Source organism: Ambystoma mexicanum, chromosome 3p, assembly GCF_040938575.1.
Source record: "Ambystoma mexicanum isolate Mex_15411 chromosome 3p, UKY_AmexF1_1, whole genome shotgun sequence".
Taxonomy (NCBI): Eukaryota; Metazoa; Chordata; class Amphibia; order Caudata; family Ambystomatidae; genus Ambystoma; species Ambystoma mexicanum.
This window is the reverse complement of record NC_090925.1, coordinates 706,418,245-706,706,602: the sequence shown is the minus strand read 5'-3', so window position 1 is coordinate 706,706,602 and position 288,358 is coordinate 706,418,245. Positions and strand designations below refer to the sequence as shown.

Below are 288,358 nucleotides of genomic sequence, written 5' to 3'. Positions count from 1 at the left end.
GTATATAGTTCACTATTGGATTCATCTTTTTTTATTATTTTATTTACCCATGGAGCAATGGTTTTCACTTTTGTTTTTCCCTTGGATTTGATTTTTTGAACTGTGATTTTGGACACCTTTCCTTTGGATTATGATTTGTTGTTTTTCATTATTTTACGGACATTCAGCTTTTCGTTTTTAATTCCCATTGTCCTTTGTTTGTTTTTAATTCCATTCATGTTGCTTTTAATACATTTATTTCTTAATACTTCGATGTGTGATATTATCTCATTGGTTTAATGCGTGTCATGATATGGATTTTGACATTCACTTGCACCCATTGTGTGTGTGACGGACATGTGTTCATTTACATACTTGCCATTGGGGTTGTATCATGAAATTGGCATTTCTATGTGGGTGGATGCAATACTTGGGTGGATCTTTGGCATGTGGAGGCTGGCCATAAGGGCCAGGCATCTAAATTGTGATGACGTGTTGGCTGGGGGACATGTGTCGGGGCCTGCTGGCAGGTGCCCTGCACTGCTGGGGGGTGGGAGTGCTGGGGGACATGAGTGGGACATGAGTGGGGGCCTGCTGGCAGGTGCCCCACACTGCTGGGGGTGCAAGGGGACATGAGTGGGGGCCTGCTGGCAGGTGCCCCTCAGTGCTGGGGGTGCAGGGGACATGTGTCGGGGCCTGTTGGCAGGTGCCCCGCACTGCTGGGGGGTGTGGGTGCAATGGGACATTAGTGGGACATGAGTGGGGGCCTGCTGGCAGGTGCCCCACACTGCTGGGGGGTGGGGGTGCAAGGGGACATGAGTGGGGGCCTGCTGGCAGGTGCCCCGCACTGCTGGGGGGTGTGTGTGCAAGGTGACATGAGTGGGGGCCTGCTGGCAGGTGCCCCTCAGTGCTGGGGGGTGGGGGTGCAAGGTGACATGAGTGGGGGCCTGCTGGCAGGTGCCCCTCAGTGCTGGGGGGTGCAAGGGGACATGAGTGGGGGCCTGTTGGCAGGTGCCCCACACTGCTGGGGGGTGAGTGTACAAGGGGACATGAGTGGGGGCCTGCTGGCAGGTGCCCTGCACTGTTGGGGGGTGGAGGTGCAGGGGGACATGAGTGGGACATGAGTGGGGGCCTGCTGGCAGGTGCCCCGCACTGCTGGGGCGTGGGGGTGCAAGGGGACATGAGTGGGGGCCTGCTGGCAGGTGCCCCTCAGTGCTGGGGGTGCAAGGGGACATGATTGGGGGCCTGCTGGCAGGTGACCCTCAGTGCTGGGGGGTGGGGTGCAAGGGGACATGAATGGGGGCCTGCTGGCAGGTGCCCTGCACTGCTGGGGGGTGGGGGTGCAAGGGGACATGGGTGGGACATGAGTGGGGGCCTGCTGGCAGGTGCCCCATACTGCTGGGGGGTGGGGTGCAAGGGGACATGAGTGGGGGCCTGCTGGCAGGTGCCCCGCACTGCTGGGGGGTGGGTGTGCAAGGGGACATGAGTGGGGGCCTGCTGGCAGGTGCCCCTCAGTGCTGGGGGTGCAAGGGGATATGAGTGGGGGCCTGTTGGCAGGTGCCCCACACTGCTGGGGGGTGGGTGTGCAAGGGAACATGAGTGGGGGCCTGCTGGCAAGTGCCCTGCACTGCTGGGGGGTGGGCGTGCAGGGGGACATGAGTGGGACATGAGTGGGGGCCTGCTGGCAGGTGCCCTGCACTTCTGGGGGGTGGTGCTGCAAGGGGACATGAGTGGGGGCCTGCTGCCAGGTGCCCCTGACTGCTGGGGGTGCGGGTGCAAGGGGACATGAGTGGTACATGAGGGGGGGCCTGCTGGCAGGTGCCTTGCACTGCTGGTGGTGGGTGTGCAAGGGGACATGAGTGGGGGCCTGCTGGCAGGTGACCCTCAGTGCTGGGGGGTGGGGGTGCAAGGGGACATGAGTGGGGGCCTGCTGGCAGGTGCCCTGAACTGCTGCGGGGTGGGGGTGCTGGGGGAGATGAGTGTGTGCCTGCTGGCAGGTGCCCTGCACTGCTGTGTGGTGGGGGTGCAAGGGGGTAATGCGTTGGTGATCACTAGTGCAAGGTGACATGCGGCTTGGCTGGGGGCATGCCCATGGTGGATGGGATGCCTGCGGGACATGACCAGGGGTGCAGGGTAGTCCCCTGTGGTGTGGTCTGCCTGCAGGGGCCGTGGAGGGTGTAGACGGAACACCTGGGAGGACCCACACTGCCAATTCACGTGTAGGACTCCCCTGCACCCCCGAAATACATGCACCCCACTCGCACAGGGTCTATCGCGTGTGAAACTGGTCCGCACCCCAGTAATACACGTACCCTTCTGAAATCGCATGTGGAACTTCCCGCGCACCCCAGTAATACACGCACCCTGCTGAAATTGCGTGTGGAACTTCCCGCGCACCCCAGTAATACACGCATCCTGCTGAAATCGCGTGTGGAACTTCCCGCGCACCCCAGTAATACAGGTACCCTGCTGTGATTGCGTGTTACACTTCCACGCACCCCAGAAATACACGTACCCTGCTGTAATCGTGTGGGGAACTTCCCGCGCACCCCAGTAATACATGTAACCTGCTGAAATCGCGTGTGAAACTTCCCCGCACCCCAGAAATACACGTACCCTGCTGGAATCGCGTGTGGGACTTCCCGCGCACCCCAGTAATACAGGTACCCTGCTGTGATCGCGTGTTACACTTCCACGCACCCCAGAAATACACGTACCCTGCTGTAATCGCGTGTGAAACTTCCCCGCACCCCAGAAATACACGTACCCTGCTGGAATCGCGTGTGGGACTTCTTGCCCACCCCTGTAATACACGTACCCTGCTGTAATCGCGTGTTGAACTTCCCCGCACCCCAGAAATACACGTACCCTGCTGAAATCGCATGTGTAACTTCCCGCGCACCCCTGTAATACGCGTGCCCTGCTCAAATCGCGTGTCAAACTTCCCCGCACCCCAGAAATGCACGTACCCTGCTGAAATCGCGTGTGTAACTTCCCGCGCACACCAGTAAGACACCTACCTTGCTGAAATCGTGTGTTAAACTTACCCGCACCCCAGAAATACACGTACCCTGCTGAAATCGCATGTGTAACTTCCCGCGCACCCCAGTAATACACGCATCCTGCTGAAATCGCGTGTGGAACTTCCCGCGCACCCCAGTAATACAGGTACCCTGCTGTGATTGCGTGTTACACTTCCACGCACCCCAAAAATACACGTACCCTGCTGTAATCGCGTGGGGAACTTCCCGCGCACCCCAGTAATACATGTACCCTGCTGAAATCGCGTGTGAAACTTCCCCGCACCCCAGAAATACACGTACCCTGCTGGAATCGCGTGTGGGACTTCCCGCGCACCCCAGTAATACAGGTACCCTGCTGTGATCGCGTGTTACACTTCCACGCACCCCAGAAATACACGTACCCTGCTGTAATCGCGTGTGAAACTTCCCCGCACCCCAGAAATACACGTACCCTGCTGGAATCGCGTGTGGGACTTCCCGCGCACCCCTGTAATACACGTACCCTGCTGTAATCGCATGTTGAACTTCCCCGCACCCCAGAAATACACGTACCCTGCTGAAATCGCATGTGTAACTTCCCGCGCACCCCTGTAATACGCGTGCCCTGCTGAAATCGCGTGTCGAACTTCCCCGCACCCCAGAAATGCACGTACCCTGCTGGAATCGTGTGTGGGACTTCCCGCGCACACCAGTAAGACACCTACCTTGCTGAAATCGTGTGTTAAACTTACCCGCACCCCAGAAATACACGTACCCTGCTGAAATCGCATGTGTAACTTCCCGCGCACCCCAGTAATACAGGTACCCTGCTGAAATCGCGTGTAAAAGTTCCCCGCACCCCAGAAATACACGTACCCTGCTGAAATCGCGTGTGGAACTTCCCGCGCACCCCAGTAATACTGGTACCCTGCTGAAATCGTGTGTAAAAATTCCCTGCACCCCAGAAATACACGTACCCTGCTGGAATCGCGTGTGGAACTTCCCGCGCACCCCTGTAATACACGTACCCTGCTGTAATCGCGTGTTGAACTTCCCCGCACCCCAGAAATACACGTACCCTGCTGAAATCGCGTGTGGAACTTCCCGCGCACCCCAGTAATACACGTTCCCCGCTCGCCGTTTGCTGTTTGGCAGCCCTGTATACTGGTCCAGGGTTAGCGCAGCCCTTTCTGATGAATTGGGAATTTTGATGGCTTTTCCTTGCGCAAGGGCGTTCTTGGGGGCGTAACTGGCACAGCTGCAGGGTCGCTGCGCCACTCTGCGCCACGGCTGGTTTTGGAGGCTGAAATCCATGAATACGCTGTGCGTGGATATCGATTTTAGCGCACTCGGCTGGCGCAGACATTCGCACGCGCACACTGTGCGCCAGCCGCGTGCGCCACTTTTGTGCGAAATTGTATGAATTACCCTAGTTTCTAAATGGCCACCGACACTGTATCCAGTGCGAGTAACCAGGACGGACAAAGTGACATACAGGTATGGAGGTTTTGCTGTGAATTGTTACCAGTTCTACATTCAGAAATACTTTAAGTTGACTTTGATTAATGCCTGAGGCTCACCCCCCTCAGGGTTCATGAGAAATACACATGACGAGTGTGCTTATAACCGGGTGCTCTCGCTCCCCCTGTTCAAAGTGATCATGCTTTCGGTGTATGACATGGTTCACTATGCAAGCCTTCTTCACAGTCGCTAGGCACTTCACATCGGGCACAAGGCTTCCGCTTTCACATTTTCAGGTTATGGCCAGCCCGGGAAGCCTGTGGGGCATGGGTCTGCATATAGTGGAATCTCCACAGGCACTCCACTGACTGCACGCCTTGCAAGGCCAGCCGGCGAATATTCTGCTTACACTTATTATTTATTTATTCGTATTTTTAAAGCGCACGCTCAGCCCGTGGGCATCGTGACGCTGTTACATATAAGCATTTGGCTGGTTACAGAAGGAAGGTTATTCATTTTACAGGCATTTTGATTTACAGTGACATGTTAAGATATATAAGTTTACAAGGCATTTAGATTTACAGTAATATGTTTTAGTTACATACATAAGCGGTGCAGACATCAGGGCGTTTAAGATATGTGCCGTTCATGTCACAAGGGAAGGTGGGAGGTGATTATGTGAAGAGCATGGTTTTGAGGGATTTCCGAATGGAAAGCAGCGAGGGTTCCGCTCTGAGAGAGTTAGGGAGGTTGTTCCAGAGTTTAGGTGCTATGTGTGGGAAGCCAATGCCCCCAGCTTTAGCTCTTCTTATGGTGGGAACTCGGAGTTGGTTGTCATGGGGGGGTCCTTATAGGACGAAGGGAAGATTTCCTCATGATGGTTTCTGCTAGGTAGGAGGGAGCGGTGTGATTGAGGCATTTGTGTGTAAGGGAGAGTACTTTGAAGTCGATTCTTTCTTTAACTGGGAGCCAGTGAGCATTTCTTCTGGCATGCGACACATGGTCGAATTTGGGGATGTGCAGAGCAGCGCGGAGCGCATTGTTTTGCACTGTTTGGAGCTTGTTTAGATTTTTAGTTGAGGTGCCAGCTAAGAGGGCGTTGCAATAGTCTAGCCTGACTCCTATGGTGGCTCTGGCGATGGAGAGGCAGTTGGGAGTGGTAAGATAGGGCTTTCTGGCGAAGATGAGTTTAGTGGTCAATGCGGAGGAGGACATGGCTTTGACTTGTCTCGTCATGGAGAGAGTAGCGTCTAGGTATACTCCTAGGGTCTTCACAGCCGTGGAGACAGGTATGTTGGTGTTGTCGATGGTTATGTGTGCATAGTCTTGGCTGAGCTTGGATAGGATTTCGCTGGGGGCCAGGATGATGATCTCTGTTTTGTCTCCGTTAAGGCAGAGGCCATTGATCGCCATCCATGCTTGGATTGTAGAGTAAATGTTGATGAGGGCTTCTGTGTCTCGGGCATAGTCGCCAGTGAGGGGCAGGAGGACTTGAGTGTCATTGGCATAGTTTGTGTAAGCTATTTTGAGGGAGTCCAGTAAGTCGAAGAGGGGTTTAGTGAAGAGATTGTATAGAGTCGGTGCAGTGCATGACCCTTGTGGGACTCCACAGCTTATGGTGGTCGGGGGAGCATTGGCGTGGTCGGGGTACACCTTCATGGCTCGGCCTTCTAGAAAGGAGGTGATCCAAGAGATTGCTTTGAGGGAGAAGTGGGCTGCGTTGAAAAGGTGAGATGTGAGGAGGCCATGGTCCACTAAGTCAAATGCCGCGGAGAGGTCGAGTAGCAGGAGGAGAGCAGGTTTGCCTGTGTCCATTATTTTAGTGATTTGATTTTTTAAATCTAGTAGGGCAGTTTCAGTCCCATGGCCTTTGCGGAAGCCCAATTGTCTTCTGCCTAGGATAGCATGGGTCTCCATGTATTGCTGAATTTGATTGTGTGCTGCTTTATCAAGGATTTTGAGGAGGAAGGGGACGTTGGTAATGGGGCGATAGTTGCTGGGGGAGGTGGGGTCTAAGGAGGGTTTTTTTAAGAGTGGGCGAACCCAAGCTTCTTTTAGGCAATGAGGTACGGTTCCTGAGGAGAAGGAGGCATTGATGAAGGCTGTGATGATGGGGGTGAGGGCTTGTGAGCACTCTTTGATGATAGTGGCAGGGCATATGCCCCCCTTGCACGTGGAGGGTTTGATGTTTTTGAGTAAGGCAGCGGTTTCTAGTTCTGTGACTTCTCTGAAGGCAAAGAGGGGTATTTCTGAGTGAGGGTCGTGAGGGGGGAGAGAGGGAGGCGTGGCAGAGGTACTGAGTGCTTTACGTTGTGATGCAATTTTGTCTTGAAGCGTTTTGACTTTATTTAGGAGGGCTGTCTGGATGCCTGTGCACCAAGCTTCATCCTTGATGATTTCGTCCGGGCTGGACTCAGGAGTGGTGAGTTCTTTGAAAATAGAGAATATTTCTCTGGTTTTGGAGCTGGATTTGGTTATTCTTTGATTATATGATTTGGATTTGGCTTTGACGATGGCATTTTTGTAGGTCCGTGAGATTTCTTTGAACTCGTTGAGCGAGGACTGGTTGGGCGTAGACTGCCAGTTGGATAGGGCTTTGCGCTTCAGGTTACGCAGGACAGATAGTTCTTCTGAGAACCAAGAGTTGGAGTGCATGGATTTTTTTCCTTTTTTATCTTCCAACGGGGCAATAGCGTCAATGGCTCGGGTGAGGGCGTTGTTGTAAGTGTTAGCGAGGGAGGTGGGATCTTGGATGAAGGGATGCTTGAGTTCAGGGATATCAAGAAGAGGAGCGAGATTGGTCGCTGTGAGTTTTTTGGAGCTTCTGACCTTGGCAGGGGGTGCATAAGTGAGGGTTTTACGGGTGGGTGTGGTGGGGATGGAGAATTGGATGAGATGGTGATCCGTCCAGGGGAGGGGTGAGATGGAGGTGATGGATGATGAACAGTTGATGGACCGGCCTTTGCAGTGAGTAGGTTTGGTGATTTTGTGAATGAACCCTATGTTGGAAAGATCATTGGCCAGGTGTGTGGCTGATTTGTCCTTGGGGTCATCTAAACCAAGTTTAAGGTCACCAAGTAGGATGGTTTTGGTGGAGCTTTTCAAGTTGTTGCTAATGATTTGGAGGAGATGCTTTTGGACGTCCGGAGGAGAGCCTGGTGGTCTGTATGTGACTAAGAAGTTGATAGTGCAATTAGGGGAGAGAGCTAGTTTAGCGTAGAGAAGGTCAGCGGTGTTGTTCCAATGTTGGTTGCACTGCCTAATGGCAAGTGAGTTTCTATAGATGAGGGCGACGCCCCCACCTTTAGAGGTTTTGCGGTCCTGCCTAAGGATAGTGAAATCCTGGGGGAGTGCAAGGTGTATGGATGGGTTGGATGCCTCATGGAGCCAAGTTTCAGATACGGCTAGCATGTCTAGTTTGTGGGTGGTGATGAGGTCATTGATCTCTATGGCATCGGCATGGATGGAGCATGCATTAATGAGTGCGCATTTTAGGATGTGGTTGGTCGGTGGTGAGTCAGGAGCACTGGTGTTCGGTGTGAGCGAGGTAGTGGGGGCATTTGTGAGTGATGGAGGGAGGGGTGCATGTATGGGCGCATGGAGGTGGTGGGTATGTGCGTGGACTAGAGGGTGTGAGCGTAAAGATGATGTGTGGGTGCAATAGCTGAGCTTTTGGTTCCTACTGTGGGTAGATGGTGGGGAGCTGCGGAGCACAAATGAGGGTTTGGTGCAGGTTTTAAGTCTGTAGCGCCTAAGGAGGTGCTCAGGAGGGTTAGTAATGTAGTGGTTGAGAGTGGTGTGTGGAGATGTGGATGGTGAGGAGTGAGGCATGATGGTGGGCGGTGGTGAGAGGTCTGGGTATGCAGGGAGCAGGCTGCAGATGGCCCAGAGAGAGAGAGTAAAGAGCGAGATGGAGGAGAAGGAGAGGAGGGGTGTGGGCGCTGTGAGGTGGGTGGCAGAGGGATGCATTAGAGTACCGGACTGGATGGGGCTATGTGGTACAGTGCTAGTACTAGGGGCTGATGGTGGCGCGTGCAGTGGCAGGGCGGATAAAGGCTGGCATGGCAACACCGTGGCAAGGCGGTTAGGGGCAGGAGAGACAGCACAATGGTGGTAAGGCTGCTAGAGGCTGGCAGGGGCACCCAATGGCATTAGCAACACAGTGGTAAGGCCGCTAGAAGCTGGCAGGGGCACACAATGGCATTAGCAACACAGTGGTAAGGCCGCTAGAGGCTGACAGGGGCATACAATGGCATTAGCAACACAGTGGTAAGGCCGCTAGAGGCTGGCAGGGGCACACAATGGCATTATTAACACAGTGGTAAGGCCGCTAGAGGCTGGCAGGGGCACACAATGGCATTAGCAACACAGTGGTAAGGCCGCTAGAGGCTGGCAGAGGCACCCAATGGCATTAGCAACACAGTGGTGAGGCCGCTAGAAGCTGGCAGGGGCACACAATGGCATTAGCAACACAGTGGTGAGGCCGCTCGAGGCTGGCAGGGGCACACAATGGCATTAGCAACACAGTGGTAAGGCCGCTAGACGCTGGTAGGGGCACACAATGGCATTATTAACACAGTGGTAAGGCCGCTAGAGGCTGGCAGGGGCACCCAATGGCATTAGCAACACAGTGGTAAGGCCGCTAGAGGCTGGCAGGGGCACCCAATGGCATTAGCAACACAGTGGTAAGGCCGCTAGAGGCTGGCAGGGGCACACAATGGCATTATTAACACAGTGGTAAGGCCGCTAGAGGCTGGCAGGGGCCCACAATGGCATTAGCAACACAGTGGTAAGGCCGCTAGAGGCTGGCAGGGGCACACAATGGCATTATTAACACAGTGGTAAGGCCGCTAGAGGCCGGCAGGGGCACATAGTCAGTACACCTTGGTTATGGAGGATTAACCCGGCAAGAATTTGAATTGCTGCTTGTGATAGTTAGTGTGAGTGCAGCCAAACGAAGCGACAGCGAACGTTGCATAAAAATGAGTCAGGGGAACAATCAAACGTACAGATGTGTGCGCCGTAGGTGATTTGGGCAGGGTTCCTGGCCAACGGCCCATACGGCAGCAGACAGGCACAGACAGGCCCTTTTCCTCGGCCCTTAGCGGAGGAGCCGGCTTCCGCTTACCGGTTTCGGTGTGGGCGGGATATAGCGCCAGGCAGCCAATTAGGTGCTGTGGTGCTGAGGAAGAAAGAGAATCTCGTATGCCGACGTCGTATCAGGCGGCCATTCACCACGTTGTACCTAACGGCGATTTTGAATGGCCATAGTGAAAATTAGGGTTGCAAACACTGCAAACGCATGAGCTTTCGGGATGCACAGTTTAAAAATGCGAGGTGGCAGCAATACTCTGCTAATGGCATGCGAACAGCTGCTTTTGATGAGGCTTCGATTCTCACCCGGTCTGCTGGATGAGGATCAGCTGAGGGACAGCCGTTCGGGTGAGGGGGAGAGAAGGCTCCTGCCTTCTCCTCCCATCTTCTGGGTGGAGAGTGATGTGGATTTCCCCAGGGACGTCATTTGGGGGTCGCCAGAGGTCGCAAGAGCGACCGCTGGTGATTGGCCAGCGACCCCTGTCAATCTCTTGCGACCTCTGGCTGTTGACCAATCAGAGGAGGAGGGGGCGTGGCCACAGCGTGCTGCGATGCTTGTGGTCCTGGTCCTCCATTTTGATTTCATTTGCGGTTAACTGCACGTGCTGGCAGCTGCTCCCCGATCAACTCTGCTGCTGCTCCAGTGACCCGTGCCCTGAAGACCAGCTGCCGTGCCGCGACTAAGTCTGGTGAGTAGTGGGTGCCCGGTGTCGCTGTGTGTGTGTGTGTGTGTGTGTGTGGGCGGTGGGGGGGCCGGGCCTCTGGCGTGCAGCACTGCCGCCGTCGGCGACGGCTTGCGGTGCGCGCTGCTGGCTGCCTGAGTGGTTTTGTTTTTAAAGCATCCCTGCCGCGAGGACCCGGCGGCGACGCCGCAGGCGAGGGCAGTGGCACATTTCCGACCACCAGCACGGCAGAGTCGCAGAGACATGCTGATCCCGTAGGTATGACCTGGGCTGTACAGCTTTGTCACTTGGCACTAGTGTTGGTTGTAAGTGTGACCCGTCACCCGAGAGTACCATCTGTGATCTGTAGTTAGTAGGAGGAGGCCAAGGCTGAGGAATTTTGAGGTCAGTCAAGTATGATTTTCACTTTTGGTTTTAGGGCTGTGAAAGCGGCTGGTGATGATGATCAGCAAAGGGGGCCTGAGTGGTGAAAGTGGGATTTGAAGGTTGGAGAAGGGCGGGTTCTGAGAGCCCGCAACAATGGACTGAATCCGTTAAAATTCCGTCAAGTGGGTTCTGGAGGTCAATAATGCAGGGATGGTTGAGTACTGGCATATTAGGGTTTTGAATAGGGGCAGAAGGTTTGGGTGCTTAGTGATGGTGAAAAGGACGTGGGGAGGCAGTGACAATTGAAAGTACTGGGCAGCAAGTGAGATATGGGGAACTGGAGGTCGTTGAAGGGGAAAGCATTCAGTTTACAATGAGAGAGGTGGTAGCTGATGGCTTGGTGTATGAGGGAAGTGGCTGAAGGCTCAAAAGGGGCTGTAGTGGGTTTGATGAGTGGCAGGGTTGCAACGAAACCTACATTTCGTGGGGGGCTAACTGGTGTTGAGTGCTGTCTGGGGTGGGGCCTAAGCAAAGCACAATTTGCCAGTGAGACAAGGGCTGTAGACTTTTGGTTTTGTGGGTGGGGGTGGCAAAAAAGTCCCATTGCAACATATGGGGATTTTCACGTAATTGGCCATTCCTGCAGGGTGGGCGGCGTGCCCCAGAGCACCCGCATACTCAGTGCCCCTGAGTGAGACTACACCCTGCCCTAAGGCCGGCCCTGCCGATAAGGCTTTGCCCTTTAAGAAAATGCAAACACCAGGGGACCAGGCGGTAGTGCAGTGTGCCACCCCTTTCCATCTCCTCCACATGCCTCCTTCCAACTCCTACCCTCTACCTTGCACGCAAACATACATAATGAAAAACCTTCCATGACCTTTCTGCTTAACAAAAAGCAAGTGTGCACATCACCCCTCTCCCCTTGGGTGTGAAAGAACACATAGGGCCTCATTCCGAGTATGGCGGTAAGGGATAGCGGCCACCGCTAACGAGAGCGGTGGTGGTAATCCCTTACCGCCATACTCCGAGTTCCCTTTGCGCCATGGAGGTTTTAACACCTGCTTTTAGCAGGTGCTAAAATCCATGGCGCTAAGGGACCTTGATGTTAATTACGCCACCGTAATTTACGGTGGCGTAATTAACGCCTTCCCCACTCCCATTATGCCCTATGGGGCAAGAATGGGAATGGGGAAGGGTAAATGGGGATTGGGGAATTACCGCCCCGCCAACCTTGGAATGGGGCGGTAATTCCGCCATCCACCAAGGCGCTGCCGGTCCGGGTACGGCGTCAACCAAGGCGTTAATAGCGCCATTGGTTAGCGCCGTACTCGGAATGAGGCCCATAACGTTGTTATATGTTGGCTTGCATCCATGGTAGGGCGCTGATGTGTACATTTGATTTTTGTTAGACAGGGAGCTGAGGGAAACCTTTCCTGAAACTACCAGCTTTAACCTTTTACTGTGCTCGTGCAAAAACATCTAACGCCACTAGTTTACATTGATTCTGCCGTTATATGACGGAGCAGAACACAGAAGCAGGCTGCATTTACGTTTTGTAATATAAACGTGTGTACATGATACCAGCTAGTAATCTGGGTGGTGGGAGAACCCTTTCGTTTTGTGGTAGTGTCATGTGTTCTTCAGTTCCTCTCAAAATATGATCCAGTGGTTCCACACAGCAGTTCCCTTCAACATAGCGCAGCCAATATATTATTTGCGATTAGCACCCTTATAAATCACAATAAATAAATAGCACAGGCACAACGAGATTTGTCGAAGTTGTTTACAAGTTCGTGCGCCCGGAAAGTCCTGCTTCAGGGCGCCGCAAATCTTTATGTTGCTTCTCATGGCCTGTCAGGCATTTCATATCTTTGAGAGGTATGCTTAGAACGGCTGCAAACCTCTTCTGAAACCTGGTGATCCAAAGTACTCATGCAGAATTAAGACAAGAATCCATGATACTCGGGTGTGAACCCTAGTTCAGGCAGATCCGGCATCCAGGGAAATGATTTCCAAACCAGTCCATGTATGGTTTCAAGAAATGGTAGGTGCACGAGACCTATGAAACAAAATAAGTACTTTGTGTCTGGGACACTTGTTCTCTCTAAGAGAGGGGGTAGATAGCAGGACGGTATCAGGGCAGGGCAATTGGTGACCAGAAGGCAAATGCAGGGCACTTTGAGAGAAAGGACAGGTTTGTCAGGCCATCGCTTATTTTTACAGCTAAGTAGCAACAACAGTGAAACATAACATGGTCCCTTTCACAAGCAAGTAATCTGGCGTCTAACGTTTTAGAGGCAAAACTGATTTCATTGATTCCTTGGTTCACAATTGGTTGCACACAACAACAATCTCTCTCACTGCAGATGGAGTGAGATACTGTCTATTTCAAGTAGTACACGGTAATTAAGCATGTCTTGTCAGTGTTCATTTTAAATTAATTCATTAGTTACCTAAGAAAATCCCATGCAGCTGAATATTTAAAAATGTAAAAACGGCTTTGACAAACCTGCAGTAAGCAGAACACTGAGACCTATTTATAAAAATAATCTGTACAAGTTTGTTTGATTCAGCTCTGGAACTAGTAGAAGCTATGAACCCCAAATTGGTACGAAATTATGGTCATTTGGTATATAAATGAGCTGAAACCTTGGCTGGGGAGTTTGCCAAGCTTGGTACTTTGGAGCTCTGATGGGGAAACTGGGTGGCTGCAGAGAGCAGGTCGCTGGGCACTTTGGTGGGAGGGCAGGTTTAAGGGACCTTAGCCAGTGTAGAAGGCCCGTGGAAGGAATTATGTGCTCCATTAGACACATCACAGGGTACTTTAGGGCCAGAAGGCTCATATTTACTTGGGGGGGAAGTGACTTGCAGTAGCTTTTCTGGTTAGCATGCCCATTGATATAGGTAAAAAGTGTTTTTGGTGGTTTGAAGGGAGTGCACTGTCGAGACCTTGTTTACAGGTTGGGCCCATCAAGCTCTGCAGTAATTCTGATTACTGGGAGGGAGGGGAAATGTACTCTTATAAGATCACTATTGTCATCCTTGTATATCTGTGTATCCAGTTGTGTGTTTGGCAAATGAATGCAGGTGACTGTGGATAACACCCTCTCTATGAAACTTCAAAGTGACCATAAAGACGGGAGTTTATCTGACTTTTATCATTCTTGCAAAAATTAAGATGAACCTGTGCTTGATGCCACATCAACATTAAGAGGTTCGGAGCCACTCTCAAGAGAAAAGATGGCATGGAACCTTCCATTTAATTTGAATAGCAGGCGCATGGAATCTTCCATTTAATTTGAATATCAGGCGCATGGAACCTTCCATTTAATTTGAATAGGAGGCGAATGGGTATGTACATTCATAGTGAATGGCCTGCTTCTGTAATTTCTCCATTAATGGCTTCAATGCTTGGCGCCCAACTAGGGCAGCCTGGACCGAATCTTGATAGATGTGTACACTGCTGACCATGAATTCTTCTACATATGATGATCCATTCTTGTATGAAATGTCACAATACACTGATATCGTAACCATTTTTTTCTTAGTGCACTGAGGGATAATGCTTTATGAGGCCACTTCTGTGATCTCATAGTGGGGGCGTGGTCAAATGACCACTTCCTGTGGGGTGTGGTCTAATGACATCACTTCCTGTGGGGGTGTGGCCAAATGACATCACTTTCTGTGATGTCACTCTTGGGGGCGTGGCACTGTGATGTCACTTCCGCTACCCCTGGCATTTTGGTGAAATGACGTCCCTGGATTTCCCAGGCACAGACAGGCCCTTTTCCTCGGCCCTTCGCGAGGAGCCGGCTTCTGCCTACCGGTTTCGGTGTGGGCGGGATATAGCGCGAGGCAGCCAATCAGGTGCTGCGGTGCTGAGGCAGGAGGAGAATCTCGTATGCCGACGTCGTATCAGGCGGCCATTCACCACGTTGTAGCTAATGGCGAATTTGAATGGCATAGTGAAAATTAGGGTTGCAAACACTGCAAACGCATGAGCTTTCGGGATGCACAGTTTAAAAATGCGAGGTGGCAGCAATACTCTGCTAATGGCATGCGAACAGCTGCTTTTGATGAGGCTTCGATTCTCACCCGGTCTGCTGGATGAGGATCAGCTGAGGGACGGCCGTTCGGGTGAGGGGGAGAGAAGGCTCCTGCCTTCTCCTCCCAGCTTCTGGGTGGAGAGTGATGTTGATTTCCCAGGCACAGACAGGCCCTATGCGTCTTCGTACATCCTGCAGCCAGCAAACAAACTAGATGCAGCTGCCTTTCCAGTGAAAATGGAGCATACAAACCATGATACCCCAGCCACGTACATAATAAACATTTATTCAATCTACCTGTGCCAAGTCTAAAGTCTGCTCGACTTCCTGCGCCATTTTCCACAACACGTGTACTACAACTAGCGACTTGCTACCAATAGAGGAAAGGCCATGGCAACGCCATTATCTCTTGTTTATGCATGCTGTCGGGCTATGACTTGCTTTCTTTAACTAATTATTATTCCTTCACCCCCACCGTGACAGGCACTGTCATGATGCCCTAAGCTGGCCCATGGCACCACACATTGGCCTACGTAGCCTCTATCAATTACTTGCAAAAGGAACTAGGGTCATTAATTCAGGCTTGTGTTTTGCTCTAACTACAATTTCAGCCTACCTGGCCGCCACACGCAATTGGGACCAGCACTCTCTTGCTCCTACACATTTTCACATGCCATAGACACTAGTGGGCCCCAATGGCACTCATGACTTACCTGCTTCCTATGTTGTTTTTAATCTGTCCAACCCAGGTCCACAGCCTGCCATGGTACATTAGCGCCCTAACTCCAAACACTTTTCATATCTATTGGCTACAGGCTGTACTCCAGCCTGATTGTGGAATACCCACCATATTTGCACTTTGGGGCCTTCCTCATCCACCTCAGAACAAGCTACAGGAGCTTAACAGATCTCATGTGTAAGCCCTCCACAATATTGTGAACAGAGGACAGCACAGGGGCAAGGTGTTGGTCTTGGAAGTAAGACCACTCAGAGCAACAGAGGTTTGAATCCTGGATCCGTGTTTAGAAACCAACTCAGGTATTAAGTGTGTTATAAAAAAACAATTAAATACATTGTAAAGGAATTACTATCCCCTCCCCCTCAAACTGAATGTAGTGGATGTAGACCCCCTCTACCTCAAATTGAATGTCAATAACCTATTAGGTTGATCAATGTGTTCAAATGTTGCAGAAATTAGAATTATAGTGCTTCGCAGGAAAGCACTTTAAAAGACGATCTATATTTATGAGGTCAGAATGTCTTGAATGATAGAAGGCTTGTTAAGTAGTACATGCTAACTATATTTTACTAAAAAACTAGACTCAAATCGGACCAAGTATCAAAATATGACCAGAAGTAGGGTGATCAACCATTTTGTGATAGATCAGGCATTTTGTAATGAGGACAGCCATTTTGAGTTTGAAACAGGGTCAGGCACCTTAAAATGGATACTGAGGCATATACATAAGTGAATTTCTGTAGAGCCATGCTGAACTGAAAAAAGAATTACCCCATGATAGTTCAGTGAGAGCTCAGTAGCCAAGGACATGGGGCCTCATTATGACCCAGGCATTAAGTGTTTAATGGCGCCGTAAAAGGCTGCGGCGCCGTTAAACATTTAGCGCCTAATTATGAGGTCCCTTTGCGGGACTCGACCGTAACGGCTGGTTTTACCAACTGTTAAAGTAGGGACCCGCAAGGGACCTTGGTGCTAATTACGGTACCGCAATTTGCGCCTTCCCCATTCCCATTGAGCCCTACGGGGCAAAAATGGGAATGGGGACGGGCCATGGCGGCATGGGGAATTACCGCCCCACCAACCTCGGAATGGGGTGGTAATTCCCCATTCCGCCATGGCGGACTATGGCATGGACCATGGTGCTACTAGCACCATGGTTTAGCGCCGGAGTCCTAATGAGGCCCATGGTGTGGGAGCAAGGTAGCAGTCAAGGAAAGATAGTGGATGATGCATTCAGCTGTTTTAATTAGCAGAGAGGATACAGCTGATGCCCATATTAGGGCCACTGGGACGGGAAACCATGATGCTGTTGCCAAACTCTCTCAGGACTAACATCAGTAATGTCCCATTTTAAAAGGCCAGGTACAGCACACACAATAACAGATGTGGGTATGATATGGGAGCTTTTGTGAATTGGCAGCTCAGTCAGCCAACCCTAGAGGAGGAAGGGGCTTGTCTTAGAGTGCTTGAACCAATGAGATTGTTCTGCATCATAGACAGTGAGCAGAGCCAACTGAGAAGTGTATAAAAGGCAGGGTTTTATTCAGAATTTGAGTCCAAGAGATGTTTCTGATTATGTATCCCGTGTATCCTGTGTTTTGCTTGTTAGAAGATATAAAACCGGATGACTTCTTGAAACCAGCCTGAGTGTCCTGCTTTGCTTCACAGTCTTCTTTTCAACAGAGAAATGCCAAGGCCCAGAAAGTGGGGGTGGTGGGGGTGGTGGGATCCTCCTGAACATTTGGCGAGCCAGCCTGGAGGCTTAAGCCCAAAGATCCTGGAGATATAGGTGAGCTATGCTATGAGGCCTGGAAGAAGGGGACAGAGAAAATGAGGCAGGATGACAGATGGCAGGGCAAACTGCAGTGCCAGCACACAGGTAGAAGAGAAGGGGCTTAAGGCCTGATAGCATAGCGGAGGGCCTTGGCACTAGGCCAATGAAGGGGACTATTTTGTTTTTGGCAATTTTCCAAGAAAAATTATTTCAGAGTCCCTTTTTGGATATCTTCCAAAGAAATGTAAAATTGAGTAATTATTCGGGGGTCTTCAAAAAATATATATTTTTAAATTAAGTATTTGAGTATTTGGGAGATGCACTTTATGAAAAACATTTATTTTAATTTTTCAGGAAAAAACTAAAGTCACTTTGTGAAACCACTCTTAGAAGAAAAATGTTTCTGAGTTAATGTTTGCACAGCTGTTTTATTTTTAGGGAGTAATGGGAAGATGGGGTAAACGTAGCTTAAGAAATGAGTAGTGAATACATATTCAGCAATTGACTTGAGAGAGGCCAAGTAATTGAATTAGTGAAATATTGACTGGAGTGTGGCCGAGTAATAAGTGTCACGAGAGAGGCCACGATAATGTAATTTGCCCTGTGCCTATGTTTTAAAAACGTTAGAAGAAATTTGAACCCAGAGTCCCATAGCAAAACACGTAGACAACGGATCTGATTAAAGGCGATTTAAAGGGGTTAGTTTACACTTCATACAAAGTATTTTTAGAGGGCAAGACGAGTCTTAGAGAGAAGATCCTAGAAGATACATGTGACCAGTCGAGTCTGTTTTTTTGTTGTTGTTTGTTGTTGTCTGTTTTGTTTTATGCATTGTGTTTTATGTCACATGTGTGCACTGTATATTTTGTTTATGATTTAAGATTAAGGAAATGTATTTTTTAGTTGATTTAGAAAAAAACGGCATCAATCCAAGAATTAAAAGTGATCAATTATGAAAGAAAATGAGATAAATATATGCTTTGAATCAAAGTAAACAGGTTCACGTTATTTTAATATTGATAAAAATAATACTTAGTAAAATAAATGGAAACACAGTTGAAAAAGGTAGTTCCCTTCAAACTCTTATAGAAACTAAAAACCAGCAAGTATGAAGTTACTTCTTGCATTTGCTGAAACTAGACAAGTCAGTCTACTAAATGAACTCCATATGGCGAAAAACTGTGTCCATTTTGATGGAAACAAGCAGTAGAAAAGATAAGGTTGGAATGGAGTTTTCAAAAAATATATATTTTTTAAGAATGATGAAAGTGCGTAGGCACCTAAAACAGCTCTCTAGTAGAGAAATGCAAGCAGACAGAAGGTAAAAACCCTTATATTAATGAAGTTAACATCTTCAAAGACTTGGAAAATGTTGTACGATATAAAACCACATTGGATTTCTTGTAAAAAATAAGCCCCCAGATAAAGACTGACACGAGATAAAAAATGACTGAGGTTTTCCCTTTTTTATTGCGTCGCTACAGAGCAAGTAGCTGTAATTGTGCCAGACGCTTCTGTGTAGAGCAAAGGTAGGGACTGCGTATCTTGACAGTTAGCTAAAATAAGGCCCACACTGAAGCGATCTACGCCGTTAGATGTGATGATTTATGCTCGCAGCGTACGGTTTTGTGAAAGGAATGTGATTTAAGACTAGTGCAACATATTGTTTAAAAAATTACAGAAGCTGGTTTTTAAATTATAACAAGGTGATTGATTACGTGTTGAAATAAGTATTGAAGTGTTATGGTTATTTGAATGTTTTTTATGGAATTATGTTTCATTAGTGAGGGCAGTGCCTCGGCCATGTTCAAACTAAACCGACAAATTAATTCCTTTTGATAAATGCATTCTGAGAAAATATTGATATTTCATCTAGTGTAATGCGCTGCAAAATGAGACAAGAAAGAGGCATGATTATTCTTTTAAACATTCATTTTTATGTGCGCCATGATTGGGGAAAGTGTATTACAAATGATAGCACAAAGTCTAAAAGCATGCAAGGTTGAAACAGTGTATTGAATACATTTGGAATATAGTATACAGTTGTTAAGCTAAAGAGTGATGTTTTTAGAGTTGTATACTATATTTGCAAAACCTTCAGGACATTTGGAGACACGTGGAAATAAATGTGTCCAAGAGCACAAGTGTAGCTGAAAATCCGAAATATAGGTTTTATATGCAAAATACAGCAAATAATAGGCAAAAATATTAGTGAAGGTCAGCGAATTAAGCACAGATGGGGAAATTAAATCTGTATATTTTAGCATAAAGGGAAGTAGTGAATATTGGAAGAAAGCATGCACAAGCATAACACTAAGGAGTACACAGAATGGGTTTTATTTTTCAGCTAAATTGTCAGCTGACAGACGATAGCTGGTCCCTTTTTGAAAACATAGGAAGGGCAGAGATTTGTGTATTTATATTTAGAAAATATTGAGATTCTTGCAGTATGCATGCAAGAATAAAAGAACAATACTTGCATTTTACTGCGCATATAACCAAAAAGGCTGTTTGAAATAGATAACACAGCAGGTTGGGAAAAGTTTGAGTAAGCAGTGAACTCGCAGGAAGGGAATGTAGCACTGGGCGGCCTTGAGGAAAAAGTTTGCCGAAGTTAAAATTGGCTCATGATAAAGAGAGCCAGAAATACGGCATTTGCGCATAGCGGGTAAAATAATTAAGCAAGCTTTTGTACACAACAGCTTGCGAAGGTCAAAGCTGATTAAAAATAGAAAATATTTAAGAGTAATGGGAAGAGTTACAAATCGCATACAAGTGAGTACACCACTGGCAGGCTTTTGAATCAATAGCTTGCACCAATGCAGATTGAAAATGTGAAAGGCTTGTACTGCCTCAAGCATGAGAGCCTTGCCTATAGATAAGGTCTTTTAAAATAAAGACTAGAAAATTAAACGCACAGGATATGTCAGGCCAGGACAGAGCAACCTTCCGTGGAGAAAAGGAAAAAATTACAATGTGGTCTTGAAGGGTGTTTTTCAGTGAATAAAAAAGGAGATGGTCAGATTTAGATGCATCTGTATCTCGGGCGTCAGAATCACTGGCGCAGTTAGAGCAACATAAAAGACAACCCCATGGTGAGTGCTGGGAAATGCCACCTTATGTGAGCAAAATTGAGGTCATTTCCAGGTAGAAGGAGGTGCAGAGCCATTGCCCTCGCTATGGACAGACAGACAATGAGAAATGAGAACAAGTTTGGGGCTTCACAGTTTTCCTTGCTAGAGAAAGGGTGAGCCATATCACAGTATGTACTCTGACCCCAGATGGGCAAGGGTAATTTAAGGTACAAACTCCTGTATTTTGACTTCTAGCACTGAGAAGTGGATGCATGTACTATAAAAAAAAAAGTGACAAAAAGAGGCACATTAGCTACACAAGACAGTAAAGTTCTTCTAGCTGCTATTTTTTGCCACAACAACTGATGATATTTGGTCAAAGGTAACATATTTGAGTATTACTGCTCATGATGGAGCGCTGTTCAAACTTGTAGGGCGGCAGTCTGGAAAGTGCCTAGAATGCTGTAGCCAGACATGCCAGATGGGAGAGCCATCAAAATGCCAAAGGCTGTCAGAGCTTGTGCCGATGCAGCCCAAGGAATTAGTGGGTCTGGAAGTAAGGCTATGGTCAGAGATGCAGCTGACCATCGCGTATTAATACAGACTACTGCAAGGGAAGAAGTGACAGAAAAATAATGCTAGGAAAGTGAGAAAGCGAAATCAGTGAAAGAAAAAAAATGGTTGAAATACACGATTGAAAGGGCAATGTGAATAGTGTAGATGGATCAGGTTCACGGTAGGCAGCATGCATGCCGCAGGTGAAGAACCAAAGACAGTTTGATCAAGGTTATAATGGGTTTGCTCCGCAAGGAAGAGGTTTTCAGAATAATCAGGGAAGTGTTCAGGGTAACCAAGGTGGGTTTCAAGGCACGCAGGAGAAGAGTCAAAGCATACAGCAGGGGCACATTAGGAGACCTCATGCAAATTGGATATGAGCTATTTTAGAACATTTTGCACAAATATGTAGAAGCCAAGTATTCCTGCAGAATGGAGAATTCTTGAGGGGGGAGACATCATGCTCCCTAGTGTATGGCTCACAAATCATTATAGATAAGGGCTGGGAGTGTAGCAGGTATAGCAGCTTAGGAAATGTGCAACACAGATTTACTGCAGAGGGCAAGTATGTGGGCCCACATGCAGGCTCAGCAATGTGTAAACACAGACTACATAAAGACACACAGGAATAAATGGTGTTATTCTAAAAAGAAGGAATGCATGCATTCACAGTAGGACAGCCACATAGGGTGACCTGATGCATTCAGAATTGTTAGTGGCACTAAGTTTTAAAGGTGCCAAGAATTAATATGGCAAAGAGAGAACACTTTTTGGTCTAGGTGTAGACTTTGGGACTATGGGCCTCATTACGACTCAGGCGGTAAGGGGTTTACGCCGGCGTAAACAGCGCCGACCCTTACCGCCTGAGTACGAGGTCCCTTAGCGCCATGGCGGATTTAACACCTGCTTTTAGCAGGTGTTAAAATCCATGGCGCTAAGGGACCATGGAGTTAATTACGCCACCGTAATTTACGGTGGCGTAATTAACGCCTTCCCCACTCCCATTATGCCCTATGGGGCAAAAATTGGAATGGGGAAGGGTAAATGGGGATTGGGGACTTACCGCCCCGCCAAGGTCGGAATGGGGCGGTAAGTCCGCCAACCACCATGGCGTAAACGTAGTTTACGCCATGGTGGTAAAGTCACGGCCCAGGCGGTAACTTACCGCCTTGGTCGTAATGAGGCCCAGTATGTCCATGGAGCAAAGACATAAAGGTGGTGAATGGATATTAGAAGGTTGAGGAGGATTTCTGAAGACTATAAGTGTAGTTTTTTCTAGTGAGAAATTAGCAGTCTCTGGAGGAGAGTGTGTTATGATGATTTATTTGTATATGTGTAGCAGGCACTTGTCAAACATTTTGAGGAAAGAAGTGGACAGAGCAAGCCTAAAGCATGGTGATGTTGTTTAGGCAATCAAAGAAAAGTGTGTTTTGTTTTGTTCTGGGAAGGGCACCATTTGAATATGGGTATAACCAGAGGGGCATGTACAAGGCAGAAGGCCGATAAGATTGTTCTGGTAGAGATTAAAGTGTTTTTATTGTTGTAGTAAAAGCGCGGTATTATAGATAATTGTGTGACCTAGTCTCAGATGACGGATATTTATGAATAAAGAGGGGGGGACAGATGACCTCCATGAAGACAGCCATAAAGTAAGGAAAAATGGCAAATGATTAAGGAATGAATAATAAGAATGGATCATGAAGGACAGTAATGGTTCTCATAAAAAGATTTAGGTTAAGTAGCGTCACAGATGATGGTATACCTAGATAGGGCTTAATGGCATATCAAGTAGTGCTTTCATTAGGAGCATCACACATTAAAAGGAAGGGAAACTGTTTTTAGTATACATGACAATAATGTAACAGCACCCAGCATAAATAAAAGAAGATTGGAAAAAGTGTCAAGAACGTTAGGTGGACGTTGGGCCTTTTTTGGCATAGGTCCAGAAAAATGAATTAGAAGAAGTTGAAAATAATTAATTTACCTTAAACTGTATAGGAGTAAAAAAGCTCAGTTAAAACAATTGACGGCATTTGGATGAAAAAAGAAAATTAAGTAAATAAATAAATAAATAAATAAATAAAAAATAAATGGATGAATGAAAAAGATGAATGAAGGAATGATAAGATGGATAAATAAATTAAGGGACAGAAAAATCAAACAAAGCATAAAATAAGCAAAAATATAACATTTTACAAAAAATAGTATCAATGAGGGCTACAGGCCAACAATGAAAATATTGTGGAGATCATTAAAAAAAAAGCATTACGAAATAGCAGAGAACCAGTAAAGGGGTATGGTTGACCAAATAAGTAAAAATATAACATTTTCCAAAAAAATAGTATCAATGAGGGCTACAGGCCAACATTGAAAATATTGTGCAGATCATTAAAAAAAGCATTAGGAAATAACAGAGAACCAGTAAAGGGGTATGGTTGACCAAAATTGGGTTAACCAGAAAAGGACAATTTGAGCAGAGCCAATTTAAAAAGAAAATACAAGGGTAAGTAAATTACAATTTTTTGAGTGCCTATAACGATGTTGGTTTATGCTCAGATGGAAATCGTGGATCTTGTGTGAACACAGGAGGAATGTCTGCATGTCCTTAAATAGGGAGAAAAGAGAAAAGAGGTAAGTACTGGTTCACACTTCAAGGGTGTGGACACGCTATTGATCATTATCAAGAGTAAAAAGACCCAGGTGATTAACATAAAAAGAGGTAGATAGAGACACAGTGGGCCTCATTACGACCTTCGCGGAACGGGTTAACGGGCTCCGCTAATGGAGGTGGACCCGTTAAACCCGTTCTGCGAAATTACAAGGTCCCCTCGCGGGACCCGGTAAGGACGCCTGGTAAAACCAGGCGTCGTTACCGGGTCCTGCGAGGGGAAGAGGGAGCTACCAACGTGCCGGTCGTAATCGGCCGTTGTCAGCTTCCTCTCCCATTCCCATTGAGCCCTTTGGGGGCTAAGATGGGAATGGGGAAAGTCCGGGCCCGGGTTCCCAGAGGGAGGAATTACCGGGCCCTCCGAACTCAGAATGGCCCAGTAATTCCCCATTCTGGGAACCTGGTAACGGAGCCGGGTTTGGCAGCAGCCATGGAGCTAATAGGGCTGGTGAAGAGTATTGTTGTTTTGTGCACCAACGAGTTACGGAAGGCCTATGAGTTAAATGGGATGAAAAAAGGTAGAAGTGAATCTAGAAAGTATTTTTTGTTAGCAGCAAGGAAACTAAATTTAGGTTAAGAAGTAACTTGCCAGTACCCAAATGACTTTTTGTCTCTGTTTGATTCTTAACCGAAAACAGGGATCCCTGACAAAAGATGTCCTCGTCTGCTACGGATGCGCCTAGAAGATGGAGAAGACGTCAATGGACCTTTTTTTAATTGTAGCATTGTAACAATGTATTGTTTTAATGTTTTGCGTACCTCTACATTTGTGAATGTCGATCTAGAGGAAAGATGAAAAAGTCCCCTGAAGGGACAGTGATTGTATATATAAAAAGAAAGCCCAGAAGACATAAGGGCAGACAAGGTAAGACAGGCCAATGCATTTATTGCCTAAAAATATTACACAGACTGAATGTTTATTGTAAACAAATCAGGTTACAGCAGGCTGACCATATACTGTAAGATAAATGGCAAAATGTACAAAAAGGGGAGAGAATTAGGAGCTTTTGTAAACACTGAACTTAAATGTCTGATAGCTTTGTCTAGGAGGCAGGGATGACCAGAGGATGTTTTAACATAGTTGTTCTGGGAGGCAAGGACGTTAATAAAATATTGCTTAGGTCTAGCTTGTTTAGAAGGAAGGTGAATTTTAATAAAACACACAAATAAGGGTTTTAAGGGGCTGGGTGGAAAGAAAAATAAATTGATGATAGGGACATACTTATTTATCAAAGGACACTCATTCAGCTTTTTATTACAGGTGAATAAAAGAGGAGGCATATATATTGGGATACCTACGGCACATGACCCTGTGAGAAAGAAAGGATTGGGTGAGGAACCCGACCAAACAATGGCCAACCAGAATTTACACATATTGTGAAGGACTGTTTATGCAAAGGCTCCCCCAGCTTAGTTTCCCCGAGAAAGAATGAACACGTGATGTTCTGATCAAGTGTTTCTTGGTGCTACAAACCTAACTTATTGCTGCCATATAGGACAATGGACTTCTGGCCCAGGCATTGAAGGGCCTGGGGAACTTGCTGCAAAGCAGGTCAATACGAAAAAGATCTGTGAACGTGAAAGATATCAGACTAAGATGAATCGGATGAAAGATGTGACGGTGGAAACTCTATTGATGAAGAAGAAAGAATAAGAATATGTATGGGGTGGACAATAAAATAACAAGGCACCGATGGGGTGGGAGTGAGATAAAAGTGTGCAGTAAAATCACACATGATTAAACGTATGAAAAATGGGCTGGTGGGTTTCCTCAAATGACATACCAAATTTTTGATTCTCATAGTGGCCATAAATTACCTAATGTATAATTAGTATAAAGTTAATTGAGGAATGGAGGTGGGGCTCAGATAAAACTAAATAAAAGTAGTTTTAGGGACACATACATGTTTAGACTAGGAGAGTATAATGTGTTGGTACTGACGTTGTAGAAATGTGTTAGGATACCTCTTAGATTGAAATAAATTGTTTATAGAAAAAGGTGATTAGGTCAGAGATGTGTAGGTACATTGAAAATTAAGGAGAGTAGACATGGGTGTAGTTGTAAGTATTGAGTAGATGACTAAATACTATACAGAAGGGGGGAGTGTAAAGGAATGACCATCTCCTCCCCCTCAAACTGAATGTAGTGGAGGTAGACCTCCTCTACCTCAAACTGAATGTCAATAACCTATTACGTTGATCAATGTGTTCAATTGTTGCAGGAATTAGAATTATAGTGCTTCGCAGGGAAGTGCTTTAAAAGACGATCTATATTTATGAGTGAAATGAAGAGACCTTGGCCGTGAAGCCAGCGGTGCAGGCTGCACACCCTGAAACCACTGTGAAGTGATATAATTCGAAAAAATAAATAAATAACTATATTCTCTGAAGGTTGGTTCCTTTTTTCAAAGTTTTTTTATTATTATTAAATTAGGTTTGATTGGCAACATGTGCCAGTCTTCAAAATAAATAAATTCTTGTGGCAGACAAAATCACATGTATGGCCTATGCATTTCGGGTCGAACCCCTTCCTCAGGGCCTGTGATTAGACCTATTCATATATTCATTGGTCACAACATCAACACATTGCAAATACCAAACATAAATTCCATTGGGCAAAGCAAAATTGTCAAGGTCACCATACCGTTTGGCAACAAAAATGTAAATGCATTAGCGTATTCAAAGCATATCGCAATAACGCATAGTGCAGACATGAAAACACAAATGTGTAGTGAACATAAATGTCATATGTTACCCAAATTCCAATCAAGTGTCGTGTGTATCACGAATCCCGTAGATATGTACAAATAGAAATGAAAGAAAAAAGAAGAGGAAAAGAAACGAGAAAAAGGAAAAAATACCAAAAAAGAACTCTATGAGTCTGTGAGCGATAAGTTAAAACTGAATCACTAACCTGTGAATCGTGTAGTTGTAAAAACTAACGTGGATTCTCTCCGGCGGTCAAAACCGTGGGACTAATGTGCGATCGGCTGAAGTCTCGGTCGCGAGATCAACAGCATGTATTAGACAAAAGGGTACCTTAGTGTGTATACTTAGTGTATACTGCCGCTCACATCATTGTGAGAGTAGACTTACTCGAGTTCTGAATGATGGGACCCTTCCGATGCTGAACGCGATCGCGTGCGTGCACCACAGAGTCCCTGCTATGTTGTTACAGGGTCGCCTAGGCAACCGTTGCTCAGTACGTGACGGCCATATTGCAGGGTGTAGACTCAATGAATAACACAGAACTAATAGGCGGCCATTTTAGCATGGCCCAAAAGTAAATGCAATCTAATACACTGCAAACAAACATATTGTTGATAAATTGTGTATAATGCGGTGGATGCTAATATCATTAATAATTTCGAAAGCTTCTGAATTACCTGAAAAAGTCTCAAATTAACGAGGCAAAATCCCTCTGGATATGTTACTAACACAAAATAAGTGTGAAAACACAAAAACACATGCGTAAAAAATGCCAAGTGTGGATTAGAGAAAAATAATGACAAATACCGCCAAATTAAGTGACTATTCAAAAAAATACTGTGAGGTAAAACAAAATAAATACAACAATCAGAAAATGATAAAGGACAACAATCGTCCTGTAGATCATCATGACGGGGTAAGAGTACATCAAGACTTTACTGTTTCACGTGGACAAACGGTCTGAGAACAGGTTGTAAGGTTCATAAAAAGCAACTTAGATCCAGCTCTTCATTCATCCCTTCTGGAGCAATGGATCCCATTCGTTCTATCCACTGTGCTTCTTTCTGAGCTCTCAGCTTCTTCATATTGCAGGTTTGACCTTTAGTTGGTATAACTTCCAACACTGCAAATTTAAGCTGGGTGACTGTATGTCCGTTGTCGTGAAAATGTCTCGCCACTGATGATGTTCTATTGTTCAGGCTAATGCAAGATTTATGCTCATTCATGCGAACACGTACTTTGCGTGTGGTTTCTCCGACATAGTACTGGGCACAGGGACACTTAATAGCGTAAATGACCTTCTCTAATAAGCATGTAGCATGATATTTCAATTTAATCTGCTCTCCTGTTCTGGGATGGGATATGTAGGCTCCTTTAATTACATTGTTGCAGTTACCACAACTCATGCACGGATATGTGCCTGGATGCTTATCTGGTGTTCCCGGTTTGCCACTTTTTTGTTATGTGTGTCGACTAACAAGTTCCATAAGTTGTTGCTTTTTTGATAGGCAAACACTGGAGGGTTTGTGAATAATTAATTGGTTCTGTTATCATTCTGTAATATACTCCATCTCTTGAGGATACTGTCTTCTATTTGTCGACTCTGTGTAGAGTACTTAGTTACAAAGACCAAATCTGGACTCTCTCGTTTATGTTTTGTGGTTAACAATTGTGTGCGTTCCCGTATGTTGGTCTATATTTATGAGGTCAGAATATCTTGAATGATAGAAGGCTTTTTAAGTAGCACATGCTAAGTATATTTTACTAAAAAACTTGACTCAAATCGGACCAAGTATCAAAATATGACCAGAAGTAGGGTGATCCACCATTTTGTGATAGGTCAGACATTTTGTAATGAGGACAGCCATTTTGAGTTTGAGACAGGGTCAGGCACCTTAAAATGGATACTGAAGCATATACATAAGTGAAATTCTGTAGAACCATACTGAAATGAAAAAAGAATTCTCTCATGATAGTTCCGTGAGAGCTCAGTAGCCAAGGACATGGTGCCTGGGCTTCTTATCTGTAATCTGACAGTGACGAACTGTGGGAGCGAGGTAGCAGTCAAGGAAAGATAGTGGATGATGCATTCAGCTGTTTTAATTAGCAGAAAGGATACAGCTGATGCCCATATAGGGCCGCTGGGACAGGAAACGAGGATGCTGTTGCTAAAACTGTCTCAGGACTAACGTCAGTAATGTCCCATTTTAAAAGGTCAGGTACAGTACACACAATCTTAATCAGTAACAGATGTGGGTATGAGATGGGAGATTTTGTGAATTGGCAGCTCAGTCAGCCAACCCTAGAGGAGGAAGGGGCTTGTCTTGAAGTGCCTAAATCAATGAGATTGCTCTGCATCATAGACAGGGAGCAGAGCCTGTGAAAACAGAATCACAATATCGAGGCTGAGTACCCCAAAAGGAAATACACCGAACACGGGTTGCAAAGGAACATACAAAGTACTTTATTTTATACTGAATCCAGTTACAAAAACAGAGCAAAATCAGATAGCTATCAGCCCTCAGTACAACACAACGAACTCCAGCGTGGTTCAGTGTGTTCAGTGAGAGACGTTGTACATTAGAATGCATTCGCTTTTTATACACTTGGTGGGCACGATGTCCAGCCCCACTTCGGGTTAATAATAATAATAATAATAATAATAATAATTAGGCTTTTATATAGCGCTACAAACCCTCAGGTATCTGAGCGCTGCTTATTATTACCCACAGTGTGTGGTGCTCATTTATCGACCTCGGAAGGATGAAAGGCTGAGTTTGGCCCCGCCGGGATTCGAACCTGCGTTAACAGGCTCTGCACGGGTGTCAAAGCGGGCGCTCTACTCGCTGTGCCACTTGACCGGCATAATATTCCTTTTAATACATCACCGATCTAGGGTTTGTGCCAAGTCTCAAACAACCGCATATAACTGGTTTGCCTTTAATACATGTATCAACAAGCCTATACAATAACTGTGTATTTCTAAGATTTTTCATGCAGGCCTTCTTAAACATTAATACAATATAGTTAAACAGATGTTCTTCGTTCAGTATTTGAATACTTGTCTCAACATATGCTTGTGGATTAGTTTCATTGCACGAGTAATCCTTCTACACATAGGTCAACAAAGGACAAGGTCTCAGTTCACGACCTCAACAAGTGGCCTGCAGGCAAGTTACACATTAGCTATGTACAGAGGTCAAGATGGCCATGTTGTATTCTGGAATGACATCGTCCACCATTTTAACTACAGGGTGACTTTTACACAATGAATCCTAAAATGGCGGTTTGACCTAAAATGGCGGCTTACATGGATTTAAGGTTAGGACCTTGCAACACGGATTTCTTTCACAAGCGACTTTTGAGCAGCTTGGCGTAGGCCAATATTAATATTATTATTACAATAGGAGGCACGATATACTTTCTCTTTCGACAAACCCTCCTTTTGGCCTATGCCAAGTGCTAAAGACTACTTTGGATCTCCTTGCAAATAACTCCATGCATCATCGTCCATGCACCCTGAATCACTATCAGAAATATCTATTGCCATTATTGCCATTAGGTCATTTGCTAAAATATCCTTCAACACATATTCTTTGAAAGTCTTATCTGGGGCATACACTTTGTGTCCTATCGAACCTATCGCTTGTGCGCAACATCCCCCTAGCATCGAACACATACCAGGTAGACACTGAATACAGCAACAAAGAAACAACAGGATTCCCAAAATAATTAGTAAGACCGAAAGTACCTTCCAACCCCAAGATCGCAAGAAGTCCCAGAAAGAAGCGCTTAGATCCCAGTTTCCCTCGGGAACATGCACTTCGGAACTAAGGACGTGCAGATTCTGTATTGCCTTGAAGATATTTGGGGAGGAATCTGGAACGAAAACACAGCAACCGGACCCCACTAATTGGCACACTCCACCACGCTCAGCTAAAATGACATCTAATGCCATTCGGTCTTGAAGTGCTACTAATCTTATCGCCTTTTGTTCTACCGTCATATTATAGAGTATGTCCGTGGTCCGGTTGATGGTTCTCTCCAGTACTCTTGCTAGTTTTCTGATATCTTCTGAATTCGCTATCTGCCCCCAAAATGGCACAACTGATTTAGCTATATTTCCCAAGATTTGTGCTGGGGTGTCACCATTCTCATCCCGCCGTGGACGAGCCTTCGAAACATCTTTTGTACTAGCTATAAACACCCCAGGTAACAGGATCCCTAAATAACAGGTTCCATACCAATCCCTGGGCAACCATGGGAATGTTACATTACCGCAGACAAAGTAGACAGGTTCACCTACATACAAAGGTCTGTTCTCCCCAGTCAAATTTGCAACGTTGGCACAACCTAGAAAATTTCCCATTGACTTGGTACCATTCCTCTGTATGCAAAAAGAAACTGAATCGGGGCTATGGTTAACAGTGTAAGAAGGAGGCATGGCGTCCTTATTGCCTATTGGAGCCATTTTAAAGGAAATCAAAGATTGGTAAGGACGAGACAGTTTATCAGAAGGCCTAATAGAAGCAACATTCGGTTTACTCCTCTTTGCAAAAAGCGAGCATCCCAGGGGAGTCAAAACACGTTTCTCAAAACTATTCAAATTGGTGCCATCAAAGTTCCCTAAGATGCTATCATTCATCGGCCAAAAAACAGTGCTCTAAGAGAAGCATAGCAAGCAGTTGTCAACGGTAAAGGATGAATATACCAACCTAGCCACCTATCCCCGTGTTGTGGTAAATGTGAGCAGACCCAACAGTTAGATTTATTAAAAATGGCATGTGTAGCATTCATGATAAGCAGTAAAGTGTTATTGTGGTACCTTTGTCTGTGCTGGGAGTCCCGAGGGGATAAAGTATGCAAATGTACAAAGGAAGTAGGAACAATGGGTGCACTTTCAGTAGGCAACAAACGTTCTAAAGAGTGAGTTTCCTCGAGGTACCACAATCCTAAGGCAGTGACTATTAAAAAAAAATATATCATTATAAGAATACAGCAATACATTTTCGGGGCCCAGGCATTTTGTCCATTGTCCCGGTTGGTCACCCCCTTATTTACAAGTCCCATATGAGCAGTAGCGGTGGCGGGCATCGTAATCTTCAAACGGACACTCCAAAGTGTGTTGCTGGCGACCTCCCGGTCGAGCGACTTCCTAGTCCTTCCACTACCCTAGCCAACAGAATCCCCTTTCTCAAATTTGGGCAAATGCACAGCCGAACCGTGCCATAAGTCTATCAGATGCACAGCAAAACCGTGCCGTAAGTCTATCAAATGCACAGCAAAACCGTGCCGTAAGTCTATCTTCGTGGTCGTAGATTATATCATACTTTTCCTGGTACTGATTGATCCGGAAACAATATGTCGTCACTTCCTGCTGGAAGCAACGTGTCGGAGGCAAGTGAAGGGGCTGTATTCGAAACAGCAGTTTCCGGGTGCAAAATTTGTGGAGAGTGCGGAGACAAAATGGCAGCTTCCCCAAGCCTCCCGGGCTCAGAGAGATTCTCCGACACACTCTCAGTGCTGCTTACTGCTTTGGGATCATTGGTTGCAGTGTCAGCGAGGGGTTCTGTTTCTTCTGTAATGTGTGGCACAGGGTGAGGAGGTTTCTTGATGTGGGATGCGTGGATCCAGTACTTTCGCCCAGCGACCCGCACCACTGTCTGGGTGACCAACAGGACTTGGAATGGGCCACACCAGCGAGGCACGAAGCAGGAGTTGCGCTTAAACGATTTGATGAGCACCCAACTCCCAGGCCCTATGCCGTGTCCCGGGCCCTCGTATCGCACAGGTAAAGCTTCTCGTACCTGGTGATAAATCAAATACAGGTTTTTAGTCAATTGGCTACAATAATTTGAAAGTAGTACATTTTCAACATTTCTTAACGAGTTACATTTAGGAAGGTTCCAAATATTGGCAGGTCTCCCCATTACCACCTCAAATGGAGAGAGCCCAGTCTAAGGTTTGAGTGGTTGTGCGCATAGATAACAACACGATGGGTAAGGCGTCTGGCCATTTTAGTTTGGTGCATCAGCTTGGATATCCCGTACAGACCCAACACCCTCATCTAGTGTATAAGCATCTACAGATTCCCTTGAAACATACATCTCCGTAAGGAGATCGGTAGTAGTTTGCCTAGCTATCTGATCAGCGAAAGCATTCCCTTTCACTATATAATCTGTAATCTTTCGATGTGCTGCACATTTCATAACTGCTAACTGAGCAGGGAGCACAAGCGCTGAGAGTAGTTGTACTATTAGGGAGACATGTTGAATTTTGGTGCCATGCGAAGTTAGGAACCCTCTCTCTGACCAAAGTCTCCCAAAGTTGTGGACCACCCCAAAGGCATACTGACTATCAGTATATATATTTACTGCAAGCCCTTCGGAAAGTTCACAAGCTCGGGTCAATGCTATAATCTCTGCGGCCTGCGCAGAATTATGCGAGATTCTCTTAGTTTCCACAACCGTGCTCAATGTAGTGATCGCATAAGCAGCTGTGGATGTACCATCCGGAAGTTTGAAGCAGGAGCCGTCACAAAACAGCTCTCCCTGCGGATTATCCAAGGGAGTATCTTTCAAATCAATTCTACCCTTTGTCTCTTGTTCAGTCGTATACAAACAGTCGTGTGGCACTTCATCGCCGCAAGTAGCATCTTGCGGGAAAGGTAGGAGTTCAGCCGGATTAAGGACACAACACCTCTTAATTTGAATGTGAGGAGCAAACAAGATCAATTCATATCTTGTCAACCGTGCAGAAGTGAGGTGTTGCGTTTGAGTTTGGTTCAGTAGAACATCTACAGAGTGAGGCACCATCAGGATTAGATCATGGCCTAGGACCATTCCCTCACTCTGTTTTACAGACGCGGCAGCAGCAGCGACAGCGGGCAAACATCTTGGCAAGCGCATGCTACAGGATCAAGGGCGGAAGAAAAGTAACCGCACAGCCTATTCTTCCCTCCATGTTCCTGCGTTAATACAGCCAAAGCACATCCATCACATTCATGCACAAACAACACAAAGGCCTTTTCATAGTTTGGTGTGCCCAAAACTGGTGCAGAGCATAATGCAGTCTTAAGCAAGTCAAATGACTGCTGGTGTACCTCGTTCCATGGCAATGGCGAAGAAATGCCCTTCTTCGTCAAAGCCAACATCGGTTTGATCACTAGTGAGAAATTTGGGATCCACAACCTACATTAAAAGCCATACCTATCAAGGCTCTAACTTCCTTCTGTGTATTTGGGACAGACATGCCAGAAATGTGTTTTATTCTTTCAGGTGTCAATCTTCTTCCCTCCTTTGACAGGAGATAGCCTAAATAGGCGACCTCCTGACAACAATATTGAAATGTTTTAAGCGAAGCTTTGTGACCATGCTTAGCTAGATGAATAAGCAATAACACAGTGCCCTTCTTACAGGCACTCTCAGAGTCAGCAGCTAGAAGCAAATCATCAACGTACTGAAGCAAAGTACAGGTAGAGGGCAATTCAAGGGTATCAAGTTGTTTTTTCAAAGCCCTACTATAAATGCTAGGACTCTCTGTGTACCCTTGAGGTGCACGAGTAAATGTAAAGGAGCGTCCCCCTAAGGTGAACGCGAACAAATATCTACTATCCTTGTGTATAGGAATACTAAAGAACACATTCTTTAAGTCCACAACACTAAAGTAAGTAGCTGTAGCTGGAATCATGGTTAGGATTGTCGTTACATCAGGCACAATTGGAAATTGTGGTGCCACAACTTTATTAATGGCACGCAAATCAATTATGAAATGGAATGGAATTACATTATCGCCTTTCTTGTACACGGGTAAAATCGGACTGTTACACAAACTTCCTGAAATTTCTTCAATCACCCCGCAATGCACAAAATCGGAAACAATACATTTCAAAGCTTGCTCGCCCTCAACCGAAATCTTATACTGGGGAATGCGTGGAAGCTCAATTCCATGTTTCAAGACTATTTTTACAGTCTCAATCTGTAAAACACTGACATCATTGTCGTCGACAGCCCACAAGCTCTCTGGTACATCAATGAATTCTGGAGGCAAAGGTCTAGTCAAGAATTGGCAAAGCAGAAAATTGCTGTGGTGAAATCGTCAAGCGCACTCCATCAGAAGAGCAATAAATCACTGCATTTAATTCTTTTAACAGATTCAACCCCAGCAAGTTCTCTCCGCAATCCGAAGTCAACAGAAATGGACAATGGTCCGTAAAGGGACCCAAAGAAATAGGTAACAGCATAGAAACCGGACAAACAACTGGTTACCAGAAAACCCTACAGAAACATTGGTTTGCCCTGACAGTGGAATGTTTGGAACCCGCGAATGATCAATGGAACACTTCTGTGCTCCAGTATCTATCAAAAACTGATGTTTCCTATTTCCCACCACCATTTCAACGTAGGGACCTTTCTGATTGACGGGAATAGGTGTAGGTTCCAAACCCTGCTTCAGGCAATCCTAACAAAACAGAATATCATCAAAAGGAAGTTCTTCAGATAAATATGCAGTGGAAGGATGATCAAATATGTTGCTGGTGTCCACACTCGGAGTCTGATTGTCCTGCAAAAAAAGTTGCTGAGGGTCCTGTGTAAACTGACTTCTACCAGGGCCCCCAATGCCCAGGCGACCTCTGGATCGCCTACCCTTATTACCAAATGTATTATTCGACCTTTGTTGAAGGACGGGGCATTGTGCTCGCCAATGACCCTCTCGACGACAATAAGCGCACTGGTTAATGTTCACAGGACCCAAGGGCACATTCCCCTGTGGGACATACTGACCTCTAACCTGAGAACTACCCCCTCTGGGGCCCCTAACAATTTGCTGCAATAGCACTTTAGTTTTTAAGTCGCCTTTCTATTTTTCAATCCTATCTTTTTCATTATTGACACGGTTCTCGTAGTACTGAGCCATGTGCAGTACTTCTGATTGTGATTTCGCCTGCCAAGCGCTCTCAGAAGACATAATTTGTGACTGGATGTCAGGCAGCAACACACGTACAAATTTGTCCACAAATAATCTTTTCCCAGACTCTGTGCCTAAGTCTTGTCCACTGAAATCTGAGAATACCTGTTCGAACCGATTAAAGAACTCGGTAGCACCCTCAGACTTTCCTTGGACACAGGCCGTAAGCTTCTCCCAAATAATTCTCTTTTCGGGAATTATGGTTTTTAATTTAGCAACGATTCTATCAGGCAGAGTTAATATCACCTGAGGTGGTCTTTCGCCAGCTGGCCTTTCCCCATCGAGTCTAGTTATATTCACCCATGTATCTCCCAACCCGGGTATGTCGTTAATAGTTCTAACTTGTTTCCATAAATCTACTGGCAGGAGTACGGGAAACAACAAATCAATGTCACCTAAGGTGAACACTGAGGACTGCAAAACGGATTCTATCTCTTTCTAGAACCCTGTCGGATTTTTCCTAATATCAGGAATAGATTGCCTAATAGTATTCACTTCCTCTCTTGAGAACGGGACGTGAACGAACTGGGATACATAATGTCCGGGAATGTTCACAGCGACTATACCCTGCGCAGCATCGGCCGCAACCTCAACTTTTGAGACAAATGTCGGAGGAACCTCTCTCATAGGCAACTGAGAAGTAGGTGACTCCGAACGCTTACTAAGCAACAGAGCCAATTCGAGCGCTAAAGCAGTCGAAGAAGTGTCAAGTGAAAAAGCTCTCTTATAAATGCTCAATAACTCTGTGGGACAACTAATCTTCCTTTTTACACACTCATCCTGCAGGTACTCTACCATTACCTGTATCACTTTCGTCTGCATTTCTAGCGTATATTGACTATAGGTGTCATATACCTCAACTGGAGTTATCGATATGTCTGAAATCCATCTAATCGCATCTTTCTTACAAATTCGCATTTCCTCCGATATCGGTTTATGACACGGAAGGAACCGTTTCTGTACATACATATTTTCCTCTTCGTCATCCTCATTCTGTAACTTTTCTAACTCCTTTCTATACCCAAACAACCTCTCGACATGCTCATTTACCTTCTCCACAGTGTCTCTAGAAAGCGCTAGAGTATTTAGATCCCTTAACCCTTGCGGAAAATCCGCATTATTTAATCTTCCCCACATTATACATAACTGAATCCCTAAACCTTCAATAAAAACATTTTTCTCAGGAAAATTATCCGTATTACAAAGTGTGGCAAAAACGCTAGCTTGATCATCCTTCTCCATTCAATGCTTAGCCCATGCAATTAACTCACGTTTCTTCTCCGGTGGTACGGTATTGCGAGTGACAACCTTTGTTCCTGTACCTCAATCAATTACAATCGGCTCAGGACCACTTGGAAGAGAGAGAGCAGGCATATTTGATGGAGGTACTATAACTGGTGCGATAAAAAGAGGTGCGGGAACTAGAGGAAGGGGAACATTAGGCAGAGCAAGAACAACGGGAACAAGAACAGGTGGGACAGGAATAACAGGAGGAAGAGGCAACACAGCAGGAAGAGGAACATATGGAGGTGGCGCAGAGGCACCAGGCCTTCGCTCATTTAATATTTTGTCAATAAACTCAACAGAAATATGAAGATCTTTAGAAGGATAGATTTTCTGAATACCGAGTGAAAAAGCCCTATCCATATTTTTAGTCGCCTCAGACTGTTTGTCCTGATCATATAACACGCTTTTTCAGCGTTCGTTTTATGACGGCGTGCATGTTTCTCACTAGTTTTAAGTTGTTGCAACGCTTCTTGTTTCCAATTCTGCAAAACATCAAATGCTGCAGGTCTAGCCTTTTTCTTTAATAGAATTGACTCTAAATACTCAATACGAGGGATTGTCTGTGCCAAATGTCATTAAATACTATACTTCCAATGCCATGCTTACAGTACATAGTACATGCCGGCGACCCCTCCTGTGGTGCGGGACAGCTAAATTCCAAAGATTGTCTATCACTGCGGAATAATGCCCTAAAGCAGGCAGACAATTTCCCAGGCATATCTCAAATTCTTGGTGTTACCTGGTCAATAATTGTGTCTGCAGATACAATGCGCCAAAATTCAAATTGTCAGGGTTAAATTAAGAATCGGGTCACGACTCACCTGACCAAACATAAGGAGGTCCGATCGGATTTCTAAGAATCTTACCTAACTAATCTTACCTCGTGTATGGTGATTTCGGCAAATCTGCCCGCCTCGATAAGTGGACCCTTGTCAAGATGCCATCTCGGACCACACGCTTATCGTCCAAGGATCAGGTCGTGCAGCGCTGCTGAGGTGTCGCGTCTCGTTCAGGGGGCCCCTTATGTCACACCGCCCGATCCCGGTCCGATAGCGTGCGTCAACCTTCAACAATCCGGCATCAATCTTGAGGGTCCCTATTTGGGCGCCAACTGTGAAAACAGAATCAAAATATCGAGGCTGAGTACCCCAAAAGGAAATGAACCGAACACGGGTTACAAAGGAACATACAAAGTACTTTATTTTATACTGAATCCAGTTACAAAAACAGAGCAAAATCAGATAGCTATCGGCCCTCAGTACAACACAAGGAACTCCAGCGTGGTTCAGTGTGTTCAGTGAGAGACTTTGTACATTAGAATGCATTCGCTTTTTATACACTTGGTTGGCGCTTTGTCCAGTCCCACTTCGGGTTAATATTCCTTTTAATACATCACCGATCTAGGGTTCGTGCCAAGTCTCAAACAACCTCATATAACTGGTTTGCCTTTAATACATGTATCAACAAGCCTATGCAATAACTGTATATTTCTAAGATTTTCCATGCAGGCCTTCTTAAACATTAATACAATGTAGTTAAAAAGATGTTCTTCGTTCAGTATTTGAATACATTGTCTCAACATATGCTCGTGGATTAGTTTCATTGCACGAGTAATCCTTCTACACATAGGTCAACAAAGGACAAGGGGCCTCATTCCGAGTACGGCGCTAACCAATGGCGCTATTAACGCCTTGGTTGACGCCGTACCCGGACCGGCAGCGCCTTGGTGGATGGCGGAATTACCGCCCCATTCCAAGGTTGGCGGGGCGGTAATTCCCCATTCACCAAGGCTCTTCCCCATTCCCAAATGAGCCCCCATAGGGCTCAATGGGAATGGGGAAGATGCAAATAATGGTGACCGTTCATTACGGTCACCGTTATTGGCTTGGAGGCCCCTTTGCGCCCTCGACTTTAACAGCTGCTCAAAGCAGGCGTTAAGGGCGAGGGCGCAAAGGGAACCTCGGAGTATGGCGGTAAGGGATTACCGCCACCGGTCTCGTTACCGGTGGCCCCTATCCCTTACCGCCATACTCGGAATGAGGCCCAAGGTCTCAGTTCACGACCTCAACAAGTGGCCTGCAGGTAAGTTACACATTAGCTATGTACAGAGGTCAAGACGGCCATGTTGTATTCTGGAATGACATTGTCCACCATTTTAACTCACAGGGTGACTTTTACACAACGAATCCTAAAATGGCGGTTTGACCTAAAATGGCGGCTTACATGGATTTAAGGTCAGGACCGCAACACGGATTTCTTTCGCAAGCGACTTTCGAGCAGCTTGGCGTAGGCCAATATTAATATTTTTATTACAATAGGAGGCACGATATACTTTCTCTTTCGACAAGCCAACCAAGACATGTATAAAAGGCAGGGTTATATTCAGAATTTGAGCAGAGTCCAAGAGATGTTTCTGATGTTGTATCCCGTGTATCCTGTGTCTTGCCTGTTGGAAGAAATAAAACCTGTTACTTCTTGAAACCAGCCTGAGTGTCCTGCTTTGCTTCAGAGTCTCTTCCTCAACAGAGAAATGCCATGGCCTAGAAAGTGGGGGTGGTGGGATAATTCTGAACAACATAAATAAATAAAATCTCCACTCCAACTTTCCAAGCAGCTATCTAGCATACACTGAGTGCCATTCTCCTCTTCCTCTCTCTATGTTTTTGTTTGTCCCTCCTTGCAACCCTGCAACAAACACATTATTTCCATGTATGCCAGGTTAACCTTGTAACCATCTTGGCGTGGTGCACTTTTGACACACCACACGTACGGGTGACTCATGACTATAAACTATTTAAACTGATTAGCCTTGAAAATGACCTGTAAGGTCGAAACACATGTCGGCAAATCACAATAGAAGAAATTGTTTTGAAACAAGATATGATTCTGTGAGCTTGACTAAAAGAGGATTCTATTGCAACGACACAAGTGAGAATTCTTCCAGTGTTCAGCGCGTACATGGTTAGTCTAAAACCCAATTTTCTAGATGAAGGGGCTACAAGGCATTTCATTGACTGGGAGTCTGCAAAATTGCTCAGGATTCCTTTTGTCTTGAAAGAGTGTCCAGAGCAGGCAAGAGAAGTGGTTGGTATACAGCGCCCTTCATGTCCTATGATGCAAGAGACTAAACCCATGGGAATGGCAAGCCGGAGGGTTCATTGGGAGGAGATCACATCAATTGAATAGATGCACCAGAGTTACAAGCTGTTTTGGAAATGCCTGTGCTCATCGTGCATAACCCACATATAGACTGGAAAAAGAGGACTTAGTTCTGCATTCGGTTGCAAAGGCTTTTATAGGAGGAATGCACCAGAAAAAACCTGAGGACTTAAAAATCAAACTCTTTGAAATTACCTGACACAAGATGTGGATCGGTGCCACACTATACGTGCCATCAGAGGATGTCACGGAATTCCCCCTTTCTCACCTGAGATCGATCATTGCAGGATTTCTTGGAAGGAGTCTTCTTGCGCACGAATCAGATTTTGTACAAGCCCGCGCGAGCCTCCTCCGACTCCAGCGTGCGTTTAGCGTTCCAGGATACTCGGATGCTCAGGAAGTCCAGGAAGCGAGGAAGGGTACACGAAGATGGTACACGAAATCCGGGAAGCAAGGTAGAGAGAATAGGGAGGAAGGGAAAGGGAATTTAGAGGGTCCAGGAACCAGGAACAGGAGAATAGTTCAGCGAACTACAGAGCACACGTCTAGTCACTACCAGCGATAGCGTTGAGATGCGCGGGCCGTGGGGGCATGGTCTATTTGTAGAATGAGCTACGTCCGACGTGGAAGCGGGTGCAATGCGTACCATGTTAGATGGCCATGTTGGGAGTACCAAAGAGTGCAAGCCCCGTTGTGACTGCGCTATAGATACTGAACGTTCAGCAGTGATTCCCTTTGGGAGGATGTCCATTCTATCCGAAACCGGAAAAAAAGGCCCTTAGAGAATACTTGGATACCAACCTTGAAAATGGCACCATAAGACCATCCAAATCTCCAGCTGGAGCTTCGTTGTTTTTTGTTCCCAAGAAAGACATTAAAGAGCTTAGACCTTGTCTTGATTATCGTGGATTTAATCAGTGCACCCTCAAGGACCACTACCCCTTGCCCTTAATCTCTGATATTCTAGAAGCGGTGAGAGGAGCTGTAATCTTCACAAAGTTGGATCTCAGGGGTGCCTACCATCTGATCCGTATCAGGGAAGGAGACAAATGGAAAACAGCCTTTAGAACGCCCTTTGGTCACTTTGAGTACTTGGTCATGCCCTTTGGACTTGCTAATGCCCCCGCAGTCTTCCAACACTTCATGGATAGGGTGTTTTCTGACATGTTGTTCCTCTTCGTCATCGTTTACCTGGACGATATCTTGATTTACTCCAATGATCCTCAAAAGCATGAAGAGCATGTAAAGGCAGTTTTGCAACGGCTACGGGAACACAAACTCCTAGCTAAACCCGAGAAATGCCTTTTTCATGTCACTTCTGTTCATTATCTAGGATTTGCCCTTAGTCCAGAAGAAATAGGAATGGACCATTCAAAGGTGAAAGCCATACTATCTTGGCCTGTTCCCACTTCTGTGAAACAGATTCAATCCTTCCTGGGGCTTGCCAATTTCTACCGGAAATTCATACCATCCTTTTCTGAAATAATTCAACCGATCATTACTCTGTTGAAGAAAGATACTGTGAGGGGGTAGGGCCTGGACTATGCCAGTTGAAAACACATCAGCGTATTCCTGATAGGCCTTAGGAACCTGTATGACATTAGAAACCATGAGTGGGCCTTGCTGGACTGTTGGTGTGCTTTAGGAAGATGTCAAGGAGGAATCCAGGAATAGACAGTGAGACATGCAAAACCCAGAACCAAGGAACAAGGATCCTGCTGCCCAGTTGATGTAAGGATTGTGTTTCTTTAACCAGGGCATACCCAGTACCATGGGGTAATGGGCTGACTTGATGATGTCAAATTTGATCAACTCTTGGTGATGGTTTATCGAGTGTCGGATCTCTTTGGTCTGCAAGGATATAGGTCCTGAAGTGAGAGGTCTTCCGTCAATCGCCTCCACAGGTTGCATGATGCTTCGTGTTTCATATGGAATGTGGTGCTTAAAGACCCAATCTTGATCAATGAATATTCCCATAGACCCACAATCCACCAAGGCCAAAATGGGGTACGTCTCGTTCTTGGATGACAATAGGAAGGCCTGTAGAATCACTAGGTTGTTCTGTCCGGAAGAGTTCAAGTATGGAATAGATGTGGAGAAAACATCTCTCTCCCGAAGCCTTGCTCCATCTAGGATCGGGAGCTGGCGTTTTCCGAACGCCGTGGAGGGGCTAGAGGGCATTCTCTAACTAGGTGTTTATCCGAGGCACAATACATGCACAACCCTGTGTGGATCCTTCTCATCCTTTCTTGCGGGGATATGGGTCCACGGAAGGCCCCTATTTGCATGGGTTCTGGATCGCATACAGAGACTGGAGTAGGGTCAGGTTTCGATGAGGTCTCAAAGGAAACCTTCTGGAAGGGCATCTTGGTCTTTTTCCTCTCTGCCTTCCTTTCCCCGATACGAAAGTCTATCTGCATGGCAAGATCCATAAGGGCCTGGAATGAACTCAGGCGAGCCACTCTGGCTAATTCGTCTTTTATCTCTTTATTTAGTCCCGTTCGGAAAATAATAAAACTTGCTTCTGAAGACCAATCCGCTTCCTTAGCCAATTGTTTGAATCGTGTGACATACGTAAGCATGTCCTGGGATCCTTGCCGGAAATCAAGTAGACGTTCTTTGGCGCTATAGACCTGTTCTGGGCGATCAAACATGGTTTTAACGGCCTGTATGAATCCGTCGTAATCATCCAGGAGGGCATCTCCAGAATTGACTAAAGGTGTAGCCCAAGTCAGTGCATTTCCGGAGAGGTGCGAGATTATAAAGCCCACCTTAGCCCTGGGAGTTGAAAAATAGTAGGGCTCAAAGTGAAAGTGGACTAAACAAGAGTCAAGGAATCCACAAAGGGTTTTTGCAGACCCATCGTATTTGTCTACAATGCCACCCTGTAGCACGCTTTCCTTTGTGACAGAATCGCGGGACAAAACTAGTTGTTTCAATGCAGCGTTTTCTGCCTTTAAATTCTGCACCTCGGTCGTTAATTCTTGCATGCCACGCATGAGATCCTGAACGGCCGTTTCCATGTTACTTTCGACCTCGGTCGTTTGGCATCTCAAACTGTCATGGAATTCCCCCTTTCTCACCTGAGATCGATCCTTGCAGGATTTCTTGGAAGGAGTCTTCTTGTGCACGGATCATGTTTTGTACAAGTCCGCACGAGCCTCCTCCGACTCCAGCATGCGTTCAGCATTCCAGGACACTCAGATGCTCAGGAAGTCCAGGAAGCAAGGAAGGGTACACGAATATGGTACATGAAATTCGGGAAGCAAGGTAGAGAGAATAGGGAGGAAGGGAATGGGAATTTAGAGGGTCCAGGAACCAGGAACAGGAGAATAGTTCAGCGAACTACAGAGCACACGTCTAGTCACTACCAGCGATAGCGTTGAGACGCGCAGGGCTGCGGGAGCGTGGTCTATTTGTAGAATGAGCTACGCCCGACATGGAAGCTGGTGCAAAGGGTACCACGTTAGACAGCCATGTTGGGAGTACCAAAGAGTGCAAGCCCCGTTGTGACAAGGACCAGGAAGTCCAAAAGGGGCACGTTCTGTAGATCATGACAGAGGGGAGTTGCCAGTACACTCCCAAGACTGCAAGGATATTTTTGATGAAGCAGGGGCTTGTGGGCTTCAGATGCATATGTCATTGCACTGTTAGATTGATCTAGAAGTGGCAGCCCCAATTCCCTACAGTTGTGTCTGGCCTTAACAGAAAAGAAGAAGGAACATATTTAGGAATATTTGCTGAAACATCTGGCTAAGGGGTTCATCTGGCATTCTTTGTTCCCAATGGCATCACCACTGTTCTTTGTACCTGGAAGGAATGGATGCTTGAGGACCTACATTGACTACAGAGCACTGAAGAAGATCACCATTAAAAGACAACACCCTTGTCCCCCATAAAAGTTATGCTGGATTAAATACAGGGAGCCACAACCTTTACAAATTGGCCCTTGACAGGGCATATCTCTTGGTTAGGGTAAGATCTGGAGATGAGCAGAAGACATCTTCCAGGACTGTTTGAACACCTATTGATGCCCTTTGGCTTTTGTAATGCTGCTACAGTTTTTCAATCCTCAAAAAATAGTGGGACGTGTTCATTGTGGTGTCTATAGATGATACTCTGATTTTTCTCCTACAGTCTTGGTCAACATCATGTTCGTGTGCATCAGGTCCTACAGAAACTGTGGCGAAATCACCTGTATGCCGAATTAGAGAAGACCCAGTTTTGTTCGGAATTTCCCCGATGTTTCCTCTTGCTATACTGCTTGGAAATGGACGTTATGAAGGTGAAAGTGGGTCAGGACTGGCCCACACCAACCAGCATCAAAGAGGTGCCAGGCTTGTTAGGGTTCTCCAATTTCTATAGGAGATTCATCAAGGAATTGTACAGATAAGTTCCCCAATCAACACGTTGTTCAAGAAAGGGGTAACGTTTGGGTGAACCCAAGAGGACAAGGAGGCCTTTCAAGAGCTCAAGAAGTGGTTCACATCAGGTGCGACGCTTCAGCACTCCAACGCGATCCAAGCATTCTTTGTTGAGGCTCCTGCATTGAGTATGGCCAACGGAGCAGAGTTATCCCAGTGTCATAGAGAGACAGGCAAGTTATCTCTTCTGGCCTCCTTTTAAAAAGAAGCTGTCCAATGCAGAGATGCCTTATACAAATCTCCCCTGCACATTCTTGCCCTGCAGAGGATGCTCTCTATTGTAAACTCATTGCCCTGCAGTGGCTGTGGTCTCAGGAGGATGGCTCAGCGGCAATTTGCTTGCCTTGGAATCAAGACGACACAGAGCCACAAAGGTTCGATTCCCAGGTCCGTGCTTAGAAACCTCTGGGTATTAAGCATGTTATAAATAACCTATAATATCATAATAATAATATTATTATAGACTCATTGCCTTTGTCTCTTGTGCGCTTGTCCTCCAGATGTATGTGGCTGTGTTCTCTTGTATACGCATTGTCTCTTGCACTCTTGTCCGGCACTGCCTAATGATTTCTTGTGCACATATTTTCCATGGTCCCTTGTATGCTCATTGCCCGGCATTGGCTATGATCTTCTCTGCAATCATTGCCCTGGTCTCTTGTGCACTCATTGCCTTGCAGTGGCTGTGGTCTCTTATACACTCATTGCCCTTGTCTCTTGGGCACTTGTCCTCCTGGTGTGGCTGTTGTCTCTTGTACACTGGTTGTCTGTTGCACTCTTGCCCGGCAGTGCCCAATGATTTCTTGTACACATATTTTCCATGGTCCCTTGTACGCTCATTGGCTTGCATTGGCTATGATCTACTCTGCAGTCATTGCCTTGCATTGGCTACGATCTACTCTGTAGTCATTGCCCTGCATTGGCTAGGATCTACTCTGCAGTCATTGCCCTGCATTCGCTAGGATCTACTCTGCAGTCATTGCCCTGCATTGGCTATGATCTCCTCTGCAATCATTGACCTGCATTGGCTATGATCTGCTCTGTAGTCATTGCCCTGCATTGGCTAGGATCTACTCTGCAGTCATTGCCCTGCATTGGCTATGATATACTCTGCAGTCATTGGCCTGCATTGGCTATGATCTCCTCTGCAGTCATTGCCCTGCATTGGCTATGATCTACTCTGCAGTCATTGCCCTGCATTGGCTATGATCTCCTCTGCAGTCATTGCCCTGCATTGGCTAGGATCTACTCTGCAGTCATTGCCCTGCATTGGCTAGGATCTACTCTGAAATAATTGCCTTGCATTGGCTAGGATCTACTCTGCAGTCATTGCCCTGCATTGGCTAGGATCTACTCTGCAGTCATTGCCCTGCATTGGTTATGATCTCCTCTGCAGTCATTGCCCTGCATTGGCTATGAACTACTCTGCAGTCATTGCCCTGCATTGGCTATGATCTACTCTGCAGTCATTGCCCTGCATTGGCTATGATCTCCTCTGCAGTCATTGCCCTGCATTGGCTATGATCTACTCTGCAGCTATTGCCCTGCATTGGCTATGATCTACTCTGCAGTCATTGCCCTGCATTGGCTATGATCTACTCTGCAGCCATTGCCCTGCATTGGCTATGATCTCCTCTGCAGTCATTGCCATGCATTGGCTATGATCTACTCTGCAGCCATTGCCCTCCATTGGCTATGATCTCCTCTGCAGTCATTGCCATGCATTGGCTATGATCTACTCTGCAGCCATTGCCCTGCATTGGCTATGATCTCCTCTGCAGTCATTGCCATGCATTGGCTATGATCTACTCTGCAGCCATTGCCATGCATTGGCTATGATCTCCTCTGCAGTCATTGCCCTGCATTGGCTATGGTCTACTCTGCAGTCATTGCCCTGCATTGGCTATGATCTACTCTGCAGTCATTGTCCTGCTTTCTTGTGCACTCCTTTCCCTGAAGTAACTGTGGTCTCGTTTGTTGCCCTGCAGCTGCGTCTGGTCTCTCGTGTAGTCAGCATCCTGCAGTGGTTGTGGTCTCCTGTACATCAATCACCCTCGTCGCATGTGCACTTGTTTCCTGCAGTGATTGTTGCTGCTTGCACACTCACTGCCCTGCAGTGGCTAGGATCTCTTGAACTCTCATTGCCTTAGTCTCTTATTCACTCATCCCTTAAGTGGCTGTGGTCGCCTGTACACTCGCTGTCCTACAGTGGCCGGCGTTCTCGGATCCTCGGCCTGCAGCAGTGATGCGTTCTCCATTTTGCACTCATTGACCCCAGCCCCCTTTGAAACATAAACAACAGTTGCTTTCCAGGAAAGCTCTTGGAGTAATTAGTGTTGAGGGTTAACCATCTTCAGGGAGCGGGCAGGGGGCAGACAGGAATAGCTACCTAGAGTGGCGAGAGTATGCGGCATGTGACGAGTATCTCAACCTACACTAAAGGCATCGACTGGAAGCCTACATTTATGACATTGTCAACAAAATGGCGTCCATTAGAAAACATGTCTGCGGGCTTGTTCAGAGCAAAGTCTAGGTGCCATAGCTCACAGTGGCGGAGGCAGACTTTGGTGCCAGAGGAGGCGAAGGGCTGCTCCTGGGCCTGGGTTATATGCGATTTCATTACTTTGCTGGCTGCTAAAGGGTGCCTCACGCTTTGAATGGAGATGGGAGGGGGTATTCACTGTCCTAGCCCGCTCCCCAGCTTTGCCACTGCCTCTCTCCTACTCATTGTTATTTGGCGGGTGGCAGCTGCACGGCACTCATTTCTACTTCCCAAGACAGTCCCATGCCTGCCATAAACGCCCGCGTACTGGTTGGATTAAGTTAAGTTAAGCGTTCGGCTCACACATGGTGTCAGCCAGCATCGCTCAAGTACGAATTCCATTCTGAGGGGCAAAAAACAAACTGACATTAAATTGGGTAATATTATCACCTAATACTACAGCGCTTATAAGTGCCACAAAATCCAATGTGAAGCACTATAGAACATGGTGATATTATTATTGTCATATCAACCTCACAGCAAATTGGGGCAGAGGATATGGTAAGAGAGAAATATGCACAAGATCACATGGTGAGGAAATATGCATCAAATAGCATGTACTTAATGACCAAAGACGCATGCACTCTGACACCCTGGTTGCACAAGTAGAAGGTGATACCAATATAAATGTATGAAAATGGATGTGGGGTAAGCATTTTTAAGCTCCTTATGATTACAAGGAAAGTCAGCAAGCTTGTGACACATAATTGCTGTTCCATGTGCTGTCAGCATGAACCCCACGTATAGGACACATGATGACAGGGCCTGTGAACTGACAATGTTAATGGTACTATATAAGGTAACTTATAGATAATACTCACACAGACAAGAAACACTGCCTGGAATGCCAGCGAAGCCCATGAACCCTGCTGATCAAACAGGGACCCTGGAAGGCTACAACAGCACAGGCAGGATGCCTTAATACATACGACTCCTGACAAGGGGCAAGTAAGAAGAGTGCTGGCAGGATAGAAGGGAAAACATGGGCATTCACACGAGAGAAAGACTAAACAGAAGACCACACATAAAAAAACAATAGGGAACCAAGGGAGACGGGGACGGGAAAACCAGGAACAGACTCCCAGAGGGAGTCCAGGAAAAGGAGCAGGAACAAGACAATTACTAGCCCAGAACCTCGTTGCACCCCAACCAAGGAAGAAAAGGTAAGGGTACAGAAATAGGAATTCTCTTAATGAGGGGTGCCTAAAGGATCAGGCTTACACTGCAGAGCAGAGCAAGGTCAATGAACTATGGACCACAGACACATGGGGTTACACAGGAAAAGGCAAGAAGTGGCGGCAAAACAGAGGAATCCCAAAAGGGAATCCAGGAAGCAGAAAATACTCATTAGCACACTGTATTCAAGATCCAGGGATCTTGGGACAAGTAACAAGGAACGAGGACCTAGAAACTAAGAATGAAGAACCAGGAACAAAGGACCAGCTGCAAACAGGAACACTGCAACAATGGCCAGCACTTGACTGAAGCTTTACAAGCTGACTAACTATCCCATGCCTCAGGTGTGATGTTTGCTACCACCTGCCAGTCACAGGTGATCCCAATCCTTTCCCCAGCCGTGTCCTGCTAGGGTGGTGAGGAAGCAGTGGACAAGACGTTCTCCGAAGCATTGGGCCTCATTACGAGTTTGCCTGTACAGTAACAATGGTACCGGGAAGCTTGCCGGTAGCGTTGTTACCATACTGCCAAACGACGAGTTCTGCTCGTGTGTGCCTTTGCAGCCACCAGGTCTGACCTGGTGGTCGTACCGGCACCTGTGAGCAGAACATGACAGTAGCAGCGGTACCATTATTAACGGTATCGGTGCTACCTCCTTCCCCATTCTTATTGAGCTATAGGGCTCAATGGGAATGGGGAAGAATTTTTTCCGGTGCCCACAAAAGTGCAATTACTGGGTCCGGCAAGGTTGTAATGACCCGGTAATTGCCCTTTTCTGGTTGCCGGAAAAAAAGTGAATACCGGCGGCAGCTGTGCCTGTAGTACAGGTACGGCTACCGCCAGCCTCATAATGAGGCCCATTGTCTTTTCACTAAAGAATTGTTCTAGCGGCCAAAAACTCGAAGTGCCCCGGAAAAGGGCGTGAAGTGGAAAATGAGGATGGAGAGGTCCCAAATCACCACAGTAATGTGTTGTGAGGTTTGGAAATAAAATCCAATAGGGAAAAGACGCCAGAGCATGCCTCCAAGTGCCAGGAACAAGAGCGAAGGGAACGAATCCTGACACAAACTTCCATCATGTTCTACCCCACTGATCTCAAAGGACACACATAACCCACACACATCTGACTTCATCCCCGTCACGGATATGCACAGTAGGGGAACTAGGTGAGGTCTCATGGAAGATGGCTTCAGACTGGGAAGACCGGTTCCACAGATTGCTAAAACTGGCAGTAAAGGCGGCACCTGACTTTTACCACCATTTTTACACAGGCACGGCTTTTCATGTCTGCCTGCTGTTCCTTTTCCTCCTGACAAAATGTGGCCGCACTACCTCCGGCACGCCTTCTGATGCTGATGGTAATGCAGTGGATTCCAATGGAATCAGCATGAAATTACCACCTGGTCAAAGCATGCGGATTCCATAAGAACAAATAGTAAATGCCTCTGCAAGTCGCAACAGTGGGCGTATTTACACTTTTCCATAAACGTAGTGAAAATGTAAAGTGTAGAGGCAATTCCGCCCTTGTTTTACTCTTTACTCTTGCACTACGTGAATGAAAAGTAAATAATTGCACGGAGGGGACCTTTTGCACTTAAGTGCACGCAGATGTGGTCCTCCCAGTGAAATGCACTCCTTAATAAAAATATGGACCCCATTGGTAGTACCTTGCAGTGCAGTGGCTCTTGGGTGTAACTAGGACAGGGCACTCAGTGTGTTCAGTGCTCGCCAGAGGCATCTATGAAACCTGCAGATACAGGTTTGAATTCCAGCAGTGCTGATTTAGTTCTATGTCTATCTACTAATAATACACTAAGTACCTTAAATGGGTAGCAACACAAATTACCAATGTGCATAGAAGTGGGTGGAATTCGGCATGAGATGCTATTTTTAACAGTCATTGGCAAAGCAAACAGGCTTTTTGTGTAGGCATGGGCTAGGCATTTGCAAGGCACTGCATTAAAAGTATAACCTGGCCACAAGACAGCAACAGCTGGAAAATGGTGTGAGTAACTGGACATATGATGTCAGCACCTAGTAAATGTATAGCTAATACCTATACACAAGCCAACACTGTTGGCTTTGCCAGTGCTTATTTTCTTTCAGTACTTGAGTGCAAGGAACAAATGTGAGGAGACACATAGTGCTCAAAATTTAAATGGCTGAAGGTACACTTGATCAAGACATTTGTATTACACCATAAGGTCATTTACAGTGGCATTTAATCCATTAAGTCTCAGACAAATGCATAGCAATAACACAGGCAGGCCCTATACAGCACAACATTTGCTGTTACTGCATGATTGAGCTAGCACAAAGACATCCCAGGGTGGTGTCCTTAGGGCAGGGAGTGAGGAGTAGTGTGTGAAAATAGCTTGGCCATGGGTGGGCAGTGGATGGGTAAATAACCAAACAACACTCAAATGCTGTGTGTCCCTTCTCACAAGCCCTCTCCCTCCTATTAATACTCCAAAGCAATAGTTTTGATTTATAGGTGACGCTAGAACACCAGCTAATAACCAAAACGAAAACCGAGATAATACACCAGGACCAGCCCTTCCAGTCTGCTAACTCTCAGCCTACTATTACTCCCACATAGTCTCCAGATTTGCCCTTGCCTACAGATTACTAACACTCGAATTGCAAAATACTTCCAGTCCTGCTGTCACACATTCGCCAAATGTCCTGAGAAAATATGGCTCATGATCACTCCTAGACAGGTTCAGACTGGACATGCAATTGTCTTGGGCACCAACGAAAAAGTGGCTCACAGTTGCAAATGTCAATTCATTCCTTTAGTGACAGACTGTTTGAGTACTACCCAAGGGGGAGTTTTTGATAAAATCCGATGCAAATTGTGCATTTTAAAGATTACGTATTCAGTAACAATGGTCAAAACTACTAGGCACATGGTGAAGTAACTGCTCAAACTGGCCCACACTTACCCAAAAAAGTGCCCCACTTTGACCCCAAATACTAGCCACCACTAGCATTTTGCGTTTTGAGTTCGGACCATTGCCTTGTTGCTGCATTGGCCAGTCCGAGCCTGCTCCTAGAAACACACACACTCCCGAGACTCTCCATCCGGCTTGATATTGTGACGTGTGCACCTGACCCTCCATTTGCACTCTCAATGGATGACCACTAACTCCCGCGACTCGACCCTAGTCTTCTGTCACCTGTTAGTCGTTAGTGCGCTCCATTTTAGGTCCAGGAACCTCTCCTGACATTTTCCTCACTCTCCCCCGGCCATAACTACCTTTCTGAAGCTCCGAGGCCTTTGAGGAAATGGCCCTGTCTCCCATGAGCGCCGTCTATATTTTTGTAAATGTTCCTCGCGCACTGGCAGATGGGAACTTGGAAGATCCCAAGGTATGTGTGTGGGACTGTGGTGGCGGAGAGGGAGGGGGGCGTGGGGCAGGAGAATGGGGGTCGGCCCTATCTTCCTGCTCCCAACCTCTGCATAAGCCACTCAGTGGGCTTCTGGGCAGCTTCCCACACTACTTCCATTCCCCAGACACGGAGCGCAATAAAGATGTATCCGTAACTAATACTTGGCTTCCCCAGGAGGACCCTAATCACACGCAGCCCTGAAGCAGGGCCGAAAGTCCCGTAGTTATGATTCTTGAGGACGTGCCATTACGGGCCCATAGGACGTGACCAGGTCACGAGACATGAACGCTTCCTATTGCAGCAGGGAAATATGGACTGAGCACATGCAAAAGGATGGGAAGACGATATGTTCCTTGCTGTGGTCTTGTGTGTCCGGCGGCCATTTTAGCTGGGGGCTGCTAGGGTACTGGGCATCTCAGTGGGAACACTTAGCTGGTCAAGTGATGGTCCCTGGGTACCTGATATCCCATCCATGGGCACCGGGCATTCCAGCGGGTACATTTCAGTTGGGCCAGTGGGGCTACCTGGGTATTGGACATCTCAGCGCGGACACCATGTTGGTCCAAATGAGGTCTCCTGGGTTCTAGGCACATCCATGGGCACATCTCAGTGGAGCCAGTGGCGCTCCTTGGGCATTTAACTGCCCAGGTCCAAGTGAGGTTCCTTCAATACCGGCATCTTAGTGGGCACTTGTGGTGCAAGAGCGGCTCCTAGGTGTGACTGATGGCTATCTGGCAAGGGTGTGAAAGCTCACATTTGTTTTGATTTCTATTAAAATTATAAAATGATTCTCTTTCAGATAGGTGGGTCTACTAATCCGACCGTCCTGTCATAAAGCTACATGCCAAAAGAATAGTGCAAACATGTTCCCACAATGAAGTAGTCTCCTGACAATTGCAGCACCTGCTCATCGGTGGCACAGGGCATGCTCAAAGGCCACATCTGCATGCCTGACAACTGCTGTGGCCCAGAGACACTGCAGTCAGAGTCTTCAATTTAACTTATGCACCCCAAATCCAATATCTAAATATTGTTGTGTAGTATCTTGGAGTGGCTAATTCATCAGGCAGGACACAGAAACACTCCAGAGCAGGTATGTATCAAAAGGTAAGCTTGCTTAATTGCTACAGTTGCAGGTAGGAAGGTAAGTAAGGAGAGCAGGGAACCTGGTTCTAATCCCTCTGTCTCTCTCTCTGCCCCTCACTGACCATCGTCCCTGGAACCTCAGCGGAACCCTAGGTTCCAGGCCCCTCACCACATTCCAAGCTCCACTTCACTCAGACACACACACAAAGCTCATCCTGCCAAGTGCTAGGCCACTACACATCTTCCTCAAAAGAAGAAAACGAAAAACTCTCCAATTGAACAATAAGGAAAATTAATATACTGTTATATTTTGTGGGAATAAGAGATACGCAGACAATGTTTCAGAGTTTCAGTCAACTTTATTAACTTTAAAAATTTGGAAAATAATATAGCATTTGTGGAAATCCGTAAAAGAACAAAAAAATACTGTAGCTTGGAGTGATCTCCTGACTTGAGGACTATGGTAACTTCTTAAAGTGGAAATCCGAGAACGATCGCATCAGCTCTGTTGTCTCAAGAGAGGTCTTCACTTGGTTTTCACAGTTAAGAAAGCAAGTTGTTATTAGATGCGTATTTTAGGGGAACACTCCATGGATATCATGGGAATTTCTACTCGGGGCTCACAACGGTTCACAGTCTTTAGAACTTGATATGACTTTCCCCTTTAACATTCTTGCAGAACTCGGGAGCAGTCTACGTCTCACTCTTTTCTCACTGATTCGACATTCACTGCAGAATGCTTTTCTCCCAGTTTAGCCCAGGTTTTCACAGTTTCGTCCTTCAGTCACACATATGATTCAGTTGAGCGCCCCGCCTCCCTGGCTTTTCTCGCCTTGCTGCAGAAACTCACGGTTCATGGACCGTGTTACTTGATCAGCTGATGGGTCGTGCCGAGAGAGAGAGAGAGAGAGAGAGAGAGAGAGAGAGAGAGAGAGAGAGAGAGAGAGAGAGAGAGAGAGAGAGAGAGAGAGAGAGAGAGAGAGAGAGAGAGAGAGAGAGAGAGAGAGAGAGAGAGAGAGAGAGAGAGAGAGAGAGAGAGAGAGAGAGAGAGAGAGAGAGAGAGAGAGAGAGAGAGAGAGAGAGAGAGAGAGAGGAGAGAGAGAGAGAGAGAGAGAGAGAGAGAGAGAGAGAGAGAGAGAGAGAGAGAGAGAGAGAGAGAGAGAGAGAGAGAGAGAGAGAGAGAGAGAGAGAAGAGAGAGAGAGAGAGAGAGAGAGAGAGAGAGAGAGAGAGAGAGAGAGAGAGAGAGAGAGAGAGAGAGAGAGAGAGAGAGAGAGAGAGAGAGAGAGAGAGAGAGAGAGAGAGAGAGAGAGAGAGAGAAAAATATGAATCAGCTGTGAAGGGCCCCTCCTCCTTTTCCGTACCTTTTGACAAAGCGTTCGCTTGTCAAACGTTGGATCGGAAGGATCGGCTGGTGCGGTCTGCCCCTTCGGCCTCTTCTATGATCGGCAACAGATGACGGGATTCATACAATACATTCAGCTAAGCAGCCCGGCCCCCCTCCTCCTCTTCGATCTGCGTTTTCACCGCAGTTTAGCTTTCTCAGCCGTACCAAAGTATAACTATATCGGAATCCTTTCCATGGCTCTTTCAACTTATAACTAATTAAACAACGCTCTATAAACAAGCGCAACAGCGCCTTTTAACTTCTGTTTCTTTCTTTATCCCACGGGCTCCTAATACGCCCAGCAGTAACGGACGTCCTCCTCATTCTCTCCGTCCGGCGTTTCCTAGCAACGAAAAACACAGCCAACCTTAGTGAAAGAAAGTACCTTAACCCCTTCCTCACCTGCCATTACCCTTGAGATAGGCTTGAAACTATAGGCTTGCAACTATACCTCATTACACATACCAAGGAACTAAAACTCCTTCTGTCCTGGCCTGCCCCCCAGGACCTCAGGGCTGCCACCACCAAGCACTGACTGCTCTCTATGAGCAAATAGACTTCACTAACACTAGCAACCACCTATACAGAACCTTGTTCCTTCCATAAGGACCTGCCACACCCAAACCCTAGATCTGCCACGTCTAGGCACAACCTCACCCACAGTACAGAGCACCCCAGACTCTGCAGTGCGAGCAACCACTCTATTGTCCAAAAGTCCTCAATGTTTCTTCACAAAGAACTCATCACAAACACATTGAGGTTCACATAGAGGTTAAAAATAACTAACCCCTATGGACAGGACCAATTAGCACCAACACTGATAGCCACTAACACCATCTCTCTCCAAAAGACAAAGTAATGAAACAAATATAACAGTGACTCACAAGACAAAGAGCACATAAAACAGTAACGCAATCACAAAAGGCATGGTGCATAGGGGATGCACAGACTAATAATGTGCGAAGACTGCACGCAAGCACAAAAAGATGAAAAAATAGGTGCTTGCTTAAAATGTTATATTTTGAAATTGCTAAAATAAAATATTCTTTTTTCCTCTAAATCACTTGCTAGTGTTTGATGCTTCAACTGGTCACACCATGACCACAATGTCATCTAAGAAAACTCAACTCAAATACTCAACTAAACTGGCATATCACTCTGTGTGCCCCAAGACTGCTCAGCTAAATCTCAAAATAAGATGCGCCAAAGGAAACTACTTCCCTACCACTCAAGAGGCACAATCTGGCAACATAGACCTTAAAACCAAGATCCACAAACATTGCTCCTGAATCAACATCATACTCAACAACTGCACTGGAGACAGATGTGGGCACCTACTCTATTTACTGCCACACACCATACCTTTGCACTCGTACCTTTCCTCACACATAACGTCAACCACATTGTGGAATTGGATGAAATGAGAAGCCTGGAATTGTTATCATTATTAGAAATCATAAGACTATCTGTAGAGAATCATTATCCATTATTAGACTCACTGTTAGAGAATCATTAGAGACACCATTACCCAATCACCATTACTTTGCTATGGAATCATTCCATTATTGCATTCTGTTTAGTTCTGATTAGTACATTGCTGAAGTAGACACTATCCAATATTAGACTGCCACCTTTGTATCCATTTGCAGATTTGCTTATAGATTGATATGTTTGCATATTTTGCTTGCCATTAGGAGAGAAACATGCTGCCACTTTGCACTTTGCCATTTGAAATAGAATGACACTTGCACTTGCACATATTTGAAGTGCCATGCAGTGTTTTAGAGACACAACATATACTCACCATGATTTGCTGTTTATCTATGTTTGCATTAGATATAGCGCTTAGGCTGAGAGAGAAAATGCATTGCTTGCACCACACACACACTGTCATATTGGAAATGCACGTAAAGCCATTCACAAATTGTTATGCTTTGTAGAGACACATTTAGAGACTGTCATGTATGTATGTATGTATGATGAGTCACTTAGAATGAGTTTTGCATTATGTAGTGCTTGCATTGCGAGAATAGCGTAAACGGTAGAAAGCATTAGGCTGGCATTTGAATCCATTTGCTGATGGAGAAAGACACTGGGCTCAGTGCAGAGAATTGTTATGGTACACTGTTTGTAAACATTGGCAGACATACACAGATAATATGACTCTTGTCCGAGAGGGAAGCTTATCAGCTTGGCTGGTGTGCTTCGCAGAGAGAACCACGATGGTTGGGGCCATGAAGGGAGTGACGATGGAGAGATGGAGAGGTGCCTTTTGTATGATAGGGACGGGGCCTAAAAGTGCTTTTTGTAATGCAGAGAGTGCCTACAGTGAAGGAGAGAATGGGTATCAACAGTGAATAGATGATGTATTTCGCAACATACTCGGAAGGATAAGGTGGAGAGATATGAGGTCACACTGACAGCACACGAAGTGACAGGACATCCCGTGCAAGGAACACGCAAACACAGACAGGCAGGCATTTTGCTATACGCTGAAAGAGACATTCTTAGAATGCAAGTAATTATAGAAATATGGTGCGTCATGGAAAACTATAACCAAGGAGGCTAGAATGGGCTGGAGGGAGACTGAAGAGTTGTGGGACTGCACGAGAGATCGAGAGTTGGCCAGAGAGATCGGGAGAGCCACGGGGAGAGAGTTGGTTGGAGATGGTGCTTGGTGCAGCAGACTGATGGGCCTTGATGAGATCGATGAGGCAGAGAGAGAGCTTGAGAGAGCTTGGCAGTTGGCAGTCTTGAGGCCTGCCACTGACTGAATGACAACAGAATGGGAAGTATGGTTTTGGCATAGGCTAAACTGAGGGGAACAGACACACACACACACAGTTTTGGGTGAAGGGGAAACCAGACAGGGGAATTTTTAGATTGTGTAGTGTGAAGATGGTGTGGATTGGATGCTTGAAGCTTGCATTAGATTGCATTAGAACCACACACTTGCAGCACATGCTTGCATAGTTACTGCATGGTAACTTTGCACCAGAAGTATAACAGGTGCAAATTAGACATAGCATTAGAACTGCTTGCATTGTTATGCATTATGCTTAGCTGTGTGTATATAAATAAATGTATCCCATTGTTATAAATTGAATCGATTCTTTGTGTTTTCTTAGTGTCTTAGTGTTATTTGTTATTGCCCACGGTAGTAAGATAGGTGTATGTTATTAGGCGTAATCTAGGAGTACACAGTGCACATGGGGCCTGATACGAATGCAGCCAAAGGGGGTGTATAGTGATCCACACCCCCAATAGGAGATTGTCAAAAGATTATCTGAAGACCAGAGAGCGTGCTTGCCCAAAAAGGGGGGGGGGCAACACGACGGTTAGGGTTTTTTTTTTGCAGACTGACAAATGGAGGGGACACCCGGATCTTCACTCAATGCAGACTGATAGAGATAGATGTTTTGCAGCTGGTCTGCTGGCACACTTATCGGTTTTGCAAGAGTCGAAGTTTGAACATCTTGTCTGTGCCACTGTGTTTTTTTTTTTTTTCTGTTCGTTCGTCGTAGGAATAGAGATTTTTTTGTTTCATGTTTTGCCTGTCTTTGTTGTTATTGTCTTAGAGCATGCTGTCTGCAATTTCGTTCGTCGTAGGAAGGGGAACGTAATTGTTTGACTTTGGTTGCCGGAATTGGTTGTAACATTGACCCAGAACAGTATTTCATGACTGGCAATGATTGTATGAATAAATGTACATTAATTCACTGAGTGAGAGAAACAGTTTTTTTATTGAAGACGCTCGGGATAATTGAAACTGCAGAATGAGTTAATTTCTTAGTGACCTGAAGGCAATAAGAAATCGGCTTAAAAATACACTTGCTTCCTGGGATGCATCCCAGGGATCAACTATGTTGAAAGTGAAAAGTGACATAGCTATGAGAGAAGGGAGCCCATATATTGTTGACTTGCACTCAGTAATATGTCGTCTCAGAGATGTGATTAGTAACTGGGAAAATGTCCCATTAAAAGCATCAATTTCATCAGCAGAGATGGGCAGGAATATAGTTCATATTGTTCATGTGGAGAAAAAGTTACCTCGGAACAATGGAAGAGATTTGACAGACATGTGCAGTGTGCCTAGAGAATTGGCTAGGGGAATGCATAGAGAGTTTGCCTATGAAGATCTGAGGTATTGTGAAACTGTGTCATTAGAGAGATGCCTGCATGAACAGAGTTATGTGCATGAAGAGAGTTATGTGCAGATATTTGATTTGAACAGAGAGAGAGACCGTTTTTGCAGCAGTGGTAACATCAGCACTTTGCCTACGTTTTCGAGTGAAAAAAAATATTGTCTAAGGACCTAGATATTTTCACAACATTGAGAGGGAAGACAGATAAAAAGAATCGTGCTAAATTTGGATGTTTTGAAAGCTTGCATTCTTGGAACTTTTGCAGTTTTAATGTGTGCATGGAAAGCATGTTTGTTGACATTGGAGAACGCGCGGTACTGGCAGACTGTGTATTTGAAGCACGAGTTAGCAGTGCATATTTGAATGTGAATTATATTGTATATGTGAGAGGTTTTTTGAATGAAACTGATTTGATTTTTCAGCATGTAATTATTCAGCTTTGTGAATTCTTAATGAAGAAAAATGGGGAGAGTGCTGTGACATTTAGAGGACATGGAAGTGACACAGAAGGAGTGAAATTGAATGCAGTTGTGACATTTTTGAATGTGCAGCATTTGAATGTGAAATGTCTGAAGTATGTGAAACTGGCTGTTTTGTTTTGTTTTGAAAAGGATAGGGATGGATGCAGGAGTCATGCATTAAGCATGCATGCATTATGATGCAGGGAGAGACAGGCCTAGTGAGACAATAGAAAGAGGCACTGACACATTGATGAGACACAGGGGGAACTAGCATGGATGCCATTGAAAGACATGGGAAAGTGTAGAGATAGCGATGTGCACTTCAACGCACAATGAGAAATGCTGTTTTATTTTGGTTTTGAAAAACACCTGAAACTGAGTAAGAATGAGTCTTGCACTTTATTTCTTTGCATGACATTTGGAGACACCTTGACCAGACGAGATGGCATCGCCGCATGAAATGACCAGACATGGTTGAGCAGCATGACGCCTGAGAGCAGCATGTCCATGACCAGACCTTGTTGACCGTCTGTTCGAGATCCATGATGGCTGACACCTTGTGACTTTGCAGCACAAGAGAAAGAGACTGGCTTTTCTCACAGTGCAATGTGACTTTGCATCAGGTCTGTTTGTTTGCAGCAATGATGAGACATTGGCATCTGACCTAGACGCTTTGCAGCAGCACTTTTGGGGAATGCCGACCGACCGACTTGAGGCCTTAGAGTGTTGCCTTGTCCAATGGCTGTGCTCTGAGAATGTACCCAGAAAATCTGCTGCTACATAGACTTTGTGGCATGACACCTATTGCCATGAGAAGTGGAGAGAGTGACCGACTGTGCAGAGCGAGAAACTTGCAGCATCCTGTGCCAAGAAGTGAAAGAGCAGTGAGAAATTGTTCAGCAGTGCAGCAGCAGAGGAGAGCAGAAGAAGAAATTCGAATTGCTTTATAATCTGCAGCGAGAAGAGAATCCATTTGGAATGCCTTTTGCACCAGACAAGTTTGTGCCTGAGCAGCAATGAGCAGGAAGACACGCTCTGAAAGCATTTCTTGCCTGATCCACGTTTGAAAGCAGTGAAGCTTTGTTCTCTTGAGTGAAGGAGACTGAGCATGGTGCTTTGAAAGCATTTTGCACTCGTATTTAACGCTGGCTGTCCCTCATTTGAAGAGCATGGGACTGGATGGCATGGCAACAGCATGACAACAGCATGATCTGGCAAGAGAGGAGAGAATTTCAACCTGCTAGAGATGGGCCTATGGAGAAGGGCCACTGTGTCCAGGGTAGAGTAACCACCTGCAATGTCTTGCAAACACTCTGATTGAGTGCACCTGTGGCCTTTGTTCATGAAGTGAAGGGAAAAAGGGAGCATAAGCATCGATTGGCATCAATTGAAAGTTCTGACACATGGGTTTTCCCTGTGCTACCTTTGAAGTGAAGGGCATATGTTGATCACTCCATGGGGACAAATGGGGCACATATGGTACCTGACACTTGCCTGCTCCTTGATGGAGCCCTGTGCGAAAATCATTCTGCCATTTATCAAGCACGCCAACCTGAATTGGCTTGTACACGTTTCTGCTGCCTGAACATTGATTGGCCTGAACACTATTGGCTTGAACACTTTGCTGCTTCACGTTTGTTCACACTTTGCTGCTGTGGAGAACACCTTCGCTACCTGAACTTTGACCTTTTGCTGAACTCTGATATGCTCGTTGTGAACACATGATCGTTTGTTAACACTCGCTTTGTTGACATTGCATGTTTGTTGACATTCCTTGGCTGAAACATTTTGCATCAGAATTTATTTGTACTGAATTTGTACTGTGCACGGTTGTGAGGGCACACATACCTCATGTGACTTGGAAATACCTTGGACTGGAATATAATTGAAATGGAATATATGACCACTACACTGCATGTATACACTGATATGTATGCATTAATCAATGGAATGTTTGGCCTGTTTGGCTACTGACATCTGTACTGACCTTTGACACCTGTGAAAGTGATTGTCATATTTTGGGCTTGACACATTGAGATGGAAACACCTGTATACACAGTACTTGTGCATTGATTCTATGCATTGCATTTTCCATTTCTGCTTGTAGAGACACTTTCACACCTTTGGCTTGTAGACACTTTGACTTTTGACTTTTTGCTCGACTTTTGACTTCATTTGGCTATATTATTCTGATTTCTGACACATTTGCAGCTTTGCATTTGATATTTTAGCTTGCCACTGATAGAGTGAAATGCTTGCATTTTGAAAGAAGGGCTTTTTTCTGCATCATGAATGATATATGTTTTTCCTTCCTTCAGTAACTTTGCTTGGTATTAGCATACCACGAGTGCTATGCTATGTTATATTAGACTTTTGTTATGATTTATCTAATGATAAAATGGAGGATTGTGGAATTGGATGAAATGAGAAGCCTGGAATTGTTATCATTATTAGAAATCATAAGACTATCTGTAGAGAACCATTATCCATTATTAGACTCACTGTTAGAGAATCATTAGAGACACCATTACCCAATCACCATTACTTTGCTATGGAATCATTTCATTATTGCATTCTGTTTAGTTCTGATTAGTACATTGCTGAAGTAGACACTATCCAATATTAGACTGCCACCTTTGTATGCATTTGCAGATTTGCTTATAGATTGATATGTTTGCATATTTTGCTTGCCATTAGGAGAGAAACATGCTGCCACTTTGCACTTTGCCATTTGAAATAGAATGACACTTGCACTTGCACATATTTGAAGTGCCATGTAGTGTTTTAGAGACACAACATATACTCACCATGATTTGCTGTTTATCTATGTTTGCATTAGATATAGCGCTTAGGCTGAGAGAGAAAATGCATTGCTTGCACCACACACACACTGTCATATTGGAAATGCACGTAAAGCCATTCACACATTGTTATGCTTTGTAGAGACACATTTAGAGACTGTCATGTATGTATGTATGTTGAGTCACTTAGAATGAGTTTTGCATTATGTAGTGCTTGCATTGCGAGAATAGTGTGAACGGTAGAAAGCATTATGCTGGCATCTGAATCCATTTGCTGATGGAGAAAGACACTGGGCTCAGTAAAGAGAAATGTTATGGTACACTGTTTGTAAACATTAGCAGACATACACAGATAATATGACTCTTGTCCGAGAGGGAAGCTTATCAGCTTGGCTGGTGTGCTTCATGGAGAGAACCACGAGGGTTGGGGCCATGAAGGGCGTGACGATGGAGAGATGGAGAGGTGCCTTTTGTATGAGAGGGACGGGGCCTAAAAGTGCATTTTGTAATGCAGAGAGTGCCTACAGTGAAGGAGAGAATGGGTATGAACAGTGAATAGATGATGTATTTCGCAACATATTCGGAAGGCCAAGGTGGAGAGATATGAGGTCACGCTGACAGCACACGAAGTGACAGGACATGCCGTGCAAGGAACACGCAAACACAGACAGGCAGGCTTTTTGCTATATGCATAAAGAGACATTCTTAGAATGCAAGTAATTATAGAAATATGGTGCGTCATGGAAGACTATAACCAAGGAGGCTAGAATGGGCTGAAGGGAGACTGAAGAGTTGTGGGACTGCACGAGAGATCGAGAGTTGGCCAGAGAGATCGGGAGAGCCACAGAGAGAGAGTTGGCTGGAGATGGTGCTTGGTGCAGCAGACTGATGGGCCTTGATGAGATCGATGAGGCAGAGAGAGAGCTTGAGAGAGCTTGAGAGAGCTTGGCAGTTGGCAGTCTTGAGGCCTGCCACTGACTGATTGACAACAGAATGGGAAGTATGGTTTTGGCATAGGCTAAACTGAGGGGAACAGACACACACACACACACACAAAGTTTCGGGTGAAGGGGAAACCAGACAGGGGATTGTTTAGAGTGTGTAGTGTGAAGATGGTGTGGATTGGATGCTTGAAGCTTGCATTAGATTGCATTAGAACCACACACTTATAGCACAGGCTTACATAGTTACTGCATGGTAGCGTTGCACCAGAAGTATAAAAGGTGCAAATTAGACATAGCATTAGAACTGCTTGCATTGTTATGCATTGTGCTTAGCTGTGTGTATATTAAAAAATGTATCCCATTGTTATACATTGAATCGATTCTTTGTGTTTTCTTTGTGTCTTAGTGTTATTTGTTATTACCCACGGTAGTAAGATAGGTGTATGTTATTAGGCGTAATCTAGGAGTACACAGTGCACATGGGGCCTGATACGAATGCAGCCAAAGGGGGTGTTATAGTGATCCACACCCCCAATAGGAGATTGTCAAAAGATTGTCTGAAGACCGGAGAGCGTGCTTGCCCAAAAAGGGGGGGCAACACGACGGTTAGGGGTTTGGTTTTTTTCAGACTGACAACATTTGATCAGTCTCCAGAAAATCTGAGCAGACACCTTGCCCTAGTGTCCCTTGTAGTTTTTGACTCATCCACCTAGGATTCAACTGACTAGAACGCCAAAACTCCACATGCATTCCTTAACTCAAATTACAACTCGAGTAAAACATAGGTTTACACCATGGTGCCACACCTGGTCAGCATATGGGCCCAACCTCTAACTTCATGCATGCTACCTCTCAATCATGCTCACACCTCAACAACTACTTCAGGCATGTCACTACACACCATGTACACGCGTTGACATCCAACCGCAACGCAACCACAACAACTTTATGCATGTATCGCTATACCTGCATTACAACATCAAGACATGCACTGAAATACACATCCACTCAGCACATAAACATATGCACTAACACAATAAACATTATAATTTAGGGATGTACTACACTGGCAGAAATGGTGGTGATCAAGCACCATTCTGAAAGTGTGCACCAATTCCAGTTAAAATTTCATTTCTAAACATCCCACCAACTCTCAATAATTTCATAATTTAGGAAAACCTATAATTTAAAAATATTCTGTGCAAAACATTCATTGTCAAAAATAATTCTGTGGACGTTTCTAATTTCATCATTTAAGAAAACATCATTTAAGAAATATTCAGTGCATGATTCATTTAAAAAATATTGTGTACGTTTGGCTCTAAATATCACTCACACTGCATTCCTTTTCAATCCTCTACAGCGCACACACTGCTCTCACATAAAACATATGAATGTAATCTTCTCTAAATTTTAATGATGCCGGTTTAAGAACTGAACATTACTTCATTAAGCTCAAAATTACGTCCTTATAAAAAATCAAAGCGCCTTATAATTCAGTCTTTACTCAACAGTTTCACTGCTCCTGAACTCCTTAATTTCATCATAAAGGAATGTATTATCTGATTTTCCTAAACCTCCTGCAAATCATAAATTGTCATCACTTCATTAACACAAGTTAGCGTCTTGCTGCACCACATCATTAATAACTCTCATATAGTACGTTGCCGTATGAGTACACTCTACTGTCACCTAGACCCCACCAACTGCCTGAAATGCAGTTGTTAACTTCTTGCCCTTTTTTTCATGCCCATTGCCAGTCAGATCCTACATTATTTCACAGTCAGTGTAAAAAAACAAGAGCACAATGACAATGTGTTCACGAACACTGCCAGTGCTGTGCCTGTCAACGCCGCCACATAAGTCAAGTTCCAAGTTAAACAGCAATGAAACGTAAAGCACATCCTTTCTCCCAACATCACTGCTTTACAATACCTCGATGCTGTTCAAATAATCTGCTCCGGTCTGCAGCAAAACTTCCCGCCGATAGCCACTTAATTCCATTTTTCATCTACCTTCCTCCATGCAAGTGTGACCGGCCCAGGGCCGGCCTGGAGGAAAATAAAATACATCTACTTAATGTTCCGCCTACCGGGACAACTCCTGTGTGTGTCTACACTCAAGCAAGTATCAGAGGTGCTTTACTCTGATGCGTACCTTCTCCGAACTCTGGAAGCACAGACAATGGTGCCTGGCTTTCATCAGTGTGTTCCAGCCAAACGGCTGTGCTGGAACGCAAGGCCTCGCTTGGCGCTCACCACCAACGCCCGATGGAGCCTTGCCAACTGTTCCAAATTATAACTCTGGGCCTCAGCTACTGTTTTACCTGTGATGCATGGCTGCACTCACAGGACCGAACCACAATGCCAGTGGATTAACTTTGCTGAAAATGTTGGGGGGACATGAGATCTGAAGAAAAGATGCCCAATCCAAATGAATGGGGACAAAATGGTGTGCCATGAAAGTTGAGGGGGGACGAACACCCATGTCCCCCCCTAAAATTACACCCATGCACAATGCATCTTCCATTCGGAGTGTGACGGCACTCAATAACAGCAACATCACGTACTGGGCTGACACATACTCGACCAATACGCACTTGTTCCTTGGTATGTGTAATGGGCTATCCTCCTTCATACAGCTCTGCCTCCCCCGCCCTCTCCTTGTGCCAGGGCCAGGACACTTCATGCCCTTGGATAGGCGGTGAATTTTTATTTTATTTTTTTAACAGCACTGATTCCTCTGCCATCTTTCCGACTGCCACACAACTCCAATTGTAGTTTCACCAGTTTCTCATGTCAGCGCTCTTCAACTGCTGGTGAATGGCATCAAAATGTCATCTCTCTTCGCTCATCTGTCTTCACCCTCCTTCCCTCTTTCATCTCCCCTCTTCCTCTGGGTTCTTCAAGGACTACTCGTTGCCAAAATGTAGTATCTTGGAGTGGCTAATTCATCAGGCAGGACAGAGGAACCACTCCAGAGCCAGGTATATATCAAAAGGTAAGCTTGCTTTATTGTTACAGTTACAGGTAGAAACGTAAGTAAGGAGAGCAGGTAACATGCTTTAACTCCCTCTGGCTCTCTCTCTGCCTCTCACTAACCGCTGTCCCTGGAACCTCAGTGAACCCTAGGTTCCTGGCCCCTCACCACATTCCAAGCTCCACTTCACTTATCCACACAAAGCACATCCTGCCAAGTGCTAGGCCACTACATGTTGCCTCATCCATCTAGTGGCATGGTAAACTCTAAAAATAAGCAATATCTCGTTATGGTATGATTACTGATAGGTGCACACAAATAGTAAAGCCACATCAATCTGATATCATAAAAGTGTCACCTCTGTGAGCTGAGACCAGCTACACAAGGGGAAAGTGCACTAATGGCAGTCTGGCTGTCTGCATTGCTCCCATTAAGACAATAGCCTGGTTGTTGTCTTCGTTTGATCCCCTGTGAGAAGGGTAACACCTCTCCTTAGGCATAGGAGCTGCCACAAGGAGAACTCCTGGGAGCCCTGCATCAAAGGGGCACTCACATAAAAAAGGCCAGCCTCACGCCAGGGTGCTGCACACCAAAGGGCCCTTGAGGTTGCAGGCATGGCAGAGGGGCAAAGTTAGGGTAGCCAGAGAGAATGAAGTGGGCCTGCAGCAACAGGGATTGGACCCCTTACAGTAGGCTTACATAGCGCTTTGGATCAAAGCGCTATATAAATATTGAATTATTATCCAATTATTATTCTTGCCCAATCGCCTGCGACATCTTACCTTTATATAGAAGGCGTCTCCCACTCCTTCCTTGATTCATTTTGGACTTTCAAGAAGACAAGAACAATTCACTGGCCCTCTATTGGGAGTGCATTCCACCGGTGAGATGAAGATGAAAGGCAACTAAGACAGGAGAGCTGTGTCCCCCAACCATCCCCAGGGAACAGTGACTGATGTTTGGACCAAAGTCTGCTCCTCTGCTAGCTGCACTGCAACCAGGCTCCTCGCTGAAGTTTAAGGATACGCTTTAGGTGCTAGCCAAGCTCCCTGGAGTGGGAGTGCAGAACGCAAGGACTTACCTTGTCCCTGGAGAGCCTAGACTGCCCCTACAAGCAATCCAAAAGTCATGGAACAGCTCAGGCCTCGGATTCCATCATTGGCCTACTTGTGACCTACACCGACCCGAGCATTGCCTACCCGTCTTGAGGTTCTGTGTGCCACATGCCGTTGATGCTTGGACTGCACTGCTTGTTGGAAACAGTTGACCAGCTCACCAACCCAATGCTCAACCAGCATTTCAGGAAGCTCTTAGAAGCCTTGCTCAATGCTGTTGAGCCCCCAAAGAAAAGAATAAGGTACTGTAAAGAGGGCCTGGTCCACTTTTGGGACCACAGAAACTTTAAGCCCCCATTTCTGCCTTTTTCTTGAAAGACGCAATCTTTGAGCAGTCAGATTGCAACAGTTGCTTGCCTGATCACCCCTGTTTAAGTACATTGAGTGGTATTCTATACTAGTCCTGCATTTTCTGCGTTCTCTCGACAGGGGTGAGCTTATGTTAGTGTTTGTTAGTTGTTTGCATTTTTGATTGTTTAACTAAAGTATATATATTTTTATAGAAACTTTATTGGACATTCTTTTATGTTGGTGTCCATTGCTGTTTCGGTTGCAGCTGCTATCACTTCACGACCCCCCCTTAAGAGTATAGTCTGCCCTCGACCCGCATGATCACAAAAGGCGAAGAAGGTATACCCGCCATGTGGAGTCTGTTTTACCTTTATGATTGGCATAACTGCTCGTCTCATAGTAGTGTGAGGCTGAGATGACAGTCTAGTCCCTACTCACCCCTCTACTCCTGCAGACCACTAGTCATTTCCTCACACCAGGAAATTAGGATCCCAGGTGGGTATGCCCTCCTTAAATCATTGAGGTCCAAATCGTCAGTGAAACTCTTTTCATTCATAGAAATGTTGCACATCTACCTTCGATAAAGGATGTACGCATGTGCCTGTTGCACATGACAAGCCAAGTACATTTTTTTATGAATGTTAGCAAGTGGAAGTCATCACTTGCCTCCACTCATCCAATCAGAATGTTCAGCATGCAGTTAATAACTACTATTAGCAACAAGCAGGGGCAGTCAATGGGCCCCCACCCAATTAGGAATCTGCGAATTCGGGCTATACCTCATGCTTTTGACCAAGTCCCAAACCTCCTCAGAAGTGGTAGGCCTCCATCTTCTCTGCCAGGAAACAGGTAAGTAATCCCACACCCCTTCACCACCCTCCCCTCCAATTTCCACCTTCCCTGCCCACTCCCAACTGCCCCACCTAACTGCACCTGCCTCGTCCCTCGCTGGCACCTTGAACTTCCCCACTGTGGCAATGGCCCCATGGAAATAGAGAAGGGACTAGATGTAGGTCTCTCTTTGTCCCTGGTGGCCATTTGTTTTTGTATTTTTATTAAGCAGAGAAAGGACAACTGCATGATTTTTCTACTTTAAAAAACACTTCTAGCACTCCGAAAAGCATGCTGGGGTGCCAATAGAAATATACCCCCCAAAGGATGGGCATTGCTGGTCAGTTAATGGCCCAGGGCCCATGTTAAGGCCTTCACTTCACTCAAACCTATGGCTCTGGCCCAGGACCAAATTACCTGAGCGTTAATGCTCTCCGACGTTGGGGTATATTTCCTAAGTATTGACAGCATTCCAGGCATTCTAATGTCAGATGCAGCAAGAAACAGCAATGCAAGATTTCATTCAACAAGACACTCCAACCTAATGTACCACACCAAAGTGACAGCTAATGAAGGGATCCTTTCACTTTTGTAAAGACACGCCCTTCACTTTTCACTATGCACTTTAGCAGTGCACCTAATGCAAGCTCATGATAAAACTGTCGCAATTAAGACACGTTTACAATTAAAATTCTTACTTTAAAAAGACAACCTAGTTTTTGAAATGTTACAAAGTAAATGTTCAATTAATGTAATGATAGGTTTTGCGTATTGTGCTCCTTAGTAAACTAAAACATTTACTTTACCACCTCAACTCATATATTGTTAATCCCACTATGGGGCTCATTTTCAGACGGGTGCACCGTTAATTGAAAGCGTAAAAGGACTTTTACGCTTTCAGTTAACGTTAATTTGTATGGCGACTTTCGGACGCTCTCTTCTTCTCTCTCGTCCATACAAATCCTCCAGCATGTGCGCCAGCATGAGGGGAGAAACTGTGCGTCAGGATTGCTGTATGTTTTTTGGCGGGAGCAGAGGGGCGTCATGCCTGAATGAGATGCACGCAGACAGCACTGGCCAGTGCCGCCCAACCCCACCCTGAGATCAGCTCCTGTTCTCTTCTGTGCCTCGCTGTGTTTTTCCCAAAGGACCGAAGATCGGGGTTAGACATTAACTGTGGGGAATGTCTCCAGTGAAGCGCCATGGGGCAGCCAGAGGTTGAGAAGTAGAAAGCGTCGGCTCAGACTTTGGCCCTTGCCCCCGAGTATAAAGATGCCCCCAGGCGCCCTCCCTCCTAGTGTGACTGGAAAAGACGAGCACGCAGCCCAGGACTCTCCGAGGTAAGTGTCCGCAGAGAAAGAAACTGGCCCTCCTCATGACACACAACGTCTGGAAAAAGGCGCACGTCCTGATCACACATACAGCAAATGAGGGGTTAATAAAGGAGTCACACTGGTGGATGGAGTTTGTAACAGATGATTGGTCGTACAATAATCCATGGAGGGGCTTCAAGTGGGCAGTGGGGAGGTTGGGAGATGTCACTTTGATCGAGGTTATTGGAATGGTTCCTAAAGGGGGCTGTGTGTTTGCAGGCGCCTTGAAGTCGCTCTGAGGAAGGTATGGGGTCTGAGGAATGGACCTAGATTGATGCAGTGCAACGAAGGGGTGATGGGTTTGATGACGCCCCCTGGGGTGCTCCAAGGAGAGGTCAATGTAGTACCTGGGGAGGAGAGGGGTCGAGTGCGGGTCAAGGAGACTCTTAAAGAGGGTCAGGAGGGGAGAGGGAAGATGAGTTTGACCCTAGTGTATGGAGGGGTGGAGGGAGTGCATGTGGTGTGATTCTGATTGATGGTGGTGCCCTGGGAGGGCACAGGGTTGTTCTGTGGGAACCCAGGTCTGTGGCATGGCTTTGAAAGGTGGAAAGGTGGACTGTGGATTTGGGCTAGGAGAATGCTGTGGCTATCCAGCCCGTGTTCTTTGGAATGCACGCTGTTTCCCGGCATCTTGGATAAGGGGTTCACTTGTGATGGCTGGTGATACACCGTACAGAGCACTGATTCCTGTGGTTGTGCTGGTGGTTCCAGTAGCACCTCGCCATCACGTGCTGAGGGGACGTCTCTCAGCTATGTTGTAATATTTTGCATCTCACAAATTAGCCTACCTCGGGCCTATTAAAATGTCAGTTGTACTAGACTGACCCTTGATCTCCCTAAGAACCTTAGTCCGCAACATCTCTGGGGTTCCCCTCAGTCTTCAGAGGTTCAGGGATCCCCTCCAACATGTGCGTTTCCTTGATCATGGCTTCCTGGTTCTCCTAGACTTCCTTCATTTCCTCGATCTTCTGGGTCTCTTGGAACTGCCGTGTCTTATGAGTCTATAGGGCCCCTGTCACACTTGAGTCTGCTGGGCCATGTTGATTTCCTGCACCACGAGATATTATGTTTTTCCTAGATTGCCTGATTATAATGACACTCCTGATTTTCTTCACCCTCTGGATGACCTGGGCCTCTGGGATCTCCTGTCTCTCCTTGATAAATTGAGAATTTGGGTCACAGCCATAACCTAGATCTCTGTGGACTTTTGGATTTCTGGCACCTGCTAGATTCTTCTGGTTCTTGGCTCTTCTGGGTTTCCTCAAAAGTTGATCTATTCCACATTCAGTTGAAGATTGACTGATCAGGTTTCATAGGTGACGGTTAATGCGGAAAAGCGGCTCAATGATCTGGGAGACCTTGTCATTGATTGGGGAGATGCTTCTGTTGATCGCCTTTGGAAAACCAATTCATTAACCCAATTGATTTTCCAGCTGTGCTATATACCACTTTTTGATTGGCCAAGTTGCTTGATAATGATGATGCAGGTATGAAATTTCTCTTGGAAAGTTGCCAATTTTATTTGAACTGTTTTGTATTCTTTTTTTCCCCCAGAATCAGAGAACTTGCTCACTGCAGGACACAATCCACACTGCTAAACAAGCAGCATCCCAGAGGCCCCCGAACTGCAGACTGGACCTGTTACTTTCGCTCCAGCGTAGGACAAAAGTGTGTATGTACAACCTTTAGCTTTTTCTCAGGGGGTCATTGTGTTTTGCTGAGTGACACAACTTTGGGGTCCTTGCTCCTACAGAAAGGGAGCTAACATGGACCTTCTTTCCTGTGGCAACAAGCACCCAATACTCTGCTAGAAGGCCTTTGGCTGGGAGAAATCCCGGAGCTGCTAAGACCATCACTTGAGATACAGCTCAAGGGAGCGCAGGCGCGAGTAGCTCAATCGAGCACCTTGCTGTTCCAATTCTTTTTGTGTGATTTATGCTTTCATTCTGGCAAGCCCACGCCAAGGACTTTCATTATATCAAAATAGAAAATCTTGCCGAGCCACCGAATTTAAACGGAATCAGAGAAATTAGGATTTGGGGGGATTCACTCACCCCTGACCATGGTGGGGTGACCCATTTCTCCTCCTATCAGGCGGGGACTCCTATCTCAAGAGTGTCTTGCCTTTGCCTACTCAAGGGGCCACTCTGGTGGTTGACACAAACTACAACCCGCAGAGTTCCTTTCTATTGAGCAGGAGCGTGCTGACCTCTATCCTGACTCACAAAGAGCAGGCCTCCATTTCACAAGTTCTTAGACCCATAAAATGGCGTCCAGCTATCTTGCAAGCCTCTAGTAGCTGGTTATGCCAGGCTAGACACTAAATCTGCCCCCATAATAGAAGCCACCTCTAATCAGAGGCGTAAAACAGGGTAGGGCCTAAGCGGGTAAGGCCCACCCAATATCTGTAAATTCCCACTCAACAGCACTGTGTGGGCATTTGCAAATGTTAATGTCGCTGTGACGAATCAACTTCTGGGGGAACCACTGGTCCAGGGATGAATATCGGTTTCTAAACCATCAATCAGCCCCACACCTCTAGTACACCAGAAGGGATCCGAACAAATTGGAAACACAAGCAAATTATAAACCACCTTGTCCAATTTTGGTAACGTGGACGGAATGGCAGGCTTATCTTTGCAAGGTCATAGATCGTTGGTTAGTTGCAACACAGCAAAAATACCACCATTACCCAATGATAAAAGGGACTGTCCAGTCAAGGTTGTATACAAACATCTACTTTATGATTATTCAACAGACATTTCTAGCACACTACAAAAAAACAACCCACCATGTAAAGGGATGCAGAGGACAGACAGTTTCAAGAAGGAAAAGGGATGCACTCTGGATACTGACAGGAGGGTAGTTGGTAAAGTAATTAATCGCAATAGTTCAAGGATAGTTGGTTTCAGCACAAAAGGATTAATGTGTCGTAAAATGTCACTAGGGGCCTTCAGAAAAGGACCAGAGGGACAGAACCACAATGTACCTTGTGCTTGTAGAGGTTCTTGGTGCTCGACAGTGTAGAGTTGGTTTCAGGGCGCTTTGCAACTTCTGCGACAGAGTTGAAGATGGGAAACAGCTGCCGTTATCAGGCGGCAGGCAGTTGGGCAAGGCTGGCCTACACGGCAGCTCAGGGTAAGGAATCATTGTCTCAGTGCTGGTCGGCGGGACTGAAGCATTGGTCGAGGCGTCCCGGACAGGGTGAGCGACTGCAACGTAACAACAGTCAGCGGTGCAGTCGGTTGCAGCTTAAGGGCCTCGACTGGCTCGAAAATGTCCTTTAAGGTGGATGCTGGTTGATGCTTGTCGATACACTCCTAGCTTCTTCACTGGGCTCGTGTCATCTTTTAAGGTGTACGGCCCAAAGCTGAGGAGAGTGTTGCAGGCAACAGCCTTGTCCTTGGTTTGGCTAAGAGACTCTCTGGCACTTCCCATCTAGGAAGCTTGCTTGCAGAGCCTGGCAGGGCACGCTGTGTGCTGGCTGGGTACCGCTTCTGGAGGGTCCGCTGGATTCATGATCTCCTTCTGCTCCCTGGGAGATGTTTAGGGGAGGGATCTTGTGTCCTTCCTCGGAAATCCTGTCTGTCCTTCATTGGTGGTAGCTGTAAGGCAGGCTGTATTTTCAGCCAGGGTCCAAATGAGTTCTTCTACTCCTTACCAAGTCTTCAAATGATCTGCCAAAAGAGGGCTCAACCCTCTTTTGAAACCAAATGGGCCCCAGTGATTGGAGTAGGCTAAGCATACCTTAATGAACCAATCTTGGGTCCCCAGCAACAATCTCCTGTATGCATGAGGTCATAATCAGAGTGCTTTGTAACAGAAAAAGTAAAGGGGTGAAAACATGAAATACTAAACCTGATCCATCTTCCTGTCTGTTGTGGATCAAAGGTTCTCTCTGGTTAATTGGGCTCTAAGTGGTTCCTGATTACAGCGGCAGGTTTCCCTTGAAGCTTTGGAGAGACCAGACTTTTGGTCGCTGCCAAACCACGTACTCGTACCTTCTGAATGGGGTGCCCCTGCGGGGTGACTACTGTAAATACATATTCCCAGACATGAAATGTCACTGCCCTTGATACTGAGAAGCGTGAGCTGGCTTCAGGGTGACACAATGCATATCAAAGGTTGTTGGGGTTTTCCTGTTTTTTCTTAACCTGTGCAGCCAGGCCCCATGTGGGCCTGTTTGAATTATACTCTATTAGTATGTTAATTTTTTAAATTGCTGCCACCATCTGCAGAGGGTAAACAAACGGACAGGGCGGATCCATGGAGCCTTTGATAGTAGATTAGGCTTGCCATGGCAGGAGGAAGGTTTTGCCCTCACCCTTCTGAGATGCATCATGTACTCCACGTGTCAGATAGCAACTAAATATGACAGGGGGGGACGGTGCCTGTAGGCTGTGTTGACCCAGAGTACACAGGTCTATGTGTATGTTGTGAGCATAGGAAAATGTGTGCGGATTAGCCCCACATATTTTCCAGAGGTTGATCTAGCATCATTCAATTGCATTTAAATTTTCAAAAAAGCCCAGTTAGCGCACACCCACCGTGTGGATGGTCGAATTCCTCACAGTCCCTGCGGTGGACCCAAGGACATTAGCTTCAGGCCCCACTTGTTAGACAATCCTGGCTACGCCTCTGCCTCTAATCAGGTCCTGCATGTACAGTTTGGCTTAGCCTGTTCCAAAAAGTCACCATCACACCTTGAGTTAGGTAGGGCCTTTGTCCCTCACACTCATGGCTTTCAGAACTGTGCATTGACAGTCCATCATAGGGGGCCTGTGGGCATCCAAAATGGGGGGACTAGACTTATTTGAAGGACAGTGTCTCAGCTGCTAATATAGCTCAGCAGGTTGAGTGCTTGTTGCTGCATTCTATGTGTGATCTGCAGGTCGCAGGTTCGAATCCCGACAAGGCCAACTCAGCTTTTCATCCTTCTGAGGCCGATAAATGAGTACCAACTTCGGTTGGGATGATAAATGTATGTAAATATGTTCTCTGTAAAGCGCTTTGGCTTAGGGCGCTGCTTTGGCTTAGGGCGCTATATAAATAACTCGTTATTATCATTATCACATTACTCACAAAATGAGCAGTTTGTCCTGGTAACCTGGCAGCAACCCGCTGCCTTACATGTGCATATAGTGTACACAGACTACCCTTGGGTTCAGTGCATTGCCCACATGTGAGGGAGGTAGCCCTGGAGCAAGGGACATTTGAGGGAGCTGTTGGTGCAGCTCCCTCATTCAGGATCTCAGTGACTGGTCAATGAACCAGCTCTAGCATCTGGGGTGAAAGGGGGCTACCAAGGGGAGGGAATTAGACAATAACCCTCCAGGAACTCCAAGGACCCATTATAACTAACCATGTCATTGTAAGGCGTGAATGAGGCAACATCTTGTGTGGGGAGTGGAACAAATAAACGTGACCATATGACAAACTGAGCGAGAATATTAATGTCTGTGGAGTTGTTGAGGTGAACTATGAATGAATAACTGAAACACTGAGTGACAACGAGGTTTCGGCAGAGCTTGAATGTGTATGTACTCTATTACAAGAGACTTGGTCATAAACGAGACTGCATTACATTACAGCCTGAGGGCACTCTGGTCATAAGTGAGGCTGTCTTAATACTTTAAGGCTATGGGACACTGAGAATTTGGGTGAGGCCGTGCTCCACCAAGAGTCTGCCTCATTACAAGTCTGGCAGTCTGGAAATAAGGGTGCTGGTAGCAACGTACTGGCACCCTTTCCGGACCGCCAGACTATGAGAATGCCTGCAGTTGCTAGCGCTCCCAGCAAGTCTGACCTGCGGGGAGCCCCGGCCCCATCAGGCATGGCTTTCACGGAAGCACCGGCACCATTGGCAACAGTGCCAGTGCTTCCATGTCTCCATTCCCGTGGAGTCCTATGGAACTCCACGGGAATGGGGACTTACACTTTCCACCTCCTGACATCCCGGCTGGTCGCTACCTGGAATATCCCAGTGGCACCGGGATATGAGGTGGCAGAGCGGTGTTACGAGGTCAGTGGCAACCTCTGGTAGCACCGGCGGGTTACCGCCGACCTCGTAATGAGGCACATATGGCTTGTAGGTTTGCTGTGACACTATTAGGTTTTTAAGGAGCCAAAATGGGCTCATTTCAAGTCAGGCGGTACAATAAAAAAGTGCTTGTATTCGCGGATACCGGCAGTTTACCAGACCGCCCAACTACGGGTTTGCCGGTGGGGTATCTTGGCTTACCTCCAGCTAAGGCAGGCGACCCTACCGGCAAACAAAGCCCTCATTACCGGCACCAGTAATCACGGCAAATCCTCCTATGGGACTCCATGAATGGGGATTTACACCACTCCGCTGGCACCCGTAATCCTGCAGCAATGCCTTCGGACCAGTTGCTGGAAACGGTAACAGCCTTCTACGGTATCCTGGCATCTGTACCGCCAAGATACCGACAAGGTTGTAATGAGGCCCTTTTTGTCTCTACTGAGTTTAAAGGAATTTTCATGTCAAGTGTCTTGTTCTGAAGCCCAGAATGTGTTCGTTTTCTGCTGGCACTCTTTACTATGCAGAGATCAAGATTTATATTCAGTTTGTTCGTCGTACAGGCAGAATTTGCCGGGTTTAGCAATTAATAGCTAGATTGATGCCTTTATACAATTAATTTTAATGGTTTTATAGAGAGGTCATTGTGGTGTCGTCTGCAGAATCTTTTGGTTTCATGAACAGTGTTTTAATTTTATAGTCATTGCATTGATTTCTACATTGCTTGTGGACATGATTGCTATTTTGTTGGTTTTATGGCCATAGTTTGCAGATTTGTATTGTGTTTATAGGTGGTTGTGTTGACCTTCTTGGCAGCTTGTTAATGCTGGCCTCATTACGAGTTTGAGGCGGTGTGGCCAAAAATGGTGGGAATGCAGTGGTAACAGAGTTACCACTGCATTACTGCTGCATTACCGCACTGCAGCACTGAACTTCAGGTATGGAGATAAGGTCAGCTGGAGGAATTTTCTGTGCCTTACCACCAAGAAATGGGCAAAACGGTGGAATTGCGATTGGCAGAATTACCTCTGGCTGTAATTCCACCAGAATCCCTGTCGATGGACTAACCCCACCTACCACGAATTGTAATCCAGCGGTAATTGCGAGTGCTTCCCTGAGAAGGACTACTGGTTACTTACCTGCTGCATCCCGAACGCTTCTTGTGAGCGAACCCGCATCGGACCGCTCTTCGCTTCCTGGAGGAGGCGGAGCTACGGACGACCACGTGATCTCTCACGTGACCTTACCAACTCCATTTACAGCCGGCAGAATCGGCCGAGCGGTGCGAGTGCTTCCCTGAGAAGGACTACTGGTTACTTACCTGCTGCATCCCGAACGCTTCTTGTGAGCGAACCCGCATCGGACCGCTCTTCGCTTCCTGGAGGAGGCGGAGCTACGGACGACCACGTGATCTCTCACGTGACCTTACCAACTCCATTTACAGCCGGCAGAATCGGCCGAGCGGTGCGAGTGCTTCCGTGAGAAGGACTACTGGTTACTTACCTGCTGCATCCCGAACGCTTCTTGTGAGCGAACCCGCATCGGACCGCTCTTCGCTTCCTGGAGGAGGCGGAGCTACGGACGACCACGTGATCTCTCACGTGACCTTACCAACTCCATTTACAGCCGGCAGAACCACCCTTGCGGCGTAAGCCCTGGTGGCAGAAGGGCAGGTGCTGTTAGGCTGTTCGGCGTGGACGGCTGTCTGCTGAACGAAATATTGTGCTCTCATCTTAATTACCTGCTGCACGAGCTTTGCTCGCATCGCTCACCTTACCTACAGCCTTACCGACACCCCTATCAAATGATCACTCTGACCACTCAGAGCAGCCTCTCGTCCATCATCATCCTAATTTATGTTCTGAAGCCCTGAGCCATGAACATCCAATCGAAGCACCTACACTTTTCCGCCTCTGTTCTAATGATTACATACCGCCTACAACGTCAGCGACAACTTTGGTTGCACACTCACTTGTAGATCAAAATCACCAGGAAAATCTTGGGGGATCTGTACCACTTTTGAGCCGGGATTTGCTAGACACCTCCAATGACGACGCTCCTGAACTTCAAGCGATCACAGTTCCTCTCTCTATCTCTGTCAATCCTCCCCTGACTTTCAAATTATGTAATAATACTGAAGAAGTTCCAGCAGCGCAGAATGCCAGCTCGCTTGCTGCTGCGCCAACGGACCTCCTGTTGAGAGCTACCATGGCAGCTGCTTCTCTGGACATAACACATGATATCACGACCCACCTGGGCCCTTCAGTGCCTGATGATCAGGCTCCCCAACCTAGACCACCAGTCCAATCTTTGTGCCATATTAACCACGTTGCCTCTTCCCTGATGATAAGCGACGACGAACTGTTAAATCTGCCAAATGATGAGGAATTGGAGTGTGCTTTTAACTGTGCACAAATAGTACCATCTCCACAGCTGAAATCAACTTCAAAGGATCCTCAAAAAAATGTATTACCAAACCTACATCTTTTAGGACCTACGTCCTGTCATAAATCCTCTACTCTTCCGTCTGTCCTGGCAGCAATGACCGCGGAACGGCCACCAGAATACAATCATGTAGGCCCTCAAAGCGAAGGAACCATCGAAAAAATTCACGGTCCTTCCATGCGCCTAAGACATGGGTGCACAACATACGGCCCGCGGGCCAGTTGCGGCCCGCCATGCTCTTTTGTCCGGCCCGCGAGACACAAAGACTTTCCTAATGGAGGGCGGCCCATTAGGAAAGTCTTTGTTGTCTTCCGGGCCGGACAAAACACTGGCCGTCATTGGCTCAGCACACATGCACCACGTTGCTCCTACGAGCCACGTAGTGTGTGTGTGCTGACCCAATGGAGGGCCAGCACTACGGCTGGCGTGGTCCATAAGGCTTGATGCCGGAAGGCATTTCAGCCTTGGACCACGCCAGCCGTAGTACGATTCCAGCTTTCCTGCTTACCTGCCTTCCAGCACGTCTCCGGTAAGTGGTCTGTGTGCGTTTGTGTGTCGGGTCTGTTTTACTTTATGTTTGTGTGTGTATGTTGCGATGGGGGGGTGGGGGGGTGTCGGATGTGTATGAATGTTTTGATTTGAATGTATTTTGTGTGTGTGTTGAGATGCGGGGGTGGGTGTCGGATGTGTATGAATGTTGGAATTTGAATGCATTTTATGTGTATGTTGAGATGCGGGGGTGGGGGGGTGTCGGATGTGTATGAATGTTTTGATTTGAATGTATTTTATGTGTATGTTGAGATGCGGGGGTGGGGGGTGTGTCTGATGTGTGTGAATGTTTGTATTTGAATGTATTTTATGTGTATGTTGAGATGCGGGGGTGGGGGGGTGTCGGATGTGTATGAATGTTTTGATTTGAATGTATTTTATGTGTATGTTGAGATGCGGGGGTGGGGGGGGTGTCGGATGTGTATGAATGTTTTGATTTGAATGTATTTTATGTGTATGTTGAGATGCGGGGTTGGGGGGGGTGTCGGATGTGTATGAATGTTTTGATTTGAATGTTTTTTGTGTGCTGAGTTGGGGGGGTGGGGGTTCGGGTCTGTATGGGTGCATGTTTGTGTGTGTGCTGAGTTGGGGTTGGGGGGGTTCGGGTCTGTGTGTGCTGATTTGGGGGGTGGGGGTTCAGGTCTGTATGGGTGCATGTGTGTGTGCTGAGTCGGGGGGTGGGGGGTTCGGGTCTGTATGGGTGCATGTGTGTGTGCTGAGTTGGGGGGTGGGGGTCCGGGTCTGTAAGGGTGCATGTGTGTGTGCTGAGTTGGGGGGTGGGGGGTTCGGGTCTGTACGGGTGCATGTGTGTGTGCTGAGTTGGGGGGTTCGAGTCTGTATGGGTGCATGTGTGTGTGCTGAGTTGGGGCGTGGGGGGTTCGGGTCTGTATGGGTGCATGTGTGTGTGCTGAGTTGGGGGGTGGGGGTTCGGGTCTGTAAGGGTGCATGTGTGTGTGCTGAGTTGGGGTTGGGGGGGTTCGGGTCTGTGTGTGCTGATTTGGGGGGTGGGGGTTCAGGTCTGTATGGGTGCATGTGTGTGTGCTGAGTTGGGGGGTGGGGGGTTCGGGTCTGTATGGGTGCATGTGTGTGTGCTGAGTTGGGGGGTGGGGGTCCGGGTCTGTAAGGGTGCATGTGTGTGTGCTGAGTTGGGGGGTGGGGGGTTCGGGTCTGTACGGGTGCATGTGTGTGTGCTGAGTTGGGGGGTTCGAGTCTGTATGGGTGCATGTGTGTGTGCTGAGTTGGGGGGTGGGGGGTTCGGGTCTGTATGGGTGCATGTGTGTGTGCTGAGTTGGGGGGTGGGGGTTCGGGTCTGTAAGGGTGCATGTGTGTGTGCTGAGTTGGGGGGTGGGGGGTTCGGGTCTGTAAGGGTGCATGTGTGTGTGCTGAGTTGGTGGGTGGGGGGTTCGGGTCTGTATGGGTGCATGCTTGAGAATGTGTGTGCTGCGTTGGGGGCGGGGGGTTCGGGTCTGTATGGGTTCATGCTTGAGAATGTGTGTGCTGCGTTGGGGGCGGGGGTTCGGGTCTGTATGGGTGCATGCTTGAGAGTGTGTTTGGGGTATAGTGTTTGGTTGGGGGTGAGGGGGCCATGGGGCATAGTGTTTGGTTTGGGTGAGGGGGCCATGGGGCATAGTGTTTGGTTGGGGGTGAGGGACAGGGGGCATAGTGTTTGGTTGGGGGTGAGGGACAGGGGGCATAGTGTTTGCTTGGTGGGTGAGGGACAGGGGGCATAGTGTTTGCTTGGTGGGTGAGGGACAGGGGTCATAGTGTTAAGTTGGGGGTGGGTGCCATGGGGCATAGTGTTTGGTTGGGGGTGAGGGGGCCATGGGGCATAGTGTTTGGTTGGGGGTTAGGGGGCCATGGGGCATAGTGTTTGGTTGGGGGTGAGGGACAGGGGGCATAGTGTTTGCTTGGGGGGTGAGGGACAGGGGGCATAGTGTTTGGTTGGGGGTGGGGGCCATGGGGCATAGTGTTTGGTTGGGGTGGGGGTCATGGGGCATAGTGTTTGGTTGGGGGTGAGGGGCCCATGGGGCATAGTGTTTGGTTGGGGGTTATGGGGGTGAGGGGGCCATGGGGCATAGTGTTTGGTTGGGGGTGAGGGACAGGGGGCATAGTGTTTGGTTGGGGGTGGGGGCCATGGGGCATAGTGTTTGGTTGGGGTGGGGGCCATGGGGCATAGTGTTTGGTTGGGGGTGAGGGGCCCATGGGGCATAGTGTTTGGTTGGGGGTTAGGGGGGTGAGGGGGCCATGGGGCATAGTGTTTGGTTGGGGGTGAGGGACAGGGGGCATAGTGTTTGGTTGGGGATGGGAGCCATGGGGCATAGTGTTTGGTTGGGGGTGAGGGGACCATGGGGCATAGTGTTTGGTTGGGGATGGGAGCCATGGGGCATAGTGTTGCACTCCAAGAGTGAACTCAATAATAAAGCTAAAACAGGCACAGTTAGGAGATGTACATCCTTTGCTTTTTTGAGGAAACCTGACTCAACGAAGGCCATACTCCTCTTGGGTAACCCAAACAGCAAACTATAGCAGTCCAAAATAACGGAATGTCCAATCAAGGGTCAATAAAATATATATAATTTAATTAAATAGACGATATACAATAACTAAATCGAAATAAATGATAGCAATGGAAAATGTGTAGTACAAAATGTAAGTTTGAAATGCAATAAAAATCGTTACCCCTCAAAAACATCTTTTTCCATGTGTTTAATACAAATTGGGGGTTGAAAAAGCCTCCTGACATGTCCCGCCTACCGCCCCGCCCACTTTTACTTTTCGGCCCACTATAGCCCTCATGTAAGGTACTTTCGGCCCTCTGTCAAAATCAGTTGTGCACCCCTGGCCTAAGAGGACGCCCAGTAACAGAGTGTGCCAACAATCCCATCCCAAATTACAAACCTGAGCGCTCGGACAATGGCAACCGCAGCAGCTATGCGTGTCAAGCACCAGAGGAATCAGCACCTGCAAGAGCCCTGCGCTGTCACTCCTCAAAATTGCCAGAGATATCAGCTCTAAATAAGAAATCCGATCTGGATTCCAGTTCTTTCGCAAGGGCTAAACGCTTACAAAGAATAGCAGAGCTAAAATCAAATCTTCAAAATGTCCCAAAAGCTCAAGACCACCAATTGGCCCAAGCAAGCTCCCCGTTTTCTTTAAACAAGTCCTCTCATGGTGATTTTCCGCCGTCCAACCTACCACGAACCCTGTCGCCTATCAAGTCCAAGTTTCATTTGGACTGCTCAATCCCATCTTCAAATGAACAAGACCTAATATCTGCTAATTTTTTCCAGGCAAATGTCTCAACCGAAGTTATCACGCAAATTCATAACAATGTTCTCGCGGCATCTGCAGTCGCATTGGCACCCTTTACTAAACTTTACGAAGCTCTACAAACTCAAATATCTGATCAAGGAGCAATAATGCTGACTCTGGTTCAGAAAATAGACAAAATTGATCTCTTCACAGATTTTCTGCAAAAACAAATTGAAAAAAACGCTGACCAGGCAATTAGATGGCAAGAACGTTTAGGCGATTTGGCCGCAAGACACCACTGTCAAAACGATACACTAACAGAAGGTCTGCTAGACGCTGTAAAATGGATGAGGAAAAATGCTAATCCTAATACTCAAAAATATGCGGCGCCATCAATCATAAAAAGTAATTCAGCAGCTCCAACCAGAAACGAGCAAGCGCCAAACGAGACATCTCTTGCAGCATTCAATGTCCGGTCCTCTGCAAACCATGATACTAGCGTTCCAGCTCCTATCCATGTGATCCAATCTGATTCTGAGATCCCCTGCGACTCTTTAAGACACATGGCAACTGCTGCTTCTTTAGAAAAGGATGCTCTCCTCTTGTCGGAGAAATCTGCGGAAGCTCTTGGTCAAACAAGTATGCAACCGACCACTTTTAATATATTTAGTGGCCCAGCCAAAACTTTTGCAATATCTAAAAAGACCAAGAAGGGCCCTAACATTGTCCAAAAGAAACTTTCCGACACCTGCCACAATGCATTGCCACAAAAAAACACTCGTCAGAAAGTTAAAAAATTTATAAGAATCCTAACTACTCCAAAGAAAACTGGTCTGTTTGAAAGAACATTGGAACAATCAAAAGCAAGCTTATTACAAACTCAAAGGTCTCCCCAACCGAAAGGCCAGAATAATGGTATGTCTAAACAATCGGCAAAACGCCGACGCATAGACTCTGACATCCAAAATCTGTCTAGCTCGGCGGAAGTAGGCTCTGCTGACCTATGTAATCCATCCACATACTCAATTGGAAGCGAAACACACAATGCGTCTTCCCTTGAAGCAACCCCAATGAACGTGTTTGATAAACTTGCAGAAAAGTCAATCCCGCTGAACGAAAATCTCCTCAAACGACGCTCTGGCGAAGCTTCAACAAACAAAAACACAACCATTGCAAAGGTCTCACTCTCACCTGTCAACTCAAAACTAAATCCTAAGCTAACTCTGAATCAGAGGAAAACTGAAGTCCATCTTCGCTCTAGAGCACATGGCGATACTATCTCAGAATTTGAAACAACTTCATGGAAACTACGACTGCAGAACATACACGCAGATGAACACGATTTAAATTTAAACAGATCAAATGTTCTAAAATTATTCGCCTCTGTCCCTCAACTTCGGACAATTACGACCGACGACATAAAAATCGTAGAGTATGCAACAGAAAAATCCACAGACCAAGTGCTGCTACATATAACCTCACGTGCTGTGAAAAACATTTTATTACAAGCAGTCGAAGAGCTTCTCGTCTTCGGCTTTGATATCACCTTAGAACCTGATTTGTCAAACCAAAAAAGAATTATGACCAGGAAGATAAATACAAATAATTCCGAAGGCACGATTTGCCGGACGTCCTTACGGAAATCCTTAGTATACCCACAAAAATCACGATACGACTTGGACCACTCAGTCGGAAGAGATGGATGCAGACCCGCAGCGAACAGAAGAACCGACCAACACCATTAACAAGGAGTGACTAGGAAGAACCTTACTTTGATGTCCTGGAACACCCGTGGCTTCATGCATCTGTTCGACAATTTCACAGAACCTTGCGATGATGTCTTCATAATCTGCCTCCAAGAAACATGGCTTCGTGAAGTGCCCACCCGAGATGGATACAGCATCTTCCTAAATCCGGCCAAAAAAAACCTCAAAGGTCGTCCCTATTCAGGTTTACTAACCATGGTGAAAATTTACAACTGGATGACCCCCATTGTTGTAGTCAACCCGAATCCATTTGTGCAGTGCACGATTATCCGAATTGACATGACGAACCTCAAGACACACAGCCACCTACTTGTAATTAATTGTTACTGGAATCCAGCAATGATCCACACCTTCGATTTCATCGATAAGGTAACAACTTTAATGGATGACGCCTTCATCAAGTATACCAACTTAGCAGTGATTGTTTGTGGCGATCTGAACTGCAGTTGGTTTCGATTCAATCCCCAGACAATGGAAAACAAGCAGATCCCGGAGTCTGAGGTCTCTGAACGAGGCCAATCCTGGTCTCGAGCCCTTGCATCACGTAATTGTCAGATGGTAAATGGCAATACTAAAGGCGACCAACCCTGCAAGACAACCTGGAAGCGACTACAATGCAGAAATACCTTAGACTATATCTGGACCTCTAGAAATTTGTTCGAGAGGGTCGTGTCACTAAAGGTCGTTCAGAAGGCCGAAAGTGATCATGACATGCTATGCCTATCACTAGATCACGAAATCCATCCGCAGCCTGAGACGTACGACATACCGCTATCAATAAATGCTGCTGGAAATAGGCTTAAAACCAATGGCCCGCAAATCCTGAAACTAGCATTAAATCTTGCTAACTCAAATGATGTCGAATACGTTCCTTTGCTCGCGGCATTCTTGCCAAAATATGCAAATTCAAGAATACATGGCCATAGCCCAAAACATCTATTCAGCAATGAAATCGCTGCAGCAAAAAAAGAACTGAGGAAAGACTTACGCCTGATAAGAAAATCCCAACATGATCAAAAAAGCATACAAAAAGACATAAAAGATTGACGTCGGGCATACAGAAACTGGCTCAAATCTCACTCGATGAAAATTGAACAAGACCGAGCTGAAACAATGCTCAAGTTAATAATCACCAAAAACACGCGTGAAATATGGGCTATACTAAATAGAGGAATTTCAAAAACAATCCCAAACATCTCAAACGAAATTTCGAGCGCGAATTGGGTCGAATACTTTACAAAGGCATATGAACAGCGGCGCCAAGACCCACAAGCCCCTTCGTTCATTTCCTCTGGAGCTTGGGATATAACTCCGTCCCAAGAAGACTTAGTACTGGCAATTCAAAAACTCAAGAATTCAAGAGCAGCCGGGCCAGACCAAATCTCGAATATCACGTTAAAAAAACACAAGCATCATTGGGCCAAATTTATGGAAAATCTGTTTTTTCAAATTTCAACGTCAAGACAAATACCTGCTTCATGGTCCAAAGCTACAGTGGTACCAATCTATAAGAAGGGTAGTCGAGACGATCCTTCTAACTATCGGCCAATTGCCTTGCTGGACACGATGGGAAAAATATTTGGATCATTTCTCCGACAAAAGCTGACAGCATGGGCGGCCAAGAAAAATCAAACAGACTGCTGACAAACAGGATTTGTCGAACAAGTAGGTGTTGATGCAAACCTAACTCTACTAACTATTCTAAAATTAGAAGCCCTAAAAGCAAAGAATAAAATCTTTTTCGCATTTGTCGATCTTAGACAAGCATTCGATGCAATAAATCGAGACAAACTCTGGTCTAAATTACGTGCGTGGAACTGTCCAATGTCAATTTTGGAGCCCCTTATAGCTCTACATACTAACACCACAATACAAGTGAAAGTGAATTCACAAGGAGAACTGACGGAGCCAATCCCAACGTATAAAGGCGTAAAGCAAGGATGTTCACTTGCTGCTGAATTATTCAAACTATTCATTTCGGATTTACCGAATTGGCTGGATTCTGCGCACTGTTTCCCTCCAAAGATAAATGGAACTCCGATCAAATACCTTGTATATGCCGATGATATCGTGCTAATTGATCAAACGCAAATTGGACTGCAACACCTATTGATCTCCTTAAACGAATATCTAATAGCTAACGACTTACAACTAAATACAGGAAAAACGAAGATCATGTGTATTGGAAAAAGCGCATCAAGAAAAGACCAACATTTTAAATGGGCTATTGGAAAAGAAATTCTAAGCAGCGTAACTGCAATCCGATACCTGGGCATCATGGTTAACAACTCTCTCTGCGAAGCTGCATGGTCATTTGACCTGTTGGAAAAAGCAACGAAATTAGGTCTACAAGGAGCGAAAATCAATAAAGACTTTGGAAAATTTTCAATAACGCCTTTAATTTCATTCTATCTCCAGAAGTTCATCCCCACCATAACTTTTGGTGGAGCGACTGGGTGGAATCTTGACCACTCCCTGTGGCAGAAACTTGAAGGGAGGTTTTGGAGACGAGCATTAGGACTTCCCAAATATATCTCAATGGCGGCTCTGAGATATGAACTGACCCAGAACTCAATTTATATGACTGTACTATGGCAATCCCTATCGCTGCTGAGGAAAATGATGCTAGGATCACAAATCCCAGCATATGAAATTTTCGTAAATGAAAAAGAAAACTCACAGTCGAGCTTACTCCAAACATGGAAGTCCAAAATAAAAACCATCATGGATGCCGCCAATATATCTACCAACGAGTTGATTGATCGTCCACAGCACGCAAAAAAAAAACTTGAGGCCTGGGATTGGATAACATCATACGAACACCGAGCAATGCTTAAATCCACTTTATCAGACTCGACGAGTATGCTGAAACTACACTCCTTACCGAAATATCTCACAACTTGCCCCTCACGCCACCACAGGACCCAATTCCTGAAACTCAGATTGAATGCCCTGAATACTAGAGAATCATTATGGCAACGTCGATCCAAAACCATTTCTTCAAACAAATGCAGATTTTGCAACTTAGGAGAAGTGGAAACACTAAAACACTTAATAACAGCTTGCCCTCAGCTTATCATTCCCAGAGAGCTACACTTGCTCTCTTATAAACCCATCCTATATGATGCGGATGAATGGTGGGATACAATCTTGGCTGGGAGAAATATTAAGCTTACCTGCAATATAATCAACTTCTTAGATGCGATACTGCGCACAGACCAAACTTGAAGAAGCGATCCAAGACTCGATTCATGTGAGAGGATCGATTGATAATACATAAAGATCTAGCTCGGGAGAGAATACTCTAACTAACCGCTTGAGTTTGCGCCATGTAACAAAAGTTTGATATTATTATTGAACTGCAGTCTTACAATAAAATTTTTAAAAAAATTACGCCGCACCAAGTGGTCCATTTGGTGGTATTTCAGCAGATTTACCTCAGAAATACCACCACATTTGCAATGAGGCTTGGTTTTATAGGCAGCGTTTGTTGGTTCTATAGTCAGTGTGCAAAGGTTTTACAGGCAGACTTTGTAGATTTTATAATCAGAGATTGTATGTTTTATACAAAGAGTTTCATGGTTGTATGCTTAGCTCATTTTATGGGCAATATTTGGAGGTTTTATAGGCAGTGTTTGTTGGTTATTCATGCAGACTCTGTTGGTTGTTTGGCAGAGCTTGCTGTTATTATGAGAATGATAGATAGTTATTTTGACACTTGATGTATTCGTTTTTAGAAGTAAAGTGTTGAGTTCTTGGCAACATTTCTGTTGCTTTTATGGGCAATGAGTTGTTGTTTTTTCGATCATTGGTGTAATGTTTAGAGTTTTTTGATTGCTTCACAAAAGAAGTGTGTTGATTTGATAGGCAAGGGAGAGCCTGCGGATTGGGTTTGAGAGCAGAATATGATGGTTTTGTGAGCAGGGTTTGCTGGTGGGTGTCATTCAGAGATTGGACGCATTTTGCTGCAGAGTTTGTGTGCTTGACGTGTGTGTTTCCTGTGCATACTTGGCATGGACAATCCTACAGTTTGTAGAGAGATAGGTAGATGTATTTGCACCTTTGTGACTGAAATAGCAATGCAATACAAGTTAATATATTGAAAACATGCAGTCATAAAATCATTAGAATACAGCTCCAGAACCAGACACATACCAAATCAGGAACTACACCAGTACAAATCAATAACCCAAGAGTAAGTTTTACATAAAAACTCCACTACACTCAATGAAAAGTATAAAAATACAAATAAAACTCCCATGATAAATTGACTCAACCTGTCCTCTAAGTTTGAAAAGGTTTATAGTGACTTTTTCGAATGGCATTTTTTCGAATGCCATTATGTCGAAAAAATGTTGCCGAAAATAAATATTTCGAATGTCTTTTTATTTTAAGCCCAAACCCCCCGTTTTTTTTAAAAACACTTTTTTAAACTTTCAAAACCCCAAAAAACATATTAAAATATATTAAATAAAAAAAGAATACATTCGAAAAATAAAATTTCAGCGAAATGTTTTCGACATAATTGCATTTCGAAGAAATGCATTCGAAAAAATGACCGGATACCGTTTGAAAAGTCTGTACTTTCTAAACTAGGCCGCAGTCGAGGGTCCCTTTGCTACAGGAAACCTTCTGTGCCTGTAGCCCGTGTATTCTCAATACATAGAAAGTGCAGCAGGTCTCCTAGCCCACTGGGGCCACGTTTACATCAATTGTCCTTGCATATAGTCCATCTTTTCATGTTGCATGCCAGATCGATGTTGTGTCATCTAGCAAGTGGACAAAGGCACCCACTCATGGCCTTGATATTGATGTAAGAGTCATCGCTTGATCCCCCTTAGCTCTCTTTCGTACCGTGCCTCATGTATATATTTACTGATGTATATTATTGTGTATCGCACTGGTGTATAGCCCCCAGTTTGACTCGTTGAATTTGTATCGCTTGCATGTATCTTTCATCACTATGTAACTAAGCTTAAAGTAACCTTTGTATGCTGTGGCGCCCAGTTACCTAAGGGTCTGATGCGCATGACAAATGAACAAACAAACAAACAAACAAACAAGATAGGCTTGTTGGAAAGAGTTGGCCATAAATATATCAAGCCGGGCCAAAAAATGACTTTCCTCTTAGACCAACTCCGATTGCTTCTAATTCTTTTGCCGCTTCAGTGGTCGGCATGTTTTCAGGGACTCTTTGTGTGAAAGTCAGAAAGAATGTCCAAAATCTAGTATTTCCTCCGGCTTTAGACTTTGCCGGTCAATTTCTGATTGGCTCAGCCATGTGGCTGGGTGGGCCAGGGACAGCGATTCTGGCCAGGCCATGCCCGCTCGGTTGCTGTTCGAAGGCAACCTTCATTTGGTAGCGACTCTAGCTGGAAGGGCATTTACCAGGCTGGCCCGCAGGTATGAGCATATCACATCTGCACAGGGGATGCCAGTACTTTTAGCCAGCTAGCGAGCTACCACAGCATGTAGGTCCAAGCGACGAGGACTTGATAAACAAGGGAACAAGGTAGACATTTGAGGAAGAGCATTTTAGAAAGTACTACCCCACAGGATCTTTTCAGATTCTGCTCTACAGGAATGCTTTCTGTGATTAACAGAGCATGGAGCAGCAGAGCTTCAACCTTTTCTTATGGCCGAGGAAATCTGAGAAAGGCAAGGTTGTCTAAGCTGCTGTTATTGTATTGTCTGTACAGACATTGGAGGATTCCACACTCTGCCACCAATGCTGCCCCTTGCACCCAGGCCCGCCCTGCCACAAAGGCTTCCTCTGACACCTGTGCTGCCACCGTTTCTGGCAACACTCCCACTGCTGTCAACATTCCCACAGACATGGATGCGCCATCTTCCACTTTCTGTGTTACTGACCCCTCCATCTGCCCCGATCTCTGTCACTCTTCTTCCCGTGCCCACCACGGGTTCCAACTCTGCTACCAGGGGTGTTGCTAGGCCTGGAAAAGATCCGGGGCTATGGTAATGCCAGGACTGTCGGGGCTCGGGGCTAGCTAGCCTTTTGGCTGTAGCCCCTGAACTTCTATATGGGGCTACAACCATGGGCGTAATTTTAGGGGGGGACAGGGGTGTTTGTCCCCCCAACTTTCATGGTACACCATTTTGTCCCCATTCATTTGGCTGGGGCCCCTTTTCTTAGGATGCCATGTCCCCCCCAACATTTTCAGCAAAGTTACTCCACTGGCTACAACCAAAAGGCCCGGGGCTCTGGTTCTCCCCACCACTCCGCCCCAGATTTCCCTAGCAACGTCTTTGTCTGCTACAAATATTTCTTCTGTACAAAATACCTAAATTGACATCTTTCAAATACCCTCCTCGATGGACAGGCATTTGGCTGCATCCCCCATGTGTCCGGCGCCCTGCATCTCACACATTTCGAAGAGGCCTGCATGAATACCTGTTAACTGCTTACTGAAAGTGTATGGTACAAGGACCACAAGACAGCGTTCATATGACATGAAGGGAGCGGCATGTTCCCATGAAGTGGAACTGTCAGTGTTGAGATACTGGACAATGTGTGCATGAGGCAGGATGAACATTCGTGGGGCCTTTAACTATTTAAGATCTGTTTCTCTCTTTTCTAGTTGCGGGGGGATGACGTCCTACGGAGAAAGGCATTTTGGTCCTCCTATATCCAACCTTCATTTGGGAGCAAGAGGTGTTAACAGAGTGATCCACGGGGGGCAACCTGGAATCTCCCCCGGTTACACTGGTAAGAAAGGAGCATTGCGATGCCAGTTCTCTGTGACCACTGCTTCCCCCAACTTGCAATCCCTCACTAGTCCCCACTCAGTTAATAAATAAATCAACTGTATAGTCAAAGGGCCTCATTACAAGGAAGGCGGTGAACCATGGCGCATTTAGCTATTAGCGCCATGGTTCATGCCGGTAAAATACCGGCACCGCCTTGGTGGAAAGGGGAATTACCGCCCCATTCCAAGGTTGGCGGGGCGGTAATTCCCCCTTCCCCCATTGCCCTTCCCCATTCCAATTTTTGCCCCATAGGGCTCTATGGGAATGGGGAAGGCGCTAATTACGGTACCGCAAATTGCTCCCTGGGTCCCTTTGCGGGTTAGTTTTTAACGCCTGCAAAAAGCAGGCGCTAAATTCCCCAACCCGCAAAGGGACCTCGTAGTAAGGCGGTAAGGATTTACCGGTACCGGTAAAATACCGGTACCGGTAAACCCTTACCGCCTACCGTGTAATGAGGCCCAACGTCTCCCAGAAAAGATGCCAAAGCATCTGCAAATGTAGCTTTTCATTGTCGGACATAAAAAGGCTATGAAAATGATGCTCTGATGCAAGCTGCTATGCTGAAAGTGGAGGTTGAAACATGTCAATACTGGTTGATTTTAAAGTGGTCGTGAGATATTAGGCACACGTTTGTATTGCTAAAGATTGTGACATTCCACAAATACCCTATCTTTTCTTTCACTTCAGTGTGTGTTGATTTCATCGTCACGAGTTTTCTAATGTGTGCCATGGGAACACATCTCTCAAATACTGCATTGGTTCCTTAAGAAATTGACTGTATTGGCTGATCTGTTTGAATGTTTTGTTATCATACGAAGCAGGGTGTTTTGATATTTGAAATGCCACCCCTTGCTTCCACCAAACACAAACACACGTGTGGAGAGGAGGAAGGGCAAACTGAATATCTTTTCTTAAGTGGTAATTTCGGCTTTTAGCCCCCCCCACTGGCTACTGGTGAAGATAAACATGTTGCCATCTTGATAACCTGCATGCCACAGATCAATGGAGTCTGATGGTAGTATACGCTTGTGCGCATATACACACACACACGCACACACGCACTCTCTCTTTACGTTACAGCCTTTAGTTTACTTGCGGGCCAAAAGGTGTTCAGTAATCACGGACATGTTACACTTTGGTATGGCAGCAGGGAATACCCACAGAGATGAGTAAATTTCGCACTGTGACTTATTATATGTAAATTCAATGATGGAACCAGGGAAATCCCCCATTGTCATATGTTTCGAAAACATTATCCATTACAAATATATAAACCCCACACCTCCAACCCAAAGTAAACCCTTTTCCTTCTTGGCACTGTATTTATTCTTCCTATTGCTAACATATTGATTTTGTGTCAGGCACGTGTGGTTTATGGAATGGCATTAAAAACTGCTCCAACTGAAACTACTTGGCAGATGGCACATCCAACAGTGCAAGACCAAGACTGCGCAGCACTTGCTTACTGCAGCCTTTCCAAATCAGATTGAAAAGCAAACTTAACGGTATACCGGTATAAACAATGTGACGGTTATTATTGTTCAATTAAGTGGTTCACGGTATCTTTAACGGTATACCGTAATACCGTTACATCCCTACCATGCAGAGGCTGAAAGGCGAAGTCAGGGCCCCATGAAAGAGAGGGGCTTTGACAGAAATGTTCAGAACTTGAAGGAGGAGCTCATTTGGGAGCAGGTGGAGAGGAGATCAAAAGGGGATGGGTCAGGAAGCGGATGACTACAGGAGAGACCCAGAGGTTGTGAAGAGAAAGACCAGGTTGTTGGGGAGAGAGAAACCAAGGTTGTTGGGGAGAGAGCGACCCTGGTTATTGGGTAAGGAAAGAAGCAGGACACTGGGAAAGAAAGGACCCAGGAGGTTGGGAGAGAGAGCCCCAAGTTGTTGGGGAGAGAGACTTAGGATGCTAGGGAGAGAAGGACCCAGAGCCTGGGGAAAGGGAGATCCAGAGGATTGGGGAAGAAAAAGACCATGGTGGAGGTCAGGGAGGGAAAGACCCAAGGTGGTGAGGGGGTAAAGTGGCACTGGTTCTAGGGGGCTTCCGGAAGGTGAAGTAAAAGGAGTTAATCATAAGGTGAAGATGGAATTAAGAAGGAGGTGTTGAGAGAAGTTAAAGAGAAGGGGATGAGGAGAGTCCCAGAGAAGACGTTGTGAGAATTCTAGAAGCAGGTGGCAAGAAGAGCAAAGTAGGAGGGGACGAGAAGTGCCCCTAAGAAGGTGGTCACAGAGGCTGAGGCGGGCGTGGTAAAGGGAACCATGGGAGAGGTAGTGAAGCAATGGGCACCAAAGGTCTCTAAGGAAGAGTTCTTGTGGAAGAGGTGGTGCAAATATGCGATGTGGAGATGTAGAGAACAGCAGAGGGGGAGTTGGAAAGAAAAGGAGGGGAGCAAGAAAGCGAAGGAACCATGTAACTGACGCTTACAGGGTAAGTGAATAGAAGGGGTGGAGGGAAGAGCATAAGGCAGAATGGCGATCAGGCACGACAGGAGTCAAAACAACGTAAGGAAGGATCAACCTTATGAGAGAGACCATGTACAAGACAGATAGGAACAGGGCAGCTTGGATCGGAGAACTATAGTCCTATGACCCTGAGGGGGGGAGACAGTGAGAGACCCAGAAAAGTCACCAGAGAAAGGCTAGTCTTTCTATGGCCCCGGGAGTTGGTTTGAGGCCAGCTCCAATGTGAATCGAATTAAAGAACGACCATCAGGCACCACTGCAGACTTGAGAAACTGGAGAGTAAGAGGTCTCCCCACTGTCTTCTGGCTGCATAAGAACATCGCCAAGACTTTGCTTCGCAGACTGAAGGGAAAAGATAGTGAGAGGCATTTCTTTTGGAATTCTTTATGCTGCCTTTGGGGTGCTGAGAACACACTTCCACATTTGACTTCATTTGGTAAATTCAGGGGGAAGGACCTGATCTGGCCCTAACCAGAACTTAAATAACTTTTACTTTGGATCTTTTGACCCTTGAATATAATTTTTGTGCTCAGCCATCCTGACCCCATTTGAGTTACATTTCTGCACATTTTGGCCCTGAGACAATTGTGTTCGTTTTCCCATATGCACAACAAACAAAATCCACAGCATCGTGTAGAGGCCACTCGGAGGAGGGACCACCTCTTCCTAGGGAAGGCCCATGGATCACCTCCCTTCCCTGGAAGCTTCACTGGCGATCTACTCCTGCTTAAGCCTGTCCATGAGCCCACCAGCCGTCCTGTGAACACCTCCTCTTCCTGGCCACTTCTCAAAGGCCTTCCTTCACCCTGAACAATCTTCTTGTTCCCATCTTGCCACAATCTGAGATAGACTTGCATGAGTCCTGTTATTCCTTTTTGTTTTATCCTGCCTACCCGCCAACATTCTGCTGAATTCCTCTTCTTCCTGAAGATCTCCCCTTTGATATGTCTCTTTTGACCTGGAAGTGATGTAGCCTAGCACCTCTCTACTGCTTATCCTATTGGTCTCATTGCAACCACTTCACACTAGCATGGCGGGTTATCTGGCAGGATCCCCCAAAGGACAATGGCTGCCAGACTCTTGCCACCCATTTAAGGGGTCTGCTCCTGATCCCAAACAGGCATGGCTTGCAATTGAACCTCACCTGTGGATGATTTCAGATCTTGAATCAACCCACTTACATTTCTGAACGACATCTCTGCATTCTCACACACCCACCGCCTCAACGAGACATCTCAACATTTTGCCATCTTCTGGCCCATTACTTTACAGGTTTCTGGCTCATTGCACCCACCCATGGTTGCCAAACCTGTCCAGGAGGGTAAGTGTTTAATGGTCTGGACGGGCTTTGTGACAGCTAAATCAGATTCGTTAATTTCTTAAATAAATCAATGTGTGTCATCTTTGGAAGCCTTGATGAAAGCTCTGGAAGCCATTTTGAACTGCTTCTTCTGGCAGGGTAGTAGGGGTCCATTTGTGATGGCGGTTCCAACTCTTCCAAACCAGATGCCCTCTAATTTAATGGTTGCTCTCTAACCTCCCAGGTATGCACCGGACTCCTGTGACCAGAGCATATCCCCTCCCGCCCATTACAACAGTGGGCCACTCGGATCATGGCTGCCTATGCCCGGGATCGCCAGGCCATCGGGTGGAGCGGGTGGAAAGGATGGACCTCGAAGCCCTGTCCGTGTGGCAGAATTCTAAAGCTGGGCTGGAAGATCTACAGAAGAAGTCTGGTAAGTGAGAAGGCAAACAGAACCGTGTCCTGCTAAAAAAAAACGAATGCACCCCAGCTCTGCCCAGGCAAATCTATTGCAAAACCCTGCAAATGGCACATGTGGTTCGCAACTGGCATCGGGAGGTCTTAGGGGCAAAATATAAAGTTCAAACAGCTCAAACAAGACCCACAACATGCCCCACTAAACACGTCTGGAAAACATGGATGTTGATTTGAAACATGGCTTCATCTCCGAGGACAGAGAAACATGGCCAATCTACGCATAACCGAGCTCAGCTGCAACACACTAGCGGACAAACGATCCAGGCACCCAGAACTAACTGCAACACAAAGGCCTGTCCCAGAACTAATCTCCAACATGTAGACGAGCCCTCGATATACTCAACAGAATGCACATTTACCCCAAGCTGACCTAAAATGGAGGTCCTACCTACCATTTGACCCACCTAGACATTGGGCCTCATTATAATGTTGGTGGATACGGTATGAAAGGTGCCGGTAAGGCACCGGCACCTTTCATACCGTACTGCCGAATTACGAGTTCTGCTCGCGGGTGCCTGACAGTACGCCAGGTCTGACCTGGCGGCTGTGCAGCACCTGCGAGCATAACTCGTAATTGCACCGGCACCGTTAACAACAATGCCGGTGCAACCATGCTCCCCACCCCCATTCTGCCCAATCATCCACAGCACACAGGCCCGCTCCCAATTAACGCACATCATAAAGACCTCCCTACCAACAAACTCCCAGCGATCAAGTCCGTCTTCCAACGGAACCACGCTGCACAGCCTCAGCCAGGGTTCCACCACAACCGTCTAACACTATACATGTGTGGATATAACAATGGATCTACGTGTGGGTGCTGCCTCAGCGGGGCCAATCCTGGAATTTCCACGAGAAGGATCTGAACATGTATCTCACTCTCCTGTTTCTTTACAGCTCCTGGGCCATGTGGGAAGTTTCGATCCATCAGCCTCTCCCTCATGAAGATACCGCTCCTCTTTGGATTCCTGTATCTTTTTGTCTGCTCTCTGGATGTCCTGAGCTCAGCCTTCCAGCTGGCTGGAGGTAAGACTTGCGTATTGGATGGGTTGGTGGGTGTGGGGAAACATCTTCTCGCCTTGCGCCTTCTTCCTTCCTCCCATTGAATTTTAAAGGCAGCTGGAATATTCGCCTGAGGCCATACCCCACAAGTTGTGACCGAAGCATGATGTTTCCCATTGACGAGAAGTAGCTCAGTGCTTTGTTCTATTTTGTCATTGTGCAGAGCACTATGCGTAGCAGTGAGGCCCATTCTTCTGAGCATTCGGTCTAAGGACTGTTGGACCAAGTGTTTTAGAGAGGTCCTCGTTTAGGGAGGCAGGCTTCTCTTCTGGTCATTGGTAAGAGCCTTGCTCACCAGGGCGCTGGAATACTGATAACGAGGGTTGTGATGTGACATGAGTTGTCAGGTAACAACTGAGGAGTCTTGCCACTTGTTTCACAGACATGACAGTGATTTATTACACACTTAAAGCCGACACGTTTCGACCCGACATGGGTCTTTTTCAAGGCGTGTGTATTGTATAGGAAAACGTCATTGCGAATGGAGCTCTTGAGTAAGGGCTCTTATTGAATAACCTGTCAGGCCCGCAGGGCCTCAGCCCGAAGATGATCAGTCAAGGCGATCATTCTTCTGGTCCACTTGTGATGGCGGTTCCAAGCCATCAGGACCAAATGACAATTCAGGACGGTGCAGGGGAGCAGGCCAGTGTCCACAGTTGCAGGTGGGTGCACCTGGGGGCAGTGACAAAATGCACCTGGCGCCAGCATTGTCTTCCTCACATCTGTGGCAAATTCAGTTGAGTATTCAAGATCATTTCCTTTGCGCAGGAGTGAAGGGAATATGAAAACCCAAATATCCACCCAAAACTCACTGCTGATCTTGTGCGCCTTGCTTATGGGTACTGACCTGGTCAGCAAGGGGGCGATGGGGGTCTCAGTTTTTAAATGCCCAGTGTCCTTTCTCAGTGTGCTCTTGTCAACCAGCTGGCAAACAGACTCAGGGAGCAAGGTTGAGATGGGGGTGCACGGCTACCCCTGCTGAGGAGGAATTGTGCACCATGCTGGTGGCTTCACCTTGGAAAGAATTCCAAAGCTCTTCAGAGCTCTACAATTTCCTGTTCTAAGCGGCCCATTTCCAGTGTTTCTACTAAGGTCATGTGTAACGTGTACGGTATGCACGGGGTATAAGGGCTGTAACGGGAGCTCAGCCCCCAAGCAGAGGGGTGCATCCTGCCGAACACACACAATGCTGGCCACCACCCCTATGCGTCATCATTTTCAAAATGTCCAAAGCATTTACGTAAGACGTATGGGATTTGATAGTTGTGGGGCTTCCACCGGGATCCTGGACTATGCTGCACCCTCCCCATCTCTGATCAGTCAGGGCCAGGCCACTACAAACAGGCTCGCTCCATGGGTTGGATGTGATTTCTTTCGAGTATATTTCTCCTACTGGAGATTTTTCTGAATCCATTTCCCAGAAAAAACACTTCTTTAAAAAAAAAAAAAAGAAATTACGCAGCCATCCCCCCTAACACTTCCCCAATCTAATCTAATTTATACCCTTACCCCACAAACCACCTAGTATGCCTTGCACGTACCATTTCCCCTACCATTTTCGGTGAATTCACATAAGGGGAAATGGTATTCGAAGAGATCTACGGTAACGCGCTCCACAAGCAGATATGGACCCGTCTGCATTGCCATACAGCACATCTCAGGAAACAATGCCTGCCTGCAGGTCTAACCTGGATTATTAGGGAGGTGTCGGGCACACATTACTCCCCAATACAGTCACAGCTTTATCCCCAAAATGCATATGGGGAAATGGGTACACAGCATAATCACGACTCTCAGAAGACAGGACTGCCACCTTGTGGGACCCTGGGCATCAGAGCTGAAACGGGTATATTACAGGGAGTCAGGGTGAAGGCAAATAGTTCCATCTTATTTCGCACCATAGTTCGTTTGGTTTTACAGTGAAATTGACATTGCTGTAAGTTTACGTAAGGGTGCATTGCTTCACGTTGCGACCAACAGAAATGAGCACGCTTGAAAAACATAGAATGGTTTCTGAAAGCTGTGATCTGTGTATCCTCTATATAGTTCTCTTTTTTAAAATGTATTTATTAATTTATAAGTATATACAAAAAACAGCATCATAGTACAGAAGGATAATAGGAAAAAACATCCAAATCAAAAGAAGTCATTGAACATATTCCAAATCTTCTCATATAAAGACAACTTACATTTCAATTTGTAGATCAATTTTTCTGTTCTAGACAGACCGTGCATTTCCTGAACCCATTCCTCAAATGACGGAGGGATCCGACCTTTCCATCCTCGCAGGATCATCCTTTTCGCAACAATGGTTGCTCTAAAAAAACACTTCTTAAGGGCCGAGCTGACATCAGCCAGCCCAGAACCATCCCCTAGGATCATTGTCTTAAAGTCCAGGACACACCATTCACCCAAAATTCTAACACCCACATCACAAATGTCAATCCAGAAATTCCCGAACCGCACACAGCTCCATAGCATGTGTTCCAATGATTCAACCTCCTGAACACAACCCCAACAATCAGCATTGTCAGTCATGCCCCTTTTATGCAATGTTTCCGGACACCAATACACACGATTCAGAATCTTAATTTGTCTAGACCTTTCACCCAGATTCAGCGAACACAAGGAGACATTTCCGCACATATTCTGCCAGGCCTCAAGATCAATATCAGACCCAATTCTCTCACTCCACACTTCCCGTAAATGGTCATTACTCAGAAAATACGACACAAAAAGCTTGTATAACCTACTGGCTAAACCACCTCCCTGTCCATTAGAATCCATCAGAAAAATATTCATGTCAAAAGAGTCAGACCAGTCCACCTCACCGACAGACCTCTTGAGTCGTCTATAAGCCGAGTCCGACAAATCCTCAAAACTCCATCTCTCTCTCAGCTCAGCAGCTGTCAGCCACGGAACATCATTCCCCAAATCAGAAACCTGTTTAACATTCATCAGGAACCATTCGGGCCAAAAAACCGTCCTGGAATTATCCCTAATCCTAGGATTCAGCCAGATAGAGGCATTCTTACACTTAAACGCGTCCCTACCTAGCAATGACAAGACTTCAATCCAAGAGTTACGCAAAAAGGACGTGGTTAACAAACTACCTCCCGGAATCTTTGTATTAGTGGCCAACAGGGCTTCCGGGCCCAGCGGCCCATATGCATTTGACTCTGCCACAGCCCATTTGTCTAATTTACCATTCAGAAACGGAACAAAAGAATGAGCAGAAAAGGCTAAATGGTAGGCCTTAAAATTCGGAACCCCTAAACCACCCAAATAAATCGGAAGCTGCAATTTCCACAGACTAAGTCTGGGTGGTTTTCTGTCCCATAATAAATCCTGAACAAGGCGGTCTAGATCTTTCCAATAACTACACTTTATTCTCAAAGGAAGCATGCTAGATACAAAGTTAATCCTGGGAGTCAAATTCATTTTCAGGGCATTGACTTTACCCCACAGTGAAAGATGAAGCAATGACCACCTTTCTAAAACCAATTTGCAATCCCGTACAACCACACTCATGTTTTCATCAACCATACGGGAGACCGGAAACGTCAACCATACCCCCAAGTAGCGCAAGCGCCCATCACACCAAGTGAACCCCAGCCCCTCAACCAGAGACTTATCGCTCTGTTGGACAGAGGCAATACTTCTGATTTCAAGCGGTTAACCTTGTAACCTGAACAATCATGAACATTTGACATAATCCCCATCAGACATGGCAGGGACACATCCAAAGTCTGCAACACCAACAAGAGGTCATCAGCATAAAGCCAAGCCTTTTGCATCACACCCCAACATTCAACAACTTGTAAATTCTGTTCATTCTTGATGTAGATAGCAAGTGGCTCAATCGCTAAAATGAATAACAGAGGAGAAAAAGGACAACCCTGTCTCGTGCCCCGCTTCAAACAAAAAGGTTCCGACACCACTCCATTAGTCTTAACGTCAGCCGTTGGACTGGCATATAAAAGAGCAACCCAGGAAATAAAATCCTCACCCAGATTCATCTTCCTCAGTACCGAGTACAAGTAATCCCAACTGACTCTGTCGAAAGCTTTTTCCGCATCTAGGGACAGGACAGCTGCATCACAGTCCAATCTGTCTGCCATTTCCATAGTTAACAACAATTTCCTGATATTACTGGACATACACCGATTCTTCATGAAACCTGATTGTTCCTCCCCAATCAAAGCCGGCATGAACTGCCCTAGGCGTATAGCAAGAACCTTGGCCAAAGTCTTATTATCTGTATTGATAAGGCTGATTGGAAGATAATTAGCTGGCTGATTGCAATCCTTATCCTTTTTTAAAAAGACAGAAATAGACGCATTGTTAGTACTCTTAGGTAACGACCCACCAGTTTACTCGAAACAAACATATCTCTCATGAGTTCCAAGGCCGAGTTCGGGAGGACCCTGTAAAATTCACATGGGAGGCCATCCGGCCCCAGTGATTTAACCACATTCAGCCCTGAAATTGCGCCTTTAATCTCATCAATTGTTTTCCTCAACCGGTATGCCAGCCATCTGTCACAACGCTCCCTTTCTCAAAATATGCACACCTAGAATAAAACAAACTACGCTCGGATCTCAGCGACAAAAAATCTTCCATTTCTTTTTTGAGTTTTTTCAATGCAGCCAGTTTCACCGAGTCTGTTGGATCGAGCATCAGATCCCGAGAAATTTCACCAATACGCAAATCAAGCTCACGCCTCTTACTCTCTTCTCTCTTCCGTTTACCACTAGACAGCCCTAAACAAACACCACGCATACTGTCTGTGCATTGTGCACCGATAAGCAGGTGCACAGCCACCCTTACCCTGGGACAGAGCAACAATTCAGAGGAGGAATATATTCAGGGACACCAATAGTGCTGCAGAGACAACCACTATGTCATCATATCCAAGTCTTGCACCTGCACGAATCAATGTCTATGCTTAAACGTTCAAAACAGTTTAATGTTATGGTGAGCGCTGGGACAACTGGAATGTGCACTGTGCACTAAACCCATGCACATTATAGCAGACAACCCTTTTTTTATCAGATAACTTTTTCTAAAATATAAGGATTTGGGTTCCTTTTTATGTTCCCAAAATGCTCTTTGATTTCATGCAAAGCCGGCTGTAACCCCTCACTGGTGCTATGTGTCACCTTCTCCTTGGGGCATTTTTACACAAGTGTGCCAGACTGTCAGTCTTCGAATGATAACCTAGCTGCAAGTCAGAAGGGCAAACTGCATATTTTGGTAACTCTGTGAAAAATGAGCAAAATGGTCAACTTTCCTTTACTGGCGATTTTCTTTTTAATGTGAGAATGGAGCTAGAACCTCCCTCTCACACCTTTCCCCGACTTTTACACCTGCCTCCCCTCTTCTTTTCCTTATCCCTGTTTTTACACTTTTATTTTATTTTTCTGATTCTGTTCAATCTGTTACTTACCTTTCCATGCCAATATGGAACGTCATCAGAACAAGATAGAGAAATTTGGATTCAGAGTTTTAATTCTGGCATTCTGGCTGTACACCTGATAGCCTTCCATAAAATAATAATTTATATTGCTGTTCAAGGTTTTGATAATTCTTTGCTCAGTAGGACAAGTATGATGTTCTTATATTGAATGAGCCATATACTAGAAGTGATCATTAGAAACAATGTAACATTTTAAAGAGACAGTTTACAATGTGAGTACATTTAAATAATGTCCCTTTTTAATAGTGTGTGTTTGCAAAATAAAAGCAGTAGCCCTCCTCCCGTTTCCCCCACCAAGATATTTTCTGGTTGCACAACTGCCAGCAACAACTGCGGTGGCTTCAGCAAATTCACACCTGACTCCACATCTCCTCACCCACAAAGACAGTGGTAAAGTAAAAGAAAGAGAAGAGAGAGAGAGACAGAGAGAGAGAGAGGGGGGACCGCGATGGAGAGAGAAGGCAGACTGAACGCCGGGTCAGCAGATGATTAGCCGGGTACAGATGTTACTGCCTTGGAGCTGTGCATTGGATAATTACAGCTGTTGGAGACCTCCATGCTAAGGGGTTGTCTCACTCAGCAAGAAGAGAATGCGGTCCACCTACTAAATAGTTTATAGCATGGGCTCAGTGGGAATCAAACAATAACCGGAATAAAGAGAACGCATGCACACATTTGAAAAAAAAATACTAATTCACAAAGTTAGGAAATGGTGTCCATGTTTCAGAAGAAATTTTGTCTTTTCATTAAATTAAATTACATCAATGACATTTCATAAATTGTAATAACTACATGGCATATCTAAACTGTACGGAAAGTACCGTTCCAGCATATGTAATGTTTTATATATTTCAACATCCATAAAACCATCCACCTTTCACACACCTTTCACTCTGGGTAGTAAGCGTGTTATAAATAACCGATCATAAATCATAATAGGGACATCCTGGTCTCCAACCCAGGCCTCCCTAACACTGACACCTACATCAGTGCTTTTTCCAGACAGACTCTCACCAACATCGTCTTTGTCATTCCCACACCAGACCTATGGACCCCTCATATGGTCTTGGCTCTCTCTCCTATTTCTTCCTCTCCCACTAATGGTGGCACTCGGTGGAAGGCCCTCTTTGCCTGCTACCACTCCTCCAAGACCATCATTAATGTCTATCTGAATGGCACTAACTTGGTCCAGGGCCCTCAGCCCAATCTACTCCTTTTTGATAGGCGTCTCCCGCATCTTATCAACTTCCTTCCTTTTCCTGCTACGTCTTCTAGAACCTCTCAGGGTCCTCTGTCACTCCGTCCTCCGACGCTTCTCTGGCACCTTCGTCCTCCTCTCTGGCTTTTATGCCACATCCTGCTACCACTCCTGCCCACTCTCGGGCCCCTCTACCACTTCCGCTAAGCGTACCTCAAGCCTGTACCCCACCCCGGAAGTCTTTCAAATGTGGCAATCTGCTCCACGTCGTTACTCTCCACTCTCGCTCTGCTGTCAAACACTCCTCTGATATCTGCCACCTCCTCGAAGAACTTGACCTGCATGTGGTCGCTCTCACTGAGACATGGTTCCTGGCCAGCTCTGTCACGAGTTTTGACAATCTCCTCCCTGATGGCTACAAGATTCTCTCTGAACCCAGAACCAACCGATCCGGAGGGGGAGTAGCTGTGATCTCTCCAGAGTAGGCCCTTGCTTCTGTAATTCCTACGCAGGATTGGATGTGTCTTTTGAGTGGTTGTCTGAAGGAATGTGTGTGAATGGTGGATGGTTTTTGAGATGTTGAAATATATGAAACATTACATATGCTGTGATGGTACTTTCTGTACAGTTTAGATGCACTGTGTACTTTTTACAGGTGATAAAATTGCATTTTTATAATTGAATTTAAAACACGGAACACATTTCCTAACTGTGTGAATTAGTTATTGTTTCAAATCTGTGCATGGGTTCTCTTTATTTTGGTTAAAGGAGTTGTTTCAGGGTACCTGATGTCAGTCACAGTCCCATAGTGAAGGGAACTGAGCAATTCAGAAATCCTTGGACTTGCCAATTTTAGCCCCGCAAATTATAGCCTTCACTGCGTCTGCACCCCTCATCCTGGGACAGTATAATAGTCAGAGGCTCGAAGGTTCTCAATGCCACTGCCCTTCTGGTAATTATAGGACCAGCACCAGCCCCACCCCCCCCAGACCTCAGAGGATGTTAGACCTCTAAAAACAGATGTTGAGAGTGTCAGAATCAGACATCCTCTCAGACTAAGGGGGTATCTGAGTAAAACACCCTCAGAATAGGAGGATATCCCAGTCAGACTCCTGCAGACCCGGAGGGTATCTGAGTCAGACTCCCTCAGACTAGTAGATTATCTGAGTCAGACTCCATCAGACAAGGAGGGAATATAAATTCAACTCACTCAGACTAGGAGGTTATCTGGTCAATCGCGCACAATCCGTGACTCCCTCAAACTGCGAAGGTATCTGAGTCACATTCCTTATGACTAGGAGGGTATCTGAGTCATGAACCCTCAGACTAGGAGTGTGCCAGTGTCAATCCTGCTCGTTCTTGGAGGGTATATGCGTCAGACACCATCAGACTAGGAGGATATTCCAGTCAGACTCCTGCAGACCTGGAGGGTATCTGAGTCAGACACCATCAGACTAGGAGTGTACTTGTGCCAGTCCTGCTCGTTCTAGGATGGTATGTGCGTCAGACTCCATCAGGCTGGGACGATGTTAGAGTCCAGGACTCCGAGATGTTGCCCTGATTGGAAATAAGACCTGCGCAGTGTCACCCCGGCCCAGATGCAGAGCAACACATGTGCCCCGTGGTTTGAATGTGGAAGACCTGTGCTGCAGTCAGGCCAAAGTATAAGAGGAGCAAAGCATTTGAGTAAAATGTTGAAGTTGGAAAGATCTTCGCATCCCACCGTGTTTTGATTGCATCGTTTGGTTAAACGTGGATACAAAAGCTCTGACAGTGACCCCATGACTCCTGCCAATGCGCCTCATTCCCAAAATGCTACTTCAGTTTTATTTCTTTTCTTTGCATCCAGTAATTTATAATCCAGGAATTTGAATAGGAAAATCCAGGACTACAAGACCCAGAATGCAAAGTAAAAACCACGGCTGGGCTAGCATCTTTTGAATTCAATGGAACTTTAAGGCATGTCGACGTATATACCCTAAAATATAGTTCTTCCATGGCTCCTTTTGATTCGAAAACTTAGATACGTGCTTATTAGGTTACTCGTGTGTGGGAACATTTTGGGTCAGTGCTTTAAATGGGCAGGTACTTGGCGTTCCAGAGTACCTTCATGTCCCAGCAGGAAGCCAGTCCATTTAATGGAGGAGTACCGGGACTTCTCGGTGCTGTGGGATAGCGAGTACCTGCACTTCTCGGTGCTGTGGGATAGTGAGTATCGGCACTTCCCGGTGCTGTGGGATAGTTGGCACCTCTTGGTGCTGTGGGATAGTCGGCACTTCGCGGTGCTGTGGGATAGCGAGTATCTGCACTTCTCGGTGCTGTGGGATAGCGAGTAGCTGCACTTCTCGGTGCTGTGGAAAAGTGAGTATCGGCACTTCCCGGTGCTGTGGGATAGTCGGCACTTCTCGGTGCTGTGGGATAGCGACTACCTGCACTTCTCGGTGCTGTGGGATAGTGAGTATCGGCACTTCCCGGTGCTATGGGATAGTTGGCACTTCTCAGTGCTGTGGGATAGTCGGCACTTCTCGGTGCTGTGGGATAGCGAGTACCTGCACTTCTCGGTGCTGTGGGATAGCGAGTACCTGCACTTCTCGGTGCTGTGGGATAGTGAGTATCGGCACTTCCCGGTGCTGTGGGATAGTCGGCACTTTGCGGTGCTGTGGGATAGCGAGTACCTGCACTTCTCGGTGCTGTGGGGTAGCGAGTACCTGCACTTCTCGGTGCTGTGGGATAGTGAGTATCGGCACTTCCCGGTGCTGTGGGATAGTCGGCACTTCTCGGTGCTGTGGGATAGCAAGTACCTGCACTTCTCGGTGCTGTGGGATAGCGAGTACCTGCACTTCTCGGTGCTGTGGGATAGCGAGTACCTGCACTTCTCGGTGCTGTGGGATAGTGAGTATCGGCACTTCCCGGTGCTGTGGGATAGTCGGCACTTCGCGGTGCTGTGGGATAGCGAGTACCTGCACTTCTCGGTGCTGTGGGATAGCGAGTACCTGCACTTCTCGGTGCTGTGGGATAGTGAGTATCGGCACTTCCCGGTGTTGTGGGATAGTCGGCACTTCTCGGTGCTGTGGGATAGCGACTAACTGCATTTCTCGGTGCTGTGGGATAGTGAGTATCGGCACTTCCCGGTGCTGTGGGATAGTTGGCACTTCTCAGTGCTGTGGGATAGTCGGCACTTCTCGGTGCTGTGGGATAGCGAGTACCTGCACTTCTCGGCTATTAAAGAGTGTGCACGCGACCAATCTCCAGCATATTTTCAGATACTGAATAAGTTGATGTTCCGCAGTTGTAGTGATGTGGAAATATTTGCAACATTCTTCTGCGCACGCACGCTATAGCACAGCTGCCTTTGCCAAGTTGCAAATAACCATCAATAACGATACAGGCAAGAAGAGGATGTAGGGACAACGTAGGCCGCCCTTGGGGGGAAAAAGAGCCCTTTCTCCCCAGGATAAGACTCCAATTGTTCATGGAGAGGGTATCTTACACAGTGCTTAGTGATGAAAGGGGACACTGAATGCACAGGGAGTAACTGCAAATTAAGTCTATTTGAAAGGCCCCTTTCCTTCTCAGCGGTATCAGATAAGCAGGGCAGTGGTGGCAGAACACCGAGGCTGCCACAGTGGCACCCCTATGATGTCAGAAGGCTCCAGGGAAAGGGGGACAAGCCAGCGTGCACAGGCCAGCCCTCCCTGGCAGGAGCGGGAAAGGGGACATTTCTGAGGCAGGACCTGAGAGGTCAGGCCACCGTCTATGCAGGTTAAATGATTTACAAGTTATATTTAATAGCTTTAGAAGAGATAGGCCCTCCTCTAGCCTTCCCTTCTGCCCCCCCCCTTCAGCCAAGAAGCCTATGGCATGACCTGCATTATTGTGACGTCATGATGCCATGTGATGAAGTCTCCATTGTGACACAACCGTGATATAAAATGCTGGTCGCCATCACGCTGCAGCACTGGAGTCCATGCCGCTGGCCGTGGGGGATTGCTGCAGGAGGGTGACAAGGACCAGTGGAACAAGGGCAAGGGCTTTGGGGTGCAGTGGGAAGATGGTGAGTCAAAAAAACACAAATTAGACCACAATGTAAACTGACATTAACTGGATACTGAGCTGTTAAGCTTCGTCATTCGGAACCCGGAAACCCCCCACCTGCCTCAGAGTTGACAAACCTAAACAGTTGTAGAATGTCCCTTCAGATCTAGCTCTGCACGATTTATCATGATCACATTTTTCATAGTCACTTTCATCCTTCATTTGTTTATTTGTATTCCCTGCCCTTACTCCAGTCCAGGCATTGATTGTGGCCTCATGCAGAAAGGATATAAGCTAGCAGGTTCGGCTGGACTGCCCCTTTTGGGTTGGAACCCAGCTAGATTGGCATATGGTATTTTCCCTTCCGTAATGGATTGTCAGGCTAGAAAACAAAGGTTTGAAGGATTACCTCGAGCAGGGGCCTGCGACCTGCGGCTCTCCAGATTTTTTTAAATACAATTCCCATGATCTCAAACCATTGACTATGCTTCAAGAGGTGATGGGATCTGTAGTCCCAAAAGTCTAGAGAGCAAAAGGTTGCAGACCCATGACCTAGAGCAATGCCAGTGGTTATGATTCATTCAGCGTCCTCCATTCATTGCTCTTCAGTTTTGCCATGCTATGGTCCTGCCATCACCCAACTCAAATACTGTCTCATCCAAACTTCAATCTCTCATCAGCCCTATTCCAGTCCCCCTTTTCCTATCACAGCTATCTACCATCACCCATCATCCAACCTGTACCTCGCAAGCGTTACTTCAAACCCCTTCCCCCTTACGTCCAGTCCCCTCTTTACATACTCTTAACCCAATGCCATTGCCCCCTGACCTTTCACACTTAATACAATCTACTTCACCGTCTCGGTGCCCAATTACAAATTCCCTTACGTTACTGCAACCACTCTTCATTTCCCTACTTTAATCTTTCCTCCACTCTACTTCAGTCCCCTCCCCTCATAACTCAACACTACTTAATTACTGCACACTCCTTCAACCTCCTACTCCAATACCCTTAATCTCTAACAGCCCTTATCCAATCATGTCTCTATGTCTAACCCCTACTCCAACCTCATTCCAATGTAGCTTTCCTCCCCACCCAACTCCCACCTTTGTCCAATCCCATTGCTCCAATATCTCCTCTTTCCCTGTCCCCCAACCCCCAGCTCTCCTCATCCCACTCCCAATGACAACTTTCCCTTTCCATGCCTTAGTCCAATCACTCTCCCTATCATTCGGCCCAACACTCCAATCATCTTTCATGCTCGTCCAACTCCTGCCACCAACGTCACTGTAACCTTTATTCCCTTAACAGCTACTCCCAATCCTTTGCCCAATACTCCCAATTCCCCCTGCCACCTCTGCTCATATACTCCTTCATTCTCTCAATCGGGCCCTAACTCAACCATCCAAAACACCCCACTCTTGTCCTTCAATCCTTCCCTCTTATATTTCCCCTTTCAACCTCTACTCCAATCCTCTTCCCACTACTTTAGACTAGCCTCCACCGTCTACTCAATTCAATCCACCGAGCCACCATGCCAATCTGCCCCAAATCAACCCAACTTCTGCCCCCCATGTTCTCTCGTACTCATTGCAGACCTAGCCCATCCCTCCCTTCAACACCTACTTCTCAAGCTGCCCTCTCTGGTGAGTCGGAAGAAGCCATCAGACACTTGGAGGACATTGTGTACTCTAATAAAAATGAAAGATGAATTCCCATTTCTCCTTGTGGCTAAAGGGAATACCCTACCTATCTATAGAAACTAAAGGTGCTCGTCAGATGTCAGGAAGTTGAAAGTAAATATATCCTCCACCCAAACTAAGCCTAGCTGACCCTACCACTAAATATAACAAAAGTAAATAGGCCAAGACAACATCTCTTCTTCCCTGGGTCTTCTGTGTGCTTTGGATAGTCCTTTTATATACAGGTTTGATTTTGGATTATATACTTCTGAGCATAATCTCCTTGGATAGTCTTTCTTATCAACTCTTGTAGTTCCTCAAGATAACTCTTGGATCTTGTGCTTTCTGTGGTCTTCTCTTCGTAGCACAATTCCTTAGAATAGTTCCTCACACTCCTGTCACCACATATATGCTCTTAACAGTGTATTTGCTTAGCCATTTCCAAAAGATATTTACTTGTATTTCTTCTCAGGCTTTCTTTACCAATGATCCTCTCCCTGAGGCCCACCATTCTTTTATCCTGTTCAATTACAGGCTGTATCTCCTCTTTGTTGTTATATACTTCAGGGTTACACTTTCTCCAGGCTTACTTTGAATATATAGGGTTCTTGTCCTTCCTCCCAGTGGTTCCCTTTGTAGTCTTTTTTGGCTTCCCACCTGTTTTGTTTAATCTCCCTCTTATATCTTGTGCACTTTCTTCGCTAACTGGAGTTTCCAATAATATGTCGTCCTGAGGACTAGGGCGAGTTTCTCTCCTTATATAAACCCTGCGGTCTTTCCCTACCAGGTTATTGTTATTCGTTCTCTTAGATCTGTACAGTTCCAATCATTCAACTTTCTTTTTATTATTTCATCCTTGCGACTGGGACGAATTCCTTCACATTGATAATGATTCCCCGGCAGCTCCCATTGTTCTCAATTACCCCGGTACCTCTCGTTATGCGGGGAACCATTGCAGGGCTCTGCTCCAGCACGGATACTGCTCCACACTCACTTCGCTGTTTTTTAGTTTCCCGTTCTTGGTTCCACCTTGGACGTCTGTCGTCTGCAGATTCTGGTGTTCAGAAGGCACTCAGACTTCACGTCATGGTAGTCTCTGCGCTGTTTTTCGGGTGTCCTGCCCACCACTCTGCATGTGTGGTCACGCCACTACCAGGTAGCTCTTCCTTTTCCCCCTGTCTGTACTGCTTTCTTTTCTGTCCTGCACCCCGGGGCTCGGGTGTCTCACACTCTACTCCTCTGGTTCTTTGAAACTTGCAGGCTCAGCGATCTGCTTTGGCTCCTGCTCCACAAGGCGTGGTGAGGTCAGTGGGCTTCCTCTGCGCATATCACTCTCCTTCTCTCATATGCTGACACACATTGCAGTTAAAGCTCTCTTTAAATAGACATTTTCCTTATTTTCTCCACATCTATTTCTTTTTACATTGCCTTCAGCCAAACATGAGGTAGCCATAGTATTCTTCATAGAAGACATACCCATATATGCGGCTATGGTAGTTACCTAAGCGAGTTTCTCACAGGAACAGGAGTCCTTGTCCTCAAAGTGAGAGCCTCTCGTGATGAGGTGCCACTTGCCTCGTCTCCTAGGGAGGATCTTGCAGAGTGGGCACACCTCTGTATCCTCACATGTGGAGTCTCCCTCTAGGGAAGAAGGGAGGAATCCCTGTTTTTCATCACACCTCCTTGCCTCCCCTTTCAATTCTCCCTATCTCTTCAATCTCTTCCTGCAATCATCTCCACCCTCACATTTGCTCATCCCAGTGCACCACTCCTGTCTGCTCTAGCCCATCTCCATTAATCCTCATGCTCTGTTCTGAAGCCCCACCCACTCACTTTCTACGCAAGTCTCCTAGACCACTTACTCCAAGCTGTCCTCACCTCCCTGTAGTCTGATCCTTACACTGTAAAACGCTTCTCCAATCGCCCTCCTTCCCATTACCCACCTGCTCACATACCTTCTCCAGGTCCTCATCCTGGCTGTTCAACCCTAATGTCCAGTCCTCCTTCCCCCATGTCCATCCCTATTTCAAACCCCAACTTCCTTCACACACCTATTTCAAACCTGAATCTACTCTCCAAGACCCTCCACCCTCTACTCCAGTGTCTCTAATCCGGTACTCCTCATTTCAAAAATCCAATCATGGTTCTCCACTCACACTCTTACTTTAGGTTCCCACTCAACCCTGTAAAATAGTGTCCTATTCTCTTATCACACCTACTCAAATACACCCCACTGTTTACTCCCAAACCACCACTCAAATCCTCTTTAACTCCACTCCAATCATTCCACACCGTTGTCCCCTCTCACCCTCACTCCCAAATATATTCCTCTTTCTGGCACAAATTGCTTAAAACCTTCTCTTCCTACACCCATCTGTCAGAATTTGTGGAACTGAAAGACGCGTCTCTCAGGAATCCGGGAAGATATGACACAACTACAAAAAGAAGATGCCCGCCTTCCCCGTATTCAACTGTTATGGGTGGAAGGACAATCCTCCTCCCAAGCAGGCACAACTTATATTATGCGCCGCCTTCACTTTAGTCAGTAGGATCAGACTCATGAGCTGTAGAGGGTGAGGAAGGAGTAGAGATTAGAGAAGGGGAGTGTTTACTCTCACTTTATTACTGAGAATACAGATGAGTATAATTGTATACCTTGGCTCCTGGGATTGTTTCCAAGAATTTGGGATGCAAAGGGTTCCCTTACATCTCAGGATGGATAACATGAAGAAGGAGGGATAAAAACAAAACACAAGGAGGGTTTCCTTATCAAGAACCAACATGCTGGTTGGGGCGTGGCATATCACCACAGCAAATAGAAAGGGACAGAGAGGCTAATTACCTGGAGTGCAATCAAAATGACCTGGCTGGCTCTCTCTGTATGTGAGGAAGTTTGTGCGATAGGTTCTCCTTATGAGCGCCGAAAACAAGAACAGGAAGAAGTATGTCTGACCTGCTGCAACCAAGCGTGCATGCTGCACATCTTGGAGTGGGCATCTGGTGGCCATGTTGGAGTGAGACATGGCAGCCATCTTTGAATGGGACTCTGCTCCATGCAACCAGTTGGGAGCCCCTGGAGCAGCATCCCACTGCCATCACATATCTGAGGGTCCAGCGGGGTTGCCATATGCAGCCTGGTAGAAGATGGGCATGTCTCCCGTTTGTACGGCCGGGGATTGGATTCCTAACAAGTCCATCACCTGTGTTCTTCTAAACCTCTCCCTCACACAGATTCCTCCTCTGTTACTCAAACCCATGGTTCCATCTCTCATACACATCCCCTGCACATCGATCCCACTACTTCAATGCTCCCGATCACTTGCCATACTCCAATACCACATTCACTTGACCCTGCTACAATCCTCGCACATATTTTTCCTCACTCTATTTCAATATGACCCAATGACCTAACCCCATTCCAGACCCCTCTTCCACTGCTAAATGTCCTACCTCTATACCCCACTCGAAATGCAGTTCTGTCTGTCCCCGTTCCCCCTTCAGATGTCCCCTCTCCCCCTTGCAAATTTCTCCTCCTTCCCAATACTATTCAAAACCCCTCTCCCATTCCTCCTATGCTCTAATCCCCATTACACCTAATCCAATCACCCTACACTATCCTAATACTTCACAGCCTGCCTCCTTTCCGCTCCCCAGTCTATGCCCTATTCCCCTCACAACGTTTCTCCCTTCTGACCCATCCCAATATCCCTCCTGCTCACCCTACTCCTCCTGCCCCACTGAGCAAAATCCAACCCACAGTATGCCAGAGGTGGATGATGCAAGCAGTAAATAATCTGCTATTTGCTTCTGTGGTGTAGAAGTCCAAACATATACAAATATTCCAACTTCCTTCCAAGGGCGATGCAGTATATTGGGACACCTGCCACCGACTTGCGGCCCTCCTGTGCCAGGTCCTGCCTTGGGTTTTAGGTGACCCTCCTCAGTTTCCTGATAAGCCTCTGGAATTTCGGTTATCCCTCAGGGCTCAGATGCATTTAGAAAGCTCAAGGATGCCTATGGCTAAAATGTTTTTATCTATCCACAGGAATTTCTCAAGGCAGCCCTCCAGCCATCTTGTTTTCTGCCTACTTGCCAGAAGTGAAGAGGTCATCTCCAATCAGGCTTGATCCTACCCAAACAGTTCCATCCAGTTTAACAGCTAGGTCATCACATCCCTTCTGCCAAGAAAGCAAACAACTCTGGACATGTTTCAGCCTCATTGAGCATCATATGTGATGTGTAGGTTGGGCCAATAGGCACAGAAGGTTCAGGTACATGTCTGGGTATACCGGTGCCATTTGAGGTGACTTTAGCCAAACTGAAAGTCAGTGGCTGAAAGTATGCTTCAACGTAAGTGCTATCATGGCAGGACGGAGGGTTGTTGGGTTCCTCTTTCTCTTCTTCCTTTGTGAGGAAATGATCTTAGCTGGATGTTTTGGGTGCACCCTTTTCCTTTTCCTCCTACCATTCGGGTTCCTAGGGCAGTATGGTAGATGTGGTCCCAAACATTTATGTCTGGAGTTGGTCATGCGTCAGTAGGGAATGGACGGTTAACAGGTCTTTCCTGGGAATATTGTGCTGTGCCTCACCCCTGGGCCCTCCAAACCCACATTGGAATTTGATGGAACCTTGGATGGGTTTATAAGGGCCTATTCTGCCCTACATTTGGACCATGGCGAGTCTGGTAGGAACCTTAGGGATCCCCCATAAATTGCCTCAAGGTTCACATAGAGTAGTTGGCAGATTCCCCAGACCTCATAGTCTACCTAGTTGGTCTGTTCAATGTGACTTTGTCATGTTGTTCATTTACTTAGGCCTACATACCATCATCCACTGCTGTCTATGCCACTCAAAGCAAACTTACCCCCATATTCCAATTCCCCCTACTCCATGACCCCCTCAACCTACTTTAATATTCTTCCTTCCCTCTGATTCTCCCCTCTGCCTATTCAAATTATCCACTTTCCTGCTACTCACTTTATGCTTATGTCCACACCACTCCTGCATTCCTCACTCACTCATACTCAGATCCGATCTCCACATTATCCTTCCCCCCTCTAATCTCTATTCTTCCCTCTACTCCAATACCACTAGCCATTTCTCCCCTTGCTTCTATCCCACTCCTTTGCAAACTTGTTTTCCCATCCCCAGAGGCAATATCTTACTTTGTCTTGTGCCTTTAACCCTTTGCTCCCTACTCCAAGCTACCCTCCCACCTTCTGGAATCATGTTTCTCCCCACAGTCCACGTTTCCTCTTCCAACACCCTGCTCCACGTGCCCCTACCAAGATAATCCATTTCATCTGCTACATCAAAATCCAATACTCCAATCCTCTGAATCCCTCACAACATTACACGACCCTGTCTCCCCACCATGCTTACATGCTATTCCAAACCCCATTGATCCTACCTCACACCTCATTCATTGAACCTTCTACTCCAGCATCCCTGCTTCCCTTCACCAGAGCAATGTCAGGTTCTCAAGAGGTAAGAGCAATTCCAGTAAATAGTGTTTTCCCTAACAGAACTTGTTTTAGGAAGTAGGTGCCATCCCAATCCAAGATGGAGGGGAAGACCAGAATGAACGAGAGTGAACAGGCAGTTTGGAACTCCGGGTAAGGTTCTAAACTGCCTTTCATCACAAGATCTTCAGGGAATAGGACCAGTGTTTAAGAAGCTCCAGTCAAATGTCTCTAGAAAGGTTCAAATGAAGTGTTAGAATGGAAAGAGGCCTCCCAGCATGTGACAAGATCCTGAAGACATGGTGGGGCCCCTTTTTAACCAAATATATAGTGCCATGACAGACAGTCAAGGTTTTAGCTGTTAGGTTATTGTGATTTATACCACACACTGCTGCCATTTTCATGGACTCCAGGAGCTCTGGTGGATTTGAAAAGGAAGGAGGTCTTGGTGGGAGGCATTAGGGTTTGTTAGTGGGAATGAGTGGGAAAGCACTAGAGAGCTTTGATTTGCTGTTGGTAGCTTCAGTTCGAAAAAGCGGTCACGGTGTGCTGGATTTGTCTGTGTGTAGTTAATAGGGGTTGGGTCATGCATGATGTTATTAGTGTGTGTGGGATGGTTTGTGTGTAAGAGCTTTTGTTTTCTGAAGTGTTTTGGGTGTAGTTGGGTGTTGCACAGTGTTCACAGTTTGTGTTGGTTGTATGTTTCTATTGCAGTAGAGGTATGTGTGTGATTTGTTTGGTGTTTGAGGTTGAGTAAGCAGGATATTGGAAATTATTTATTACGGTTGCTGATGGGTGTTGTTTGTGCCTTTCTCTGTGTTGGTTAAGTTGGTCTTGCACGGATCATATTCTTATATGGTGGTTTGTTTTAATTGCTTTATTTCTTTGTTAGGTATCTATGTTTTGGATCATACGGTTTTGGTTGTTTTGCATGTTTCTCTTGTGTTGGTTGTTTCCTTTCAGCTGTGTTTCCTGTTTACGTCATTGAGTTAAATAGCCATGTTTCAGCAGTTTCCTGAATTTTAGGTGAGCTTCTGTTGTTCGCATTTCCTTCGGGGGTGTATTCCAGTGGTTTGTCAACATGCAGGAGAAAGCTGATTCACCGGACCTCTGCATTGAGTATTGTTTCGGTTTGAGGCAAATGTCATTGCTGGACCTTAGTGTTCGGTTTCATTTGTAGATGGTGATTTCTCCCTGTATGAATTCTGCTCCTTGCCTGTGGATTGTTCTGTGGTTTATGAAGAAGATTCTTTTTTTGACTTGTAGCCATTGCAGGGTTCTCTGTGCTGTTCTGATGTGTTCTCTCTTAGTGAGCCCGAGGAGTAGTGTTGCTGCAGCATTCTGTATTCACTGTACCTTTGGGGAGGTATTCAGGCATTCCAAAATAGATGCTGTTTGCATAGTCTATTATGGACATGACCAGGAACATGAGGGTGAGTGCTCAAAGGATCCGTTTTATTGTGTGTAGGTGGAAGATGCACTTCTGTATTATTGAGTGTGGAAATTGGGAGAGTAAAGGCAGTGCATGCAAAGAACTGAGTACTCTGATTTGTACGCTTATATCCGTTGTCCTTTACTTTAAGTGGTTGAACATGGCTACCAAAAGCAGCTTCTTTGCTGGGATTCAAGCATACCTTTTGTTTTCAGAAGTCACTCCCAGTAAACTGTGAAGGAGGAAGGTGTGCGCCCTGAGCAGGTGAACATTACAACGTTTGGAGTAGACTAGAGTGTGCACTACAGAGAGAAGAGTTCTGGTGTGCATGGCCAGTGTGCTCTGTTTGTATGTTAAACGCACATCCTACGCTAAAACCTCCTCAGGAATTAAACAGTTACCTCTCGTACCACCGTACGCTGCTGATAAGGGTGCCTTATCGTGTGGAAAAGGGGTTTGGAGTGGGGGACGGGACGTGGGAGCATGGGGAAGTGGGGAAGCACACTTACCTCCAAAACCTGGTGATTGAAGATGGCGACATCCATCTCTGAGGAGTTTCGGAACCGGGGCTGTGCTGTGTGGTAAAGCCCCTGCTCTGAGCCTCCTCAATGGCTGGGAAGTGCCACACCTCTCTGGGGTAACATTATGCCATCTACATCTCCTCAGCTCACCTCCAATTCCACTTTCCTCACTGCTCTATCTCTGCCCATTTCACGCCACTACTCTAACTCTTTCCTCCTGAAATCCATCTCTCCCACCATTCTACTCCACACATCCTCACCCACATCTTCAATTCCCTCTGTCATGGAAGAAACAACCACAGACTCATCCAGTAGATTGGTGAATGACCTTTAATGTAAATCAGTAAAGCAGCATACACAGCACAAACAGCAACCCAACGACAAACGAGACTCAAAGCAGCAACCCCCCTTTCCTCCAGTCACTGGTTTCTAAACCCCAGGGTATCCATGCCTTTCAAGTGAGAGGGTGTTTTCAGAACTAGCAAGACGTTTGGAAGAAACAATGTTTCAGGTGCAAGACAGTGTCTCTGCATACAAGTCTTGGGCACAGGCTGCGTTCTCATGCTCAGAAAAACATGATCAGGATCGAAGACAATGAGTGATACATTTATGGTACTGCTGTGCAAGCTATTTCTACAGTTCCCACACATCTCCGGGCAGGTAGACCCGCTTACTGCATGACAACGTCTGTCCGCTTAAGCCACCTTGCCTGGGAAAGCAACAGTCTAAAACATGCTTCAATATGACATCAGAGGCGAGACCTGTGTAAGCTAGCTCTGCTAGGTACTAAGTGGTAAAGCCTTCAAAGTTGGGACATGTGCATTAAAACAAAGGGCTCACACAACAATGGCAGTAAGGCACTTGTTAAACATGGCAGTTAGCATTGACTGAGCATTACTATAATTATGAGCTATGTTAAAAGGCTGTTCGAATTTTTCAAATCCAAGTTTTCCCACATAACTCACAAATACTCTATACTCCCTCTGCCACGCTTCTACCGCAATACCACTTCCCTCCTCCAACACTCTCCTCCTTCCAAAGCATCTTGAATACTTGGGTGCCCCTCCTGAAAATGCCCTCCCACCCCCATTGCAATCCTTCTTTCCGCTCACTGGATCTATGTTGTAATACTGAATCCCAAAGGCTCGAATTACAAAAATGCAAAACCCACTTGCTCTCATTTTATAACTCAAAAATGTGGGATTTTTGTTGTTTGTCCCCTGCTATACATTTAATGTATTCAGGGGACAGACCCACCACCTCTGCAGCCCATAATACCACACAAAACAAGCATTCAGCTTTTCATTTATGATTTATTGGGGTAATGCCCTATTCACTAACCTACTCCTATCCTTTCTCTTGCTTCCATGTAGGACTTTCTCCCCAACTCCATACCACCCTATCCCACTCCGTACTCTTAATTCCCACCATCCCTGGTATAAATTGCCATTGTCTACTCCAAATTCCCCCATCCCAGACTCCATCCATCTTCTCCTCTTAGACCCTACCTAAATCCTTCCTCAGCCATCCTACACTCCTGATTTCAAAGGCATACTCTTTCTGTCAATATGCAAATTTCAAAATGGTTTTGTCACACCAATAAACATTGAAATTGTCTTATAAATAGAGCACATCATTATCCTATAATTCGGTCAGTGTGCTGCACACGTTCCTGGAAAGGCTTCAACTCTGGAGAACCTTTACACCTCACTCAGGAGCCCCTAACCCCATTTGCCAGCAGACCAGCAGCAGGTAGCACTTGTGTGCAGTGTGTGCGTGCAAGCCATGTATTTTTCGTTTCTTTCATCTTTTTCTCAGTGGATGTGCATTCACCTCCATTTGTGTCTCCCCTGCCGTGTTACGTTTCCCTATGTCCCATTCTCCTACCCCTGCCTGCTTTCCATGCCCCCATTGGTTGGAGTGCTGCACATGTGGCCTAGGAGGCTCTCCAAATGCAGGAGTCACAGGGCAGCCTCGGACCGGGCAGCCAGTCGGCTAAGTGTCAGAGGCAAAGTGCCGCTCCCAGCTAAGCAGCTCCTCTCTGTGTTTGCTTGTTTTCACCTGGGAAGCCTGCCTCAGTCAGCCAGCAGAGACTGATAAGGTAAGTGTGGTCTGATCGGGGAGTACAGCCGTTACTGTACTCCAGTAAAACACCACCATTCTTACTACCAAATATCATATACCTATATGCATTTAGTCTAATTGTGTAAGGTAGTCAGTCATATGCAGTAATTTATCCGCATTGTGTGAAGTAGTCACATGTTTTGCATTTAGCCTAATTGTGAAAGTAGCCATACCTTGCATTTAGCTTAATTGTGTAAAGTAGCCATACCTTGTGTTTTGTTCAACTGGGCTAGTAATCCACATTTTGCATTTAAACGAATTGTGAGAGGTAGCCATGTCTTGCATTGAGCCTGAATTTGTAAAGTAGCCATACTTTGCATTTTGTTAATTAGCCACAATTTGCATTTAAACTAATAATGTGAGTTAGCCACAGTTGCAATCAGCCTGTGTTAAGCTTCAGCAGTTGACATTTAACCTAATGATATAAGGAGGCAAGAGTTGCACCAGACCTAATCAGGTAAGGTGCCCACATCTCACAACTGGCCCGCTCAGTAAGTTTGCCTACCTCACATCTGGCCCAATTGTATTGGCTTTCAATGTATCACCTGCCAGGGGCAGGTTAGCCTTAACTTGCATGTGGCCTCGTTGTGTAAATTGCCCATGTTTGCACTTGGCCTGTTTGTGTAGATTGGTTATATCCCACATCTGGTCTAACTGAATAGGCTGGCCATGTGCTCCCTGCAGCACCCTGAGATGGGCATGGTGTGGCATCTGTGTCGTGCTGGGATCTGCTCCCTGGCATGGATTGTTGGGGGTAGTAGGTGTACCACACTTGGATGGATGGTTGAGAACATTAATGCATCACACATGGATGGGTTGTTGGGAGTAGGAAATGTACCATGTTTAGATGGATTTTTGGGCACTTTCATGTGTCACATTTGGATGGATTGCTGGGGGTGGGACGTGTACCACACAGGGCCGGTCTTTGTGTCAGGAAGATCAGGCGGCTGCCTGATGTGTCAGAGCCTCTAGGGGGCGCTGCACCAGTAGTCCACTACTGAGATTCCGCATCTCAGTGAAAAAATAATGTTTCACTGACATGTCATGTTACATACGTTTTATTTTATTAATTGAAACTGCGTGCTGCGGCACCAGTCAGACCCGGGCCGGTCTGACTGAGTGAGTGACAGCGAGCGCATGCAAGCAGACAGCAGCCATTTCTTCATCTGCTTGCGGTGCTCCTGCAAAGCCAGGCCGCACAAGCCACATTGATTTTCATAATGTATTATTGCTATTTGCTAGCAGCAAGCAGTCTCAGCTCAGGACAGCAAATAGCAACATTTATTGCTTACTTCCCTGGGTGGCGCCAGGCAGCCAGGCCCCAGGCGTGGGCGCATGTGCCCTCCTTCAGCGTATCCACTGCATAGTGCACTGACAGGGCAGGAGTTGATTGATTTGGCAGCCTGTGTCCTGCTGTGACCCTCTGTGTGAGTTGGCTTGGCTGCTGTCGGGCTGAGTATTCAGAGTTGATGTCTGCAGAAGCTGCTGAATCCCCAACAGTCCCCCTAAAGTGTAACATACAGAACTAATTGAAAATACAGTTCTGCATGGTTCACCCCCGAGGGAAAGGAGGAAGTGGATAAAATAAGAAAATACCAGGTTTCACCAATGGATACCACCGAACCTGTAGATAGAGCCAAAGAGATACATTCCACTTTAAATTAAGTACTCAAGAGTTACCTGCTGCTCTTCTTCACATCCAAAACATTTAAGTTCTAAAATCATACCTGGTACTCCTCTACTGGTAGGCCAGAGCAGTTAAATTACTTGTTAGGTGGTCTGACCACTTGTTGCTGCTTCCACATCTGTGCTTTCAGTTGCTGCCCTTCGTAGTTCTGCTCGTTGAGCTGAGAGAAGCTCCTAAGAACCTCCTGGTTCTCAGGCAACTTTCTGCCACTGTAAAACTTTGCTGTCAAAACCCTTTTTGTCCTTTGCCAAGATTCCTCAGCACAGGAACCCTATGACATTACCTTGTAGTCTTTGGTTCATAAATTGTTTCTCATTATCTCTTAATCTAAACACTAAACTGTTTACTTTGCCTATTTCTGCATACTCTGTGCCTTATACTTGTTTGCTTGGGTTTTGATTTAAAAAGGAAGTCCTTCTTCTTTATCCGCGCACGCACGCCTTTTCTCCATACGATAGAATTAGTTTCCGTGCACATTAGCTCTCAGACGAAACAACTGTTCAGATTTTACTGCGCACGCGCGCCCTCAGATGGTTCTCCAGTTCGACTGTGCCATGCACGCACAAAGAATCCCAATGCCGAAACGAAAGAACTTGAACGGAAAAGGAAACGAAACAAAAAACCATTACCTGGTAACTGTTGGGGGTCTCTGGGTGCCCCCACTGCGTGCCCGCGAGCCCCTCCACCCACAGACTCCACACGGACACGTCTGTGCGGTTCGGGCTCCCCGGTCGCTCTGACGCGGCCGGGAACGCCCCGTTTATTTAAGGCGCACGCGGCGACGTGCAACGTCACGCTGCCGCGTGCGTATCCCCTCACGGGGCAACGCCACACTCCTCCTTTTTCCGGGAGGAACAATAACAAACAGACACGTCAAAACATAGCACTGCACACAAAGTCACTTGCGAACTTCAAAGCCCATGCCCCCTTTTATTATCAGCCTCCCAGGTCCCCTTCACTCCGGAACACAGTCAATTGGCCCCAGCACGTAGTCTCCGAGGTAGGCAGGTCTCCCTCGCCCAGCCCTCTGGGGGTACCTCCCACCTACCTCAGCCGCCGGACTCCCTGCTGCTCCAGTGCCTCGTTCTGGTGACCCCACGAGTTCCCCCCGGGGGGTATCTTCATCCGGGAGGACAGTCTCATCCGGGTCAGGCGGGAGTTCAGTTCGAGAGTCCCCCAGTTTCTTGAAAAAACTCACATTTCGAGTGACGGCCGACTTCCCGTCCGAGGCCGTTACCATTGATCCCTTCACTGCCACTACGTCCAGCGGCTCGGGTTCATATGGGAGCGAGAGTTTTCCATGGGGATGCCGATTCCTGATCAGCACTTCGTCGCCCGGTTCCAGCCGCTGCGGACGAAGACCCCGCCGTGTGTTTTCTTGACGTGTCCTTGCCTGTCGCTCCGCTTCCACCCGTTGGTCATCTATTACGCCGGGTATCTTTTCCTGTACCTCCGGGAGGAGACCTCGGGGGCACCTTCGAAATAGTGCTTCAGCCGGGGCTACCCCAGTCGAGGCGTGTGGGGTGGTGCGGTACACTCTTAGAAACTGGTATAGCGCCCGCTGGAGAGGCTGGCCCTGTCCCTGGGCTATCCGGAACGTTTTGTTTAATGTCCTCATCAGCCTCTCGGCATCCCCGTTGGCGCGGGGCCACAGCGGGGACACCTTCCGGTGGGCCACTCCGCAGCTCTCGAGAAACTCCGAGAACCTCGCGCTCTGGAATGGGGATCCATTGTCCGAGCACAGGGTCACGGGAAACCCATGGGTGGCAAAGATCTTTTCCACGGCGCCGACCACGTGCTCAAACGCCACCGACTCGACGAATTCCACCTCCGGGTATCGCGAGTATTCATCGACGATGGCTAGGAAGTGAGTACCTACGGCCGTGGATCCGAAGTCCGCATGTACGACCTCCCACGGGCAGGTCCCCCGTGGCATTACTTCAATTTCAGGCTCCCGCTGTACTGGGGAGGCCGCCTGGCACCATACACAGGCCGCTACAAAGTCGTCCACTTTTCTTTCCAACTCGGGGAACCACACCTTCAGCCTCAGTCTCGCCTTCGTTTTGGCGGCCCCTTGGTGTCCCTGGTGTGCCAGGTTGATGACTTCGTGGACCTTGGAGCCCGGCACCACCAGGCGATCGCCCCGCAGCAGCAGGCCCGACTCTGTGAAGGACAGCTCGTCCCTCACCTTCCAGAGTTGCTCGAGGGTCACTTTGGCCTCTTGAGTGCGCCCTGCCACCAACTCCAGCACGGCCTTCCAGGACCCCGACTGCATCGATCTCCTCAGGATGCGGAAGCATTCGTCGTTGGCCGCAGCACTCTCCAGCTCGGGTAGCGGCATTGCATTGGGGGTGGCGCTCTCGACCACCATGCTGACGTGATCATCGGCTTCCTCCGCACACGACTCTTGTGCGGGTCCGCCCCTGCCCACCGGATGCCTGGACAGGTCGTCAGCCGCATTGTTGGCCCCCGGCCGGTAGATCAGGGTGACGCCATATTCCAGGAGGGCCAGCAACCATCGCTCGATCCTGGCTGGTGGTTTGGAAGAGGATCCGGCCATAATCGGAATCAGTGGTTTATGGTCTGTTACCACTGTCACGGGTCTCCCCAGCACGTAGAGCCGAAAATGCCGACAGCCCCACAGAACCGCCAGGGCCTCCCGTTCAATCTGTGAGTACCTCTGTTCGGTCTCGGAGAGGGCCTTGCTCGCGTATGCCACGGGCCTCATTCCCCCATCTTTGCCCACCTGGGTGAGGACTGCCCCGAGGCCAAACGGGCTGGCGTCCACAATGATCTCCGACTCCAGGGAGGGGTCAAAGAAAGCCACTGTGTCATCTGCTGTCAGGGCACCCTTGATGTCCTCGAATGCCGACTGTTCTAACGGGCCCCACTGCCAGATGGTATCCTTTTTCGTCAGGGCCCTCAGAGGTTCCGACCTCGAGGCGAGATTCTTGATGAAACGCCCACAGTACGTCACCATTCCCAGGAAGCTCCGCACCTCTGACGCCGACTCAGGGGGGCGTGCCGTCTTGATGTCTTGGACCTTCTTGGGGTCAGGGGATACCCCGCCCTCCTTGAAGATGAAACCAAAGAACTCAATGGTCGGGCGGAGGAACTCACACTTGTCCTTGTGGAGGGTGAGCCCCAGCGACTGCAGCCTTTCAAGGGTCTTGGCTAGGCGTTTCAGATGGTCAGGTTCAGTCCTAGCAAAGACCAGAATGTCGTCGCTAATGTTCAGGACGCCCTCCAGGTCTGCGAGAGCGCCACGGATTAAGTTCTGAAACACCTCGGCCGCAGACGACACTCCGAAGCTCAGCCGCTTGTATCTATAGAGTCCCCTGTGGGTGGTAAAAGTTGTGATGTAACGGGACTCTGGGTGGAGAACAACCTGGTGATACCCAGCTCGTAAGTCCAACTTCGAGAAGAACCGGGCCCCTTGCACTTCTGCGATGATGTCATCAATCGTCGGGGTCAGGTGTCGTTCTCTCCTGATGGCCTTATTGGGCAGCCGCATGTCCACACAGATTCGGACCGAGTCCGGTTGTTTAGGTTTCCTCGCCACTACGATGGGGGATACCCATGGTGTGGGGCCCTCCACCTTTTCAATTACGTCCAAGTTCACCAGGTTATCGAGTTCCCTGTCCACCTGGTCCCTTTGATGAAATGGGATCCGCCTGTGCTTCAGGGCTACGGGCTGTACCGACTCGTCAATGTGGAGCCTCACGGGGTCACCGTTCATTCTCCCAATCCCTTTGAAGATGTCAGCATACTTGTCCAGCAGGTCATTGATGTCCTCCAAGTATACTGAATAGGCGAAGCTGACTATGCCAAGGGCCTCCGCTGCCGCACAGCTAAGCAGGGTGTTGCTGCTCACCGGAGTCACATAGAAGCGGGCCCTGATTTTCGACCCGTCATGTTCCACCTTGGCGACAAACGCCCCATCAAGTGGCAGGGGCTCACGCCCACCAAATGCGAAGATGCGGGCTCTTGGCGTCGCCAGCCTCGGGGGTGGGTTGAGCGCAGCATAATGTCCTCTCGCCATTACGTTGACAGAGGCCCCGGTGTCGACTAACACCGGGACCGGCGAGCAGTTCACCTCTACGACACATCTCGGCTGTCTTCTGCTCCTCCCCTTGAGGACCTCCATGCTGGAGACGAAGAAGATATTCTCCTCATCCTCCTCCTCCACTTCTTCCGCCAGCGCCTCCTCGGGTTCCGCTTGTTCCACCTGAGCTACATTCGGCGGGCGGTATTGCCGCGGGGCCCATAGACGAGGTTGTCCTCTCGGAATAAGTACAGGCAGGGTCGCCCTGCACACCCTCGAGAAGTGGTCAGGCACCCCACAGCGTCCACAGATCTTTCCTTTTGCCATGCACTCCGATGAGTGGGGGAGGTCATAGCCGCACTTCTGGCACGACTCCACCGGCTTCCCTGCTCTGTCTCTGGGAGGTACACCGGGTTTTCGCACCCCTCTGCCGCCCCGCCAGACAGCGCACACCTCCTCCGGTCTCGCCGCGCGGGATCCGGCCTCCATCTTGTTGGCACGAGCCTCCGCCACCTCATGGCACCTCCCGAGCTCCAGGATTCTGGGCAGAGTGAGTCCGGGCTCTCTTAGGACTTGTCGCCTCAGCTTGCCAGATGAGCATGCCTGGATCAGCATGGTCCTTATCATGTCCTCCGCATCCCCCCACGCACACCCTTGTGACAGGCGGCGCAGGCGGCCATAGAAGGTGTCAAGCGTCTCATCCTCCTTCTGTTTGGCCGACAGCATGACGAACCTTTCGAAGTCCACGTTGGCAAGGGGGATGAAATGCGCGAGGAGGGCGGCTTTGGCTTGATCATAGGAGTTACCCGCTGGAGTTAATGATTCAAAGATCTCCTGCACGGTCGCTCCTGCGGAGTACAGCATCGTGGCCACCCTGCTGTCATCATCCGTGACCTGGGCGGCTCGAAAGTACATGTCTAGCCGTCCGATCCATCTCCTCCATCGGGGCCCCAGGCTGGATGGGGGGCCCGTAGCATCAAACTCCGGAATAGGCTGTAGGGCCGCTTGCACCCTGGCTTGGGCCATGGCCAGGGGTGGTGGTTGAATCGGAGGGGGAACGGCAGCAACCGGGCGCGCCGGCGGTCCAGAAGTCGTAGGACGCGGGGTTGGCTGCGGGGTTTGCTGCTGGATCTGGTCTGTAAGGTCTTCGTCCTGCGAATCTTCCGAGGCCGTCGCACCCCCAAGGGCACCGGGATCACTCATAGGCGCAAGCGCACAGGCACCCTCGTTCTAATCCTGAGGGCCGCAACTTGCCCTTCTCCCCACACTGCCACCACCCACGTGATGATGAAAGGGTTAAAGGAGAGTACCTCGAGGTGCCTTGTGTCCACGTGGGCCGCAGAAGCGGGAGCGTCATCCCCCACGTGATGATGATGAAGGGGTTGAAGAGGGTCCTGAAGAGGATCTGTGGATAAATGTTCCCAAAAATTGAGCTTTGAAAAGGAATGGGCTGAGAAGGCCCAGCCACCTCAGTCCATCTTCCAGCTACAACACGACGTCATCGTCTGAAAAATGGCCAAAATATCAAAATTCTGGCATGGGCCTGCGGGTTGTACTGCCCGCAGTCAGAAAATCCAAAAATTAGGCTTGGATGGCCTTCCTACTCCAAACCGGAGCTTACGGAAGATCCTCCACCTCGTGCGCAAGATGGCCGCCAGCCGCGTGTGGTCCGCGGCCTCAGCGTGATGCGAAACACCCGCGGATGTTTCCCTTTGATGTAGAAAAATTGTCCGGGATCGCGCTCACCGCCGGGCCCGGGCATCCGACACTCGTCGCCACTGTTGGGGGTCTCTGGGTGCCCCCACTGCGTGCCCGCGAGCCCCTCCACCCACAGACTCCACACGGACACGTCTGTGCGGTTCGGGCTCCCCGGTCGCTCTGACGCGGCCGGGAACGCCCCGTTTATTTAAGGCGCACGCGGCGACGTGCAACGTCACGCCGCCGCGTGCGTATCCCCTCACGGGGCAACGCCACAGTAACTTAATTTCAAGACGCTCGCCATAAGCACGAAGGCTAATCACTAGCTTGTTAAATGCTAACGAGTAAAAACAAAAACGCTGCACTCCGCGCCTGACCACTAGTTTAGCAGGCCAAAAATACGGCCTCTAACACTAGCGTCCAAATATACAAAAGAAAGCGACTGAATTCACGAGCAGCGCGGAGGCCTGGGAGTGCGAGCAATGAAAATCAGCTGGTGAAGAACGCGGGCTCGCGCAAGCACGAAGCCAAACAACACTTGCCGCTTGGAGGGAAAAGTCTATTTACAGTTCAACGTTAAACGAGCAAGACGCTCACAAGCAATTCAGTCTTATGTTAGCTTTTTAAAGTGAAATCTACATTAGCACTGCCTCTCCATTACTCAAGAGGATGTTTAAAAGTAATTTTGCCACAAAGTTCATTTTTTTTTTTTTACAAAGTTCAATTCTTTAAAGAGTTATTAAACAAATGCGCAGCCACTTAGCTTCTGGTTCTCTGTGTAACCCCCTGCTGAGTCCACCTGTCTCCTAAAACGCTCCTGTGTCTCCTGAACCTCTGTGTCCTGCTGATTAACTGTCCTCTTAGGCCTTGAAAACTGGAGCTTCCAATAACATGTCCTCTCAGCTGGTCTGTAGAAAATGAAAGGCAGTTTAGAATGCCCATTGTCAGCCCTTCTGTCGCATCCAGACAATCAGGATGCCTGCTGAGAACCTCCATCTTGGCTTGGGAAGTTCTCCGCTGTCTGCATAAGTAAAGTTAAGGCCAAACCATTCACATAAGAAATAAAACAGCACTTCCAAAGCACACATTCCTAAACTAGAGAAACAGAACCTGACAGCTGTGGTGGAAATTGCAGGGGAATCATCGGGATCAAGGGCCCAGGCAGCCAGGCAGGACGTATACTGCAGCAAGTGCCAGCCAGGAGGAGCCCGAGCCCAGAAGCCGCCCTGACCCTTGTGCTGGCTGCCAGCCGCCTGCCACTGCCAAGACTGGCATCGTTCGGTTGGTGTGGGTAAGGTAAGTGGAACTAAGAAGACCAAACGTGAAATCTGGCACGGGAGTGGAGGGGGGTTTCAGAAGAAGGGAGGCAGTGTCTGTTGCTTGGAGCCTGTCTGCCTGCATTCACCTGGGCTATTCTTGCTGAATATGCTTGCATCGAATATCACTGAGAAACACTTAATGCAAGGTGAAACAGCAACAAACATTCACAATCTCCAGGATGACGGCAAATAGAGAGATGAAGAAAAGTTAATGGCTGGGTGTTGTGGGGGTGCTTTTGAATTGTCAGAGTTCATACGGGGAGGCTACTGACATTTGGGATGTCATTATGAAGAACGTATTTGACTGAAATAGACAAACTAAGCTCATAATGAAATGCACCCCCAAATTAATATCTACAACAATTAAGAGGATGGGAACAATTAGCTTGCAAACTTGCACTCTTTGCGACCCACTGGCAACTTTGAGGCCCATATTCACAGAAGTATAATCCAAAGCCTTTGACTCATGGAAAAAGATGTAGTTTCATGTAGCCTAGCGCCAAGATTGCTGAGGGTCTGGAATGAGGCACTGGATGCCGGAAAACTTCCACCCACACTCACTGAGGCAGTTATCACAGTGTTACCAAAACCAGGCAAACCAACAAATGAGGTCACATCCTATTGCCCACTATCATTAATTAAAACTGACACAAAGGTTTTTGCTAAAGTATTAGCTAGTAAACTCCTCCCACATATGGCGTATCTCGTACACCCAGACCAATCAGGCTTTATTCCAGCGAGATCCACAGCTTTGAACTTACAGCATCTCTTCAGCATAATATCTCAAATTGATCAACAGGCTCAGGCAGTGGCTGCTTCTCTTGATCCGGAGAAGGCCTTTGATTCAGTATCTTGGAATTACTTGTTTGGGGTACTCATGAGCTTTGGGTTTGGGGATTACTTTGTTAAATGTGTGAAACTCATATACACAAGCCCGACAGCTAGAATATGCACCAATGGAGCCTTGCATGGGGACCTCGACAGGGCTGCCCGTTGTCTCCATTGCTGTTTGCACTCGCAATAGAACCACTGGCACAATGAATGAGGAAATGGCAAACACATAGAGAGACCTCCACAAATTATTACTCTGTGCAGATTATACTCTACTGTATATACAGAATCCAGGAGTACACTTAGGTCCAGTTATGGAAGAAGTGGCTAGGATTACTAAATATTTAGGTTATAAAATTGATGCCACTAAATCTGAATTGTTTCCACTCATGGATAGCACCAGGGAACCAGGCTATCATGATGGACTTAGGTGGGCCGCAACATGCTTTCAGTATCTGGGAGTGATAGTGTCCCATACACAGAAGACACTGTTCTAGAATAATCATGGGCTGTGTCTTAGTGCTCTAGAAGTCAAATTAGATCTATGGGGCAGATTCTCAATGTCTCTTTATGGACGGCTATCCCTGTTAAAGATGTTTGTGGTACCCAAGCGATTATATTATTTTGGAACAATACCAATCTGGCCGGCTAAAATGTTGTTTACAAAGTTCTGCTCCATGGCAATGCGGTTTGTGTGGGAAGGCGGGACAATTCGTATGAGCTGGGAGGGACTGGCAGAGCCCTATGAGCAGGGAGGCCTGGCTGCCCCTGACTCTGAACTGTGTTATCTGGTAGCCAAAGCACAATACGCAGGACACTGGAACCTACAGAACCCAGGTCCGGCGCATAGAGAACTGGAGCAGCCCCAACACACCTCAAGGTAGTCATACTAGACAACCAATGCACGGACACATGCACATTTGACTGGATTCATACAACGGACCAGGAGCTAGGTGCCGGTAACATGTTCTTTCCCATGGGAATGGGTACCACAGAAAAACTGGCACTGGTAACAACGGTGCTGGTTCTTTCGTGAAAGTCTGTGGACGGGTGCCGGTCCGTCCGGGAAGTCAGACTTGCCGAGTGGGAGGGCACCTGACCACCAGACTTGTACTTTGCCGGTCTGGAAACAACGGTGCTGGTAAGCTTACCTTCCGGACAGGCAACGTTGTAATGAGCCCCTTTGTCAGTTAACAAAGGAAGTTGCTCTGAATGCAAAGCTACAATTTATACAATTTAAAGTTTTAAATCAGTTACAATATACACCTGCCAAAATGGCACATTTCTTTCCAACTGCAGACGGTAAATGCATGAAATGTGGGCGGGAAGGAGCGGATATGATCCATATGTTCAGGAAATGTCCTGAAATAGCATGATTTTGGCAGAAGGTTGCTGAAGTCCTGAAGGATATGATTGGCATACCCCCTACACTCCTTCTCCTCAAGTACCTGTTGGGTGATATCGGAAAGGTGTCCACTGAAAAACGTAAACTGTTTAATGTACGTTGTATAGTGGCAAAGACAAGTATTCTGCTCAAGTGGAAATCAAAAACTGCCCCCTCAAGGGAAGAATGGCTCAGGGAATTAACTTACATAAGTGAAACAGAGGAGGGGTACATAATGACAGTAACTGGGAGATGTAAACCTATGGATATATGGGGACCATTCTTTGAATACTGTTGTGCCTAGACGGGGGCGAGGGGGAGTGTATAATGAAGCAATACTATGGTAAAATATTGTTGTAAAAGTTATCCAATACAGCATAAAGTATCATTGTTTGGGAAATTGGGGCCGCTGTGCCTGGGTACAATCTGTCTACATGTCTGCTTAAACAAAAGAAAACGTACTTTGCAATAACCCTTCAATTTCATCAAAATAATACAGCAGGGATTTCAACAAGAAAGCAGTGATGCCTGTAATTTGAGGGCAAATAAGTGAATTATCTCTGGGGTAGGTAAAAAAAACAGAATACTTGTTAATACTTCAACTAGATAAATGTCTGTGTGGTGCTTAAACAGTGCTATAAACAATCTTTGTAATTGTATTGTAAGGATGTCAATCCTCAGTGGGATAGCAGGAGGCCCTCTGCCATTAGTAGCTCCATGAGTTGCACTCTTTGGCTGTTGAGTCGCTCAAGTGTCCATCGATGATCCCATTGGTTATTAGCTAGAGGGCATGAGGGAAAGCACTGTAGGCAAAGGCGGCTGCTTATCATCCCTGCCATAATGGGTGGGCACCCACAAAGAAGGTGCTGTCAACAGGAGACCACTGTCTAGCAATGCCACCTCCTAACTCACCTCGTATTGGTCAAGGACTATGCAACTTTTGCAATGTGCCTGTGAAGGAACTGGAGGGCAGTCAGAAGAATCAATGGTGCAGTGCCGCAATTCAGACCATTGTTTTTCTGCTTACGTTTTCCCTCTTTTCTCCCCACTTCATTCCTCGTTCTTTCTCCTTTCATCTCTCTTTTCACTGTTATCATCTTTCTTCTGTTGTCACATGGTTTCTCTTTGCAATGTTGTTTTTCCTCCGCTCTCTTCTGTTACCATTTCCCTCTGGCTCTTTAACTCTCTTATGTCTGTCACTATCTGTGGGTTCTACCTGCTGACCCTCCCTCTGTGTTCCATGCAGGGAAGGTGGCAGGTGACATTTTCAAGGACAACGCAATTCTCTCCAACCCTGTGGCCGGCCTGGTTGTGGGCATCCTGGTCACGGTTCTGGTCCAGAGCTCCAGCACCTCCACCTCCATCATTGTCAGCATGGTCTCCTCTGGATGTGAGTATGCCACAGCGGGGGGAGGGAGAAAGAGGGGATGGGTGGGGTGGGGTAGCTGAAGGATGATGGGGCAGGACCTACAGGGATTGGGGTTCAAAGTCAGCATTGATTTATGAACACAATCGCTGGGTCTGTGTGTATGGGGAAGGCACAGAAAAGGGGTATTTAGGGTCAGACTGGAACAAAAAATAAACCAGAGCACCAGAACAAAAGGCACAGGTACTGTGGCGGGTTGGAAGAAGGAGTCGGACACATTAAGGGCATTCTGACTTGCTTTTACTAAATGTATAAGAAGAAGGCCTGCCTTTCCCTGCTGCTAGAGGGGTTTCCCAACCTATCTAAAGGAACTTGGCTGTAGGAACTTGTCTGTAATCCGGAAGTCCCAAAGGAAATAACGTCCTCCATCCAAATCCAATTCTACCTGACCCTACCACTAATGCAACCACTTTAAACTGGGCCAAGAGAATGGCACAACTCCCCTGGTATTCTGTTATCTTCTAATAGTCTCTTTATATCAATGTCTCAATTGCTTGTGCTTCTTTCCTAACATGATCTTCTAGAATAGTCACTGGATATCTCCTTGATTCATTCTTGTAGCTCCTTGTCAGGCTGAGAGGTCCTGTGTCCGCGGAAGCTGCTGAACCCCCGACGATCCCCCTGAAATGTAATTCCCAGAACTAGATTTCAATTCAGCTCTGTAAACTACACCTCAAAGGGAAAGGGGGAAGTGGATAACAAAACAACACCAGGCTGACAGCGTCAAGGCTAACCAAAGCTGAACCTGCAGAGGATATAAGAAAAGCAGATACAATTCCTTTATTTACTTACTTAACCTTAGAAATGGGAAAGACTTTAAATCCTTAACTAATAATTAAGAATCATACCTGGCTCTTCTCTTGAAAAATCTTAGAGAAGCTTGTAAAGAAGCTGAAAATCTCTCTTACTTGAGACTCTTGAAATTCACAGCAACTTCTTACTTTGGGCAAATATGGAAAGTTTAGTTCTTTGTCTCTTTTCCAAAATGCACTAGATGTCCAGTTAAATTGTCTTTATTTTTTCTTTCCTTTTCTTTCAAACTTTTCTTTTGTTTTTTCAAACTATTTACAATTCAATTGATTTTGTGAATTCTTGAAGAAACACGTGTTAAGCTCACACGTGGGTTGTTTTCATGCGGATGAAGTTCACGTTGAAAAATTCCTACGTTGAAGAACACGCGCACGGTAAGCAAAATCCACGCGCAGAAAAACACACGTGCTTGCCTAACCAAGTCAAGTAGAATTCACGCGCAAACGAGAACACGCGCAGAAAAACACACGCGCTAAAAAATTTCCGTATTGAAGAACTTCCGCGACTATTCAACACGCGCCTTATAATCCAAGCGCTATAAGTCACTCGCGATCGAATACACGCGTTTAAAAAGACACGCGCAAGAAACCACACGAGCAATTGAGTTCTAGTGCAGAAGCACACGCGCTTGAAAACACACGCCCTATAAAGTTTTCACGCGACGCACAGATTCTCGTGCTACGGAGCTCCCGCGCTGGCAAACACACGCGCTCTTGAATTCTCACGCGACGAACAGATTCTCGCGCTACGGAGCTCACGCGCTGGCAAACACACGCGCTCTTGAATTCTCACGCGACGAACAGATTCTCGCGCTACGGAGCTCACGCGCTGGCAAACACACGCGCAGTTGAATACACTCGCACGCGCAAAGGTTCAACAATATTTTCAGATTACAAGTAGTACGCGTATTTACAAATAGCGCACAAGCGCACTCAGGGAGTTCAATAGTACTAGTACAAAGATAACTTTTTACGAATTTTCAAGGAAATGTCATTAAGATGAACAGAGCTGCAGTACAAACAAAGTCACTTATCTCCAGAGCGAATTCATAAGGATCTTCAGAGTTTCCTGTCTTCAAAAACGAATTCCTGACAACTGATAGCTTCTCCAGAAACCCCCAAGAAAGTAGCCGCTCAACTCCTAACGCCTGAAGGATAAAATCCAACAGGCACAAGTCTAAAGCAGGAGCAGCCACTAAACACGTCCTCTCAGCTGGGGTTTTGATGATGAAAGGCACAGGGTGACAGTTTAGAATGTTCATTGTTGTTCTGCAATGTCTTCTAACCAATCAGAGCTGTCACTGTGAGACTCCATTTTGCCTTGGGTCAGAACCAGGATTCTGAATCAGCAAGTTAAGGCCAAACCAACTACAAAAGAAAACTTCACACCCACACAAGGCTAATCTTAAAAGGATTAATAAAGAGAAATAATGAGAAGGAAACTTGAATAAGGGAAAATAGCCTGAATAGGGGAAGGAAACCTGACACTCCTCCACAGAATTCCTGGGTCTTGTACTCTCTTCAGTGATGTGTCTGTGACACCTCTCCTTGTGATATTTTCTCAAACTTTGTTCTGCACTTGTAGACCTCTCACAGTCTGTTAATCCAGGCTTTATCAGCATTAATGTAGTTTGATCCATTTGGTATTCCTCCTCTCCTGGGTTCTCTCTCTGTAACTGTCTTGTTAACTTGATAGTCTTAACTCCTCATTATTGCAGGACTTTATGGCATACTTTCTCCACTTTTCACCTTTGAACTCACAGGGTAATTTCCCTTCTTTCACTAGTCTTTGTTCGCAGACTTTGGGCCTCATTATAAGTTTGGTGGTATCCGGCTGATAAATCTGTCGGAATACCACCAAACGGTAACATCGTTCCCACCACTTGGTCTGCCAGAGCTACTGCACCAGCAAACTTGTAATGAGTCCCCTTATCTATTTCCCACACAGGATTATTTGTTGTTCCCTTTATTTGCTTTGCAGAGTTACAGTTAAACACTTTTACATTTAGTACCTCATCGTTATTACTGAGATGAGGTTCTCTCTCCATGTAATGTTGCTCCGGCGGCCTCCCACCTCTCCCTTTCTCCCTGTTACCTCTCTGTATGCAGGGCAATGTTGCAGGGCCTGACATTCGCTCAGGTGTTCCTCTTGTTTTTTTGCCTTCTTGTTCCTCGGTTTCGTCGGTCTCCCATTCTCGGCTTCCTTCCTGGCTGTTGTCGTATACAGGTGCTGGCATTAGGAAGCTGTTGATGCTCCCCCCTCTGAGGGTCTCGCCTTGGTTCATTGGGCATCCTTCCAACCACGACTTGGACATGGTCCCGCCACCACCTTCTACAGCTGCTATCCTGCCTCACAACGGTTTTCCGTTGTTCGATGTGACAGGTCTCTGACGTATCGGACTGGAGTTCTTTGCCTCCTCGTAAGTCGCGGGCTCCGCGGCTCATCCCAGATCCACCTCCCACAGGCATGATCACGTCAGGGGGCTTCCCCTCTGTAGAATACTCTCTTTCTCCATGGTACTCCACTCATCTCAGTTCTTAAATGTACATCGTCTTTACCTTTTCCAGGCTGGTTTGTTTCAGCATTGCCTTCAGCCAAATATGCAGAGTTCAGATCTTTCTTTATAGCAGATAGTGCCATATATGCTAGTATGGTGTGTATATACAGGAAAACACACAGACACTCTTCTATGGAAGGGGAAGTTCAGGAATCACATGGTATTAAAAGGCACCAATGTTTCAGCGCGATATTCGTGGTTCTCAGAATATAATCCATAGACATGTACAGCATTATCACGCCTGCGCGACTAAACTTTGCAAATAACGCAAGACATTCTATGATACATTTGAGTAATTCTGCAGTGCTCGCTACTTCCACGGTTCTAGGACGGTTCAAACTGAGCAGTTCTGCCTACTGTTGCTAATCCTACATGCAAAAGCCACTTGGCCTGGTAAAACGGCACTCTAAAATATGCTTAGTTATGCCAAGTAGGAAGTGCATATGAAGCGAGCACTATAGAAGCGGGCAGCATCTTGCAGTCCACTATGAAGCGTCTCTTCCGTTAGGACATGCACACAATGACCTTGGGAAGGCAGTTATGGAAATATGGCAGCGATTAACAGGTCTGTTATGAATGACTGAGTCTATCTAGCAAAGGGATTACCAAACATATACAACATTTGAAGCATTCAATTTCTGGCACCACAACCCCTTTTCCACTTTAAGCAGTTGTTAGCAAAACATTGTCGCTGTGCCTGTTGGACCTTTGGCGCCCTCATCACAAGTCTGTAAATCCCCTCTGAGCACAGCTTGAGATTGAGTAGGGTGAAAGCGAAGGGAACCAGCAGCGGCATAAGGCATGTAGCAAGTTGGAGATGGTTTGGGCATGCCAACTTCATGTCACGCTTGCTCTCTGGCAGCAGTAAGAGATGCCATGCCTATTCCTATTGCCCTCTTTCCTTGGTTTCTGCCTGTGTCCAGTATATCCCTGGTTTGCCCTCCTTAGGCGTATGCCCCCCTTTTCACACCCAGTGTTCATTTCCCATGTGTTTGGTCTGCTCATTATGCCCTTTTTTTACATGATATTCTCATTGTGTTCTGCCTGGTGTTTCTCATGCTTGTGCTATTCCTGCTCTTCATATTTCTTCTGCTATGCCTGCCCTGCATGCATGTGTGCTCTTAATGTGCCAAATGTCCATGCTTGCTCTCTTTGTAGTGTTTATTACCCAATGGTACTGAGCCTGATCTCAACTAGTAATCTGACAGTGCTCAAAGCCCACTGTCAATGTATCATAACATCCGCTCCCCAGGTCTGCTCTCAATGCTACATATTTATTTGCCTGCTATCCATGCCACTTTTAATGTCATATTGTGCTATAAATACTCTGTACTGTATACCTGCTGTTATTGCATGATAGTGCCCTGGCTACTCTCAATTGCCCCCCGTGCCATACCTGCTCTATATGCCTGCTTTTAATGCCTGTAATGTGGGCTTATTTTACGTGCCTACTCCCAATGGCACATTTCATGCCTGTTTAGAATTTTCCAGCTTGCTATATCTGCATGGGCCTCAATACAAGTATGGCGGTCTGGAAATAAGGCTGCTGGTAGCAACGTCCCGGCATGTTTTTCGGACCGCCATACTACAAGAATGCTGATAGGGGTACGGATCCCCCGGCAGACCTGACCTGCCGGGAGTTCAGGTCCCTACCAGCATGTCTCTCACTGAAGCGCTGGCACCGTTAGCAACAGTACTGGTGCTTCAATGTCCCCATTCTCATGGAGTCCTATAGGACTCCATGAGAATAGGGATTTACTGTTCCGCCGCCACTTGTGATATCCCGATGGCAGCCGAATCAGTATTACAGGGTTGGCAGCAACCCACTGGCAGCACCGGCGGGTTACCGCAGACCTCATTTTGAGGCCCATGGTCCCTTTTCATTATGCTTCTCTTTCAAACTTGCCCTCAGTGTGATATCATGCCAAACCTGCTCTCTGGGGCATCAAGCTGCTCCATGCCATGCTCATCCTTCTCTTTTTATTTTGCTTAGTGCTTGAAGTGCGGTCTGCTATCCCCATTATCATGGGCTCCAACATTGGCACCTCAGTCACCAACACCATTGTGGCACTCATGCAGGCCGGCGACCGGAATGAGTTCAAACGGTGAGTGGGTCACAACTGTGGCAGACACATGTTCTTTAGAAAGGTGCGGAACATGAGAAACACATGGACACAGGATGCACAAAGGTCAGCGACTAGGCAGAGTAGAGGGCAGACACAGGTTGAATGATGAACAGACCAAATCATGGTAGGACGATGGGTAGAACATTTGGAGATCAAACTCAAGGTTGTGTGATGCATGGACAGGAAGACTGATAGGACAGCTTGTAAATAAATACCTCTATGCATTGCCTGACAGTGAGTCTGACATCCAGGCTGTTCTCTTGCACTCACATGGAAGTCAGACTCACTGTCAGTCAATGGATATGAAGATTGGAGCACATACTCATGGCCGGACTAGGGATGGACTGAATGGGGAACCCTTGTGGTTGAATGATCCAAGGATGACTGGAGTGAAGGTTCATGGTCAGAAGATGGAAGGACTTTTGCTAGAACATGGGATGGACAGATATGGATGTAAACCCATGGTTGGATGATGACCGATGAAGGCAAGTCCCTGTACATGCACACTCCAGAGTGAATACACTCCTCTAGGGAAACAGGCCAGGAGATAGCTTGCAAGGATAACAAGGTTTAATTGTACAGAATACAAATGTCAGCAAAAGACTATGCTGCTCGAAAACATTCTGGTTAATCATAATACAAGCAGGAGCTTAAAAACTGGGTGGCGTAATCATATACAGTAAAAACTCACATCTCGGATTGGTGTGACCATATACATGGGCTTGCTCCATAGGGGATGCCAGGCTACAATTGGTTTGTTCTTTCGCCATCGGTCAGCTCCAGGTGGGTCAGCTGGGCTCATCTCGTCATGTGATGAAAGTCAGGGCGCTCACGAGATACATTGTTAAACCTGAACTGGCATACTAAGCCTACTACTACATCACTGTGGCATGCATTTGCGTGGCTTGGGGATCGGTGCCAGGTGGAAGGGAGGATGAAATACAGTCACACTGACGCACACATTCTCGGCTTCATTGATACCACTCCTCTCGCACCCAAGGTCTTCACCCTGATTTTGATCTATATTTTATCCCTCCCTGTAACTCGGGTTACAAAGGATGTATTTTGTGTTGAGAGGTGAAACAGTCGTGCATGCTTAAATCTTTTACGGTCAATTTGGTCTATGCTGGGATTGGGGTTCGCTTGCTTATCATGTAATGCACGGATGTGGGGGTTGGGTCATTGGTGTGGGCTCAGGCTCTGGGCTGGCTGTGTGGGGGTTAGAGGCCTGCTGGCAGCTTAGTTGTGATGAATAGACACTGCGCAGAGCCTGGTGTTGTCTCACGCTCTTGCAAGGCGCATTCCTTCGAAAGATACTAAATGTTTGCAACAGTGAAGTGACATGGGGGAAGTGAACTTCTGTGAGAACTCGGATGTATCCTGTTTTAATGATATTGGGCCTAGTTAGATCTTTTCATGGAGCTTGGCTGGTGCAGTACGGCCATGCAAGCCTGTGCTTTTGTCCTAACTACAAAAAGGCATTTCTTTCTATGTGTCTTCTAATGTTATGCACCTGCTGTTTGTGCTATGTTACCTCTGCACCGAGTTTCATAGTCTGGTTCTCTCCTCCCTTACTCGCTACGCAATTTCATAGGGTACTCTCCTCTCCTGAAAGCACCTAGCGGGGTGGGATGTACTAATTTCCATCCCAACACTGTGTAGATTGGTGAGACAGATAGTTGGGAAAACCCACGGTTAGATGAAGAATGGACAGACTGGAGCACAGATTAATGGCTGCACGGTGGGAAGGGGTAATAAGGTCTTTTCTAATAAGGTTGATTGAATATGGTTGACCTAAAAGCATACTGAGCAAAGGAGAGGAGGTTAAGGGTCAAAACAATCATTAGGGATGAGCAGCAGGTACCAAGGGAGATCCAGAAGAGGATGGGTGGAGGGCAGAAATACAAATAAATCAGAGACCAGAAAACAACCTTCCATTAAAAAAACAATCTAACTCCCAAAAAAGCTTTAAAAAAGTATGTTTACACATGGAACCTGCGAAGATGGAAACTTTGTAGAATAAAGTGATAAAGAGACAATTTAGAGGGCTGGCTCATGACAAAACATTAAGAGGACTCGCTGGAGGACAGACTCAAGGTCAGAATGGCAGATGTCTGAGAGGAAGGTGGGTGGACAGACTTTAGAGCAGACTCTTGAAAGGATAATAGTTGGGAAGACTTAAAGGTGAATGTGTGATTGGGTAATGAGTAGGTGCACTTCCCAGAGGACTTGTTGCTTGATGGATGTTCAGACTAGAGGGCAGATATATCGGCAGATAATAGTTGCAGAAATGTAATGGTGGACTGATAACAGGAACAACAAATAGCCAGACTGGAGGGCAGCAATTTGGAGGGGTGATGGCTGGGAAGATGTGAGGGTAGGTGTATGCTAGGGTAACCACTGGGCGCACTTCACAGATAACTCATTGTTGCTTGATTGATGCTCAAACTAGAGTGCAGATTTATAATAGGATTTAGAATAGGAAAATTAATAGTCAGACTGAAGGGAAGAAATATGGTAGGGTGATGGATGACTAGACTGGAGGGAAGAGGATGGATGAATGAAAGGACTGGAAGGCAGATTTATAGCTGGAACATAGATCACTGGTCAGCCTGGATGACAGACCCATGATAGATGGACAGACTCAAAGGTGGTGGAAGGAAAGACTGGAGGGCAAGCTCTGGGTCAGGCAATTGATTAATAGAATGGGGACTAACTTATGGTTGGGTGATGGCTGGATGAATGTATGGCAGTTTGGAGGACTGGAAAGCGGGCTCTTGGATCAGGCAACAGATACATGGAGAGACAGACAGGAATGGAGTCTCACAGTTGGATGGTGGTTTCCAGGCCGAAGGGAGACTTATTGTAGGCAGCTGATTGGACAGAAATGCACACAGGCTCATGGTCTGACAATTGTTGACCAAACAGGAAGACTGTATTAATTGCCTGAGGAGCGACACACTGAGTGTCCAGAGAAATCGGGAGTACATGACAGAGTGGCGTAGAGACATGAGGAGGTCTGTCCGAGCCAATCCCATGCATGTCGATTTCAGAATTCTTTCAGATTAGGACTGTAATGAATAGATGCATTGATTTCATAATGTGAGTACCAAGGTCCCTATCTAGTCCTAAGTATTTAGGTCTTGGCGAACTGTGGGGCACATAGACAGTACTCCAGGGCACGGCACTGTCACCAATTAGGGGGCCTGAAATATCCCTCCCTAGGGAATCTATGAGATAGAAATGTCAGCGAGCTGAGTGCAAGGGAGACAAGGCCCCAGAATCAGCTCTGTCGCCACTCTGTCGCCACTCTGTTGGGCAGATAATAAGGACCCCAATCTCAAGGCACTTCAGTGCCGCTTATATGAAGGACAGGGTGTCAGGTCTCTCTGAATTACTTCCACAAGAGCTACTCGCTCTAGTTAGTGCTAACTCTACAAATACGTATTTCTCCACTGTGTTCTTCGACGCTTCCAAGAGAAAGGGGAATGGGATAAAATAACAAAGGCCTGATGCTCTTTTCTTGTCTTACGAGCCCTGTCGAGAGAACAAAGGGACAACAGCTGATGAGTTCTCAGTCCTAATTCCCAAACTCCTCCTGACCCCCCTCCCAAGACCACTCCTCAGGCCCACAACCTTTTCAATTGATTAGGTACTTCAATCTACCTCCAATGATTCTGGAATCTAGTATCCCTTCATCTCATGCTCTTTTCCACCATAAGCTGAATCTATTGATGGATCCGCATGTGCATTTAACAGCCGGATAGAACATTTTCAGCATAATTTCCACAACTGCACAATCTCAACAAACATATCTGATAGCTCTTTGAGAGCAATCCAGCTTGACCTCTAGTCAATTTGTAGGAAATCACGATTTCTCAATCAAACGTCATGCCAGTTCTCCCTTGAAGGCTGCACCCAGACTTTGAAGTGTTTACGAACACATCTCCAAATTACACCGCACTATACTTCATCTGAAGTGGACCTAAGAACAGGATCCAGAGCAGAGCTCAATAAAATGGGTCTTTCTCCTAGAGGGTATTTGATGTGAAGCTGGGTAGAACTCCCTAGAGGATTCCAAACTCCCAAAGGCAATAACATCACATACCCTTCATTGCCTCCTTGCCCTTTCCACCATCTTGGAGGGGGGAAGGTCCAGACTCATGTAAAGAAAACTAGTTAAGGAAATACTGTCTGGATGCTGTGTACCTAACTGAAATTGGATTCACAACTTCTCAAATACTCAGTTCCAACAACTTAGTCCTACAATACCTTAATACCCTGTGTGAGTGAAACAACCACCCACCCTGTGCACCTGCACTGCCTGTCTGAGGTGGGACCTGATGCAACCCCCTCTGAACGCCCCTGTCCAGGGCCTGGCTTGAGAGGATATAGTCGATGAAACTTCCCCACTAACTGGTGCGAGGACGTCCCTAGTGTCCTACCTTCCCAATCTATAACCAGATTGTACAAAGTCAGCCAAGGCATTCCCTCAATACTCTTCAATTCAGGGGCGTTCATCAGTTGAAACACTAGAGCCACTCACTAAACTTCCTGGATCCCTAACCCCATTGGGACTTTTCCATGCGCAATTGGACCTGTAGATAACTGCGTGCAATCCATGTCTCTCACCTGCTCAAACTGTTTTATGAGTCACACCGGTATTCCCATGGCTTTGTTGAAACCCCAAGTTCCCAGTGACCCATGAATCCAACATCTATGGCCCCTTGCACCGGAATTTCCCTTCCAAAAATAAGGATACATTTACCGGGATATGGGGGACAGCCAGTTCTAAAGTGTTGGCCACTTGCTGAGACCTTATTGATGAAGATGAAAACTTCCTGGGACGTCAGGGACAGTCTCTTTTTTTTAAACGCCTTCCTTCCTGCCAAATAAATCAAAATGATTATTCCTTCTTCTTTCCTTTTCTTTGTTAGACAGTGGCCCCTTGATTCCTGCCCTAGCTCAGAGGCGTAGCCAGGAGTGTCTAACAAGTGGGTCCTGAAGCTAATGTAGTTGGACCCACAGCAGTGACATGAACATCTGTAAATGCCCACACGGTGCTGCTGAGTGGGCATTTACAGATTTTGGGTGGGCCTTGCCCGCTCAGTCCCTACCCTGTATAGACCTCTGCCCTGGCTTCAGGGGATTTGTTGTTCTCACTGCCTTTTTCCTCCTTGATATGTTCCTCGCCCTCCTAGAGTCTGATCTCAGAGACTCCTCGTCTGCGCTCTACTCTCTGCTTCCTGAGCCTAAACTCTAGATGTATCGCCGGGTTAATCAATTCTTCACAAGAGGTGGGTCTGTCTGTCCCCCTCCTGACTAGCACAATGAATACCAGACAGCATGAATATTTAGTGAGGACTATTAACAACGTACAAAGCATTTCTTCTTAACTCAACACTCTGCTGCCTGTTCCTGCTACTTACACACCTAGATCAATGTCCTCTCAGGCACAAGGCCCCTTGAGCCCAATGTTCAGCTGGAGTTTGACTCCCACCACGCAATTTCTTTTCTTGGCTGAAAACAGTGCTGCGAGCTTAGCGTGGGCATCCCAGTGCCTTGTCCTCCCCCCTCCTCCATGCCCTGGCCCCTCACTCCCCCCCCCCTCCTCCCCTCATGCAACCCGGCATATGTCATACATCAATTGTTGGAAAAAAAACAACTCAGACACGTTGTAAAGTTGGAAGATTAATATGCCTCAGCAGCTTTATTTTGCATAAAGTCTTGGAGTTACCTTACAGGCGATCCGTAATTCACCACCACAGGTATACTACTCTGTGTGCGGCTACCTAGGTATCCCTTGCCCCCCTCTCTCCCTTACCGTCCTCGTCCGGTGGACGCCTCAGGTTGAGCCCGACCCTTGCTAATACCCTCTCTCTACCCCTGACCATTTGTAGATTTCCCATGACCGTGTTTCCATATGCTCCCCCTTTTGTTCTAGGTCTTTGTTGGGAATGCCTTGCCCCCCCCTCCTACCCTGACACTTACCCCGTGTCCTGGGTCTGGGTCTAGATAAAACCGGCAACACGCGGTGCCTCGCTAGTATTCAGGTTCCTATACCGGCACCACCACAAGTGCCCCAACGCTACACATTTCCCACATCCGTTGTTGAGGCCGACACCGCCCTCCGGTGCCGGCCCACACCTTTCTGCCTGCCTATATGGTCATCCCTTTGCGATGCCTATCTATTTCGAGTCCTTTCTATTCTACTCTGTCCCCCCCTTCATCCCCCAATTGCCGCTTGGACTGGAAGCCCAATCCTATCTATGCTACGCTGCCCCCCATGTTTCCCTTCCGTCTTGCCGAGCCCCTAAGAACTTCCCAGTTCCCTCTCCCCCTAGGCCTCTCTGTGAAGTCTGACCCAGTGCCCCCCTGCCAGCGTAATCCCTTTCCGGGTACCCTATCCCTTCTCCTTCCTTCCTTTCCCAAGCTTGCTCCTCCACTCCCCAGGTCCCAGTTTTTTGGGTCCCGCCAAGCACCCCCTCCCTGTCGTTTCTGCCCCTCCATATCCTGGCTCCATTTCCCCCCAGAGGCAGACTTCCCAGCCCTGTTCTTCCGTACCCCGTCTCCTGTCCCCCCAGCTGTTGGTCCTTGCCCCCTCCCTTTCCTTGGGACTGGCTTCAACCCCCCTGTTCCCTCTATTCGCCTTGCTGCCCTGTCTTGCATCCCCCACCTCCCTCCCCCTCTTGCCCCCCTCCTTCCGTGAAGACTTCCCCTTGCTGTTATTTTGTCACCGTTCCCTGACCCCCACGTAGTCTCCTCTTGTTCCCCCCCGACCGTCTTCCCTTGATGGCCTTGTTTGTGAGTTTGTTATTCGTTCCCCCCCCCACAGATTTTGGGCTTGGAATTGGCTCCCAAGTCCCCTACATCCCTCCCCTTTTTCCCAGGGCCTCCCCCGAGCCTATTTCTCTTGGGGCGCCGTAAATCTAATCTGTTGGCTCATCATTCCCCTATGGGTCTGCCAGTGCTTCATAGAGGGATCGCAATGTAACTCCGCTGGGCGACCTGTAAAACAAAAGACAATTCATTACAAACATTTTGTTTTTTGGGAGGGTGGGTGGGAAACAAAACCACGATCCGGTGAGGCAGGAAACCGAGAGAGAATGCGCTATTGTCTAGAAAAGCCTGTGCCTTTATGGGGCCTGCTTCTCCCTCGGTTTCCTGTCCCGCCCCTCACGTTTCGCGCGCTCCCGTCCGCTTCTGGGGGCGGGGCTAACGTGTTCCTCCCCCATCCCCGCCCCCTGAACTGTTGGAGTCGAGGGGGAGGAGGTCGGCTAGGCAACCCCCACTAAGGGGTGGCGCCCGCCATGCCACCTTCACTGGCATGTTTGCCCGCCATAGCTTGGGCATCCCAGTGCCTTGTCTTCCTCCCTCCTCCATGCCCTGGCCCCTCACCCCCCACCTCCCCTCCCCTCATGCAACCCAGCATATGTCATACATCACATGTTGGAAAAAAACAACTCAGACACGTTGTAAAGTTGGAAGATTAAAATGCCTCAGCAGCTTTATTTTGCATAAAGTCTTGTAGTTATCTTACAAGCAATCCGTAATTCACCACCACAGGTATACTACTCTGTGTGCGGCTACCTAGGTATCCCTTGCCCCCCCCCCTCCCTTACCGTCCTCGTCCGGTGGACGCCTCAGTTTGAGCCCGGCCCTTGCTAATACCCTCTCTCTACCCCCGGCCGTTTGTAGATTTCCCATGACCGTGTTTCCATATGCCCCCCCTTTTGTTCTAGGTCTTTGTTGGGAATGCCCTGCCCCCCCCTCCTACCCTGACACTTACCCTGTGTCCTGGGTCTGGGTCTAGATAAAACCGGCAGCCACCCGGTGCCTCGCTAGTGTTCAGGTTCCTATACCGGCACCACCACAAGTGCCCCAACGCTACACATTTCCCACATCCGTTGTTGAGGCCGACACCGCCCTCCGGTGCCGGCCCACACCTTTCTGCCTGCCTATATGGTCATCGCTTTGCGATGCCTGTCTATTTCGAGTCCTTTCTACTCTACTCTGTCCCCCCCTTCGTCCCCCAATTGCTGCTTGTACTGGAAGCCCAATCCTATCTATGCTACGCTGCCCCCATGTTTCTCTTCCGTCTTGCCGAGCCCCTAAGAACTTCCCAGTTCCCTCTCCCCCAAGGCCTCTCTGTGAAGTCTGACCCAGTGCCCCCCTGCCAGCGTAATGCCTTTCCGGGTACCCTATCCTTTCTCCTTCCTTCCTTTCCCAAGCTTGCTCCTCCACTCCCCAGGTCCCCAGTTTTTTGGGTCCCGCCAAGCCCCCCTCCCTGTCGTTTCTGCCCCTCCATATCCTGGCTCCATTTTCCCCCAGAGGCAGACTTCCCAGCCCTGTTCTTCCATACCCCGTCTCCTGTACCCCCAGCTTTTGGTCCTTGCCCCCCTCCCTTTCCTTGGGACTGGCTTCCTCCCCCCTGTTCCCTCTATTCGCCTTGCCGCCCTGTCTTGCATCCCCCACCTCCCTCCCCCTCGTGCCCCCCTCCTTCTGTGAAGACTTCCCCTTGCTATTTTGTCACTGTTCCCTGACCCCCCCGTAGTCTCCTCTTGTTCCCCCCTCGACCGTCTTCCCTTGATGGTCTTGTTTGTGAGTTTGTTATTCGTCCCACCCCCCCCCCCCGCACATTTTGGGCTTGGAATTGGCTCCCAAGTCCCCTACATCCCTCCCCTTTTTCCCAGGGCCTCCCCCGAGCCTATTACTCTTGGGGCGCCCTAAATCTAATCTGTTGGCTGATCATTCCCCCATGGGTCTCCCAATGCTTCGTTACCTGTGACACCTCCAAGACTCTCTGCTGGCTGCCGGCGGCGGAGAGTTCCCCCCAGCCTGCACAGGGCACTCCCCTCTCAGTGTTTTTTTTATTTTTTTTATTTAGCATGCCCCCGCGCCTCCCCTTCTGTTCATTCGTGGGGATGTTTGGGAGATGGGGGCTTTGGGGGAGGGAAGCGGGGTAGGGGGCAGGGGGGGTGTTAAGAGGCGGAATTGACTCCCCTTTACCCCCCCCACGCCCTTTCGATCTGTACCCCATCACGTGCATCCCACGTTTGTTAGTGCCGTCCTCCATTCTAAGGACATTATTGCTGTGCCCACCTCGGACATGAACCTGATGTTCCTATTTAATGCATCTATGATCCCAATGACTAAGCCACCCCTTCCAGCAACCAATTTCCATTTGTTGTTAGTGCCCAAAACCACAAACTTGTAGTTCCCCGGGCCGAGTACTTTTAGACCGCCCAATTTGCATGACATTACGTCAACACACACCCGTCGGGTAGTCCACAGTGTCATAAATGGAAACACTTGCCATTTGCAAGCGCAGCCACTTTTCCTTGGTGCTCGAGATAACTGCAACTCTACTAAACAATAAATCCCATAGTAAGAAGCTTGAAAACCCTCTTCTGCCGCCAACGCGCTAGCCAGCCTGTCACCAGGACAGAAGGCAAGAAGCGAGAAGGCAAGGCAAATTTGCATAACAGGCCCCGAAGCCTTTGTGATGCATGTTAAAGAAAGTATTGTTTTACATTTAAAACCACCAATGTGGTGAATAAACAACCCCAGGTAAGGACATGAATACTGCATTTCATACAAATTATAAATGTATGTAATAACTCATGGTGTCCCCCTTCCCCCACCACGAGCTACGTGCAAAACATTACTGCCCCAGGTGCGCCTGACCTTATTCCCTAACACTAGTGGCACATCAGCAACCTTCCACTTCCCCCCAGACGGATTATAAAACCATATTTGTAAATTGAATTGCCCTGCTTGCCATGAAAACCCGCTCTATAAATTGGCCACAATATGCTCATAGTGTGCATAGCCCTCCACCCGTAAGTTATCTCCCAATTTACCCGCGTGTCTGGCTGCCGCGTTGTCGGCTTATGCGCCCAGAAAACATGTGTCTCGGCGCGTTATAAAGTTATAAATCCCATATTGTATCAAAATTCACACTGGAATTCACCCCACCGCAAAAACCGGGGGCTGGGGTTTGTTAAGGACCTAACCATGATATGCTTGGTACGAGGTGTGCAGGCACTCAATGGGCTAAGGGCAGACACATCATGCTCACTGCATTATGGCCCAGCCCCTTCAAATTTTTTTCAAACAATGTCAACTCATACCCTGCGACGCACTGCAGTGTTAATTCATTGCACACCCTAACCCCCAAAACCGCCCTGTGTGCTCCCCCCTTGAGCCCCGCCACGATGCTCCCCTGCCTCTAATTCCGGTCTGCAGACCGCACCATGGCCCACTCAATAACATCAGGGGAACATTGTTTACTATACCTTAACGCCGCGGCCTCGTCGTACCTTTCACCTTATTGCCTTGGAATAATGATGCCCTATACACTCTTTTCCCATGTTGGTTCCCCTTCCTTACCCCCGTTCCCCTTTACCTTTGTCCCATGAACTAGGCGCCCCTTTCCGACCTCCCCGCCCTCCTCCCCTAACCTGCCACCATCTCCCAACATCGTTCCAGCCCCATTGTCAGGTGCCATGCATTTCTGTACCTACCCCTCCTTACTGTGCATTGCCCCAATCTTGCCCACTCCCCCGTGCAATTCTCCCGGGCCGTGACGCATGGAGCGGGCCAACATTACTGCCCTATCGTTGCCCCCTCCCCACGTGGGCCTACTTTGCCTTGTATTACTCTCTCCTCACCACGCCTACCGACCCGCCCCCATGATCAACACCTTCTCTGCACCATGCCGCGTCCCTAAGCGTGAGCCTACTTCATGCATGATTGCTGGTAATCCCTGACATCCGACACGGGATGGGAGCGCACGATGTTGTAGGTGGGAACAGGCATACAGGTTCGCGGTATATAACTCAATGAATCGTTACGGGCCAGAGCACACAATGAAACAGAGGCAGAGGCGAGGCACGTCTGAAACCTTCTTTATTATTCCACGAACTGCCGCTCTGAGCGCGGTAACCCCGCCTCCCACACCACGTGGGGCGCAGCCCACTTTTCACCATCATTGACAGAGGACTCTTCCTCTGAGCATGTAATGGAAATGGAGGTAGGACATTACATCTTCCCCCTCCTTAAACAAACACTTCGACGGTGTTCAGTTGGACTCTTCGATCCATCTAATGGGTCTGCGAACGACCCTCTTGGATGGGCTACGCACCGGTGGGGCTGATTTTACCAGTGTGCTGTCGCTTTCACTGCCACTGTCATCCGCGTCCCCTTCCTCTTCATGATAGGTAGAGTCTGTGTCCGAGGAATCACTTCCTGATGTTGTTGATGTGTTGACGGTGGTGTCAGTGCTGTTGAAAGTCTTGAAGAAGGATGAATTTCTAGTGATTGTGCCATAGGGGCTGGCGGCGGTTATCATCGACCCTTGGATGTGGGTCACTCTCATGGGGTCTGGCTTGAAGGCAGGCATGTCTTTCGTGACTTGCTTTTGTCGTACTAGTACTTGGTCGCCGATGCAGATGGTGTTAGGTCGGGCACGTCTTCGGGCGTCAGTGTACGTCTTCATCTTGTCCTTGCTTTCATGGTCTTTGCTTCTGGCCTTCTTTGTGTGTGAGGACTCATCCCTCTTTTGCACGTGGTGGGGAAGTCGTGTCTTGATGACACGTCCGAACATTAGCATTGATGGGCATTCACCAGTTGAGCTGTGCGGAGTGTTCCGATATTCTCGTAGTAAGGTGCAGATGGCTTGCATGAACGATCCATTTGTGATGGAGCAGATTTGTAGAGTGCGTTTAAGGTTTCCCATGAAACGTTCTACCATACCATTCGCCTGGGCCATAGTGGAGTGACTTTGTGGTGCTGAAAACCTAGATGTTCTGCGAACATGGCAAAGTCATGGCTCGTGAAAGGAGGTCCATTGTCCGATTTGACTCTGGGTGGTATGCCATAATCGGCGAATGTTTTGTCCAGCGCAGGTATGATGGACTGTGCACTGGTCGAATGAACCAGATGTACTTCTGGGAAACGTGACATTTCATCAATGATCACCAGCACGTATTTGCCATTTGCCAGCGGCCCAAACATATCTACAGCTACTTCATCCCACACTTGCAGTGGCATCTCCGAAGTTTTGAGTGGCTCTGGAAATGTGCGCGGTGCCACCGCCTGACATGCTAGGCATTTCCGTAGTAGCTGTTCTACTCGCTCATCTATTGACGGGAACCATACCTTGGTCCTCAGCTGCCTCTTGGTCGACACTATTCCTCTGTGTCCGGCATGGGCGATGTCTAATACCTGATCTTGAAGGGTTTTTGGGATAACTATTTTGTTTTCTTTTAGTAATAGTCCTTCCGGTGATGTGGATAGCGTATGACGGACTAGTTTAAATGTACGGAAGTGCTGTTCCTCTTCCGTTGACAAGGAAGATGCTCCTTTTGTTTTGACTTGCCATTGGTTCGATTTGAGGCAAGTTTGTACCATCTGGAGTAGTCCATCCTTTTGGGTCTCTTCGAGCAGTTGTGTTGTGGTAATGTATTTAGGTAGCGCGCTGCTGATCAGGTATCTTAGATATTGATTGGCTTTGTGTGATTGGCGTTCATCATGAGCTGGGAGCGGGTAGCGTGATAGGAAGTCGGCTGGGTTGTTGTCTTTGCCTGGTCGATGTATTATCTTGAATGAGTACTCTTGTAGCCTTAAGCCCCATCTGGCGATTCGTGGTGGCATTCTCGCGGTCGGTTTCCCATAGATGGTGGTGAGGGCCTGGTGATCTGTGATTATGGTGAATGGTCGGCCATACAGAAATAGGTGATAGTGCTCACATGCCCACACTACCGCTAAGCTCTCCTTTTCGGGTTGGGAGTAGGCGCATTCTGTCTTGGAGAGGCTGCGGCTGGCATAGGCTACAATTCTTCTTGGGGAGTCAGGTGGTGCACCACGTCTGGATTGTGCCAGGATGGCTCCTAGCCCAACTGGGCTCGCATCTACTGTGAGTTCCGTGTCATAGTCAGGGTCGTAATAGGCCATGCAAGAGGCCGTTGCGATTCTTTTCTTGATTTCTTGAAATGCTTCCTCGCAGGCATTCGACCACTGGAATTCCTGATGTTTCCCGGTTAGAAGTCGAAGAGGCGTGCTTACTGAGGCGAAATCTTGTATATATCGGGTGCAGTAGCTCGCCATTCCCAGAAAGGAGCGTACTGCTGAAGCTGACGTGGGTGTGGGTGTCTCAACAAGTGCTTGCACCTTTTCCGGGTCTGGTTTTAGGCCATCTCTTGAGAAGATGTGTCCAAAGAATTTGAGAGTGGATTTGCTGATTTCGCATTTGTCCGGGTTGAGTGTGAGATGGGCATTCTCCAGCGCCATGCAGACTCTCCTCAGAGTGTCATCATGGCTTTCTTGTGTGATGCCGAAAATCAAGATATCGTCCGAGTAATTTAGACAGTTGGGAATGTGTTTTATCACTTGGTGTATTTCATTTTGAAATATTTCGGCGGCCGAAGATACTCCAAAGCTGAGTCTTTTGTATCTGAACAGACCTACATGGGTTGAAAAGGTGGTAATATACCTCGAGGTAGGGTGTAGCTCTAACTGATGGTATCCCTTATTCAGGTCTAGCTTGGAGAATACTTTGGATCCGTGCAGTAAATGCATCATATCAGTCATTCTTGGAGCCAGATGTCTTTCCCGCTCTATGGCTACATTGGGGGCCCTCATGTCCACGCAAATGCGAATGCTGTCCTTGTTGTCTTTCTTCGGTACGGGTACGATGGGAGATACCCAGGGGGTTGGTCCCGATGCTGGCTCTATGATGTCCTGCTGCAATAATGACTGAATCTCATCCTCCACGTGTCTTTGTATGTTTAGGGGTATGCCTCTGTAGTGCTGTGCTGTCGGGGTTATTTGAGGATTGATATGTAGTTTTACTTGTTTGTCCTTTAATTTACCTAACCCTTTGAACAGGGAGGGAAACATTTGTTTTATCATGTCTTTGGGGCTAGTAGTGTAGGCTGACATTAATTGATACATAATTTGGATGAGTCCCATTTGAATCGCAGATTTGAAACTCAAGATGCTGCCACCTGGTACGTCTCCTTTTATGACGTATATTTTGATCTTCTGACTCTTGTCTTTGTACTGACAGTGTGCCATGAACATTCCTTGACAATTAAGAGGCGTGTTTGAGCCATAAGAGTATATCAGTGTGTCTGATTCCTTCAGTGCCTTCTTGTGGTTGAGTCTTTTGTAGGTCTCATCATTTATGACATTAACTGTTGCCCCTGTGTCAATCAGAAATTCTCTGTTTTGTCCGTTTAATTGTAGTAGCAACGTGGGACTGTATTCTGTGGCTATGCTGTTTCCAATTGCATGCACATATCCCCTTTTCCTGTCCCCACTGGATGAGGATGACTGGGAGTCTCGTCTTCTGTGAGGCGAACTTTCTAAATGTCTGATCTTCTGTCTGGAGTGTCTCCTGCTCGTGTATTCTCTTCTTTCTTCCCGCCTTCTCCCTTCCCGTGGCGTGTCACGGGATGAGCTTTGAGATTGGCGTCTGGATACTGTGGGTGACTGTCTTCTGCGAGCTCTCGGGCTTTCCTTTGCTGGAAATCGGTCTGACCTCCTCGTGTCCCGGTGCGCTTCAGTAGATGTAAAGAAATTTATGTTTCTGCATACAGATTGGAAATGGTTTTCACCTCCGCACTTGTCACAGTTGTGTCCTATGGCTGGACATGGACCAACATGAGGATATTTGAAGCCGCACCTGTAACATTTCTTTTGTTCCGTGGGACGTGGTGCTTCTTTGGAGGTTCTGATGGGGCATATTGATGCCGTGGAGTTAGACTGGGTGATTTTGATGTTATCCAGTGATTCAGTCTGTTGCATGAGAGCGGCGTCCGCTCGAGCGAGTTGTAGTATCTCTTCTAATGTCCTGCTCTTTTGCAATAATTTCTTCCTGAATTCTTGAGATGCACAGCCGGCAATGGTTTGGGATTTTATAGCTTCTTCCGTTGAATATCTATCAAAGTCACAATATTTCGCTCTTTTTCTGAGGCGCATTACAAAACTGTCCATGTTTTCGCTGCTATCCTGTGTGGAGGTGTGGAAAATATGGCGTTCGTAGTCGACATTTCGCAGGGGTGCGAAGTAAGCATTCAAAGCATCAATAATACCTTGGAAGGTGTCTGTTGTGGATTCAGGCATTTCAAAGACGATGTCTCGTACTACTGGTCCTAGAGAGTGGAGTAGGATTCCTCTGAGTCGGCGCTCCTCCCTTACCCCTGATGCATCTATGTAGACATGCAGTTCTTTGAGCCATCTGGCCCATCTGGGGGCAAGGCTACTTGTGTCTGACATGTCAAAAGGCGGCACAGCCAGTAGTTGTAGGGATTCTGAGCCACAGTCCTCTTTGTGGGTGGCTTGCCGGGGCGTGGAACTGGAGGAGGGGCTCAGGATACCACTGTCCGGGTTGTCTGCAGACATGTTTGCTTTCTGTATGTTGGCAGCAGTGCCTTGTCTTTGATGTGAGCGTGCTCAGCGGTTAAAGTTGTGCAGATGAATGATTTGAGACCTTGCCGTGTTGTTTCCAGCACCCGCGTGCTAAGGGAAGGTTGCATGCGTGATTGGCTCTTGATACTGGTGGAGTTGCGTAATAGTACGAAGCGCGATGACTTCGCGCGCGCTGGGCCTGAACGTAGGCCTAAGACAGAATGGCGGTAAAGCGCGATGCGATTCCGCGCGAGCTGGGCTTGACGAAAGTATTGCGGTCGCGACTCAGCATGTGTGTGCTCTTTCAGCCGAGCACCGCGTGTGATACGCGGTGCGCGTGACACGTGGGTCTATGACTTCGTGCTGGTAGGAATGGCCGTTCATAAGTCGGGGCTCTTACTTGACTTTGGTGTAGGGCCGCGTGGTTCGTGAGCGGCTCCGGAGCAGTGAGCGAGGATCCTGGTGTCTCGAGCTGACGGCTGGCAGGACTTTTCTACGTGCTCCGGCACTCGATTATAAACTCCTCGTCGCCATTGTTGTAGGTGGGAACAGGCATACAGGTTCGCGGTATATAACTCAATGAATCGTTACGGGCCAGAGCACACAATGAAACAGAGGCAGAGGCGAGGCACGTCTGAAACCTTCTTTATTATTCCACGAACTGCCGCTCTGAGCGCGGTAACCCCGCCTCCCACACCACGTGGGGCGCAGCCCACTTTTCACCATCATTGACAGAGGACTCTTCCTCTGAGCATGTAATGGAAATGGAGGTAGGACATTACACACGATATAACCACAAGCTCCATAATGCACTTTGCTTATGCGAACGGACGCCGCAGCACCTCCCTCCCATTTTTCTTAGCTACCTGCTCGGCACCGATCCGCAGTGCCCTAAACAGCCCCCTACTAACCGCCCCTCTCTAACCACCCCCATTCCTTTCTCCTAACCTAGAACCACGGACCCGACACACAATGCGCTACTAAACCCCCACCATCTCCCCTATGGCCACATTCGCTCTCCCCCCGCTCATAACCTTAAACCACTCAACCTTGTTACCTTGGGCAGACGGTCTATAAGCAGCGCCCTTGTCCTGGCCCTTAAGTCCAGAATGGACACTTTACCCAGCATCCTAAAACAGCACCTCCTTCCATTGTATTTGCAGTAAAACCGTGCAACACTCATCCGACCCCGCCCTCACTCCTTCCGCGTTCTGGAGCACACCCAAATGACTCCAACCTCGCCTACACCGGTGTTCGTTACTGATGGAGCCGCCCCCAACCAACACTCCAATGCAAGCTGACACCATAGGAAACAGTTCACGAGAACACATGGTGACCTGAGCACAACATGCTTTGACCCGCACTCGCCACAATGCGGCCTGACCTTTTGTGCTCCTTAACTGCCACGTTTCTATCGGAACTCTCTTTTCCTCCAACTCTAGTGATTGCCGTCCCTTTTGCCCCTACGCGCTTGGCCCCTTTGCTGCGCGCATGGCCACTATGCATGTCTAGGCTTCCTTGAAGCAATTCATTCGTCTAGTCAATGACCCGCATGCGGGTATTATAACTTGCCCAATATCTTTCATCCAATCATCCTAGTCTCTCCTAATAAATCCCACCCGTCTCATAACTTTTGCTTCATACCAGAGACCAAAACACCTGTCCTGGCGTGTTATCCCATCGCACCTGACTATGGGGCCTCATTCTAAATTACTCTTATCAGGCCCAGAAATACTTTTGCATAGACGTGATATAATCACTCCAAACAATGCCAGCCGTTATGAAAGTTTTCCTATCAGGGCAGAAAAACTTCTGCATATGCGTGTTATAAATACGCCCCGGACAATGAAACACCCACTGTAGTCCTTCATTATAAAAATCCCTCCAGCCAATGAAATCCTTTTTATATGTGCTCCGTATTAGGAACAGGCCTTGTGCAAGGGTGTGTTTTAAATTTGCATCGGACAATGAAACCCTCCTTATAAAGTCGCACCGGGCAATGGAACACTCGCTATGTATGCTACGTATCGGGAGCAGAAACCTTGTGCCTCGGTGTCTTATAGACAAATCTTATGAGGCATTCGTTATAAACCCGACCCGAACCATAAAACACTTGTGCATATACGTCTTATTAAAATCCCCCCTTGCGGCCTTATACAGATTTGGAACCCGCGGTTTATCGTTCGTCATGAGGCACTCCTGCATGGTCTTTCATAAAGTCCCCTTTTCCCCCGTCTACCAAATTGGATCACGCGGGTCGGATTAACCTTCAATCCCCCCCAAACCCCTTGTTCAAACGTGGCCATGAGCGCGAGCAACCGCGCCCACAATGCCCTGTGACCTCTTGCCCTACTCCTGTAACCCGCGCCTCCTCCCTCGGTGTTTCCCGCGCCTGGCCCCTCGATCCCTCAATGGCCCCACCGTCAGGTTGCCCCATTTCCCTTGTGCGCTCCCCTGCTCCTTCTTTGCCTGGCCAAATATAGTTTGAAGGCAAAACAAATGGCCCTCCCCTGCCTGTGCCCCCCAACTTCACCATCCTGCAGTCCCTGCACCCCCCACCCCTCAACCCGCCCCTGCTCCCAGCCACTCCGCGCCCCCATAACCATCGGGTCAGACTGCCACCTGGCACCGTGATGATCTACTCCCCAGTGGCAGATTTAAGGCAAAGGGCCCGTGGGGAACACCTGGTGTGGGCCCTAGGTGGGCGGGTCATGGAGGCGGAGCTTTGGGTGGGCGGAGTTAAGTTAGAGAGCCACAGAGGTAACGAGGTGCGCCCCTGAGGGTAGCCTGTGTGCTGCAGGGGAGCCGTGCAGCTGCTATACGCAGTGCTGCGGTCCTCTGAGCCGGGCCCTGAGTCTCTGACTTACCAGGCCAGGGATGGTCCCTCTCCTGGGGCTTCCTTTGGGGCAGCCCCCAACTTCAGGGCGCACATCAGTGCAGATGGCACTGTTCGGGGCCGCAGCCTGTGTTCACTGGTGCAGGTCGTGATGGGGGAGTGGCAGAGGCGGATCTAACGTTCTCCTTTCTTTCTCCCTTCCAATCCTGGGCCAGTGTAGGGACGTCACGAGACGTGTCTACGTCACAGTCGTCTCTCAGGTACCACCACTAGCTACACTGGCCCAGGATTGGAAAGGAGAAAGAAAGGAGACTGGACTCTGGAGTGACGTCCAAGACGTCCAACAGAAAGGGCCCTGTGCTGCGTGAAAGGGGCGGGGCCTGGCACAGGGGCCCGGTCGCCATTGGTCTGCCTAGCGACCGTTAGATCCGCCTCTGCTACTCCCCCGACCGATGCTGAAATAACCCCGCGGCTGTGGCATCCCCCATGCACCGTGTAAATGGAGCTTCCTGCAGTGGAAAACCCCACTCCGCCCGCGACCGTCCACAATCCTGACCACAAATCACCCTTGGCCTCGTCCCCTACATGCTTTTTTTTTAAACTTGCATTCGCTAACCTCACCACCTGCATCTACCAGCACAACGTTAGTAGCCCGAGGCCTAAGTCCGTCCCCATGCGCCAACTACATATCCTCTGCATCACATGCACCTATTCCCCATATTCATTACCGCTGCCCGCAAGGCTGTTCCTTAAGGCAGTACCCTCACCGACCCTACTACTCGACCCACCGCTGACTTCTTTAAATACCCGGCGTCCAGCCGCACAACAAACACCCGCGAACCCCCGTACCTTCCTATCTCCGTCCAAGGCCGTACCTTTTCTTCCACTGTTCCGCGACACGAAACCCTCTGGCTGGAACGGGGCCCTCTTTCCGGAACAGAGAAACTGCCCCTGCACACCGGAAACTCTCCTCCAGACTCCTTGGAAACGCCACACCACGATATCCACTCTGCAACAGAATAGGCCACCCACTGGAAACTTTCCTCCTTGCGCTCCTGCAACAAAACAAAACCACAATCCGGTGAGGCAGGAAACCGAGGGAGAATGCGCTATTGTCTAGAAAAGCCTGTGCCTTTATGGGGCCTGCTTCTCCCGCGGTTTCCTGTCCCGCCCCTCACGTTTCGCGCGCTCCCGTCCGCTTACGGGGGTGGGGCTAACGTGTTCCTCCCCCATCCCCGCCCCCTGAACTGTTGGAGTCGTGGGGGAGGAGGTCGGCTGGGCAACCCCCACTAAGGGGCGGCGCCCGCCATGCCACCTTCGCTGGCGCGTTCGCCCGCCATTCACACTGATTTCCTCCTGATTCGCCTTCCCTCTCAGAGGAGGGCTCAAGAGCAGCACGCCCACCAGTGCTTTAAGTGGGGGGGAGAAATTGAGGGCAGGGCTGTAACGAGGGGGTGTGGCCTAAATGATGGGCATGCCTGAAGTGTGCCCTGCATGTCGGTGCAAGGTGTGGAACTCGTTTTTTAAAATGTTAATACTCACCAGCACCAGTCTGCACGCATTAACAATTAACTAACAAAATAGCAAAAAGTCTTATGATACTTTGAAACATCGAAAGCAAACAAGTTAGTCCCCAAAGTAAGAAAATAGGTTTGGAAACTAACTCGTGTGTTTTTCTTTCTCTTTTTTGCTGATGTACTCTCTTCACTCTCAGGCTAGTGGTTGAAGTTTTAAAAAAAGTAGTGGAACCATGGACGTAATTTCACCAACATGCTAGGGTTAGCGGAAGTGACATCACACGATCCTTGAACTCTGATGACATCAGAGGAAGTGATGTCATTTGACCACACCTGAAGTGGCATCACGGGAAGCGATGGAACACGACATTGCACCCCTTGACAAAACAGGAAGTGGCATCACATAGCATTGTTCCTAAGTACACTATGAAAAATATGGTTACGATATCACTGTAATGTGATATACATTCCATACAAGATTGTATCACAATATGTATCATTAATATCAGTGTGTATAGGCCCATATTACTGTGAATGCAAGCAGACGTCCAAGGCCAAATGAAAATGATGTGTTATTATATAGAACTTAGGCTTAAGCGCTTTATATAATGATGTGTTATTTATATAGCGCCTTAATCCAAAGATATATACAAATATACATACAATATCACCCAACCTGTGTTGGTACACATCTATCAACCTCAGAAGGATGAAAGGCTGAGTTGGCTTTGCGGAGATTCGAACCTGCAATCTGCGGGTCACACACATATCGCAGCAGCGAGTGCTCAACCCACTAAGCTATCTTACCAGCTATAGATATCTGACTGGCCATAGTAAAATGAGCAATTACATGTCTGAATGTTCTCAAAGTCAGAACACAATTACACTCTGTAGTGGATACAATTAAACTGGGAACTGAGATTTAACAGCAGGCCATTTCATCTGCAGGTCTGGTGCAAAGTTTGCCACATGTCAAGCCTGCTAGGGATCTACTTTTCAGGCTTCAGAGGTTGGCAAAATACAGACCATTGGCAGGGCTAATAACACTGTATTAAAGAATTTAGATTAGCGCAGAGAATGCAGCGCAATCACACGGCATCCCGTGCTCTGGGCACTCCTTACATGATGCATGCAAACAAACATCCTGACCAACATGCCAGGGAGATAGGAAAGATAGACACATTACAACAAAGCATTCACTGTGGCACAATTAAATGAAGGGCCATTTTATGTGCTAAGTGTGATGCTGGAAATGCATCGGAGGGACAGGGCCTCTGTATCCTTGTCCTTTAATTCCTTTTATCGTGTGTTCTGTCGTGTTTTCCGCGCAGGAGTTCATTTGGGACTCCTGGCGGTGCAGCGCTGTCTCTTTTGGTTTGATGAACAGACCAATGGGATACCCTTATGGCCCCCATGGGTAGGGTGCAACCCCGCACCTCTAGTGTATGCTTTTGGGCACCTGTGTGTGACCCACAGAGCAGGGTACAGGCTGGTGGCAGCTCCGTGCTGAAATGACTGGTGCACTGAGTGTCCTCCATTTTGGGATGCCCAGGCCCTGTCACTGGAATCGGTAGATTCCTGATGGAGACAAAATGGCCCCCATGGCCTCTTGCCTTCCATCGCCTGCTACCTTGATCTCCCCAAACTCCTGGGAAGCCCTGCCTCTGTCCCTTCCCCCTGACTGGCTGTTGGGTGGTAGTTCCATATATGGTAGTGCGGGGAAGTGCTGAACAGACTGGCTGGAGCCTTCCCAATGACCCTATGTTGTGGATATGCCTGTGGGTGGGACCTGGGTGAATGGAGTGTGTGACGAATACGCATTCTATGTTGTGGGTGTCTAGTATCTGGTGGTTGACACAATGACTGAGAAAGCCCTGCCGGAAACTGGTATGAATGCAGTATGAAGTGTTGAATCGCTCGGTACATGTCCCAATACACATACCTTGTTGTGAGTGTCTGGAGAGAAGTGAATGGCCTGGATGCACTGTGTGCCTGATTGTTTGCCTGCCTGCATGAATGCCCATTGTAGTGATTGGATGCCTCAGTGTGACCCAGCGGAATGAATGGGAGATCAACAGTATATCTGGGGACCTCTCACTGCTAGGAATCGTGTTCAGAAGTGTTCAGAGCTGAAGTCCAAACTACGAAGAGTAACTGGAGTGAAACTGATGCTTGACCTTGAAGCCCTGCTGGAAGAGAAGAATTGCTGTTGCTCTCCTTCACCATCTGAAAGCTGCTGTGCTTCAAGAACTGACCCTGAGAGGACCTGGTAAGACGCCCTCTTCCCAAGCTATGAGGGACCATCGTGCACAGCTGATCTTTGCCTAAGCTCCTGGTAGACAGACCTTCGATAGGCTGCCGACCCGATACGGGGATTGCTGCGGAACTCCAAGGAGAAGCGCCCGGACTGTTGTCCACCACTGTCGCCGACCGCCATCGCCGACTGGAGCCCCCGTGCTCCCATTGCCTAAGAACTTAATTGATCCAAGGACGCTCTCATCCACATCGTCGCCGTTGTATCCTGCTGGAGAAGGCCTGACCGTCGACGCGCCAAGGAGCATCCACCGGTGGGTTTCCCGCCACCCAAAGACCACGGAGACGCCGACGACTCGACGCCCTTGCTGGGCCACAGTTCTTCAAACTCTTTGCGGTCCAGAACTATCGACACCGAGGTGCCCCGCACGCCTCTTCCTTGCAGGACGTTTACGCTTCCCCATCAACGAGCACCGCTAGGAATGACACAGCCACTTCACCGTCGTAGCTCGACCTGTTCTTCGTCGGACGTTTGATGACCCTTGACTCCTGCCTGAAAGGGAGGACACTCAAGAAGGGCCGTCGATTTCCCGACACAGAACGCTACAATGCCAAGGTACTTTGGGGTTACAGAACTCTTGGAAAGTCTAGTGGGAACAATATATGGACTGGGCTTGTATCTTTCTTCTACAGGTTGCCCAGGTGGGGGGATCTCCACACAGAACTGTGTCTAGTGATAGGGGCCAGTATTCTGCCAATTGTTCAATCACCTTGCTTTCCTTCCTCTCTCTACTGTTGGTTTCCTCCTTATTCTGATCTGTGTGTCGTTCTGACCGTATGCACTTTAATGAGATCTAATAACGTTAGTGGTACCACTTTAGAAACTGTACATATTTACCATTGCTGATTTTCGGAGTACAAAGTGAGTTATTGTGATATTGTATATACCTTTGAACATTAATTATATAAAGACTGTGTTGTAACCGATACAATGTGTGGACATTCCTTTGAGGGTGCTTGGGGACTACACTGTACTTAAGAACCAGCTCGCATCACGTCCTGAGAAGCTAGGCCTTGATTTCTCGACCATAGCTACCGAATAGAGAATCTTGGCAGGGGTCCTCTGTGCGGAAGTGCAGACATCCCCCACCGGCGTCCTTACACTATGGTCAAACATTCTACACTGTACACAAGCTTTTAGGCACAATGATTGTGTCAAGTGACCGAGGACACTGAGATGGAATGACTTATGATGATCGTAACAGAGACAACGGAAGAGAAAATATATGCTATTACTGCAACTTGCGAAAAGCAAAATACATATGGGCCTCATCACGAGTTGGGCGGCATCCCGGCGGTATTAGCGTTACTGCTAAACCCTCCGGCGCTATTAGCGCCGGATCACGGGTTTGGCGGTAACAGTAATTCCCCATTCCCCAATAGCGCCCGAAAATGGGAATTTTCCTGGGGCATTTATCCCCAGCTTATAGCTGGGGGTAAATGCAGCCAAAACCGTGATTTGGAGGACCCTTAAAGGCAGCGTTAATAGCATTACTGCCGCATTTAAGGATTACCGCCAAACTCGTGATGAGGCTGATAGTCCGAAATGGATGCTTATTCTACTCTAAATTCTTTTTGGACATTTTTGTCTGCATTGTGAATTTGAGCTGTTTATGAACAGTGTAAATCAGTGACTCACCCCTAAAGTGTGTCCGAAATAAACATTTGAGTCTAGCAATTATTGTATAGAATTCCAGAAAGACAAATTATGTGTCACTGCTCAAAGTGTTACACTTGCAGAACCCCCTGTTTTTTTTTTTTTTTTAAGAGACCTGAACAAGAAAGCCAGCCACTCCAGAAACAAAGAGCCACATGGCACTGGCCACAGCCAAGGAGCTTTTATTTGTTAAAAAAAAAAAAAAGATTTTTTTTTAGGGGTAGCAAGGGAGACCACAGGGGTTGCAGTTACAACCCCTGGTGACCCCCAAATGACATCCCTGAGTGGAAGGAGCTGAAAGAATATGGCACACCATTTGTGTGTCATTGTCCACCACAGCATGCTGTTGTATGCAGCTTCCCCTTTCAATGGAGTCCAGTCAAAGGGTCGAATACATTGATTTGAATTACAATAGTTTAGAGTCAAAAGGACCGAAAAAAAGGTTGAATGCTTTTTTTAAAATGTATATATATATTGTTGGCTTCCATAGAGGAAATAAAAGTGTTTTTTACACCAAAAACGGGTGTTTGGGGGGAACGCCCCCTCCCCAAAAAAAAGAAAAAAAAATCGCCCTTTTTTTCCTCAGTCATTTTGATTCGAAACTATTGCATTCAAATCAATTGCAGTCGACCCTTTCACCTACAACCCCTTTCAATCACTCACCACTAGCACTGGGACAACAATGAAAGCCACTTTTTTTCCTTTTCCCTTGGGGATTTGAACTTGAACACAAGCCCTGCTGTGGCAATCCAGTGTCACATTGCACTGTGCTACTTCGTAGGTGGTAATTGTATTTTGTTTCATTCAATATACTGCTTGGTACAAATGTGTCAAGCAGTCTATTGAATGAAACAATAGCAGTCCAGCATTACTGCAACAGCATGGTGCAATATGACAGTGGATTGCAACCAGCAGGGCTTATGATCGAATCCCCAGGATGGGTAAAATAAAAAATAAAAGAGTGGTTTTCCTAACTATGGGGTTGCTATTGGGCTGGTGGCAGCCCTGGCAGCTCAATTAAAGCGTTGAGAGATAGCCCTGGCCCACTTAAAACCCTGGTGACAACTCTATCAAGTGCAGCGTTGTTGATTCTTCGCAAGTAGTGGCAACTTGCATTCCTGTATCCAGCAAATCATTGTTTAGGGAAGCGCTTCATTGGATCAAACATTATGCAGAGCCCGCTGCTGTCATGCTGTTTAGCACCCTCTCTGTTAATTTCTCTGTGTCTTTGCGCCGCAAATGCTCAACGGGTGGTATTATGTTAACCTTTGCGCTGATGCTGCGGCTGTAGCCACTACAGGCTAAAGTTTTTTATTTGTTTAACAAGACATGGGCAACATTGTGCTTTATAACACTTTTGACGAAGTTTTGTTTAAACTGGATACCGTTCCGGCAAACAATTGCTAATTCATTTTGCACCCAAAACCTTTCAGGCGCTATTGGAACGGTGTCACCTTGATCAGCTTGTAGGGCCCGTAAAGCCATTATAATTCCAGTCACCCATTAGTTCCCAGTCGGGCTTCAGGGTGCAAAAAACAGATGTGGAAAGCAAAGTGTGAAAGAGGAGTAAGCAGGGGGCGTGGGGGACAAAAGTATCTTTTTAATGTTACACTGGTTCAGGCGTGGACTGGGAACCAAAAGAGGCCCTGGAAATATTTTTCAAGTGACCCCACATTACACATTTTCAGCAAGCTCAAGCCTTTTCCTATGAGAAAATGTGAAAATAAAAAAGGTTACCACACAAAAGAGGCCCAGGGTGCTGTGGCTTACTGGCAAATCTTCAGAGTTCCCTATAGGCCAGTCCACCCCTGCACTGGTTGCTAATACTGCCCCGAAGGAGAGAGAAAATAGCGTTTAGAGCAATGCTGTTGACTCCACTGAAGGACCCGCGAGATCTTAAATAAATACACAAACATACCACAGCGCTCCACTACCCCCGCTGTACTAATGGTCTTGCGCATCGACTACGCTCATCCGGCATGCTTAGGGATATGGTTTGAATTGCTTGAGGTCTCAATAAGCATTTTGTGGTGCGCTAAAAAATGTGTGGTTAGCTGATTATCGCCACTAATACAGCACCGCCAAATTCAGCATTACCGGTTGCGGTAATATCACATACCGCATTTCACAACGCATTTCACAACGATGAGTATCTGACTTCGTATCATGGAACCCTTGTAAGTAAGCACCTGCAGTAATGGTGAAAGAGTTTGTGAGTATTTCCAAAGGTAATACCGACAAACTGAAATAAGGGCAGAGGGGCTTTGGAAACTTTACACCGGATGCCAATCCCCGAAAGATTCCTATTCAAGGTTCTCATTGTGATGTGCAAATCTATCCTAGGGCTTCATTTCAGAGATATTACCAAATGATGAGCCAATCAGCACCTCGGGGTCCCAAGACCTTCACCAGTTGTCTGTACCTAGAATTCAGTAGAACACCAGGAGAAATGTACTCTCCTTCATTCCTGGCAGCTCCCAAACAAAAAGGGAATTTGCTTCCTTAAGACATGGGATGAACTAGAGGCCACTATCTTTTTCAGAAAACACATACACACTTCCTATTTGTTCACTCTATGTAACCCCTCCCTGCTATTTAAGTACTCCGCACAAAATACTTGTGTATCGGCGCGTTATGAATGCCATACGATATCAAATCATATCAAAACATTTAGACATTGAACGAGCATTCCGCTTTATACGCTCCTAAAACAGCACATTTGTGGTGAGGGCAATATAAGGGGTCCTGGCCCCTCTCCAGGCCCCTGTTTGGTAATAGTGCGACCACACTACCTTGAAATCCGAATAAGTCCTCTACACCTCCACCAAGTCCCTCGTGGTATCCTTAATAAGGCTGAGGTCCGTCTCCTGGACCGATTGATTGATTGTTTATTTGTTTAATACCCAGAGGTTTCTAAGCGTGGACCCGGGGATCAAACCTGTGTTGCTCTGCGTCGTCTTGCTTCTAAGGCTATTGCGTTGCCCCTGAGCTATCATCCCGAGACCAAGTCGTTATCCACTCCATGGATCAGGATTCCATGTTGTGACCCTCTCTTGGCCTCTGGTTTCATTCAACAGTGATATTTCCTGGTCCCATCTCTTGACCATTTTCCCCCAACCGTCTACCCATTGAAACCCACCTGATGTCTACACGACTGCTTTTCCCCATAAACTGCATGAAAGAATCGTCATACATCCACACGCCTTGGCATCTGTAGCCGGTTGTTTCATGTCCAATAAAGGAAAACCAGACCAACAAACTACAACAAAAACATTTAACTATCTTGTACAATGTAAATGGGCCTTGAACCTGTGCACCCTAATGTAGATCCTAAATCCCTCTGAGTGACACCTATTCAGTCCAATAGCTCTTCTTTAAACATGCCCATCTCCACCTTTCCTGTGTCAGCCCCTACCCTGAAAGGATGAGAGCCATTATCCCTGGGTTCCACACACGTCTGTCACAAGCACTTACTTCTCGTTGCCCTCGTCACCTGTGCGCGCTTTACCAAATTCTCCTTCCGGGGAATACAGAGCTCCACTGCACCTATTCCTACCACTGATCAGACATGGAATCCCTCACTTAATACCAGAGACCAGTTTCTAAACGCAAGAACAGGATTTGAACCTGTGATGGTATGTCTTGTCTTGTTTCCAAAATAAACGCGTTGCCCCTGAGCTATCCTCCCAGCCCTGAGAAGGGTTTATGGTCTTTCCAACTAAAACTTTCCAATGAAAGTTTTTTGCATCAAAACCCATCCATCGAAAATATTTGCATCAAATGCATTTTTTTGTATATATTTTGGGGGGTGGGGAGGTGCGGTCCCCCAACAACCCCCTGTTTTTTACCCTTAAAAACCCACCCCAACGAAAATTAACCCTTTACCCTATACATATATGCATTCGATGCGTATATTTTCAATGGATATGTTTCGATGGAAAAGGTTTTGTTGGAAGCCTTTTCGATGGAAACACCAGATACCCCTGAGAAGGCACATGCTACTCAGCACTACCAAAGGCCCCCTTTCTGATCTACTATCAACCAGGCAATCCGCCAACACACAGCGTCCCTTCCCATTGCCATCTCCTATACTACTAATACCCCTTGTTTACTCGCTTTTTTACTTTGAAACAAGGCCCTTTAAACATAATTAAAAAACACAGCTTTAAAAATGGTCACCTCAAACTTTAAATCCCCCACCCCTCTGGGCAAACGGTCCACCAATCTCGTTTACCACTCCATCGTCACCGCCTTGCTCCTGTCTGTTCTTCGACTACACGGCATGGCCCAACCTTCAAGCGTGCTCCTCCTCCTCACGTCCTCACGATTGGGCTTATATCTTCAGAACGCTCTCCCATACGAAACAACTCAGACCAACTTGGAAGCATTAGTTGTCAGTGCCAACATTTTTGCAAACAGTCTATGTATGAACGTTGGGTGTGAACGCCTGCTGGTGTGCCACTGGCTCTAGTTTCGATTGGAGTATTTGTCGAGAATGACTACAGACCCTTGGAAGTTTCATAAAAAACCCAGCCGAAAACTGTTAACTAACAAGAAAAAGTTCTAAGGCTCATGCGCGCCACTCCTAGTTTTAAGAATCTCATTTATTTCTAACTCCTTGGTTATATTCAATTTTCTGTGCTTTTGCGCAGGAATTTGTGTGGCCTTTACTATTGTGTAATTTCGCTCCAAAATACCAAAGAAATCAATGAAACCGCAACTGCAAAAAGTATTCTTCAGTAACATATATGGAACATCAACATATATTTTTGTATTGTGATTGCATCATATGAGTGCACATTATTCAACAAAGTCATCTTTTTAATCAGTATGTTTGTGAAGCAACATAACCAATTTGATCTCATTTCAACAATACAAAAGTAAATCATTTGGGACCTGGAAGAATATCTTTTCAATGTTGTCTCATATCCACAATATTCTTCAATGGATTTCATTTAAGTACTCGTTATCCATCTCACCTGTCCAATAATAATTCTTCAAAACACTAGGCAGCCAACATGCATTGCCTGCGTAATGCTTTTTCAAGGCTGGAGTGAGTATTGTACTGTGGAAATCAAAATAGTCTTTGAATGCATTATTTAAATTGATTGATACAGATGCCCCTAATTTAATGTGCTCCTGATATGAGAGTGATCAAGCATGTGGGAAAATAGAAAATGCTCCGATGGTTACATTTAAGAGAAGATCTAGAGTTAAATACATTGGAACTCATCCAAGAGAAGTAACGGAGGGAAGTAAAGGAGAAAAAGATGGAAAACTCTGATTAGTAATTTTGGTAAGGTGAGACCATAAAACGAGGAAATTACAACCTTACCCTGGATATTAGTCATGGAAGCTTTACCGACACCTGATTGCCATTATTTGAGCCTGATTAGGCTGTTTGAAAGCATTTCCGAATACCGTCTGCATCACCAATCCTGTGAAAAATGAAGTGAACGGCGTCAACGCTAATTTTAGTTGCTAGCCCTAGAATATTGTTGACATTGCTAACCAAAAACTACTCACCAATCTTAGAGTGTGGTTGTGAAATCTCATCTTATGTTTTAATGTTCAGTTAGGTTGTGTTTCTGTTCATATCCAATTTATATCTGCATGTGAGATAACAATATATAGAAACTACATTTCTATAAGGTTTTATGAAAATAGAAGCTTACTTTTGGCCTTGGATGTATGTAATGGATGCTCCAGACGCACAGGAAATTAAATCCCCAACTATACTGTAAGTGACATCTCTGGAATCTTTCCCTTACGATCCAAGGCCAAAAGTAGGCTTTATTTTCACCACATTTCCTGTTTTATTGTCCATCTCTGCCACTGTTCCTCTCTTACATAGGGCCCCCACCCAGAAACCTCTCTTATGCCTGTCTGCAGGTTAGTTTCTTTAAAGCCGGCACCCCATCCACTATTAAACATATGGCCATGGCATTGATATTGATTTTGATATTTTATTTATATCGCGCTTGTACACAAGTGTTTCAGAGCGCGACAAGGCAAGGGAGGGGAACAGGGGAGAACAAAACAATGATCTTACTAGGCCCAGTGACATTGAGAACGCACAAGTGCATGGGAGAGGTGGGAGAGGGGGACGGGAAAAGTGCCTGGGGGGTGGAGTGGAAAGTGCGGATCAAAGGAGAAAAGCAGATAAATAATAATACATAAATAAATAATAAAGGCAACAAACATGGATAGTGCAGCCAGCAAGTGGCAAGCAAGGAGGAATAAGAAGAATAAGTTGGCATGCCCAAGGCCCACAGATCACTTTGGCTCAGGCAGCGCCTCCATGTCAGGTGCCATCCCACAGAATCTTGACCACTGTGAATGAGTCAATGCATCTGGAATATTCTTGCCAAGGCCAGCTATGTGAGCAGCAAAAACAAATACCTGCACAATCTGTAATACTCAAGAGAGACTGGCTGTCTGCCATTTAATGATTGATACTCCTTCCTTGTCATTTATAAGGAAAGTCGCCCTCGTGTTGTCCAACACATGTCCCCCAACTGACAACCACAGCATAGGCCTTGAAGCATTTGCTGTGAGAACTATTCCTGAGGCCATTTCATGGCACAGCGTCTATCTTCTGTGATGAAGTCCTATGTCTTGGGTTAATAGATTGATCTGGGAAGACCATGATGGCCTGGCACTACAACGCCCTACATGATGTAGGGCCTATAGGAGGAGTAAGAAGCGTCCCTAGGTTCCCCATTCATTCTCTAACCTGTGGTTTCCCTCCTATTATTCGGACCCTTCCCTTATAGCCCACGCCTACAAAGTAGGACTAATTCCCTGCCTGCCCAGAACCTTGATGTTTATTCAGTTTTGTAGGGGCTACAGTAACCTACCCCCCACAACTTCATTAGGCCTGAGAGGCTTGTTGTACATTTCAATATTTCCCTGATGCATCAAAGAACCATCTCATACCAACATTACCTCTGGAGAATGCCCAGCAGCGGGGTCCTACTGTTTACAAACAACTATCATAAACATTGCTCCCACATTAGAAGGACTGCAAGTTACTTCCTTTGGATGGTTGATTGACTCACAGGACGTTTGCCCACAGGACCGGTCGGAATGATGCACCGACCCACGGCATGTCGTGGAACACAGTGCTAGCGACTGTGCCAAGTGCAAAGGAGTTTCTTTTTCTGATGAAGCTTGCAATTCCCTATATGGTGACAGGACCTGACACAAGCCCGGGGCCATTAGTCCAGCAGGTTGGGAGGAGAACCTAGAAAGAACACATCATCCTGACCACAGCAATGACAATGAGACAAACCAACTAATCCAACAAAGAAATGCACTGTACACTTGACTGTGAGCTATTTTTTTTTTTACTGCCTTTAGGGGGAGGCCTCGGTATGGAAGGATGGAATGCGGTCCTCAAGAAATCTGGAAATGTTCCTTTTACTTTCCTTTGATATCCCTGCACTCATGCAGGGTTGTCCAACTAGGGGCCTCGAGGGCCGGAATCCTGACAACATTTTCCAGCTAGCCCTCATATATATTTTTAAGGAAATAGTTGCATACATTTAGAATCACTGTATGCAAATGTATCTCATGAATATTAATGAGGGGTATCCTGAAAACCCAGCATGGATCCGGCCCTCGAGGCCTGGAGTTAATCATTGGAATCCCTTGGGCTTGTTTTTGTTGTAACATTAACCCACATCTCTTGTGCGTTGAGTTGACTGTTGACCACTCAGCCATGATACTTCCCAGAACAACCTGAACCCAGTAGAACCTATTGCATCCAATTAGTACGTGTTCCATCATCAGTCATATCGTGACCCCATTGTATTTGGCCAAAAATTATCCCTACACTGCCATGATGTCCCTGACCCTGCATGTGATCCTGATCCTGTGGTGAAGCTTCTATACCACCCCACGCCCCTATGCAAATGTCCTGTTACTGCAGAAAGCCCTGCCCGTGACCACGACATAATACAAAATGCAAGTGCTTGTGACAGGCATGTGTGGAACCCCAGATTATGGCACTCATTCTTTAGGGGTGGGGCCGCAGCCGGAGGGGTGGAGATCTGCATGTCTAAAAGGAAAGCAGTGGGGCTAGGTAAGTGGTGTTCAGGAAGACGTGGGATCTGTGTTAGGTTGCACAGATTGAAGGCCCATTGACATTGTGCAAGATAGTTTAGTTGCACATGAATGAGATATGCCACCATGATTGCCCGCACACAACTCTGTGGCTTGACCACTTTGTCACCTGGCAGCACCGTCAGCAAGATCAATTGAATCCCCCCAAAAAGGCAGGCAAGTATCGATCCCTTCTGTTTTTTTCTGGTGCAAATGGATCCCCAAAGTCCTTGGCTCATACCTTCGAAGTCCTCCACAAGTCTCTTGCATTCCTCTTTCTCCTCTGCCATTCCCATACAGAGAAAGCAGACCAGCACCTGATCCTACTAAACGCCATGAACCAGGCACATGAAATGGAAAATCCGAATGACATTGCCTTGTCAACAAATACCAACCCCATGAAGTGTAGTCCCAGCAGAAAACAAAAATCACATGGGTGTACAAGAATGAGAAGCAAGGCTGACTTGACGTCCCATTCAGCCCTTTCCACTCCCTGGCACATTGCCCGTGGTGATCACCTTGTCTACATCAGAGAAAATTATACTGCTGCCTTTCGGGGAGGTCATTCACTGCCCCCTTCCAACCAGAATAAACGATGGAGCAACTGGGGTGTTTCCTAGGCCTTCTTGAGAAACCACCCAAACCGCCATATCATTAAATCTGCAAATAAGGTCTCCGCTGCGCTCTTAGGCATCACCATATTTGGGAGTTGTTCAGTTGATTCCAAATTGTTCTCTCATTTCTCCACTTGTGGTCCCTTCCTATGGATCTGAAGACCTTGCTTGAAATCCATCTCCAGCAGTCTTGCTTGCTCCCTCCCTGTGTGGCTATGCATCCAGTATTCCCCTATCCCATCCATTCGAACTGACGTAGGGATCCTTCGCTGGAGCGACTTTGGGCCCACTACCCCTGCGATGCCCCAGTGCGCCATCCTTATCTCCTTGTGGGAAGTGGATATATACCTGCACACTTGGAACATCCCTGCTTGAAGTTACGGGTGGGCCCCCATGGGCTTAGTTGTGCCCATTTGCTGGAGCTCTGCTGCCCCTTTACCAGTTTATGTGATGTCACTGCTAAGACTCCCCTCTATCCGCAGGCTCCATGTGCGTTTTCTCCCACCTCAGTCTGTATTCCACTGCGGTCCACGCATCCTTTCTCCACCTGGTTACCTGCCAGACACACACTGCCATTTCTCCGAGCTTCTTCCTTTCTCCTAACCAATCATTCTGTGATCTTGAACTGCCTGTAACATTGTAGTTCCCAAACTGAACACAGGGCCCTTTCAGAGAGAGAGAGAAAGGAACGAAGACAGAGAGAGAGAGAGAAAGGGAGAGGCATATGATACTCCGAATATTGCTAGTTTTCATATCATGTTTTACTTCTCGCCTCCACAGGGCATTTGCTGGAGCGACCGTGCACGACTGCTTCAACTGGCTCTCGGTACTCATTCTGCTGCCGCTGGAGGTGGCCACCGGCTACCTGCATCATGTTACCAGGCTGGTGGTGGCCACGTTTAAGATTGAGAGTGGCAAGGATGCCCCGGACCTTCTGAAGATCCTGACCGAGCCCTTCACCAAGCTAGTGATCCAGGTGAGATAGTAGCCAATTGGGGGCGGAGAGTGCGGGCACCTCTGGGCAGTACCAGAGGGATCTGTTGAAGAGTTTGGGTTACCAACAGGGAGAGAGTCTGAGACACCAAGGAAGAGGCTTTGAGTTAGCAAGGGGTGGCTAGCCTGAGATACCAGTGGGAGAGCGACCATTACAGAGCACCCCATACCATGATGGTTTGACTGAAAAAAATCTAAGACCTGTTCAATGAGATTCTGTTGTGACCTCTGATATTCTGATAGGGCCAAAGCTAAGTAAGACTTTGTAGCTGTTCTCTCAAGACTCCTTCTTTGATGCACCAGCAATGGAGTCCACGTGTATGGTGCTTTAGGGCCTTAAACCACTACTCAAACCTGTAGATTAAGTGCAGTGTACTTGATGGCTACAACTGGGTGTACATTTAGGAACAGACACTTGGCAAGAGTTGCGGGATTGAAAGGAAAGCCCAGGAAGCAATGCAAGCAGCCACACCGAATCGCAGGTTGGCTTTGCCACTTTAAGCATTATATCGGAGATCCCCACATCCAGGTTGTAAGAGCGCAATCTGCTCCCTGGTGATCAACAGAACATGCATTTGTGTACAGAGAATCTGGAGATGAATTCATTGCATAGTAGATATTTATCCTGAACACCCATCAAGCAAAACAGGGCCATCGGATCTCGTGCATAGAATCCCAAAGCCCCACCCTCCAGGGTGAAGCTTCTTTCACGACATTCACTCGAGTGACAGGCGACTCCCTCATCAAACTGGTGCATCTACCCCAGCTCCTCCTTTCCCCACAAGCTGTATAAAGCGCCTCTCCGCCCTCGCAACGATTGACGTATCTCTAGATCAAGGTGGCGTATCAAGCACAATTAAGAAGGTTTTAGTAACTCTCTGCACCTGCTAAAGAAAGCCCCAATTCAGATTTAAATGATCTGTTCAACAAACAAGAGAACCCCAAAAATGAAGCAGAAATTCCAGAAACGGTCATCACTAGTCATTCACAGCAGTGGAGCATCGACATGTCCCTTATGTTTGAGGTTCAGACCCCTCCTTGGGTAATACTCCTTATTAATGGCATGAGACAGGAGCTGATATCCTTCAACAAAGATCACCTTGTGGTCTTAATGCTCCCTCCTCCTCTACTACACCCACCACCATGTACTCCATCGCTGCAGGCATACGGGGGCACCTTTGGAACAGGCCAGCACATTGCTTGCATCATGTGGAAAAGGGGCGCTCTGAAAACAAAAAGCCAGGACAGCCCTTTTCAGACATACCTATTAAGCCCCTTAATAAGTGATGGGAATTCAGGACAAACATAGACACCCTTAGCACTTAATTAAAGGATCCTGTCTTTCCTCATGACTTTTCAATGGTTTTATGCTTCCCCTGATCAACATCGTTTTGCAATGTAATATGTTTCTTCAGAACTACATGGTGGAAACTTTTTCATATTATGGCATGGTATTTTTAATTCCAACAGCTAGCATGGAAACATATGGGTACAGCCAGCATGAAAATGTTTTCATACTGGCATATATTGTGGGGAAGGGCATTATGAAAATGCACTGGGAAATGCTCCTCGGCACTGTTGGTGACTTGCATTTATTGGATTTGGTAATGCATTACCGTGCAAAATGAATGCAAACTGTCTGCTTTTATACCCAATTTTTCACAGAAAGTGTGCTGTATAATGTCTAATTTTAACTCATTATTCCCCAAAAAGAATTTGTGCAGGGAGAACCCTCCCGAACCCCTCTTGGTTGGGTTGGACGCCCTTGCTATGCTCGGCGCTCACGCATATTTGTGTCAAATATTTACGCCACTCCAATAAAAAAAATCACCAGCCTCCACTGCTTGGGAGCAACAGAACACAGTACATTTCACCGAGAGAACAGATGGGTACATTTACAAAACAATCTCAGAGCCATGGTAATATGGGGACAGTGGATCCTAAATCAGACCTAGGGATTCTCTAAAAAGTATGGTCTTAAGTTCTTTTCTGAACTGCAGGAGCATTGGGTCGGTCATGAACGCAACAGTGACTTCAATATGCTGGGGCATAGCGGGCGAAGGACTGTTTCCTGGTCTTCTCCTTGCATGCCAGTTTCATTTGAAGCCCAGCGCATGGTCTTGCTCCTGGAAGTGTATGTTCCACCAGAGGACGTATGTTTGGCAGCAAGGAAGGCAGGCATTTGGGTAATGCCGCTATTTGCCAGCTGTTAAAGAATGCATAATTGTTTATAGTTTAGATTGGGTTGGACCTGAGGGTGGAAAGATAGTGCTTTCTGGGTTTGGCATTGGCCGGCCGGGGTAATACTTGGAGGGAGAGAGTTACATTGAAGGGTAGGCAGTGATTATACCAAGGAAACAACAACAAATGCAATAATAATGAAAAAATACCGAAAAATAAATATATGGGGGGTGAGGGTAAGGGGTTAAAACGTGTGAGGGGTGGTTCAGGGTGGTGTTAAAAGCGTGGGAAAATGGAGGGTTTGGGGGGGCGGGACCCAAATTAAAAATTCAAACATTCTGTATTTTTTGTATTTGTTATTATTTCATTCTTTTTTGGGATATTCACTAAAATCACATGGAAGCCATTGAAGGGGCATAAAAGGCAGGACAAGAGGGAACAGGCTTGAAGAAAGGAAAAGGGGAGGGTGAGATCAAGAGTGAATGTTCTACGAAAGGAAGGAGTTAAATGTATATCTAGTGTATATGGCATTGGTCTGTTAAGAGTAGCAAACCAGATTACGTTTGTTTGTGAGTAACAAGATCGCTACTTTAGCACCATTCTCACTCAGGCAGCGCCGTCATTTGAAGGTAAGTCCCTTTTTCCGCACACTCCAGTGTGAACACACCCCGCTAGAGGAATAGGCCATGAGATAGGGTTGTAAGGACAACAAATCCAAATATCAGTAAAGGACTCTGCTGCTTGCGAATGTTCAGGTTAGTCTAAGAACAAGCAGAAGCTTAAAAAGCAGTGTGGTGTCATCGCATACAGTAAATACTGGTGCCACTGTTTGAACAGTGCGCAGAGTCTGGTGCTGTCTCGCGCTCTTGCAAGGTGCGTTCCTCTGACTGAATGATACTAAGTATTTGCAACAGTGAAGGGACATGGGGGGAGGTGGACTTCCGTGAGAACTGACGGTGCAGATTCATTCTGTCTTTATGATGTTGGACCTGGTGAAATCTTTTCATGGAGCTCGGCTGGTGCACCGCGGTCATGCAAGCCTGTGCTTTCGTCATGAATACAAAAGGGCGTTTTCTTTCTATGTGTCTCCTAAAGCCATGCATATACGGTTCGCGCTACATTGCTTGTCGCACTGAGTTTCATAGTGTGCGTTTCTCCTGCGTTATGCGCTACCCTATCTCATAGGGGATTCACCTCACCTGAAAGCACTTAGGGGGCTGGGATATACTCATTTCCATCCCAACACTTTCTCTCATCCATTCTTGTATATGCGTCAAGCAGGTCCAGGTTCATGGATTGTTCCCTGGTTTCGAAGGCTGAGAAACATGCAAACATTATAAGTGCTGTTACACTGCGTTGCTGCATCCAGTCTGGTTATGCTTTTTGCCTTTGTTAGAGCAAACATTCATGTTTGCTTTAACATTGATGTCCAGTATAAAATGTACCCCCTTCTCCTGCATTCCCTTATCATTTGGGAGTACACGGTAAGGGGGAGCCCCCAAATCAGAGGCCCACACAGTGTACTGATAAGCGGGCCTCATGATTCATTCTCAAATCAAGGGCCCGCTCACCAGCATGATGAGCGGTGCTCACCATGCTGATGACTGGGTCTCAGTTTTCAGAGACCCGCTCACCAGCTCTGTGAGAGCCGCTCGCTGTGCTGGCGAGTGGGCGTTTGATTTAACGAAAAAAGCCAGCAGGCCGTTGACTTAATAAATCAAAGCAGAGACTCGCTCACCAGTGGGTCTCTGCAAGAGGCCTGCTGTGCCGTGCTGCTGAGCGGGCCTTTGAATGAATTAATCAAAGCACAGACCCACTCACCAGCAGGTCTGTGCTTTGCTTCATTACATAAAAGGGACCTGCTCACCAGCACAGTTGAGCGCCACTCACCTTGCTGGTACATGGGCCTCTGATTTGGGGGGGAACCCCCACACCCTACACCCATAAATTAGAGCTTTGGGGGTGCGTGGGGAGGGGGTGCATTTTTTTCACACATTCATACACGTACACTCACACATCCATATGCATACCTTTTTATTCACACCCGCAACCATGCAACATACACTCATTCACCATACATGTAACCACACACATATTTCATGCAAGCATCCCGGTCTAGAATCTGCTCCTCCAGGTCCCACAATGGCTGGCTCTGTTCAACATGACGAGGAACCAGGGAGCGCTTGCTGGTTCCTGCACATGCGTTTAGGAACCGTAGCGTGACCTGGAGGACACCTGACAGTTCTGTATGTCAGGGAGACACAGGGGTGCCCCCTTGCACATTCCGAGCTGCAATACGCTAGCCTGCATCCCCACTGTGCACAGCAAGACTTAGGAGGCAAATGGCCCCAGCCTTGCATGGCCCATTGGACATGTGGGTAGGGGTACGAATAAGAAGCCAGCACAGGAGCGCACTCTCAGCTGCTTGTTGCAGCCGAGGGAATGCTCAGAGATTATTCTGGGGTCGCTTGGTGGCAGCTTGTCCACAATGGGTTGGTCAACAGTCCGTCATCCATTATGGGCAAGCTGCCCCTACCCCCAAGCTGGGTTAGCACTATATATCCCAGTGGGAGACTACTGCATCCATCTCACGTGGTAACCTTGTCAAAATGGCGCAATGAAAACGAATACCATTGGTTGCATGAAAAAAGGTTGTTTTAATGTGACAGGTCAAAGCTCACAAACAACGATAGCCTGGCCTGCTACCATTAACATACTAGTGCTCTATAAATGTGCTGCTGCATTTCTACCCCTTCACCTTCGCTGAAGAACCCACCCTTCATCAAACCCTCCCTCTTCTCCTTTGTTCCCCAATAAATACATTTCAAAGTTTTTCTTCTTCAAAACTGTTCTCTCCTGTGCTTCCTTTTACACCCCCTCTGTTTAACTCGCTTCCCCATAACTGGAAAGGAATAACCAATCCTCTTTCATTATCCAAACCCGCTGTGCAAACCCTATTTGATCAATAAACAACAATCCAAACCTTTACTCAAGAAATGCCTGCACTGATGGAGTGTTCATGCGCCCCCCCCTATCTTACTATATAGTACATGGCCTGATGTATGTTTATCCGATGCCGTCATGCGTAGAGGCTGCCCGAGCACACAGAATGCTCTGCTAGAGGGAGCTGTTGCATTAGGCTATACAGTGCTCCAATTTGCATAGCTTTGCCTGTTGTCACCGCTAGAGGCAGCTGTAGGCTTAGGCTCTATAGTGGTCCTATTATGTTAATGAAAACCTGCACTTTGGCCCATGTACACTAGTCACCTTATAATGCAACCCACCGCTTTATGACAGTCCCACAGCATCTTCCCATTATGTACCTATACACTTATCCACTTTTACCCTCCTCGTCCATCACGTACTGATCTCATCCTTTTCCCTGTCCATACCCTCGAATTACCCTCTCACTGTGTTTTATGCTTCCCTTCTGCTTGTTCCTTTTCCACACAGATACTCACATTCCACACACCTCACCTCTAGGCAATCTGCTCACAATTTACGCCGCTCTCCTGAACTGGTCCTTCCCCGTCCTGCTCAACCCGTCGAATCTCTCAATGGACTTCTGTTGTGAATGACTTTGTAGATTAGTTTTGCTTTTTATTGCTATGACCAACTTCACTCTCCCTACTCTCTCTCTCTTTTCCCCCAAGTGCCATTTCCTTTGCCCCCCACCATTTCCTAGGACCCTTCTTCTGGCCATACCATCTCCACAGTTTCCCATCCAGTACTTTCAACTTGATGGTTGTACCTTTCATTGTGATGGCAACCTACACACACTTGTGAATGTTCCTCCTGTAAACTTACAGGTCTCTCTTGACCACTCATCTCCTCTCATGATGATGCTGACACAGTACCACTGCCAACTACAAACCTATTCATTTTCTTGATGCGTGGGCCACCACCAGTCCATCCACTTCTTCCTGAGCACCACATGGGTACATGCTCAGCACCCCCCTCGGGTACCTAAAGGACTAGGCTGAGATCTTCTTTCCTTGTGTACCGTGGTGCTTGTAACCAAGCCCCTAAACCTCTCCAACCGTAGGCTCCATATGTTCATTCTCTATCCCTTACCATATCCCCACATAAAGCCATCCTGGGCCCAGTCTTCCCCATTCCTCCTTACCCTTTATCCCCTTCCTACTAGTGCCAAAACCCGTTCCTCTGTGCAATGTCTCTTTGACTTTACATCCACTAGCCATGTCTTACTGGCTGCACTGGGCCCCAATCTCCTCTCACTCATACCACTCTCTCATCCCTGCTCTTGCCCCCTGTTCCCTCTACTCCTTCACACCTCAACATGCTCCTCAAACCTTTCTTGGGCTGTACTGGGTGCTCCCCATTAAACTGCTTCTTCCCTTCACTGTATCTTTCTAGATCTTCATCCAGGACAAACCCCCTCATCTGCCATATTCTTCTTCCTGATCACCCTTAATCCTTATGTCTACCACCACCCCAAAAAATCTTAGAACACGCCCTAACCCATTCTATTTCTTTATTTCTCCCAAATGGTATTGCAGGCTGCAATTCTTTCTACTCTATTTTCCCCTTCTCCACAGTTACCCCTCTTCTCTCGATCCAGCACTTTCATCGTCATTCTGGATGGGTCTGGATTCACTCCCCTTTCCAACGCTCTTGCCCCACTGCTTCTCGCTCCAAAGGTTTTGCTCCATAACTTCTTTATCCAACATGTCTCTCTTTCTGACTGCCTTTTCTGCAGTTGCAACCTTTCTTTGTCCTCTGCATTGCTCTCCCTTTACCCATCAGAGTTTCCTGAACCTTCTCCTGAAGCCTATGCTGCATTTCTTCAGCTTTACTGCAAATCTTTCTGACTTCCTGGGAGTCTCTCGCCGCTCTGCCCCGTCCTCTAAACGTTCTTCTCCAACTGTTCATTTTCTCTCCAAACTCCCACTTTTCCAATTATGTCCTCTGGCCCCTTTTTCCTTGATGTCCTTTCCACCTTTTGATCCATACTTCATTCCCCATCTCTTTTGAAACTGTAGTTGCCCTGCCGCAGGGAGGGAAACACATCAATACTGCCAACAAAACCTCTACCGAAGCTGTGCTTCGAGCAGGTCGCCATCTCTCTTGGTGCTCAACGACACCATCCATACTTGTGTCTACTTCTTCCCTTCTTTCGCTACGCGCCCCACTAGCAAGACGTATTGCTGCAATCATCGCTTCTTCTGAAATATCTTCTCTCTTTTCCCTTAGTCCACCTCGTCCAACCATATATCTTTCTTAATAAATAAAAAAATATAAACCAAACTCAAAAACCCATCTTATTAATTTCCTTGCACAGAAATTCCCAAACATTATTAATTTATTGCCCCTGTGTAGCGGGGTGATCATCCAACGCACCTTATTGGAAGACAGGTGTAGCTGGGCACACAGTAGATCTTTTAAACCTTACTTTTAACTTGACCCACTTCTTGCCCATCTCCAGACCCTGCTCTCCTGAGTTCAAGATCATCCTGGTGTACGTCAATAAGACAATGGTGAGTGTAGGGAAATCAGAAGGGCAGTATCCCAATAAACACTTGAGGGAAAAACACAAGGTTAGAGTAACTGGAGCATAAAAGGAGAGCTGGACAAAAGGAATGCTGGTGTACGGTTCTTTCTATTTCTTTTCCGGTAGGCCAGCAGGGTTTTGTGAGTTTTTGCATAAAAGGGGCAAACACAAGACACTATATACGACTTATAATAAACCTAGCAGCTGCATAACTAAAGAATAAAAAGCAAAAAATATAAAAAGAGTTCTTTAAATATTAAAAATATAAGAGTCTTTAAGAATATATACAAAGTCTATACATTGCACTATATTAAAAAACTATTTAGAAAAACCTTATTTGTAAGACAACCTGGCCAGGGCTGTCTCGGGGTCTCTGGCTGCTGCTCTCAAAGTTCCTCTCTCTCTGAGCTCTCCTGTGGTGGCTCTTCTGTGGCAGATGACGGCAGCAGGCAGCAGTAGCAAGGAAGAAGGCCCCAAAGTTTTACTTGGGCTGGGCTGCTTGACAAGATGCAGCCCAGCACTCACTTGTAGCGTGATCAGCTCCCACACAGCTCACTCCAGCAGGGCCACATCTGCCAATTGGTGGACCAACTGACAGGCGATGGCCCCTCGATTTAACTGACAGCCCCAGGGTTTAAACACACATTGGGCACTCCCCATGGATGGGGAATGCTGTAAAACATTGGGCAGGGCCCATCAGCGGTAGATGTGACACCTGGGGGGGGGGTGGCCGAGAGGCTTATCAGGCACTCCCCTGCCTGCCTAGGTTGCAGCGGTGCCAATGGCATGGAGCAGAGCACCTGCTAAACCACTGTGAAGGGTTTTGCAACTGTCAACCGGTGCTCCACTCATGCCAGTGACAGTTTATTGAAAATGATTAGAACAATGGTACCCTTGCGTGTGCACGCGCAAGGATCCATTACTCTAACTTTTCCCCATCCACAGGTCCCCAGTGTATCCTGCGCTGGGGATCTGATTTTCCATTTTTTGGGATCCCGAGCGCACTTTCACACATGGGGATCCTTTCTCCACTCTCCTGACCTGGGGGTTACATTCCCCCCTCCGTTGAACTATCCTCAGCTCTGAGTATAGCCTTGGCCTGGTCAATGAATGTATCCTGCATGATTTAGAAGAGGCCACTGGTTGCTGCTCCCACAGAACCTCTGAACTCCCAGGAACCTGCTCTAAAGAAGGATGAATGGAAAACTGAAAGCAATGGTCTGGAACCTCACACTGCCCCTGGTGTATCATATGTTAACTTCATAACAGGTCTGCTCTCCGTGGTGGTACAACCAAGAGCAGCCAGGGCCTCATGTGGGATTTCCCCTGGACGTAGATGAGTACTCTCCACCAAGTCGGGGACCCTATCTTCCAGTGGAGGAATTGCCATAGCAGGGATGATTGAAGCAGGATCGGGAACAACCTCTGAAGGAATACTCTGAGGATGGGGTTCAGGTTTGCTAGTAGTGGGATCTGGCCCTGTGGGTGTAGGGACCCACACAAACATCTGATCTAACCATTTGGGTAGACACCCAATGGATCGCCCTCAGCATCAACGTCATCGCTGGCTTCCGGCTGACCTTCTGATGATCTCTTGGCCTCGGTAGCTGGAGAAGCTTCTGGGGATTGAGCCTTCAAAGGATCTTCTTCGAGCCTTTCAGCACAGAGTCATTGCTGTCTAGTCACCGGCCCCTTGGCCGGTTCTTCATTGCTCACCTCGGGTGTCAGATCAACCTCATCCCTGACTGGGAGCAGGTGGTGCCGGTGTAAGGTCTTGATTTTCCTTGGCCATCCTTCCTCTCGCAGTCAGTAGACAGGGAGCTTGCCCAACTGATTATTTATTTATTTATTGTGCATTTGTAAGGCACTTATACAGCAAGTAAATTGTGTTTCAAAGCGCCCAAAGGGCAGCACGGAGGGAACAAGGGAATGGGGAATGAAAGGCAAATACAATGACAATGAAGAGAAAGAAAGAGGCAATCCTACTAGGCCTTGTGAGCATTCAGAGCGTGCAAGTGCCAAGTGAGAGAAGGGGTGGGGAAGTGGTAAGTGCTAGGTGTTCCATTGAGGGAGGTGCGAGGGAGTAAGTTGCAAGCAGCTGTTAAGTGCCTAGCAGAGATCACTAGGTAAGAGAGGTCTTCTGCCAATACAAAAAGTGCAGGCCTGTGAAACAGCACAGGCCAGTGGGTGCACAAGGCAAGTGCTGGGAGTGGGAGGAAGCTGAAGGCGATTGTGGGGAGAGGGGAGGCCAGGACTCATGAGGACACATACGAGCGCTGGTCACCAATATCAGTGACTGTGGGATTTAGAAAAGTAAGGAAAGGGCAAAGAATAGGTGAAAAGGAAAGTCTTGAGGAGTTTCCGGAATTTGAGAAGATCTGGCTCAAGACGGAGAGGAAGGGGGAGGCTCTATGATGAAAGGCTGAGACTCCCACTTGTCGCATAGCTTGTTGCGTCCTCTCTTTCCCAGACTGCGGATCAACACACGATTTTTGAAACTTGACCTTGGTGTCGTAGCAGCGTTTGTTCCCTTCCAATGTCTTCTCAGCGGCAGCCTGGGCGAGTTGATATGATTGCTCCAGTTGATGCTTGAGCTGTCTAACATAGCTAGTGTAGTTCTCACTGCCTGTTCCGCCTGCGGACACTCCAAAAAACAGGTCTTCAGGCAGCCGGGCATCCCTTCCAGACATCAAGTTATATGGTGTAAACCTGTGGCATCATTCTTTGCACAGTTGTAAGTATGGGTGAGAGTGGCCACATGCTAAAATAAATATTAAAAACACTTTCAATACTTTACTTTGACAAAACATAATAATCATAAAAGGGTTACTCCATCTTCTTAGATCCAGTGGTCTTCTATACCTTCTCCAATAGATATGGCCATACTTATATATATGTTCACTGAAAATACTTTGCTAAAGTGATGTTATGGTTACAAGTAAAACTGAAAAACCTCTGAAATTTGCCAGTTATGGTAAACTAAGCAACCATAACTCGCCCGATCATTGTGCATTGCTGAGACTAACACCCAGGACATCAACAATGACATGTTTTTGTTCACTGACATATCTAGGCCAGGTGGTTATGTTCACTGACAGTCAGAATATTAAAATTCAAAAGGTGCTTTATATCTAGACGTTAACCTTATTGTATGTTCTTAGGGTTTGGTCTCAGCTCATGGTGCACATACCAAACACACAATTTATTTCTGTTCATGAAGATAAACTTCAATGTAATTAACACATTCTGGTTGTGCTGTTTCTTTCTTACTTTAGTATTACTTTCTTAGCAAGTAGTAGTCTGTCTTCCTCCACCTCATCTTCCTCAACCAATACTGTAACCACGCAGCCTACCTCTGTGAGACACAAAATTCCACCAGCTACGTTGCAAGCAATAATAGAGGCTGTTGATCCATATTTTTCGAAGACAACAGTCCTCTCTACATACTGCAACTCTACACTCTGCAGGGGGAAGCAATTTCGAAGTGCTTTTTAAGCTGTAATCAAGGAGCATGAGAAACGCTGCCCCCTACCTTATATGTAATACACGTGCAACATCTTCCCCTTTCCACCTGCCCCTCCATATTAGTGCTTGGTTCCTCTTCCCTCATTTTCCTCCCCACCTTAAGTTCTAACCTCTCCTGCACAAAACAGTAAAAGAAAGGTTCCTTTAGGAACCACCTTTCACAGTTAAAAAATAGAACTAACAAAAAAATCTTTCTCAGTAAAGTACGTAGGGCCTCATTACACGGTAGGCGCTAAGGGATTACCGGCACCGGTAAGGTTTTACCAGGCGTTAAGGAAGGGACCCGTTGAGGGACTTCAGAGCTAATAACGGGCTCCTTCCCCATTCCCATTGAGCCCTATGGAGGCTCAAATGGGAATGGGGAATGGTTCCCAGAATGGGGACTTGCCGGGTCCTCCAAGGTTGGAATGACCCAGTAAGTCCCTATTCCGGGAACACGGTCCCGGAATGCGGTAAGGGGGTAGCCATGGCACTAATAGCACCATGGTTACATGCTACCGTGTAATGAGGCCCATAGAATCAATAAGATTTTCCAACATTATCATTAGCATTTTGTGTTATGCTAATGAATATAATGTGGCGTTCAACCCCCGTTCCAGGCACTGGAATGGGGGATAATGGCCCGGCAGCTCAAGTTATCAGCCCAAGCGAAGCAAAGAGAGAAGTATATATACTATACTTTACCTACACCTGCTACACTCTACTTAAGAGAAATGCTATCAGTTTGAAACCACTGTATCCCTCCCTATCTTTCACTTGTACTCACCTGGGCCCTCTTTCCTCTAATAATAATCAATGAGGAGATCCACACACTCCTTGTGTCCATGGGTACCTACCTTTTCTCTCTCTTTTCATATCCTTCTTTCATTCACTAGTACTTACCTTTTCTTATGCTGTTCCTTCCAACTGTATCACTACAATATATTCCACTGAGGCAATATTCAAATTCCTCTTGCACTCCAAAAATGACAATATTTTCAACTATAACATAAATCGACATGTTTACTCATATATATACTAATACGTCTACAGAAGCAGTTATTAGTAAGGAGTTGGCACTAAGCAGAACACGTCAGAAACATAAAAAAGAGATCTCTAAATGGTGGGAGGAACACTCACTTCAGCACTATCTTGACATTTGGAGGATTCCAAGAGGTATGCGCATCATGATGACTCTTTCATTTGAAGATCAACACCCCGCAATGCTGGTGGTATGGGGTTAAGCAAGTACTGAATGTTCTGCACGTGTTTTGACTATCTAAGTGATTTTTGCCAAGACAGATCATGCAGCAGTTCTAAAACTCAGAGCAGATTGAAAATCAGCTGAAGGACATACCTCCCAATGAAGATGGCCATAAAATCAGATCTAAACCTGATGCCAGCTTGATTACTTATGAGGAAGAAATAAAGCAGCGCAAACATAGAAAATGTATTTGAGACAAAAATGATTATGACACTGGGAGGATCTATACATTTGCCAAAAACTTCTCCGTAATGCATCCAGCCCTCATTCAGTACCGGGGGAATCTAATCCAACTGTGGCCACATCTTCGGAATCAGATGTCTAGAATTCTGAGATGAACCCATTGTCAAGAGGAATTTCTTAGACAAGATGTGGCTCCTGCGTCAAGATGGCAAGTCTCAAAAAAAGAGAGGCAGGGGTTGCGCAAGAGGCCAACAAGGGAATGAAGAAAACCCTCAGAGGTAAACGTGGTCAATGACTCAAGTGCAGACCCTCAGAGCAAATTAACTCGGTTTGGGGCCCAAGGCAGGAAATAAAATCCATTGTCAACATGCAAGTCATTAAAGTTTCACCTCACCAATTGACTGAATCTCAGAATAATCTTTTGGAGTTTGGTCTCAATTTCTGCTCGAGTGCATCTTTCGACTATATCCAAGCACTTCTGGACTTTTACCAATTCTTTGCAAATTAAAACTGAAAATGTTCTTTGCCATCAACCCTGCTAAGGGTGGTATTTCTACCTTTCGAGTTGGCAGAACAGATTTACTTATCTCGGATATTGATTCTCTGTCAAATTTGGCAACTTTGGCTGATCCGTCTTTTGACATCACAAATATCAACTTGAAGATTCTGACATCAATACTGATTGGCCTTGTTCGTCTCATTTGAAAGGCCCATTTACGTTCAATCCCCCATCCCTACTGGGTATTGAATGGAGGCTTTTCATGATCTATTTTTAGCAGATTTACAGAATGGGGAATGGTTCCCAGAATGGGGACTTGCCGGGTCCTCCAAGGTTGGAATGACCCAGTAAGTCCCTATTCCGGGAACACGGTCCCGGAATGCGGTAAGGGGGTAGCCATGGCACTAATAGCACCATGGTTACATGCTACCGTGTAATGAGGCCCATAGAATCAATAAGATTTTCCAACATTATCATTAGCATTTTGTGTTATGCTAATGAATATAATGTGGCGTTCAACCCCCGTTCCAGGCACTGGAATGGGGGATAATGGCCCGGCAGCTCAAGTTATCAGCCCAAGCGAAGCAAAGAGAGAAGTATATATACTATACTTTACCTACACCTGCTACACTCTACTTAAGAGAAATGCTATCAGTTTGAAACCACTGTATCCCTCCCTATCTTTCACTTGTACTCACCTGGGCCCTCTTTCCTCTAATAATAATCAATGAGGAGATCCACACACTCCTTGTGTCCATGGGTACCTACCTTTTCTCTCTCTTTTCATATCCTTCTTTCATTCACTAGTACTTACCTTTTCTTATGCTGTTCCTTCCAACTGTATCACTACAATATATTCCACTGAGGCAATATTCAAATTCCTCTTGCACTCCAAAAATGACAATATTTTCAACTATAACATAAATCGACATGTTTACTCATATATATACTAATACGTCTACAGAAGCAGTTATTAGTAAGGAGTTGGCACTAAGCAGAACACGTCAGAAACATAAAAAAGAGATCTCTAAATGGTGGGAGGAACACTCACTTCAGCACTATCTTGACATTTGGAGGATTCCAAGAGGTATGCGCATCATGATGACTCTATCATTTGAAGATCAACACCCCGCAATGCTGGTGGTATGGGGTTAAGCAAGTACTGAATGTTCTGCACGTGTTTTGACTATCTAAGTGATTTTTGCCAAGACAGATCATGCAGCAGTTCTAAAACTCAGAGCAGATTGAAAATCAGCTGAAGGACATACCTCCCACTGAAGATGGCCATAAAATCAGATCTAAACCTGATGCCAGCTTGATTACTTATGAGGAAGAAATAAAGCAGCGCAAACATAGAAAATGTATTTGAGACAAAAATGATTATGACACTGGGAGGATCTATACATTTGCCAAAAACTTCTCCGTAATGCATCCAGCCCTCATTCAGTACCGGGGGAATCTAATCCAACTGTGGCCACATCTTCGGAATCAGATGTCTAGAATTCTGAGATGAACCCATTGTCAAGAGGAATTTCTTAGACAAGATGTGGCTCCTGCGTCAAGATGGCAAGTCTCAAAAAAAGAGAGGCAGGGGTTGCGCAAGAGGCCAACAAGGGAATGAAGAAAACCCTCAGAGGTAAACGTGGTCAATGACTCAAGTGCAGACCCTCAGAGCAAATTAACTCGGTTTGGGGCCCAAGGCAGGAAATAAAATCCATTGTCAACATGCAAGTCATTAAAGTTTCACCTCACCAATTGACTGAATCTCAGAATAATCTTTTGGAGTTTGGTCTCAATTTCTGCTCGAGTGCATCTTTCGACTATATCCAAGCACTTCTGGACTTTTACCAATTCTTTGCAAATTAAAACTGAAAATGTTCTTTGCCATCAACCCTGCTAAGGGTGGTATTTCTACCTTTCGAGTTGGCAGAACAGATTTACTTATCTCGGATATTGATTCTCTGTCAAATTTGGCAACTTTGGCTGATCCGTCTTTTGACATCACAAATATCAACTTGAAGATTCTGACATCAATACTGATTGGCCTTGTTCGTCTCATTTGAAAGGCCCATTTACGTTCAATCCCCCATCCCTACTGGGTATTGAATGGAGGCTTTTCATGATCTATTTTTAGCAGATTTACAGAAACTATGACAATCATGTTTATCACCATGCAGACGTAATCTCACCCTGTCCCAGTTGGACTCCTTGGAAGGATTACAAAGCTCGAGAGACATTGGGCATCATTACGAGCGCGGCGGTAAGGGGTTAACTGTGCCGGTAAGGATGCCGGTGCCGTTAACCCCTGTCACCGCATTACGAGGTCCCTTAGCGGGTCCCGTAATGCTGGTTTTACCAGGCGCCCTTAGCGGGGGCCGCTAAAGGACCAGGGAGCTAATAATGGGCCCGTTATTAACGGTCCCATTATTAGCTCCCTCCCCATTCCCATTGAGCCCTATGGGGGCTCGAATGGGAATGGGGATGAGTATTTTGAATGAGGAATTACCGGGTCCTCCAAGGTTGGAATGGCCCGGTAATTCCTCATTCAAGGAACCCAGACCAATTTTGAGGCAGCCATGGCGCTAATAGCACCATGGCTACCTCCAAACTTGTAATGAGGCCCATTGTCATAAAACCCTGATATAAGGACTAGCACATCATACTGCAAGATCGAGAAAACTATGTGGCAGAAGCTTTCAGGCAATTAAGGGATTGTTTGTTTTATTCACAAATGTCTGTTAATCATTTTCCCAGGCTTCAAATTGAATTAACAGCATTAGTCAACAAATGGTGTGAGGTTGGCATTATTGATGGAGATTTGGTAGCATTTCTCCCCCCCCCACTTTTACTATTCCTACCTTTTTGTTTTGCCAAATATTCACAAATCTTTAGTTAAACCACCTGGGAGATCCATTGTTACTTCATCAGGATCACTGTTGGAAAATGGATCCCAGTTTATTGATGACACCTTGATTTTGTTTGTTTCTGTTTTGGCTTCATTTTTGAAAGACACCAAGGATTTTTTGTACCACATCAATGAGGTTACATGGGAGGAAGGTTTGGTCTTGGCTACTTTGGATGTGATGTCATTGTACACCTCCATAGATCATTCAGCGGGTATCAATGCCTGTCATTATTTTTTGCAAACACATTCTCTTCATTTGTTGTCCCATAGGACTATGATTTTGGAAATGTTGGAATTTATTGTCTCAAAAACAATGTGTTTCTGTTTGAACATATTTTTCCATCAAGTACAAGGGATGTATTTTATAGTTTTGTAGTTATTTTGCCCCATTTTATGCCAACATACCAATGGGCTTGTGGGACGCAACCATTTTATAAGAAATCATATCTGAATTTTTCAATGACCAGATTGTTTCTTGGTGGCATTATATTGATGATGTTTTTGTCTTATGGAAAGGGTCTGAGTCAAGGTGAGTTGATTTTGTCAAAAGGATCATCTCCAATAGTGTCGATTTGGCATTTACTGAAAGTCATAGCACTTCAGAAATTGTTTATCTTAATGTCAAGGTCACTGTGGACATGGATGGATTGCACACTTCTGTTTATAAAAACCCACGAGTTCAAGTCTTCCATTACATGCTAATAGCAGTCATCATACAAGTTGTAAGAGACATATTCCTTATGGTGAATTTGTGCCCAGATCTGGTTCAATTTGACAAGTGTTGCTCAGAAGCTTCCTACAATTTAATTTTTCTATTTGTTTTTATTTGGTTGGTTGATACAATCAACCTTTCAAATATCAACAAACAGACATAATTATACAAAAGGCAAATACAAATAAAATTTCATGTACACATCCCTGTTACATGAATCTTATAAACATCTTAAAAATACTCTCCAAGCATAATCGCCAACCAAGTTTAGACCCTCAGTTGTATAATAGATGGTTCAATAAAGTGGATTAAAATTTACAGTTCTTATTGATTTTCTAGTTGTGAGAAAATTGAGTCCAAGTAATTAACTATTGCAACTCTAACTGCCAATTTTGTGCTAGTGAAAATGCGCTGCCAAACTTGATATGTGTCCACTGACCATTATGTAACAATTAAGTTTTTAAAAAATTGTTGTTGTTTGTGGTTTAACATAGGGCATACCGCTATACAGTGTTGAAGAGTCTCTCTTTGTGAAGTATCTTTATAGAATCGACAATAGTTCTGTTCTTGGGGGATTTGCTTTCTTCTAGCCATCACATCCTGGGTGCCTACAATTTTTGATCTCGTGGCTACTGAAAGGGTAGCATAGAAAATGCCTATGTTCAGGCTAGACTACTTAGTAGGGATCAACTTCTCAATACTAATACAGCTTCGATTGAGAAGATTAATGATGACATACGTTTTATTGTGACATTCAGCAGTTCCTCACACAAGATCGGGAAGATCATTCAAAGGCATTGGCATGTGCGTAGGATGGATACAAACATACTGCCATTGCTCTCCCCGTGACCTACATTAACCTTTAGATGGGCTTCATCACTAAGGGATACATTAGTGTTGAGTTTTCTCCAGACCATCACAAAACGCATCCACTCAGACTTTTTGGCTATCTAAATCGCCTGTCGGATTTATGAAGTGTTTGAAATGTAAGGTGCGTGTTCATGCCAACTCCATGCGAATCACCTGAACATCCCGTCACTGCCTTACCTCGGACCATCCAACAATTGACTACATGTGATACCCCCTTTGTTGTGTATGTACTGTGGTGTCCATGCCATAAATTGTACGTGTGCAGCACCACATACAAGTTAAAGATAAGGATCTTGCAGCACATTAGAGCTGTACAAATTTCAGGTCCGTCTTTTCCCATGGACAAGCATTTCAATGAGTATCATGATAACAACGCACATCTGTCAACCTTTTTTGGTGTCGCGCACATTGACATCCATCCTCGAGTGCAATACGACTTTAAGGTTACGTCAGCTGGAGTCTAAGATCATTTTAGATGTTGATACTAAAGAGCCACTTGGTCACAACATTGATGTTGCGTAGTTATATACATTCATTGGCGTTTGAAACTCATTGATTGAATAATTAATTGTACTATTTTCTTTTCAATTGCTTCTGCTTGTTGTCTGTGACATTCATTTTGTATTTGATTGATTGTTGCTCATTTGAATTCTAATTTAATTTTAATTTTGCTGATTAATCTTTAGGTGAATTCTTTTTTCACTTATAGTATGTCCAGGGTTCATTGGCCCTTTTTTCTTCCCTCCTTTCATATCCTGTTTACCCTTCTGGCACTGGGATGTGTGTGTGATTTGGCACTTGGAACCTTTTCTATCTTCCTGCAGGTCATTTCAGTTTAGTGGATGTTGGTTGAGCATATGCTTTACTGCTTTATCTGCTTTATTATGACTAAGTCATTTTATTACTTTGAAGTTTACAATCCTTTTTGCTATCCTTGTATTTACTCTAGTCAGTTGCACATATTCATTTCTAAGATCTGTATTTCTCCACCTCATGGTTTTGTGGTCTTTTCTGCAATTGTGGTATCAGCACTTTAGTGTCCATCTATCAGCATTTGCACTTTAGCATGTCTATTAGGATCTTGAGACTTACCAAATGTTGTGATCCTTTTTTTAGCGATGCTTGCACTTGCACTTTACACCAAGGCAGCTAGCTAGGTCATTTGCACTTTATCATACCAGCCAGGACCTTGTCTTTTACCCAATGTGTGTGAGGAATTCTTTTTCTAAATATTTTGAATATGTGTATTACCTTTGGATATTGTTGTGTAATGCCTTTTTTCCTTGAGTTTTTTTTATTAACTTTTCCCATTTTGGCATTGATACTTTCATTGCTATTTATTGCATCAGCACCTTATGCCAGGGCAGCTATAAGCATCTGCATTTAAGTATCTCTTGTGCATTTGACCAGTTGTTCCTTTTGGGCTCATTACTCTATTGGTATTTATTGTACCAACACTTTGGCATTTGCACTCTAGCATGCTAATTTGAATGCGAGGACATTGGTTAAAGGCTGCAATTTGCAACACAGGATTCTCGGTTTAGTTAATTTTGACTTTACTGAATGATTATCTGTCAAATAGGATGTCTGTCACTTTGACAGTTTCGAATGATTGTCAATTTGTATTGCAATTTAATGATCTGGTGAATCCACAGTTTATTCATCCAGGTGCTCATTTATTTCATTTTTGGTTACATGGGCATTAAGTTATTCACCTCATTAACAGTTGCTTTTTCCAACACGTCTGCCTGCATTGTGTGTATTATAGTAGCAGACATGCCTGTTGCCAACAGTAGGGAGGGACTACTTGGTTTTAAATAAAGAATGTGGCCATTTGAAACCTTGTAACCTTGAAACAAGCACTCAGGAAGTGCAAAACGTGTAATGTTTCTACCTATGTTCCCTGCCAAATGTCAAACCTTTTGGATTTAATACAATTCTGTGTTGTTTTCTCACGGTTTTGTTTGATTTATTTTGTTTTTGCCTTAGACCCTGGAGTGCGGTCCTGCCGTTTTACGGCATTCTTCTGGTTGTGTATATATTTATATTTAAAATAATTTTCTTGTTACTTACTCTCATACATTGTTCTGTGCACTGGCAGGATTTCTCTAATTGTGTTTTTCCTCACAGCCCTCATTCCTGGCCCTAACAGTTGAATATTACTGTGTGTCCTTTTATGTCTTGGCATCCCTCCCCTATAATTTTCAGAATGCTCCAAATATATTACAAAATGACATGCACTTTATGTTTTCTAAAGCTGTGTTGGTGCTATGCTTTCCTTTGTGGGAATAGTGTCTACTATTGTGGGGGGGTATATGTGTATTCAGTGTGTGTGTGTGTGTGTGTGTGTGTTTGTCTGCGCGCCGTGCGCACACACGCGTGCACCGCTCCCCCCACTTTGTGGCCATAACATGACAAAACCATAACATGATATCCCTATGTTTTTCCAAATCTCGTGTATGATGCCGTCTCTTTCACATCTCCATGTTTCCTTCTCTTCACTACTTTTAATACATCACTCATCATAGATACTACTGATCCACAACATGCTCAGTAGATATGCCAAATCCTCCTTGTTTCTGTTTGCAATTCTTAACTACTAAATACACTTACACTACACAAGCCTTTGTTTGCCAAATGTACCTATCTGTGCTCCTCACCAAGAGCTTCCGCTGCCCTTCAGTCCATGGGTATGTTTTATCTACATAAAAACTCTGTGGGTAATCTTAGCAATCTGCCCTTTATTCCTGAAAGCCGTGCTAAGCAGTGTGTGAGCTCCATCCTGCCCTTGCCATGCTGATGCAAATTCATGTATATTTACACAATTTACCCCTAAAATAGTGCATTTTATCCCTTGGTCACTTATTCAAATTTTCCCCAATATGTCTGTTCATAAGTTGGAAAAAATGTAATAATGGTATAAAAAGATCATGCTCCCATATACTATAATGTGTGTAAGTTCAGTCTTGTGCTGGCAAAAGGGCTCCCTCTCATCACTGTTGCTTCCCCCATTCTGGGCATGGATGGCTGTGGCAGCACATGCGCATTCCACGATGCTTCTGTGCTTTGCGGCACACATGCTGAAAATTGTGTTCATTCCTGCTGTACTCATGTAGTGGCTTGCCGTGATTGGTCTGGTGTCACTTGCTGTTGTATTAACCTTCTCTGTTGTGTAATTTGAGTTTATAGTTGTACTTTTATTCTTGGCTTGCGCTGGTGAGAGTTTTTAATTTATTATTCGAGCAATGGGATCCTTGCATGTGTACGCACGAGGGTCCATTACTTTACATTTTTCCCAGCTTCAGGTGCCAGGGATCCTTTCTTCACTTGCCCGATCCAGGGGTTACATCCGTCTTGGGGGGTGGGAGGGGTGAAGATCACTCCATCCACAATTGTTTCCACCAGCACTACCTCACTGCATTAATACCTTCATTTGTACAATTTAAATTCAAACACCCCACTCACGCTAACAAATGCCCCTTTGATTTTTTTGTCGTCTACATGGCGCTGATGGTTGAAAATGTAGCTCTGAGTCACCCTTTTCCTGCTTTCCCAACTCTACCTCACCACCCAACAGGCTTTCAGAGAGTTACTGCTCGAGCGATTTTGGAGTCTTTCTCCAGTGTTCACACTGCAGAGGTTGGACTGCTGAACAAAACCCTCCTGTGGCACGGTACACGTGCAGTGTGCGCTGTGTGAAGTTTAGCCGTTCAGCTGATCACGGTACACAGAGCTGAGCTGCTACTCCCTGCTGCAGCACCTAGGAACACCACTCATTTGCGACTCTCCCTCCCTGTCGACTCCTGGAAGAGGTGAGACTCGAGAGAAGGAATACAAGGGCGACAACGTGGCGCAAGGTCTTAATCTATGTTAATTGTTCCTGTATTGCCGATTATAGTATTTGTACAATCTATGGAGTCACTCAAGGAGCAAAATTGGTATGGCACCAGCTTTAGCAAACAACTATGTGCCGATTACTGAACAATAGGTGTTGTTGGCTTTGAGCCTCCCTTTGCATTTATCACCAGGGAAAGGCCCGTAGGATCCGTTAGCTATTTACTATAGCAATAGTATGGCGGTACAAGCTCAGGTGGCTGGCCCATGCAACCCTGTCGAAGCCACAGTGGCTACTTTCCTGTATCAGTCTAAACAAGCACTGCCGGCACCTTATGGGAAAATCATGGCATGTTTTCCCATAGCAGCGCCTCTACTGTCAAAGGTCGGGCTAGCCCAGAGAGAGCAGGTGGGTTCACCCCCTCCCATGGCCCACCCCTCTGGTGCGTGTGTCTGCCGCTACGGTCCAGGATGCTGCCCAGATGGATCGTTCAGTTAATGCCTTGAACAGTGTACCTCTCCCACAAACTAATACCTTTATGCCGGATACCCCTCCTAATCTATCTACACTGGTCACAAAGGAGTCGGTCTGCTCTCTTTCATCATATATGTCTACACTGACTCATGAGCCCCGAAGGAGGCTCTCGGCAGGGTTAAGGCACATGGATCATCGATCAGGGGCAAGTCAAGACAACCTTCTAACGGAGCGCAATCTGGCCTTGTGCATTCTGGTCTCCCTGTACGAAAGAATTAAAGGTTGAGACCAAAGTCCATACGGCCCTGCTGGAGTCCCTCTTGTTAAAATTTGAGAATATCAAGGCGCATAGCAATGTGAGGGACTTTCTGCTTAATCAACGTGGTGGAGAAGCCGGGCTGCACTAATGTATCCCCCCATTGATTTAAGAAGGCCCATTAGATGGTCATCTGAGGGGGAGGACCATGGTTTCACACTGAAAGTTGGGATTGAGGGCACTCTTGTATGTGGCGGGGAGTGTCTGGAGGCGTTGATTGGGTTCCGGAGGCTGATCCTGTTTTATCTCCCCCTGATCAGACTCTCATTAAGGTTGTTGATGTAGCGGTCGAAAACATTCTTGCCTCCCCTGTGAATGTGTCTTTACTGGAGATTTCCAGTCAGCCAAATTGTGTGGAGGATGAAGTGGTATCTAAGGCTAATAGCAATCCAGTCGACTCCAACAAGGTCACAATGAAGAACTCAAAGAAAAAGTCTGGTGGATAGATTAAATAAACTAAGAACAAGTCATCGCAGAATTTTAGTAAGCAGTCTACGAAGTTTGTTAATACATTATCGGATAAACCTTCCGAGAAGGCGCTACTTGAGAAAGTGGCTGTTGAGATCTTGTTGGTTACGGAAGTTGTGACTGGGGAGGTTGAGTCGGTGGACGTGGTGGTGAACTGTGTGATTGTAAATGAGCCCCCCCCCCTGATAAATGTGGACAAGTTATGTGTGACTAGTTCTGCACAGACAGATCTGCAGGATCCTGCGGAAAGAGCTCATTGTTTATTTCAAGTGTTAATGCAAATTGTGATAAAACCATAGAGCGCATGGACTAGGCTTGTCCATTTGATTTAATTTTTGTATTTATTGGACATTTGAAAGGACCCTCTCACAAGTGTTTCAAGGCGCCACAAGACAAAAAAAGGGGGGGAGGGACAGAGGAGGAACAACAACAATAAATGGTCCTACTAGGCCTTGTGACATTCGGACCATGCAAGTGCCGTGACAATAAGTGCAGGGGAGGGGGAAAGACAGGGTGGAAGGGCTGGGATAAGGGGACGAGGAGGGGAGAAGTGCATGGGGGCTGGGGACCCGGGGGCTGGGCAAGTAATGAGGGGAGCCCAGGACGGCAAGTGCCAGGGGAGGAAGGGGTAGGAGTCAGCAGTGTGTGACAGGCTGTACCAGATTCAGGCTGGCCAGGGAGGTGTGCCCGAGGGCAAGTGCTGGAAGGAGTGCTGGGGAAGACTGGGGGAGGAGGCCCTGTGGAACATACGGGACCAGGCACCAGTCACAGTGACAGGGGGACATTTGCTGAGGTGGGGGACAGAGAAGGAGAAGGAGAAAAGAAAAGTCTAGAGAAGTTTCCGGAACTTAAGGAGGTCCGTCTCAAGTCTGAAAGGGCCAGGAAGGCTGTTCAAGAGGGAGGCTCCTGACGAAGAGTGACATCTACCCTCACTCTCTGCTTGGAGAAACATCTGATCTGCAAAGAGTTGGAGCCCGAGGACTTAAGGACTCTGGCAGGGAGGTATTTAGGGAGAGAAATGTGGATGTAGTGGGGTCCCAGGACCCAGACAGCCTTGTGGATGATGCAGGGAGTCTTGAATTTGATCCTTGCAGGCACCAAGGGCTAGCGGAGAGATTTGATGGCAGGAGAGATGCAGTCCCTGGGCTTGAGGTCAAGGATAATTCTCACAGCCCTACTCTGGATTAGTTGAATAGGGCGAAGGGAGGAAAGAGGTAGATTGGGGAAGAGGCTATTGCAGTAGTCCAGCCTAGAGAGAACCAGGGCTCTGGAGACATTGAGCTTCTGCGGGGGGGGGGGGGGGGGGGAAGGGAGAATGCCTCTGAGGAGGTGGAGCTGAAAGTTGGAGTTCTTGTCTAAGATGACCCCAAGGTTTTTTGCCATACAGGAGGGGAAGGGGGCCCGAGCAGGGTGGCCAGAGAGTAGGAGGGAAAAAGGGGGCAGGCATTCCAATGAGTAGGATCTCTGTCTTACTAGCATTAAGGCAGAGATCATTAGCAGAGCACCATGCCTTGATAGCAGTCAGGTAGTCAGGTATGGGAGAGGGAGAAGAAGAGGTAGAGGAGGCGATCTTAAAGGAGAGCTGTGTGTTATCAGCATAACACTGGAAGTGAGGAAAGCAGAAATCAAGTGGGCCAAAAGGGTGAGGTAGATAGTGAAAAGCCACGGTGAGAGGATAGAGCCCTGATGAACACCACAGGTACAGCGTGAGATGGCGGAGAGGAAACGGACTAGGGTAGACCGGTTAGAATGGAAGTAGGTCAACCAGGCCAGTGACCGGTCCGTCATACCTATGGCATCACAGAGATGATTTATGAGGACGGCATGATTTTATGTGTCAAAGGCAGAGGAAAGATCGAGAAGCATCAGAACAGAGGTAGAGTTGGAATCAATATCTGAGTGCAGGTCTTCACGGATGTTCAGGAGAGCAGTTAACGCCCCTCTGTTGAATGGTTCCACCCCAGGGGACATCCCTAGTAACTTTACTTGATCTAATGGGGTATTATACTCAACAATAGACTATATTCTCGTGGGAAAGTCACTCTGGGAAAAATGCAAATCACGTTATGTTGATCTAACTAAATTTAGTGATCACTGTACAGAATTTGAAATAGGAAAAATTTACCATAATTCATGTTGGTTTGACTACGCGTTATTTGTGCTGGTAACAGAGTGTCTTCGAATCCAGGCACGGTAGCTCGAGTAAATGAAGTTTGAGCTGCCTATCTTAGTCTTACATCATATTATTGGCAATATGACAATTATGGGGGGTTTCTTGAAGACTTGATAGAGTGTAGTGCAGTAGCTGCGAAAAATCAAAATTGTGGCATAATAAAGAAACACCCTCATGCTTGTGACGCCGAGCTGGCAAGGAGAAAAAAGGATATGAGAGCACAGATTAAAGTCCTTAGAAATATGGGAGGGATCCTACCTCAGGAATTATCCTATAGAACCAAAGCAGTAAAGCAGGCTTATGAGAATTGGTTACAGGGAAGACGTGCCCCAATGAGTCAGCGAGATCCTAAATGCATGCTCCAGGTCTTGCGTAGTAAAAACATGCAAGTCTTTTGGAGACTGATGAATGATTTCAGAACAATCAAGGCCACCAACCAGACAAATGTAGTTTCCGAGCCGGCTTGGGTGACACATTTTCAGGAGTTATATGTCCTACCTGCAGCATAGGAAGGATACCATTGCGGTACTGAAAAGCTCCAAGATCAAGATTGGAAACTGTTTGTGGATCCGGAACACATTGAAGAAATAATCAGGAGTGTTAGTACTTCTAGAGCTTCAGGACCTAACAAGTTGTCCAACCTTCTGTTTAAGGGAAATCCCTCAGCATGGGCCTCGGTTTTGACCATGGTATTTGAGCATGTGGCTGTCTCCTACTCGTTTCCTAAGACCTGGTCTACAGCATACATGGTGCCAATATTTCAAAAAGGTGCCAGCTCGGGGGCCAACAAATGATCGACCAATCGCCATACTCGACTCCGACAGCAAGGTCTTTGCGGCCTTGCTGTTGGAGCATCTTGAGAATTGGCAAAAGGAGATGGGTAAGATCAAGAAATGGCAGACTGGCTTTCAATAGCCTTTAGACACATCTCTAATGGATTCATTTTAAAATATATCTTGAGCCAGGCCTGGTTTAAGAAATAAAGTTATGCATTGCACAAATGAGAAAAAACAACCACTTTTCAATGGCGAGTTGACCTCGATCCCCATGAGATGGTTGAGAACTTTGTCTACCATGGCTTCCCTATCATCGCCAAGCCTCAAATATTCTGTGTTGAGGATTGGCTAAAAACCCGTGCAATGGCACTCTCAAGTTGGTGCAAGGTTTGGCAAGTTCTCTCTGGTTCCCATTCTGAAATATTATGAGGGAAAAATCAACCCCAAAACCTTATACGGCGTAGAGGCTTACGCACCATGGGTTCTCAACTTTTGACCACTATTAGAAGGAATGATCTGGAAGAGAGCCCTCAGAGTCCCAAGCTCTGTCCCCTTGGCAGCCATAAGGTATGAACTCGGTGTGTACTCTTTAAAATATAGAGCCTGTTGGAAATTGATATCTGTTTTTATGCAATTTTAAACCCACTAGAGGACTCTATTTTCTGATTTAAAGATAATTATGGATGGAAAAGGGATTAGATTTGCAGCCGAATGTATTGACATGCTCAGGGAAATTGGGCTGTCAAGTTTTGACTTGATGGAGAATCCCAGGAGAGTGAAGAGGATTTTGTATGAAAGAGACTGGGGCGTAACCATGGAGGAAACGTATGGGTGTGATTCTCTGAAACGTCTTGGTTCTGAATATAGAAAAGCAGGAATACTAGTGCCATATCTTTCAATTCATATAGACAGAAAGAGTTGGCAGTATTTTCTAAGATTCAAGTGGAACCTGTTTTTTTAACCAGGGAGGTCATGGTGAGATACGGTTTGTTACAAAAAGAGTCATCTGAATGTATATTTTGTTAACAAAAAGGCGTAAGGGAATCTTTGAAACACTTTGTTATATTGTGCAATACTGTGCAAGCATAGTGAACGATCTACTTTAAAAAATGTCAGCATTTGTTCAGCTTAGATGAGGAGGAGGAAGTGGTTTGTAATTACCGCTTAGCAGGTTGGACAACCTCAACAGTGTTAGCAGTAACTGGCTTTCGGTATTCATTACAGCTGGAACCAGAAAGCATGATTATATAAATTCAGGCAGGTGTGGGTACACAGGAGGTGGGATACTTTTGCTTTATTTCTTCTTTTATAGGTGTAATCAATGAATTTGAGTGTAACTACCTTATTGATGACATTTTACACTATTAATTTCCTTCTCATCCAGTACTGCAAAGATTTTAAGAAGTGCACAATTGTGAATTCGTATATTTAAAATTGATGACAATCTATACTATTCATCTTCTTTTTATCCTGCACTGTAAAGGTTTTAAGAAGTGTAAAGTATGAATTGGTATTTTAAAAGGGTATTCTAATAACTGACAAAGGGGCTGTTATTAACTTCTTATTTATGCGTGTGTTTTTATCTAGTTTGTCTCGATTTTCTATATCTGAATATTTAAAAAGTTATTTGTATAACTGTATAGCATTAAATGAAAGAAAGAAAAATAACCCCCATTACAACACTGAGGACCCTGCTTTGTCTACTGCATGCCACAATTATTCTGGATTTGCTTTATTTTGTAATTTAACGTTCTTTTTTTATTGAGACATTGAAATATTGTGTTATCAAGACGAACAAAACAGTGCATATTGTTTCTTTTTGCTTTAAAACAGGATCTTCAGGATTGATACATTCTTATACAATTGTGTAAATTGTGCCTCATTTACATGTTCAGTTGTATCTCGGCGCTAAATCCACCAAGATGCCACCAAACTGTAATACCATTACAGCCACTTAGTCTGGCGATATTACCGCCAGATTACAAGCAGTGGTGATGGTCTAAGTCGCCATTTAAATGGAGTCCATACGACTCCGTGGGGAATTGTGGCAGAGTTACCACCACTGTAATTCCGGCGGTAGCAATTCAGCCGTAATTTGGTGGAAAGGTGGTGGATTTACCTCCAGTTCACAGCTGGAGGTGAATCCTCCAACTTTCCGCCATTCATGTAGTTGGGCTGTGCGGTAATGTGGCAGAAAACAGTATTACTGTGGCATTTTAAACGCACCGCCCAACTCGTAATGAGGCTGATTAACTCTGAAGCTTCTGGTTTTTTTTTAAAAAAAAGCAATCTTCACTGTTCATCCTGATAACACAGTTTTAAAAATAAACTAAATTACAATAGACTGCTACAAAGTAAACATTGTCGTAAAACTGAAAACCACCAGTTGATTTCCATAACTTAACGTATACTTAATCTTTTTGTGGTAATTGCCCAGTGGTGAGCTAGTCTGCGATGTGTCTAAGTTGACATCACAACATTGAGCTAATAATGCCTACACACTTGCACATTTTATTCAGAAGACGCTTGCGTGAACATTCTGTGATGTGAAGACAGGTAGGGCACAAGTCAGCTGTCTGGTTGTCTTGTGCAGGTTAGGAAATGTCATGCAGCCGGGTGTTTTAATTGTTTTACAGACTCCTTGATTTCGGAATATGGGGTGTTTAAAATGAATGTTGAAAACAAGGAAAGGGGATGTTTAAAAAAAAATGGAGACGAGCAAGGGGACAACTTTAGACTGAGAGTGCCAACACCAGGGGGTGAGGGGGGGTGTAATTCATGCCCATCACTTCTTAGGCCACACCCATAACTAAGGCGATGCCCCTAGTTAGAGCTCCCCCCGCACTATCACCTCCAGTGATTTCTGATCCCACTCAAAGCACTGAATGGGGTTTACAAGGCCTTACGTTGCAATTATTTTAAAAAAAACGAATATTCACAAGCAAAATGCTCAGCAGATGGTAAAACTGAACATCCATATTGAGCCAGAAACACTCTGCTGACGACCTTTAGGGGCACGAGGCCCCAAGGCACAGAGAAATGTGTACTGATGCTACGGTTAAAGGGCCCATTTCCGGTTCAGGCAGGATCTGAAAGCTGTGCTCTTCCTCAAGCATTTGGGAATTAATTCATTCAGACACGAGCCTCTCACATGTGACTTTAGTCAAATGGATTCTCTGTATGTGCAAACGCATTTAGCATCTTCCTACATCGCCCTACTCGGCTTCGCTTCTGGATTTTCTTCCCCTTCTTATGACTAGAGTATGTTTCATCATAGCACTTTCTACCGCAATTTCTGTTTTTCGCAGGATCCTGTAAGTAACTTTCTTAAGTTTTACGGTGTTAGCCCATATGAAAATGCCTTATAAGTGTAAGAAGTAGCTCATAATAACTTGTGAAAACAAGTGGAATTTTGGGAACACTACGAAGAATTAATATGACACCCAAATACTTATTGAATTATAAAATCTTATAAGTTTGAAGTAGGGTTTATGTAAGATCTTCTAAGATTCTCATAAGATGATTATAAGGAAATCAATACGAAATTGTTGTGTGGGAGATGATCGACATTGAAAGAATGATGAACCGAGGTGGCGTGGCAGGATTGTGGCCTCTTAGTGCAGGTTGAGCGCAGATCTCAGAAGCAGGCGTTTCGCGTACACTTTTCTATGCGCGAAGTATGGTGCTTTGGATATCACCAACACATGAATGAAGTTCACGGATTTGTGATCTTTAGCTGGAGATGACAGAAAGGAACCAGGACTCTCAGACGCCATTTGCAGGTAGTCCACAGATCATCACAATGGCGGACTGCCACCCACTTAAGCTTCGAAGTGAAGGACTCATTCCCGACTCCTTGTAGTGCACTCCGAGACCTCATGTCCATAGGTACTACCAACACAGACATGTGATGTACTGGTAATTGGCATTTATAGTGCTCGTCTGCCTTGGTGTTTGTTGATCTTACTGCGCATAGACATGGTGGCCTACCACAATCTACTTGACACCATTCCAACACCGCTAAGCACCCTTATTTTTGTATCCGTTATTCTGGGATCCGAAACTTAAACTTACTTGGCTGGGTTTGATGTTTGAGGAAACTAACTCCATGTTTCACTTTAAGTCCAACTGCAAGGTTTCAAAACAATAGTGATGCAGCTAAACAATAGAAAAAAATCTTAAAATCTGGGACACATTTTTTTTGTATTTCTTTTTTACAAAAATAGGGTGGAATTTATTGACTAGACAATTAGGGTGAAATGGGAAAAAGCGCCAGTACTAACCTTCTTAAGTAGGTATTGCTATATGTCACTATGGAGTGTCCGCAACATGCAGGAATTTAGTGGGTCTTTGAACAAATCTATCGGAGGTTCGATATTGGGAATCTTTATCACTGTTCACACAGGTCTTATGCATGCGATTGTGAGTGCAGTAGAGCGCAGCATGCTGGGTGGTAAGCGGTCCACCAAGAACCCAGTCCCGAGCGCGGGATTACAACTCATGTTTTTCACAAGGCCGCCTCATAGGTCTTCTACTGTGACTTTAGACAGGTTGGATGTGGGCCAACACTGAAGGTGTCTGATGCAGGTGAAAGTTAAGAACTATGCAGCTTTGGGCTTGCCACAGTGCTGTCACAGGTGCCCATCCTCAGGTACCCTATGGTTTTGGGGTGCATCCCAGAGCTGAGGCAGGCAATTGGATGCTTGTGCGGACCACTAAGCCCTGGCCAGTAGCAGCAATTACAGCGTGCTGCGGCTTGTTCGGCTCAACTGTGGGCTACGCGTAGCCCTTTGCAAGGGCTTATCTCCAAAGGTCAGTATCTCGGGAGGATTCTTCAGTGGCTGTCGCCATGTTATAGTCAGGGCATGAGGCCTCCTGGGCAGCAACCTGATGGCCCTGTAGTCCTTTTCCCTGGTATCACCACATAATATCCCCAAAGAAAATATTGCCCTAGATATGGCCGTTTGGTTCGCCATAGGCGATATTTTTCTTGGGGATATTATGTGGGAGCAGGGGTTGCGGGGGTGTCCCCTGCACATAAAAAATGATACAGGGGTTGCGGGGGTGTCCCCCGCAGGGTCCATGTGTGAATTTTGCTGCAAAAAAATGGCGATATTTTTGCATCGCGATATTTTCGCGCCGCCTTTAACACGTGGAACCTTTTCCCTTTGTCATCCTAGTACAGCATCTCAAGGTCATAGCTCTCGGCAGTAGGGAACCACATTACTGGTGCTGGTGTCATCCAGTGACCCCCTCAAGTGATCTGTCTCACACGTTTCTGTCTTCTCCTCCTGAGGGACGGGGACTAACAATGCCAGGTAACACCTCACTTCCAGGTGCTGCAGGCACAGCAGTAATGGGGTGTCTGGCCCAAACACATGTTGCTGCAGGAGGACATGCGGGTCTTGGAGAACCATCAGGAAGCCCACTTTCCTGAGCCCAAAAAGGCCACTCCACGCAGGTAGCTCTGTAGGAAGACAGGAATTGCCAAGATGTTCTGAAGACAAGGCTAAGTGCCACCCTGCCCTGGCATTCAGTGATTAATCCTGGCAATGTCATTGGTGGGCTTCCCATTCTAGTTAGAAAACACATTGTCTACATCTCTAGTTCAGGCATCCACCCACCTTTTGCCACAGAGAAAGCACTAGAAACTCAACCAGAGGATAGACTTGCGGCTCCCAAAATATCGAAGTCCTTTTCTTGTTTATCCGCCATGGAGTTGGAGGCTTTGCCAACAAACTCCTGTCCGAGTGCAGCTCCTGCCTATTGGCCCAGGTAGTCACTTCCTCCTAGTAGGTAGGAGCCTCTAGGTTTGACAACCCACCTGTTACCCCAGCTTCCACACGGCCTAACCCCTGTCTCCTGTCGTTAGGGGATTAAAAACCACGTGCTACTGCATGGCAAAAGGGCAATGTGTCTGGCGTCAGACAGCGCAGCAAAGTCCAACCGTGGGCCTGGATTGAACAACATGACACGTTAGGTTTGGTACAAGCCCTTGCTTTTTAATGGCGTTTAGAAAAGTCCAAAAATAGTTTACATCCCGGTACCCCAGACTGAGTACAAGGACGGATAGGCTGCCATAATTTTACATTAGTGGCAAGCTACTCTACAGGGGATAATAGAGCAGAAAGGGTGGCAAGCACCAATACCCGTCCTTGTGCGGATGTGATGCAGCCAGCATTTTGTTTTTAGGTCGCTGCGCCTTCTGTAACCCTCATCGTATCTTGTGTGAGCGCCACATTGTGGCAGGACAGCGGGTTATCCCTGTCAGCCACGTCTTTTTTCTCTCCGCCGGCTCCACCGATACTGAGTACATGGGCCAAGATCTAGAGACACCCCAGGCTCAGCTAGGCCAGCAATCTGCAGGTACACGGCCAGGCCCGTTAGGGGCTGGAGGAAGCCCAGGCTCAGCTAGGCCAGCAACCTCCAGGTACACGGCCAGGCCCGGCGGGGGCTGGAGGAAGCTCGGGCTCAGCTAGGCCAGCACCCTGAATGTACACGGCCAGGCCCGGCGGGGGCTGAAGAAAGCCCGGGCTCAGTTAGGCCAGCAACCTGCAGGTACACGGCCAGGCCTGGCGGGGGCTGGAGGAAGCCCAGGCTCAGCTAGGCCAGCAACCTGCAGGTACATGACCAGGCCCGGCGGGGGCTGGAGGAAGCCCAGGCTCAGCTAAGCCAGTAACCTGCAGGAACACGGCCAGGCCCGGCGGGGGCTGGAGGAAGCCCAGGCTGAGCTAGGCCAGCAACGTGCAGGTACACGGCCAGGCCCGGGCAGGGGCTGGGAGAAAGCCCAGGTTCAGCTAGGCCAGCAACCTGCAGGTACACGGGCAGGCCCGTCAGTGGCTGGAGGAAGCCCAGGCTCAGCTAGGCCAGCAACCTGCCAGTACACGGCAAGGCCCGGCAGGGGCTGGAGGAAGCCCAGGCTCAGCTAAGCCAGCAACCTGCAGGTACACTGCCAGGCCCGGCAGAAGCTGGAGGAAGCCCAGGCTCAGCTAGGCCAGCAACCTGCCGGTACACGGCCAGGCCCGGCAGGGGCTGGAGGATGCCCAAGCTAGGCCAGCAACCTGCAGGTACATGGCCAGGCCCGGCAGGGGCTGGAGGATGCCCAAGCTAAGCTAGGCCAGCAACCTGCAGGTACACGGCCAGGCCCGGCAAGGGCTGAAGGAAGACCAGGCGCTTCGCTTGAAATACTTATTTGGCGGCTGTTCATTGCATTTTGAACAGGGCTGCGCGTCTTAAACTCTGGAGATTTCCCGTTTGGCCTCCGCATCTGGGTCTCCTTTGTGTGTTAACTTATGTTATTTTCAAATGTTCCCATAGGAAAAAGGTTGGGCTTGTTGAAAATGTGTAATTAGGGGCCGCTTTGAAAAATATTTCCAGGGCCTCTTTTCGTTCCCAGTCCACCCCTGATTGCAAACAATTCTGCTCTCTGCCTTCTCGGGGCTCACTGGAGAAGCCACTTCAACAGGATTCTTGTGCTATCCTCGAATAACCCAACAGCCCTGTTCTCAGATAAGACATCAGCACAAAACAGTTAAAAACTGTGAAGCAAGCATTACACCCTCGTCCCTCTTCCTCGTACCAGTCCAGACTGATGAGGTGTCCCACCTCTCAGACAGGTTCCTGATCAAAAAGGAGGCGGGGGATACCTGCCCAACCTACCTGTGTGAGGCTCACCCACCACATCATGTTTTTATTTTCCCTGTCTCATGCTGGTTCATGTCACGCGCGTATTGGCTCCCTCTTCGGCAGCGCGGCGCCCATTGCCTTGACCCTCAGGACAGGCCCTCGCTGCTTCCTTGGCCACGGTATAAGATGCCCCTGTTGCGGGCGCGGCCTCGTCCAAGGCCCGCCTCCTCACATCCACGTCCAGTTATGTCTTGTCTTCGCCCCGGAGGCCGGAGGGTAAATGTTTAATGCGTACCTGTGCTGCTGCTCTCTGCTGTCCTAATGCAGCATCACCGCAGATCCCAGTCCCAGTCCCGGCGCTATGGGGAGTGGTCCAGGGAACGTACAAGGGATTCTCCTTGCGGCCGCCAGAGCCGTTTACCCACCCGCTCACGCTCTGCCTACCATGGGGATTGGTCTCCCTCACCAGGCCAGCAGTGTCTTGCTTCCCCCACTTCTTCGCCACCTCCTTGGCCCACAGTGTGTATGAAGGTGGATGAGCTCAAGGTCCTGATTGTGTCCACCGTGGACAGACGGCTGCCACTCTTATCTCCCCAGCGGCCCCTTTCTCCAGTGGTTGCGGCGGTCCCACTGGATCCTGTCCCTGTTACTTCCTCTGTGGACCCTCCTGCTAGAGATCCTGATGACCCAGAGAGCTGAGACACGTTGGGCAAGTATTTAAAGAGGGGCATGATTGAGGAGGTTACTGCCCACCTCCTTACCAACCTGGGATTGGTGGATGTTAAGGCTCCCGTGCCTCCTCCAGCAGAGGTTCCGGATGCTTACAGCAGATATGTGTCCAGGGCCTCCCTATCCTCGAGAGTGTCTGCAACATTGTCCTTCATGAGTGGAAGGGCCCCGAGAAGGCTGCTGTGCCGCGTCATGGGCCCAATATGTATCCTTTGCAGGGCTTCTCGGATGAATTCCCTGATCACCTGCAGATTGACTTCCTCCTCCCCTGTGCCACATCTCATACCTGTGTGGTTTTCAGAAGAGGCTCCTCCGGCAGACCAGGTGGATCGTCACATGGAGTGGCCTCTAAAGAAGGCCCATGCAGCCTCTACCTTTGGCTTGTGGGCTGGGATCTATGCTGCCTACCACTCCCAGTCCCTCTTAAAGGATTTCTAGACTCCTTTGGTGGCCGTGGACGAGGGGGCGGATTTCTCTTCACTGGTTGAACTAATTGAGAAGGAACTGGTGTTCACCTTGGACATTACCTGTGATGGTCGTCGTGCCTTTGCACTGCATGAGGTCTCTGTGGTGGCTTGCCATCGCCAGTTCTAGCTGCGTGGTTGGAAGGGTGAAGCTTCAGAGAGTTCCATTATCCTTCATCTTGGCTTTGGTGGGCAACAGTTGTTTGGTCAATGCATAGGGGAACTGGTGAAGCAGGCCAGAGAAGACTCTGGTCTTGCTCTTCAGATTAAGAATGCTTCCTCCTCCTCCAGGGGTACATACTGTTACCAGCCTTCTCGTCCGCCCTCTTTCTCCAAGCGAGGTGGTTTCAGGGGTAGAGGCCATGGTAGGGGTGCTGACTCTACGCCTAGACCTTGCCAGCCTGCCCTGACCTTGCAGTCAGCACCTCCATCCTGACTATTCAGAACCTCTGTCTTGCCTTCGTTCAGAGTTTTTGACACTTTGGGCTGCAGAGTGGTGCGGGGCAGCTTGTCCATCGACTTCACCTCCTATCCCCCCAATTCTGAGGTTCACGTCACTCCTGGTCCCGGGATACAGTTCATCACACGCCCTTCAGCAGGGGATTGCATCTCTTCTCCTCAAGAATGCCACTGGAAAGGAGCCCCTCTTGCAGCAGGGTCTGGAGGTCTATTCCACATTTATTTTTCTGGTCCTAATCTTCAGGGGATGCTTTGTGACCAAGGTTCCCTTTTGGATGGAGACCATCCGTCATTCACCTGATCTCTCCGGGGGACTTCCTGTGCTCAGTGGACCTGGAGGACGCCTACCTTCGTGACCGGGGAGTGGAATTGCCAGTTCCTCTGTTTTTTTACCCCAGATATGGTGAGCAAGTACTTCATCGCCCGTCACGGTGGCTGAGGTTGCAGCTCGACTTATATCTTGGGCGGAACTTCACCTGCTGTCCTTGGATGCTGTCTACCTGCCAGAGGTGGAGACCATGGCTGTGGATGCCCTCGTCAGGGTCTTTCTTTCTCTCAGCTCTCTATGCCTCTCCGAAACTTTCTTCTCTGCCCTGTGCATGAGGTTCGGTTGTCCGGTCATAAACCTGTTTGCCTCCAGCTCGGCCCACCTTCTGCTATTGTTCCTGGGAATGGGACACAGGGGCTTGGGGTCCAGATTCTCTCTCGCTCCCTTGGCCCAGGGGTCTCCTGTATGCCTTCCCTCCTGTTGGTCTTCTGTCCCAGTTCCTGCTCAGGGTTACAAGGGAGGTGATTCCAGTGGTGCTGGTGGCTCCGGACTGCCCTCAGAGGTCTTGGTTCTCGCTGCTCTTGGATTTGGCCTCAGCTCCTCCTTGGCCTCTGCCTCAGATCTGTTGTCCCACCTGGCCCTCCCTTGGCACCCGGTCTGCTCTCTGACCCTCCTCTTAAAGGTCTGGAGGTAGAATTAATGGGCCTCATGCGGTTGGGCATGTCTCATGGGTTGACGCTTGAGGTCCAGGGATGTAGGCGTCCTTCCACCCTCAAGGCTTATGAAGACCACTGGGAGTCCTTTTTGGGTTGGTGCCTCCACCACGGCCTGCAGTCCCTTTTCTGCCCTCCCTATTCTATTTGGGATGTTTTGCTAGAGGGGTTTGATTCAGGGCTTGTGGTGTCTACTCTTAGGGTTCAGCTGGCTGCCATTCGAGCTTTCCTGGAGCCTTGGGTGGTATTGGGGACACTGACCTCTTTGCCAACTGCTTCCTTCAAAACTTTGCCTCTTGTCAAGCCTCCTTGTCCGTCCTGGGATCTGACCCTGGTTCTCGGTTGTCTCTCCCTTCCTCCCTTTAAGCCCCTTCGGAATCGTCCGTCAAAGGCCTCACTTTGAAGACAGTCCTTCTCCTGGCAATCACCTTCACTCATCGTGAGATGGGTTCCCTCCTCGTAGCCCCATACATCTGTTTCTTGCCTGAGGGGTTGGTGCTCCATCCCTCTCCTGATTTACGGCCCAAAGTCCTGTCCTCCTCAACCTCCATGAGGACCTGGTTCTCCCTTCCCTGATGTTGTAGAATTCCAGTTCACTGGATCCCTCCCTCAGTCCGTTGGATGAGGGTTGGGCTGTTCGGATTTATGTGGTTCAGACCGCTGCGGTCTGTTCCGGTGAGTCCCTTTCGGTGACCTTTCATCCTGGTCGGATGGGCGCACAGCCTTGGGTTTCTATCATTAGCCCGTCGCTCAAGCTCTTCATTTCCATGTGTTATGAGTTGACGGGTGTCTCTCCTCCGGATGCGGGCCAGGGTAGATCCACGAGGGGGGCGGCCGCTTCCTGCGTGGCGGCACACAGGATTTCCCTGGCGGACATCTGCCCCGTCAGCTACGTGGCTTCCCTCTCCACTTTCATTCGCCACTACCGCTTGCCTGTTCTCGGGGTGGGTTTGGCATTTGGTTCTGCCATCTTGGGTGTTGTGCCTTGAGCTGTGCTTTGTCTTTTTCTTAAATGTCACTGGTATGCCCCTTCTGTGTTGTCCACTGGTGTTTTGTTTCTGTCTGGCTCAACCCGGTCTGGCTTGATATCTCCTCGTTAGTCTGGACTGGGACGAGAAAGAGGGACAAGGGGGTAATGACATAATTACTTAGCGATAATCATCATTGCCCCGAGTCCTCCTCTTCCTCATACCAGTCCTGTTTTCTAGACCCCCTGCCCGGGAGTTGTCCCGGGCGAGTTCTTGGTATTGCAACAGGATGTGTTGGGGGTTTGGTCTCCTCTTATCCTGCTGGATGGGAGAGGAGCCTCACACAGGTAGGTGCCGCTGGTATCTCGGGACACTTTTTTGATCACAAACCTGTCTGAGAGGTGGGACATCTCATTATTCTGGACTTAGTAAGAGGAGGACTCAGGGTAATGAAGATTACAGGTATGCAATTGGGTCAATGTGACCAACAGAAGACTTACCCCAATCATTCCAGGATCTGATCTAGGCAGACTGTGGCCTGTGCATGAATGAACCAACCAATGGATGCTGAGGCTCGTGACGCGCATCCCAGCGATTCGAGCCACCTTGAGGACAAATATTGCTGAAGGAAAAGGAATGTCTTGGTTCAAGCAAGTTAATTTTTCTTACCTAACATCTGGGTTTAATTTTTTGGGAGCACTGGTCATCTTTGTTTACAGGGGAAAACAACACCAATTGCACTTGAAAATGCAGTTATTTTTCTCTGGGTAACTACTGTTTAAATCAGCCAATAGGAGCAAGTCATACAAAGGGGGAATGCTTCAGCCGTATAGTGCATTTCTCTAAATTGCTAAATAAGCCATCTGCAGCAAATGAGATGAGTTCGTTTCAAGGTGTTCGTGTGGACGTGATGTGCCATTTAATACAGGCCAGGCTGAGCATACCAAATTCCATTATAAATACAGGACTACAAATCCCAGAATGCAAAGAAGAACAAAAAAACATGACTGGACTAGAATCTCGGGACCGAAATGAAACATGTTGACATGCTGTAATTCTAACACCATGCTCAATTTAGTGCTGGCGAAACCCATGTTTTTCTTTGTATTCTGTTCATGTTTTGCCCCTTTTGTACCTTTTTGCTGGGTGACTAGGTTTTAAATATTCCCTGTACTTTTGATCAGAGCTTTGACATAATTAAGTTCAATGTATCCACCTCCGTGTACTGCAGTGGTCTATTCTTCATCTCAGGGGACAGTGCTGTACTGTGGCATTGTGTAATTTAGGAGGAACTTGTGGTGAGTGACAGGTTCGGGAACCAATGAAAGAGTAGTAACCGGCAGTATTTGTGACAGTTGAAACTAACAGCCGAGTCCCTGGGAGAATTGGTAACTGGAGCTTTATGACAACAGTTGCTCCTGTTAAGAGGTTTCCGGATATGCCGCGGGACAAAGGAGACTTCCATTGAAAACACCAACCCTTCCCCCCGGGTGGGGAAAGATCACCCACCATATACTAGAGATGGTTTGCTTTATTGCTTGGCTTCAGGGAGGCAGGTATGCCTTTCAAGCGGCAGAATGCTTGGAGCTTAGCCCAGGTATAGCCCCTGTAGAATTAGCGGCATCCATCATCTGAGAGTTAGGATTGACTGACTGACTGAAGGAATTGCTTTGAGATGTTGATGTGCTCAGGGCGTCTATGTTTGTCCTGAATTCCCATAAGAAATCATTGTAGGCTCCGCCCACTCCGGCAGTTAAGTGCAGTGAATTGATTATTTCTATAGCAGTTGTGGGTTTCTATAGACTCCCGAAACTGTTAGCAGGGTATGACGTCTGCTGCTCTAGGGAATTATTATTATATATTTTCATTAGTATGTGTTTTATGATGTGAGCCTAGGATAACAGAGGGCAAACATTCATGTGTCAAGCTACTAGCCAGCCATAAAAAAGTCACTGGCCACCTCAATTCTCGACATACAGGAAGCACACCATTTCTTACTTGCCAAGAGTCCAATATCACTAGCCAGTGACTAATGGTGAGCAGAAATGTTGTAAAAACAAGGGGGGGGGGGTTCTGGGAGTTTCTCTACTACCGTCCTATATCCCGGGTTAGAGTCTAAACCAGAGTTTTAGCTCAGCATCCTTTCACAGAAGAGAAATTTCCACTACATTTCAGTTTTTGTCCAGCCCAAGGGCAGTCCAGCACCGAAATGCCTGGCAATTCTCTTCTGAACAAGAGTACCAACAGCAACCCCAGACAGGTGTCTCGGTCTGGTTGGGCCACGTCAGTGAGGTGGAGCTGTGCCTCTCTAAGAACAGTGAGCAAGGATTCCACGTCTGTATTACCCTAGTAATTTAGGGTGAAAACCCAAAGCTACTTAATATGCAAAAACAAAGGGGGTTCTGGGAGTTTCTCTAATACCGGCCTATATCCCGGGTTAGAGTCTCAACCAGAGTTTTAGTTCACCATCCTTTCACAGAAGAGACATTTCCAGAAATGTTGCACCTTTCTGTACAGATCATACTGGCCCTTGCTTTTGTTGCTATTAATTGGCTACTGTGAATCAGGTGTTACGTGTATTTGTGTGTGGGAGCGGGGAGGGGGGTTCATTGGCCCTTCCAAAATTCCCCCAGTGGTGAAAAGGTGAGCCCAATGAGGGGCAGAATGTTCACTTGACTTACATGCTTCTTAGAAACGTGATCTTGGTTGGCGTGTGATATGATAGGTTATTTATAACGCTCTTAATACCCTGAGGTTTCTAAGTGCGGACCCAGGTATCGAACCTGTGGTGCCCCGTGTCGTCTTATTTCCAAGGCAAGCATGTTGCCCCTGAGCTATCCTCCCAAGAAAAGCATAACGAAAGCCAGCCAGCCAGCATAAAGAAATAGAGTGCTCTCTTCAGCCATTCCTGTTTGAGAGAAAAAAACATTTTTTTAAAGGTGCCAAAGATGTGATACCGTACATAGGAAAGTGTAATAAAGCACAGGTTTGCCCACGCACCTGCACCTGCACCCACTCTGAGATGGGCGTCCGTCATTTTACCACTCCATTGAGTGCTTCAAAGTGCTCTCTTCAAAGGAAATTCTATGCCCATTTGGAATGTGTGTGGGTGGGGTCTGTTCTGCGTAAGATATTTAAACAGCTGGGGGTTGGGCAAAGAGACTCTGCTGTGCTTCACAGAGCAGGCAGAATTAATTAGCTGGCACCCTCACAGTAGTACATCTGCATCTTTATGCATTTGGTGAATATGTTGAGCTATAAGTCTGATACCTGAACTTTTATGAAATACAATTATTATTTGATGATGCAGGTATGTGCCCTCACCCAGTGGCAGCTAGTGAAGTAATTGGAGGTGCGCAAATGTTTCACATGAATCTGCGTGTGAAGGAGCTTGAAACAACTGAAGGGGGGGATCGGGTGGTGAGTGTGTGGGATTTTTAAAAAATGTGGTTACAGTCGTGCATTTCCAGCACACTTACTGTGAAAGATTGTGTGAAAAGCCAGTTTGCAATTGGTTTTGTAGGGTAACATATGAAAAAATACCAAAGATATAAGTCACCAAAAGTGCACAAGATGCCTTTGCCCACACACATCCATGGAGGATGCACCAATATATGGCACTATCACCACATAAGAACATACTCTGGTTGACTCTACAGTACAAAATGCCATACCACAGTAGGAAAGTACGTACAGGTTGGCTGTACTAATTTAGGCAAGTCTAGCAAGATAGTAACGCTTATCATGTTTACTTTATCCTTGATGTTTCGTAATGAATGCATGCCACAGTAAGAAAATATGTCCAGACTGGCTGCACAAACGTAGGCCACTACAGCCATGTAATAATACTCATCAGTATGGCTTTACCCTTGATGCCCATTAAAAATGCCATGCCACAGTAAAGAAATAAGTTACGGCTGGCCCACCAATGTCATCCAGTGCCATGTAGGAACACTCATGCTGCCTTCATCCTTGATGCCAGTAAAAAATGCCATTCCACAGTAAGAACATGTGTTTGCTGCAAAGCCATGTTTTTCTACTGTGGCATGATAGCTGCATAAATGGCTTCCAATGTAAAAACACTCATCACGTTGGGTTACCCCTTAACGCTTTTGTAAAATACCTTGCCATAGTAAGAACACATGCCTTGGCATTTTACAAAGGCGTTAGGCTGTGTGAACTAATGTCCCCCCTCCCGCCAAGCGTCATCAGTCACTGCATCAGTGCTGTGCTTTTGAGAATGCTGGGCTTTGCCTTTTCCTCAGAAGTCATCACGTTGGAGGAAGGGTGTCAGGACATGCGCTTCACCCCTAATTCCCATTGTGAACTAATTCCCACCCCTAATTGCCCTCTGCCTGGTCCATTTTCTTGGACCAGGCAGAGGGCAGGGTCAGCATTCCGCCCATGGCCTGAGACAGACAGGCAGGCAGCGGGAGGGGTGAAGAGGCCTTCAACACCCTTCATGCCCCTGAAGCATAGTGAATGGTGTGACGTCACACATGCTCTTCCTAATGCTTTCACAGAGCTCTACATGAGTAAAGGCATGGGTGTGTATCCGCCAGGCATCAATCATGTAAAGTGCTGTGTAGGGTAGAAGGGACATCGCCAGTCTTTGCATTTGCAAAGAATGTAAGGCTTTTAGATTATTTGCAACTACAAACACAACATTTGCATTATGGACCGAGTTGATATCACTCTCTCCATAATGTAATTTTGTTTCTGATGTTACTTTTACATTATGGACACATATGGTCCTGAAAATTAAAGGGGGACAGGGGAGAGGGGGGCTTCCCCTTGGCACAGCCTATAGGCGAGCCATCCCTGTCCTCACTCCTTTATGTGATGTAGTGATGCATTTTTTATGGGGTTTTAATATTGGTGTTGGGGGATCATGCCAGTCCCCGCTGTTCTGGTAGGTGGAGGCACATTTGATCACTTCTTATTGTATTAGCCAATGCCACTCAGCACGCAGCCGGAAACTGATGCCTTATAATGACACAGTTACAAGGAGACTTTGTGTACCCCCCTCCTGGCCCCACCAGAAGATTAGGGCCTGAAGCTTTTCATAGTCATGGTGGAAGATATATATATATATATACTGGCATATTATATATATATATAATTACAGGGTCTATGGTAGCGACATTGTAGTTATATTGTCTTTCCCATATGAAGACCAATTTTTGGGTGGCTTATATCTTTGGCACCGTTCAAAGAATCCTCACGAAACTTTGCAAATAATTTATAGACCCGACTCTGAATTTGTATGCAAAGTATTCTGTGGTTTCGCCAAGGGAGGGCAAAGTTATAGGGGGGTCCCAAAAGATTTGAAATCCAAATAGACATAAATGGAAAAAAATGTTGCTTGCAGCTACATCACAAACCGGTCGGCGGATTTGCGCCAAACTTTCCCGAGGAGCAGCAGCATGGCCCTGAAAGTGTGCTTTTGTAAATTTGGTGTACATCTGTTCAGTAGATGTTTTTAAAATGCTTAAATTGTAGGAAAAAAATGTGTGAAATCTCTGTCCATCATGTGGACTCGCTTCCTGATTTGATGTCTGAAAAAGCCTGTGAACCAATCATAGAGCCTTCTTCGAATTATCGAAATGCGTGGGTGGACCCATGCAGGCGCTTCCCCATCCGAAAGGATGATGTGCACCTATCCCTCCATTCATACACACAGCCCTCACATTCTCATGTAACGTTTGCGGACACCATGTTGGATTTGCCAACTGCATCTGTACTCTGCAGACATTGCGGTATAAAAAAAGCTGTGAAAAATATATTTCTGGTTATTTGAGGGTGAAAGAGTTCCTGGGGAAGGCGGGGGGGAAAAGAATGGGGACAATGTAAGTGTTATTGTGTGGAAAAATGGTTGCAGGTTTGTCGACGTATTCGCAGTCACTTTTACTGTCCACTCTTACTGTCAACCAGACAACAATAATAAAGGTGGTGTAATGATATATGATACAACAATTATTAATTTGGGTATAATACTCATGTAATGGGACTGGTAAGGGTGGCTATGGCTATAGCCAGATTGTTTAGGTAATGGCTACAAGAGTACGTTTCCTTAGGATTTGATGCCCCCAACAATCTGGTCAATGGCTATGGTGAGAATAGTATGCTTTCCTTGGGTCTAACAGTTATGTAGTTTAGACAATAGGAACCCTGGCTAGAGGCGGAATAGGACTTTTCTATTGTGGGTATAGTAGTAGTAATAGACACAGTACCTGGCCATGGCCAGAATCATATGTTTACTTTGGGTGTAATGCCCACAACAATGTGGCTACTGGCCATGGCCAGACTAGTGCGCTTAGTTTGCATTTAGTAGTTATGCCGTTTGGAGAATGTGACTTTTAGATTGTGGATATAGTAGTCTCAGTATCTGTTGCAAATAGTAGATTGTTTGCTGTTAGGAAGCAGCAGACATGGGGACATGGTAACAGGGAACATCTGTGTTTCTTTGTCTTTAAATAAAAGAAAATATAGTTAGTTGTAGAACATACTTTAGGTTTTATAAATACGTTTACTTTTTTGACCCTCATAAGTGGTACGTTTTATGCACTACGTTTTGTACAACATATGTGTGTGATACAGTGTTGTTTTAATAACATATTGTAATTGTTGGGTCATGGGGAGAAAATCCAAGGTGGATTGAAAAAAACAATTTGTATATTTACAGTTAATAAAACGTACATTTTGATCAACATTTTCAACCTGTAACTACTGTTACAAGTATATATGCGTAGGAATATAATATTTGGTTCAGAATGATTGCCCATTTATTGCAGGGTGTCAGAGACATTCAATATTCTTATAAGTATCTCTTTCAGTCATTAGAAGGAGTAGTTCTTGAATTCTCCATGATTTTTTGAGTACGGTTCTTTGGTAATATGCTTTTTTCTGGAAAGATTGCTGACAACTTTGCACATTCTGCACTGCTCTATGTAGTAGTGTATGACATTCACTATACAAGTAGAAGTACTTTTAAAAGCACTCATGGGTGCTGCAGCCAAGTAAGTTTTGTAGCACAGAACACCACTTAAAGTTTCAGTGAAGTTAAAGGCAAGGTTGTATAATACAGTGTAATATGAACTTCTGATATAATTTTGACAGAATGCAGGTCCTTTAAAAATAAAATGTATGTGGACGCCAGCTTGGTAATGGAGGTATTTTTAATAATGAAAATATGCAGCTCTATAGGTAGTAGCACATGCACTAGTCACTATGCAAGCAGAGGTACTTAGGCATTAATAAACAATTGGGATAGGTGTTGCAGTGAAGTATTATTTGCAGCACACCAAATCAGTTATTCTTGAAGTTTGATTATAAAAAGGTGGCATTGAATATTACTTTTGCATAGCATGTCTTCTTAGATGTAGAATTTGGAAAGTAGACCCTGTAGGTTCTAGAAATAGAAATCTGTAAGACTTTGTAAAGTTGGTTGTGATAGAGCAGGCTGTGAATCCCAGGATAAATGCAATCTCAGAGTTGAAAGATACATCTGAACTGTTGAACTGTTGCGCAAAGGTGGGCGGGTTAGATGTAGGGTTTTTGGATGTGATTGGTGGATGGGTAGGGTGACCAGATTTTCAAAACAAAAAACCGAGACGGCCAACATAAAAGAGGGACTACCCCATCGCAGCCCACCAATTACCGCCCCTCCCCCAACACGCCCCCACAACCACCCCCCAACCATATTTCCAGCACTTCTCCTTTCTATAAACTGTATATAATCTCATTTGTGCAGTTTTGTCTGTGAATCATGGCATGTTAATTCAAATCGAGCGTTAGCTCTAATTGATATTACATGGCTTGCTGTACAATCATTTTCAAGCCAGTCTCTGTGGCACAGTCAGTAAGTGTTCTGACTTTTACCTGAGAGGTTGGGAGTTCGAGCCAGACCTCCAACTTCAAAATTCTGAAAGTGTTGTGAACAATAAATACGGTTTTAATTACCGTAGTCCCCCAAACATGCAAACCCCGGACGGGGTTTCAAAAATTAAAAAACTCCCGGGACCCTGAGATGGAGGGTGATTTCCCGGGACTGTCCCGGGAAAACCCAGACATCTGGTCACCCTATGGATGGGCATGTCGATTGACTTTTTTGACCGTCATAATTGGTACATTGTATGTACAATGTTTTCTACAACATTTGTGTGTGATATGCTGTTGATAACCTTTGTTTTTGAGTAAATGAAGTGTCTTTACATTCAAACCAATCACTTCTTTTTTTGTATACACAGTATAGTGGCCTGATTGGTTGTGGCACCAGTGTGGTATTTGATACCTACTGTAGTGAATGTTTTCTTCCCAATAGATACTTGGGGCGTGTGAAGTTAGTGAGTGTACAGTTATTTTGAGTGCCATCTGCATTGTATCTTAAAAGCATACATATTATATACTGGGCATGTGAATATATTTGAATGTTTGAAAGATTGTCTGAAATGCAAAAAGAGCATAATATGCCATGATTTGCATTTTGAAGAAGGTGTTGAAATGGATTTGTATTACAATTTCAAATAGCTACATACACAACCCGTTCATTAGGAACATGCTCTTGAGAAACATGGTTGCAGAGACTGCATGTATGTTTCCAAGTGTATGCAATGGGTCATGTAAGTACATATTGTCCACAATCGGTTGCAATTGGAATAGAAGATTGATCAGAGAATTTGTTTTAGGTTTGGTTTGAAGGTCCTTTTCTTTTTGTCCAGGGATTATCAGGAGATCTACTATAGTTTCTGTGTGTGCTAGTTGTCTTTTTAAAGGCCTATTTTGAGGTACAGGGTGCATATCCAGATGTGGAGTGTGCAGTGCACTCAATCTGTTGTATTCTAGGATGCAAGGAATATCAGCATTGACTTTGTTAAAACACACGAATGTGGTTAACCCATTAATTTCAAACGGGGGTTCAAATGGGGGATCGGCAACAACACAAGAAAGGGAGAGTCACCTCCATTATTTCAAACACAATTCATATTAAAGACTACATGAAGAAATATGCAATGCAATCACATACTCAAGATGTACATTTTTTGAAAAATATTAGAAACCAAAATACAATGTAACAATTTATCATAAATGGGTAGACAAACACAATCAATCACAGATGTATTACTTCCCAACACCAGCCAGGGTATGAATCACCTTGCCAGAAAACACACACTCCAACCACATACATTAATACTCATACAAACAGTTATACCACATACACACTCACATCAATGAAGCATACTAACTAAAACCGAAGAACAAAGACATTTACTGAATTCAGGAGCTAAAAAATCCAAAATGCTGCATGGGATGGTCTACAAATCCAGACGGTGCTGTCTCAATAAACACTATGTACCATTTAAAAGTATAGCATGTGGCGCACGAGTGAATTAACACCTACATATCTGCGTAAAGCTTGTTGAAAAACTCAATTGTACAATTCCGATATTAAATATTTGATTTGTGATGCCATGATATAATGCTTTCAACAAGCATTATGCATATATGTAGGTATTAATTCACCCAAACCATTTTCACCACTTACAAACAAGAGCAGAGGTTTGTAATTTTTAGAGCTGCAAGTATTATTTTCATGTTTTAATCTATGTTCAATTGCCTATAGGTAACTGTGAATTGAGCACTGAAAAATCTTCTTTTTATATTAATATTGATATTGATTTTTTATTTGTTTCGTGCTCGTACACAAGTGATTCTGAGCGTGACAAGGCAAGGGAGGGGAACAAGGGAGAACAAAAACAACGATCTTACTAGGCCCAGTGACATTGAAACGTTCAAGTGCATGGGAGAGTAAGAAGGGGGAAGTGCATGAGAGGGGGATGGGGAGGAGGAAAAGTGCTGAGCAAGGAGAAAATAAATAAGACATAAATAAATAAATAAGAGCACCAAACAGTGGTAGTGCAGCCGGCAAGTGACAAGTGCTAGGTATAAGGCAGCAGACAGGGTGTGCCAGATAAGTGCAGAAAAACAGTTGGGGGGACTGTAGGGATACAGATACAGACCCCAGTGCAAGGGATTGCCAGGAGGCAGTGTGGGTGGGTGGCAGGGTGAGCACGCACCTGGGCCCGAAAGTCAGAGGGTTACCCGGTGTACGATGCTGAGACAGAACAGATCAGCAGGGAAGAGGAGGAGAGAAGGCAGAAGCAAAGAGGAAGGTCTTGAGGTGCTTCCGGAACCAGAGATGGTTCTCCTCAGATTTAAGAGTTGCAGGGAGGCTGTTCCAGAGGGAGGCCCCAGCCGAAGACAGAGATCTACCCCAAGCTCATTTCCTAGAAAAATGACTGACCCTGAGGGAGTTAGAGGTGGAGGAGCGAAGAGCTCATGAGGGAGGGTATCTACGGAGGGAGAGCTGAAGGTATTTTGGGCCCAGTCCCCAGAAAGCCTTGTGGACAATGCAAAGGGTCTTGAGGTTAATCCTTGCAGCCACTGGGAGCCAATGGAGAGATTTCAGGGCTGGAGAGATGTGATCCTGGGGATTGAGGCCAAGGACAAGTCTCGCAGGCCTGTTCTGGATAAGTTGCAAAGAGCGGAGAGTAGAAGTAGGTATATTTAGAAAGAGGCTGTTGCAGTAGTCTAACCTAGAGAGACAGTGATTTATATTGTTTAGACTGATACATAGTGATTTCTACTTCATTCATTGCTATGTCTGCTTCAGTGTGAATGAGTGGTTCTCCAGGTGGTTCTTGGATTCCTGTAAGAGATGGTTGACTCCCTTAATGAGTGTCTTTATCTAGTTGTCTTTCTTTTTCTTCTTCATGTTAGCATTCATTGTCTACCATTGTTTTATACCATTTACAATTGCCATGTGTTATACAGCTTTAATTTACCTTGAACATGTGTCATGGTCACCTAACAGTTCTTCCCCTTTTCCCTAAAGTTCACAATCCAAGGTTTGAATAGTTGCAGTAGGGCCACATAATGAAGTTCCCTATGCTCTGCAGATTTAAATGATAATTTTACAAGATTAATTAGACTGGGTTTTTATTACTAGACTTCCTTCACAATTTAATAAATACTGAGTATTTTCCAATTGTCTCATTTGGCATGACATGTTTGTGTATGTATAGTTTTGGGCTGTATAATACAAGCACATGTTTTCCAAGTACTTCTGTTTGGATAGTATATGTCAATCAGGTTACTTTTTAAGATGTCTTAACTGTTGGGATTTTCTGTAGCTGTAAATTTGATTTCTTGGTAGGGTTTTGGCACTCTTTTTCACAATGAAGCTGGAACAACGTTGAGCCAGAGAATGTTTTCAGATTTCCCATACAATGCTGTACCTGTTAAAATTATCTTCAGCTTCGTAGAACACACACTTTCTAAATTACAGCATTGTGATACCAAAGCTGTACAATTTCTGTGAAAGAGTTTGTTTTGTCATATGATATGTCATCCCAGAGGTCTTTTAGCTCGGTTTTCTCAGCTTTGATTAGATAGGCTATGACATTTCTTGCAACTGCAGTTGAATTGTCTGCATTGTATTGAAAGTATATGTGAGAATTTCACAAGAGTGTAATGGCAGGATTGTTATCATAGATGTACTTGTATATTTCATGTCTTTTAATGTTTTATGAGTTTTGGGGAGATTTTTCTTTCACACCATGCCCAAAAGAAGACAAGAAACTATTTACTTGAAGTTTGGTACAAACTGTTCTAGAGAAACTGAAACAACATTCAGTGAAGTATTTTGCTTTGTTTCTGTATTGATGTCACTTATGTCTTTAGAAACATAAGATTTGTGTCCATAGGTCATTATGTATGTCTTCTGAAGGGATGTCACAAGTAATGTACTTGCCAATCAATTGTAAAACAGTGTCCACACTGTCATGGCCAAATTTGGGAGCATTTTTAATCAACAAATACATGTGTTGTATGCTGATCTTTGATGCATAGTTGAAATACTAGAAGGCTAACAGTGTGATGATCATATGCTATATAATTGAATCTAGGCTGTTTATGCTATCACTTGATGTATATAAACACTTTTTTTGATGTCAATATAGGAAGTGAACATGTTGCCTATGTTGATGGCTATTTGTTATCTATATACAGCAAGGCCATCTAAGAGGCCCGCCAAAAAAGATGCCTTTTTAAGTTGACATGAAAATATGTCAGCCATGCAAGGTCAATGAAGCATAGTAGCTCAATCAAAAAAGCTGATGTATATATCTTTGTGCCTACTATGCCGCCATATGTACCTGATGTAGTTCCCCGTAACAAGAGGAGAGCTTTCCCAAGTATATATTTGCACACCTATTATGTCCCAAATATACCGGATGCAGTTCCCCGCAACAAGAGGTGAGCTTTCCCAAGTATATATCTTTGTACCTACTATGTCCCCTCATGTTCTTGATGTAGCTCCCCCAACAAGAGGCAAGCCTTCCCTAGTGTATATTTGTACCTATTCATGACCTTTTATGTACCTTGTTGCAGCTCCCCCTTACAAGAGGTGAAGCTTTTCCTTGTATATTTTTCTCTTGTATTACCGAGGTCTAATGTTGGCCGGATTTGTAATTATTGTAACCTTCCTGTCTATTGCACTTACTGTAACCATATTCGTAAGATAAAGTGCCTAGATGCCCCTGGGCTTTGTGCGCTATATAACTAAACTAAACTAAACTAATGTGTTAACATATTCTGGAACCATATCTAGACTGATTACGTCACCATTTATTGTATCTCTCTCATGATTATGTAAGATGTGAACAATGTATTGATGATCTGGGCTATCTTTCATTTACATGCCAATATGGCCACCAAAGAAATAGTTTTTTTAAGTGAATCTGTCATCATACTCATGCCTCAGAGATCATTTAGTAACATTACCCAGACATAAGGGTTTACATATTACATTTTCATTATTATCTTTCTTACAGAGAAATTAGAATTATTTGGAAAATAAGAGCGCAAACATGTACGTTCTGAGTAACTGACAAAATTACTGCAATTCAACAGTAAAGTCTGTCAGTGTTACATTCAATGACAGTATGTAATTAATTAAAATGCAGCGAGGTTGTTACACAGTAGTTGACATTGATGGCCTAGTAGTATCAGGCATCCATAACTAATTGCAAGATGATCGCTGAGTTCATCCATATACTTGGACCGGATCATCTATAGTAAAGGCGGCCATCGCTTTTGAATTTCCAAACGCGGTGTCGCATGAGAGGCAGGTTGCACACATGTTACAGAATGCACAGTAAGAAATGCTCTGCATAATGACACACAAGGCAAGATTGCAGGCCATAATTATGTTGGATTAGATACTAGAATTCATTCATAATGACACACATAATGAAACTAGTATTCATTCATAATGATACGCATACCAAAATTGCAGAACTAGGAGAGTTTGGATAGGTAATTAGTATTCATTCATTTTGCTAATAGGAGCATGCTAACACATCAGTGCCTGTAGAGTCGTGATTCTCGCCGAGGTATGCATTTAGATAAAATTAAATAATTTGTGAAAGAATTATGACTCACAAGCGCTTTAGAGACCTGTGTTATGCAACAAGTAATTGGTAATTCATTTTTGCCAGGTTGAGGACTGATAATAGGAGAAGTAATTAGAATACTTTCTTATATTCTATCCTCAGATTTCCACATGTGAACTTGAGGCAAGTTTCTGCAAATGAATATTGAGTCCTCACCCCTCAATTAAGAGGTGAGTTTATCACTAATGGGACACAAGAAGTGTTTAGAACCCAATGGTTATATCATATATATTCCCTGTTATATGTTACAGGGCGATGTACTTTTCAAACAGAGGAGTTGTTGAAAGAAGTGATGAGTATGCTGTGGCATGCAAATATAGAGGTATTGCCCCAATCATATGTGATAATAGAAACATTATTACAAAAATAGTTTGTTTTTAAACTTTCGGATAGACTTGTATGTTACACACATTGACTACGCCTGTTTGTATTTCACAGACATGGTGCACAGCATCCCCTAGAGGGGCATGCTAAAAAATACATCCATCTGGATGAAGGCCACCATACATTAAAGCACTAAGAAGCCCAGAAGGCCGAAACACTTGGTGCTGACCCATATTGTATCCCTAAAATTAGAACTTGCTGTATAGAAAATACAGGATTAAAAAAGGAAGAATTGTGGTAGTGAGGCCTCTAAATTGAGAGGGCTTAAAACAAATGTCTGACATTAGAGATTTTGAAATAAGAGCCAATAGGCCAGTCCTGTGTTCAAGAAAAGGTGGCAATTATTGTATGTAGACATTTGTTTGTAAATGTTTGTTGTGAATACTTTTCATTTTTGTCATAGGGTAAATGCACTGACATACTATTGGTGAGTTAGTTATTGTGTCTGTGGATGGAATCAAATGTATGTTTGTACACACACCAGTCATTGGTGAAGTTTTTAAATAATTTAATATTTTGTAATGAATACACATTTTGAGAAAAAAGTAAAACAGTGGGTCTACCTGAAGCCTGTGCCCTGATCACGTGTTTTATTAGTATGTGATATTCTTTCCTCCAAAAGAAGTTGTCTACTTTTTTATTAGCGTTGAAGTGTAACATGATAATGAAATGAAGGTGAAAGTATCTGGAGACATTTACAAGATTGAGAGAACAGATTTCTTTTACACCTTTTATGTCTATTCCTTCTTTATTTTGGTTTGCAGTAGTGTGTAGGAAGTCGTGTAAGTCATCCCATGCATATTTTGCACAACTGAGAGCAACAAACCATGTGGGGTGGCCTTGGTTCCTTAACATGCAGCCTATACCAGCATGACCTTGGAACCAGTATTCTTTCGTACATACATATTTGACGAGAGATTTGTAATACTTGACTCCAACAATTCATCTTTGTCTTTTATTTTTAGAAAGAGTTAAGAAGCTCACATGTTTTGAAAGTGGGAGCCTATTTTTAGTGTGTGTCCAACTCTGTAATATAGAGTTGTTAGTTCGCTTTCAAACAAGAGATGCAAAACGTATTCAATATTTTGCCAGTATCTTGGATCTTCAGAATACATTCATAGACAACAATATTCTGATGCACTGATTTTCATGGGTCTTTCATCATGTCTTCCTCCTTTCCTGTAGGGAAGAGTAGTGTAAAACAACATGCTTTTAAACCTTTTTCCCATATACTCATTGGAGACACTTTGGCTTGACGCATTTGATATGTTTCCAATTCATCTTTCATGGTGTCTCTGGAATGTAGTGGTGAATTGTACAGTGGTCAAGAATGTTGTCCGTAGTGATAGGATCAACATGTTCAAACTGACGGGTTCGTAGTGTATCTTCATATATTTGTGTTGTTTGTTTTGAGTTTTCTTCGATGATTATATCTTTGTAGTATTCATTGTTTTGTATAAGTACAATTTCATTTAGAAGATGTGACCAATAGCCTCTCTGAAAAAGTTGCATTTAGAAGTGTACCCAATTGCATTTAGAAGTCTGCCCAATAGCCTCTCATTGAAAGTTGCATTTAGAAGTCTGCCCAATAGCCTCTCTGTGAATTTAGAAGTGTGCCCAATAGCCTCTCTCTGAAAGTTGCATCTAGAAGTTGTGACCAATAGCCTCCCTGAGAAAAGTTGTATTTAGAAGTGTACCCAATTGCAATTAGAAGTTGTGCCCAATAGCCTCTCTCTGAAAGTTGCATCTAGCAGTGTGCTAATATCCTCTCTGTGAAAGTTGCATTTAGAAGTTGTGGCCAATAGCCTCTCTGAGAAAGTTGTATCTAGAAGTGTACCTAATTGCATTTAGAAGTGTCTCCAATTGCATTTAGAAGTGTACCCAATTGCATTTAGAAGTGTACCCAACTGCATTTAGAAATTATGACCAATAGCCTCTCTGAGAAAAGTTGTATCTAGAAGTGTACCCAATTGCATTTAGAAGTTGTGACCAATAGCCTCTCTGAAAAAGTTGCATTTAGAATTGTACCCAATTGAATTCAGAAGTTGTGCCCAATAGTCTCTCTGAAAAAGTTGCATTTAGAAGTGTACCCAATTGCATTTAGAAGTTGTGACCAATAGCCTCTCTGAAAAAGTTGCATTTAGAAGTGTACCCAATTGCATTTAGAAGTGTACCCAATTGCATTTAGAGTGCGTGAGTGTGTCGAGCAGACAGGAGTGTGTAGGGCAATCTTGAACGCCTGAAATGAATAATAATGCATAGAACGGACCTGATAGCATAGAATTGCGTGACTTACATAATATGTTTTGGAATGCAGGGAACATCTGAAAGAGCATATATCATACCACACCCCACGCTTACTCTCTTCTTTACACCACCACTCAAATAGAACACAGAGATACTATGACACCATTCGGTATAACTGTTCTCATATCAACATCTCCCGCTCACTCCCCATCACTCTAAGTAATCACTGCTGGTTTCACACCCCCAGCCAGGCGTTCTCCTCAGGCCTAACGCAGCCACACTCGGTCTGGATAAATCCTGCCAGAGCGAACACATACTCCTGATCTCTCAACCACCACACCTACCGCTAAGAAGCAGCTACCACACAAATTCCGCACCAGCTGCACACATACCGGGTGCGCACACGCACCTTAGGACTCTCTCTACTCTCTCTACTGACCCGAACTTCGGTTCCCAAGGGCGTTCAACCCACCAGCGCCTTCAGACCATACCAATGGTATATAAGGCGCTATATAAATGCAAAATAACAATAACAATAACAATACGGAACTCTATGGCTTCTTTAATGTTGTTCAAGTCAACTAGTTGTTGCCATATATTTTTGTCTTTTGTTGGAACACCATTAACTAGTATCAAATAGTGATGTACTTGTCGTCCTACTGCTAGTGTTTCGACATTTTCATTAAGGTCAAATGGTAAGTATACTACCTTCACACAAATGCCTTTGAGTAATTCTGATGGAGGCAATTTGGCAGTCTTGGGAGGCAGAAGTACTGTAGCTTGGAATATAGAATACATTTCTGGAGAGCATTTGGAAGTGGAAATATTTCTAAATTATTATTAATGGCTCGAGATGGTATTTGGTTATCATCAAGCTTATTATTGCAGTCTGTGCAAACTATAAATGGATCAATTATGTTGTATTTATGTTCTGCTGTTAAATACAAGGCCAATTGGAAGCATTGTGATTCCTCATTGTCTGCTATTTTGTACGATATAGCTACATATTTTTTACTTTTCTTATAGAACGTTATGCTACAACAGAGACAAACTTTGTCTGGAATTTCAGCAGATTCTTTTCAAACTTTGCTATTTCTTTTTGTATGTGTTTGCAAGAAGGTTAGTGTTTGAAAGCTGCTGGTTAATATTTTTGTAAGTTAACTGTGTTTCCCAATTCTTATTCAGTTCCAAAATGTTTACTTTGTATCTGTTCTACTTGTCTCAGCACTTGTTAGGCTGTTCCATTTAGGAGATTGTCATTGAGTTTTTGTAGTTCTACAGCAGGACTTTCTGCATTGTACATTTTAGAATGGTGTATTGCTAAAAATGTTATGTGGTGGAAGGTACTTTTAAAAGCTGTTCCTGATATGCAGGCTAATCAATGTCTGCGTTGTCTAGTTTGGATGCGCACTGTACAGGAGTCCATGTTTTGTACAATTTTGATTCTACTTTTGTCTTTTATTTTATCATATTAATTGAGAAATTGTCATATACATTTTAACAACTATTGGCACACATTGCATATTGAGCTGCATGTCCATTTGTAAACTGGACGACGTGTGTGGGCATGAGGAACATTTGGTTGAAAATGTTTTGGGGAAGATTTTTCAATTACAGTTCCTTTCATCCCTAATGGTGTCTCCTACTATTTCATAGCCTCTTTTACTATCTATGACAATTAGGTGTGCTTGTAGTTGGTTGTAGGCTTCATCATTGAAGTACAGGTCTGTGCTACTGTTGTGAAACCATTTACCTCACAAAAGTTATCTACGTTCACATTACACATGTTTAGAAGGCTTTTGTAGTAATTGAATTAATTTAGAGGTTGTATTCTGTTTAAAACTAATATAAATAATTTTCTTTTTAGTTTGAATGCAATGTCAATCAGAGCTTCTAGTATCAGGTTTATTTGGTACTTTCGAAGTCAAGGCTGTGACTCTGCAGAACTTTTTATGAGATTGCTAAGAAGTCAGTGCCGGAACATTTTTTGTAAAATTGATTTTTTAAATGTTTTTTGTGACTACATTAACATTGCTAGATATAGTTTGAGGTTCATTTTAATGTGTAATGTTTTTCTACATATCTGCTTACTTTTCTTTTTTTGATGCAGGGGCAATACTTTTGTTAGTGGCGACTGTTCTTTGCAGGAGCACAGTTACTTGTTCCCTTGCTTGCATGTTTTCTATCAATTGTTTTAGTGGAGAGTGAGCATATGACTTTCCCTTCTTTTTATCTACTCAGTCTTTTCTTTGATGTCTATGTAGCTGTGCTTTAGTACGCATTCTTTTGTGTCTGTTGGAGAAAAAAGTGAGTACTTTGCAGAAGGATTGCATGGGTAATGATATGTGTGAATACTAAATAGTGGAACAAGGCAAATGGATGTTGAGATAGTGATATGGATTTCTGTAGAGTAATAGGATGATGAAGATGAATGTGCAGGTAATAATTTGGATTGGTGTTATTGTACTAGGATGACGAAGCGTGGTGTATGGGTAATTATATGGATTAATATTGGGTAGTGGAATGAGGAATATGGATTTTGGAGTAATAATATAGATTATAATTGTGAAGTAGGATGTGGAAGAGGAATGTTTAGCTAATGGGAGCTCTGGGCTAAAATATTTGCAGAGTAAGAGTTTGTAGACCTCTTTTGTAGTGGTATGAGGAAGAGAGATGTGGGGAAAATGCAAAATAATGTGATTTCAGTAATGGTATGATGAAGGGTGAAATACAGCAATGAATGTGTTGTTGTTAGTGAAGTCACATGAGGGGAGCAGTATAAGTATAATGAGATAGGTTAATGTTGGGTACTGGGATGAGGACGAAGGCTATTGCGGAAATTATATACATTCAGTTTTGGAAGTAACATGAGAAAGAGAGTTGTGTAGGAGGTTTGGTAGAAAAGATGGGTAGAGTGAGAGGTTGTAGAACTGTATTGGGTACATGATATGGATTGTAATTGGAAATTGATTTTTGCAAGAAGTATGTATAGGTGATGGGTTTGTGTGATAATGTTTGTATTGTTATGAGTGGTGATGTTATAGGATGAGGAAAAGTGGTGTGGCTGTAATGGAGAAGAGTGTGATTGGAGAAATGGAATGAGGGAGTGGGAAATATCATAGAGTATAGTATGAGTGGATAGTTTAGGATAATACACAGTATAGTTATGTTATTAAAATTGTTACGACATACATGCCACATTAATGTACTTTCATTTTAGAAATGGAAAGTTTGCTTTGTTGAGTAGGTTTATTTGGTAATATTTGTTTTTCTGGAAATGTAACAGAAATATTGTCGGCAACTCTGAAAGTTGTGTACTGCTATAAGTAGTGGAACATAGCATTCACTATGGAATCAGAAGTAATTTTAAAGGCACTGATAAACTATTGCGATGGCTGTTGCAGTGAAGCATGTTTTGCATTATAGAAAACCACTTGTAGTTGAAGTGAAGATAAAAATCGTGTGTGAGTGTTGTGTGTGTTAATTTGTCTGCATGTTTGATTTGGCAAGCAGTAAGGACTGTTCCTAGCAGTTACATTCATTTAGAAGTGTTGCCTAGATTCGACTTGTATCCTAGTCGTGCTTCTCACAGTATTCTTGCGCCGTCTGCAGTGTCACTCACACAAACTGCCTGCAGCTTGGCTGTCACCATCGAGACACAGACACTTTCTGTAGTTCCTGGAAACTACATTTCCCGGCTCCCCCATCCTTCTTCAATATGTCAGCGGCGCGTTAGTGCTGGTGTGTTTGAAGAGGCCGGCTTGCACTGGTTTGTGTCGGGATTGCTTGCGGTTGCTTCTCTGCACCTCTCTCATTGGCACCTCACAGGTACCCCAGTTCTTTCCTATTTGCCAGCGCCCCTCAGCTGTTGGCTTTTACTTGGGGTCATAGTTGTCATCTGTATCAGAACAGAAACACTGCATGGATTAGAGGTGGTAACTCATCAACTCTGGCTCTGCGCCTACCGCCACCCAGATTCCATCGCTCAATGATCCTGTTATGCAAAGAGCCCTCCTCAGGACCTGCCCCTCTTTCCTCCCCACTGTGGTTCTCCCTCCTGAATACTCGATCTCTAAGGCAACATGGGGTCGAAGTTGAGGACCTACTCACTAACTCCAAACCCCAATTTTCTTGCCATCACCGAGTCCAAGCTCAGTGACTCTACTCCATCCTAGCAATTCCTCCCAACTACCAGATACTTCAGGCTGATTATGAGAACAAAAGCGGGGTGGGGGGTTGCACTTCTCTTTAAAACCCAGTTTCACTGCCACCTCTCACCTCCTGACTCCCCCGACGACTGCGAAACTCTCGTAGCAAAACTACGTATTGACAGCAATGCCTCCCTCACCTTCGTCGTCATCTATAGACCCCCCCAGACCTCTGGCTCTGATTGAGGAACAAGTTCTGGAGCTCTTGAATAAAATTACCACTGCAAAATCGCCCATCATTCTTGTGGGGGATTTAAATCTATGGGCTAATGCTTCTACAGATAAAGCCGCCTTGCCCCTACTTTCCGCTTTGGAAGCGATAAGGTTCTCCCAATGGGTGGAGGGACCCACCCATCTAGGGTAGCACACTCTTGACTGGGTACTCTCTCATCAGCTCTCAATCTCTGAGCTCGCCATCTCCCCCTGCCCCTGGTCCGATCACCATCTCCTGACCTTTCTTATCACCCCCCCCCTCGGTCCCCTTCCAGAGTAGATGCCACCCTGAAGCCTTCGATTCAAACCAGAAATTGGAAAAGCATCACCCCCTTTAAATGATCTCATGTTCTTGGCACCAGACTGCTCTTGCCTCTCATCTCACGCACACACTGAACTCCAACATTAACTCCCTCGCCCCTCTGATTAGTAGACATGTCAAACCTGAAACCCTTTATCATAGTTGGTTCAATGAAGATATACTCATCCTCAGACAAACCAAGAGGTCCTCTGAACCAGCCTGGTGGAAATGTCCCTTATTGACTATGCTGGCTGCCTATAAACTCTCAGTGACGAACCTCAGGGCAGCTATTGTACAATTAAAAACCTGCCACTACAATAATAGGTTTACACAGGTGAAATCAAGCTCAAAGGAGATTTTTCTCAGCTTGAGGGAATTTCAGGGCAAACCGTTTGTCAAAAATACCCCTCATAAAGACTCCTCCTGGTGCCAGGGAATTTGTGATACCTTTACCGCCAAAGTGGCATCACACTTATAGTCCATCAACAATCAAAGGAACTCCTCTGGTTTCTCCAGGGGCGCCCCCAAGGCAACAAGACATTCCACCATTATCTCCACCAAAACACATCCTGCATTCTCCTTCCTGCAGAGCACCAAGGCTGAAATCACTAAGATCGTTACCAGCATGAAGTCCACCTCATGCAAGGGTGATACCTGCCCCACTAGGATACTAATAGGCTGCCTCTATGTGCTATGCCCCTAGGTGACCAAATCAGTCAACCTCTCCTTCTCTAAAGGGTGTGTTCCCCTCCGTCTTATAGAGGCATGGATCACCCCCCTACTTAAGAAGCATAATCTTGACCCCCTTGCTTGCTAAAAACTACCATTCCATTACCAACGTGCACTTTCTCTTTAAAATCATGGATCAGGTCGCATATCTTCAATTCCAGAACAGCATTCTGGGACCATGATAGTCGAGTTTTTGAGCCGGGTATGGCACCGAGACCACCATGCTCGATCTGAAATCTAGTCTCTCCCACATCGTTGACCAGGGCCACCCCACCCTGCTGATGCTGCTTGATCTCTCCGGCCATGCTTTCTTGGTGACCAGGTTAGAGTCCCTGGTAGGTTGCTCCAGAATGGCAGTACAGTGGTAGGCCTCCTTTCTGGGCCCCGCAATGCCAGAGTTGCCATTAATGATACTAGCTCGTCACCAGCACTTGTCACTTGTGGGGTCCCACAGGGCTCCTGCCTTTTGCCCACTCTCTTCAACATCTATATCCTGCCACTGCTGGGGCTCCTGGACGACCTGGGCATCCTTAATACCAACTACGCGGAGGATACCCAGGACGTCCTAAAGCACTCAGGCTTCCATTCTCAAGACACACAAGCCATTAACACGATCTACTCTTCTATCCAGTCCTGGATGATAGTTAATTCCCTGGCTCTTAACGTTGATAAAACAGAGCTTCTTGTTGTTGCCTCTGGCCACATGCTCAAGAACCTTGCCCCCGAGTTCAAAAGCTTTGTGATTGACAACATCACCATTCCGGTAGCTAAAGATGTAAAGACTGTCTGTGTCATTTTGGACACCGAATTGACCATGAGACAGCACGCCGTCAATATTTGGGCTTCATGCAGCTTTAGTAATAAGCTGCTAAATCACATACGCCCCTTTCGCTTGCACAGAAAACATCTCCTTTCTGGCCTCAGCTCTTGTTAATTCATGATTGGATTATTGTAATAGCCTATTGGCCTGCACATCACAATCTAACCGCTCAGCCCTAAACGTGACCCAAAATGGGGCCGTGCAAGTAACCCTGGGTCTCACAAGACGAGATCACATTACCCATGCAAGGAGGGAGCTGCACTGGCTGCCTGTGAAGCAATGTGTCTCCCACAAGATCCTGACTGTGATCCACAAATGCTTGGCCCATGAGGCCCCTTCATATCTCATGGGGTGCTTAAAGGCCTACCATCCATCCAGTTCTCTCACGTCTCAGGATCAATCCAGCCGTGTCCAGCCTAGATATAGGCTGGCTAGATTCGGGCGAACGGGCTCCGATGTTCAAGCCCCCCCGAATCTGGAATTCCATTGCTCCTGAACTAACGAAAATTAAGACCACCAATGAGTTTTTAAAAAGGCTGAAGACGTTCCTGTTCAACTCTCCTTCTAACTAAGCATCCGTCTTCTGCTGTCCCCTTGATTTTCTTCTGCTGTTGTTTGTGCTGTTTCGTTCTGTGTGCGCCCTGAGGCCTACAAGCGAGTTGGCGCATTATAAAAATGAAAACTAAATAAATAAAGGGAAGGATGTATAATAATTTGTAATATGAAGGTGTGCTATAGCGTTGGCATAAGGCAAGTAATTTTTTTAAAAGATGTCATTATTTCTTGTACTCTAGCTTGGTAGTTGAGGCATTTATAACTATGCAATTGTGCACTGCTATAATATGTAGGGTTCAATGTTCATTCAGCGGCTGTTTTAATTTTTTGCTGCATTTTTTTGCCGAAAATGTTTGCCCAAAAAAAAAGAATCCCAAAGAATATAGGGTGATGGGGGCAAGGGCATAAAAGAGGTGCGCTGGGGTGGTGAATAGGGAATACATAATAGGTGATGGGACTTAGGTGGATGCCCCAAGTACAAAAAAAAAATTGAATTATTTCAGGCAAACATTTTCGGCACAAAATGCAGCAAAAACAACTGGGGATGGCTGAACAAAGAACCAACATGTAGCCCATGTAGCAGTGACTATGCAAGCAGAAGTACTTTTAAAAAGCACTAATGAACCATTGAGATAGGTGCTACAGTGAATCATGTTTTCCAGCATGGAAAAGCAGTTGTAGTTCAAGTGAAGTTAAAGGCAAGGTTGTATGATACAGTGTAATATAAAGGTGTGCTTTCGTTTTGACAGAAGGCTGGCCATTTTCTAAAAAGAAATATATTATTTGCTGTACGTTAGGTTGGGAATTAAGGTCTTTCTAATTAAGGAATTGTACAGTGCCACACGTAGAAGTATATACAAGTCACTATGCAGGCAGAAGTACTTGTAAAAGCACTAATTATCTTTTGGAATAGGTGCTGCAGTGAATCATGTTTTGCAGTACAGAAATCTAGTTGTAGTTGAAGAGAGGTTGAGGGTAAGATTGTATATTACTGTGTAATATGAAGGTCTGCTATCATTTTGAAAGAAACCATGTCAACATTAAAATGTTAATATTTGTACTCTAGCTTGATAATTGGGGTCTTTTTAATTATGGAATTGTGCACTGGTTTAAGTAGTAGCACGTGTAGCAGTTACTATGATAGCAGAAGCACTTTTAAAATCACTAAAGAACTATTGGGATATGTGCTGCAGTGAAGCATGTTTAGCAGCACAGAAAACCAGTTATTCTTGAAGTCATATTATAAAAAAGGTGATATAGAATATTACTTTTGAAAATTGAAACATACCTGTAATATATCTTCTTAGATGTAGATTCTGGAATGTAGATCTTGTAGATCCTGGAAATAGAAATCTGTAAATGTGTGTACTGTAGGTTGTGTTAGAGCAGGCTCTGAATTAGAGCATGATTGCACTTTCAGAGTTGAAAGATATATCTTAACTGTTGAACTAACGTGAGAGGTTTAGATCTAGGGTTTTTGGATATGATTGGTGGACGGGTGTGTGAGACTGCGAATGTAGCCTATCAGGGAGAGTTACAGACGTAAGGGTAAAAAAGTAAGAAGGGCTGCCCTCTGCCCCGATGTCCACGGACATATGTGATTGTTCACAGACGGATCACATGTGCCATCAGGACTCTTTTACAGTGCCCTACATGGAAAGAGGACTGCAGAGACCACAGACATCAAGAATGCCCGTGGATGTCGGGAGACTCAACAGATCAGGCCTTTTCTTTGTGCAGGAGGAATTGAACTGCAGAGGAGAAGGACAGGGCAACACGTGCTTCATGTTGTGTTTGAATTAGTGAAAGCATGGAGCTCAACTCTTTGTGTTATGGGACATTTGTCAGTTAATTGGTTGCAGATATATGCAGAGCAGCACGGTATCTCACATAATCTTGGCTTTGAAAAATTGGAAGTGCCATGGTATGGAGTTCCTGGCATGAAATGGAATCAACTACTTGTGTGAAGCTATGGTACATTTCAAACATTCAGAAATGATTATAGCACATTGTGGAGGTAATAGTTTAGTGTATGTAACAGGGTGTCCAGTCATTTGGTCGAAAGAAAAAGGTTGACAGGACAAATAGTCGACACCATTTGGTCGAAAGCCAAATGGTTGAATTTTTTTTTTATTTATATATATATTTTTTAGGTTTTCGTTTAGGGAAAAAAGGGTTTGTTTTAGAAAAAAAGAGGTTGGGGGGGGATCCCACAAAAAAAATAAAAAAGTGAAAATACAACAAAAAAAATATTTGACCATTTGGCTTTCGACCAAATGGTGTCGACCATTTGTCCTGTCGACCTTTTTTTTTCGACCAAATGACTGGTAACCATGTAACAGGTGTACTTTTACAGTTTACCATGAAAGATACTTTCAAAAGTCTGATTCATGTTTTTCCGCAATGTTTATTTTTTCATGAATTACACAGAGTCAAGTGTGAAAAGGATCAAAGCTGAATAGAAAAAGTAAGGTGCAATGTGAATAAAGCCATATGTGCATTTCTGCAAGATTTTGCGATGCCACCTTTTGAAAATGATACTATACGACATAATGGAGTAAATCCTTTTTAGAAAAGATGGAGTACATCTTACAAATGTTGAAAATAAGCATTTTCTTTACAATATTCAGAATGCAGTGAACATGTTTTGTGAAAGAAATTAAATTTCAAGATGTGCATGTAATGAAAAGGTGTATGAGAACACATTGCATGTGTACATGTTAAGATGACACTCTTACAAGAACAAAGTGGCTCTTTTAAGAGCCAACATAAAAGACACCCAAAAAAGAGTCAAGTTGATAAAGCTTCCATCCATGATTTTTGATCACATAGTCTGCAGACATTGTCATGTGTCCGCGAACATCAAGGTTGGAAATACACAGAGAGGGTGCTCATGTTCTTCGGTGGTGTAAAGTGAATGGAAGGTGTAAATGCCTTGCGTAAGGTTTTAACACCTTCAATTTAGGCAAAGCTGCATTTTTTATTATTTGTATAGCAGAGAAAAGGGGTGTAACAGAACTTCATTTATGTAAACTTTGTTCCTCTGTGCTATACAAATGGTCCAGTATTTACAACAACATGGATTTTCATGCCGATGGAAATATTGGAGAATCCTATGGAGTCTGCTTGCTTCATGCATCAACATAAAGCAGGCGGACTCCATAAGGATCTACTATACACATTTTTTAAATTTGATTATTAGACTTAGACTTTGAAAGATGGTTCCCCATGGAACCTATTTTTTCGGGGTGGTTGACATTTTTTGTTTTTTTTGTAGGGATGGGGCGAGGGAGGATGGCAGAGGGGAACCAAACAATCACCATAGATGAGGGACAGATGGAGAAGGGAAGTTGTTGGCCACTGGTGATGGAAGATGGGGAGGTGGCAATCCTTTTCATGCACATTCACGGCAGCCTCGAAGGCACTGCGTAATTGCTCCTCCCGGAAGATGAGCGCCAGCAGTATATACAGAGGACTGTTGTCCTCAGAAGTTATAGCCTCTTCTATAGCCTGCAATGCAACAGGAGAAATACTCAGCCTAACTGAGGTGGAACGTGTATGGGCAGGAATGGGAAGTGCTGGTGCAGTAGACAAGGTGCTTCTGAATCGTGATAAAGGCCCTGCCTTTCTCAGGGCAGTTGGTGAAATGTCTGGGTGTGGCAACGCATGGAGGTGGTGCTGAAGGAGTACTGCCCCTTCTGGCCATGGCTGAGTGTGACACTACACTCAGTGGGGCACACACGGGCAGGGTGAGCCTTCCGCACTCCGCCAATGGTGGCTAAAAAAACACCACACTCAGGATTCTCTCCGACCACCAGACATGGGTACCCGTCGAAGATGGAGAAGTGATGTGAGAAATACATCTCTCAACATGGAAGACATGGGTGAAGCGAGGGTTGGCTCTCAGTGTACCTGGGGTTCCATTACTATTAAAGGATATGTGGGATCCAGTGCAGGCGGTTAGGGTGGAGGGTTCACAGTACAGATAGTGTAGAGGGAATACATTAAATAGCTGCTTGAAGCTTGGGCCGGGGCTTGGATTGGAGGGTAAGGGAGTGGAACCAGAACGCAGTGTCCTGTAACAAGCCTCTCTGTTTCTAGCTGGATAGGACTGTGATCACGGGCATTGCCATCGGAGATGAAACTTTGAGGAACAAGAGTCTGATCCGGATCCTGTGTCAGGAGAAGCCCGACATGGTAATCAGGATGTTAACCTATATATGTATGTATTTATTTAAATGTAAAGAACACTTTCATGTAAGTACTATAGAATTGAGGTAAATAAGCGGCAACAAAAATGGCAATCAGCATGAGGGTAGATGTTAGTGCTGAAAGGGAAGATAAAATGATATGGGTTCAAGGAGAAGCAAAAATAAGCAAGAGAGGGTGAACAATGAACAGATAAGGGCAGGGAGTTCCCCGGTGCAGGAGGAAGAAAAGAAAAATATAGGAAGCGACAGTGGGCACAGGGAAGATGGGAGACAGCCAAAGGAAAAAGAGATGAGGAGAATACACCGAAACAAGGGAGGAGAGATAAAGAGGCGTAAGCCCATGGAAGCTCTCAAGACAATACATGAAAAATGAAACTGGAGATGGGCAAGGAAGAAAGCCAGTACCCCCATCTGGCTACAGCTGACCGACGGCATTGGGTACTAAGGAAACAGGCAAATAATAGTAACAGCAGAATTGAAGATAGACTAAGAGTGCATAGGGCACATGCAGGGAGACCCAGGAGAAGGTATAGCGGTGCCCTAGCATGAACAATTAGTCAGAGTATGAGAATGTAAGTAGCGGATAAGGTTATAGGAGCCGGTTATTACACATAGTGTAGCACTGATAGCTACAGGTATGAGCTAGAGAGGAAATGACGAGAACCCCACTTTGGGTAGAGTTGACATGCAGAGAATGGGAAAGCTCCTATAGCTTAACAGTAGAAAGACAGAAAGGCACACAAAGTTGGTCGGAAAAAAGAAAAGAATGAAAGTAAAACCTGAGAGCCGTAAGCATAGAAATGGACGTTAAAGAGAGAGGGACAGTATAAAGAGAGAATGGCAGAGGATCAAAGACAGGGCATTGTGATATGTCCAAATGCAAAGTCAAACAGCAAGAAGAGTCATCGGGCCAATAGACAGAATAGGACTGGTCAGAGAAACAAGAGGAGAGCCAGGAAAGATCAGATATACCGAGAAGAGATAGAGAAAAGCAGAGAGGAGAAGAAAACACTGGGCCTCATTAGAAGTTTGGCAGCCGTGGAGTGAACGGTGCCGGTAAGGGACCGGCACCGTTCATTCCGGGCCGCCACATTACAAGGTCTGCAGAGGGTCCCGCTGAGGACGTCTGGTCAGACCAGGCGTCCTTAGCGGGACCCGCTGGCAGACCAGGATGCTAAAAACGGGCCGTCATTAACGGGCCCATTGTTAGCATCCTCCCCATTCCCATTGAGTCCTATGGGGGCTCAAATGGGAATGGGGATGTACCAGGTCCGGGTCCCGCAAAAGGGATTTACCAGGCCCTCCAAGGTTGGAATGGCCCGGTAAGTCCCCTTTTGAGGGACCCGGACCTGGACCCGAGTTTGGAGGTAGCCATGCCCTTATTAAGGGCATGGCTACCTCCAAACTCATAATGAAGCCCACTGTGTCAAAAGCAGCAGACAGATCCAGTAGAATAAGGAGGGAAGCAGGAGTAAAGAAATATGGGATATACATATAAGAGTAGCTTCAGTGGAGTGAGCAGAACGTAAACCTGATTGTCGCAGCGGCAGCAGAGAATTTAGAGTCAAGATAAAGAAATAACTAAGTATACGGAGCATGCTCAAGACGTTTAGAAAGAGAAGGAAGAAAGAAAAGACAGTAATCAAACGCAAGAGAAGGATCAAAGGAGGATTTCGTAGGAACCGGAAGAATAGTAGCAGGATGGGAAGAGTTAGAAATGCCAGCAGGATGAGAGAAATTGCAAGCAGAGGTTAGGTAAGAGACAAAGATAGGAAAGGATATACCTGAGGGATGAGAGCCGAGGCAAGTGTATCCGCTGAGTCAGCTGTGGGGTTGGCCCACTGAAGCAGCAGACTAAGCGATGCTGCAGGGAGGGGGGAAAGCAGGAAAAGGATTGGTCAAGTCAGGAAGATAGGTGGTCTCCAAGGTTAGTAAATATGGAGAATAAGTGGCAAAGATGAAGTAAAAGAGAAGTGATGAGAGACTGATAGTAAAGCTGTTTAGTGTTAAGAAGTCTGAAAAGATGAAGGTGCTGAAAGCATGAAAGGATGGGATTTCTTCCAGTGCTGTTAGAGTTTACGCACAGAGTTACGGGTGGATTGGTGGGAGGCGGGTCAACCAAGGTTGGGAAGTTTGTGACTAGGAGCAAAACGAGAAAGAGGATAGAGGGAGCTGAGGGAAGTTGAGATAGGAGAGGAAAGAAGAACAGAGGAGGAGTCAGGGTGAAAAGGGAGAACTCAGGAAGTGGTTCAAGAGAACTGCCTAGTAGACAACGAGTAAACGTCAAAGTGATAGGTCACGAAGTAAAAAAGTGGCGCAACGGGGAGGAAGGGTATTCAAAGGAGTAGAGGATGATGGGACGCAGAAAAAGAGGGAAATGCAGAGATAGGAGAATCAGAAGGCGTGTGACAAAAGGAGACCAAGGGAGCAACCAGAAATGTGAGAAGGGGAGTGGGAAGGTGAAACACGTGAGAAGAGTCACTGATTCGGATCAATTCTCTCTTGCAATGCAGGTCACGAACGCTACTTTCATGGATGGCCTGCAGAGCTGCAGCTCCCCTGGGCAGTGCCTGCTGGACAGGAATGCCACTGAGCTCATGGGCAACATGGTTACAGAGGCAGAAAAATGTGAGTGAGTGTGTGAGTAAGTGTTCACTGCTGACACCACATTTTCACATGCTCGCAACATGGCGCACATGCCCACCCATCTTCAATGATTCCCCTCAACCTGTCAGTCCTCTGCCTGCCATTTGCATGTGGCTCTTCTGCTTTTCCCCAATGTAAGCAGAATTTCATTGCATGTTGTCCTTCCCTTCTGCCGAATAGAAGAAGGGTCTCAGGCCCTTATTTCCGAGTATGACCACGTAGTTTGACATCTATTCTGCATAGGACAAAAGGCTAGGCGGGCTCACCTCTCATGCGATTGACTTTTCATGGGATCCTGACACATGGATACATCTACACCACCCGCTAAACTAACAGGGCATGCCAATAACTGGCTTGTGGTAGGTAGCATATTTCTATAGAGGGGATTATTTGCCAAAGGGAGATGTGGGATAGGCAGGGCTTTATTTCGAGGTGCACGAGCAACCTCTCTAGCTACAGTCTCTTTCCCCCTCCTATGTTTGCCCCTCTAAAATGTCCCTTTAAATCAGAGCCCGTTTGCAGCTATCTGTTCCTCTTGTGCTGTCCTGAGGAAGGCTCCAGTTGATTCTTTGTTATTTGGCCGAAATCATATGTCAACAACTTTTAGGAAAAATAAGATGCTCCGACTGCCTGAAAACAAATCAATTGCCTGCCATTTCTTTAACCCGTCTCACACGCACTAAATCATTGTTAGCTCTTTATCAGTCACACTTTCCGGTGCATGCATGTGGCATCCCACAAACATCTTTTCAGATTTTAGGGACCATTTTTCAAACATGCAATGATTTTATTTTATTTTAAAATGTTTTATTAGCATTTATATTAATAACAACCAGAAAATTGGTACAACAACAACAGTTGGTCTTCAAACCATTAACATGAGGGGTCGCATTTGGAGGTGACGTAGGGAGTACAGCAGACTGAGTGTAAAAGATGTCTGGTGGTGGGAGAGACCAGGCAGTTCAATAGCTATGCATTTGGGTGTGGCGGTTCAGTACTCAGTCATTGTAGCACCTGAGGGACCAAACATGCAATGATTTGTGGGCCTCGTTGCTTGTTTTTGGCTAAGTGCTATGTTGTGAATGTATCCGTGATGCCACCTTCCTGTGGACATGGGACCTCATCTTTGCACCTCTACTTAAATAATCATAGACGGTGCCTACCACACATAGTGCCCTGTTCACACTACCAAATGGCATTCACGTACTCCAACGGGTGGCTAAACAACTCCTACGGCATCCTCCGGAAAACAGACTCAATTTTCTACTGCAGGTAACCACTTGTTTGTCAACTCGCACCTTCCTGATTTGGCGGTGGGCCTCATCTTGCTGGCCGGCTCCCTCGTCGTGCTCTGCACCTGCCTGGTGATGTTGGTGAAAATTCTCAACTCCACCCTCAAGGGCCAGGTGGCCAAAGCCATCAAGAAGGTCATCAACACAGGTGAGTGCGTGTGTGTGAGGGTGTCGTGGTGGGGAGGAGTGGCCACAGTTACCCCCTCCTAGCTGCTTTTTTTGTATAGCACTGTTGAATACTGATGGTGCCTCTGCCTTGCAATCATTTAACTCTCCTCATACAGCAGGTCATGCACAAGAGAGAGAGCGGGGGATTGAAATCAGGAAAATCTGAGACCAAGTGCCAGGGAAGGTTGGGACCCCTCGTAGGCCCAGGCAGCAAAAGAATTGCAGTGTTTGTAACAATCTGTTAATGTGTTCCAATTGGTGGATTTTAAAGACAACTGGATCCGTGGCATTGGTCAATTCTGCCTAGTGAACAGTGCATTAAGTCTTTGAATGGTTACATGTCTTTTTAACGACTAATTTTATAACAAAGGCACATAAAACGACAAAACATAACTCATTTTTTTTCCTGGCCAGGGGGGTCCCCTCGCCCCCTGTTTCCCACCTCTAAATACTCACCCCAACCGTTTCCCCACAAGATTTAACCCTTTACCCCACCCCCACATTTTTCGTTATAAGATGTTCGTTATATGTGCATTCTACATGTCATTTTTGTTATAAAGACTGCACGCCCTTTGAAGTGCCTCAGAAAACGGGCCCACGCTCCCTTGTTGGGCCGACTCAGGGGCACTTCCCCACTGCCGTGAAAAAAAAGGACAGAGTGGCCCAGAAACAGGATGGAAATTAGGTCCAAGATCACAGTGGCTGGGGAATAGATCAGGGCAGCAGACAGCTGTGGGCTATCATCCAGAGACAGCTAGTATCATAGACTGTGTTGCCCCACTTGGCAAGAGAGGGTGTTCCTGGCAAGGAAGGCACTTAATAAAAGGAAAGATGATATACTAGCCAGGGAGAAATGAAGAAAGAAGCCAGTGTAGAAAAGAAAAGCATGACATCAGGGAAGAGAAAACAAGCATGGCAAAGGCCAATAGGTCCGGCTTTACTAAATACCATTGGCAGCCTCATCTGTCCATCAAATGCCCAGATATCCAGATATTGCCACTGTATACCAGGTGCACACTCAAATAAATGCCCAGATACTGCCATTATTTGCTGGAAGCCCTGCTATGCCCATATGCAGTCCATACAGCATGATAAGGGAAAACAAAAACAACGGTATCAAGTAAAAATGTAGGCAAAAAAATGTAGTCAGTGAAAAAGTAAGGAGGAAAATGTCTCTGCAGTGAAAAGGTTGCCAAGAAAACAGCAGTCAAAAACCCACCTGAAAAGTAGGCAAAAATGTAGTTCTGCTAGGGTCATTGTTAGGGTTTAGTGGACTTGTGATTTCCCTCTTTAGGGTTAGCATTGAGGATAGAGTAAAGAAGTTGGGGTTTGGTTAGTCAATAGGGTAGATTAAGTGTCAAGGTGGAGTGTTTTTGTAAGACTAGTGCTTACAGAGGAATGGTTTGGGTAAGTGTTAAAGAAAGGGATATGGAGGTTGGCGTACAATAGCGGTTAGGGTAAGTGTTAGAGTTGCAGTTAGGGTAAGGTTAGTATTACAGCAAGGGCTTGGGTTAGGGCAAGGTGCATGTACGTTTATTGTGCACTGGTGATGAGGTTCACATTCAGTAATATGTAAATAAAATGCATTTGCGCGCTGATGAGTTAGTGCTCTGTGAGAGTTCGGGGTACGATAAGGGTTGTAATTAGAGTAAAGGGATGGAGTTAGGGTGATTGTCTAGGTTTCATTAGAGGTTTGAGTCATATTTTCGTCTAAAGTTTTTATTTTATATAGCATAAACAACAAATGGTACATGACAAAATTAAATTCGAACAATCAATGAGGGTTGCAGATGAACTGTAAAAATTGATAATCAAATAAGATCTCACTAGAAAAAATAAAAATAAATCAATTGAAAAAGAAAAAGAAGAAGAGAGAAGAGGGAAAGAGGAGAGAAAAAAACGCACGAATAAGAATAACAGTACATAGTTGACACATTAACCATACGTCTCAAGAAATGATCCCCAAATGTCCTTAAACTTATCAGTATTGTCAGACTGCTTATAAATGGCTGAGTCATTTTTAGGGTTGCAGCTTTGTACTTTTGTATATTTAAAAATAGCTTGTTTGGTGACCTTATTACTGGCAATATTTTCACTCTGTGCATTGCTAGTACTGAATGACTAAATTTTAAAAAAATACTTTTTGCTGACTACATTTTCACATGACATTTTCCTGGGGGCATTTTCACAGAATGTTGATGCCACTTACAAAATGGTCTTTCAGACATGCAGCCTGAAAACACGGTTTTAGTCATGGTAGTTAAACCCCCACAAACCCTCTCACCCCAAGTACTCCCCGTGGGGACCACCCTTTACACCCCACATATCCCCTCACACACACACACCCTCTCAGCACTGTCACATGTTCCCCGCTTGTAAATGTTAGCTACTCCCTGCCTCAGGTGCACGTCGCTAACCTCTGTCGAGGAACAGCATACAGCTGCTTCCCCAAGCCAGGTTTCTGCTCAATAAATACCCAAAATCAAATACAAAATAAACCTGTGCGGTGATGTAACATTTCACTGGACAAAAAAAAGGCTGGAGGAAGTAGCCAACAGGTAATGCCTCAGAACAGGAAACGGTCTGGTCAATAGGCGAGAACAACACAGGATTCCAGATGCCTTGAGAACATTCTAGAACATAGACGGGACCTCAAATGATAAGGCTCTCCCACCAAACTAGACTCCTATTAATTTACTGAGATCCCCAGCTTCACATCACCCGTTTTAGACCACTCTGAATGAAATAGATATAATGTAAACGTAGGTAAAAAGGCACTTTAGGGTTCAACCACATGCAGGGCTGACACTCTCCCCCCAATCCCTACCTAGCCATCACACTTCATTAAGGAGCCTAGAAGCAGCAAGTGCTTAGTCGTTGGCGAGTTTGACGAGTTCTGAAGTCTGAGTGCAGGTGGTTTGGTTCAGTTCAGAGTGCTCCAAATGACGGGACCCAGCACTCCCACTGAGGAGATGTGCATTAATGGAATCCATTGGAACTGTAGGCCCCCAGCGATCTAGTCGCAAAGCAGCAAGAGGCTATTTTCTGGAGATGTCTTGGGCCCTTGCACCAGTAGGATTTCTTCATTTGACAGGATTTTAAACCGGATTCTGGATTCCACTGGCCACCAATGAACAGCTTTGAGGGCCTGCCTTGTATCATGTCGTTTTCACAAGTGCAAGCTTGCCTGGCAACCTGAGTCCTATTCTCTCTATTGGTCCAAGAGTTCTATAATGCATGCGGCTTCACTCACTTCAGTGTCTCCACAGGACTACTTTTCCCAGAAGGCACTCTATCTCACATATGGATGTCCTCATGAGAGTACACACTCACCGTGCGTTCTATCTAAGCGCACTGAATCGAAAGGAAATTAAAATTCAATAATGCAACATTCCTCCCTCGGGAAAGTTAACCCATAAGACTACATTTCTCAGAATGCACCCACCCCACTAACTGCAGGGCCCCCAAATGGATTATATATATGAGAATGTTATCTACTGTACCAAGGGGTGAGTGCATTTGTAGGGAGTAAATGCACATGTCTTAAAGGAAAACACCGAACCCCTTCCCAGGACTTCAGCTTTTTTGTCCTCTGAGGCCGCCTTCTGTGTCCACCTGTGCACAGTGGGTGAATTTTTGTGAATGGATGGTACAGGAGCTGGGCAGGCTCACAAAAAAGCTGAATTGCTCCTGCAAGATACATGGATTATCCGCCTTTCCTGCTTCTCCCCCCCCCCCCGGACAGGGTAAAGCCTTTACAGAATCACATTTACCAAACCATCACGAAACCTGCACCCTGAACTACATGGCATCACGTGACGGCCTTCTGGCACAGCAGTGAAATATTCTCTATTTCAGAAGCACTAGCTCTGGATGAGAGCTTCACCAATATTCCGACAGACTTCATAAACACGGGGGAAGCACAGCTCTCGAGCCGCTAATTGTCAGGCATGAGGTTTAATCCAATCCCGCTTTTTCCTTTGCTTTCTGGGACGTGTAGTCTTATCCCTTTTTAAATACAGCGCTACCAATCGGATAATGCAAAGAGAAACAAATGGCCTGCCAAAGGACCCATTGGGTGCTCTGGAAGGCGTGTGCTATTGTGATTGGGTGGTTCAATATGCCCACGAGGTCTGCCGCGAACATTCCCTAGTAGTCCTGATTGGGTTAGCCTGGGAAAATGGCGGAATCTCCGAATATCGAATCTGTTCCTGCATTTGCCTGAATCTTGAAAAGTTCTGAAGCAAACTAGTGATCACTCGAATTAGGTGCTGCAGTGGGCGTGAACATGTATAGCTACTCGTTTTGATTGGCTGCCTACATGGCGGTTTGATTTGCAGAAGCCCATAGGCATTTGGTTGTTATGTTGATGACATCACCATTTCAATCTCTCGCGTTTCATTCAGCCCCACACGTTTCTTTTGCTTTCTGGCATCGTTCCCAACAGGACCCTTGTTAGGCGGATTTAGTGAATCCAATCCTGTTTTTTTCTTTGTATTATTATTAGGGCTGTACCGAATAGCATATTTAGTATTCGGCCGGATACCGAATAGTTTGTCAACTATTCGGCCGGAGCCGAATAGTGAGCCGAATAGTATTTTTTTTTTAGGCCCCCCTATGCAATACAATCTCGGGCCACCGGCTTTGGCCCGGTGGCCCGACAAACACAACATTATTGCGGTGAGGCCGCGGGGGTTCCCTGTGGCCCCGCGGCCTCACCGTGCTCAAGGGGTGAGGCACATTTCACAGCGAGGCCGCCGGGGTCGGCAAAGTGCCCCGGCGGCCTCATGAGTCTGGGGGGGCCGCTCCTGTAGGAGCGGCCCCTCAATGCAAAATAAACGTCGGGCCACCGGCTTTGCACCGGTGGCCCGACAAACAAAACATTATTGCGGTGAGGCCGCGGGGGTTCCCTGAGGCCCCGCGGCCTCACCGTGGTGAGGGGGATGGGGGGCACCGAGGCCGCCGGGGTCGGCAAAGTGCCCCGGCGGCCTCATGAGTCTGGGGGGGCCGCTCCTGTAGGAGCGGCCCCTCAATGCAAAATAAACGTCGGGCCACCGGCTTTGCACCGGTGGCCCGACAAACAAAACATTATTGCGGTGAGGCCGCGGGGGTTCCCTGAGGCCCCGCGGCCTCACCGTGGTGAGGGGGATGGGGGGCACCGAGGCCGCCGGGGTCGGCAAAGTGCCCCGGCGGCCTCATGAGTCTGGGGGGGCCGCTCCTGTAGGAGCGGCCCCCCAATGCAAAATAAACGTCGGGCCACCGGCTTTGCACCGGTGGCCCGACAAACAGAACATTATTGCGGTGAGGCCGCGGGGGTTCCCTGAGGCCCCGCGGCCTCACCGTGATGAGGGGGTATGGGGGGGGGCGTCACTTACCTGGTGATTGGGTCCGGGTGCTGGCATAGGAAGTGAGGGACGGGAAGAACTGTTCCCTTCCCTCGCTTCCTATTTCAACACGTTAGGCTGGTTCCTCTGTGGTCAGACTGCAGAAGCCAATAGGCAAACAGCTTGTTTGGCTTCTGCAGCCTGAACACTGTCAAACATTCTATGATTGGGTGTCATCTCCCAAACAGGGAGAGGGCAGCTAATCATAGAAAGTGGACTTCGGCTTCGAGTCCCTAAACAGAAACTATTCTGCCGAAGCCGGATAGCTGTATTTCAGCCGAACTTCGGCAGAATAGGGACTCGAAGCCGAAGTTCGGTACAGCCCTAATTATTATTGACCTTGTAGTGCCACATTAATGGTGGGCAAAGCAAAACTGCAGCTGATAAAACTGGACATTTAAATCCAGGACGAGGTGGTCTACACCTGCCTATCACGCGTCTACTTGAGAGCTCTGGTTCTGGCACTTGTGGTATTTTTTTTTAACTTGATTTCTTTATTTAATTTTAGACATTTTGACAGTGTAATCGAACGCTCGCTATGCACAGTTCTCAGCCTGGCACACAGCCAGTGTGTCACTTATGTCAAAAGGCATATACTGCCAAACATTCCTAAAGTAAAGGAAGTGAACATTGATAATAATAACTTAAACAGTCGACAGTGAAGTGGTTAAGAAACAAGCAGATATTTCCCCTGTAAACACTGGCATCCATTTCCTTTCCCCGTTACCTTACGAGCAGGCTTTCACAATATTTAGAAATTCCTCATTAGGTCTGGTTTATTATGCCTCATTACCTATGATCCTACTCTAGTATGTTGCCACTATCCCCAACTTATTCAGCTCACTAGAGTGCCTCACCCCCTGCTCATCCTTTATTTTGGCAATATAGTTCCTCAAATTCTGCCACTAAGAATCGGTTAGCCTTATTTCCTGGATATAATAGGACTTCACTGAAGGATCATTTGTGCAGATCTAGCCACCATGTGCATTTCTAGTTTAGTGCATGCTTTATTCAGCTCCCTCACAATCTTACTGGTCCCTTTCTGTTTATGATCTGTCTCTGCCGCGTGGACAAGACCTTCCAATTCTATCCTTATCAATTTACGGGCTCTCATGAGCACTGCAGTCCTCCCAATTAATTCTCCTTCTAATCACTTCCTTACTTGTTTGCCAGTCCATACCCTCTGTCTCATTCTCCCGGAAGTAATTCTGAAGCACCTCCTTCACATATGTCGTTATTGCCACATCATTCAAAAACAAGTCATTGAGGCGCCAAACCTTCCAGCTGATACCTACGCGGGACCCCTTAATATTCTCACAAGCACCAGGGCATGATTGGCTAGGTATCTAAGACCGTTCTCTACCAATGGCACACCTGGGACCATAGTAGAAGAGACCAAAACCATGTATATTCTAGACTATCCCCTGTGGACCACTGAGTAGAACCTATATTCCTGTTCCTCCTTACGGTTTAATCACCACATTTCAAAGGAGTTTTGTCCCTAAACAACTTAGCCAGGCCTGCCTGCTCTATTCCTGTGGTCCGCTGCTGTCAGGGGGTAGAGGGTGGGGGGGGTTGAGGCAAGTGTTTTATCGATTGCAGGATCCATTACACAGTTAAAGTCTCCCCCAATCACCACCTGACCCTCACAAATCACCCCAGATTACCCAACAGGGTAGTTAAGTACTGATCCTGGTGTTCATTTGGGGCATAGATTGCTACTAGTGTAAAGAGCTGCCCCTCCAATAAACCCTTCACAATGAAAACTCTCCCCTCTGGGCCTCTATATATGTATTTTCTTGTAAATGGTGTCCCCTTTCCCGCCAGAATCGCTGCTCCTTTCCTCTTTCCCCCGCCTGATGCAAAATATTGTACAGGGAACTCTCTATGTCTCAATGTTCCTTCATCTTGTTCCAATAAATGTGTTTCCCGAAGAAACCCAATGGAGGTCCACGTTTCAGTTAGCCTGAGCAGAATAGAATGCCATTTGTGGGGGAGTTAAGACCCTGAGCATTCAGGATCACAAATCCCATGTCAGCCATTAGGGATTCTGCACATAACCCCCCCCCCACTCCCACGTCGTTTCAATGTCACAATAACAATTCTGTTCTTGATACTCTACTTCCATCTGCAGACCCATAACAAAACCACAAAACATCCAACCTGTCAATAAAATGTCAACTATCTCCCCCAAACTTAAATGCACCCTTCCGATGATCATGGGGCAAATAACGAACCCTAAGCCCACCTGAGCCACCACCCCTGATAGGAAACCCTATCTACCACTTATTGATGCATTACCACATGCTCCTCAGATAATCCCTCATTATCATTGTCTTCCCGCACTAGAGCCAATAACTAAGTAGGAATTCCCCACCACTTCCAATATTCAGATCAACTCTCCGCAAGTGGGGCTACTGTGTGGCAGAGACACTAATGCACTGATTGCATAGAAAAGTCAAGTTCCTTCCAGGCTTTGCCCTGCTCCCCACCTCCTCTAGGAGCCATGCACTCTCTTCTTGCCTGACCTCTTCCAGGACCCCTTCTCCTGTTTGTTTCCTGATCTTCCATGAAGTGTACTGTGCTTCCTGGGACAGGGATTGTCTGAGCCATTAAGTCTGCAACCTCCTCCTTTTTGGCAATATTATACACCTTCCCTTCAAGTTCAAATAGTAACCTGCATGGGTGCGCCCATCTGTATCTCACTCTTTTCTCTGAGCCAAGCTGTCACCAGCCTCAAGCTCTTCCTTTTCTGTAGAGCTGCCTGTGCTCGATCTTGAAATACCAAGATACCCCCTGAAGCGGATCACCTCCAACATCTTACTTGTCTCTTGATCCTATCCTTGATTTGGAAATAGTGGACTTGCATCAAGACGTTGGGGATCACATCATTCTTTTGTTGTAGACTACAGTAAACTTGGTTTGTCCGGTCCAGGAGGATTTCAAGATCCTCTGCCTCTTCCAGGATGCGACGGAATAGGGCAGTCACATACTCATCCACTTCTTTGTCAGAGACATGCTTAGGGGCCCCTCGTATACAGATGTTTTTATGTCTCATTCTGTTTTCAGCGTTTTCTGCTTGGTAAGGACAAATTACACCTGTTGCTCAAACCCTTCACCCTTTCCACTAATTCCGCTTGCTCATGTGCTTGGTCACAGAGCGTAGTTTCCACCTCCTCTAGTCTGCTTTCCGCAGCTCCCACATGTCTATCAAGATCCACCATGGATTTAGCCAAACTGGAGGCATTATCTTTCATCTCCTTTGTGGTCCATTAACATGAATTGCAAGTCCGTTTTCATTGCTAGGGGATCCTCTTTGGGTAATCTATAACTGCCGGGAGTTGATCTGTGCCACCATTGTTTGTTGATTGTTTTTGAAGGATTCCTGCAACTGTATGTGACTTGATGTCTCCTGACTGACTTCCCTTTTCTTTGGTGAGCATTTTGGCCATACTGGGCTACTGCCGGTGCAGCCCATTTCTGTCAGACGGTGTGGTGCTCAAAGTGAAATATACAAATTTAGTTCACTTGACCTTCCCTTTAAAAGAAAGTGCAAAAGACAAATTAGTATGTGTCTTTCAAAAATAATCATCAACACTGGAAAAATAACCTCAGGAGAATTTCCAATAACTGTGCTGGCAAAGTATAAAAGGTGCCCACCTTTTAAACACAACAATTTATAATGAAATATTCCAAGGAAACAGGATGCGTCACTGGGGAAGCTAACCAGCAACAGCTGATGAGCGGGAACACAAATCCATGAAGCTCCATAGCCATCAATTGTGCTGATTGTTCACGCACACCTTTCATAGGAGGGCAGCCAACCCATAGCTGCCTACACTCTGGCAATTACCCAGAGGCTCAAGAATTTTGTGATGGGGTCAGAGAGTGCCCCGCCACATCAAATACTATTCCTTTTATGATAGAACATTTGAAAATAGAATTTGGTCTCTCTGGGGCACCAGGCTTAACAATAAGGCTTGAGGTCCAAATGTTAATATCAATGTTTTGCTAACAATCTGTCCTGCAATATACAAGACTAATAAAAAGGGGTGGTTTATTTGCCAGTCATAACATTTAACAGGCACCCACCACTGAAGCATACAGTGGAGAAATAATTCTTAATTAAAGGCCCTACAAGTGGACCAACTTTTGCATTTAATCGCACCACACACGTTGCATTCTTTCTGCATTCTTTCTGCAAAGTCTTTTATTTATCTCCTGTATTGTTTTTGCAAGCCAACACAGAGGCACAGTATTTTGAAAAGAAGACTTGTTGGTGAAATGGCAAACTCACAGCATGGTTTTTATTTAGTCAATATAGCTCTCGGGGGAGGAGGGGAGCTCTACTTGTAGGTTAATACCCTGCTGCCATGGTTAGAAGCCCGAGCGAAGCCCGATCAGCGCTGCAACAGTACTCGACTTGAGAACAAAAAAGCAAAACAAAATTACCGCCAGGGATCGGGAGAAGGGGCTAATTGTAGTCCCTTCTACCTTTCCATGGCGGCCATTAAAACGAATGTAAAAAAAGTAAACAAACCAAATGGCCGCCTTTGAAGGGGCGAAGGGACTGCATGTAGTCCGTTCTCCATTTTCATGGCAGTCACTCTTGGAAAGAACTCTGGGACGCAGCAGTGCTCGGAGACTTGTCAGACAGGTAAAGCCCAGGCAAGGGCCATCGAGCTTGCTTTTCAAAAGCTCATTGACCCTCGCTGGGGACTGATATGAAAGACAGGCCGTCTTTTATTTTTATACAGGCTTCAACTGATTAACATGCACGACACAATATGACACATCTGCACAGCAAAGAGATAGCGCACATCATATCCACCCTAGACGTCAGCAGCAAGTGTACAGCAAACACTGCAGCGTTACATGTAACAGAGCACAATTACCGCATGTGCATTAAGCAGGTGCAGTAAAGTCATGCCTGTTTTATTTGGTGTTTGCTGGCTGGAATATCGATTCTCCCTTCACAACAACCACATCTAGCACACCAAAGACACCAGAGAAACGGGCTGCTGCAAAATAGCAGACCCTGTAATATTAAATGTGTGTTGTTTGGCCTTTTGCCTTTCTAGCACTTGCATTCTGATTCATACATTTAAATAGCTTCTCTGATGTGACAAGGCCGCATCCGCCTCACCACAAGTGTCCATGGCTCTCTGTGCTGCTTCAGCTAGCTCGGCTATGTCCCCCCGCCATCCTGGCTCACAGCACAAGGCCTCAACTCAGAGATTCACTCTGCAACGCTGCATTAAGTGAATTTGGCACTGAAAACATATCAAGAGCCAGGGCACCTTGTCAATCATCAAACAAAGCAGGCCCCATCAGGGCAGGTCTGCAGAGGTCTGAGCAGGCTAGCCAAGCGAAGGCCTGCAGCTGTTACAGTTTGTGGCCGGGCATGCCATGCTCTAGTAACTGCTGGTCCATAGCAGCCAGTTAGAGTAGGTAGGCTCGCCGTGCAGTGGCGGAACGGCAACAGGGCCAGATCACCCTGCCCTTGTGTCACTTTCTGCAGTCAGCAGCTGCAGCAATCCATAGAGTCTCTGGTGTCAGAAGCAGTCAGGGCACATTTACCCTGCTTTGTGTCGACACAGCAGTAGACAGTGAAGGCTTGCTTGCCTTCAACTTAATAGGCCTTCTTACCTATTGATATGTAGACCCTCTTTACTCCGGTTTTCTTCTCTATCTTCTCCAGCAAATCGGTTACTATGTTTTCGTGCAGGAAATACTCAAATCTGTCCCGTATGGCCACAGTGATGATGAAAGCTCTCCCTTTCTACACAGGAGGGTGTGGTGCTTGACAAAAGGCAATGGAAGCAATTGAGGTGGCACAGAAGCCATAGCTCTCAACCATTTGTCTCGCAAAGGCGGGTGAAATCACCCGATTTTGTTTTTGGCGGGTGAGACGCCCATTCAAATGAATGGGCGTGCAGGAGGCTTGGCGGGTGAGGCAGCCCTTTGCAAGGCGGGTGACACCCGCCAAAAGCGGGTGAGTTGAGAGCTATGCAGAAGCTCTTGCCTTAGCATGGGTAGGCATGTACTTCCTCTCTAGGGTGGAGGCACTCCTCAGCAGATCCGTGGAGCCGGATAGTGCCTGGCTGTCTGCACGGACGTCGGGGGGCGAGCTCATGGTTGCTAGGCAACCATGAGCTCAAACACTCAGTCCAGTCCAGACACTGTGGTGCTGCGCCCACCGCTCTGAGGCAGGCATCATGGAGCTTGTACTTTGTTTTTAATAGTTTGTAGTGTTTAACAGGGGCCACCTGTTGAAAACAACTAACTATTTTAAAAAATGCAAGCATTTTGGTGTAGAGCATTCTGGGTACATCCCATTAGGACCACATGATCCTGATAGGAAAGTGTTTTTTCAAAGGGACCTGCAAGGTGTTACTGTACACATTAAAAACGAGAGAGGCCAGAACACACCCCTACCTGCTCCACTTCTGTACATAGATGAGAACTGTACACCCACCGCCTCTATTGTAACTTACACCACCTCTGTCCCACTGTGGACCAAGCATTGGGAGCCTCAGGAGTCCAGCCGGCACACATATTGTGCACAGTGACTGCTCTAGTCTCTCCAATCCACCTTTTGAAAGGTGGTTAAGAGGTTCATGAAAGCCAACTATGTGCCCCCACCAGTGTCTATCACATATTTAGCGAGGAACAGGTATAGATTCAATTCTTGATTCATCATGACTAGCTGTTTTCTTGGGTATCAGTCAATCAAATAACTTTATTCGGCCGTCAGGAAATCAAAGTACATCCTACCACAATACAACAATTACTTTAATTTAACAATACATCGTATTCTAGGAAAAGAGAAAAAACAAAAGAAATCGATATAGCAAAGATTTTGGCCCTCAGGACCTACAAATCGATATTGGGGAACAATAGTGAGGGAATCCCCTTTTTAATTTCATGAAGAAACAATTCTGAATCCCTTAGGTTTAGAGCTGCAGTGGTTACCATTTAACCTTGGCCCCAATGGTGTTAAATTTGTACCAGATAAGGCAGAGTTGTGGGAGAGGTTTCCAAGTTGGCCGACAGATTTCAGATAAGGCTAAGAATTGATTATAATCCTACTATTTACAGTCCTGTCAGAATTCCAAACTCGACCCAATACACCATTGTCCATTTTGGGATCCCAGAATTCCAGTCTAATGGAGTCACAGGAATTATCAGCCTCATTTGGCACTCAAGAACAGTTTGCTAGAGCTTCCCTGGTCAAAAAAGTACAGCCGCTTACAGTAAAAAACCAGTGCAAGCATTTATTCAGAGTGCCTCCCATGATTCTCGCTGGCTAGGGGGCAATCTCTGAACCCCATGAAGGACTACCATGGCCCTCCTTGAGCCCCCAGGGGCTTGATGGCTGATCAGGCTTTCCCTAGAGCAAGGTCTGTGTGCTCTGCTCTTAACCAAACAGAGGCCCTGGGTTCCCACTATGTTTGCAGCTCGATTCTCAGCTACAGGGAGGGTTCATAATGTTAGAAATGGGGACTGCTTCGGCTTCCCTAGGTATGTTCGGCTGAGCAACCTGCTCAACTTGGGGTGTGTCTCATGAATAGGAAATTGCTCTGACAGTGGATAGGGGCCTGAGATTGTCTCACATTTACAGATGTGTGGAAATCAGCCTATTCTTCCGGGGGCAGTGTATTGTGAATGGTTATCTTCTCCAGCCGCTCCAGGGGTGGATTGTAAAACTCTGTTACATCCAATGAGCCAATTTTAGAGTCCCCGTGGTTCCCCCTTCTAGCTTCCCTTGGGCTTCCATCAGAGCCAGGAAGAGCCCTTTGATGTCTGCAAGTTTCAAAGAGCACCTGTGTTACAGTTACATCCCTGAGCAAGGCGATCCTCCTTAAGAAAAATGTCAGGATTGGATCCAGTATATTGAATAGTTTGCTTGGGGCTGTTCAATGGAGTTAAACAGAGAAAAGAGCTGTTGCCTGAGCACATGTTCATCATGCTCTCATGCCAGGTACTACTAGTAAGGGAATACTTGTCTTCAGGCTCCACATCATTCTTTGTGTCCATTTGGGACAATGGGACCGGGGGGATGGCTTTCTCAGTGAATAAAGGGGGGTGTTGACCATTTGGGCTGGACCAGGCACAGTCAGAGACGCAGGGACCAAGCAATTGCTCTTAAAGGGGTAGTTCACTCAAAAATGTTATTGTTTAAAAAGATGGGCCGTAATCAAAAATATATAAAAATAATATTTTTGAAGAAAGTTCCTATGTAAAGTTTTGGGGAAATGAGGCTCAACGTTTTTAAATGGCATTCATTTTGTAAAATCAGCTGCCTCCTCTATTCATGTTAAGCTCTGCTCTCGTGGCACTAATCAAGCAAAAGCCCGCTACTGGGAGCTTTTGCTTACTGCTGCCAGAGACCAGAGCTGAACACGAAGAGAGGAGGCTGCCACAGTAATTGCCTTGGCTTTCATTTTACGTTTTCAGTGCTCCCCAAGCACAGGACAGCACAGAAAATGTAAAATGAAAGGCACAGAAATTATAAATACTTCCCCGGCCGCCGTCAGAATTTGCATAATTGCTATGACTTTGTTTTCAAGTTTCCCGAGCACGGGAAACTGAAAACGAAACTTGCTGCAATTATGAGTACTCTGCCGGCGTCTGGCAAAGTATTCATAAGTCTCCCAGGCTCCCCGAGCTCAGATGAGCCTGGGAGACTTTAAACGAAAGGCACAGCAATTATAAATACAACAATGTTGTATTTATAATTGCCAGTGCTTTTGCTTTGAGTCTCGTGGGCTCCATCGGCTGGGGGTAGCCCGGGAGACTTGAAACGAAAGGCACTGCAATTATAAATACCTTGCCACAAGCCCATCACGGCGTACGTGAGGTTATTATGATTGCCAGGACTTTCAATTTAGGTCTCCTGGGCTCCCCCAGGCCCAGGGGAGCCTGGGAAAGCAGGAAAAACAAGAAGAAAATAAAACACTCACATAGAGCACATGCAGGGGCCGACAGCATTCTCTGCTCTCTGGCTTTAATAAGCAAAAGCTCCCAGTACGGGGCTTTTGCTTTATTATTGCCGTGAGAGCAGAGCTTAACTTAAGCACAGGAGGCTCATTCATTTCACAAAATGGATGCCTCCTAGTGCTTAAAGTTTCTGACTTTGAGCCTCATTTCCTTAAACTTTTACAAAGGAACTTTCTTTCAAAGTATTTTGTACATATATTTTTGAATATGGGCCATCTTTTTAAAAAATAACAGTTTTTAGTGAAATACCCCTTTAAGAGTGGTATTGGATAGCAGCTCCCCCACCCCTACCCCTGATCCAAGAAATGTAACAGCTGGTAAGGTAGAGGATGGACTGGCAGCTGCCACCTCTTGTGCTGGTCGTGGGGCCAACCCGGAACTGGCCAGAACTGGTATGCGTTGGAGGATAGGCATATTAGCGGGGATCAGTAAGGGGACAGAGAGGTTATCATACGGGGAGAGTTCAACCAAAGTTGTTAACAAAGTTCAATTTCCGCTGAATGTGTCTTTGTCTATGTCATTGTCAGGGCAGGTAGAGGGTCCTAGGGTGATCAACAGGCCTTCTTTTGAAATAAGTTTGTCTTGGTTTGTGGTTGTAAGATTTTCTTCATGGCATTCACCAATCAGGGCCCCCAGGCTGTTATTTGAAACTCCTCCTTAGTGAACTCTGGGTTTGTTTGGTGCCCCCCCGTCCTCAAAACATCTTGATTAAATCCCAGAAACTGGTTTTCTTCTTGATTAGGAAATAGGCTTCACCTGACAATTTAGTGGGGCTGCAAGCTTTTCCTACAGGGACAGTGTCAGTGTTAATATCACACTCCATGCCATGGTGAGGAGGGCAAATTCCCAATTTGCGTCTCACAGCCAGGATCTTATGTTTGGGTTCTGCACAGGCTTGCATGATTAGCGAGAAATGGGCTATATCGAGTGGGGATAAATCAGGGCTATGAGGAGGTGGAGAGAAACTCAATATCTCTGGGAGAAGTATTGAATGTAGCTCACACAGTGAGGTCAAAAACAACAGTCACTACGACCCCCAGCTCAACTATCTTCAATCTCATCTCATAGAGCTCTTCCAGTTCCAGTTCATTGATTACAATGTTAAGTGGAGTCCAAAGCCTTGGCCCAAAATGTAGACTCCTCACCTGGTCTGGAGGCCTGCTCTCGATGAACAGACTGTGAGAGCACCTGCACTCTTGTACCCAGTGAGCTTCCACCCTGCATGTGTTTCCGGCAGTGTAAAACAAGAAGGAGGCATGGTCTAGCACAACAGCAGGTTACGGTGGCCCTCCAGGGCAGAAAGCACCATGAAAGCGGGACGCAACCCTGCACCCTTGTACCCCGCTGGCTTCTCGGGTATCAGCAAGCACAGAGGAGTCAGACAACCACTCTGACTTGTTTGTAAATAAAAGATATTTTAAAAGTCTTCACTCTCCTTCCAATCAAGAAATTGGACATCATGATTTTGGCAATGACTTCACACCCTTCCAGTGAATTGGGGGAAATGATTGCAGATTTCCAGCTTTGCAGAATTATCCCTATGACAGCAATCACATTACATCCATTAGAAAGAAGTGCCACCTGAAGATCCAGGTGATGTCGCTTCAAATCAACTGCAATGCCCTCTGGTTCTGGGCTCTTATTCAGTGTGTGTGACACTAATGCTGATCAGACTGTGCTTAAATCAAATTGAAAATGTTGATCAAAATATCCCTCTACTTGTGCTAATTCATTTCCCTGTCCTAATTCTGAGTCTTTCTCTCTCTGGCATATATTGATGTAAAGTCATCAACCCAGGACTTGGTCAAGCAATTGCTCTTTAATTGGTAATGTATGTGGAGGTTACTGGCTTTACTTTATTTCTCATAACGCGCCAACACACCCAAAGGCCTCAGGGCTTGGTTAATTAGCTTCCACAATCTAAGGCAATTTTCCTCCTTTGCGGCCGGTAAGTCATCCTCCAAATATTGACGAGCCAATTCATGAGTACGTTCCTTAATGCTCACCTATTGCTTTATTTTGTCTCTAATATTATAGGCATCATCTCTTTAGAGCCACCCAAAGCTCTTTTTTGGAAAGCCCACACTCGGTGTTAAACCAACCCTTTTGTGGTTGAAGTGGGTTAGACAAGGCTCGGATAGTTGCAATAGTCTTTAGCAACTGAATAATTTGACGAGAAGAAGCCAGAAGGTTCAGAGGCTCGTGGTCTGAAGAGAAACATCTCAACATCTCATTCTTCTCCTCTTCTGGGTCAATTTAATGGCTTAGATCCTGATAAATAGTCTGCCATCTCACGCTTCCTCTATTAGGCCCATTCTAATATCATCTTTTCACCAATGACTTTAAGAACTTGGGTGCAATAATAAATGTAAAGGGACACTGCTTGCTTTTGGGGCGAGGTAGCACGCTCATATCTTACATTACATGCAAATGACAGATGAGTGTGATAAATAGTCAATAATGGATCCCCCACAATTCCCTTGAACGGTTTCTTGACAAGGAGTATCCGAGTTGGACTGCGTATTGATGACTCTCAGTGTATTCTACTGTAAACAAGAGAACATTGAACGCTATACAATACAACATAACCAAACTACTGCCCTTTGGGGCTGCCCGAAGCCACATCTTTGTCTTCCTTGACCCAGTCACCTGGAAATCTTTTATGCAATTTTAGATCAAAATCACCTCCTAGAATGTTCAGTGGCGGGGTCTTTATTTTGCTGTTAATACAATTTATGGCACCAAGGATCATGTTGGGGTCTTATAATCGAGCTCAAGCTTATTTGATTAAGTTTCCAAGTGTCAATCATTGTCAACTGCTCTTGAGATTTCGGCTAAATATTCTTCACAATAACAGGACTCTTTTCAGATATAGCCACCCCAATTGCAGTTTGTGTGACAAGGAGAAAGAGACCCTTAAACACTTAGTTCTACATATTGCCCAAAATTGAGACCTTTGAGGACCTTATACTTTAGTAGACATCTAAAGCCTCTGTTTGGTCTCGATGCTGAAGCTTGGTGGGAAGCACTTTATGCAGGAGAAAGACCGAAGTGGTCATTTGCATTAGTAAATATCTAGAGGCGGTTTTGGTTAAAGTAGTGCAGGAATGAATGAATATTATTTGATGATGTACTTTGGTAAAAGTTTATGTAAACTGTAAACCATTTAATGAAAAATAATAATAATAACTTCCAGTTGCTTTTCTAAGCATGATAATGGTGGTGTATGTTCCCTTTTCGTGGTGAATTATAAGAATGAATCAGACTGGTGAGTGTCCTGCAAAATGAATGATTATGATCAATAACTGAGTTCGGGTGATGCGACTTTCAGAGTTACTGAAATAGGTAGGCAGTAGGTAGTCTGCCCAGATGTCGGCCTCTCTTATTAGACATAGCGTGAGAACAAGACAGAAAAAAAGAATCTCTGCACCTTCTTGGCCCAAGTCTCCTAAAATAATAATATTGAAACCAGAAATAAAGGATCTTGAATCTTCCATTTCAAATTTAGATACCAACCCTACAATGTTCCCAGACTGGTTCACTGGCTTGCTAATAAGGGCAACTTAAACATAACAACTAACAAGACCCCTAAGTCCCCAAGAACTCAGTGGATGAGTTATAGTACAACAAAGTCCTTTTCTCCTTGTAGTCAGTTTCCTTGATCATTTTGGGGCCTCGATCTGGGTCTATATGGCCAAGAAACCCATTCTGCAGTCAATCAGTGGCATCAAATGAAGCAGGGGGAGCGTATTTGTTTTCTGTGAGAACATTTCCAAGAAAATTACTAGATTCTTTGCATGCAGCTCTTTTGGGCCAAACTCAATCCAAGTGACCCTGCCCCATCAATCCTTTATTTCCTCTATCCAATACAAAAAGGTGCCTTTGGAGGAGAAAAATAATGTAATGAAGAAAGACAACCGTTCACCCTTTTCAATATCATTATGAACTGCCACGGTACCCAATCTTTCCAACAAATTCATTTCCATCGAATTTCATTCATTGAAATGCTTTTCCATTGAAAATCATATTCATTTAATGAAATTGGTTCATTGAATGAAATTCGATGGATTTCGATGGAATTCCAACACAAACATACGCTTAAAGTAGATGTATGGTTGTGTTGGAAATTGGGTTGTTGGGTTGAGGAAAGGGTTACATTTGGAAAATGGGGTTGGGGAGGGGGGACCCCTTGGGGTGGGATGTGGATTTTAGGGGGTATCCCCCTAAAAATTATAAAAGTTACAGGGAGCTGCCCAGTGTTAAAATTGCAGTTTTCAGCACTGGACAACTCTCTGCAACATTCAAACGATATGCATGTTTCATCGAACTGCAATGCAAATAAATGTAAAGTGTTTATATAAAGAAACCCAGTTCGATTAATGGGTTTCGCTGGAGCATTTTTCGTTGATTACATTTCGATGCATTTAATGTTGTTGGTAAATATTCGATGGAAAGACTATGAACCAACTGCCACAGGCTGCCGTATAGTGAGCGAGGTGGCTATATTGTTTCAGTGGAACAGGGGTGGGATCCGTGGGGGGTGGGGGACATGGACCTAAACACAGGGGAGCGAAGAGGCAATAGTATTGTCAGAAAAGGGCACGAGGATACAGCAGCACTTACACATTGCTGAAGGCCTAGGGCAAAGGTCTGAGGACTTGAGGAATACAAGGGGAGTCTAAGAAGGCCAGGGCGACTGGGGTCTAGGGCCCAGAGAGTCGCTTTACCAAATTAGTCAAAGGCAGGACATCCTGATCCAAACAAGAAGAAGATCATTAAGCAAGGCGTATAAAGTATCTCTATGTGATTCCATCGAGACTTTTTCATCGCAGGAGAATTCATAGATTATTTTGTATACGACTTTTTGCCGCAAATGTATGCGAGGGGAGTCCCCTGCAGCCCCCCCCACCAAACCCCCTACCTCTTTTATTATCCTAACCCACCCCCGTTACATACCTTTGTGGCAAAATTCGATGGTAAAATGTGCTGAATTCTCAGACGATGGAAATTCCAGCGATGGAAGCTCCCTATCCCATATAAAATACAAGCAGGATTATAGATGCTGTGCCATTGGAGTTCCTTTGGGTGGGGCTGCTCTTGGGGACAGGGGGCATTTTGTGAACCATATTCTCATATGCATGCCTTGCTCGCGTTGTTTCCCAAACGCTGAATGCTTTTATACCATTCCCTCCGTCTCTGGGTTTAGATTTGCCGTACCCCTTCGGCTGGGTCACCGGATACTTCGCCATGGTGGTTGGTGCGGGGATGACCTTTGTAGTGCAGAGCAGCTCAGTCTTCACCTCGGCCATCACACCGCTGATTGGTAAGTCATTTTCCAAAATGTCTGGCACATGCCCTGCCCAGGTGCTTTGACAGGGGATTGGTTCGCTGGAGCAAGGTAGATTCTTTGGGGCTCATGTTTATTTGAGCCATAATTTAATTAATTGATGAAAGTAGGGATAAAGGTGGCAGCACACTTCTACTGCCATTTTTTACTGATACACATAATTTTATCCAAAGTGTCAGGCGGAGTTGGTGAGCAGGAGAGTACACCTGCTATTCTTGCTCTGGCTGACAAAATGCGGCAGCTTGTACTTTCACGATTTGAATATAAAATTGGGTAAGGGGTCGCTAAATGCTGCATTGTGGAAGACTAAGACCTGGCCTGAGGTGTCCGTAACATGGAGGAAACGGACTTCACATGAACATAAACGCCATTATGCAGCGGCATTTGTAGGGCAGAGTAGGAACAGCAGGCACACATGTAAAGTCTGTCATACTACCCATAGCTTCCTGCCAAATTCTATTAAATCCCGTAGATCCGTAAACATGTACCGCCACTTTTACTTCCATTCTTACAGATCTCCGGGACCTGGAACATGACCCTTGACCCCACCTGGATATTTTCACTGCAGCATTTTATGCACTTCAATAACAATTAACTTTTAAACAATTCCTTGGACCAGCCCAACCCCTCAGTTGCAAATGGCAATTCATTCCTTTTGTGACACTGTTTGAATAGCACCCAAGGGGGAGTTTTGGGATCAAATGTGATGCAAAATAATTGGCCGTTTTGAAGAATGTTTATTCAGCAACACTGCTCAAAACTACTAGCCGCAGAGTGATTTAACTCATCAAACTGGCCCACATTGGCCCAAAAAAGTTGCCCACATTGACCAAAAAACGGGCCCCCCACCAGCATTTTGTGTTTTTGGTTCGGCCATGGGCCTACTGCCCTATAGGCCAGTCCGAGCCTGCCTTATAGTTAAGGGAAAGGGTTTCCAGCTCTCCACCTAGAGCGCTGATTATACTGGAGATTAGCAGAATGATAACAAAAAGAATGAACACCTATGCACCCCTAAGGTTCTTTGAGGAACCAACCTCTTTCTTGGTTTTTAGGGTTGATAGTGAGTTGCAGAGGAGTGTAAGACATTCGCAGAATGATGCCAAGTTGCAGAACATATTCTGCCTTTTTGGGATGGGCGGGGCATGATCTGTAAGGGTTGGGCTCATGCCCATTCTACATCAAATTAAGCGTGGTATGCCCTACACGCATGGATATGCCCTACATGGGCAACTGCCAGTTCAGCCAGCTCACGACTATAGTGGGGTAGAGGCGTGATACTGAGGGGTAACATCAGGGGACACGAATATGGCACATGAGCCCCGGGGTCCAGTTTATTACTGGCTCACTCCGAACAGGGTCCCTCGTATTCTATACTGGAGTATGCAAGAACAGGGCCAACATGACCCCCGACAGGGAATGTGAGACGCCAGACCATGCCCGGGTCAGGCATCATCATTTTAGTCCTGTGGCCCAAGATCATACATGGTGTACCACAGGTTAGTAGTGCAGCTGGGACGCTGAGCTGGTGGAATTGTGGAATTGTGTGATGAAGGTGGAGGGGTGCGACAACAATGCCCATTTATGTAGTAAACAAGTTATAAAATATGTGACACATTAAAAGCAGGTCAAATGTTCTCTACTTTTATCTGTGTGTTTGTCCGCTTTGACTTGTTTTTCACTCTTTCCTCCTTCTCTTTTGCTCCTTTCCTCAGATTTGTTATCCTGTCGACATTCCCACCTCCCAAGTCCTTACTCCTCCAAATCCCTATTTGCCCCTGATTCCTCAGTTTCCACCCTTGCGGTCACTCTTCCTTACTTGTCTTCATTTTGCTCTCTATCTTCATTGAATTCTCTTTTCTCCTCTTTTTCTATCCTTGTACTTCTCTCTCCCTGCCCTACATCGATACCCTTCTCTCACTCTCTCCTCTCAATCATTTACTGTGTTTCTCAGGCATAGGTGTGATCAGCATCGAGAGGGCCTACCCGCTAACCCTGGGCTCAAACATTGGTACCACCACCACAGCCATCCTGGCAGCTCTGGCCAGCCCTGGAGACAAGCTGGCAAGCGCCTTCCAGGTAATTTATCCTGATCTGGCTGTCCCTGGACACTGGAGGGCACAGAAGGGGTCTTGGAGGGGGGCATGCTATCGGCTAAAGCGTTCTCAATCTCAGGTAAGGCCATACTAGCCACTAGCGTGATGTCGCTCGGACGTTTGCTGTTAGGCCTGTGTCAGGAATACTTCTCCAGAGCCAGAGGGGCAAATGGCAGCCCTGGGAGTGTTGACTGGGCACTGCATCCTTATGGACTGTGTACTGTGTCTGGAACAAGTGAGCTGGACACCCCTGGCTTTTAGGAGTTTATGTGGAGTGGAGCCAGTCACAAGGTAGCCCAAGTATTGTCACATCAAATAAAGGTCTAGTTGGATCGTCTTAGTTTTATAAGATGTAAGTAATTTTTTCCCAACAGCTAAAACCAAAATTATCAGGCCCAGAAAAAATAACAAAAATCAAAAACAACTAGTTGGGTAGGTACCAAAAAAAATGGCAGTGGAACTTTACAGTCAGGCTTTTTGTGGTGCCCTGGGACCCTGGAGGTTTCCTTTTTTTTGGTCAGTAAAATACATTTTCAATTCAATGCTTTCAAATGTCGTTATCCCTAAACAAATAACACAACAGACTTTGTTATATAAGGTCTGGGTCATGCAGTTTCATCCTGGTGCATTGGCGACCGTTTTGGGAATTGGAAGGGGAAAACATCGTCGTGGGGAAGCACATGGGTCAGGGGAATGGCCAGGCACAGACCAAGCTTCGAGCAACTACTCAATGTCCTCCTAGATAGCGAGCGGGTCAGCTGTGTGTGTAGGTCCCCAGAGCCAGAGCATTTTGTTGGATCCTGGGTCAGTTTCTGACCACAGGGGAGTGGGGTCTACCACAGAGGGCATGTCCACCATCGCTTACCCTGCCCTTGTGGTTGCAGCTGCTGGTTTCTGGCTCAGTCCAAGGGAGAGGGGTGTGTCTCTGTTTTCATTTGGCCCAGTGGGTCTCCTTCCATGGCGCAGATTCTACTTCAGCCAGCTAGGCTGTCTCAGGGTCCGATCACCAGTGCAGTACACTTGTACCAATGGCTAACCCAAGAGATGAGACTTCTCCTGAGACAGGATCTTTAGATTGGTGTCTTTGAGCACCACAGTCCTTGCCAAGGAGAGGAACACCAGGCTCATGGCCTCACCCTGGTGGTGCCTTTCCCCACAGGCATTTCTTTCCAAGGTCTCTGTTCTGGCAGGACGACTGCCCAAGAATTCTTCAAAATATTGGTACAAAGTCTTTATTCCTTATGCGGGACCAGGGCTGAGATGACTCAGGTAAGGTGCACAGTAGCTAGCAGCCCCACAAATCCCCCAAAATCCAGCAGCTCTGAATTGAACTGTCAATCTCAATCCTAAGGAAACGGGAACGTGGAGACAATAATAAGAACAGGCTCCTCTGGGTTTCAATGGAACTAAAAGACGCAAGAGGGAAGATTAGATGAAGCACTATTTCTGGCCACTCCCTAAACTTATCTCCCCCGTTCTTCCCCTACCCCAACGGATAATTCCCTCATAACCTGTGCTAGTTTGCCTAGAGGTTGGCTTCTTCCTACCTGACTTGTTCAAATGTCTTGGGTATTTGTCTTGTTGGTAGTTCTTGTCTTCATTTCTTTACTAGAAAAAGCCTCCTGCTCTTTGTTCCTGAATCATTTCAAACCTTATGAATGGTTTACTAATCACTTACCTACCTATCCAGCTGCCCCTTAACTAATCTCCTTTGAAATCGATATTAACTAGAGCTTCTCTTCTGCGGTTGGTTCCCTTGTCCATCCGAAAGCTTTCCAGACAACATTTGTCTTACCAGAAGCATGAACTCCAAGGTGGCTAATCTCACGTACAACTCTGCTGCTGATGCCAACATTCAATGCAGGGAGGATAAGGGGCTCACCAATACCGCTACACTTGCCCGAGCCCTCAACGCCCTGCTCAACTTCCATTGATTTGTTGAGGAGATCTCCCCGATTCTTGGATAGCCTTTGGGGCCTTACAATTGTACCATGTTGCTGATCCGCTACTCGTCTCTGATTCCTTCTGACGCGGTGCACCTGAGTGAAGGACACTAATCGTCTTCGGGAGGCTGCTTTAGGGAAGACTGCTCATCTCTGACTTCTGGGGCTCAAATACACCAATGTAAAGAGCCTGTCTCAGGAGGAGTCTCAGCTCTTGGGTTAGCCATTGGTGCGAGCGCAGTCTCACTGACGCCAGCTCATCATTGATCTGCTTAGTCCTTTGCTCTCTGACTGATAGTGTTTCTCCTCCGAGTTTCCGGCTGGCATTGCCTTTGCACGGAGCCCTCCACGCTGAGGGCGACAGACGTGAGCCTGCTTAGACACTAATTCCAGAGGCCACAAAGGGAGCGCCGGACGAGCCCGGGATCCCCTCTGGTGAAAACAATTGAAAGGCAGTTTAAGAAAGGGATTGCAAGACTGCTGAAAAGCGTCCTTGCACTCCTCTGGTGAAGCTGTGCCGTCGCACTAGCTTGCGCTGCACTGAGGCGCCGCTGCTATCATGGATTGGTGAACTTCGCTGGGCTTGCAAGTGAGAGCGGGTCAAAGAGGACAACCAATCGGGCACAAACTCACTCTTCAACCCCAATATACCAAACGTCGGAAGCCCCCTTAGTTACCAGCAGCCCTAAATCCGGGAACCCTTACAAGACGAAGGCCTCTTGTCACAATATAGGCGTGAATTAATGAAAAGACTCATGATCCTGGCCAACAATGGCCAGGCACCGCCATTCCAACTTTGCCTGGCCAGCTCCTGCAGGGCTTCTTGACTTGAATAACTACGTGGGTTACACCAAAAAAGGCACATGTTGACACAAACGGCTGGTAAGGGTCAGCTTTAGGAACAGGATGGTCAGGGCCACACCCATTTTTTGGGAATATCTGATCTTTATGTTTTCTGCCTGGGAAACAGCGTCCAGCAGTTGAGGCATCTGGACTTTTCAATAGGAGGAAAGTAGCCTTCCCTCAGCTGTTGCCTTGACTATACCCCCCAAAACTAGAGCTACTGTGACCGACCAGGTACTCTCACACAGCCAAACAAGCCAGGTTATTTACTTGGCAAAAACAGGATACATGGTGCAACCCTAACCCACAGAACCACAGGGTCTGCCGCTCAGAGCTCGTAGAGTATACAATCGGTTTACTGGGTGACCAAGCTTGGCAATAAGCAAAAAATGACAAGCACACAACAAGCTACATCACAATGTAGGGCTTTTGCTCCCACCAGCCGTTGAACCTAGAGGCCAGAAGGGCTGACTGGGGGCAGAGTAAGTCATATGCCAAGCTGGTCCCACTACAAGATAAACATCGCTGGGGCGGAGTCAGTCACAGAAGGTCCTGAATGTTAATGACCGTATTCTGTACCAGAATTAAAATCACAAATTCGGTTCAAAAGCCACATTGAAATTAGGTTAGCCACATTAACCCCTTAAGTCCCGAGGCAGTATATTTTCATTGTAATCTCCATACGAATTCATTGTAGTCAAGACCATGTCTGCACTGCTCATTAATCTGGCTCTACTGTGGGAGGTCACCCCGCAGTCTCCTCGCAGGGTACCCATTCACTAATGTCGTAGGCTCTAGAACTGGAATCCAGAAGAGGTAGCTCTTCCCAAATCAAATCCCATTTACTATTAAAAAAAGCCATCGTGGAGGGCCTTCTCCTTCACAGAAATGTGCAAAACAGTAGAAAGAGGACAGGAAAAACGAATTGTAACAGATAATACTCACAGGTCAATAAACATCGATCGCTCGTGTACTATCCTGCGATAAGCAGGTTTGCACCTCATGCATTTTTCAAGATGGATCCCGCCTGTGGGAATGGAGCTTAGCACGGATTCTAAGACCGCAATTCATTGGGGACGGTGTGATCGATGCGAGTTACATGTACTAGGGTTTAACCTGTTCTCTAATTATGAGGCAAGTGGCAGCCAAAGGGCTAGAGACAAGAAGAATAACCTGGGAACGTTCCCTCAACACCCAATCTACACCAGGCAGTCCTGTTTTTATTTCTTTATGATTCCTAGTTGAGTGACGCCATGTTGCCTTGCAGATACCTTTGGGAGATGGGACAGCGGGAGAAGAACAGGGAGGAGTGAAGTTGGGATGTGGGGCAGAAGGGTGAAGGCAGAGCAGGTTTCATAGAATTAGAAGAGGAAGAAGTGGAAGGGGGATGAATGTAAAATTACAGAGAGCAAGAAGTGAGGAGGGGCGACAAAAACGGGATGAGAAGAGTTAGAAGGAGCATACACGGTGGGTGGAGAACAGATGTCAAGATGGAGAGTGCTGTGGGAGGAAGAAATGGAGTGTTGGAAGTCAAGCTGGGTCCAGTGGGAAAGCAAATAAGGGAGAATTTAATTCAAGAAGGGGGAAGTCAGATGAGGGGAAATGGGGAAGATGTTATGTTATTGGAAATTCTACCATGCACCACTACCAGTTGAGAGGTCTCCAGGTGCCCTGGTGGCTATGAAAGAGAGCGGTTGGGGTTTGATTAGTCAGGCTGAGAGGGCCACGCAAGATTGCTGTGCTCTTTTTCAGGGGCACCGAGTACACGGGTGCTCCGGGGCGTGGAGAAAAGCAATCTGTGCTACATCTCCCTATTCCTTCAATGGAACTTGTCTAAAAACTGCCAAACAGCACCCTGAGAAATTCAGAAGCTGGCTCCCCAGCTATTTTGTTGATGTGTGCAGACCGGTAGTACCCAGGGCCAGGGGCGCTGAGTATGCGGGTGCTCCAGGTCCTGGCCTCCCTTCCCAGGAAAATCCATCTACATAAAAATGCCTATACATTCAATGGGATTATTTTTTTTTTGGCCCTGCTCCCCTTTCCCACGCAGGGTTTGGTATGTGTCTGGGGGCTTAGGTGTTCATCGAGGACTCTGTGCTTATAAAGGAGACCCTTTTGTGCCACCGCTGCTAGGATGCATTGGACGGGGGCCATGGTGTGTAACTGAGTTGTAGAGGTTTAGTTTTATGTTGTTTGCTGTGTGATTATGGGATGTGTGAGTGGCTTAGTTGATTTGCTTATGATACGTTTGAGCATGTCAAAGGGAGTTTTTGGCAGAGTGGGCTAACCCCAGGCTAAGGTAAGACATGCTAGGATGCATGTAGTTTCTAGCCGCCATTTTGTTGTCTGTTGGAATAAGCTGGCAGGAGGGACTTTGGGGGGCAAGGACCGTATCTACCTCAGGGTGTTTAGCTGTTACTTTGGACTACTTCTCCCGTGTCTATTAAGCCACTCTACTGCTCACGTGTGCCGGGGAGATCAGGCGTGCAGTGGGTCATTCTCTCATTTGTGCCTATGTCTCTCCACAGATTGCCCTGTGCCACTTCTTCTTCAATATCTCGGGCATCCTGCTGCTCTACCCTCTGCCCTTCACACGCCTGCCCATACGCATGGCCAAGACCCTGGGCAAGCGCACTGCCAAGTACCGCTGGTTTGCCGTGCTCTACCTCATCATCTGCTTCTTGCTGCTGCCCTCTCTCATCTTTGGCATTTCCATGGCGGGCTGGCAGGTGCTGGTGGGCGTTGGCGCCCCCTTTCTGGGCCTGCTCTTCTTCATCGGCGCCGTGAACTTCTTGCAAAGCCGCAGCCCAGGCCGCCTTCCGCAGCGTCTGCAGACCTGGGACTTCCTGCCACTGTGGATGCACTCGCTGCAGCCCATGGACCGCCTCATCACCAGCGCCACCTTGTGCTGCACCGACCACTGCACTTGCTCTGAGAAGCGCCTGGAGGAGGACGACGAGGAGGATGATGACATTATCTTCCACCCCGGGAAGTCCCCCCAGGCAAAATCCAAGCTTGCCTACGACAACCCGGCCATCACCTATCCAGAAGAACTGCACCTGCCACTTCCGGTGCCCTCCCCTCGACAGGGCACGCTGGGTTTGTACATCGCAACCCAACTCTGAGTGTTCCGGGTAAATTGGTCCTCGTCCCTGTGGTGCCCGTTATGTGCATGTGCCAGCCACCCTGGACTCAGCTGGCAAGGGCACCCATCCCAAGGACAAACATCATTGCAGAGATCACTGGTGGCTGCCCTGCTTTAAAACAATATATTTTAAGAAATATGCCTGTGTGTGCCTCAGAGTGCCTGATGTAGGCCACACATATATAGAAATAGAACTCAATGTGTCCTTTGTGTAGTTCATTGTGGTCTGCCCGTGGGGGTGTTATACCCTTGTGTCCTTTGTGGTGCTCACTTCTGGCAGGCCTGGGGCCGTCAGAAATGTCCAGGTATAACGTTCATGCTTTGCTTGTCTCATGCTTACACCTGCAATGTTACTCTGTGCCAGTGCTTGCGTACGCAGAACGGGGGCCCTTCGTGTCTTCGCTAAGTGTCTGTCCTGGCGAATACCAGGATTACACGGTGCATACGCTGGGCACCTGCCCCTGCCAGCTCCCTGTCCATGACTTCTATTGCCCATGTGAGCATATGTCTATATCTTGCGTCTTCTACCTCTAAAATGGTGCTCTTACTCTCTGTGCATATCTGTCCCCTGGCACTACATCTCAGTCTTCCATGGTCCACTTTGCCTTGTGTCTGGGTCGCTATGTGTATGTGTGTTACACGTTCGTCCTGCTCCCCACGATACTAGTGCTCATCCAGCTCACCTCACACCGTCTCAGGCATTGCAGGCACTCAGCACTCGAACACAAATAATACCCAAAGCCGAAGTTGGGTGTAAAAGCGCTGTAATGCTAACACACACACCAGGCTCTGGAGGGCTGCATTCGACTCTGCCCCCTGCCAGGCCTGGCTCATACTTATGTACAAGGCAAAAGCTACATATTTATTCTCCGCCCGTTAACCGTACGTATCATAACAACAGGTAATTTCACGGAAGAGGGGGAGTAAGTACATTTTGTAACTTCAGATTGTCTTGCAAGGCAGGCTCTTAGCAGCCTTGGGACTTGAGCCAGCAGCTTCCTGCTTCGGGCTGGCTGTGCTCTGCGACATCTGCTTTCATGGCTGTTAGATGTTAGGCCAGTCCTTTCTTAAGGCCAGTCCATTCGTATCCGATGATCTCAAAGAAACCAAAAGAGAGTACAGAATAAGAAATGTACCAGCTAACAATGTGCATTTCTGGTATTCCTTGTGTGTTCCTGCGTCTGCAGGCACTATGCCCATGTCCTCCATTGGGAATGTTGACATCCCGCCATCTTGTGTGTGCCGGTCGCCCATTGATTTTCTGCTTCCGGTGCACGCTTGCCAATGTCCATATCTTCTGTTGTCCATGTTGACATCATTATCTTTTGATTGGGTCGTCCTGCGAGTGCCAGTGTTACTTCATGTGTGTATCTGTCTCTCTCGGCATGGTAGCCACAACATCCAGGTCTTGGGTGTGATCTCACTGTATACGCTCGATTGATTGTCCATGTCTTCCAGTAGTGGCTCTGTGTACGTCATGCAGAGCTTTTCAGAGAGATGCCGGTGCCCCACAATGCACCGGGGCAGGTCTATCGCCTGCCGCATCTCATCTGCAGGGATTGCCTACCCGAGGTCCCTCTACTGCCGAGAATGCAGCATCCGCGGCTGAGTGGCTCTTTTCATGATTTCCCAAAATGCAAGAAGCCATGTTGGAGAAGAAGTTCAAAAGGCATTGTGGGACGGCTGGAGAGAGAAGCCAACCTTAACGAACTGTCCTGAAAAAGTGATGTACAGTACATGAGCAAGAGCTCAGGAAGGGACAGTGAGGTGGAAGAGAACTTGGAGAGCTAGAACTTGGGTTACCAGGGAGAACAGGAGTGGCAAGCAAACATTAGGATGGCCATAGAGATGCCGCTGAGGAAGGGCAAACAGTGCTTAGGGAAACGCATGCATGAAGATCTATAGGATGCCACGGGAAACCTCAGTGTGCAAACAGGAAGAGGTGACTTGCTGTCCCACTTAAGGAGGATAAAGTGTTGCCAGAGAGAGACTCACCAGTGGAGGATAAGGAATAATGACAAAGGGAATACAACAGCGGCCAGAGAGAAAGTCAGGGAAAGTGAACAAGGCAGACTAAGGAAAAGGAGGGGCTAGGGAAAACAGTAGTGAGCAGAGAAATCCTGCTAGGAGGAGAACGGGTGGCCATGGAGAATTGGGGTTATCCAGTGAAAATGTCCCCACCAAAAAGACAGTCATTACAAAAAGTCACCAAGAAAAGGTGGTCTCCTTATACATAAAGTCGCAGAGTCCCATTATACGTTCAGGGAGAGTGGGGGATGCAGGGGTGTCCCCCTTAATGTATAATGTGCTTGGGAGGAGGGGTGCAGGGGTGACTCCCGCTTCCATTACATGGAATGCAGGGGACAAAACAAATACAAACGCTGTAATGACGGCATCTGCCCCACTGCCTTTTCCCAGGGACATTTTGTAATGGCTGTCTTTTTGATGGGGACATTATCACATGGAACCGAATTGGGGTGACCAGGGATCCACCAATGATAAGGTACAGTGGGTGAACACATACTAAGAGAACAAGGAGGATGTGGGAATACAAAAGTGACAAAGCAGAATACAGGTGACAAGTGAGACTCCTATGAGGAAGACCAACAAGTGTCTCGGGGAACCCATTGAGGGAGAAGGATGCACAGAGAGCACATCTGGCCAGACAGATCCCTCATTAAGCGAGAACAAGGGGAACTGAGGTGACGAGAGAGAGAGACAGAATAAGTGTGGTCAGGCAGAACAGAATTGACTACGCGGCCTGCTGTGTAGGCACTGTTATCCCCGAAGAGTAACTGACTACCACTTGAAATTGACATCTCTGGCACAAAAAGCCCAAGCTAAATGAATCGCACTACCATTGATGTCATTCGGCTGGATTCCCAGACACCAGAGGTCCAGGATCCAATTCAATTGGAGAGTTGTATGGAAGCAATCACAGAGAACAACAGAGTTGCAACGTAGCTCCATCCCCTCCGACCCCCCACCGATTTCATACTCTGCCATGGCCATTTGGCAGGAAGAGGGTATACACAATTTACCAACCATATTAAACAGGGAAAGCTCACCCAGGCACACCAAGCCAGCCAGGTTTGCTGACTTAGTTTTGCCAATTTTTTTAACGACATTTCCCCTTTTTTTACCGCAAAATGCAGGTGGTATCTCCAGCTGTCCTCACTGTTACCCAAAGCTCCCACCTCCATATATACTTTACCCTAACTTACTGTCTGCCTTTTGTGGCAAAAAAGTGGGAAAGAAGTCAGCAAAAAATGCATTTGGCAGGACTGTAGGTCGGCAAACCTGGGATAGACCATCTGGACTCGGTCAAGAACTGAAGCAGGCAGACTTCAAGTGAAAAGGGCACACATCTTCTTTTCCCTTAATACTGGAATTTACAAACCTTCTATTAGCCCCTAATCATACCAAGCCGGCATATGCCAATCGAGACCACATTTTACAAAATGGTGCTGGAGCCTCAGGCAGCCATGCTCTTCCAGACACCCTGATGTGCCAAGCATGTCCCACTACCAAGGCCGCCATGAAGAGGTGAGCAACCCATGCCACCACGATGACCCCGACCTGACAACCCCGGGATGCCATGCCAGTGCTGATGTCTTCGCCAACACACTGGCACTGAAGCACAGGAATGAGAGTATACCAGGCCCCCAAACTCAGCGCGTGTGCATATGAGAAAGCTGACAATAAAAAGGCAAACCAACAAGCGACAAGCCACAAAAGATGCAGGCTTCCAAGCGATAACCCACCAAAGGTGCTTTCCAAGGAAGCAACTATTGGAAATGACCTTGACGACTGAGGCATCGCACCTTTCCAAAACTCCAAACCCCTTATGACCATTCACAACTGCCCAAGCAAGCGCAGTGGAATCATGGGAAAGAGGACCATGGTCACGTGGGTTAATTTAAGACACATGAAACACACAGGAATGCTCAGGTGAAAAGTGAACCCATCCAAAAAGAAACTGAATTATTAATACACTCAACAACAAGAGGCACACAATTCGAGGGAGATAACCTGTCATCGCTCCTTTTGACCCACGGAGGTTCTCAGCAATAAAGGAAAGATCTGTTGCAATTCTTCAATACAATAATCAGAAGTGCGTGCCTTCTTTTAAGGTGGGATTGCATCAGGGAAAACCTGAAGGTGTATGACAAAGTGACATTTAAATTAAAATCCATGTAGCAGAAATATAATATTAGCAAAAGGTTATTATAAGCAGCACATTCTGTGATGATGAAAAGAACCGTCCAGGTTCTGGCATGAAAAAAGCAAGACAAAAATCACTGGTGTTCCAGTATATTATTTTGTCTCTCCATCTGGGCATTAGTTTGCAGATGAAAACCAGAGAAAAGGCCCATTTCACAGCTAAAGCTTAACAAGCTGCATCTTACATCTTTGTAAAATACACATAACCTTTGTCACCAACTATCTTTGGTTGGAGACCATGGAGACAACATATCTCAGCACAAAACAGTCAGGCCACTTCCAGGGCAGAAATTGGGCTTTTCTGCAGGTGTGAAATGTGATATCTTCGAATAGCATGTCCTGTCACTTTGAAGAATGAGTAAATGTTGTCTATCTATGAACCCAGACACAGACAACAATTCTACATTTCCAGAGCACTCTCTAAAGACCTACATCTCATCAGTCACTGATGTCAAGACTTATTCTGTCCACAACATGGGCAAGAAGATACATACCCGACCTGTGTGCAACACCAGAGAAAGCAGGCCTCCAAAAAAGATCACCTGACTAATTCCAAAGATGCCCCAACTACTCTATGCCCTACAATGGCAATATCATGACGCTGACTCAGGTCAATTACGTCTATCTATAAGATGCACACACAAGACATGCCCAACAAACACATTGTCCATCTTCCCTAATGAATTATGCACTGGAAGGCACGGACAACAAACCATCACAATCCAAGACTAAAACCACCTAATGCGGAATTCAGAGAATTGTAAGGTGATTGATCGATCGTACAGAGCCAGTCAGCGAGGAATGGGCAGAGGATTTTCTCTGCATAGGATTGAAAGATGCCTCACAGACTTCGATAAAACCTTCCGAACACTGATAAGAAAAGATCATGCCAAGCCAACGATTTATACTGGATCAGGTGTTGTCTGAGGCAAAACGCCATCATGGCCGAACTCTGGACATTGCCCAGATATATCTTCGTTAGAGTTGTTACGACCTGGAGTACACGTTAATACCACATTTCACTGGGCAAAAATACATAATTACATAATGGGTTCACTTGAGTAACATGTGAGAATTTTCATTTTGTCTGAATCTCAAAAGATAAAGGTGTTGTTAGTAGTTGTATTGCTAAGACCTCAACAATCAAGAACAGTATAATTTGTTTCACGATAGTTAATAGCATAATACAAATAAAATGATTTTCAGGCAAAACATATTTGTGGGCCTGCAACAGAACAGCTCCTGTTGCCCGATCTGAAGCAGCGGCCCCAACAAGGACAGTGTCATGAGGATCTAACCCAGGACCAGGAGTAGAAGCTTCCTTAGCTAGCTGAAAAACCTTCTCATCTTGACAATGGTACCAAAAAACTCTTACCAAATTTCCCTTAAGAATGATACTGCAAATAAGTCTGAATAAAGTATGCACAATACAAGACTCTAAACCAACACTAGCCTTTATTAACCAATTATGGGCTGGACACTCCAAGCCAATCACAATTTATTATCGCTAGACAACCCCAAATATTCAACCGTATTCCCAAACTCATACTTTCAGGATTTTCTGACAAATGATTCTCCCCTGGTTAATTAAACAAATTTCAAATATGATATTGATGCTGCTGCTTAGAAGACGGTTAAATAAAAAAATGGTCTAGACAATTATAAATTGGTTCAACGTATCTGAAAATTTTGAATTCCTGTTTGTCAAAAACGAATTAGGGCATTGAAAAACTGAGCTGATGTTACAGGATCTTCATGCTATTCAGAAGGTGTGCTGAAAGACAAATTCAACTCATCACCCATTTTTATACATAAATGGTGATACGCCCCACACAGTTCCAATCCACAATGCTTTGCCTCAAACAGATTCCAATATTTCACCAATCAACCGTAAAGGAAAAACAATCCTTCCAATTGTTATCAAAACCTCTTTATCCCACATAGCCACATCTCTAATTTCCATTTGGTACAATTCACCAAGATTTGCACTGGACAAAAATCAATATATGCCTGCGAGCCTATCAGATTTGTGCCTGCTTCCTTATGCTCTACCCTCAAAGTATTAAACTGTAGCACATTTAGAGATGCCAATGAGCACATCTTTATCATTTACTCATGTGGATCCGTTCCCAGTTGGGACTTTATAAATCAGTTGGTGCACACCTGGGATGTTCACAGGCATTCGGCTCCATGGACATCTCTGGGAATATTCTGCAGCGCACCCTTTAGTGTCTTGTTCTCGTGTATACTTCCACCTAAAGGGAACCACTGAACCAGGTTCAACATCCGTTGCACAAACACAATCTCTGTGACGGGGAACTAATGTGATCAAGCAGTTTCTGTAAAACATCTAGACACTCAAGATATCAGACAAGGGACTGGTCCCACAAAATGATGACTCCATCTTAACTGAGCGAGAAGTCCCGTGCAATACGGTTTAGGTGTGTTACCTCAGAATCACAAAGTTCAAAAGAAAATTGAGATCAGAACATAGCAACCCCATGTGGCTTACCGAGCAGTCTTCCCTCTGGTCAGACATGGGCAATCTTCTTTCTGTACAGGCTGAACCAAACATCTTAAATAAGATGTCCGCTGACGCCACAATACATGTACAATACAAGCCATCTCTGGCGTTCCCTGCTTTCCTCATAAAGTGGACCATGGGCTTATTGCATGTTCTGAATACTCACAAGGCTAAATAAGTTTGCTGTCCCCCTTCCCCACTGTATCTATATTTTTATGTATTTTAATGTCTCTCATCCCCTTGTTCCCTCCCCTCGCCCTGTGGGCGCTTTGAAACAGAATGTGCTTGCTGTATAAGTGCCTAAAAAGCTAACAATAAATAGATAAATAAACCTACACGATTCATCCAAAGCACAAGAATTTAGCAATGCAAAACCAGGAGCTGAGTTCCTTGTGGGGGCCATTGAGTATTCGATGATACATCAGAATTAATTCCCTTTCCATTCGGCTTTCTTGAATGGGAAAATCCATTGTAGGACTGACTTGATGATCGCTTGAAACGTCTGAGGATGCACCACCTTTTTCATTCATTTTAAATCCAACAGTTAACCCCTCTGTGCAGCGAGGTATATGTTCTTTCCAATCACTTGGACTCAGCAGCCACATGTTTAAACCTAATAATGTACATAAGAGTATCCACATTCTCCTGTTGCAAATTGCACTTTGCATCTTCAGCCAATCATTCCACCTCTGGCCCATCACACTTCTAAAGAAACATTGCTAAAAAGCCTGTAAAGTCATCGAGGATGGCGTCTGCAGATGCTACCAAGGGCATTACCCAAGACAAAAGGTTACATATTTGTATTGTATCCTAGTTAGGGTAAAGATAATTAATATATCCTAGTAACGTAGTCAGGCTACAGATTATTAATGTACCCTAGTATTATAGCATCCTATTCAGGCTAGAGATTATTAATGTATCCTAGTAGCACAGCATCCTAGTCAGGCTACAGATTATTAATGTTAGGATACATGAATAAACTATAGCCTAACTGTACCCTAGCATCCTAGTCCTGTGACAAAATATCAACGTATCCTAGTATCCTAGTATCCTAGCCAGGCTACAAATTATTAATGTATCCTCAAGACCTAGCATCCAACTCAGGCTACGGATTATTAATGTATCCTAGTAGCATAGCATCCTAGTCTGGCTACAGATTATTAATGTATCTGAGTACACTAGAATCCTAGTCAGGCTACAGATTATCAATGTATCCTAGTAGCACAGCATCCTAGTCAGGCTACAGATTATTAATGTTAGGAACTATGAATAAACTATAGCCTAACTGTACCCTAGCATCCTAGTCCTGTGACAAATTATTAATGTATCCTAGTATCCTAGCACCCTAGTCAGGCTACAAATTATTAATGTATTCTCATACCCTGGCATCCAAATCAGGCTACGGATTATTAATGTATCCTAGTAGCACATCATCCTAGTCTGGCTACAGATTATTAATGTATCCGAGTACACTAGAATCCTAGTCAGGCTACAGATTATTAATGTATCCTAGTAGCACAGCATCCTAGTCAGGCTACAAATTATTAATGTATCCTCATAACCTGGCATCCAACTCAGGCTACGGATTATTAATGTATCCTAGTAGCACAGCATCCTAGTCTGGCTACAGATTATTAATGTATCCGAGTACACTAGAATCCTAGTCAGGCTACAGATTATTAATGTATCCTAGTAGCACAGCATCCTAGTCAGGCTACAAATTATTAATGTATCCTCATAACCTGGCATCCAACTCAGGCTACGGATTATTAATGTATCCTAGTAGCACAGCATCCTAGTCAGGCTACAAATTATTAATGTATCCTCATAACCTGGCATCCAACTCAGGCTACGGATTATTAATGTATCCTAGTAGCACAGCATCCTAGTCAGGCTACAAATTATTAATGTATCCTCATAACCTGGCATCCAACTCAGGCTACGGATTATTAATGTATCCTAGTAGCACAGCATCCTAGTCTGGCTACAGATTATTAATGTATCCGAGTACACTAGAATCCTAGTCAGGCTACAGATTATTAATGTATCCTAGTAGCACAGCATCCTAGTCAGGCTACAGATTATTAATGTTAAGATACATGAATGAACTATAGCCTAACTGTACCCTAGCATCCTAGTCCTGTGACAAATTATTAATGTATCCTAGTATCCTAGCACCCTAGTCAGGCTACAAATTATTAATGTATCCTCATAGCCTGGCATCCAAATCAGGCTACATGTTATTAATGTATCCTAGTAGCACAGCATCCTAGTCTGACTACAGATTATTAATGTATCAGAGTACGCTAGAATCCTAGTCAGGCTACAGATTATTAATGTATCCTAGTAGCACAGCATCCTAGGCTGGCTACAGATTATCAACGTATCCGAGTACGCTAGAATTCTAGTCTGGCTACAGATTATTAATGTATCCTCATACCCTGGCATCCAAATCAGGCTACAGATTATTAATGTATCCTAGTAGCACAGCATCCAAGTCTGGCTACAGATTATTAATGTATCCGAGTACACTAGAATCCTAGTCAGGTTACAGATTATTAATGTATCCTAGTAACACAGCATCCTAGTCAGGCTAGAGATTATTAATGTTAGGATACATGAATAAACTATAGCCTAACTGTACCCTGGCATCCTAGTCCTGTGACAAATTATTAATTTATCCTAGTATCCTAGCACCCTAGCCAGGCTACAAATTATTAATGTATTCTCATACCCTGGCATCCAAATCAGGCTACGGATTATTAATGTATCCTAGTAGCACGGCATCCTAGTATGGCTACAGATTATTAATGTATCCGAGTAACTGTACCCTGGCATCCTAGTCCTGTGACAAATTATTAATGTATCCTAGTATCCTAGCACCCTAGTCAGACTACAAATTATTAATGTATTCTCATACCCTGGCATCCAAATCAGGCTACAGATTATGAATGTATCCTACCAGCACAGCATCCTAGTTAGGCTACAGATTATAAATGTATCCTAGTACGCTAGAATCCAGGGTTCAGATTATTAATGTTTTCTAGTACCCTAGTATTCTATTTAGGCTACAGAATATTAATGTATCCTAGCCATGTTAAAGAAGCTCAAAGACCAGTACACTTCTTTCAACATATATTCCCTACTCATTCCAGTCTCCTCCTCAGTGAAAATCTTGGACGTCCGCCTGGATGCCGCCCTTTCACTAACAAGACAAGTGAACTCCATTGCCTCATTGGCCGCCTGCACGACCAAGTTAAGCAATGCTGCCAGGCAATTCCTCACCCCAACCAGCTGTTTTACCATTGCGTGAGCTGAAATCGGAACACTTGTGTATAGGCGCGTTATAATTGCCATTTCATATCATATCATATCTAGGCTCGACTACTGCACTGCCCTTTATGCAGGTACCTGCAAGAAGAACATCCATAAACTGCAGATGATCCAACACAATGCCCTCCACATCCATAAAAGAGAACATATCTCCTCTGCAACAAGAGAGGCCCACAGGCTCCCCATCTGTGAAAGGATAATTTTCAAAACTCTCTCCATTGCACATAGGTTCCTGTCTCACTCATATCCCATCTACATGTCACAAAGAATCTCCAGAGTAAGTTCTTCTGGACCGATCAGGTCAGCCTATGCACACTGCCTCGCCAAACCGAAGTACAAACTAATCAGAGGAGGAGGCGCAATCTTCCCCGCGGTGGTGGCAAATCATTGGCACTCTCTCCCACCCACCGTAAGAACACAGAACTCTTACTGGGCCTTCCGCAAAGCACTGAAAATCTGGCTGTTTGCCTAAACAACACTGAACATCTGATTGCCTGCCTAACAACATTGACGGACCTCAGAACCTTTTTTGAGTTCCTTGTATGTACATATGCAATGTATGTTATCTTTCTTTTCCCCTATGTCCCACAAGAAGTGTAACTGGTTGCAACAACACCTTGATGACCCTGGGCTAAGGTGCTTTACAAATGCGAAGATAAATAAATAAAATAGCGCACTAGCATCCTCCTCAAGCCACAGATTATTAATCTATCCTAGTACGCTAGAATCCTAGTCGGGCTACAGATTACTAATTTATTTTTATTTTTTTATTTTTGCATTTGTAGAGCGCACTGCGCTGTATCCAATGTATCCTAGTACGCTACAATCCTAGTCAGGCTACAGATTATGAATGTATCCTAGTACGCTAGAATCCTAGTCGGGCTACAGAGTAATAATGTATCCTAGTACACTAGAATCCTAGTCAGGCTACAGATTATGAATGTATCCTATAACCTCGCATCCTAGTAGACCTCAGAATCAAAATGATCAGTCCTCAGAAAATTAACGGTACCAAACCTGTCTCAAGGAATTCCTTGACCCTGCTCGGTTCCCCGTCTAAGGTGGCATTAGTTGAACATAACACATACATCTCTGAAAGAACACTTGGGCAGGCAGCCATTTTCTTTTCACGCTTGCGTTACCAGGCTTGAGATGCTGGGTCATGGAACTGTTGCATGCTACAGGTAAAAATGGATGGATGTCTCAACCTGTTAGGGGCTGGAAGCACTGGAGAAAAGGCAAAGAAAAGAATACCACTTCCCTGTAGCCACTTATCCTTTTTAGTTACAAACCAGAGATCAACAGGTTGCTACTTGGCATGGGTTAAAGGCCATGAGAAGTCCATGACTAAATAATCATAGCACCAATGACGGAATCCGGCTGGTATTTCCGGGACTAAAATCCCAGGAACCAACTGACAATGGCAGCAAGTCTGGGGTACACAAGACTTGTGATGCACCTCGATCCGGTAGCTGGCCAGTTGTGTACTCTGCAATGGCCGTGTAGCAGGAGGGATGCAATTGACTAACTACACTAGAACATGAAAGCTCAGCCAACAACACCTCATCAGCAATATCAGATGGAGTCCCCAGAAAAAAGGGAACTAAAATAACTAGGGTGAAGAACAGTGATAGGGAGAACAATGGTGACCGGAGAAACACCAGCAATAAGGAACCACTGTGTGTAAGAACAAAGGGTGTCCCCAGTGAGAGAGTGAAAAAGGGGGGCCAGTGAGAACCCAGGGAGAGAGGACAAGGGGGACCAGAGAGAACACATGCAACCAGATGGACTCCAGTGAAGGAATACAAGTGTTGCCCAGAAAACGTGAGAGGGAGAAGGTAGGGTGGCAAGAGAGCCCACTGTGGGTGACGAAAAGACCACAGTCATGCAAATCGAAAGCTGACCAGAGAAAAGTAGAAAGAGAAGAAGGGTTACCTGTGAGAGCAATGGTGGCCATAGAGATTCCACTGAGGGAGAGTGGTAGAGACCCGGACAGGAGATTCAACTGCAGGACATCAACGCGCCAAGTATCCTCTAGTGTCTGATTCCTTCTGGGGGAACCCCAGAGGGTTCACTAGTGCTCAGCAACGCTGCTGTCAGGAATATATAACTAACCGGAGATCAAATGGGGTCCCCCGATGGGCTATGGGCGGGGTCAGTCCCCAAAAGGAGTTTTTGGAAAGAAGGAAAGCCGTGTTCTGCTGTACTGAGTCGTTTCCAGGAGCCAGATGTGGCCAACTGGAACATATCAGACATGGCTGGCGTCGCAGAGAGGCGGCCATTGCAAGGGGGGAGCCAGGCGCATGCCAATTGCTGTGCTGTGTAACACTGAGGGATGTCGTTTATGGGTCGCCAGGGGTTGCACATGCGACCCCTGAGGTCTACCTTGCTACCCCTGTGGTCTCGGTTGCCACCCCTAAAAAATTGTAAACAAAATGTTTTTTTCTTTTTCAATTGATTCTCCTGGGCTGTGGCCAGCAGCATGTGGCTCTTTGTCTCTGGAGTGGCTGGTTTTATGGTAGCTATAGCCGGTAAAATAGCTGAGTGGGTTGAGCGCTTGCTGCTGCAATGCTTGTGTGATCTGCAGGTTCGACTCCTGGCAAGGTCAACTTAGCCTTTCATCCTACTGGGGCTGATAAATGAGTACCAACACAGGTTGGGTGATATTGTATGCATATTTGTTCTGTATGAAGCACTTAAGCGTAAGTGCTATATAATAACACATCATTATCGTTTGGCCTTGGACGTCTGTTTCCATTCACAATGATTTGGTAATATGGGCCTATACGCACTGATATTAACGATACATATGGTGATCCATTCTTCTATGAAATGTATATCACTTTACAGTGATATCGTAACCACATTTATCGTAGTGTACTTAGAAACAATGCTGTGTAATGCCACTTCCTGTTTTGTCAAGGGGTGAAAGGTCGTGTTGCATGTGATGTTACTTCCACTACCCCTGGCATTTTCATGAAATGACGTCCCTGGTAACACTTTGTATTGTGGGAAAGCTAATGGTGCTTCAATCCTCTCTGTGTGACTCGCAGCTGCAAATAAAGACATGATTACTCCATGGCCTGGAATTCTTATGTATAGCCCCTGAGACCTCAGCACATGTCCATTGTTGCCTGCTTAGGAAACCATGAAAAAAACCTATCTTCTGTCATCCATTTTAAGTGTCCGCGCAGTTATGCATTCCGAGTGAGAATGAGCATTATCAGGCAGTGTGTGCTTCCTGCCCCCAGTGATCCCTTAGTAAGGGCAGCCTTGAACAGTGTGCCATCAGTGTCAGTTTTCCCAGGCAGTGGTCATACTCCAGAACCGAACGCTTCCCCCAGCAATGAGAGATTCCTCCTGCAGCCGGAGTACCCCCAGCAGTGTAAGCATCCTCCAGCAGTGTGAACGTTCCCCCTGCAGTTAATCCATCAGTGTGCGCCTCTTCCAGATGTTAATACAGCTGTATGAGCTTCCTCCAGCAGTGTGGACGTTCCCAGCAGTATCAGTAGCCTCCAGCAGTGTGAGCTCCTACAGCAATATGACCTTCCCTATCAGTATGAGTTCCTGCAGTAGTGTGAGCTCCCCCATCAGCCGTCACAGTAGTGTGGGCTTTATCCAGCAGTGTGAAGTTACTCCAGCAGTGAGACCTTTCTCGGGCACTATGAGCTTTCTCCAGCAGTGTGATGACACTCCAGCAGTTTGAGCTTTCTCCGGCAGTGTGGAGTTTCTCAAGCAATGTGAGCTTTCTCCAGCACAATGAGCTTTCACAGACAGTGTGAGCTTTCTCCAACAGTGAGAGCTTTCTCCAGCAGTGTGAAGCTCATCCAGCAGTGTGAACATTCTCCAACAGTGTGAAGTTCCTCCAGCAGTGTGAGCTATCCCCAGGAGTGTGATGTTACTCCTTGAGTGTGAGCTTTCTCCAACAGTGTGAAATTACACCAGCAGTGTGAGCTTTCTCAGCAGTGTGTGCTTTCTCCAGCAGTGTGAAGTTACTCCAGCAGTGTGTGCTTTCTCCAACAGTGTGAAGGTACTCCAGCAGTGTGTGCTTTCTCCAGCAATGTGAAGTTACTCCAGCAGTGTGTGCCTTCTCCAGCAGTGAGGAGATTCCCCAGCAGTGTGAGCTTTCTCTGGCAGTGTGAAATTACTCCAGCAGTGTGAGCTTTCTCCAGCAGGGTGAGGTGTGTCCAGCAGCTCACATTCCCACCAGAGTGTAAGTTCCTGCAAATCAGTATGAATTTAATCCAGCAATATGGGCTTCTTCCATCAGTGTGAGGTGCCCTCAGCAGTACGAGCTTCCTACAGCAATCTGAGTGTCATCCAACAGTGTGATCACCCCCCCCCACTCTGTGAGTACCCTTCGGCAGTTTGAGTATCCTCCTACCAGTGTGAGTGTCCTCCGGCAGTATGAGCCTCTTCCATCAGTCTGATGTTCCTCCAGCTGTAGGGGGTTGCTCCAGCAGTGTGAACGCCCCCTATCAGTGTCTACCTCCAGCAGTGTGAGCTTCCGCCAGCAATATGAGCTTCATCCATCAGTGGGAGTTTCGTCTAACAGTTCCACCAGTTGCCTGAGCTTTGTCTAGCAGTGTGAAGTTACTCCAGCAGCAGTGTGAGCTTCATGCAGCAGGGTGAGGTCTCTCCAGCAGTATACACTCACCCTAGAGTTTATTCTTCCACAAAAGCGGTATGAACTTAATCTGGCAGTACTTCAGCAGTGTGAATATCTGCCGCAGTTTGCGTATCCACCAGCAGTTTGAGTATCCTCCTACCAGTGTGAACGTTATTAGCTTCATCCATCAGTGTGAGTGCCCCCTGGCAGTATGAGCGTCATCCATCAGTGTGAGCTTCCTCTGGCAGAATGAGCTTCATCCAACAGTGTGATCACCCCCTGGCAGTATGAGCGTCATCCATCAGTGTGAGCTTCCTCTGGCAGAATGAGCTTCATCCATCAGTGTCTGCGTCCCCTGGCAGAATGAGCTTCGTCCATCAGTGTGATCACCCCCCCCTGCAGAATGGGCTTCATCCATCAGTGTCCGGGTCCCTGGCAGAATGAGCTTCATCCATCAGTGCGAGATTCCCCTGGCAGAATGAGCTTCATAAATCAGTGTCTTCGTCCCCTGGCAGAATGAGCTTCATCCATCAGTGTGAGATTCCCCTGGCAGAATGAGCTTCATCCATCAGTGCCTGCATCCCCCCGCAGAATGAGCTTCATCCATCAGTGTGCACTTCCCCTGGCAGAATGAGCTTCATCCATCAGTGCACTTCCCCTGACAGAATGAGCTTTATCCATCAGTGTGATCGTCCCCTGGCAGTATGAGCTTCATCCATCAGTGTGAGCTTCCTCTTGGAGAATGAGCTTCTTCCATTAGTGTGAGCGTCATTCTAAGCTGCCCATGGTAATATGGACACCCCCCTAGCAGTGCCAGGTTGGTACGGCTAGCTTCCTCCTATCATTGTCAACTTCTTTCAATAACGCCTAAGAAGCAAGTAGAGTGACCCCCCCTTTAGCAGTGTTCCTCAATAGTCCTCAGTGGGAGCATGCCGTCAGTGTGAGCTTCCTCTAGAACTGAACAAATAGTCATAGGTGCCGCTCTGCAAGAACGAACACGGCTAAATTAACTGTTCTTTGGGAAGGTACCCACTCGAGAGACTGCAGCCACACTTTAGCTCACTGTACCTTTCACAGATTGGAAATATCCCTTTGCATATCAGTCTTTGTCACGCCCACATGGGCAGTCCAGCATTGAAATGCTATGGAAATTCCCCTTTGAACAAGAGTACCAACAGCAACCGCAGACACGTGTTTCAGCCTTGTTGGGCCTCATCAGTGAGGTGGAGCTGTGCCTCTCTGAGCACAGTGAGCAAGGGGTCCACATCTGGAAGACCCTAGGAAACTTAGGGTGACTAAACTTAAATCCCTTAAACAATCAAAATATAGTCCATAGGCACCCCTCTGCGAGAACAAACACGGCTAAATGACCGGTTCTTTGGGAAGGTACCCACTCAAGAGAGTCCGCAGCCACACTTTAGCTCACTGTACCTTTCACAGAAGTGAAATATCCTTTTGCATATCAGTCTTTGTCCCGCTAAAGTGTGGCTGTGGACTCTCGAGTGGGTACCTTCCCAAAGAACAGGTCATTTAGCCGTGTTCGTTCTCGGAGAGAGGCACTTAGGACTATTTTTTGATTCCTCTAGCAGTGTCCTGCGAGCGTAGTGTGATGATGGGAATACATCTGAGTGTCAGAAGTCTGGGTTTGCCTTGGCAGTGCAAGGCCCTACTCCAAACCTCCTACCACAGTGCACCAGAGGGTCCATGAAACGCACCTGTTAACCCGCGAGGAGCACTTATTTTCGCGTTCCCGGGCCCACGCACCCCCTGTCTCCCGCTGGTTGGCTGGGCACCGGTTGGCAGGTTCAGTAGTGGCGGCCCTCGGTCTGGGTTCTTTATACTGTGCGCTGTAGCGGTGACACTGGCAGGGAAGAGGGATTCACCCGGAGGTCCAGGACAAAGGCTTGGTGAGAGTCGGAATCTAGTAGCAGGATATACAACTTCTTTCATGGGTATCAGATAATAATGTCCCCATACATAATGTCCCCATACATAATGTCCCCATACATAATGTCCCCATACATAATGTCCCCATACATAATGTCGCCGGGAAAAGCGATTGTCGACATTATATATGCTGACATTATGTATGGGGACGGTTTGCGGGGATGTCCCCTGCTTCCCTTGTAAAAAAAACTGCTACTTTTTGTCAGGAGACATTTTTGCAGGGACATGATTACAAGGAGCCCTTTCATATGGTTCCTCTCTCTGTTCTTCAAATGGGTGTCCTTTACACTCCGAACAAATAAATCTGGTTACAAGTTCTGCCACCTGCCCCTGCATCTCCCCCTGACTGGCATGAAACGTAGCAGCAACCCTTCTCCCCACCACCTGGATTCTCATGGCTTCTTCTGATTTGTTTTACTCTGTTACAGCAGCTCTGGTGTGTGATAGTGCCATTGAAACAAATAGGGACGAATTCTTGAAGCAGAGGAGGCGTGATTTTAAGAAAGGCAGAGATCACCTTATTCACAAAGCGGGCCTGTGTATTTCTGGAGGTCCTGTACAACAGCGTAAATGATGCTCTGGCCAGCCCTCTTGCATACATTAATGTCAAGCATGTGCTTCCGACGCCAATGCCTGATTGGCTCCCAACACCCATTGCTGGAAGGGATTTTTAAAAAGACCGGCCCTTTAACGGCCTGTCATTATTAGATGTCGTAAAAGAAAAAAAGTTTCAACCCTATTTGATGTCTAGAAATGTGATTTGGGCATCAGTCCTTCCTAAATGACCCTCTCGTTCATTGTGACTTCCCCTGTGCCTGAGCCCAACTGCTGAAGGAAAGTACTTTTTTATGTGACTTTCAAAGGGATTTCTGTTTCTGAATCCCGGATGCACTTTAAAATACTCAGAAATGTTCCCTTCCTCCCCCTGCTTTGCACTTGGGGGCAGGTTTCAGAATTGTTCCCTCTCTCCCCCTGTCTCCCTCTCTCTCTCTCTCTCTTCCCCTGTTCCTCTCCCCTCCCTCTTCCTCTCTCCCTCTCCTTCTCCATCTCTCTTCCTTTCACCCAATGTCCCTCTCTTCCTCCCTGCCTCCCTTTCTCCTTCTCTCCCTCCTTTTCTCACTCTCTCCCTACCTCCTTCCTCTTAGGCACAGAGCCGGGCAGTCTGAAGTGGCTACAAGCATGGATTTTTTCAGACATTTACACCAATATCAATAACATGTCCAAGGAAAAGGAGACATGAAGCCAATCCATTCCAGCAATATCCCAGTGCTTAAAATATTTCACCCAGTTGGGGAGCATCTCCTTCTGAACACAGGTAAAACAGAGATTATGGTATGTAGCAAAACTGCTCTATTTCCCCAACCGACTGACTCCCTGGCCACCCTTACACATCCGCCCCCGACCACCACTGTAAAAAACCTCAGCTGCACAATGGACTCGGACCTAACTCTGTCTCACCACATCAACAATGCATCCAAATCCTGTCACTACCACCTTAGGCTTCTGAAGCGCATCTTCCCTTACCTTTCCTACCCCAACAGACTGGCTGCAATTATGTCCATTGTCATGTCCAGAATTGATTATGCAAACTCCCTTTGCCTGGGTGCACCAGCCTTCCAGCTAAACAAACTCAAAAGAGTACAAAACTTGGCTGCCAGACTGCTTCTCGCATTGAGACGAAAGGAACACATCTCACCTGCTCTCTGCACCCTACACTGGCTACCAATTGGACGAAGGGCCACCTTTAAATTCCTATGTATTACCCACCCAGCGGTGAACAAGCAGGCCCCAGATTCCTACAAGAAAACATTACACCTTACCACCCATCTTGCACCCTAAGGTCAAACAATGTCCTCCTACTAGTGTTCCTGTGAGGAATTTGACCATCCGCACGCCGGGTGTGCACTCGCCCAGGCTTTTTAATATTTTTTAAAGAAATTGAATGATGGGAGATCAACCCCGGAAAATGTGTGGAGCTAATCCACACACATTTTCCAATGTTCACCACACAACAACCACATAATCAAGTGTACTATGGGGGGACACAGCCTACAGGCGCAGTCCTTGTGCCATGTCAAGCTGGAATGTGACAGCCACGGGTACATTAAAGCATCTCAGGAAGGAGGAAGGCAACACCTTCCCTCTTCCATGGCCAGCCTAATTAAAATATCAAAGGCTCCATGGATCCGTCCTGCTCATTGTCAACGTTCTGCTGGTGGCAGCGCTTACTGATGAGAGTTACTTGAAACAGGCCTGCAAAGAGGACTGATCGCAGAACTGACAAAAGGGGACAGGAAACCACCACATCTTTGATATGCAATTTGTCAACTTGAAGCTAGCTCCCACCTCTCTGTATGAAGGGCAGTGAATGACATGTCTGGGACAACTGTTTACAGTAGGCAAACCCTACAAGGGGACCCCCTTTCAGAGGAAAGACGTATGTGATTTGATGAAGACCGAAAGTCTGTTCTCGCTACAAACTTCAAGGGAGACCTGCGCTTTGATCAGGAGCCACAGAGAGTTCAATTAACTAGAGGGACATTTTGATCCACAAAAGACAGGAAGATGGGTGAGACTTAGTAGTACATGTTGTCACCTCTTACATTTCCTGTTGCAAAGCACTCTGGTCATGACCTCAGGCATAACAGAAGATTTGTGGTGGGTATCCAGGATTGGTTCATTAAGGTAGGCTTAGCCTAAACCAATCAATGGGGCACATTTGGCTTTAAAAGACAGCTGAGCTCCTCACTTAGCAGATCATCCAACGACTTCGAAAGGAGTAAGAAGGACTCATTTGGACCCTGGCTGAAGGTACAGTCTTCCTTACAGCTTCCACCAGTGGAGGAAGGCCAGGATTTCCAAGCAGGAAGCAAGATCCCTCCCCAGAACATCTCCCAGGGAACAGAGGGAGATACCAACCTCAGAGCACCCGTCCAGCAGGTTCAGAACCGCTACCCAGCCAGCACACAGCGTGCCCTGCTAGGCTCTGCAAGCAAGTTTCCTAGGTGGGAAGTGCCAGAGAGTCTCTGACCAAAGAGTATCAACTATCACGCATATGCAAGCAGACACATACACACAGAAAAAACAAGCCATGACAATAAATGCTAACAACAACCATTTCCACCTTTGCAGGGGACAGTGACTATCTGCTCTCATCATTGCTGCTCACACCCTTCAGGAATCCAGCCACCCCAGGTGAGGTAAGATATGATGATGCACACATAGCCACTAGAGGTATAGTGGAGCACATGTTTGGGGTGCTTAAATCACACTTATGCTCCCTTGACCGCCCAGGTGGCATAATCCTATATACCCCGCCAGTAGTACGCCAGATCATCGTGGCATGTTGTGTCCTGCACAATATTGCCACACGTCGTGGCATAGCAGTAGAGCTGAAGGAGGGACAACACCCTCATCCACAGGCACCACCCATTTCCTTGGAAGGCTAAAGAGCACAGGGACAGGAGACACACATTCAGATTGTACAAACATAATTTACCAGAATAGCAGCCCCCATTGAGCACACAGAGTGAAGCCACATCTCTGATGCCCTTCAGCAATGAATTAGGGCTAATCCACCTTGCCCATAACAACACCGTGAGAATGTGCATCTGGGAGAGGCAAATTGTGTGTGTCCAAATCCTTCAAATCAAGTGCACAAACCACTGACACAGTCATAGCAAGTGGAAACAACAGTATCTTTGTTGCTGACACAAAATCACACAACACAATCAATACATCCTGTTACCAGTTTGTCTTGCTCCCCTACAATAATTGTGGACTCATACACCCAATAAGACACAGGAGACCAGAAGTAGAAAGGCACAGCATAACCAATGCCTGGGAGGACTGTGCTGCCCCCTCGCCCCCCCAGGCGTGTCTCACCCTAATATACAGGTGGAGTGTCTACTCCATTCTCTCCCAAGAAGACATCTCATTGAACATATCTCCATACATGGAGCAATACCTACAGAGAAAAGTGCAAGTTGCACTGAACAAGAATTTCCTCCTCACGTGGCAGCTTTTGATCATGAGAGCCTGCTGCAGCAGTCCTCAGTCATGTATCAATGCACTTCTCAGGAGGAGCTGAAACAAACCCAGACTGCCTGAGGTGTGGTGTGCAGGCATTCCACATCACTGTGAGCTTGCTCAGCAGAAACCATTTCCTCTTGTAGAGTGCCACAGAAGAAAGCAAAACATAAGGTTAGAGCAGGTAACGCATCCCTGTACCCAGTTACAACATACCGCATGCTCCCCTGATTGCCATGCAGCAACTGCAAGTCATGACTCACCTGCCTCCCATCCTCATCATGTCTCCCTCTGCACCGATGCTGCTGGACCTGCTCACCTCAGGCCAACACACATGAATTCACCCAGCACAGTGTACACATCCCGGCCACCTATTTCACTGTACCCTGTGCTCCCCTGAGTGCCATGCAAAAACTGACCCGTTCATCTACTGCCGCCATTAGCAATACGAAACAAATGCCTCAGATCACTTAGCTCTGCATACATTGTTATTATGTGTCACGCTATGATCCTATAAGTCGCAGCATCCAGTGCCCTGAGCTTTGCACAGAAATGCACTCCCAAGTGCAATGTGATAGTAGCAGTTCCAAGTCATGGAGACTCGCTGAAGTACCCAATGCCTCGATCCTCCATCACCCCAGCGGCTGCCTACTGCTCGGCTGGAAGGCAGCCCCTCACTGTTATCTCTTTCGATACTGCCCTTGTCCCTTCCTCGCAGCCTGCTATCACGCCCATCACTAACACCCATCAGATCCATCTCGATATATATGATCCAACTTCAACTTCAACTTCTTCTTGTCCAACAACCAACGCTCAGCAATACCCTTGTTCTACTACTAGTGCAATGGATGCTTCATGACACTTCTCTCAGCCACCTATTTGCACACTGCCCCACCTACATATACGCTTGTCCTTGCCACAGTAGCAACCAACTCTAAGGCCAGCCATACACTGCCAGTCACTAACACTAATAGTGCCTGTGTCGCCGTTTCACATCTCGTCTTGCATAACCATTGCAATCAGACCACCCCACCTACCTTGACACATGCCCAGATCCCTCATTCAACTTGCATCATCCCAACAGCTTACCCACCGCATCCACCCAGGATGAAGCCAACCATTTGAAAAGTGCATTCATAAACTCAAGATCAGTGACTGGCCATGTGCTCGATATATGTGACCTGACTTCCTAGCCTTAACAGAAACTTGGTTGCATACTGCCTCATGGCCCACCCTCTCCCTAGCAGTGCCTAGCAACTATTCCATCCTGCGCAAAGATAGAGTCGACTCCAGATGAGGGGGAGTGGCGATTAAAGCCAGAAACTCATTAAATATTAGAGAAGCTAATACTGTGTGCATTCAATCATGCGAATTACTGACGCTAAAACTGTCGCTATCCCACACTAACACCATAACAGTTCACGTTATCTATCAACCCCCAGGACCACTATTGTCCTTAGAAGACATCACTCAGATCCAATCAGCTAATGTTAAGCCCATTACTAAAATAATCCTTATGGGTGAAGTCTACTTAGGCTATAATGATAGCTCTGACCCTAATGCCCTAGCTCTAGCCAATGCCGTAGAGGCATTAAGCTTCACACAAAATGACTTCTGAACCCCACACACAGTAAAGGTTGAATCCTTGATTGGATTGCAGAACGAAACTGCAACATCACAATCACAGCCAATACACCGCGCCCATGGTCAGACAACAACATCATCAGCTTCACTCCGACACCTCCTCAGTCCATCCCCTCACAACTCCCAGCCACCCCAAAAAGAAATTCTAGCAACATTACACCAGCTCACAATCTGCCTTTGCTAACTGCAATCACCGGCTCTCATATCACACTGAGTGACCCAACTATGAATTATTATCCATCCTTCGTGAACTGGAATCCCCTGTCCCCCCTCTAACAATTGTTCGAAAGACATGACCTGGTGCTCAAACATTAAAAATTCCTTAGACAATAAAATATCTTCCTTACAAAAAGTGATTCTATATAAGAAAAATAAACTCATCTCTACTGGCATGTCACTGGTTTTTAAACCTACTACGGCTCCGCTCCACACGACCCCCTTTTCCTTCAAACCTATCTCTGAATCAGAGACAATTAAAATCATGAAATGCCTTAAACCATCTAGATGCTGAAGGGATATCTGTCCTGCACCAATCATTAAAGAATGCACTGAAAATCTGGCTCCCTTCAGCTCCACACTCATCAACACCTCCTTTGCTAGCAACACAGTCCCAACTAACCTCAAAGATGCCTGGGTCCTACCGCACCTGAAGAAACAGACGCTAGATCCTGAAATCCCTACCAACTATCGCCCCATCACAATAATCCCTTTTCTCCTCAAAATCCTAGATAGAGCAGCCTATCTACAGATTGAAGCTCATCTGGACTCCAATAACCTCTTAGGCCTATGGCAGTCTGGGTTCCGGCCTGGACATGGCACTGAATTAGCCCTTCTACACCTTAACACCCAACTAGACAAAATCAAAGACGCCATCAAAATGGCTTTATTACTATTGCTGGATCTCACAGCTGCTTTTGATCTGCTCGTCCACCAAATTCTCTGTAATCGTCTCACCATAGCAGCCCACTTCTCCAAGGATGCCACTACCTGGATTGCATCCTTCCTTACTAACAGAACCATGAGAGTCTTATCACCTGCCGCATCCGCCCAGCCAACACCAGTCACCTGTGGTGTACAACAAGGTTCATGGGTATCCCCTACCCTCTAGAATGTTTTTACAAAACCTCTCTTTGACCTTCTGGACTCTCAAGGGATCTCCTACACGAACTATGTGGACGATATGCAAATACCTCTCCTCATCTCAGGCCACTACACCAACAGACACCAACAATCTGGATGCAGTCTATCACACTATCCATGCCTGGATGGCACATTGCTCCCTTTGTCTCAATGACGATAAGACGGAACTGCTCCTGGTTGGCTTTCAAGCTCAACTAAATAAACTTGACCTTGCCTACAAATCATTCATCATTGACCACTTTTCCATTCCCGTCTCTCAGGAAGTCAAAACCCTTGGAGTTTATCTAGACTAACCTATCCCTAACCAAACAAGTAAATGCTGTTGACTCCTCAGCAGCATGCACGACCAAGCTTAATGCTTGTAGACCTTTTCTCTCCCTGGCCAGCTATATCACCATTGTGAGTGCCTTAATAAAATCTAGGCTGGAATATTGCAACTCCCTATTCACTGGTACGAGTGCCCGTAACATCAACAAGTTGCAAATCATTCAAAACATTGCCTTGAGAGCAGCCTTGAACATCCCCAAGAAAGAGCACATTTCCTCCATCAGAAGAAATATGCACTGGTTGCCTATCCATAATCACATTCTGTTAAAATCCCTGCCCATCACCCACAAGTGCATATCTCAGACCGCACTTAAATACCTATCCGTCAAGCTCAATAAAACTTAATCGTCCAGACCCACCCGTTCTACATGCCTGAATCGCCTCAATACTCCCAGATACAAACGTCAAAGATCAGGGGGTTACAGCTTCCCGGTGATTGCTGCTAATAACCGGAATGTCCACCCACTCTCACTAAGGTCAGAACCTTCATACTGGGCCTTCCACAAGAATCTAAAAACCTAGCTATTCTCTCTGGAAAGTACAGTGCAAGGCTACCACTTAGATGTTGCTACCTGTGGACTCTAATTAATTGCTATGTTTCTGTGTTGAATGTATACTGTACCTGATTAATTTCTGTGACCAGTGCCTCGATGCCCAAGGGCTTAGAATGCTCTATAAATGTCAAACAAATGCAATTAATAAACTGCAAGATATGACTCACCTGCCT

General features: G+C 46.3%; 1 protein-coding gene across 2 annotated transcripts; it reads left to right on the top strand.

Annotated features, from left to right (window-relative positions):
• The first annotated feature begins 68,373 nt into the window (after positions 1–68,373).
• Positions 68,374–264,059, top strand: SLC34A1 (solute carrier family 34 member 1). 2 transcript variants are annotated; one of them, XM_069651531.1, is made up of 14 exons: positions 68,374–68,473; positions 70,061–70,174; positions 89,158–89,285; positions 93,346–93,537; positions 94,479–94,607; positions 128,787–128,930; positions 134,327–134,438; positions 167,697–167,892; positions 231,881–231,976; positions 234,504–234,618; positions 235,909–236,076; positions 255,690–255,806; positions 257,782–257,906; positions 263,238–264,059. In XM_069651531.1, the coding sequence occupies exons 1-14, from the start codon at positions 68,406–68,408 to the stop codon at positions 263,832–263,834; spliced, it is 2,301 nt and encodes a 766-aa protein (XP_069507632.1). In that variant the 5' UTR covers positions 68,374–68,405; the 3' UTR covers positions 263,835–264,059. The 2 variants fall into 2 exon arrangements, with proteins under 2 accessions (XP_069507632.1, XP_069507633.1); XM_069651532.1 differs by having other exon boundaries at positions 68,430–68,473; positions 70,061–70,178.
• Positions 264,060–288,358: the final 24,299 nt, after the last annotated feature.

Bases quoted from the DNA above. Each gene is read 5' to 3' on its own strand.
- SLC34A1 (XM_069651531.1), top strand. From the start codon at position 68,406: ATGCCCCCAGGCGCCCTCCCTCCTAGTGTGACTGGAAAAGACGAGCAC. The intron at 70,175-89,157 runs GTGTGTATGTAC...TCTCTTTTCTAG, and splicing joins CGCTCCAGCGTAGGACAAAA to TTGCGGGGGGATGACGTCCT. The intron at 128,931-134,326 runs GTGAGTATGCCA...TATTTTGCTTAG, and splicing joins CAGCATGGTCTCCTCTGGAT to TGCTTGAAGTGCGGTCTGCT.